At 39.6% G+C, this 226,993-nt stretch overlaps 5 protein-coding genes and 1 long non-coding RNA gene across 7 annotated transcripts; 2 read left to right on the plus strand and 4 right to left on the minus strand.

The window, feature by feature from the left end:
- Window positions 1-16,417: 16,417 nt before the first annotated feature.
- LOC117268757 (uncharacterized) lies at window positions 16,418-49,382 on the minus strand. The gene is made up of 6 exons (XM_033645424.2): window positions 49,248-49,382; window positions 42,097-42,198; window positions 26,685-26,971; window positions 25,417-25,706; window positions 22,065-22,197; window positions 16,418-17,447 (listed from the first exon to the last, which is right to left on the minus strand). Exons 3-6 carry the CDS (start codon window positions 26,914-26,916, stop codon window positions 17,434-17,436), a joined length of 669 nt encoding a protein of 222 aa, XP_033501315.1. The 5' UTR covers window positions 26,917-26,971; window positions 42,097-42,198; window positions 49,248-49,382; the 3' UTR covers window positions 16,418-17,433.
- LOC117268854 (uncharacterized) lies at window positions 49,163-53,883 on the plus strand. Of its 2 annotated transcripts, none has more exons than XM_033645575.2 (2): window positions 49,163-49,410; window positions 50,277-53,883. In XM_033645575.2, exons 1-2 carry the CDS (start codon window positions 49,218-49,220, stop codon window positions 51,308-51,310), a joined length of 1,227 nt encoding a protein of 408 aa, XP_033501466.1. In that variant the 5' UTR covers window positions 49,163-49,217; the 3' UTR covers window positions 51,311-53,883. The 2 variants fall into 2 exon arrangements, with proteins under 2 accessions (XP_033501466.1, XP_033501467.1); XM_033645576.2 differs by lacking the exon at window positions 49,163-49,410 and adding an exon at window positions 49,477-49,714.
- Window positions 53,884-57,958: 4,075 nt separating this feature from the next.
- doc2a (double C2-like domains, alpha) lies at window positions 57,959-174,745 on the minus strand. Its single transcript, XM_033644373.2, has 11 exons — window positions 174,435-174,745; window positions 144,544-144,873; window positions 136,981-137,060; window positions 110,852-110,926; window positions 109,936-110,045; window positions 99,534-99,660; window positions 98,476-98,535; window positions 74,646-74,869; window positions 68,574-68,655; window positions 65,757-65,853; window positions 57,959-63,247 (listed from the first exon to the last, which is right to left on the minus strand). Exons 2-11 carry the CDS (start codon window positions 144,866-144,868, stop codon window positions 63,111-63,113), a joined length of 1,317 nt encoding a protein of 438 aa, XP_033500264.1. The 5' UTR covers window positions 144,869-144,873; window positions 174,435-174,745; the 3' UTR covers window positions 57,959-63,110.
- A 28,692-nt stretch (window positions 174,746-203,437) lies between these two features.
- Window positions 203,438-205,952, minus strand: nupr1b (nuclear protein 1b). Its single transcript, XM_033643971.2, has 3 exons — window positions 205,711-205,952; window positions 205,449-205,584; window positions 203,438-203,805 (listed from the first exon to the last, which is right to left on the minus strand). The coding sequence occupies exons 1-2, from the start codon at window positions 205,805-205,807 to the stop codon at window positions 205,457-205,459; spliced, it is 225 nt and encodes a 74-aa protein (XP_033499862.1). The 5' UTR covers window positions 205,808-205,952; the 3' UTR covers window positions 203,438-203,805; window positions 205,449-205,456.
- Window positions 205,953-213,993: 8,041 nt separating this feature from the next.
- sgf29 (SAGA complex associated factor 29) lies at window positions 213,994-220,196 on the plus strand. Its single transcript, XM_033645889.2, has 10 exons — window positions 213,994-214,091; window positions 215,088-215,161; window positions 215,296-215,371; window positions 215,469-215,541; window positions 216,364-216,428; window positions 216,541-216,670; window positions 217,059-217,205; window positions 217,632-217,667; window positions 218,124-218,286; window positions 219,509-220,196. The coding sequence occupies exons 2-10, from the start codon at window positions 215,096-215,098 to the stop codon at window positions 219,623-219,625; spliced, it is 873 nt and encodes a 290-aa protein (XP_033501780.1). The 5' UTR covers window positions 213,994-214,091; window positions 215,088-215,095; the 3' UTR covers window positions 219,626-220,196.
- Window positions 220,197-221,216: 1,020 nt separating this feature from the next.
- On the minus strand, window positions 221,217-224,673 carry LOC144458593 (uncharacterized). The gene is made up of 5 exons (XR_013487981.1): window positions 224,615-224,673; window positions 223,088-223,197; window positions 222,786-222,999; window positions 222,608-222,679; window positions 221,217-222,497 (listed from the first exon to the last, which is right to left on the minus strand). It is a non-coding gene; the product is annotated as an uncharacterized LOC144458593 (long non-coding RNA).
- Window positions 224,674-226,993: the final 2,320 nt, after the last annotated feature.

Consider the following 226,993-nt stretch of genomic DNA (forward strand, 5'->3'; position numbering starts at 1 on the left):
GTTAGCGGTGTCTGTATTAATTCAATAACTAATAATATCTAATAAAAAATATTTTTAACAGCGGATGTCTTAGTTACAACATGATTGAGCTAACTGGAGTAGTTTCATGTCGTATCCGACAACGGGAGGCTTTTAACAGATGACGTCCTGATGTTAGCTTTGCTGCTCCTGTTAGCTGTCAGCTGGGAACTGCCCATTGGTTCGACAGCCCATTGGTTCGACATCCCATTGTTCCGACCATATTAAACTCATTGTTCTGAAGTCTGTTCCGAAATCATCATGATGCCCTGTGGTTAAGGTCTGGTTAGGTTTAGGCACAAAAACCACTTGGTTAGGGTTAGGAAAAGATCATGGTGTGGGTTAAAATGAAAAAGAAAGTGACAAACATAAGCCATGAGCCTGCTCCGCCTCAAGCCGGTCGCGGCACACCATACGCCCGCCGCGAGCCATTCAGCACCGCGGACAGTCGGACTAATGGGATGTCGAACCAATGGGCTGTCGAACCAATGACATGGACCCCTGTCAGCTGCAGCCACTGATGCTTTCTAGACATCGTGATTTCCCAAAACTGAATAAATACCACACATAGCAACACAAAACTGCTTTGCTAGCTCAATCATGTTGTAACTAAGATATTCGCTGGAAATTTTTTTTTTTTCACGGACCATATATTGAGTTACTGAGTTATTACAGACACCACTAACGGCTAACAGCTAACGGTTAGCCCAGCTAATCTACAGTGGTGGAAAAAAGTTTTCGGACACCCTTAAAATTTTACACAATCTCAAATATTATCATGAAATATTTGTGGAAAAATCTTTTTTGTGTTTCAAAAGGTGTGGCTGCATTAGACAGATACAAACAAATACAAATTATATTTTTTTGTTTATTGTTTACAAGAAAAACTAACAAAACTAAATTCTTGACAGTTTCAATATGTCAGTTCTCAACATTGTCGGTATCAAAGTCAACAAATAACAGAGAATGTGTTCAAAACTGAACAAAAAATAAATAAACCATCACATCATCAAATTAATATTTAGTAGTCCTGCCATTGGCACGTAGTAGAGCTCTAATCCTGGCTGGCATGTTCCCCACGAGCCTTTCACACTGTTGAGGGGTAATCTTGTCCCATTCTTCTTGAATTACTGCTTTTAATTCTTCTAAATTCTTTGGTTTATGCTTTGAAACAGACCTTTTGATAATCCACCACAGATTTTCAATGGGGCTCATGTCCGGGGATTGAGCTGGCCACTCTAAGACCTGGATACTGTGCTCCTGCAGCCAAGTTCTACTGGCCTTGGATGTGTGGCAAGGGGCATTATCTTGTTGAAACATCCAGTTTTTACCTCGACGGAACAGTGCACGCGCAGACGGGAGCATGTGGGTTTCGAGAATGGTACAATACTTGGTAGAGTTCAATGTGCCATCACAGACAGTGAGATGACCAACACCAGCAGCACTCATGCATCCTCAAACCATGATACTGCCTCCACCATGCTACTGTACATGCTGGAGATAATGCTTCGCCTGGCCTTCTGCGTACCCTCACATTAGTAGGAGGAAGATAAAGCTGGAAACTGGACTCATCTGACCACAAAATCTTCTTCCAATTCCTGGCTGTCCAGTTCTTGTGTGCCTGGGCCCAATGACGCCGGGCTAACCTCTGTCTCTCATTGATCAGGGGCTTCTTGATAGCCTTGTAGGACCTTAAGCCATGATCTAAAAGTCGGCCACGTACAGTGCAGGTGGAACACTGGACACCAGTTTGGTTTGACCACTGCTGCTGAAGCTCCTGTGATGTCATTCAGCGGTTTTGCCTGCACATGCGGATCAGGATGCGGTCATTTGTTGCTGAAGAAACACTTGGACGCCCAGATCTTGGTTTGTCTTCCAAGCTGTTGGTTCGTCTGTATTTCTGCAGAGTGTATCCAACTGCTGAAGGACTGCATCTGCACTTCCTGGCTATCTGGCAGCAGCTGTACCCTTCCTGGCTGAGAATCTTTATCTTCAGGCGTGTTTCCTGCATTAGGTTCCTTGTTTTAGCCATTTTTGTGTCTGAAGAACTTTCAAATGTGCTGGCTTTATGTAGACACGAAGCTTGGCAACAAAAATTGTGTCTTTTAATAAAAAGAACGACCTTCATCACTGGTACCAAAATGACCCAATACTCAAAATTTCTTATGTATTTTTATGGAACCAATCAATTTTAAGTTTTTAATGGCTTTTTTAGGATTTATTTAGTATTTTGGCTGTGACTGTACTAAAAGAAATTGCACTTGAAGACCTAAGAGTGATTCTTAATGCAATATTTCACAAATGCATGGGGTGTCCAAAAACTTTTTTCCACCACTGTACAATAACCATAGTAATTACAAAATGTCACATCCTGCCTTGAGTATATCCAATCAGCACCAAGTAATCCCCAAGCCCCAGCCAGGAGTCTTTCGGGGCCGTTCTGAGTACCTACTCCAAGGCAAGGACTTATTTAGCCCCTGTAAAAGTTCCGGAACTCTGTCCTTTGGGGGTGGTTCCTGCGGTGGAGACACGCACCAACGGCCCCGGCCCCGTAAAATTACCCCGAAGTTCCTGCAGTGGAAACGGGCCTATATGTAGTGGGTGGGAATGTCGTTATCATGAGTAACTGCCATATGAGCAAGAGCAGCGGCAATAAACTAGCCAGTGGGATACACACACAGGGACTCACATGCAGAGAGATGCACAGACCGAGGGACAGTGTACCACAACAACAAACTGAGCAGCTCACTGAACAACACACACAGAGTATGTGGCTTCACCATCTGCTCAGGACACTATTACTTCACTATATCTTTACATAGCAAATAATTGTTTGCTGCTGTCTTAATGCTCTGAATGTGGCATACAGCTCCTTTAAAACATACAGTACCTTCCAACTGGTACTTTGGACTTGAAAAGCAGTCCACTAGGTGGAGCTCACTGATTTAGAGAGGAAAACACCTTAACTCTGTACTGGCTGTGATGTGATGCTGTGGTGGTGGTGCTGGTGGTGGTGTGTGTGTGTGTGTGTGTGTGTGAGAGAGAGAGAGACATAAAAGACAAAACATCTCCTAAACTCAGGATGCAGCAAAAGAAATACTATGTGAATTGCTGTCTAAGGGACAGCACCAGCATTCAAGCATTTCTAGCCCATTTAGTCACACTAATTGCATACTCTGTACTTTACTGCTGCTGCAGTGTTTTAGATGGAACGGTTTTCCTTCAATTCACCACAGGATGAAAATCAACTTATGAAAACCTGTTTGGTGAGTTTGGTGATTAGTCCCCATGAAAATCACAATTGTTCTTATTGTTGTAAATTTTACTTCCATGGTGATATTGTGTGGTTGTGATATACACTATAATTGAAAAGTGTTGAATCAGCTGTTGTATCGATGTTTTTCCTTCTGTCCTTCAATAATAAGTATGGATAAGTATTTAATGGAGATTAACATAATTCAGACACTAAATGTGTTATTTAGATTTAAAATAGTTTTGGCCCCAAAAGAAGAAGAATGAAATGATTCAAACTTCCATTAAGCTGATGCTGAGAATACTGTTGAAATGCGGATTTTGAATTGGTTTTCCAGTCCAGAAAAGTTTAACTGACCCTCGACCATTATTTAACCACAGTGGTGCAACTGGGCTCTAAATATTTCTTTCGTGAAGTTTGAAGAAGAGCTTTGCTTACACAACGCCTGTTAATTCCAGCTTGTTATAGACGCACCTGGCACTGAAACAGCATCCTGTTCCTGTTTAAATCTGCACACATTTTAATGCTAAGCTTCCATTTTCATTTACTAAGGACTGCTGATTTCTTCCCTTCTTATTGAACTGTTGCTCAGAGGGATCTTTGTCTCTTCCAGCTGTCAGTCTGGTTGAAACATTGTACAGCATTTTGTTCTCCATGTACAAAACAAACCCTGTATACAAAATATCATCTATTTGAAAAGAGGACTTTCTACAACCTAAAAGCATCAAAGACCATTCAAACATATAGAGTAGTCCTCTCAGACATCTGGGTGGACTCAATCAAGCTTCTATAGCAGGTGATTATAAACTTTGTGATATTTGACTAGCTGCATCACCACACAATTTAACTCAACAACAATCAACAACAATAATGAATTAAGAAACTCAAGTAGGCTGAGTTAAGTTTAAAGTCTTTTGGATGCTAATGGAAACCTGCCTAGAAAACATTTACAGCCTTACAACATGTTTGGGAACAGGGTCAGCACTATTGTAAATAAACTATCCTCACGAAGAAAATGCAGTATTTGAGAAATTATCTCATAAGAGGCAAAACTCTGTAAAGCATTTTTAAAGAATTTTATTTTTTTTAAAAAAATCAATCATGGGGACTTGTTCATATATCCAAATCTGAAGTTGATGCTTGATTTAATTGATTTTTTTTTTTCTTGAACATGTTTGTATTACTTACGCGACAATTAAATATCTGAAGGATTTTTTTTTAGGTTTAGTTGTTTTCAGGGAAAAATATTAAACATGAAACTATGTGAATGTCATTACAATAATGTATGATTCATCCATGAATGAGGACTGAAGGTTAAGATGAGGACCAATAAAGGGACTAAATCAAGGATTACACAACAACAGTTTTGATTTCTTTTAGGTGACATGATTGCACTACTTCTCTATGTCTGTATGATTTGTGAAATACATTGTAAAAGACTGAATCATTGCTCTGTTACTTTAAGATTTTGGTATGTCTCTGTCCATGCACACATGCTGTACCAAAGCATCTCAGATCTAATTTGTGTTAATTTATAATTTATTATTCATCCAAATGGAGGCTGACGACAGTGCAGATTTTTCTACATCAGGTGATATTATTATTTCTAGTTTCTTTGTAGTTTTTTTTTTCTAAGAAGAACCTGAGTGTTGCTGCAGTATTCAAGAACCTTGTAGAAATGTTGTTTTTGTTTGTTTGTTTCTTGGGAGGCATTTTGTAAATAAAACAGGGTTAAACATATTAAACATTTGGCACACAAAGAATATAATAACAAAACTGTACAATAAAACACAAACAATACTTTGAATCTGTTCCAACCAGGTGCCACGTTGGTGTCATTAAGCCTGGACAGTAACCACAGAGGACATCAGCACTATCAGACAGAAGAGGTGGCTCCTCTTTAATTCAATCCATCGATTAGATAATTCAGTCAGAGCAGGATAATGAAATCCCTCAAGTTGACTGTAATTCTCTCCAACTGTCTCTTCTCATATATTTCTCTCTTTATCTTCTGTTATCTGTCCATCGGCCTCCTCTTTCTCTCGCCGCTGAGGTTTTGACCTCCATGTTTGTGTTCGTAAACTGGATTATGGTAAAATTCCATCAACACAAAGAGAACACTGCTGTATGCCTGAACTATTATAATCAAACTATAATTTCTTGAATTTCATATCAATGCCTCCTTTCCCCCTCTCTGTAACACCTGGTAACACCACATTTTATCTCTAAACTGATTAGCATTTGCATTTCTATATTTCCTTCCTTGAAAGCCATCCTTGCCAACATATCCACTATCTTATCCAGAGTCACTGCTAGCCATTTGGGTGCCCTAAGCACAAATGCTTTGTTGTGTGAAAAACTGACTGTATTTATGACTGCAATTTAACCTAAAAGCTCAAGTGCACTGCTGGATGAGCTCACGCCCCCTTTGTGCTGTGTTCACTGAACCAGCAGCAGCACAGCTCAAACTGTGCAGTGTCTGAAAGGACCATAACTGGGAGAGGTAATACAATACGTATGATTATGATTATGATTATGATTGATGATGATAATATTTGGCTGTTTTGGGGCCCCCTACAGCACTGGTGCCCTAGGCACAACACATGATGCCTGTAGCAGCAGCACTGCCCCCCACCCCTCACCCCTACATGTGCTGTGACCCACAGAAATTTTACCTGACCTCCCTAATTTGTCATGAATGTGGCTGAGTGAAGGACTTCATATATGAAGCTTGTGTGAACCACAGACCTCATTTCAGGCATCTGACCTGAAACCCATTTGAACAATCCACTGACTCTGAGACAAGGGAAGCGGGAGTGCTAAAATGCTAACTCATTCCCAGGCTTTAGGGCTCATTCCTGAACCACTCTGTTGATGGCTGTTTGAATGAAAATACCTTACATTTAGGGCAAAGGATGAGTCTGAGCATACACTGTCAAATCTCACAAGTTGATTTTACAAAAAAAATTTTTGAAAAGGGAAAGCAAATATATATATATATATATATATATTTATATATATATATATATATATATATATATATATATATATATATATATGTGCACACACATATATATGTAGTATATATAATAAAGTTGTGTTGTACTTTATATCTAATTGTTAAGCTTGAATTAAAATTTTGTTGTGTATACTAAATTGCGGAACTGTTGCAACTTAAAAATGACCAGTGTTATCAACTTCTTTCTTAGTGTTAGTAACTTAAGTAAATAAGGTTAGTGTGAGTTAAATGAACATTTGTGTTTACGCAGTAAAATTTAGGAAACTGATTGTCTGAGATAAATAAAGTAAGCACAACAAAGAATGATTAGTTTGCATGATTATTTTTTAAATTTAACCAAATGTCTGGTATCTTACATATTAAAAAAATCCTTATTTTGTTCATACGTTTTTGCTTGCTTTGATGCTTTTCCTTGGATTTATTTATTTATCTATTGTTACTTCCCTCAACCTCTGGATTCACTTGGGAACATTACACAGTTAAAACTCCCATCTTCTGCAGCTCTATGTGGCTTCTGACTCCCCTGCACCCATGGTGCAACTGGAAACAAAAATTTGGCCTTAGCATTGTTCCTCTGAACTGGCCCCGTTGCTATCTGTTACCCTCTTATTTTATTTGTCAGAAATAAAACATTCTCCTGTTAAATGGGGAAAAAAAGAATCTGAGTCTCACACAGTGATTATTTACTTCCCACCCACCCCTTTTACAAATGTCAAACCTGCAGACAGAAGTCAGGGTTAAATGTTCCACAGTGACCTTTTCCATGAAAAACAAGTTTTCATCAACTGTGATTTTTTTTTTTCTCATTTGACCCCCCCCCCCCCCCCCCCCCCCCTTCCTTCAGCTCCTCCTCCTCCCACACCCTTTTCGTAGTCTTCCTCCTACTCTTCCTCGTTATCCTGCACCTCTTCCTCCTTCTTGTTTCACGTTTTTGTTGTTGTTGGCACTCAGTCACTTTTACACTGACAAAAAGAACAGAGGGAGTCATCACACTCATTACTTGTCACAGCGGGCAGCACACACACACACACATACATCCTTGTACTTCTGTCTCTATGAGGACCCTACTCATTCCCCTTACCCTAACCTTAACCATCACAATTAAATGCTTAACCCCAATTGTTACCCTAACCCTAACCCTAACCTAAACCTTATTGCACTCTGAATGCACCCAAATGTTCATGGGGCTCTTCCAAATGCTATCGGGACTCTTAAAAGGACATTTCTAAGTATTCCCATACTACCAGTCCCCGAGAGCCTCTCTTTTCAGAGATCTGCGTTTTAACCCCGACCTAACTTAACCTTATTGTACCCTGAACCTCAAAACCAAGTCTTACATTCAAAAAGGTCTTTGAAGAAGTGAGGTGTGGCCAAAATGTCCTAACTTTCTTAAAATATCCTCAGTCTGTTGCTAAAATACATGGTCCTCACTGCATGAGGACAGCAGCAAGTACAAGTTCACACACATTTCCAAACAAACTCTATTTTGATGCTTTTCCTAAGCACTCTGGCACATTATTTACATTCAAATTACAAAGAAATTTCCTGTGTGAATCCATTTATTTTCATTGTGAATTAGAAAGTAGTCGGAGGGCCACCTGGCACCCTATTGGGGCCTTGAGTTGACTATCACTGGTCTAGTGTGTGGGATTTAGTCACATCTTGCAGTGAGGTTGCAGAACTGAAACATCTCCCATGTGCCAAGGAGAACTACTGTGACTGACACCAATCGTGAATGGCCCTATCTAGAGCCAGTGTTTGGTTTGCCTGTTCTGGTTTGTCCATTTGTATGTAGATATAAACGACACATTCGTTCCTTTAGACCATTGTATTTTAGCTGGTCTCCATTTTTTCTTTTCTTTTCTTTTTTTTTTCAGAGCATATTAACATACTTTTTGACTTGACTGTAACTTATGTTGCTGCCTGTCTTGGCAATGATACTCATATAAATGAGAAAACAGAAACTGAATTCATCTCACATTGTGGCCCCCCAAAAGCAACTGATTCCCTACATCTTTTGCTGTCTGTATTTCCCAGTTGTTTTATGGCTTTTTTGGCGTATGCACCCTGTGAACAACTGTCACAGGATTAAATGGGATGCCATCTTTGAATGTGGTATTAAGTTGTGCTGTATACAACCATGATGGGCTTTTAATAGTATCTGGATGACAATGGAGCTCTATGGCACAAAGGAAGAAGATATATCAGGCTTTGATACACACACAGTACTTGTTAGTAGATATGTTCACTGCCGGTTTCAATCTGAACAAAATCAATTTTGCATCTCTCTTTCCTTTGTTATTATTGTCTTCACCACCGCCTCCTCTTCCTCCTCCTCCTCCACCCCTGCTGCTCCATCTCACCACCCTCAGCTGCATTATGACACTACCCCCCCCCCCCCCCCAACCTCCATCTCATCTCATCTTTTCTTTCTCTGTGTCTGATTGCTTTTCCTGCAGCCACCCAGAGACACCTCCACCTCCATCCATCTAAGTCTACACCCACACACATTATAATGCAAACACTCTGTCACTCTGCTTCTGCTCTTTCAGTATCCATCCTTTCATCCTGCAGCTTCTTCTCCTTCTTCCCTTCCCTCCTCTCCATCTCGCCCTCCTCGTCTTTCCTCTCTTCGTCTCTGATCTCTTCTTGTAGCCTCAGCGGTGAGGTCTCTTAATAATTTATAAGAATCTAAAATTCAAATGAAGCACACACACACACTGAAAGAAAGAGAGATCTTTTATTAACAGTGAGGAATCAGACCAATCTGCCCCGTCCCAGCATCCCCGGCTGCCTCTCCTGCTCCCTTGCCGACAGTTGCCGTGACAACCTCTCGTCCTAGAAACAGGGTGTAAAAGAAATGAAGCCCACACCCTCATTATGTCTCAGTCTATGGCTAAGTCTTTTTCTCTCTCTTTAATGTCTTTATGTCACATTAAAAAGAAACAAAACTGCAAAATAAAAGCATGTGCATGATGTTTAAGAAAATAAAAGCATTTCCTGCTGGCTGAAAGAGTTTTTCTAGGCTGTGAAAGACGGCTTTGTGATGATTACTTTTGCACACTGAACACTATTATTAAGTTTTCTGCATTGTATTGTTCTTTTAAGATTTCCTATAGACCTGCTACTATGAATATGGCACTAATCATATTTCATTGATCTTAATATATCCACCATTAACAGTGGGTGTATACTGTGTGTGACTGATGCAACCATTATTTCTAACACTCTTCAGATATACTGTTAAAACAGCAGTTTATGTTCTGTGTAGATAACTTCATCTGTCACATTTTAGGTTGTTTCAGTCTTTGTGGATACTAAAAGAACCCTTAAACATTTGTTTTAAATGCTTCAATTGGATTGCAGCAAAGTCTTTGGCAGTTTTGGAGGGATTCTGTCATACAAAGCACATCTGAATCCAAATTATACTTTGTATTTTTGGCCTCAGAGAACACCTATTGCTGGTTGGCTGGAGGTCCTGCATTATGTACAGATACAGAGTGTTTATAGCTTCTTCATCAGCATTCTTAATAAACTGGTAAAAAAAAAAAAAAGCAGATTTCAGTTATAACAGTAGTATGCTTTGATTTTTAAGGTTAGAGAAGTCTGGTAAATCAAGAGGTTATAGCCTCACAGACACTGACAAATGTTTGCCAGGGTTAAACCAACATTTAAATACAATATTTCAATAGAGTAGCCAGTACAGTGGGGAAACAAAGCAGCCACAGGCTTGATTACAGCCTGCAGCTTTTTGTTGTGTTTCATCCCCTCTCTCTCCTCCCTTCACACTTGTGACTAGTAAAAGCAAAAACAAAACCCAGAATTGAATTCACTTACAAAGCTCTAAATGGTCTTGCTTAGAGAGCTCATAGTGCCCTATTATCCCACCAGAACACTGCGCTCTGAGAACGCAGGGTTACTCGTGGTCCCTAAAGTCTCCAAAAGTAGATCAGGAGCTAGAGCCTTCAGCTATCAGGCTCCTCTTCTGTGGAATCATCGTCCTGTTTCGGTCCGGGAGGCAGACACCGTCTCCACATTTAAGACTAGACTTAAGACTTTCCTTTTTGATAAAGCTTATAGTTAGGGCTGGCTCAGGCTTGCCCTGTACCAGCCCCTAGTTAGGCTGACATAGGCCTAGTCTGCTGGAGGACCCCCTATAATACACCGGGCATCTTCTCTCACTCTCCTTTGCTAACACTCATGTCCTGTTACTGCATCTCGCTAACTTGGCTCTACTGCATGTTTCTAACTTCTCCAGAGCCTTTGTGCTCCACTGTTTGGCAGGTTACCTTGTATCGCAGCGGTGCCTGGATAGTGTAATGTGGTTGTGCTGCTGCCGTGGTCCTGCCAGATGCCTCCTGCTGCTGCTGCTGTTATTATGAGTCATACCGTTATTATACACATATGATTATTGTCACATACATACACTATCATATATTAATATATACTTTCAACATATTGTACCACAGTAGCTGTAATTATTGTTATAATATCATTATTTAGATTAATGTTGTTGTAAGCTACTGTCATTACCGTCTGTCCTGTATCTCTCTCTCTGTCTCTCTTCATGTCTCAATTTGTCATATGGATTACTGTAAATTTATCATGTTGATCTGTTCTGTACATCATCTATTGCACGTCTGTCCGTCCTGGAAGAGGGATCCCTCCTCAGTTGCTCTTCCTGTGGTTGCTACCATTTTTCCCCATTAAAGGGGTTTTTTTTGGGGGGGTTTTCCTTATCTGCTGTGAGGGTCCAAAGGACAGAGGGATGTCGTATGCGCTAAAGCCCTGTGAGGCAAATTGTGATTTGTGATATTGGGCTTTATAAATAAAATTGAATTGAACTGAATATGTTCAGCATGGATGCATTCGTAAATCCTACCTGACAAGCTACAGTAAAACGAGGGTGCTGTTGTTTAAAGTAACAGAGCGTTCGTTTTCTACATGAATTAATAAATGGTTAAGTTAATTACACATTCACTCCGGTCAGTGCTTTGCTGCTCCGTGAGACAGAGTACCCAGAGTTCGCTCTGCCACTCCGACAGTGTGGATTTCTTAATATCTAAACGGTGTGTTCCAACAGCGCTCTGAATTTACCAGTGGCCCAGTTTGTACCAGAGTGCATTCTGGAACGTGAAGTAAGTATTTCCAAACGCAACTCATGTTAGTTTAGTGTGTTAACATGCTAACATTGGCTAATTAGCAATAAACACAAAGTCCAACTAATACTGATGGAAATGTCATTGGTTATTTGGTCATAACCCAAAGTATTGAACACATCAAAATGTTGACCTGATGATGGCGCTAGATGAAAAGTCAGAGGATCACCATAGTTATCACAATCCATCCAGTATTTGTTGAGATGTTTCACGAAAAGCCAAAAATGTCAACCTCACCATGACACTAGAGTAAAATTCAGGGGATCACCAAAATCAGTAGGATTCATCCTCTGGGACACATGAATGTCTGAACCAAATTTAACAGCAATCCATTCAATAGCTGTTGAGATATTTCAGTCCAGGCCAAAGTGGTGGACCAACCAACCAACAGGCCACCAATAGGGTCGTGTAACCAGCATGGCTATGAATTATGTCTTGATTTTCCCCTGAGGTATGCATTGGGGATAATACTAAGTAAATGAAAAAGCAATTGGCAGCTAGCTGTCTTGACATAATAACCTCTGGTACAGACTTTCTAGTGAACGGCGGGGCCAGGACGGAACATCTTGCAGAACTGAGATATTTTGGTAACTAAAATTCATTACGGGAGGAATGTTGAAACATGAACTCAAGGTAGGAAATCTTCTCAGCAACTTCAAGGAGAAAATAAAAGATGTGAGGTGGATGTAAATGTGTAAAGTAACAAAAAACGCAACAAAGAAAAGTTATGTTTAAGTCAACCAAAATTATGGAAAATCAAAAGTGACACACCAGTGTCACTAGTTTCCAGAAGATAATCCTGTTGACTTTCTCAGTCAGCGGCTGTGGCGGAGTAACTAAGTAGCTTACATCACTATTGTACTTAAGTACTAATATGAGGTACTTTTACTTCTTACTTATATTTTATGCTACTTTATACTCCTAGTCCTCTGCATATTTGAGGTAAACATTGCACTTTTGCTCCATTCCATTTGTCTGACAGCTTTAGTGAGGTTACAGTTTTTCATCCCCTTCCTGTCTTATGAAAACCATTTATCTACAGATGTGTTGATGATGAATGTTTGTGATAAACTGAAGGATGAGGTGTTCCTTTATGTGTTGGGAAAATTCGCCTAGTTCTTAAGATAAATAAACTCTTTAAAAACCCTCTTGGATCAGCTGGAAAATGCATCGTCACAAAGCTGAAAACAGGCCTGTTTTTCTGACACTGTGAAAAATTGACTCTTTAGAGATACATGGTTCTCACAGGACAGTTTGTGTTTAGTATCCAGGAATTTTAATTGCAGTTGAGTATTCTTGTAATGTGGTATTAGTATTTTCACTTCACCACTGGTCAGTGGTGAGTCTTATTTTCAACATTCTCCCATAGTAAATTTTACAACCCTGTGAGTGAAAACAATTATCAGTTTCCTTGAAATTTGTATCCAGGACTGTGATATATATCAGGGGAATCCTGTATCAGTGTAAGTGAAGCCTGTAACTGTACCAACAGGTGAATTTAATCTCCCCTGGAGTACTTCCAACGTTGTACATGTGTCACATCTAGAAAACATACAGTAGGCCTGTTTACCCACAGATCGATTCATGAGCCTGCAGACTGGGCGGAGGTCATATTTAACTGGGATTTATTCCCTTCAAACATGATCAAATACTCAACATCAGTAATCAAGATCAACAATGTCGTTGATAAATGTATTTGTGTACACCCATTCTCATTCTGTATGCTTCATAAAGCAGTCAATTTAAGGCATGCACAGGCACAAAAAGAGTTTGTGTCAGGAGATAGCAATCAATATCAAGAGAAGGACATAATGAATTTGGCTGACAGTCTACTCATGCTTACAGTGTCCACTATTTTCTCTATTACACTATATTTACTGGTCTACTATACACTTTGAAAATGATACTGGGCTTATCTTGGGCCTTCACTGGACTTAAGTATATCTATCAAATGTATCTTATTTTTTACCGCTCATACAGCTCCATCTCTTTATTTTTATCCATTTTTAAGGAGGCTCAAAGGTGCCTTGGAAATTAAAAAAAAAAAAATCCTTGCGTTTAGTGAACACAATTGATCAAGTTATACTCTCACATCAATAGTAAATTATGAGCTTTTAACAGAAAACCAAACGTTTTAACATGTATAAAAGGTGTAAAGATAACATTCGTTACACATTCATTCAGTAGGCAAAATCCCATGTATATGCACATATTTCTGTCCAAAATTAAAACATAACTGCATAAAATCCAAGTGGTAACTTCTTTATTTGTATGCACAGGTTAAGTCTTTTTTTCCTCTCCAGGACATGTTTTACTTTGTGTTTTTTGGGGAGTGTTCATTGAGCGTGGGTTGGTGGGGAGCTGTTATGAAAATGTCGTTACAGATTTAATATTTGATGATCTCCCACATTCAAACGCTAGTTTGAGTTTCATATGAAAGGTAGCAGCCCAACTCTGCACTAAAAGTTATTTATTATTATTATCATTATATACTTATTATCAAAGATAATTCTCTGCAGGCTGCTCTAATGCACTGTTGATAAGTATACCTACAAAAAGTAATGTACCACAATTCGTACGTATCTCCCGTAGTCATAGCCCAGTAATTCGTGCATAACCCATGGAACTGGGAAGGTTGTGATCACATGACCTTTGCGCTGAGGGGAGAAAGAAGGAATTAGTCCATGTAAGGAGGCACGTTGGGTTGGTGGATGGGTCACAATATGCAGGACTTTCCAGGACTTTACCCCAGGAGGCCGGTGTTTGAAACTGTATGAAATCAACTGAACTTAGAGCTATTTTAAGGTATATCCTCACCATGTTTTTTCCTAAACCTAACCCACATTACTTCACGTTAAGTACATAACTTAAGGTTAAGTATTGTACCTATCGTCATCCCTGGGGCACTAATTCGTAAGATATCACACAAACCGTTGTGTGTATATTTTCGTAAGATATCATATGAACCGATTTATGAGGATACATTTGTCTCTGCTGAAAACCAAAAATCTTCCTTGGAACTGATCTTTGCGTGTAAATATATATATTGTAAGTATATTATAGAAGTTTACTATTTACAGAACTTGTACCGGTTGAATTCGAGATAACTGTAAAGATTTGTGGGAAGAACAATTAAAACCCTGAACATTAATATCATAATTAGAATGTTAGTTTGTGAAAAATCTCTGATAGAAACACAACAGAGGAAAATACAAACAATAGCACAAGATATTGAACAGTCAGTTAAAATCATCAAAGTGGAACAATGTGAGGCGCAGTTGATAGAACACTGTAGGCAACTCTGAGAGGTAGCGCAAGCAAAGTCCATACAAAACCGTGTACAAGTATACAACCATAGCAAAACTCAGGGAAGCTAGCATTCATACTGACATCGAGCTGGGACCATTGTTTTGCATAATGTGATTAGTAAACAGGCATGCTACATACAGTAAAGGAGTGGGTTGAGGCGGAGTGAAGGTGAGAGTGGTACTTCCATCCCCACCTCTGAGCCTGACCTCACCTGACCTCACCTCCAGACACCGTCTGATTGGTGCAAAGTTCAAACATGTCACTGCTTTGTCCCTTTGAGTGGAGCTTTATTTTCACAGCAGCGATGTCCTCTATAAAAACACGCATGTGTATTTTTGGCCGCAAGTTATTTGTTGGTCAGTTACATCTCCATGAAAAAGAGAAAAAGGGGGATGGCTTTAACAGGCGCACATACTATAATTTATCATATTATTTATTTACAAAGTGCTACTCAACTAGCTCTCCTGCTAAATGAGGCTACCGTTTTATGTAAAATCATTCTGTAATAAATACTGTAAACATGCACAGGTTATAAGAGATGATTTACTTCCATAACAACAGCTTATTTCCTTAAAGTTTCCCCCGAAACAATCTGTCCACAAAGCCCTAGTAGCACACGCATTTAAACAAAAAGAGAAAGCTGTTTTTGTGCAGGTTGGCTCACACCCTGGTGTTTGGCACAGCCTCACACTGAGGCTCTGAAAGCTGAGAAAACGCTGACTTCACAAGGACGAGATGAGCTCTATGGTTATGGTTTACTGTGTAAAAATCAAGCTGTTCATCAGCCAGACGCCCAGCCACTAAAAACTATTTGTTCCAGTGAGTTATTTTTATAATTTAATATGTCCCAGGACATGTTTATGGCCCATAAGGTTACTTCAACAAGAAAAAACACAGATGTTAGGCTTGTTAAATGATCAAATGCCATAAAATAACCTATAAATTGTGCTGCTTAATCACAGACCTTCATATTAATGATAGGCAGATTGATGATTTAAGTATTGATATTACCAATGAAGCTGTGTTCCCAGTGCTACTGCTACGCAGGTTTTGATTATGCGCTGTGTTCATACTGTAAAAATGACAGAAGTATACTTCAAAAATTATAACATGAAAATACGCTGGATTTTCCACAGCCAGTGGTGGAAGAGGAACTCAGATCTTTGCCCATCACTTCATATCCTACTACTGTGGTCAGAGGGAATAATTTAATATGTTTAAACCAGACAGACTCAGTTATAGGCCATGAACTGCACTCAGACATCTCAACAACCACAGCTCAGCTCAAACGCAAATTATAGTTAAAGATGGTAAATCATTCCAATCATTTTTATCTCATTTTAAGATAGTCAGGAGAGGAGTGAAGACTTCCTAGCTGAAATAGAATTGGAAATTTTGTGATTTAGCTGTCATATCTTTAACTCAACAGTGTAATATCATTGTAATAGTTCTGTTTTATGTCCCATGACTGAGGAGTTACAGCGAGCTGAAGTGAAACCCAATTTAAAATCCCATTGACATTTGTAACACTTATAATAACTAAAGATCCAACCTTGGAACAGGGTCAATCTCAAGAGCATGTTGTTTGGAGTGCTCCAAATGTTGATGAGGACAGTATTTTTTTTTTTGAAAAGCAATCTAATGTTGGGGTTAATTTAATTTTTTTTTTTTAGTGACCTTTAATAAACATTTTCCATAAGCCCTGGGTGCTTGCTGGCTAAATGTCAAGGCTGAAGAGATGGTTACAGCTAGCAAACTGAATTTTGGAAGAGCAGCTGATGAGTTTCTTGGTTTAAACCAAGTTACAATGACGTAAGTAAAAACATTTTCATGGGAGCTGTAGTTTTCTCTGTGCTCGAGTAATCATTGTTTGACTTAATTACAAATCACTTTCTAATATCAGCTGCTGTATTGGAGCTGACTTGTCTGAGAATATGGAAAGTTAACAGAAAAAGGAAAGAACCGTGAATGAATTAAGTATTAAGTTATACAATCTAGTGGAACAAACAGAAAGTGATGTCAGAACTTGAGCTCTCTGATCACCATGCAGCAGCAGCAGCAGCATCATGAGTGTGTCCATCTTTATGTATGTGCATCATAAACACCAACAGGAACAGTTGGGTGATGAAACTCAAGTCACTCTTGCAGTACAAAGACTCTGACAGTTCATCTTTAGGTTCCTGCTGAACTATCAGCAGCACCTTGTCCCAGTTTCAGTTCAGCTAAACACCACGTTTCTAATTATTTGGCATCAAAAAGTGAAAAGTTTGCACCATCACTAAACTTCTTGCATGTAGACTCATTCAGAGGTCAGAATAATCCCATTTCCATACAGACCGATGTGCATTTCCACGACAACACGTGTTCATCGATGGGAGAAAGTGGTCTGATGAGGAGATAAGCTGTTACCACAGAATGAAATGAGTGTTGTGTGATCCATCCTTTTCTCCTAATCAATATCCAAACAGGGCGTCGTGTCGGGGAGTGTTGGTTGTGTCGGAGGTAGAGCGTCAGGCAGACCATGCTCGTCGTGCAGCAAGAAACAACAGCAAAGAACAGGAATAGATTTTTGTTTTTCATCCGGTGCAGGCGCTTGAGAACGATAGTGCTTCAGGGAGTTGAGAAAAAACGGTGTCTTGTTGTCAAGTCAGTGTCGCCATCCTGGAGGATTTTAATCATTTTAATATCACTGGAAACAGAGAGAAAACAAAGTATAAGTACCGCATAGCCTCATTTGGAGTGCGTTTGACTACTTCAGAGTGCCACAGGTAGTTGTTAACTTAGTGAAAGCATATTTTCAGGATATTAGGCTGTGTCTAAGTACAGCAGGTTTCACAACAGGTTGGCAGAGGCTAGAAATAGGCATCATGGCAGGGTGTACGGTTTCTCCATTAGCATTTACTATGGCAATGGAAGTAATCATCAGGGCTTCTAAGTGGGTGGTAGGTGGAGAGAGATGGCAGAATGGGTTGCATTTTCCACCAGTTAGGGCTTACATGGATGACATGACACTGGTGACCACAACAATGCCATGTACAAAGAGGCTACTAGAGAAGGTAAATAAGAACCTCAAGTGGGCCAGCATGAAGATCAAGCCTAGTAAATCTAGAAGCATCTCGATAAGGTAGACGGAAGTTAAGTGATAGGAAGTTTGTCATAGATGATGAGGAAATCCCAACAATTAGGGAAAAGCCAGTAAAGAGCTTAGGTAGGTGGTACAATGTGGAGTTGAATGATGAGGAACAGGTGGTGAAATTTAGGAAAGATGTGGCAGAAGGATTGGATAGAATAGATAAATCCGAACTTCCAGGAAAGTTGAAGTTGTGGTGTTTGCAATTTGGGCTATATCCTAGGTTAATGTGGCCATTGTCAATTTATGAAATTCCAATATCCGTAGTGGAGAGAATTGAAAGGTCGGTTAGCTCCTATATTAGGAAGTGGTTGGGTGCTCCTAGGTGCCTAAGTAGTGTTACATTGTATGGAAAAGGGATACTTCAGCTGCCAGTATCTAGTTTAACAGAGGAATTTCAATGTACCAAGGTCAGGACAGAGCTGTTGTTATCTGGGAGTAAGGACGTGGTAGTTAGGAGTGTGGTTCCAAATCCAACCAAGGGGAGGAAGTGGAACCCACGATCGGCAGTTCAGGAGGCAGAGGCAGCTCTTAGACATGCAGAGATCGTAGGTAATGTTCAGTTTGGCCGGGGAGGCCTGGGGCTTGGCTCAGGTAAACCGGAATGGAATAAAGCAGGTCTCAAAGATAAAAGAAAGCTGGTTGTAGAACAGATACGTAGACAGGAAGAGATGCTAAGGGGTGCAAAGGTAGTGGCCCAGGCTAAACAGGGACAGTGGTTGAATTGGGAAAGTGTAGAGAAGAGGAAGCTTAGTTGGAGGGACCTGTGGAGTATGGAGGAGAATCGTATTAGATTCATGGTAGGGGCTACATACGATGTGTTACCAACCCTCCAGAACTTAAAACTGTGGGTAAATGAGGACCCATCATGCCCATTGTGTTCACGTACCGCAACCTTAAAGCATATTTTGTCAGGCTGTAAAGTTAGCTTGTCACAAGGCTGATATACATGGCGACATAACCAGGTGTTGAAATGTTTAGCTGCAGGCATTGAAGGGAAACGAAGACAGGTGAATTCAGAAGGTGTTAAGGATAGGAGTTTAGTAATTCAGTTTGTCCGTGAGGGAGAGAAACACAGACGAGATAAGTTAGTGAAGAGGCAAGTCTGTGGCCGCCTAGAAGGTGCTTGTGATTGGGAAATGCAAGTAGATTTAGGGGGAAAGCTTGTTGTTCCTCAGGAAATAGTTTGTACCAGGCAGAGGCCTGACTTAGTGTTGTGGTCAGTGAGTCAACGGATAGTTTATTTCATTGAGCGGACAGTTCCTTGGGAAGACTCAAAGGAAGAAGCCTATGAAAGAAAAAAGCTTAGATATGCAGACTTAGGAGCAGAAGCTGAGCAGCGAGGATGGAAGACTAGGATCTGTCCAGTGGAAGTGGGGTGTAGGGGATTCATAGCAAGATCAGCTGTCTCGCTCCTGGGGGAACTCGGAGTGCGGGGACAGAGTTTGAGGAAGACAGTGAGGGAAATGTCAGATGAAGCAATTAAATGTAGCCAGTTTATCTATAAGAGAAGAAGTAATGTCAGTTGGGGGCCAGCAGGGGGAACTACTAAACAGGGCACATAACTCCTTGAGATCAGGTAAACCCTAGTTAAAACACTTATGTATTTGTCAAATCATATGTGAGTTCTGAAGTATTCTGAATATAAAAAAATTTAGAGCTGAGGACATTTTAGCTGCTTCTATTAAAGTAGAAGTATTTATATTCAGTAAACAGCCTTTGTTCTCTCAGACCACGTGAATGACTAAATAAGAGATAGCTAACTGTGACAGATCCACTTTAAAAAGGAGTCTGAAGTCCCTGGAGCCACTTCAGTGCACTGGCAGATCATTACAGCCCTGCTCAATCTGTCAGACCGAATCTGGGGGCAAAATGTCAAAAGTGTTTCAAAAGAAATCCATAATATTTGTCCTTGGTTTAAATATTTTACTGTGTAAACATCATGTAGCCTCAATGAAGAGCTGTACCAAGCTGATATGGAATATAAGTCTTGAGGGAGAGGTGCAAAAGAAAATCTGTCCTAAGGTATTAAAATCCAAATGTTACTTGATGATTGAATGATTTTCTCCAGGATAATAATTTATTTGAGGAATTTCAGTCAGGATTTAGAGTGCATCATAGCACTGAGACAGCTCTAGTTAAAATTACAAATGACCTTCTGATTGCTTCAGACAAAGGACTCGTCTCTGTTCTTGTTTTATTAGATCTTAGTGCGGCGTTTGACACAATTGACCATCAAATTCTACTGCAGAGACTGGATCACTTAATTGGCCTAAAAGGTTCAGCACTAAGCTGGTTTAAATCTTATTTATCTGATCGTTTTCAATTTGTTGACGTTCGTAATGAATCATCCTTACGTACCAAAGTTTGTTTTGGAGTTCCGCAAGGTTCTGTGCTCGGACCAATCCTATTTACTCTATATATGCTTCCTTTAGGTAACATCATTAGAAATCACTCTATAAATTTCCATTGTTATGCGGATGATACACAGTTGTATTTATCGATGAAGCCAGAAGAAAGTAATCAATTAACTAAACTCCATAACTGCCTTAAAGACATAAAAAATTGGATGAGCACCAATTTCCTGATGTTAAATTCAGACAAAACTGAAGTTATTGTTCTTGGCCCCAAACAACTCAGAGACTCTTTATCTGATGACATAGTTTCTCTAGATGGCATTGCTCTGGCCTCTAGCACTACCGTAAGAAACCTCGGAGTAATATTTGATCAAGATTTGTCTTTTAATTCTCATTTAAAGCAAACCTCACGGACTGCATTTTTTCATCTGCGTAATATTGCGAAAATTAGGCCTATCCTGACCTGAAAAGATGCAGAAAAATTGGTCCACGCTTTTGTTACCTCAAGGCTGGATTACTGTAACTCTCTATTATCAGGTAGCTCTAGTAAGTCCTTAAAAACTCTTCAGCTAATTCAGAATGCAGCAGCACGTGTACTAACAGGAACTAAGAAACGAGATCATATTTCTCCTGTTTTAGCTTCTCTGCACTGGCTCCCTGTAAAATCCAGAATTGAATTTAAAATCCTACTGCTAACTTATAAAGCTCTAAATGGTCAGGCTCCGTCATATCTTAGTGAGCTCATAGTGCCATATTATCCCACCAGAACACTGCGCTCTGAGAACGCAGGGTTACTCGTGGTCCCTAAAGTCTCCAAAATTAGATCAGGAGCCAGAGCCTTCAGCTATCAGGCTCCTCTCCTGTGGAATCATCTTCCTGTTACGGTCCGGGAGGCAGACACCGTCTCCACATTTAAGACTAGACTTAAGACTTTCCTCTTTGATAAAGCTTATAGTTAGGGCTGGCTCAGGCTTGCCCTGTACCAGCCCCTAGTTAGGCTGACTTAGGCCTAGTCTGCCGAAGGACCCCCTATAATACACCGGGCTCCCTCTCTCTCCCTCTCTCTCTCTCTCTCTCTCTCTCTCTCTCTATATATATATATATATATATATATATATCCCTCTCGTATTCTATTACTGCATCTTGCTAACTCGGCCATTCTGGATGTCACTAACTCGGCTTCTTCTCCGGAGCCTTTGTGCTCCACTGTCTCTCAGATTAACTCATATCGCAGCGGTGCCTGGACAGCGTGACGTGTGTGGTTGTGCTGCTGCCGTGGTCCTGCCAGATGCCTCCTGCTGCTGCTGCCATCATTAGTCATTAGTCATACTTCTACTGTTATTATACACATATGACTATTGTCACACAAGTATACTGTCAGATATTAATATATACTTTCAACATATTGTACCACAGTAGCCAGAACTATAACTATAATATTATTACTTTCATTAATGTTGTTGTAAGCTACTGTCATTACCTGCATCTCTCTCTCTTTCTCTCTCTCTCTCTCTCTCTCTCTCTCTCTCTCTCTGTCTCATTGTGTCATATGGATTACTGTTAATTTATTATGCTGATCTGTTCTGTACGACATCTATTGCACGTCTGTCCGTCCTGGAAGAGGGATCCCTCCTCAGTTGCTCTTCCTGAGGTTTCTACCGTTTTTTTCCCCGTTAAAGGGTTTTTTGGGGGAGTTTTTCCTTATCCGCTGTGAGGGTCTTAAGGACAGAGGGATGTCATATGCTGTAAAGCCCTGTGAGGCAAATTGTGATTTGTGATATTGGGCTTTATAAATAAAATTGAATTGAATTGAACTTACATCCCCAGTTGAGGATGATGGCTGCGGTGATGATGGCTATCCCTCCCAAGATGGAGACGACAGACAGAACCATGGCATTACGGCCCAAACGGCGAGCTCCATCCACGTTGCCCTGCTGTAGACTGTTTCGGGACTGAACAGTAAAAACAGTGGAAAAGATCTGATATAAACTATAACTCAATGAACTTGTAAAGCAATGTTTGTATTTGCAGAATAAGCCTACCACAGAAAACAGTTTCCTCATAAAACCATAAGTGTGTTGTAACAGTAAGTTTGTTGGTTATCACATTTTTTTTATTTATCCATCATCTTGAAATAAACCTCCACTGTGATCATTTAAAAAAATCATGTTACTATAAATAGTAATCAGCATTTGTAATTTGGTTGCTAACTAAAGGCTTACCCACCAGCCAGCTGGGAACATGCTAGAGCTAGTCAGTCACAACAGCTTTCAAAGCTAAGCAAAACACTGTATATGTAAATGTATATGTACGGTATGTAAAGATAGATGACATGACAGTTCCCAAAAACTGAAGCCAGAACATCTCTATCGCCTCCTGGGGGCTGGTGGCAGTATAGGTCATAAAGCCCACCCTCCATGTTAGTGGATGGGACATTGGCCAAACTAAAACTTAATGTACACATCAAATAAATTTTTCCCAAAGATGGTTTCCGTCATTTAAGGTAGTTGTTTTTACGCTGCTGTTTGTTCAAGTGTTCATTTTTCTGAGAAGTTTGGTTTTAATTAGGTATTTAATGCAATAAAATAGGGATTTTACAACATGACTGACAACTGTGTGAGCCAGTCGGTGGGTTTGGATTCAGTGGCACTGCTTGAGATTGGTTGGAAGGGTGAATGGGCGGGAAACTTGATACCGCAGAGATCGCTACTGCATAGACTCTGGCTCCGAAATATGTCACCAGAGCAAGATGGCAGCGACCATATACGGGATATTTTAGCTTCACTTCTCTACAGTGGGGGTAAGTGGAAACACGGTGTCCATTTTTATATACAGTCAGTGAAGAAAACTAGTTAGCCCTTGTTTTATTGACTCATGGAGGAATGTGAAAACTGATGGTCATAACACAGCTTATAAGCCACGATAGCTTCCTTTGCTCTGGACTCCTGTTCCCTCAAAGATCAGAACTGTCAAGTGTTTGCTGTAAGTCAGTGGCACAAATTTGTGTGTCGTCCAGTTTTGTCAACTCTCTTTCAATGAAAGTAGATAGAACTAGCTTCAAAAGTTGCTAAAGCCCAGTTCAGACCCAAGATTCACAACGAGACAAGTTGAAACATGCAACTACTTGCAATGTGCCGTTCTGCAACGTTCTAAAAACCTGCCAGGTCACACAAATGCAACTAGATGAGACGGTGTATCTCTATGCAACAACTCTTTTTACCTTCCTTCTGATTTCCAGCTTTTCAGGCTTATTTTGTGGCTGAATATAATTTGTAGCTTCTTAAAATATGAGTGAGGACAGTGACAGTGAGATACTGGCTACAGTTGCATTTGTAGCAGAGATGAAACAGTGAAAAACAGAAACAAAACGAGCATCAGATGAACTGTATTCATAATAAATACACCACAATAATATAAATATCCAGCGGCAATTAATCAGTCAATGACAATGTGTATGTGGGAGAATAAGCACAGCGAGCAGCAGCAGTGACCCACCGTCCGTCACAGGCACACCGTGAGGACGTAAACAGGGCTTAGCAGGGACAGAGTACCTGCTGCAGCAAGCGAACATGCTCTCTGTGTTTATTTTAACTTGACCAGCGCACTTCATTACAAGCAAGTTGGCTGTAGAAACAGGTGACAAGCTTTACATTCTAAAACCAGCTGCCAGTGATCTGACCAGCTGAGTTAAAGAAGACACCATCAGCCGGCTTGAGTCCAGCTCAGATGGCCAGTTCACACCGCTGCAACTTTTCTCTGCAACCTTCTAAAACAGTTTCATCTCGTTGCCAATCTTTGTCTGAACTGGGCTTAAAAGTAGCCTTATGATGTCATACGTTTATTTGCATACTGGTGATATCATTGCCGTTAATGGCAGCCTTACTTCCCTGAATTAGATTCAATAGAAAAATCCTTGAATGGCATGAAAGTTGTGGCACTTTTTAGAAATAAAGTCTCTAACAGAGTAGTAAAAGTCACTAAATTGAGCGAGAAAGTCCAAGTTAGCAACACTGGTGTCACTCAAAGGAATTCAACACAAAAGATCAAAGTGAATTTATTTCCAAAGGAATACATTTTGCCGTGAAACGTCACTGATTGATCTGACGAAGAGTTGATTAATACCAGTCTTATGTGTGTCTGTTAAATATAGGGCTACAGCCAGCAGCCTAGAGTCTGGAAACAAGGGAAAAACCACTAGCCTGGCTCTGTCAAAAGGTTACCAGCACCTCTAAGCTCACTAATTAACATGTTTATATTGTTTGTTTGATCCAAACAAAAACCAAAGTGTAAAAATGACCATTCGCCATTTCCTCTGCTGGTTGCCTGGCAACTGCCAGCCAAGCACATAGTTGGGCAAATTCATATCTCTCCAAGCCATCAGTGTTGCCAACTCTTTTCCCATTAATGTAGCTGGCATTGCTCCAAAAGTCACATAAGGTCACCAAATGATGTCATCTCATAATCATAAAGCTTTGTGGTTGTGTCTGTTGTAGCGAAGGAGAGACTGCCTGCCTGTGTACAGCAGGAGAGACTTTGCATTTGCAGAAGAGCCAGAGACTGTGATTATTCTGAGCATGCATGGGAATGAATCATAATCTAATATATTTAAATGTATTTTTTTCTTTTCCCCAATGGTCTCATGAAGTTGTAAAATTTGTTGCTAGCTGCTTTTTAGAAATAAAGTTGCTAAGAGGATCTGAAAAGGCACTAAATCTAGTGAGAAAGTAGCCACACTGCCAGACTGAAAACAACTTTATAAAAAGATAAAGAGGCAGGACAGTGTCTGGCAGCTTGTTTTTGGACTTCTAATGACCAAAACTCAATTGGCTTTAACCTAAACTGAGACATTTTGATTGGATCCCTCACAAGTTTGTGTCTGTATTTTTATCCACAGCAGTTCTGGCATTAGTAGTATAAGTTATTATTTTTCTCTTTTCAACAACCTGTCTGTTAAAAAATGAGAAGGATAAATTCATCAAAAACCTCATTCTTCTAATAAAAACACAATTCAGGTAGCATCACAGTTCTTTCAAAAATGAATTGCTGCTTCAAACTGGTAGAATAAAACCATTCTTTTTAGAAAACAGGCTATTCACTGGAGAATTTTGTTGTTTCGTTGTCTAATTAGTCTTTGTTAGGATGTCTAAACAAAAGAAAGTCTAAAGTCATACCATCACGGAGAAGGTTAGGGCTACAATGTTGATGGGCCACAGTGGGCAGAAGCAGGACAGGATGGCCAGGAGCAGGTAATCTCTCGGCTTGGACCCATCCACAGTGGCCTCTGTGATGGCGCTGGGCTGGCGGGTGAGCGACGGCCTGGGGGAGCCCGCCGCCAACGAGCCAGACCGACTGCCCAAACCAGGCCGGCCGTTAGCATGGCCACCAGGCTTAGCATGAAGCTTGGGCGACACAGAGGACACTGTGGGAGACGTGTCCACCATCACAGGACCGATGCCATTACCTGGAAGTGAAGTTGTTAGCAGGAAGGAGTGGGTAAGTAAAAAAAAACAAATATATGTATTTGTCCTTCTAAAGATTCACGTCGCTAGAAGGAACCAATGGGTTTCGAACTGAGAGCCATAGTCAGGAAGTCAGACAGTATTGAGAGACAGAAAAAGAAAATACTGGTTTTGATCTTTTCCAGAGAGGCAAGCCAAAATCTACCAAAAGTATATATTCATCAATTTTTATACATTATGAGAATCAGAAGTAGAAATGATAAATCCAAAAGATCTAATGTTAACACCAATAACGTCCCTCCATTTGTTGTGAAGGAGCTAGCACTACTGATCCCACTGTGGATCAACAGTCTCTACATCACAGTATACATGTTGAACAGTGAAGTGCTATTTTATTGATATTTTAATAAACAAAGACAAAAAAGAAGGATCAGAATGATTTGTTGGCATCTGTAAATTGGTTCTGGTGTTACTTTTATGCATGAAACAGGTTGTGTATTGTATATTGGGTACGTGCAATAAGTAGAAGCTTCCTTACTGGTTTTTAGAAATCTTTATGATATGTTGTTTGTATTCTTAAGTTAAAGTGCTCCACATATGCAATATTTTATGTTGTATCAACAAAGTAAAGCAGACTTTAATCACTTTATAACCGTAGTTTACAAACAATACATTATATATTGTGTAAATAGGTATTTAATTTGTTGATTATATAATATATTACTCATCTGAAGCTTAAAAGTATCTAAAGCTACCTAATACATGTAGTAGTCTGAGATGTTGTGGAGCAAAGATATAAAGTGTACAATCAAAATATTAAAGCAAACATCAAGTACCTCAAAACTGCACAGTACAATACTTAACAATAAGTACCTTGTTACTTTCCACCACTGATTGTTTTCTACTGTAGCCTACTGTTTTGAAGAAGAAGAAGAAGAAGAAGAAGAAGAAATGTCAGGGTACAGGACAGGTGGACTTACTGGTCTCCGTGTTGTCACAGATTACTGTCAGGTGTTCCATTTCCTCCATTTGTTTGGCATCAGCAGGGTGTGACGTCGTGGGCGGGGCTTGTTGCTCTGCGCTGGTTGGTTGACAGGTAACAGCAGCGTGGTTGGCCTCTCCTTCTTGCTGCATGCTGATTGGCTGTTCAGGCTGCTGGGACTCCGCCATGGTGCTGTTGGACGGCTGGGCGACGCTGGGACTCGTGGCCATGAGACGGTGAAAACGGAGGTAAGTATTGGAACAAAAACTAAAGGCAGGGCGTACTCTGAAAAGGATCAAAGAAACAGAGACAGAAGTTTCACCACTGTGGTGCTTTTTTAAATTGATTTGAAGTGAATAGATTTTTCAATTACCGACTGACTATGATTGTGTGGCAGCGCTGTGCGTCTGGCAGCTTGTTTTGGAGTTGCTGCTGCCCTCTACTGGCCAAAAATCGATTGTTGTGGCTTTAACATAAATTTAGACATTTTGATTGGGTTTCACAAAAGTTTTAGTCAGTAGTTCTATTACTGGGGGGAAGGGGGGCTGGAGGCTATCCCAGCTGTCATTGGACGTGAGGCAGGGTACACCCTGGACAGGTCGCCAGACTATTGCAGGGCTGACACATAGACCCAGACAACCATTCACACTCACATTCACACCTACGGCCAGTTTAGAGTCACCAATTAATTAACCTGCATGTCTTTGGACTGTGGGAGGAAGCTGGAGTACCCAGAGAAAACCCCCGCAGACTCAGAGAACATGCAAACTCTCCCCCACCCTGGGTTTCAAATCAGAAACCCTCTTGCTTTGAGGTGATGATGCTAACAACTGCACTACCGTGATGCCTATCAAACACCCACCTTTCAAATAACCAGTCTCTTAAAAATTATGATAATAAACTACAGATCATTTTAAAAAGTTTTCCTCCTCATGTTGGCAGCATTACATTTCTTTAAAAACTTAGTAGAAATTAGTGGAATAAAACCATAATTTATAAGAAACTATTCAAGTCAAAGTGTTCTTGCCTAATTAGTTTTAATGGATTTTTATTTCTAAACAAAGGCAAGTAGAAAATTTGGACCATCATGGAGAAGGTGAGCATTGCGATGTTGATGAGCCACAGCAGGTAGAAGCAGGACAAGATGGCCAGCATATAAAATATGATCCATTTGTTTTTAAAAGAAACTTTACAGCTATGAATTTTGGACCAACTGTGCTTCAGTCAGCCGTAGCAAGTACTTCAACACACACGATCAGTGTTCATAATATTGTCAGCCAGAAATGTGGTGAATTGTAAAGCTTTGTAAAAGACAAATACAGCAAAATGCACTGAACACAAATACGTTAATGCAAGTAGTTCATAATCATCTTGTATGATGAAGCTTTTCATGAAGGGGGGTTTCAAGAATACAATGTTTTTCATCAACTAATTAACAAGTGAAACTAGTAACTTAAGCCAGATTGCAAAGTACAAGTATCTTCATATTGTACGTGAGAAAACTCAGTACTTATCACCACTGTAACTAAAAAGCACAAGTTTAACATTTTCATGGTTCTGTTTCGGCAACACAAAACATCTTTTAAGGTTCGTAAAAGACATTGGTCTCATTTAAATACTTAGAAAGTCAACAGTGACTTCAAACAGCACAAGATGACAAAACCACTGTCTTCCCAGAAACATCAACCAGTGTTGAAGAGACTTTTCACACAAGAAAGTCCAAACCAAGGTCCATGTTTTTTGTCACATTGTATACATTTGATCTTGTTAGTTTGGTTTTACATCACAGTGATGCTATTGCACTTCAGTACACTACATGACATACCTACATCCTGTCCTGTGAAAAGATTGAAAGCTCCACAACTGAGAACATGTTTTCCAAAAAGACGAAGAAAGTTTTTGTTGCCTTAAGCACAAGATCTAAATATAATACAGATTCATCCGTATTATATTTATATAATATGTATAATGCAGACTTATCTGTGTGGGCTCATAAGGTTGTTGATTTATTTCGGTGACTCAACAGATTCTGAGGTTTCTGGCTCCTGCTCTCTTGTGTAGGTGGATGTGAGCTCAGTTGGTGTTTGTTTTAAGTCCGACTGGACGGTCACCAATGAACAAATATATCACTGAACGCCTCTTTGAACCAGAGACACCATTAAACAATATAATAATTATTCAGCAGCAGATATTAACAGTCCTGTAACAGTGAAACTGTTGTATGAACAATCACAATTGGAGAGTACTGCAATGATACACAGTGGTCCAATGTAACTAAGTACATTTAGTCAAGTACAAATTTGAGGTACTTGTTCTTTACTTTTCATGCCACTTTCCACTTCTATGAGGAAGTATTGTACTTTGTACTGCACTATATTTATCTGACAGCTTTAGTTACTTTACACAAAAATATAAAAAAAATTATGTTTTGTTAAAAATTAAGTCCCCAAAAGTTTACACAAGTACAGCCGAAACAATTAATCCATTACTGAATAAGTCACGTGACAGATTAGGACACTGTGAGGATGGTTGAAGTCATTTTTCCTGTCCTGGTTCCAGCATCACAAACGTGAACACAGTATTTGCTTTTCCTTTTAACAGTTTTAATATTTTTAATTTATTTTTGAATAATTTTAGATTTTGAACTGTTGGTTGAATAACACAAACACTGTGAAGCTGCTGCTTTGAACCTCTGGACCTTAACAAAATCGTTCTTATAGCAGGAATTATTTATTTTATTATTTAGTTCTCTAAATGACTGATATGCAAGAGCAATATGCAGGAAACTCTGGAACCTGTAAAGTAATGATTAACCATAATAAAATAACTGCAAAACAATTTTATAGTTTAATTTAAAGACAGACTCATGAAATGGCATTATTTATAGGCACATATCTGCATGTCTTTTTACTAATCATTTTCTTATGCAATTATTGAAATGCAGACTTAATTAAACACTCTTGTTTTATTTCTCTATATATAACAATATAACTGCTTTTTTATATTTTGAATGCAGCACTGAAAAGACTTTTAGGTTTCCCGCCTCCACAGTGCAGCTCTTTTTACATCTTATCCCATGGATCTTGTATCTTTGTTACATAAATAAATATTTCTGCAATATGCTGTTTGATAAGATGTTCCTCGGTCAACAGTGTGGATGTTATGAACAGATCAGTCAGGCAGAGATTCATTGTTGTGAGCGACAGTCTGCAAGACACACAGTTTCTTAAAGAGCAGATTTGGGAGAAATCTGTGCCGCAGCAGCAAAACACTGAATACTATAAAGACCTGCCAGGACTGGATCGATGACTCGTACTGCCCCCCCTGAGGACCAAACGCTGCGGCTCTGCTGCTTCGCTCTGTAACAGCTGACAAATGCAGTCTTTTGTTACAGAAGTACACTTAATATTCATCTGTGTCTTCTGTTACAGCAGTCTAAGGGGCTCTGAGCTGCAGAGTCATTTCAAAAAGATCTTGCTCTTCAAAGGACCTCTACAGAAACCAGGGAACGTCCTCCATGTTTGACAGTGACTTAAAGTAGAGATGAAACACTGAACAAAAAGACTGTGGTTTGTTCAATTTATACCTTAGGCAAGATATGGCACTGAAATCAAACTTGATATTCACCTTGATTTGCTAGAAAACTATTTCACTTTTCCGCCAGCAGGACACAGCTATCTTTCAAAAAGCTTGTTGGTGATGTCACTGGGATGGTTCGTCTCTGTTGTTGGCTTGTTTGCCAGTATGAGTTGTTGAGGTAGGCTTGGGAAACAAATATATTTTGTCCTTTAATGACCAATTTGTTCTCAGACAGTATGGTTTCTACAGCCAGTGTATAAGATAATTTGAGTGGAGTGATGCACCGAAGTACAGGAAGTCACTTTTCACAGTAGCACCCAACAGCAACATATCCTCATACAGCGGTCCATATCTTATCTAATGAATAAGTGCCACACTGATGACATTACATATTTAATGTAACATTACATAGGTCAGGTTTAGGCGGGTAAAGTTACATAGGTTAGGTTTAGGATAAGAAACATGGTTGGGTGTTTTTAGGGTTCGGGTTACCAATAAATTTCCATGACTTTAAGACAAATTTTCATGACCATACACTCGACACAGGACTACTACTCTTATTGATAGTCCTTATCAATTCTGTTCTTTATCAATAGTCTTATTGGTTCTTTTTCATTACTGTGCAATAGCTTTATTAAAAAGATATTATTTAAAAAAAAATTAATTCAGAACTGCATTAGAACTGACTAGTTTAAATATAACTAAATGTTGTTTCTAGAGCAACAGCAGAAATGTTTACAACAGCAAAGTCACTAAATAAACCTAATAATATTTCACTGGAAACAAAATGCCAATTAAATAAATCACATCCCTGACATCACATTACTAAATGCAGACAGCCAGCAGGTAACGCTGGAAAATTTTAAGATATGTGGCAAACTAAGTAAAAAATTTTGACTTCATACCAACAGCCTTTGTTTTAGCTTGTTTGTAACAATATGCTATTAGCCAAGCACGAGCAACGTGCTTGTGTAAAACAGTTGATAAGAGACTACAGACAGAGCAGATTAAAATATTGCTTGCTACATGTTAATGCTTGTTGAACAGGTGTGATGTTACTGATTAAGTATTGGCTTTGACTCAATAAGATATTATTGCACTTACTTAGAGTGACAGGTGCTGTTTGTTGTCTCCATAGGCAATGTCAAGTGTGTTAAAAAAGTATCGATAAAAGTTCTGGCAACTTTATCAGTACTACAATCTTTGCCCTGTAGACAGTTTTAGTGGGTTCCAGTACCCATCCCTAATGCAGTTAGGGCTTCGTTTCTGGAAACAGTAGCTGAAATAGTCTTTTGTCTGGTGGTGGATGAGAGAGCAGCACTGCAACTGGCAGCAGGTGTGTCATGATGGTTGTCGGGGTCAAAAGCCAGTGATGCGAGTTGATATAGCGCTTACAATTAACTCCTTTAGCATGGCTAGCTAGCCCTGCCTCTACTAAAAATAAGTCGTAGAATGTTTTACTACACACAGCGCACATTTTGCCCATCCTGGGTCTTGGTCTTTCTCAAGCTATGCCCTATCTTTGTCCCAATAACACCAGATGTTATTAAATCAGAATTTCCTGGCATTGCGTGAAATTACATTTCGTCAAAGAACAAAGTGTAACTCAGGTCAGAGTTTGACGTTACCTCTGCAGAGAGCAACATAACATCAAGTGACATGACTGATTTGTTTAACCAGCATAGATTGTTCTCAGTTGATCCTAACTGAACCACGTTTACTGTATTATATGGGTATTTGTGAAACAAATTTCCCTAAATTTTCAATAACTTTGTGGGTGTATTTAATTTTCAAAAACTTTTCCAGGCCTGGAAATTGCTATTTACAAAATTCCATGACTTTTCCAGGTTTTTCATGACTGTACAAACCCTGAAGGTTGGACAAGTAAAGATACGTAGGCATAGTAAAGTTACATGGATTACTTTTAGGCAAGTTATGTAGTTTAGGTTTTAGGTAGTTTAGGCAAATAAGGTTATGTAGGTTAGGATTAGGAAAAGAAACATGGTTACAACATACTTTAAAATAACTCAAAGTTCACTTGGTTTCAATCGGTTCTGAACACTAATTTCCCAGAGGAAAATCCTTGTTGTTTGACACATCCACCAACACATCCTCCCTCCTCATGCAGCCTTCCTGATAATTTGGGTTATACACAAATTACTGGCTCATGATCAGGTGGGTTTTATACAAATATGGAGCATTATTTTTCGTAGGTCTACATATGAACAGTGCATTAGAATAGCCTGCCAATAGATGAGACACATGTTGCAAGAGGAGCCATTAACAAGAGTGGTTTGGTTTATGATCTGAGGCAAAGCTAACATTATCAACCAGCCCATCCTTATTAGCTGATGTTGTCGCTAAGTAGGGAGCTCTTTGTTTCCAAAACTCTACCACAGACCCAGCAAGATCTTGATCGTATCTCCACGGATACAGGATATAGGATAAAAGGCTATTATGTACACTGAGAAGAGGATGGGCACACAAACCTCACTGGCACCACCAGATATCTAACCAAACATGCACAGAGGAACAGGACAGGTTTAAGTAGCGTTTTTCCACTGATGGTGAGTCAGACCGTTTGTTTATTTTAGCAATGCTTCTTGATGCAGAAAGTGTTTGCCTATGACTTGGCTTCTATAGGTGGGAATGATGTTGTTCGTGATATAAGGTGACTTGTGGATGTCACAGCTGGGTTAGGCTAACTATGGTAGCTGCAACATGATAACATTAATGTAATGTTAAATGTATTTTGCATTGTAGTTGAGGTGTGACGACTTGATGGAGACAGTGGTAGATCACTTATTTTGTGAGAAGAAGTTCTTTGTCAGGTGCAGCAACCTGACATCGTATTTAGTCATGCACCACCCAATGTCCTGACTTAAGGTCAGGCAACCTTTCACTTTCACTTTCGCCGCTGTTGTCCAACTCCAAGGGAACAGGTCTTACCACTGTGGGGGGTTTTTTGTTGGGTTTTATTTTGACTTTGTCCATGGTTCATTGTATCTCATCAAAACTTTGCAGTTTCTTGAATAAAATTATAGATTTCTTTAAACATTGTTGCAAAAATTTGGAATAATGTCAGTAAACAACTCAACAATATAACATAGGTCAAGTCGTTTTAAGACTTTTGTAACAGAAATGTTTCATATTATATCTCAGCGTGATCTCATCCGTATTCATTATATTTTGATGCTTCGTCAGAAAGTGGGGGCAGTCTTTTTCCATAAATCTTGAAGCAGGGGGTCAGCAGTTAGGTTTAGGCAACACAACTACTTGGTCAGGGTTGGCCAAACATCATGGTTGTCATTAGTCACGTGAGTCAACTCAGGTGACTAAGAAGGGGTTGGTGGTTATGTTTAGCCAACAAACTACGTGTTTTGGGTTGGGAAAAGATCGTGATTACATTAGTAATGTCAGTCAACTCGTGACTAACAAGGAGTTAGCAGTCAGATTTAACCAACCAAACTATTTGGTTATGGTAAGGAAAAGATTGTGGCTGACCTTCATCAAGGAGTTGACTCACATGCTTAACAACGAAGTATCAAACTATGTGACTCAGACTGATGTAGCAAAATAAGTCAACATTGACACTAACATCACTCTCCTGGGTCAAAGTCCTGTGCTTGCTGGACCTGTCCACCGATGCAAACTTCCTTGCTCTTTTTACTACATCTGTTGCTCTGGCTGTTTCATCAGAGTTGGTCAAAAAGCCAAATTTGTCCCTTACAGATACCTAAGGGTGCATTGAGCATCTGTATCAGACGCTGGGGGTCACTGCCCAAGCGGCATTTTTGGATGCCCTGGGAATGTGACCAGGCTGTATATCTTAAGTAAGGTTTTGAATGCAGGATTTTAAATTGTAGAGTAAGTATTTTCACAATGTGGTAATAGAACTTTTACTTAAGTAAAGGATCTGAATATTTCCTCTGCTGTAGTTATTTAAAGTTTCAGCAGAGTTAAAGTTTGGGGACAGTCTCTAATTTTCCCTTTTTTTCTTCTTCTTGACCTTCAGTTCTGAAGAAAAGGGGAAAGGTCTTTAATGAGGGGTCATTAAAGGGGCTCGGGGTCAGCCAACAGCCAACTCTCACATCAATTAACCTGCTGTTGCTTTCATTCTTTTCTCAGTAAGTGGCAGGATTAGCGTCGACTGCATCTCTTAGGAGTCAGGGGGGAAAATTAGCAGGAAGAGATGCCCATTAAAACCATCAGAGTGTGTTGTTTTTAGCTCTGCAGCAGCAGTGTAATGACTCCACACTCTGATAATGTTTGTTTCATGCTGATGGTTTAGACCATCAGTTAGCTGATGTATCGACATGATACAGACCTGTTATTAAATACTGGATAATGGCCGGTCAGTGTCGTCCACATTCAGGGCTGTCAGTCTGAAAGCCTGGAGAGAAACCTGCAGTTTCAGTTAAGACTGTAGAGTTTTGTACCCTTGTGGAAAAAAATAAATCACTATTTTATGTATGTGTACACAAATATGTCTGTCGTTTTTGAACACTTTGGTGCAAAACCTGTATTGCTTTTGTACAGTGCTAAATAACTTAAAACTTGAGTAAATGGCCAGATATATTCTGGAAGTTAACCATATTTATGATCTTATTTGGTCAGTTTTTGGAATAAATAACATTTGGCACACAGATTGTCTTTAACTAATTATGAACTTAGACAGTCTTTCATAAGCTCTTTCATTTTCTGGTATGTGAGCTTATTCATATATCTCATAATTGTTTTCCAGGAAGCTTCTTGGGATAATATGAGGATATTATGGGGCTATGTCTAGCAGGAAATATTACTGAGAAAAATCCAATAAATGCTCTATATGCAACAGCAGTATACAGGAATATTTGGAACCGTATAATAGAGATTAACCATAAAAAATATACTGAAAAAAACCCAACATTTTTATAAATGTATTTAAAGACAGAATAATGAAATATAATTATTTACTGGCACAAATCTGCATGCATGTTGTCTTCTTACTAATCATATTCTTATTCAATAATTTAAATGCAGGCTTAATTAAACAGTTATGGTTTATTTTTTCATAAATGTATTAATACATCAATTACTCCACTATGATAACTGCTAAAAAGACTCTGTTTTCATGCTCTTATAGAAATACATGAAATGGATACAAAGTTTTTGCGTTACGTCATGGTGAGCATGATGTGTTTAAATCATGTGCTGGCAACACAAAAACAAATACAGTGCAAAGTCAGTGAAGATCTTTTGTTGTAGTGAAAACATGAATTAAGTGTAAAGACCTAAAAAAGTACGCGTAGGGTGGGTGGGTCAAACAAACACGGACTTTCCACCAGGAGATGGCTGTTAGTGTCGTGTGTGAAAACAAAAGTCAGTGTTCATGATTATAGAGACTTCGCTACACAAAGAGGGTAGGTTATGTAACTTATGTCCCATACATATTTATTTATGTATTTATTTATTTATTTACGTTATTTTAACCAAAACCACAAAATTTTCCTTAACTTAATTTTAATTCTCAAAACCTAACTGTGTTTTTCTTCCCCTAAAGCTTACCAAAATGCAACAGTTTCATGTTTCAACAGTTTTCATGTTGCCAGCATGTAATTTTTTACACATTTTCATGCCCACCACCAAGTAATGCATTGTTACAAGTTTATGTCCGTTTTACATATTTCTGTGAGACTGTGTTTGCCTTTATTTTATCTTATTCAATCGTCCATTTTATCACACAACTCTATCTGTTAGTTGTCTTATTTAAATTATTACGATGATCAGTTTCATGACATGGGGCTCTAGTTTCGCAGACCGGGCGAGGCGGAGGCGCAGCGCACCTGCGCTTTGCCAACTGGGTGTGGCCAGGCGGATTTTGCAAGTTTGGCACACCGTGCACCTGGCGCAGCTACTCTTCTTTCCCACCTCCTTCCCTCCTACCTGCGCAAGTCGGAAAGAGGGAGGAGAGAAGGCGTGGAGTGGGTTTTACACACATCACACCAATCAAATGAGTCCCTCTCCTCGCCCTTAAATGCGCCGCGCGAAGGCGTAATGAGAGTTTACTCAATTCGCCATGGCAGAAGAGAGCAGCAGCGTCAGACAGCCAAACTTCTCCCAGGAGGAAACTGATGTTTTGGTCCGGGAGGTCCAAGCTCACAGTGTCCGAATATACGGAACTGCGAGCAGACCTCCACGGGCTGATGATGCAAAGGTAGCCTGGGAGGAGGTCACCACAAGTGTAAATCAATGTTGTGTTTCTCTCGTGCGTGCGTGCGTGCGTGCTCTCTCTTTCTCTCTCGCAGTCTCACTCTGTTTCTTTTCTTTTGGCTTTTCTAAGATGACAGATGCTGAATATATACTCCCTATCTGATGCTGTGGCTCTTTGTGGTTGGCTGAGAGGGATGTGAACTCATTAGTTTGCAGCTGTGTTAATCAAATCAGGTTGGGTTTCCATTACGCGTGCCAAGCATGCCAAACGTGCCAAACGGTGCCAATCCCCTTTGATCTGACATCAGATGTGACGGGACAGACAATATAGAGATACATTTATGTGCTGATTGCAGATAGTTGCATTGAATAGTGTTTTTTTGGGTATTTATTGCATTATTAATGTGCCTGACATTCTGGAAACCTGCCTGTGAGGTTTTGGTGACGTGTGCGCACTGTCCGCTGGTCAGCAAAACTTCAGCTTACACCGGCTGCGCTCCACCTGCGCTGACAGTAGACCTGGTTTCAGCTGGCGAGCTTTTAGTGCACCTTCGGCAAAGCCTTTTGGCACGAAACTGTCACTGCGCCAAGCTGGACCTGTTGACACCTCCCCCTGCTGCGCTGCCACACCCATCTCAGCGCACCTCAGTCTGCCAAAGTACCAAACTGAGCGCGCCTCGGGTTGCGCTGCTTGAAACTAGCTCTGCGCGGGGTTTGCCACCCTGCGCCACCCTGCGCTGCACCGGGAAACTAGAGCCCATGGAGTCGTTTTTGTCCCTAATTGAGTCCTAAAAGTAAAGGATTCTGCTGTTAAATCAAGTTGTTTCAAGACTACAATACCACAGTATTAGCTATATTTACATTTGCTTTTTGTTGTATTTTACATTTATTTTTCATTTTCCATTTTTTATTTTCAATTTTTTATCATATTTTATATATGTTTGGATTCTCATTTGTTCATGTGTTTTTCTTTTCATAAACTTTGAAGAATCATTGTTTTAGGGAGCCTGAGAACAAGAACCTCATTGCCAACAACTGCTTCCCTGTAACTGTTGTGCATATGACAAATAAAAACTTATTGAATGAGTGTCATTCTGTTTTAAGTTATTAAATCTTTAAAAAGAGAGACAATGTGATTCTTGTAATAAGTTAATTTTAACCTGGAAACTAAACAAACAGGCAACTGACCGCAGAGCGGTGGGGCAGTTTGGTACCTCTACAGTACACTGGAATGGAAATAAAGCTCACATACACAAAATTATGGATACATATTGCAGAGGCTGATTTTCAGCCTGCTCAGACCACCTGTTAAAGCACAGAGATCAATTTTCTAAGCTCCATGGCAGACGTGCAAAACATCCCTTCATTAATGTCGAGTTTGACCTCTTTAACTTTGACATATTTCATTACGGATTTCAGCACACAGCAGCAGATATGTGCACTAACTCCATAGTCTCTAATTTAGCATGCTGGTGCGGGATACTGATTACTTAAGTCACACTGGGAATTAACAGCAACTTCATCTGCGGCTCTCTTCACATATTTAGATAGAAACCTAATTTATTCACATGTCACAGCAACAGCACACGAAGAATCCACACTGTATGGGAATAGTGCAAAAAACAAAGTCAAACACAAGTGCACACATGACTGCAGAGCGGCTGTGCAGAATGAATGTAATTATAAGTTCTAAGTTAAAATGTTGTATTTTAAGTCCAGTTAGTGAGTCCAGTAAGACTTCAGGAGCCTCCCAGTCCACTGGTGTCCACACTGCGACAAAGTGGAGATGAGTTATTTACAGCAGCAGCAGCAGCAGCATCTGGGGCTCAATTAAAAATGTTGGAACCTTAAACTAAAGTCCAAACAGCTTAATCAGCATTTTCAGAACACCTCAACCAGAACATCACCGCAGCAGCCTTAATGTGTGTCAGCAGGTTTATGGGTCCTGCCTTATTTTTAATGTTTAGGTTTATTATGTTAGTGAGAGAAGGAAGAGGAAAAGACTGAAACCCAGTGGTGGAGGAAATATTCAGTTCCTGAATGATACTCTGTTACCAGTAGAGTCTTGCACTGAAAATGTTACTTAACTAAATGTATGTAAGTTTAATCAGGAAAATGTATTTAAAGTATTAAAAGTAGCAAAATGTCCCTTGTGACTATCACACTATTATTTATTATATTATTAGATTATGTATTAACCCTTAGATGCATAAGTGGGGTCAAAAATGACCCCAGGGGTTGTTTTTCTTCAATATCTATGGAATTAAAAGTTTTTATCATTTCATATTCCAGGTATTCCTCATAAAACATGTTTTTGACATGAGGCCATTTGCATTTTAAAAAAAATTATATACATTTTAAGAAATTGTTGTTTTTGTATCACTACCCCACTCTTCTTTAAGTGGGGTCAAAAATGACCCCAAGCATTTCCTATGGAATATCAAGGGTTAGACCTAGGAATCTTTGATTCTAATCATCTGTGACTGTCAGGTATACATTTACTGTTGCACTTACACATGTAATGCCAGCAGTCTCACCACCCAGGAGGATTTTTATACAGCAACATACATGTTAGTATTATATTCGTTTTATAGCTTGGAATACATATGACGTTATAAAATATGAACTTATTTTCCACATCCATGACTTTTGTGTGATATAGTATTATTGTCATCAAATTAGCCTACTTTGTAGTTAGCTAACACTAGCTTACTTAACTAAGCTAGTGTTAGCTAACTACAATGTAGTTACTAGTTAGCTAACTACTGTGTAATGTTAGTACTGTAATGTTAACTAGCTAACATTACTGCATTTGTTGTGTAGAGATAAGCAGCCTTGCTATGATATTTATAGCTTCCTTGTAATAAAATCTAACCATTATTTTGTGTGTGTGTGTATGTGTGTGTGTGTGTGTGTGTGTGTGTGTGTGTGTGCACGCGCACGTTAGGCCTATTATGCTATTATTGATTATTCAACGATGTCATTTGTGTGTGTGTGTGTGTGCGTTTGTGAGTGTGAGTGTGTGTGGTTAGCTACATTACTGCATTTGTTGTGTAGAGATAAGCAGACTTACTATGATATTTATAGCTTGCTTGTAATAAAATCTAACCCGTTAGATAGCCTATTATACTATTATTGATTATTCAGTGATGTCGTTAGTTGTTAAAATGTTAACAAAAAGTGATAAATGAACATGTCAAACATGAAATCATTCTTTTGTTGACCAAAATATAATACAAATCATCATCTTTAACCAAAATTAAAGAAACTGCTTAAGTTTATCACATAAAACACATTGATTCTAATTGGGGTCATTTTTGACCCCACTTATGGAAGAGTGTAGGTATTGGTAGGTCATGCATCTAAGGGTTAAAGGATCAGTGGGGCATATTTTGACAGAAATGGAATCTAATATTTATAACTGTGTTTTCATTAGTTTATAATCACCTGAAACTAGGAATTGTTGTGTTTGCGTTACCTCAGAATGAGCTGTTTATGTCTATATTTGGAGCAGGTCCGCTTCCACTGAGTCCGCCATGTTGTTTCTACAGTAGCCAAGAATGGACAAACTTAACACTGGCTCAGTTTTAGTTCTCCTACATGCTTGGCACACTAGGAGAAGCAGGAGAAGCAGGATTTTACAGTTGCAGTTGGTTGAGGTGGAGCTCATTTTGATCTGAAAACAACACATTATTTTTTCATTATGGATTTATCTGCTGATTATTTTCTCCACCTCACACAGAAGATTTAGAGTCCCATAGGCAAGATTGGACAAGTTGAGGAACTCTTTTGTTCCTCGACCTGTTCAATCTATTAAATCAGAGTATAGGCTCTCTAAGTAACCTCAGCATTCCTTGTTGTAATTTGTGCCATTATATCTACGATTTGTAATGTGTGATGTGATAGCTGTTCTAGTATAGTTTTATTGTTTGGTTAGATTTTTGTATTTATGTGTATTTACGTGATACCAGGGATGAAAATATAGACAGTACAGGCAGTGCGGTTGCTCTGGGGCCCATGGGGTGGAGTAATTCAGACTGCTACCTTAAATATATTCCTGTGTTCAAAGAGGAATGATAAGAACAGAATGTTCCTAATTTAAAAATGGTGCAATTTGCTTTATATGCCCTTACAAAAGGAAAACCCATCTACACCATGGTTTACTTTTTTAGTTTTATTTCTTTTAAATAGTCAGGTGTCTAAAGCATTTTTTTTACTTTTTCCATCTATAAATAAATTATGAGGCTATACGGTTCCGTTTTATCATTATTTTTCTGTGATATTTCATCAGATATGCAATCCTGATTGCCAGGTAATATGTATGTTAAGGTTGTTTTCCAATTCATTTTCCGTCACTCAACTTATTGATTAATCAACTAATCATTTCAGCTGTACTTGTATAAGCTGTTGGGGAACAAATTACCATATTTTACAAACTCTTAGCATTTTGTGTGTAAAAAATATCAATTTTTAAATTAATAAAACTATAAGATCTTGTTAATGTAGAAGAGTAGAAGTAGAAAGAAGCATAAAAAGAAAATACTTAAGTACAATATAAGTGCCTTAAAATTGTGCTTAAGTACCATATTTGAGTAAATGTACTTTGTTACATTCTACCACTGTTTTTTTAGCTTGTTTTGATCAAAAGTTTTAAGTTCTGAGTTAATTTCTTTTCTGTGTTTTGTGTCCACAGTGCAGATCTTCATCCCACTGACTCTCAGACTGACACACTGAGTTTGTGTTACCTCATCTTCATCACCCTCATCACACACACACACTTTGACTACAGAGAAGACGGGAGGCAGCCATGTTACTGTAACTGTGAGTTAATCCAGTTACAGTCGTTAACTTATTTGATCTCCTCACCGAAATTCAAACGATTTATTCTTCTGAGGCGTTTTATAAGCCGGTCAGACAAACATCTGTATCCATAATTTTAAATCTAAACACCTCATTTCAGTCTTCAAACAGGTAGCAGGGGTGTTGAAACAATTCATCTACAAAATTAACTCTTCACAGTTTTGATTGTGGTTTAATTAATTTATGGAGGAAAAGTAACATTTATCTGCCGGTTAAAGCTTGTCCAGTGTGACCATTTGCTGCCTTTCTCTCTTTAATATCTCTGTACACTGAATATTTTGCATTTCAGACAAAACAAGACATCTGACAACGAAAAGGAACCATTATATACTCCAATATTTCCACACAGAGGGAGGACGTGCCATGAATGTTAACAGAAGGAGCACATATCTGACAAACCATCAGCTTCTTATAGCATCTTTCTAGGAAATGACGCCAACAGTTTAAGCTGCAAATATAAGAATATTAATCAGTCCTGTCTGTGTAGAAAAACATACAACCCATTCTTCTGTGAAGCAGCAGAGCCTTAAAAGGTGCCTTAAAAGCAACATGACTCCAACCATATTTAATACATAATTAAACACACTGATGCATGTCTGACATCATGTACAAATGCACCATCATCAGTGGAAAGGAAAAAGGGAAAGCTCCAGATGGAAGTGTGCTGTAGCCAGAGCTGAAGACAGCCGGCACACCCCTGAGCTCCAGTAACAGCAGCAGCATGTTTTACACACCCAACATGTGAAATAACACAAAAGGTTTTCTCAGTGAGCTCTTACCTGGTCCTAGTCTACAGGAAGCTGCAGGCTGCTGGTCATTGTGTCTCTGCTGCAGGAGGTACAGGAGGCACAGATCCAGTGGTGTGAGACAAAACAACGACACTGAAAAAAAAAATAAAGGAATCAGACAAAAGATTCACTCTGTTAGGTTAAAAAATGGTGGAACAGCTCTTTAGTCAGTCCTTGCTTTTATTGATTATTGTTGTGTTGATTTCTGGTGATGCAGAATGGTGGGACGTCGCTGCAGCAGCTTTCTGTCTGTTCCACTGCAAGAGGTAAAATGAAAGGGAGGGGTGCTTTAAGAAGTGTGTGTGTGTGTGTGTGTGTGTGTGTGTGTGTGTGTGTGTGTGCAGGAGGCAGCACTTGCAAAATAGTGGCTTCCTTCATCTCCAGCTTCCTCCAGTGTAAAGCTGACTGAAACTAAAAGCAGTGCCTGTCTAAACCTGCAAAATAAAAGCCTAACGGGGGTCTTTGTGTGTGTGTGTGTGTGTGTGTGTGTGTGTCTGCAGATTCATACATTTCATAAGGTAAATATTCAAAAACACATAAATAAATTAAATAATATAATGTAGTGCTTGTCACAGGCAGGAGTGATTTACAAAGGCAAAATGAAAAGAGATGAAAAATATACATTAGGCCTATACATGAAATTCTCACGTACTCACCATACTACTACACTGCCTGGCCAAAAAAAAAGTCGCCACCTGGATTTAACTAAGCAAATAGGTACGAGCCTCCTATTGGATAATTACTGCATGGGCGATTATCTTTCAGCTGGCAACAAGTTATTTAACCCCAACTGGTGCAATGAGTTGCTTCTCATTTCCTAAACAACCATGTCGAAAGACACATCCCGTGGTCGTGGAAAAGATGTTAGTCTGTTTGAGAAGGGTCAAATCATTGGCATGCATCAAGCAGAGAAAACATCTAAGGAGATTGCAGAAACTACTAAAATTGGGTTAAGAACTGTCCAACGCATTATTAAAAACTGGAAGGATAGTGGGGACCCATCGTCTTCGAGGAAGAAATGTGGCCGGAAAAAAATCCTCAATGATCATGATCGGCGATCACTTAAACGTTTGGTGAGATCAAATCGAAGAAAAACAACAGTAGAACTCAGGGCTATGTTTAATAGTGAAAGTAAGAGCATTTCCACACGCACAATGCGAAGGGAACTCAAGGGATTGGGACTGAACAGCTGTGTAGCCTTAAGAAAACCACTAATCAGTGAGGCTAACTGGAAAAAAAGGCTTCAATTTGCTAGGGAGCATAAAGATTGGACTCTGGAGCAATGGAAGAAGGTCATGTGGTCTGATGAGTCCAGATTACCCTGTTCCAGAGTGATGGGCGCATCAGGGTAAGAAGAGAGGCAGATGAAGTGATGCACCCATCATGCCTAGTGCCTACTGTACAAGCCTGTGGGGGCAGTGTTATGATCTGGGGTTGCTGCAGTTGGTCAGGTCTAGGTTCAGCAACAGTATGTGCATAAAGGATGAGGTCAGCTGACTACCTGAATATACTGAATGACCAGGTTATTCCATCAATGGATTTTTTCTTCCCTGATGGCACGGGCATATTCCAAGATGACAATGCCAGGATTCATCGGGCTCAAATTGTGAAAGACTGGTTCAGGGAGCATGAGACATCATTTTCACACATGGATTGGCCACCACAGAGTCCAGACCTTAACCCCATTGAGAATCTTTGGGATGTGCTGGAGAAGGCTTTGCGCAGCGGTCAGACTCTACCATCATCAATGCAAGATCTTGGTGAAAAATTAATGCAACACTGGATGGAAATAAATCTTGTGACATTGCAGAAGCTTATCGAAACAATGCCACAGCGAATGCGTGCCGTAATCAAAGCTAAAGGCGGTCCAACGAAATATTAGAGTGTATGACCTTTTTTTTTGGTGGTGACTTTTTTTTTGGCCAGGCAGTGTATTTTTGTATATATTCATGATATTTATATATTTGTACACATATTCTTTTCTTTGTTGTTGTTGTTGTCATTGTGCACATATCCCTCCAGTATCTAATATACCTATCGCTCATGTTTGTGGTGTATTTTCATATTTTTCGACTAAATGTTTTAACTAATAACTAATTTTTCAAAAGATGTGATTTAATGTGATGTTTATATTCCCACGTTCTGCTGTGTATTATTCTCTTTGCTGTATCCTTCTGTTCGTCACATTTTTTTTAAAAATCTTTCCACTTTTTAAGACTTCAACACAAAAACAGTAAATATACCCCTGACAAGACTGAATGCAGGCTGAGTTGAGAAACATGAGAAAGCACTGATTAAACAAAGGTAAATGATGAACAAAGTGCACACGGTGAGGTGAGGTAGTGCGAGGTAAGTGAGGTAACACAACTACCTCAATAAATCAATCAATCACTATGAAATGTAATAAAAGATAAAGGCATCACTGAGATTTATCACATGTCTCGAATGACTATTTTAAAACCTTTAATAAAATAATCACAGAATAGAATATTCCAAAAATAAATGCCCAAATCACTTCACTCTATAACATCATCTTAAAGAGCTTTCCCATATGAAAACATTCTTTTCAACCACAATTTGTTCAATAAAACACAGTTAAAATATGTTATACAATATTAAAATGAAAGCACCAACAAGCAATTTCATGTTTGCACAGTGAAATGATTCAGGAACCTCCACAAAAAAGATGATATTTCTTGGTCAGACATCTAACAAAATGCACAGAAGCCTTTCCGCTATACAAAAAACCCCAAAAAACTAAGACAATTTAAAATACTCAACAGATTGTATTACACTCTGTCACAGCTGTAATGGGCATAAGGGATGAGAGTAAAATGTGGGGCTGCTGAAGGAACTCGGCTCCATCTGTTGTGGGACCTCAATAAAATTAAAGATCTTTGGTTTGGCATTACAAAGGAAGCTATGATTCATGCTAATGAGAGATGCCACTAACATCACAGTCATGTATACTAAGAGATTTGCATAACTTCAGCTGAGACAGAACGGATCATGAAGCAATAGAAATGATTCAGGTGGAGAAGGTTGCTTGTGAGAATGTGTACTTTTTGTTTCTCTGTTTGTATTTTGTGAGTCAATAAAGACAAAACTACAGTGGAAAAAAAGTGGAATTGTTTTGGCTTTCTTAAATTTGCATTTACATTGAGCCCACAGGCATGCCATAGCATTACTCTTATTTTGGAGGAAACTGAGCCCATTTCCTGTATTGCCTTGGTTAACTGTGGTTTACTTGCTGCACCTTTTTCTGTCCCCATCTGCTGCGATTCTGCTGACAGAGCACAATCCCAACAATGCACCAGTCACAGTCTCCAACCATACTTTCTTCACTGGGAATCTAAAAATATATCATTCATATTTAGAGGTTAAAATACTGATATTCATGTCTTAGTATCAATAAGAAACCAAATGAACCCCTGCATCATGAAATATTTTGCAATGAACAACAAATGGACACTAATGTTGTAGTGTCCATTAGTGTCCATTTAATATTCTTTGCATTGGATCTCATTTAATAGTTTTATTTTGAAACGCTTCCTGTAAATATACCTTAGAAGTAGAGTGATTTCTATGAAATATACCGAGTCTAATTGGAGTCTTAGCTGCCCTCCAGTGGTCACAGTGAGGAGCTGCAACACCACATTTTAAATCTAACACACGGTGTAAATATATCAGTATAACTATTATCAATATCAAGATGTATACGTTATTATAAGAGTGATTATGACAAATAAAAACACTAACATCAGAAATGATAATAGTTTTATTGGTAGAAAAAAAGTTGTTCAAAGCTGTTTTAATTTTATTGTATTCTATTTGATTTGATTTGATTTGAGTTTTAAGACCAACCTAAATTTCAAAAAGCAATCACAAATGAATGATGATACCTCACCATGGGGAAAATATCATAAACGTATTAATTGTTTATTTTGGCAAACGAAAAGCTGAAGGGTCATAAAATGATTAATGGAAAGGGAAGCATGAAGAAACTCAGTTTAGAGACATGCATTTTATTAGATGTTTCAACATTCTCAGATTCTTTCTGATCTCTTTGGGGTTCAAACTGTATTTAAATCTAGTAACTTCTATAAAAAATACCCTTTTGTCACATTTGCTGAAACTGTCACAATAGCTACACAGAAGCACATGAGAATGATAATCATATTCCTCTGCCTCCGTGTATTGCTTATACACATATGAACAAAAACAACCAATAAGACCTGAGGAGTTTTTAACACAGCTATCAATCATTTCAATCGCCTCATGAACTGTGCTCAAACTGTCAAACAAGGCAGCACTGATCAAAAATGAATCAAGATTCTGTTACTGTGTTGCCTATTTTTCTCCTCAAGTCTTTTCAGGAACATATTTTAGTGTACTGTTTAGCTGTAAAATGAGAAAGTTGATACAGCTGCTAGGCGGTGCTTGATGCGATGCTCAACTATTTCCAACATGGCACCCGGGTTACAAACTTTCTCATTTCATAGCTAAACAGTGCACTAAAATATGTTTGTATAATATTTGAGGCCAGAACAAGGCAATGCAGTGACAGAATATTGATTAATGTTGTATCAGCACTGCAAAGTTTGACAGATTGACTGCAGTTCACAAGCAGTGAACTACATGACTGACAGCTGTGTGAAAGACTCCTGGGCTCTGATTCTGGCAAATGCTTTTAGAGGCAAAAGGAGGTGGAGAAGGAGAGACATCATTGTTTCTTTACAGACTTTCTGCCTCAAATTATACTTTGTAGATGAAGTGACAGTTTCAGCAAATACAATAGATATTTTCATAAAAGTTACCAGCTGTAGCTTTAAACTGAATCATCTCAACAAAAAAAATTGAGAGGAAAAGTCACATCAACAACTAATAGACATCTGTGGCAAGACAATGAGTTCAAACTGGACCTGAATACTACAATTAGCCCATAATTTGTCCTCACACTGTCACTCTAAGTACAGAGAAGGAGTATGGTGATCATATTGCCAATATGAACAGTTTTTATGTATAAAATGTATTCTTGTAATGATAATACTTATCTTTGTTAGCAATTAATCGTGTTCTCTATTTATCAAGTAATTGTTTGATCTAGAAAAAATTAGCAAAAAAAAAAAATAGAAGAAAAGTATACATATATGTACTACTTGTGATTACTGCTGCTGATATACAGTCAGGTCCATAATTATTTGGACAATGATACAGTTGTCGTCATTTTGGCTCTGTACACCACCACAATGGGTTTTAAATGAAACAATGAATACCTGCTTAAAGTGCAGACTCTCAGCTTTCATTTAAGGCTTTTTTCAAAAATGTAGTATGAACCGTGTAGGAATGACAACCATTTCTTCACACAGTCCCCCAACTTTAAGGGCTCATAAGTATTTGGACAAACTAACATAATCATCAATTAAACAGTCAGTTTTAATACTTGGTTGCAAATCCTTTACAGTCAATGACTGCCTGAAGTGTTGGACACATAGACATCATCAGATGCTGGGTTTCTTCCCTGGTGATGCTCTGCCAGCCCTTTACTGCAGCCGTCTGCACTTCCTGCTTGTGTTTTGGGTGTTTTGCCCTCAGTTTTGGCTTCAGCAAGAGAAATGCATGCTCAGTTGGATTCAGGTCAGATGATATGACTTGGCCATTGCAGAACATTCCACTTCTTTGCCTTAAAAATGTCTTTGGTTGCTTTTGCAATATGCTTCAGGTCATTGTCCAACTGCACTGTGAAGCATCGTCCAATGAGTTTTGAAGCATTTGGTTGAATCTGAGCAGGTAATGGTGCCCCAAACACTTCAGCTTTCATCCTGCTGCTCTTGTCAGCAAGACAAGACTTCACTAGAATAAATACAGAGGGTTTATCACAAGATGCAAACCATTGGTTAGCCTTAAAAATGGAAGGCCAGATTAGAGTTTGTCAAAAACCATCTAAAAAGCCTGTACAGTTGTGGAACAGCATACTATGGACAGATAAAACAAAGATCAACTACCAGAATGATGGGAAGACAAGAGAAGGAAGAAGGGAAGGAACTGCTCATGATCCAAAGCACACCACCTCATCAGTGAAGCATGGTGGAGGTACTGTTATGTCATGGCCATGTATGGCTGCCAGTGGAACTGGTTCTCTTGTATTTATTGATGATGTGACTGCTGAGAAGAGCAGCAGGATGAAAGCTGAAGTGTTTGGGGCTACATTATCTGCTCAGATTCAACCAAATGCTTCAAAACTCATTGGATGATGCTTCACAGTGCAGATGGACATTGACCTGAAGCATACTACAAAAGCAACCAAAGACATTTTTAAGGCAAAGAAGTGGAATGTTCTGCAATGGCCAAGTCATATCATCTAACCTGAATCCAACTGAGCATGCGTTTCTCTTGCTGAAGCCAAAACTGAGGGCAAAACACCCAAAACACAAGCAGGAAGTGCAGACGGCTGCAGTAAAGGGCTGGCAGAGCATCACCAGGGAAGAAACCCAGCATCTGATGATGCCTATGTGTCCAACACTTGAGGCAGTCATTGACTGTAAAGGATTTGCAACCAAGTATTAAAACTGACTGTTTAACTGATGATTATGTTAGTTTGTCCAAATACTTATGAGCCCTTAAAGTCAGGGGACTGTGTGAAGAAATGGTTGTCATTCCTACACGGTTCATACTACATTTTTGAAAAAAGCCTTAAATGAAAGCTGAGAGTCTGCACTTTAAGCAGGTATTCATTGTTTCATTTAAAACCCATTGTGGTGGTGTACAGAGCCAAAATGATGACAACTGTATCATTGTCCAAATAATTATGGACCTAACTGTATGTTTTTGTTTGTTTATTTTATTTTCAACTGTCTGTGTTTGTTCTTACCTCGTCATTACCATTAAATTTGTCTTGTGGGTTTTTGTGTTGTATCACCATGCTATCGTCTATTTTTGTTTGTTTTGTTTTCATTGAGAAAAAATAGTTGCCGATTGAATTTTATTTTCAAATTAAGACTTTTATTCTGAAGGAACAACGTCTGTTGATGTACAACCAGAAGCGTTTCCTGTCTCATTTGTTGTTGTCCGGCTGTGTTTCCGGTGTCGATGCAGCTGTTTATGGTTCCAAAATGACTAAACTACAGCTACTGAACGCCTACCTGACGGAGCGGCTGACGGTTGTGGTGAAGGAGATTCTGGACGTGGTGGAGGACACGGTGACCGAGTACCGGGAGGAGACCGCCAGGACCAAGCGCGAGAACGAGAGCCTGCGGAGGCAGCTGCGGGACATCCTGCTGCTGGAGGCCGAGACGGAGTGGCTGAGTAAGGGCCGAGCTAGTCTGCTAGCCCCGAGTCTAACTGTGAAAGAACAACGTTCCAAACCGCTTTGATAAATAAGTGCGGTTTAGTCTTTCAAAGGAAATTTACGTTAATACCGGCGAAAATACGGACTTCAAAATCTTTACGTGTAGTCATGACGCCGGTTTTCAATTCGGCACCCGCGACATCAGCCCACTCGGTTCAGATTTTATGACAAATGTGACTTTTCGTAGCAGTTTCTCTATTACTTCCTCTTTTCCCCTTCAAACCGCAGAGGAGGGTCCGAAAACTGTTGACATTATTAAAAGTGAGAAGCTCTGCTTTTTGGATCATCTAACATTATGCCGAACTAACCATTAAAATTTATGGTTTCAGAATTTCTAATAACGCTGTGCTTATGTGCTCTATGTTGAACATTAAATGAAGTGAAGTCTGGCGTGACACGCAGAAGATTTAAGTTTTAGGGCTACTTGCAGATTTTCTTTATTAAATTTGAATTCAGTGAGTCTTAGCTGACTGCCAGTCATTCATGTTTGCATTAAAAGAGAATTATGTATACATTTTTAATGTTATTCAGGGCTGTGCAGCACTCACTGCTGTATGACTAGACACTGAAATTAGCTTTTAAAAGATATTTTATAAATGTTATTCAAGTAATTCAAATGTAAAATAACTGATTGAGAAAAAAGACTTTTGAGTGCAAATATGTAAAGGTTCAGTCTTGTAGTGCAACCTCACTAAATTATTTTTATTTATCTTTAAGACTGCACTTTTTCACCTGTAATGCTTACTGAAGGTTACTGTCACTCAATTGAAACTGCCAGTGATATTTGTTTATGACTTTGGTTCTATATTTACTGTTGTTTCAGGGTCGACCAGGTCCAGTCTTGGTTTTGCGTCTCCTGAGCAGCAACCCCGTGATCCAGAACTGAGGCCCCGCTCAGAGGAGCCAGACTCCACCCTTAACCAGCCCAGACAGCCAGCAGCTAACACAGCCAAGCCAACTCATGAGCAAGTTGTTTCTGTGCAGCTACTGTCGGTCCAGAGTGAGATGCCACCAGGGCCGACCCTCCTGCCAGGGGACAAGAAGCCTGCTGAGCCCTGGGAACCAGTACCGAAGCGGGACCCTCAGAAGGAGGCATTTGGGAAAGTTTCACCTCTTCCTTCTCACTCCTCCCGAAGTCCTCCCTCTGCCTCGGGCCCTAAAATCCACATTGAAGTTCCTGCACTCAGAGAGAAGCCCAGGGCCTCGGCTCCTGCTGTGATAAAAAGTGAACCCGAGGAATACAAAGTGAGTGAACCTGAAGGTCACACAGACTCCCTGACAGCAACTCACGTCTCACAGGAACACTCAGATGTCAGGAACAGGACAGTGGTGGTACGTGCAGACCGACATGAAGCTCATCAAAACAAGAAGTCCTGTCAGGACGAGGTCACAGCTGATGATGTCACAGCAGCTGGTTACATCCCTGAGCTTGTCCATCGCTGCCCCCGCTGTGGAGAGGCATTCGGCCAGGCCAGTAGCCTCCGCCTCCACCTGGAACAGAAGAGAAAGACGTACGCCTGCGACTGGTGCTGTAAATCCTTCGCGCAGTCGGCGGACCTGCGACGTCACCTGCGCACGCACACAGGTGAGAGGCCGCACCGATGCACATTCTGCTCTAAGAGCTTCAGCCAGAGAGGAAACCTACGGCGACACCTGCGCATTCACACAGGGGAGCGGCCATACAGCTGCCCGTACTGCTGCCGCACCTTCAGCGATGGAGACACCATGAAGAAACACAAGCGCACACATTCAGGAGAGAAACCATACCGCTGCGTCCAATGCTCCAAGACCTTCACCAGCGCCAGCGGCCTGCAGATACACTTAAAGAAGGACATGTGCTTTGTGGCCAACACCTGACTGGTCAGTTCAGGCTAAAGGAGAGTAAGAGGCTATAAAGCATTCCCACAAAGACACATCACTCAGTGTAAATGCTTATTCTAATAATAGAATGTGACCGTCACAAGCCAGCAGGGTTCAATATATACATATATATAAATTAGGGCTGCCACGATTAGTCGACTAATCGATGACTTATCGACTATTAAAATAATCGGTGACTATTTTAGTAGTCGAATAATCGGTTTGAGTCATTTTTCATAGAAAAGTACTATAAAAGTACCCCAAAATACTCTTACTGCAGCTTCTTACGTTCAGATATTGGCAGCTTTACACACTCTCCCGTGACAGTGAACTAAAACCCTTTGGTATGAGTATGAAACAAGACATTAGATAACATAATTTTGGGCGAGACAGACTGACATTTTTCAACATTTTAACACATTTTTAAATGATTAGTTGACTAATCGAAGAAATAATCGACAGATTAGTCGACAGTGAAAATAATCGTTAGTGACAGCCCTAATATAAATATCTGTATCATCATGCAAAATCTTACTGGGCCTCATTCACCAACTGTTCTTAAGAAGAAATTTCTTAGTAGAGCCTACTTGCACAGTTTTCATGAAGATTCTAACATTCACCAGTGTTTTCTAAGGTCTAGGTCTGCTCGCACAATGGCATGTTTACTGCTGCTCCAATATGTTGGAGGATGAGCACATCCTCTAGGACCATGTAGTTGTGTTTGCAGAGAGCGACAAGTGCGGGCCTGTCCTGCTCCAGTACTGTGGTCTGCATCTCTTCTGTGTTAGGCAATGCCTTTAACTTTATTTCTTATCTTAATCTTTAAGATCAAACCACCTTTTTTTTTTACTTCATCTGTTGCCCCCAGATACAGCATTCTCTGAACAAGTAACAGCATCCCATGCATCTTTTGTGTGTGTTATTGTATATCATAACTGATGCTATGATATACGACAGCTCGTTTGGCGTTCACTTCTCGCAGAAGTACCTCCGCTTTGGAACTATTGAAGTTTTTTTAGGTTTGGAGTCCGGTGCTCCTCCTCCCTATTTAGTGTGCACCGTGTCAGTTTCAGTTTGTGAGGACAATGGGATTCATCTTTATAAGAGCACGGATGTCAACAATTCTGACGTAGACTTTTCTTTGGACCTCTCTCAAGAGCAAATTTATGAAAAATCTTCGGAAGATGTTAGTGAATGAGGCCCAATGTCTTTACACACCAAACTGCTGGATCTTATAGTTACACTGTGCAGGAACTTGGCCTCTCTGGACATTTTACTGTAGGCCAAGCTGAAGTGAGTTTCACCCTGGTTCCCTTGTCAAATAACCTGCAGGATTTTTCCAATCAATTGCACATTTTGTCCTGACCTTCACAAATGAACACCACTTTTATGAGTAAAGTAAAAATTAATGTTAGGCAATAACTAACTACACCACAGTAACATGACTTAACATCACCACCACAACAAGGCTGTAAAAAGCGGTGTTCGGCGTGTAGTCTCATTTAGCCACCTGTTAGCAAACACCTTTTTAAAGACACGTTAAAGCAGCAAACATTGATTTCATTTCAGGAGTCACAGCTACCTAACAGCCTCATGTACTTAAACATGCCTGTAAACCTAAACAGCCAGTGGATATTATGGCCAAATGCAACTTAGTAATACACTTTTAATATGTTGAGAGGCAGTCATTCTGGTGTGTAAAGTTCTTGCGATAACACACAAGAAACTACATGTTTGTCGCTGCTGGCTTGTGATGCAGCTCTGTGATGTGGCTGCAGCAACGATCACCTGTCCAACCATAACGAGCAGCCAATGAGGTAAACTAATTTACATTCCCGCTGACTTGTTCTCTCTGTTCCCTCTTGCTGCGAGCCTTCAATGCACTTTGTTTTTATGAATTAGGGCAGGATGCAGTTTCTAGGCAGCTACAGTCGCGCTGATATCATCCATGCCTTCATAATTATTTATTTATTGTTATGTCTTACGTTGTACTTCTAAGCAAATATGCGAGACACAGCCCCCAGCTGAACTTGTCCATCCTCCACACATGAGACGACAGTCTGCAGAGGATCCATCACAGTGTGTTCTGTCTTCACTCTGCTGTGTTTCTGGTTTCAGATCAACAACAGAGTGAAAACATGCAGTCGGCTGTGTGACACATTATATAACTGAAGGACTGTTGAAGAGTTTGTGTCTGAAATGAGAAGAGACTTTCCTGCTTCAGAGCAGACTGGTTGCTGCAATACTAAAAATAGAATAATATATTATTTATTTTCCTTTTTTTATCAGTGTTAGACGGCTTGAACTTTGTCTGATCTGCCGCCTGAGAATATTCATGTTTGTGAAGATGGCTGATCATGAAGCATAATGGGAAACTGCTTCATACTGCAGAAATGATAAACAGCAGATTATGACGATTCACAGAAAACAAGAATGAACATTTTCTCTGTTAGCAGACAGGAACAGTTACAGTGTGAATGTGTGTAGATCTTTTCTGTGTGATTATCAGTATTTTGTATTGATGTGAAACATCTTGTTTTTTTAGGCAAAATAAATGTTCAGTGAAACTGTTGTGCCTCTAAAATGTTGATTGATTTCTGTTGTCTGACTATCAAATCACATATTTAGAATTGTGCACACTCCTCACTTGTGTGTTGTGCTGCCACAATTACTTTCACTTAATGTTCACTACTGATTATAGTTCTTAAATTAATGGATTACCTGTCCAATTTGTTTCAATTTCAATTTTTTGACAGATTGATCTTTATTTTCAGAAAACAAGATCTGAACTTGACAGATATTCAAAAAAAACATGCAAATGAACACAAATATTTTGCAGTAAAGAAGAAGTATGCCCATCAGTCACTACATTAAAACCACTGGCTGGTCAAGTGAATAATCATCTCATTACAATACAATATTCTGCTGGGACTCCTTTGGTTCTAGCATTCACTTGGATGCCACTTGACACACTGAATATTTTGGCTGAACCAGAGTCAGCTCTGCAGTGTCTCCATTTACAGCAGGATGTGACAGTATTGATTGTTTTCTTGTGGTCTGTATTGATTAGTTTATTCACAGTTTCAGGAGGCATTCAGTGACCTTAAGGTGTGTGATAATGGAGAGTGTGAACTTCTCACCTGTACAGTCAGCGCTGGATGTTGACTGAAGAATCAATACATCACAACAATCATTATAATAATCAATATATTAACATCAACAGCCTCTAAGAATACTAAATGTTGTTACTTAATTATGACCGGACCCTATTTCATAATTATTTCCAGTGGTGGAATGTACAGTGGCATGCAAACGTTTGGGTACCTCAAGACATTTGAGCTCTCAGACAACTTTTACCAGGGTCTCAGACCATAATTAGCTTGTAAGGGCTATGTCTCGTTCACAGTCATCATTAGGAAAGGCCAGGTGATGCAAATTTGCAGGTGATGCAAAGTACTCTGACCCCTGAAACCTTGCTCCAACAAACAGCAGCCATTGGGCTCCTCTAAACAGCTGCCTAGCACTCTGAGAACTAAAATACCTGATGCCCACAAAGCAGGAGAAGGCTATAAGAAGATAGCAAAGTGTTTTCAGTTAGCTGTTTCCTCATTTAGTAATGTAATTAAGAAATTGCAGTTAACAGGAATTGTGGAGATCAAGTTGAGGTCTGGAAGACCAAGAAAACTTTCTGAGAGAGCTGCTTGTAAGATTGTTTTTTATATTTACCTTTAATTAAATCTCTTAGCAAAAATATTTCATACAGTTGCACTTGCATAACCATAATGACAATAAACACCATGAATCTACAAGATCATAATCAGCATACTTACACAGAAGTCCGTCTTTCAAGCACAGAGTTTTTGGCTCGATGATGTTTTTTATTCAACATGTCTGAAACTTAAGGATGGTGATGCTGTCACAGTTCAGTTCAAATGAGGACCCAAACACAGAACAGCGGGCAGGCAGGTGGTTTTAACAAAAAGCAAGCTTTAATGTGGCTGGTAAAACACCTCCAAACAGACAGGCAACAAAACTGACGATACAGCAGGCATACATAACACAAAGTAAATACAAAAGAGGAGCCAAAACTAAACTAACAACAAACCAGGATGTCATGATGAACACAGGGATAAACACTGGGAAGCAATCCAAACATGGAACATGAGAGACCGACACAGGCAGGGAAAACTGAGCAGGAAATGATACCATGAACATAGACAAACTGACAAAGGACAATGGGAAAGACACAAGTAAAAATTGATTGAAAACTAATCACAAGAACAAGGCACAGCAGGAGTAAGTGGGCACGAGCAAAGGAGGGAAGCACAAAGATTGGCTGGCAATGAGGGTGTGGTAGGGAACACGAGTGAAGCAAACAAGACATATACAAGAGAGGATGGAAACATGGAGGGACTAACAAGATTGACTGAAGGCAGATGTATCAGAAAACAGGCAGGGAACAGACGAAGGTGGTAAGTAACACAAGACATGACACATGAGGAGACTGACTTTAAGAACAAAACTGAAAATATACTATAACAAATTCTTGGACCATGACAGATACAGTAGTAGATTTGTAGTCCTAACCCATTATACCTATTTCCGTCAGGACCATTTTAGTCAAAGAAAACTTTATTTAAATTTGCAGTATTATATTTGGTGGTATGGCTCTGTTCTGGGGCCTCGCTGCCTTTCCTAGGCCTACACAGAAAGCTTAGGGCAGAGAGAGCACACCTCTCTGCCCTTCCATTCGCCTACATGGAAAGCCTAAGGCGGGGAGAGCAATAACAAAGACCCCTCCAGGAACAGAACAGAGCAGCATCAATGACAAACAAATGACACTGATAAGTCAGACACAGCCTGAAAAGGAGGAGCTGTGGTGGAGGCAGGTTGCAAAGCAGCTTGCAGAGGAAGCAGCAACAGTAGGCAGGCCAGAGCAGTTTAAATAGGGCGCCCTGAATGAGATTTGCCAATTGTTTGCCTAGAAAGGAATCATGATCTATCAGCTGACTCCCTTCCATCAATCAGGTGCTCCATCAATTCACTGGGCTGCTTGAGATCAGCTCATATAGCTGGGAGGTGAGCGGAGCTTGACATCGTTTCCTGCCTGAACTAACACTATGCTCAATTTTGCATAATTTTAACAGTTATTTTCATACAGTCATACTGATTGGGATTCATGACAATAAATATGAGAAGGCAGGAGGTTAAGCATGAGCAACCATCCTCAAAGTGACAAACATTTTGTTTCACCTTTGTGTCTGCCTCTATTCCTTTTTTAAAATTTAAATTTTAACCTTGGTAATGACAGTATTTTTTCTGTTGGTTGTCCATGTTTATATAGCCTGCATGCATGCAAAGTACATTAATAATAATTTTACTCTGTTTTTAGATCACTTTTCAAGTTCCACATTACAAAAGACTTCTCAAAGGCAAAAAAAACAGACAAGTCAAAAAACCCACAATTTTTAAGACAATAGATTAAAAAAAAACAATTTGGTGTATAAAAACCAATACAATAAAGATGTGCCTCACTTCCTTCTTCCTGCCTGCCTGCATGCCTGCTGTTCTGCCACGCTCACATCCAACCATCTCCTCTGCCTTAATGCCCCACTTCTCCAGCTACCAGCTCTCTTCTTCATCCTCTGCTTCCACCAGCCAGACTCATCCATCTTAATTCCCTGGAACCAGTAATCATTCCATCATTATCAGTCTGTGTCCTGCGTTTAGGTCCATCTGCTCCTCTCTTTATAACAGATTGCCATGCATTAGCTAATGGGAATCCTCAAACTGAACAAATAATCTAAGGAGTCTATTTAGGACTTGAAATCAGTTATTCAGAGACAAGAATGTTTTTAGAGGGATTTTTTAGTGGAATGTTTTGTGTTTTTGTTGTTTTGGTGTCAGATTAGAGGGTTTATCACCACCTCAGCAACCACTTCACGATTGAGCTGAAGTGTTAAACTCTGACAGTGGTGGTGCTTTAAACCACTATCCCACTTCTATTTATCTCAGAGGGGAAGATACACTTTTTATTTCACTACATCTGTTGTACAGCTGTAGATACTACCTACTTTTCAGATTAGAATTTCACATGATCATTTTCTAAAATATGATTTATTATAGATAAAACCACTCAACAGTATAAGATGTAAGTAAATTTGCTCCTCACTGACAAAGTTACAACATTAAAGTACAACCTCAATAATGATCTAATAATATAAAACTGACAGGGGCCAATCTGCATTAGGACTACTTTTATTTTCTTGCTTATTTCCTTTACTTAATTTACTTAATAGCTGTACTTTAAGCACATTTTTGAATGCAGGACTTCTATTTGAGTATTTTTATAGTTTGCAATTGTAACTTTTAACACTGCCTCCTGATAGAAACTAGAAATGTAGTAATATAGTTTAAGCCATCTGTTGGTGTTATAAGTGTGATAGTAAGTGAAAATTCTTCCCATCTTTTGTACATTTATTACACAGTCAGATGGCTGCAGAACAGTCACACTGTGTTCAGATGTTTCATAGTGTGAAGCTGCAGTTGTAGTCCTCTTTCCTGGCTGTAGGGGGCAGTAGTGAACCGCTCACCCGAGGAGCACAACAGCATGGGAACAAACCAAAACTCGCCTCTCTGTCTGTGTTGCATTCCAAATTTATTGTTGCATCGTACATAAAACACCTGATATAAATGTAAGAACAACTGTAAAGCACAAGATCAGTGTAAACAACAGTTCAACGATATTGTATAGAAAGCCACATTCATACATTCAGTCGTGCATTAAAGAAGAACAATAACACTGTAAACCCAAGAATTAGAACATGAGCCGTACCTGAATGTTTCATCATGTCTCAACACTTTGAGTTAGAAAACAGGCAGGGGGAGTATAGAGATATAAAGAAGTATATCAACATATTGCATCATGCAACACCAAGGAAGAACCACTTGTATTGAAATATCATTATCATCATCATCATTATCATCATGGCAATAATAGGATGCAGTTCGTTTTTTCACAGTCTCATTGAGGAGTGCAATAGAAATATTATTCTTGCATTACAGAGCAGAGAAATGATATGATGGAATTTAGATTATATAAGGGTTTGACCGATATGGGTATTTGAAACATGACACCTGTACAGTCTTAGATGAAAGCTGCCAGTGGCTCATATTTTATGTGTCTTTCTGATGAGGTATAACATAAGATGATGCATAACAAAATGCACCAAGGGTAAGAAATGGTATACACTCTCCTGTTGGCACCACGCCCCCCTCATCCCCCCACCTTGATTTGAAGTGCTGTTAACGTCGTGTGGATAAATATAAGCAGATTTAAAACAATGAAACATGTACAGAACAAATTTATAGTTTGCACCTTATTTTTTCAGCTCTTTTTTATCTGCTAGCTTAATACCTAGTACTTTACTTTTTTACCTGATACCTGTTAGCTTTAGCCTCAGCCTTTTAGCATGACATCATGTAAAGCCATCAATATCTTTTTTCTATTTATTTATTTATTTTCTTAGGTTCATATTTTAGAATGAGTCAGCTAGAAACATTAAGAAGTCGTTTCATGAAGCGAGCGTTAGCTTAATTAGCGACAGCTGGTAAAGATGTCACTTAAGGTTATATTGTTGATCATTGGCTAGAAATTATGAGTTGCTTTTGTCTCCTTCTATCTGAAATCAAGGAGCCATTGTTTCATATAATGTGAACTTTGATGGTGAATGTGCCACCGTTGTCATTATCTCTTATCCGTCAGAGTGGAGCTTAGCGAACATTCAGATACAAGGATTTCTCATGAAATTACAGAATGTTCTTGTTGTTTTGGAGCATTTGAATCAGTGGATATTAAACCACTTCACTGAAACGTACAATAGTGAGAGTCCCTCACCGTTAGCACCTTTGAAGACCCGCCATCTATTGAAACAGCCGAAACTCTGGAACATTTCACTGCCTTTAAAATACTTCATACAAAAAAAGAAAAAGAAAATAAACAACAACGAACAACAAAAAATAAACAATTGCATGGATAAATAAAATTAAATATTGCTGTTGCTTTTCCAGACTGCTTTCCTGTCAGTGGTGCCAAAATCGACAGTCGCCCATTGAAAACCCTGAACTTCCCAAATGGTCATAAAAATTGTCGTAGGTCTCCCTGTAATGTTCTGTAGCATGTTATTAGTGCTAAATGGAAATGAAAATGATCTCCAGTAACACATTAACTTTAATTACAATCGGTTTTGTTGATCATCAGCTATCAGTCATTGTGTGTCAAGCTGAGACTCCTGAACCCAGGGCCCTCTGAATATATAGAATGGTGCATGATTGAGTCCTAAAATGCTGAAATGAGTTACCGTTGTTGCACTTTTGGTTCCTTCATCTCAAAATCAGTATGTTTTTTTGTCATGGTTAGAAGCCCGAAATAAGGTCTGTTTACACAAGCTTAAGAGTTTTTCATGCTTTGTTCTATGACATAAAATACACCAGAAAATGAGTTTTGAGGCTTTTACATGTGTGTACATTTAAAAAGACAGCTGCCAACAAGTGGCTACAGCTCCAGAACATCATCACACCAAACATGGCTTTACAGCCTCATTGTGGTGGTGACGCTGAAGCCATGCAACTATGGTGTAGTTCATTTATAGCCTAGCATTAGCTTTTTACATCTGGCAGTTGTATTTGCTTTTCAAAAATCATAAAAGTGGTGTTCATTTGTGAAGATTATAGAGCTTAGATCAGGCCAAAAAAAAATCCAGCCCGACCCCACCCGAGCCCGTGCATGTTCTGTCCGAGCCCGGCCCAGCCCGGCCCAGCCCGGCCCGTCCCTTTAACTGTAATTATGAGCCCGAGCCCAGTTTAAACCCTACATTTTTTTAAGGATACAAACATGGACATTGAAGGCTGACTCTCATCTCATTTAAAAAATTAAATTAAAAAAACAAAATTCTTAAAAGTTCTATTTATGTGCAGAAGACTTGCTAACTAAATCTGGATCACTCACAGAGCTAAGACAAACCAAACTCAGAGTGTTCCACCCTGTTATAGACCACCTGAAATGATAATCTGAGTGCCTGGGATTGGTGATAGATGTTTTTTGTGACAGTTAAACACATCAATATTTTTATATAACACAAACACATAAAAAAAAAACACTTTTAATTTATCAAAAGTTTTGAGGCCAAAATGTTGGTGGGTAATGAGTTGGTTATGGTACTAAGCTTTCCTGGTATGGGCGATTTTCAGAAATGGACCAGTGCAGGACTCTGACTCATGGGGTAGAGCGCAAAGCATTAAGGCTCTAAGCAGTAAGGCTTTATTTTCACTTTCGCTGGTGAGCATGTTTGCGAACAGTAGGCTACTGACAATCCTGTATAGTATACCTTTAAAGAGCCTTCCATATATTCTGCTGATTAGGTCACTTTCAGGTTGGGGCTACAATTTGTCAGCATTAAAAACTGTTGTGTTTCTGTCCGAACATGATTAAGGTGATAGATGTCTGGCAAATGTTGAAAGATAAACCTAATAAGATTCAACTGGGGATTCAAAAGGATTCAGATTTGGTAAGTGGATTCAATACTGTTTTTTTCCCCAATAAAATGCTACCATACCAGCACCGAAACACAATGTAAACAAACTCACTGTGGTAAGTGCAGCTTACCTGGCAAAGACAGTGTTTTGTTAGCAGTGGTGCTGAAGATTAAGGACCACAGTTACAACTGATTAGCTCTCTAGCTAGCAAACATTAGCAGTGTGCTTTTCACAGATCTGATTGTTTGATAGTTTGTTAGCGAGTGGTGCAACACAAGACATGTTCATGCTTGTTACATTCTGGATACATGTAAATGTAGCACAACATGCCTCTGCAGTACTGTACTTCATTGTGGTTGTACTGATAAAGCATATTTGAATTAAATTGATAAAAAGAGACACAAGCTAGAAAGCTCACGCCTCTGGTTGTGTCTCAGGCAGTTGTAGCTGTTAACTTTCTGCTTCATGCAAATACGCTACATTTAAAATGACATTATTTCATTGAGGACAGCTCCAGTTTGTGCTTCTCGTGTTTAATCATTACATTCAAGTCAAAGAGCTACGCATCCGACAGTCTGTAAGGTAAATATCCATCAATCTGTGCTGTTCCGAATCCTCAAATTCTCTTCCAACAATGGATGAAAAAATACATTTGCTGTATGATTACAATTATTTTTAATCTGTTTTCAAATTTGTGACTTTTTTAAGTTTCAGGTAGCCAGAAATATCACACACCCTAGCTCTTTTTTTGAATATAAAATATTAGGATGTTATTTCAATCCACATAGTACAAAAACAGCATTTGCAGCTACCGCGTCTGGAAAAAATTGGAGTTGGATACATACATACACACACACACACACACACACACACACATATATATATATATATATATGTGCAGTGAAGTGACCAAAAATTTAAATGCACCACTGTTCTTGCTCCCATTTTTCACAGGTTTAGACTTTCTTTATGCACTCAATAGATATATTTATCTCAAATTTTGGTTGAAAATTGTTTAAATCCATGTCAGTGAGCACTTCTCCTTTTCCAAGATAATCCATCCACCTTACAGGTGTGGCATATCAAGATGCTGATTAAACAGCATCATTACTCATGGGTGTGCCTTGGGATGGTCACAATAAAAGGTCACTTTAAAATGTTTTGAGTGAGTGTGCCATTGGCATGCCGACTGCAAGAGCGTCCACCAAAGTTGTTGCCTGTGAACTGAATGTTAATTTCACTATAATAAGCCATATCCAATATTGTTTCCATGAATTTGGCAGCACATCCAACTGGCCTGACAACCACAGACCACATGTAACCACATCAGCTCAGGACCGCCACATACAGCGTCTTCACCTATCGCCTGAGACCAGCCACTGGGACAGCTGGTTTGCACAACAGAAGAATTTCTGCCCAAACTCAGGTCCTGACCCTTGGAGGCACTGCCACATTTATGACAACAAATTTGCAACCAAAATTTGAGAGAATCATATCTATCTATCTTAAATCTTTAACTTAAACCTGGGTTTAAATTGTTTATATACATATACATATAAGTATGTGCATATACATATATATATATATATATATATATATATATATATATGTGTGTGTGTGTGTGTGTGTATGTGTGTGGTTTGGCCAATAAAGCTGATTCTGATATTTTTTGAAATACACATACTGAGCTCTGTGACTCAAGTTTGATGGTTACACATGAGAGGAATAAACTGGAACAATATGTAAAGAAGGTCTCTGTCATTGTAGACAGACTGAATGACAGGGGGTGACATCATGACACTAAAAATGTAAAATATAAATTTCCCCCTTTGGGAAACTATTTTTTTTAACAACAAATCTTTATGCTGGAGTAGAAAAACAACATGCAGTTTCATGTTTTCAAGTACAAGTCTGAGTCTACAGCCGTGGTTTCAACTTAATCTTCACGAGTTCCACCCCTCATCATTCGAGTGTATCGGTCTAACCCTGTTGTATATGCATGTGGTCTGGTGTTAATGTCAGTTGACAGTGTTGATGGAGCTGCTTCTTCTGAATGACTCACTGATCAATAATGAAGGCACACCACCATGCTGCTGCAGCCTCACCCTGTTCTCTCTCATCATGGCGGCCGTTATTATAATACACTTTTCCTCTCAATTGCTGCTGATTCCTGTGGTGAAGTTTCTCAAGTTCGTCCCGTAAAGAGGATCTCTGTGAACCATGTGATCCCTGAGAGCAACCGTCTGCAGGATGCTCTGTGGATTTAGTCGTGGCTGAGGGTTCTTGGCAGCTCATTGGTCAGGATATGCCACCGCTCCACCCTCCTGCCCTTGTTCTTCAGGCAGTCCATCCAGTGCCGGAGGCCGTCACCCTGGGAGTGACAGCTCAGGCAGACGCCACCTGAACAAACAGTAAACAAACAACACAAAGTGTCTGCAGTTAGTGTCAGTGTCGCATCAAAGCCTAAACTCCGGTGTCATTTCATTTCACATGTTCACTTTCCATCAGTTTCTAATCACATGACAGATGTAGTCCTCACAATCAGTGGTGGAAACTCTGTACATTTATTCAAGCCCTATACTTAAGTACAGTTTTAAGGTAGTTGCACATTACTTGAGTATTTCCATTTTATAATACTTCACACTTTTACTCCTCATCTTGGTTTGTGTAACTCATACTAATGAAACCCCATATTAGCATGAGATAAACTTCAGAATAAGGAGGACATGAGATTTAACCCATCGGAAGTACATTATGAATGATTTCATTTCGCACCTGAAAATCCAAACCAAGGTGTGCATTTTTTTTACATTGTATCCACCTTATTCCTGAGGGCACTACTATGGAAGTGATCAAGTGCACAACTTCCAGTGAGATAGCGCAAGTAGCAGTAAGCTAGTTAGTCCCATAGACTGTCTGTGGTTAGTCCCAGTGGCTACTCTTGGTGGCTAACCGCCAATGCTGGTTCTTTTCCAAAGTAGTTTGCCTTCAGTTTAGCAAATACTGATTTATTTTTCAACAAATATTTATCTAATGTTAACTTTGCATTTTCTAAAAGGTCTATGCAGAGCTCTGGTACCTGTTGCACTATCTGTGTCTATAACGACTAACAACCAGAGGAACAATATATAAAGAAGCTAACTGTGTGTTGAACATGTAATAAGAACAAAAAGGGATTGTTCCTGTTGCCAAAGGTACCATTGATATGAGAAATAAAACCATAAGAATTAGCGAAAAAGTATTCAATCAGAATTTGCAGAAGAGAATGATACCTAGACTGACAGGTCCATCACTCAACGTCAGTACATGATATCCCTGTCTTCCCCATCTGACTTCATTCTCAAACTACATTAGAAAATTGCTCGTTATAAAATAAACTCAGCATCATACCTTGAAATATGTATTTAGTCTTTAGGGCTGAGAATGTTTTACTGATTTACCGTACTTCCTTTTTTTTAATAAATCACAAGCTAAAAAACATGCAAACTGCATGGTTAACACAGACGAGCAGAGGATTAGCTGGGAAACATCACATTTATTCACTTTACACGGAGCTACAGTTAAAAGTGAATTATGTTAAATGTTTGCCAAATGTGTTAGTATCTCTTACTAAGTCATCATAAATCATACATCATCTTTAGAAGGAGAAGATGTTTACCTTAAGGTAGCTCGGGCCATGTTAAAGTTAACAATATTTTAACAGAGCAAGGCAAGCTAATTGCTAGTGTGCTGGGTTGAAAAGGAAGAAGTACTGTAGTACTGTAAACAAACTGTTACCACTGGAAATTGCCAGTGTCAGCTCAATGCTGGAAGATATCATGGGGAAGGAATAAGGTGGATACATTTGACATTTAATCTTTGTTTTACATTGCAATCGCAATGTGAGCGCACTAAAGAACTATACATGACATACCTATCAGCATTGATATTGACTGGTTTGTAGATGGGCGCTCGCGTCCAATTTGGTTAATTTAGAGATAACGAGCAGAGTTTTTTCCCCATCGACCAAATGATTGGTTGAAGAGTAGGAAGAATTTCAGTCAACCAAGATTTTCTTCGTTTACACCAGCAGCAAACCAAACAATGGTTCAGTTTGATCCGGAACGAGACCACCTCTTTTTGTTTGACCAAGGTTTGTCTGTTTGGTATGAACTTTGGTCTGGAGGAAATTTCACACCTGTAATTTTGGTTGGGACCAAACTGAAAAGTCCAAAAGTCCAGACCAAACAAGATAAATGTAAAGAGGGTCCCCAATGTCCAGTATAGACAGAAGAACAATTACAGCAAGCAAAAACCTTTTCATTGTCCATGTATGCACCTGATTGTTGACAGAAGACATAAAATATCCTTTAAAATCTTGAATGCAGATATGTTTGATACTCTGATTGTTTTCATGGTAAAAGTCCAGTGGGTGTACACTTTAAAAATACCTTTTCTTCAGGACAAACAGCAGGAAACCAAACACAAGCTGCAGGTCTAATTAAGATGTGAGGTTGAGGTGAATTATGGCAGCCAAGAGCACTTTTTGTTTCTGTTTTAACAAGAATATCAACATAATAACAGAAACTGTGTAATTATTAAAAAAAGAGGAAAAAAGGGAGCCTGATCAGGAATACAGCTGATAAGATTACAAACATACACAAGCTTTGACAGAACAACTCTGCTGACACTAATTAGCAGCATGTGTTAGATTCATTAATATTTACAGCTGAACCAGGCAATGATCTTCTGTTTATTTTGTGGTTATGTACTCCATTCATCCATGAAACCTATTCTTGAGATTTCAACAGAGAGACCACAGGCTTCAGAGAGGTCTTTCTGGACCACTGGGTTTCCTCAGCATGATTTTATGTTCAAAGTAAAACTCAGTGAGAGGGTCAGCAATCACAATGAACCATCAGTGTCTCACCTATAAAGTCATTGGAGCGTCCCAGGTCATAGTCCCACACCGTCACTTCCAGCGTCTTGTTGGTGAGCTCCGACAGGGAGATCTCATAGAAAAACTCCTGCAGTGATCAAACACATACAGGGATTCAGATTTAAAACACAATACAGGTCTGTGAGGACTGGCGTTAGAAATAAAGAAATAACCTGCATCATGCTGTGTTGCCTCCATTTTAGCTGGAGGATATTTAAGTAGAAGTTTGGTGATATTCTATATTTTTTTCTTATTGTCAACATTTTCACTTTCAAAACAGCACTGAATGTATCTTCTACCAAGTGTTGTGTGTTTCAAAGCCTTCCTTTGTGCCATAGATCTCCATTGTTCAAAAATATCAGTGAGCCTCACTGTTGCACTGAGTGACATGTTCCTTCGTTACCATAAACACATACACTGTAGTTTTGTGTGTGTGCATGTGTGTGTGTGTGTGTGTGTGTGTGTGTGTGTGTCTGTTTGTTTGTTTTGTTTTGACTCAATTCCATACATGAGTACATTGAAAACAAAGAACTTTTGCAGCAGATTTCTGATGGACAATATCCACTTTGTCACAGAATGTAATACAGCTCATATGGACACCATGCACAGATCGCATGTCTTTCAACAAAATATTTCACAAACCTGGCTACACACCTGGCAGGTCAACCTCCTCACTTATTTGTTGCTATGCATTATCGGTCAGGGTTTGATCTCTGTACTGCTCCATGCGCATATTCCACAAGACTGGACGGCAAAAAACACTCAAAATTAACTTTTCTCCCATGTCCATGGTGGCCTTTCTATCCATCCATAAAGAAATGCATTTCCTGACATTGAACACTAAGGAGCATACTCTTTATACTAAACATATGGACCCAAAACAAAAATGAATGCAAATGAGGCATGACTGAGATAGAAATCATGCTTTTAATAGATTTTACTCTCTTCTAACGGCGGAGAAATGACTTTGTGCTCATTTTATGTTCAACAATAAAGTGACACATTTTGGGGAGGAAGGCTTGATCTCGACATGATGTGAGGTTTTTTTAATCAACATTAAAACTAAACCATTTTATATTTCTATAATGCTGCCATTCACTGAAAGGACTGAATCACATTAGCCTCTGCTTTCCTTAGTTAACTCCCTGCCTGTAGACCCCATCGCCTAATTAAAGAATAATACTGCCAAAAGGTGAGCAGACAGACTGAAAGTTTTGACAAGTACTTGGAGTCCTTATCCTTAGAAAACTGTAAAACTGTGCTCATTATTGTTAACTTAAGTTATGGGTGATGGTAATTAAGGTTCGCTTATACAGACCACAGATAGATAACTTTATTAATTGCCAGTTAAGTTGCCTATGCACAGTGACAAATAAAGGAGACACCAGTCAGACAGGTCACAGGAGAGAACATAAAAGACAATATAAGTATAATTAACACACATATTCCAAGGGGACATGTGTGCTTCCTAGCCACAAAATTTAGAAACAACATGTTCTCACTCCCAACTTGTCAAATACAGCAGCTTATTCAGTGGCCCTTACACTTCAAACTATGAGGCTCTAACGCCCAGGCTACACTGCCTGCATGAGCAACCTGGCTTAACTGTTGCGTCTCACAAGTGTGTGGTGTTCACACAGACAGCATTGCTGCTGCAGAGCTGTCCTCTAATATGATTTCTATATTTCCACAGTTAAAAGTCAGCACTCCACCAATTTCTGGAACCGTGCCAGCCACAACATTGTCAACAACATGATCTTGCAAATATCTCACAATAAAAAATCTTGTTAACAAATTCAGGAATTCTGTCCACAGAAATGTTGTCAGAGGGCTTTTAGTTGAACCAGAAACAGATAGTGTTGAGTTTAAAATAATTATTTATATTTTTCCGTGTCTGTGACAGATACAGACAATGAAACTGTAGTGAAGGTGGTATGACATCAATATGAATATAAAAAGATAATTTTTATTGCCTAATTTTGCTGAAAACCGCATGCGTCACATAGAAAAAAGTAGGCAAGACTCCAATTCTCTCAATGTTCCACAGCTGAACATTAGCTAAGTTGTACCTGAGTGGTGCTGCTCACATGGACAGTGTGGCTGCTATAATCTGTTATCACAGGCACCGAAATAAAAAAAACATGTCTTTCAAAATAAACTTTCATGTCAGCAGGACATGGAACAGGACTAAACTTCAGGTTTAGGCAACAAAACTTGTTATTTATAGGGTTAGAAATATCTATGTAACTTTTTAAATTGATATTTATATAACTATTTGTTAAGTAACGACCTAATAAGTAAGTTAACCAGTATGTGACATGACACGTATGTCATGCGACCTTAACTACTAATTAAAAAAAAACCCTCAACATTGACATTTGGTTTCAGATGCGACACCAACAGCAGTCTGCTGGGTGAAAGTCCTGTGTTCATTCATCCTTATCCATCTCTATTCTCTATTCCATATCTATTTTTATAAACCAGTAGTGGTAATAGTAAACACCAGTGAGTGCTGTCTGATTTTTGAGGTGACAACAATCAGATTTAGTGCAGGAAATCCAAAGTACATAATGACTCTTTTCTGGTTATGATTTATGTGGGAGAAACACTGGAGATGTTTCCTCTGAATGGAAGACAGGTTTTCAGAAACATAAGATGAAGCATTGCAGAGGTTTTTCATGCAGAAGGACAGAGAGAGTGAGCTCACTGACATGGTCTCAGTGGAGCAGTGGGGCATGTGTGGAGCTGATGTGGAGCTCGGGGGTCGGTCGGTGTTGGGGGTGGGGGGCCACCTTTGGGAGTTCTTACCTCATTGAATTCAGGGTTGAGGGTCTTTTTCATCACTGCTGTTTTGTGCTTTGATTTCTTCTGTAAGTCAGGCTTCAGGTATCTGACAGCAGGAAGAGAGAAGAGGAACAAGCACGTTAGTTTGCTCTAATTTTGACATAAGTAGAAACGACTGACAGTTCCGAGCCTTTCCAACCTCTGTGATGCTATGTGTGGTCATAAATGTGCTCCAACCACACCCAACATCGATGTCATAGTGTCCTTGAGTACACCTGTACAACAAGCTCTCAAGATTTTCTGGGGCAGCTCAGTAACATCTTAAAGTCTTCAGGGTTTTGGTCAGTCATTGAATTTAGGAAAAATCATGAGGAACATTTTTGTAGGCTGAGACTATTAAATGTTACAGTACAATGGTCATATAAAAACAATCTTTATGTTTCTTTCGCTAATTTGATTTTTTTTTAACCATATATTTCCTCACAGTTTTAAATATTTTTGTGTAATATTAAATTTTCTTCTTTCTCTTTTTCTCTATTTAGTCATATTTTATATATTTGTATTTTCAGTCTTTCTAATTTTCTCTTATTTGATTTGTGCTTTCTATTTCTATATATTTTTTAAAATATTTTATCATATCTATTTTTTTCTCTCTTTTTTATAAATATATATACATTTGTTTTATTATACTTGTCTTGTGCATGATTTATGTGGTAACAAAGCATTTCACTGCACACTGTACTGTGTATGAGTATGTGACAAATAAATCTTTCAGTCTTTGAATATGTGATCAGAGATTAACCCCTATCACATTTGAGCAGTGACTTTAAGATACTTTACTTTTATAAAAAGCTTAATATTTGCGTCATGTATCGCTGTGAGCTTAATTAGAAAGCCATTAATTAGAGGAAACACAACAATGTTGAATTACATGACTGGAAATGATGCCGTGTGCTTAATTAAAACAGTGTTTGAGCGCTTGGAGCAAACACTTGCTCTCTACAGGATTATTTCTTATCCTGCAGTCTGATGAAATTGTGTAAATCATCATTAATGAAAAGGTAATTAATAATGAATCATACTGAGTCAGTATTATATTGCAGCACACACACAAACGCACACACACTGTGGGCTCAGTTATTCACTGTTGGCAGAGAGCAAGACAGGGAAGCTCCACACAGCATCTTCATCATCAGTGGCGGCGGCTGTCACGGAGCTGCTTCACCAAACAAAGCCGTGCTGTGATTGGTTCTGACCACTTCTTTTAACAGATGACATGAAGAAAGAAGAAAGATCGCCCCCTCTTCATCACAGTCACTTCCCTGCTGCAGACTAATAGGAGAAAGACAGACGGATGGGGCCCCTGGTACACTGTAATCTGTCTGCATGGTGGAATATTGCTGTAGCACTGTACTTAAATAGAAATCCAAGGCGCTTGTTCTTTACCTGCATATTTCCATTTTAAGTAACTATACTTCTACTCCACTATATCTCAGAAGGAAATACTGTACATTTTACTGCACTACATTTATCTAACAGCTTTAGTTACTTTAAAGATTTTCAATTTTCAGGGATAAGTACTGGCCCCACAGGTTACCCAGCCGCTAAATTTGGTGGCCAATTTTTAATAACCCCAATGTAAACTAATGTAAAAACCAAAAAATAGCCTGCAGATTTTTTTTAATGCAACCAAGCACAGCCTTCCTTAACTGAGACACTTCAATACATGAAAAGACACTAATCGAATGAAAATATCTTTGTAAACATACGTTACATATTCTGCAGTCTCTCAGTTCACAGTCTTTCATTTCTCTACTATGTTATTATCATCTATAGTACATATAGTATATATAGCCCTATAGAAAAAAAGTCACACTAAAAGATACAGGATTGATTTTAAAATTGATATAAAAAAAAAACTGTTGCTCAGCAAATACAGTCAAATTGTTAATTTAAACCAGTATGGATATTATTTGTTTAAAAATTAGGCTTCAGATAACATATCAGTTATGACTCATTTATCTGATCTAGCTCCAACAGACACATCAGAAAGCGTTATGGCAGTCGAGGATTACGGCACCAGGCATACTGACACAATTCCACTTTATCCTGTTAAAACAACACTCACAACTTTTTTAATAGTTTATGAAAAACCCTTTTGATTCTTTTGATTTGAGGACCCTTATACTAATAATAACTTACAGGGTAATTGAGGAATGGACACATAATATGAGGGTGCCATCAACCGGGTTTTATACTTTACATCAGAAGAACTTCTTTAAAAAAATTAACTGTTTGGTAACCAGACCAGGCATCTAATTGAGACAGACGTTTATTTTTCAAAATATGTAGCCACACCAGGGTAGTAAAAGGGACTGTGTGTTTATTTGGCATTAAGCTTTTGATTAAAGTTTTACGGTACTCTGAACATTACATTCAAACTGCTCATTTAAAGCATCACTTACCTCTCTGGAAATTTTACACTTTTCTTTGTTTAGGTTAAAATGCTATTAATAAGCTGATGGCACACTAAAATGTAAGTGAATTTCACCAGAAATAAATACTCATAATTATACCATTCTCTTATGGTTCTAAGAAAACTCCGACCAATCATTGCATTGCTGAGCGTCCTGTCTGTCTTCCCCACGTGGAGGTCTCTGACCGACATAACCACTCGCGTAACATCGCCTGGAGCTGTCCTGAGTTAGGGAGACGCTGGCAGCGCTGCAACAGGAACGCGGAAGCGGGGAAGTGCGAAAGGGTCAGCTCTAAGAGCTAATCCCATCAAAACAGCTGTTCTCAGCGGCCTTCTGGCGAATGTCTGCTCGCTGGACACGAAAATGGATTACATCCGACTGTGGAGATCCACTCACCAAGGAGTGTTCACTGAGACATGGATGAACAGTAACGTATCAGACTTTGGGTCTGTTCTTTCATGTTGCACAAATTGTTTTTATGTGTTTTGTTTCTTTTTTCTTGGGGTATGCGAAATGTCATTTTGTTTTTGTGCTGCGCATAAAAATGATAAATGAAGAAATTCAGATCAGTTCATAACGTTATGACAACACAGCATCCAGTTGCTAATGGCTAACGTTAGTGTTTACGTTATATTATAAAACTGTGCAGGACAGGTAACATTATGTTTAGTTTGCTTCTAATACATATATAACACAGAACGTTATATGACAATACAGCATCCAGTTGCTAATAGCTAACGTTAACGTTTTGTTATATTATAAAACTGTACAGGACAGGTAACATTATGTTTAGTTTGCTTCTAATACACATATAACATAGAACGTTATATGACAACACAGCATCCAGTTGCTAATGGCTAACGTTAGCCTACTGTAGCGTAGCCTCTGAAACATTTACGCGATCTTCCTTGTGCGTTTCCACTTACTTGTAGCGTTAACGCTACTATCTCACGTTAGCACTGTAACCTTATTCTCTCCTTTGGAGGGAGGTGGGAGTTGTGGATGTTCAAATTTTTGTAAGTGCTGTGTGAAAAGCAAGAAAGGTAAGAGTCACTTTAAAATACTTCAGCAACATTACATCTATTTACTGTAAATGTGTTTGTGTGTTTACAGTAAAAGCTCACTGTTAAAAGCTTCATGTTCCTCTAAACAGAAACATTCAGTCCTGCTCTGTTTAGCTTTGTTTGCTGTTAGCTCTATCAGCTCGATTAGCTGTTAGCTTCATCAGCCAACTCTTCACAGAACTTTGCTGCTCACAAGTAATTGCTAACTAGCACTCTTCCCAGTGATAGGAGCACCAAGATTCAGAGGCTTGGTTCAGTTTGTCATTTGCTAAGCCATAGTTATACATACACACATTTTCTTTCATCACTGGGACAACGGGATGCTATTAGTCTTGAGCCCTGGCTAATCGGCTATGAGTATTGTTTACTGTTTTACTAACTAAAAGGAGCAAAGGAATCAGGATGTTTGTAAAACTGTAACATTGCAATGGCAAAAGCTCACAGTATGGGGATTTTATCTATTTAATCTTTATTTAGACAGGGTAATCTTATTTAGAGGTGCAGTCTCATTCTCAGAAGAGACTTGGGCCCTGGGCCATCGCACTATGGTTAATGTCAAACCCTGATTTTGTCTTTGTAAATTTTGTTAATGTATTTCGAGCTTTACAAGACACTAAATAAAAGTCAGATTAATGTCACACTTTCAGCTTTCAATGCAGGTTTAAAATGTATTGTCAAAAAACTGCAAAATGGATATAAAGATAATAATAAAGTCAGACTGATCAGAGAGGAGCAGGTGGGACACACTGACTGGACCTTCAGAGGGAATATTGACCGGTTTTAATTAAAGCAAAGTATTGGCTGAAGCTGAGCCATGACACAGCATGCTGATACCCCGGACGCTGCAGTGATTTCTTAAACTGATGAATCTCTGTGAGTTCACTCGACCCCTTAGCTGTCAGCTGCCTCCTTGTTCTGTCTCTGACTCAGTTTGTATTCAGACGGTGTGCGACAGAAAAAAAAAAACTCTCCTCCTCTTCAAAGCCAGCATCCCTCGAGAGAAACGAAAGCAAAGAGAAGCCTTTAAATCCGCAACTCTGTCTTCCAGTGTTTCCTCCTGACAGGGGTACTCCTTTGTTTCCTTTTTCTCACTGATTATCCTTCCTGCTGCAGAACACATGTCACTTCTTTAACAACAGCTGCATCACTGATCAGCAAAGTTAATAAGATGGAACTCCAGCTATTATTTGTCTCATTAGTGCTGAAGTCCAGCGGTGGAATGTTACCCAGTACATTTACTTAAGCTGTTACTTAAGTACTGATATTTCATGTGATGTTTTGATATCAGTTAAATTGCCCAACACTTTGTACAAGTACAGCTGAAACAACTGGTCTATTAGTTGAGGCCCTCTGGAAGTGTGCCAGGCTTTGAAGACAATTTTTGTAGTGGCCAAATGGTGGAATTACACACTCCGATTCCATCATATGATGCCAAGGGGCCCAAAAAGACTGTTTCCCATAGACTTACACTGGGAAAGAAACATCTGTAAATCTGTGGATAATTTTTTTTTTTTCAGAACCGCCATGAAATGTCTTATTTTACTATCATTTTAGATTAAGAAATTGTAGAAGAGCTGCACAACTAAATCATTTTATCCCCATTCAAGTTAGCTGAGCACTAAACCCAAAGTTAGCTGTTGTACTGACGAAAGTCTCTGGTGTGTCTGCTCTATGGGCAGAATGATATGAATCCAGAACAGGGTCCTGCCTCCATTGCTGTATCCAGTTCTCTTTATACATCTATGGTTCAAATAGATTTCCATCACATGTCATGCTTCAGGCTAATCACAACCATTTATCCAATATGGGGCGGGTTTACAATGACTGACAAACTGCAGAGCCTTTGTGAATGTGTGATGACGTCATTTTTGGCTTGCACACCCTTGAGCTGGGGACACCACTCACTTCACTTCACTCAGCTGCCCGATAAACCCGCTACTTCTTCCCATTTTAACCTGAATAACAAACCACGGCTCAGTGCTCCTGTTGGATCCAAACGGAGAGCCAGGGATAGCTCAGAGACTAGCGGAGGCTAACTGGCTGTGCTTCCTTCCGGTAATGCTGCGGCTAACGCTCAGCTAGCCGCTCCCAGCTAACTCCAGTTTGTTATTCAGGTTAAAGTGGGAAGAAGCAGCAGATCTGTCGGGCAGCTGAGTGAAGTGGAGCCTGCGGAGGAAGCACTGGTTAGCCCTGGTTTCACTACAGGCAGATTCACTCGCTACAGGGGCAAGGGGATAAAACCTGAACAGCCAATCAGAGTGATCTCTCTCACCGACAAGCTCCGCCACCGGTTCAACATGCTCAATCGGCCGATAAGCTGCAGACGCGGTCGACAGATGCTCACCAACGGCCCGACTTTATTCGATGGCCGACCGTCAGCTTGGTGCATCAGGGACTTAACTCACATTTAAGAACTGGTCTGGCTATTTATGTATTTGGACAGTTTAATGTGGTCTTTCAATTTGAGGCAGTACTACCACCCTCTGTGTTATAACCCTAGCATGTAACCCCAGTGACCTGACAATAGCTGTAAAAAAAGAAGCCAGAATTCTTACATTTTGACGTAGGGGTCGGAGAACCCATTTACATCCATGGCTGCCAGGTGGGCACAGCGCTTCACGCCGACACAGAGACCTCCGCTGCGATGTCTTTCACCTCCTTCTCCTCCTCCACCTCCTTCAACAAAGTCTTTATCCTGCGAACTGAGCGGAGGCAGAAACTGCAGGGAGAGAAGAAGACGACCTCTCTCCTCCAGGCTGTGCAGCTGCTCGTTTTCCCACTGTGGACAATGTCAGAGTAAACAGACCAGTTTAGTCAGACTAAATTGGTTTGATTAATTTGGTTAAATTACTTCAGTCAGGTAAGCTTTATCAGGTTTCTATGTGGAAATAGTTTATACCGATTATTTTATTTATTCAGTTATATTAGTTAAATCAGGGTAGTTAGGTTGTAGACTCACAAGTCAGTCTTTAGATGCTTTGCTTAACTAAAGACTGATGACTTTCTCCCTGATTTTGTGTTTAGATGGGTGGATACAATTTCAGAGTTTAAAAAACTCCCTACATTGCAGAACCAATAGTAAATCTGCAGGGCGGTCCTTCGGTGGCTCGCTGAACTCTTGTGCTTGTAAACATAGTCCCACTAGCAGTGTTGCCAACTTAGCAACTTTGTCGCTATATTTAGCGACTTTTCAGCCCCCTCTAGCGACTCTTTTTCAAAAAAGCGACTAGCGACAAATCTAGCGACTTTTTCTGATGTTACTGAAGACTCTTCTGGAGACTGCTGTGAGAGCACGTATCATTCTTATTCTTCTCAACGAGCAGCGGATGCTGCCGTGGGCTCCTCTCTCGCCCCAAAGCACTCAGATTACCATTAGATTTACTTTAGTCATTCTACCAGGTCATTTTAGAATCAAACCACACTATCATGTTTTAGATATTGAAAACAACCAATAGAAGAAACTCTCTGAAGGGAATGAACCCCTGCAGAAATAAAGGCACTCTGCTTGTTATAAAACAAAAACTAAAAAAGCCTTTATTACAGTGGCCAAACAAAAACACAGAGAAATAACAGCACAGCAATGAACCTCAAAGCTTCAAAACACAAAACAATAAAATGTCTTATTCTTTAGGGAGGTCTGTGTCCATTTGTCTTCAATTTGGGTACATTTTCTGATGTTTCTGTCTGTTATTGAGGACTCAGTGATGTTGGCAGGACCTGATTGCCTCCGGTGTTTTCAGCAGCTTTTGCTTCAAATTGAAAATATTCCAGCATTTCACATTCAGCCACCATTATGATTCCCACAGGTGAGGACATCACGGACACCAAACCCACGATCTGCACTTTCTTCCACTGAGGATTCATTGTGTGTGTCGCCTTGGTCTCTCTGGATGTTTTGGTATTAACTGTCAGATTCTTCAGACTGTCTCTCTTTAAAGAGGGTCTCCAAACTGAGGATTAGTTATGTAGTAGTAATGATTTCACCACTTTCCTCTCACAGTTGTCCCCAAACAGCAACATGGGAGCCTTATGAAGAAGAGACATTCAGTATTATTTCTGCAAATTGGAAAAAGTCAAAGCAAAGATGAGGATAGAACTAGAGATCGCTTGTGGTTCACTAATTGTATGCATGTAGATTAAAAGTGTCAGCCATGATTGGATGATGAATGTGTTGTATCTGCATTCAGCTCCATCTGAGAATTGACCTGCCATTTGTGGGAGTAGAGCCTTCTGAGTCCAGCAGTAATCCCATTTTCTATTTTAAATTCATTCTAAAACGCTCCCACAAAGAGGTGATCATGAGACACACACCACCACTTCCTGATGCTGTTCATTACAACTCAGCCCACCGCAAGTCTTTGATTTGATTTTTGTGGTCATGACACAGCAGAGGGGGAGAAGATCGATAGTGTAATCCTCCTTCTTTGTCTCGCCCCCTCCTGTCTCTATTAGACTCTCTCCTCCAAAAACTCACCTCACCTCCCCACCAGTCCTCATTACAGACTCACAGTGTACCACCTGCAGCTCCCACTTTGATCAACTCAACCTCTTTCCCACTTTGACCTTTCACTACGCTTCAAGAGACCCAAGAGCTTTAGTTTTCATCTGTTTTGAACAAGAGGAAAAAGGTGAAAATGATATTCACGTTCGTAAGTGCGTCCTACAAATTCAGCTGGTGTTCAGCTCCAGAGAGCCGGCTTCCCAGCATCCTTCACAATAAAACTGCAGCTAAGAAAAGAAAAAGAAAAAGGTCAGAAAATAAGCAGATCGATGGCTTTTGCCCTGAGCCTGCATAGCTCGGCAGGATTTCTCACCCGCCCACCTCAGATTGGTGGGAGAGACACTGTGAATGAACCCTGTATGCACTGGTTGAGATTTCAGCTCAGTCACATTTTACAAAGTCAACCTCTCTGGGTGAAATGAAATAAGCAATGAGTCCTGCAGCCCCCAGATATCTGCTCCAATCCACACTTCAGTAAACATGCTGGAAGGAAATGTCATCAGGCTGCAGGTTCATGTTCCAGGTGAGCGGCTGACGGACGTCACCACTTCCCTTTCAGAGAGAGAGCTCCGTCCTTGTGTTTGAAGTGAGCCTCAGAGGTCAACTGCCAGATGACCTCACAGGAAGTTATAATTTAAAATATGCTCACTGTGATGTTTTCCCAGAGACCAAAAAATTAATATCAGTCATAGTTCAAGTAAACAACATGCAAAAAAATGTTCATTTCCCCCAAATTGCAGAATAACACACATTAAGTGATGGAGCAGTTCCTGTGTACTGGAAGCCTAATTTACTGTTTCTGTTAATGGCGTCTGGTGCTTTGATGAGAGCATAGATAGGGAACTGAAGCCGTTAACAGCTGTATGACTGAAAGGTTAAGTGGTGAAAATACTGTCAGTATAGTGTACATTTTAACTGTTATGTTAGTTTAGCTGCTCAAAATATGTTTATACGCTTCTCCAAACTGGTGGTGTGCCGACACTTACCATATGCAATTCAGTGACTATGGATAAGTACCCCATATATCCCCATTAGTATTATCAGCACAATGTACTGAAAGTACTTACAGTAACAGTATTCATTGTGCAGTCATCACTATCATATGTTCAGTTTTAGGATTAATATTGCTGCTGCATTAATGTGTATGTTGTATTTTACCACTGTAGATGTTTAAGGTTGTGCTCATTTGAACTCCTTTATAGTTTAATCTACAGTATTGCATCATATTCTATAAGATCGTCATATGTTTATTGCATCCCTGTCCTGTGACAACCACATATTTCTGAAAAGTCAACTTTTTTATAGTGTCAGAAAAACAGCCCTGTTTTCAGCAATGTGACAATGCATTTTCCAGCTGATCCAAGAGGGTTTTTAAATAGTTTGTTTAGCATAAGAAGTGGGAGAATTTTTTCAGCATTTGAAGGAACACTTCATCCTTCAGTTTATCACAAACATTCACTGTCAATACATCTGGAGATACATGGTTTTCACTGGACAGAAAGGGGATGAAAAAACAATGATCTGAAAAGTAACTAAAGCTGTTAGGCAAATGTAGTGCAGTGAAAAGTACACCACTGAGATGCAGTCTTTCTGACTTCTGACACTTTCACCAGCGTTCATTACAACAGAGCAAAAGCTGAATATATAGATAGCTGTTTTGGGGCCAAGGAAGAGACAAGGTTGGACAAGAACATGAAGAGAAAACATTTATTCATACCTGTTAGCAAATATATATGTTATTATTCAGGTTGTAGGAAAAGCATTGATTTCATTTCTAATCAATCAAATGTCTTCATTTCCCTCAGCAGATCAATAGTGAAAATTGACCAAAGATGGAGCTGTCCTCTAATCCTTCCGTTACAGAGAGGCAGTTTAATAGACTGAGCTGCTGTTTGTGTTTTACAAGCAGCTGCTCTCAGATCAGTCTACACACAGAGGAAAGGTAAAGGTGAGTTATTAAGTAAAGCTCCTGTTTGACACCACAACAAGGTCAATTGGCTGAAAAGAGCAGAGGGATTTCAACAACAATAAAACACCCCTGTCTTTGTTAGAATACTCGTATGACTGCTGAGGTGACGGCAGACAACTAATGAGCTCACACACTGTTATAAAACAAACAGACAGGAAGCTCTGCTTGCGTCACACACACCTGGACACAGGAATCTAAACAAAATCTTAAAATGTGTAATTGGACCCAGAAGTCCTGTTTTCTTCAAACAAGTGACAGAATCAGCTAATGGGACATCGCCAACAAAAGACAGACAGGTGTGACACCAGAGACATGGACATTGTAGGTGATGGACACCCTGTGGCGCCTGGGGCCTGTATCACGAAGCGAGATCAACCTTTCCTGGGTTACCCAGACCTATCCTGGGTTGACTAACCCTAACAGTGGCAATCAGGATAATCAGTATCACGACGCTGGATATCAACTTGGTAACTCAACCCAGGGTTGCTTTATCAAGAGCCGTGAATGCGCACGCAGCGGGCCAATCACAATCATAAGAGAAGCGCAGCGTCACTGAGCGTCCTCACAGAGCGCCGTATGTGAGGGAAGAAAAAGTATTTCTCATGAGGATCAGAGATTAATTCTACTAAAATATGAGGAGGAGAAAAGCAACATTACAGAAAAGGCCAACACCGTGGCAGCTGCAGGAGGAGGAAACATGCGTGGCAACGCATAACGGGATGAATAATGTTTAGTTTTAGTTTAGATTAGTTTATTTGCACATAATGTTAAAAACAGACAGTATAACATTTACAAGATTAAAAAAAGAAAAGTGCCGGAGAGGTTGGAAGCCACTAAAAGCTTATCAAAGAAATTCCCCTGTCAAAACATCAATGAAATCACAAGATAGAGAAGAAAAAAAAAAACGGGTGAGGAAAGAAGAAATAGAGGAGGAGAGAGGGAAAAATCAAGACAAAACAAGGTAGCAAATAAAATGATGTGTAGTTTAAATTACTCATCACTGGTTCAAGTAGCTACAGTACCTGTACCTGTACATCTGACACTGATCCCTTGAATCCCATGAAATCAATGCTGCGCAGATGAATTGCAAGTATTACAATTATCGTCTAACATCATTGCGTCTGATAAATTGGTCTTCTTTGTCATAACGTTATATATGCTACAATAAAGCTTAAAGCTGACGCCACAATTAAATCATATCAACACCAAATTGATAGTCTGAATAAAATCATTCTGATATTGAGCTGTGTTAGAAATTAACAGCTATGCAAAAATATACCTAGTCTCCCGCTTTATAAAACAAAAAGGAAAATCCCTCAAACACCATGAAGTGTAGACATGATAGGCTACTTTCCACATTTCCAGCAGCAAAGCTGTCAATTAGGCCCATTATCTTTAACAGGGATCATTTCCTCCAACAACAAAAAATGTTGGCACTAATTAATGGTGCTATTACGTGTCCGCAAATGATCAGTTTCTTTCTTATGAATGGGTAGGATGAAATTTCGACTTCTTTCCACTCCTTTGTGAACAATATTTTCATTGTCTGCTGTTGTTGCTTTCTTTTCTTTTTTAATGTTCAAAATAAACTTTCAAATCAAAATCAATCAAATTAATTAAACTTCGTCATGACTGGGCTGCATTTCTGTCAGCGGAGTCATTTTTTTCCGAACAGCTGATTGGCCAGTGGGTGGTGCTTTTTATAGGATTAGATGTAACCCTGAACTTACCCTGCTCCGGAGCAGGATAGCCGTTCAGAGTAAGTTACCATAGTGATCTACCCCGATAAGAACTGAACCGGCTTCGTGAGACCGAAAACCCAGGGTTAACCCTGAAGTTACCTCGCTGAGACATTAATCCTGCTTCGTGATACAGGCCCCTGGTGGGTCACTGTTGTTGTGTAAACACAGTCCTTGATTCCATTTCAGAAATAAATGGCAAACTGCAAAGTTACAGGTTTCATCTGCAAACACAAATCAAAGGCAGCCATCAAAATCAAACCATGTAATCATGTAAACCAAGTCAAGATAACAAGACCCAAACCAAGTCCCAAGTCATGACCAGTATGACTCAAACCATGTCCCAATTCAAGACCTATCAGACCCAAACCAAGTCCCAAGTCATTGCCAATCAGACTCAAACCAAGTCCCAAGTCATGACCAATCAGACCCAAACCAAGTCCCAAGCCATGACCATTCAGACTCAAACCAAGTCTCAAGTCATGACTGATCAGACCCAAACCAAGTCCCAAGACATGACCAATCAGACTCAAACCAAGTCCCAAGCCATGACCAATCAGACTCAAACCAAGTCCCAAATCACGGCTGATCTGACTCAAACCAAGTCACAAGTCATGACATATCAGACTCAAACCAAGTCCCAAGTCATGACCAATCAGACTCAAACCAAGTCCCAAGTCATGACCAGACCCAAATCAAGTCCCAGGTGAAGACCAATAAGACCCAAACCGAGTCCTAAGTCATGACCAATCAGACCCAAACCAAGTCCCAAGTCATGACATGTCAGACTCAAACCAAGTCCCAAGTCATTGCCAATCAGACGCAAACCAAGTCCCAAGTCATGACCAGACCAAAACCAAGTCCCAGGTGAAGAACAATAAGACCCAAACCGAGTCCTAAGTCATGACCAATCAGACCTAAACCAAGTCCCAAGTCATGACATGTCAGACTCAAACCAAGTCCCAAGTCATTGCCAATCAGACTCAAACCAAGTCCCAAGTCATGATCAATCAGACTCAAACCAAGTCCCAAGTCATGACCAGACCAAAACCAAGTCCCAGGTGAAGAACAATCAGACCCAAACCAAGTCCAAGACATGGTTGCAATGCTAATGTGGTAACAGAATCTGTCCATAGACTGACAAGCAGATAAACACCTGGCAAAATATTCAAACTCACATTTTGTCATGATGACACACACACGCACACAGACTCACAAGGTGAAAATAATACCAGCTGTCACGACATTGTCGCAGCTGGTAGTCAGTAATCAATGTGAAGTAATGAGCCATCTGTGTTAAAGTGGACAAACAACTCTAAAAACTTTCTCAAAGTCTACATCTCTATTTCAAGTCAGGCTTCATTCAGTGTTGATGATGCTTATTTCAAGAAGTTGTTCACATGTTTTAGGAGTCTGGAGAAGCAACATCATTATCTAAACACTTCAAAGATGCTTCTTATTGATTAGTGAATATGTGAAAACAACAAAATGTTTTCCAGACTTATTAATTAATTCTGTGTTATTACAATTTAGGGGTATTATTACTGTAATGTTGTCAAGTAATAACAACATTGTACTCACCAAGTTAATATCTGAGATCTGGGAACATGATGACCTCGCTGAAAAGAAGTCAGTCAGACTAAAACTGTGGCCCAAGTTGTAATCAACCAAAAGCCGGTCTGACTGAGGTAACACTTCTACAATGTCTAAAAAAACCCGAAAGGCCTGAAATTGTACTGGGAACAAGTGAAATTATGTCACTTCACTGGCCGAGTATATCAGAGCAAATGAGTCACTGAGAGTTGAGATTTTCCAACCTGCAGTTCAGACATTCCCAGAGGTCTTTAAGAGGTCCAGGACTCATCCAGAAAAAATGAGAAGTAGTTTCATCTCATGACGGTTTAATTTACTGGAAATGATCCCAGTTAGAGGGCATATAATAAGGACTAATTCAGATAATAGGTTTTGCACCATTCTACTGCCGTTTTCTCCCCACATGGAGAGGAGGAAGTCTGAACTGATGAAAATAGAAGGGACTTACATTCTGTATGTGCCTCTCTTTGTATAGAGTCCGGCTTGATCCAGTTCCAGTAAATGTGGATCACTTTTCTACCTTTTAAAAAAGCAATTTAACATTTTGAGAAATAGTCTTAGTCTCCTTTTTTTCTTTCTGAGAGTGAGATGTTCAAATGAATGTCAATTTAATGTCAGTGTGTTAAAGAGAGCTGTAGTCAGAACAGGGTTAGCCTAGCTTAGCATAAACACTGGAAGCAGAGGGAAACAGCAAGCCCAAATTCAATTCAGTTCAATTCAATTTAATTCAATTCAATTGTCACATGAAATCATAAAGATACAAGTGGTATGACAAAAATCATGGCCAACATATCCCAAGTCAAGGCCAAAGTGAAGACAAACAAGTCCTAAATCAAGACCAACAATCCAGAGTTTAAACCCAAGTCAAGACCTAAACAAGACCAACAAGTCCCCAGCCAAAACCTTTGAGAAGACCAACAAGTCACAAGCCAAGACCTAACTCAAAGCCAACTTATCAACTCAAGACCTAAATCAAGACCAACTAATCCAAAGTCAAAACCTATGTCAAGGCTGACAAGTTCCAAATCAAAACCTAAATCAAAACCAACAAGTCCCAAGTCTAAATCTATGTCAAAACCAACAAGTCCCAAGTCAAGACTTAAATCAAGACCAACAAGTTCAGAGTCTAAACCTATGTCAAGACCAACAAGTCACAAGTGTTTCTGAAGTACTGAGCATTCAACTACAAGAAATAGACTTGGTTTATACAGCATGAGTTGTGTAGGAGTATGTGAACAAATGTTTAGATATTGTTTTGCTGTTGTTAAACATGGTCCCCAGTCAATGATAAATTAATACATGCGCGGTTTTCTGTAGAGGCAGTCAAATCAAGGTAATACAGTGACATGACTAATTGATTTACAGATACTCATTTAGTGGGTGATGTGTTCCTTTGAAGTGCTATTAAAGATTTGAGGACAATTACTGCCTTTGAAAGTTAAAAGTGGTAAAGGACAGATAAAACCACTGTACGGAAACATTTTATATTCAGATTTAGTATGATGAAACCTTTTTGATCCACACACTCAGCCTTCAGCCATCAAATGTAGAGTGTAGTTTAACATGAAACACACCAATCAGGCCTGAAGCATCAACCCTGATGAATATTTTATAACTCAATTTACCTGCCTCTCTGAGACCTTTTCAACATCCACTGCTGGTGGTATTTGGTCACTCTAGAATTTACTGAGGCTGCACTTATGTGTTCAACAAACTGATAATTGGGCAAGCCGAGGCATCTCTGTTTACTTTTCAAAATAATATGACTTCTTTTCTGTTATTTGAACCCTAAGGTCAGTGAGTTTCCACCTAATCCCTCCTTAACTATCTTCACAGCTCTAGAAATTGGAAAAAAGTAAAGCCAGCTGTGGGACACTTCAAGGATTTAAAATCCCCCAGGCAGGTTTGTAAGGGTGCTGGACTGAGCTGTAATGTGGTCTGGCACCTTGAAGTCTCCCAGGTATTTTTCACAGTTTACTCACAAATGTATACAGGGATGGTGTCAAAATAACATTTTGGACCATTTTTGAGTGATAAACCACCAAAAAAATCTGTATTTTTAGTTTCAAATTTAGTTTGTTTTCTTTCACAGAGAACAGCATGCCTTAAGTAATAAAAGTAAAAATACTGATGCACCATTAAGTATGTTATGTCACTTTTCGTTGAATGTTTTCATACTTCATATGTCCATGAAATGTGACAAAGGGCCACAATGAGACACTGCTGTTTTTTAATGGGTCACAAGCTCTAAAATCAGGAACCACCACATTAATCTTAAACCATTTGTTGTATTTTTTAAACGTATATGTCTTTTTTTTCTAAAGTGCCTAAATGTTATGAAGTACGAAGTACAATATTTCCCTCCACAGATACAGTGAAGGTAAATGGAAATACTCAAGTGAAGTACTTGACCACGAAATTGTAATAAAGTACAGTAGCTGAGTTTAATACTTATACGTATTTAATACTTTCCACCACTGGACACTGCAACAAAACTCCAGTATTTTGTTGACACTGAAGATGAGAAGAGGCTGCCTGATTCTTCTTGGCACAGCAGATTTACATTGCCATCCCTTTCCCTAAGTAATGTACTATTAGGCACAACAGGATATATAAAAACATTACTGGAAACCTGTGGTGCAGATTATGCCTTCTTACTTCTTGTAAGATTATAGCTTTAATATTTCCCTTTGTAACTGGATTCTGGGGCCAAGGAGTGCACATCAGGAACATCACCACTGCAGCCACTACACTCAGCACTGGCAACCAGATATAACTTCAATCATATTATCAAGTTTGCAGATGACACAACACTGGTATGTGAAATCAGCAACAATGATAAGATAGCGTACATAGGAGAGGTGGAGTGGCTGTCAAGATAACAACCTGTATTTTAACTTTGATAAGATCAAAGATATGACAGCTGACTTCAGAAAGACCAACGTTGCCCACCTCTCTCTTCTAATCAGTTAATCATGTGTGGAACAAGTCAGGAGCACCATGTTTATTGGGGTGCTGTGCACATTGCCGGTGACCTCAGCTGGTCACAAACCTGCATCTCCCTGACCAAGAAGGTGGTATCTCCACTGCCTCTGCCGTCTGAAGAGAGCCAACTTCCCACCACCCATCCTGTCCACCATCAACAGAGGAGCAATCAAGACCATCCTGACCAGCTGCATCAGTGGCTACTTGTACATGCACATAATAGTCAGGTTTTTGTCCTTTTTCCTAAAAAGACAATATTCCTAATATAATTATGAAAATCAATATTTCATTAATACTTCTGTTTCCATGCAGCCATGAATACTCATACGCTGTTAGGCCATGCTAACACAGCCACTCTCTTTCATTCCTTCAAACACCTTCTTTAAAAGGTTCACCTTGCAATATCTGCGCATATCCAAAAACCTGTTGATATCCAAGTGTTCCTCCTTCTGACCAGAAACGTAGGATTTTCTGTTGGGCATGCATCTATACATCAGCCTTGCAAACTGTTGGCAAGTTGGTTTGTGTACAACATATCCATGACAATGCACAGAGCCGACCGTAAACAGACAAGAGGCTCTGTGTCACAAACTACAGTAAAAACCCCAGTTGAGATGCATTTTCCGAATGTGTTACATACATTCCCAAAGAATGCTCCTAAAACCCACCACAGTCTAATTCTGAAGTTGATGAATACCAGTGCCTAAGCAGTGACTTATGCTGTGTTCCCACCAAACGCGAATTTGCAAATTCGCGCGTCAAGATTACATACAAAGTCAATGCAAAGACGCGATTAGACGCGAAATCGCGCCGGGCGGCGCGATGGACGTGTCTAGTGCGACGCGATGAATGCGATAGAGGCGTCTAGCGCGGCGCAATAGACGCGAAATTCGCATCCAATGCCTCATCGCTCGAGTTGAAAATATTGAACTTTTGAGGCGAATTCGCATGACGCTGTGCCGCGAAAGCCAATCAGCATTGAGATTCTCCCGACGTCACTGGCGTGTGTCAACAACGTCCAGTAGCAATAAACTGCTACTCACTGGAGACAGATGGACAGGCGCTCCGTAGCTGAAATGGAGCAGCCTGTAGTTGGTGTCCTGCCGGGAGATCCTGGCGCCAACAGGTCCTCAAACTGGGCCCCAGTCAGCCTGAAGAGCCGCTGAAAGCGGCTATCATCCAGACGGAGTTCCTGGAGGAGGTGGTGAAACTCGCCGAGCTGGATGCACTTCTGCAGGATAGGGTGAACCCAAAAACGACGGCGTTTGGCCCTCCGACGCATTTGGGACTTCCAGAGCAGGTACAAAGCGCAGCGATGGTGGTTATCTCAGCCATGGTCGTCAGTGGCTACCTGGAGCTATATGATACTACATGTCTACTCTACAGAGACCGCAACAAAAAGGAGCAGGCTTGGGTGGAAGACGCCGAGGAGACTGGTCTACTTGGTAAGTTCTGTAAATATGTGTCTTTAATTAGTTTGCAGAATGGTTGTACTATGAACGTTAGCACTAGCTTAGCTCCAGTTAGCACAGCCGGCTTCCCCGCTACTCGTGCAAATGACGCAATAACGCGAATTAACAAAATGGTCAGGCGTCCAAACTCGGGCGTTACGGGCAGCACGTTACGAGCGTTTAAATCGCATTCATCGCATTTGGTGGGAACACAGCATTAGACAATGACAAAATAAGCCATCCTTTCACGTCATGGTGTTGCACTGACGTAGCACGTTTAATTTGAAAAAGACTGCATGCAAACTGTACATTTCCTGTGAAAACATGTTACAGGCTGAAGCTGACATGGCGTCCCAGAAGGTTGCCTTGCACATCATGTCGGTGTGGAAAGTCCACGGCCAAGCGGTGATGTGACGAGGTTGGAGTGAAAATGTGTCGTAAAACCCAATTAACACCATATCCCACATGTCTAAATCAGAAAATGCTAAACACAGAATAAGGCCTAATTTGGAATATCCACATGGAATATGCTGTTTACATGACCCAAATCAAATTCAAAATATATCATTTGGAATAACAGTAGTTTAGTGTGCATGTAAATGTATATACTTTTCTAGTATGGGAGATGCAACAATTTAGACTGAAAGTCACTACAGCGGACAATGAGGACAGCAGACTTTATCACTGGGACCTCTCCCCCCTCCATCCATGACATTTATACTAATGGCTGCACAAGCAGGACCTCCAAGGTCAGGCCTCACACAGACTCTTCACTCCACTGTCGTCAGGAAAAGGAGTCTGGAAGATCTATGCAAGATCCTCCAGAGTCAGCTGTCAGCCTCCTCAACACACTGCTGCCCCCCCAAGGTAAACCACACACACAGTAAGGTGTGTGAAACGGGTGTGGTATGGACCTAAATGCAGTACAAAGGCGCTCAGGAACAGTTGGTAATGACCTTTATTTTCACCACAGCAAACAAGGTACGGAACAGATAGAACGAACTTTATTCTGTGTTTATTCTTCGGGCTGAAAGCCCTCAGTCTCTGGGGCTCAGTCGAGGGGAAGAGACGCGGCCGGAGTCAGCCGTGGAACCGAGGGGAAGCTCCTTAACCCCCGGCTCCAAACAGTTCAGTTCTCTTTTGATGTGAGGGGAAGAGAAGTAGCTTACTTCAGCCGATGACGAGGAGGAAGCTCCGTGGCCCGAAGAGCCGGCTGCACGTGCGGAGGTGTCGACGGGGAGAGAGCAGAGGAGTGGTCGGAGGCAGGCGGGAGGGGTCGTAGCCAGATGAGCAGTCCGCGAAGGCAGAGGCACCGATGGGGAGCAGGCAGGAGGATAGACGAGGCCAGGCGGAGGAGTCGTTACCAGCCGAGCAGTCAGATACCAGAAACGCTGAGGCAGAGCACGAGGTCAGGGACAGAAGGCAGGTGAGTTTACTGGGAGGCAGACAAGGAGAGCAGGTCGGGAACAGGCAGAGTTGGCACCGGGAGATCAGACAGGAGATGAATGCTGGAAAGTCTCGCATGACGCTGAAGAACAATCTGGCAATGAGTGAGAGTGCTGGAGAGGCTTATATGCAGGGCTGATTATGATGAGCTGCAGCTGTGTAGGCAGGTGAGCAGAGTTGGGCTGATAAGGTGGGCGTGGCTGGCAGGTAGAGTGGAGCAGAGGGAGGGAGAGTGGAAAATCACTGCAGCAGAGTGACAGGAGGGGAATGAGAGACAGGGACTGTGACAGTTGCATTTTTATTTTTCTACTATTGCACCACATATTTTTCATTGCACTTCATATTTGTACATGTTTTTCTATCATGTTGTTTGCACCGTACAGTATGTGTAGTGTGAATGTTGCTTTGCTCCCACTGTAGGTTGCATCATTCATTCTTTTATTTGCACCAGGCACCAGGAGAAACACGATTTGTTGTTCTGTGTGCAGATGGATGACAATAAAGTCTTACCTGTCTTTTTTCTTTGATCTTTTGCTGATAAAGTTAGGATGTTTTTTCCTCAAAATCAACATGTTCTGTTTCCTCACAGTGGCTCTAATGAGCTATCATAATGTCCTCTTGTGTCACCAAGCGACTTTTAACTTGTATGTTTTTGCATCTATCTATCTATCTATCTATCTAGACAGACAGACAGACAGACAAATACATTTCTTTGGTTTCTCAATATCATGTGCATCATTTTAATCTTACCTCTCTGCACTTCAGCTTGACGGGTAGTATCCTTAAAATTTAAGATCTCCACAAGCCTTTAAAAAAAGCTGTAAAAGTTTGAATGACCCTCAGTTACGTGACCTGACTTCATATTCATGGACTGAACTGGAAGAAAAGTTTCTGTTCAAATCGGTTACTTTTCTTCAAACTATTCAGGACAAAAAAAAGTGTAATTCTCAGGTCCCAGCGGATCATCTTGTTCTTCTGTCAGTTTAAACTCCTCTGGGCGGTTCATCATCTGTCATTTCATCTCTATTCACACACTCTCTGACTCTCTTTCCCCTTTCTCTCTCTATCTCCTTCCTGTCAAATGGCATTGTACCTTCTGAACTAAAATCTGCTGTCATTACTCCCATGCCCCAAAAGGATGGTAGTGATTTTGATGAGCTCTCCAACTACAAACCTATCTCTAATCTGCCTTTCCTGCCCAAAATCTCAAGAATGCCCAATTTTCAGAGCGGCTCAAAATCTACCACTCCAGTCATTAGCTGTTTCAGTCAGGCTTCAGGACTGGTCACAGATTTCATGAACAGCACTTGGACTTAAGTGCAGCCTTTGACATAGCTAGTTATTACTTCTTACTTGACCACATGGAGAAATCACTGGTCATACCAGGAATAGCTCTGAAATGGTTTACATCATGCCTTATAGACCGATCTCAATCTGTCATCATATTGGCCAATGGCCAGTCTATCACTCAATCTCTGTAAAACAAGGAGTCTTCCAGAGCTTCATCTTGGGCTCATTTTCATTCTGCAATCACATGCTGCCTCTAAGATACATTATTAGAAAGTATGGGCTAGGATTCTACTGTTATGCTGACGACACTCTAATTTATTTATCAACCAAGCCTGATATGACTGACTAAACTCTCATCCTCTCTGCCTGTTTAAAAGACATTAAAACAAAACTCTGATTCATTTAAACTCACTTGTTCAAAAACATTGACTATACTGATTGGCAATCTCAACCATAAATAAAGCATGTAACCTTAGTCTAAACATTAACAACACTCTAGTATCTCCATCCACCCTTGTCAAAAACCTGTCACCTTTGATAGCCTGTCCTCTCTTGTTTTACATCAATAACATTACTAGAACCTCATTCCTTCACCTTCATAATATTACAAAAATGAAACCTTTCTTGTCACATAGACACATGGAAAAGTGCTTCACACCTTTGTTTATTTCAGATTTAAAGATATAAAAAACTGTCCCTAGTTCATATCACCCCCCCCCTATTTATGTAAACCCAACAGCGACAAAAAAGCCTTTCTCTATATGGCTATTTAGCGTAGCCTCGGTCGGGTCAGACACAGCGGAAGTCAGCAAACCAGAATACGGCACCCGGAGGCGGAAGTAAGTCTGCACGCCCGCAGCGGCCCGCAGCCATTAAACCACAGAAGAAGAAGGAGCTGTGTTAGGATTTAAGAAACAGGCTAGATGGCTAGTAGGTGGTGGTATGCACCTGGAAGTTGTTTGCGATCCGCTAATAAATTGAGAGAAGAAGAAGAGCCATGTTTACAGAGAGTGTTCTTCGAGTAAGCGGTATGCAACGGGCATTGCTGAACAAAACAGTTTTACCAGATGTATCTATAAGGACTTGGTTGTACTTTCGATGTCATGGCGGATAAAGAAGGAGCATTATCCAAAAGAAAAAGAACAGAAGAAGGCTAAAGGGGACAGTGATAGGGCTCGAGCCCAAAAGCGTGTAAACCTTGGTCGGGCATTCACCAAGTGGAGAGAGCTGAGAGATTTGAAAGGTTTTAAAACTGATCCTGAGTTGGCCCTTTTCCTAATAGACAGGTATGTAATTTTTGTTGTTATTTAGAGAATATACCGCAACTTGTTAGACGTTGTTTCACTTCAATATATGACGACATGGAAGTTATAAGCAAGCTAAATGTAACGTTAGCTGATGTGAACCGCTTTTGTCTAGTAACGTTACAACAAACGCCACAAAATTATCTGTGACTGTGACCATGAACACAAATATACAGCAGGCAGTTGTCCTCAGTTTATAAGAAATTCAGAGCTACACCAGAACATTTATGATTTTCCTCTCGCTCTCCAAAACAAATGCATGGGGTAATTGCCGGTTGCAGTCGAGTTATGACACCAGGCTGTGGGTGTCATACCGCTTCAACCAAAGGGGGCACTATAATCAACGAAAACGAAAAGTTCCGCACAGCTGCTTTAATTACTATAATGCTTTTTTTTGTTTGTTTTTGGTCTCCCATCCTTTATCACTAGTAAATATTAATATGTCAAAAACTGTGCTGCCCGTATTCTCACTCACCTCCACAAATTAACATATAACTCAAATAGCCTATTACTTCAACTTTTACAGGCTTACTCTTCACTCCCGCATTAGGTTCAAAATCCTCACATTAACCTACAAAGCTGTTCATGGCTCTGTGCTCCATTACCTCTGTGATTTCATTCAGACCTACCCACCCTCCTGTCCACTTAGCTCACGTAGCCTACCCATCAACCCCACTGCAACCTAACAGGCTGTTTTCTTGCACTGTTCATACGTTTTCCTGTGAAAAGTAACGCGCCAAAATTGGTACATATCCTACGTAATTATGATCCTGGAATTTGTGTAAAACATGTGACTTTCCTTCAGGACTTTCCCCAGGAGACTGGTGTTCAGAACCATGTGAACTTTGAGTCATTCTAAGGTACACTGTCACCATGTTTTTTTCCCCTAAACCTTACGATAGTAACTAAACTTGCTTAATCCTAAAGACACCCAACCTTGTTTCTTGTTTCTTATAATGTATTATTATTGTCAACAAATCCCATGTGCAGACTTAAACCAATACAAAAAATTAAATTAATCATGATAATAATAATCATCCAGTCCGAATGATTATTACTATCATGATTATTTTAATTTGCATTTGCTGTGGACTATTTTCAGTGGTGGGTTAACATTTGGTGCACAAATGAGTATTTGTAGCAGCAGGACGTTGTATGTGGGATTGAGTCAAAATAAATGATAGTGTGTACATTCATGATAATGAAGAAACATGTCACCCCGTGCAACAGTGTGGCTCATCTTTTTAATAGTTTTTGGACACCAATGGAGCTCTTTGGCACAGAGGAAGAAGATATTTCAGTCTCTGATTAACACACATGGTAGTAGTTACATTAATCGATAGTATTTATGGGGCTTAATGGCAATTTGAGAAATATATAATATTTGCATTTATTCTTATTCTTATTCTGAATTAGAGACCACATTAGGTCTTGACTGCTTGGTGACATGTGTCCCTGGATTACCACGGTCCCTCACTAAATTATTTCACCGTCATGGGGAGAATCAGAATCACATTACCTGGGAAAAATATAATTAATAACCTTCCCTGGTTGTAATACAGCTGCTGAGGAGGCTCTGCACTGCTGCCACACATCAGCAAGTCTGTGGTTTAAACCTGTTCAATAACAGGGATTTTGTCACACTGTGTGAGATGAGTCTAATGAAATCTTGGTTTCAATTTGTGTCAGACTGCACATTAAGCTTTGAGGCATATGAGATTGTGATGAATGTCTGCTGGATCGGAGCACAGAAAGAAATGACAGCAGAGACAGATTATCTAGTTCAGATCCTGTAAAAATGAATAAAAATGAGTAAAACACTTTGGCCACAGTGCAGGACATTTATTCCACAGCTGTCAACCACCAAAATAATACAGCATATGGGGTGTATTTAGTTATTGCGGTTTTTAACTGGGGGTTGTCCATGTCTTCCCACACTACCCTGCTCCTCTGCATCCATGGTGGTCTCACTCTCAGGTCATCAAATACTGACACTTTGTCAGGCCCATGGACATCTGATCCAAAAGCACAAGTCTTCCTTTCGTGTCTGTATGTGACACACCGTCCTCTCAACTGATACTACAAAGTCTGCATTGGGAGGAGGTTGGGGTGGATGTGTCAGAAAAACACAGGACTTTTACCCAGGAGGCTGCTGTTTGTGTTGCATGTGAGACCAAATCCACTGACTTATTTTAATGTCACGTGACATAAGTTACATATTTACATCACATATTTACACTGAGTTACATTACGTCTAACCCTAACCCCATAAAAACCATACGAGTTTTTAACCAAAACATGATCTTTTTTCTAGACTTAACCAAGTAGTTTTGTTGCCTGAACCTAACCGTGACTAATTCACAATGTTAACCACGTGTTATGTGTTTCATCCACAGGCCGCTGTGCGTCTCATACAGATGCTGAAGGATTTCTTAAAGGTCATTATCAGACACTGAAGGTGCATGGCAGAGCATCAGCATGTGATGACCTGAGAGTGAGAATGGGTTGCCACACCCTGTATGAGCTCACGGTGGCTACTCGAATCCAACTCAAAATATTTGTATTTGCCTGTTGTGCCTTAAACATCCCAGCCCATCCATTACACTCTGCTGCTCCCTCACTATGATGAGGGACATTTTTGAAACAAACTCCACATTGGCATCAGGACAGCAGAAATTCTACACATCTTTGCACTGAAAACTCATCTGTTCACTCTGAAAATGCATGTGTTCACAATAAAAAAAATCAGTGAAAACTCATCCGTTCTTTATGAAAACTCATCTGCTCACACTGAAAAGTCATATTATTACACTGAAAATGCATCTGGCAACTTATCTGTACAAAGTTATACAATAAAAGTTTCAAATGCCCTGAAAACCAGTTGCTTCACCAGCTGCTTGTTTATGTCAACTTAAAAAAAAGTTTCTTTTTTTTTTTTTTTTTTTTTTTTACTGAGGAAAAAAGATTTGCTTTTTCAGTGTTGTTTCCACATTTTGTAGAGCAGTAAGTGCAGTCACTCCTGGGCTGTTCTACAAAGAAAAAAAAAACACAAAACCATACACTAAACTAGGTAATTGAAAGGAGGTGCTATTATAAATATAGACTAAAATATTTTACACTGATGAAGCTGTAGAAGTGCCAGGAGGCCGCTGAGAAGTGGAAACTCCTTCAGCAAGCCTTACACTTTTGGAAGAAATGAATGACTTGAACACAAATAAATTAAATCATTGTGTGTCGGTGGATGCTCTTGTATACAGCTCTCTAATGGTCTCAATTAGATGATTAAATAAAGGACTAAATAAATAAAATGTGTTTAATCAAAGTGCGGGCAGAATGTGATAGTTTTTCTCGATTGCTGAGACACACTTACTATAATGACACTGGGATTCATTTAGTCTTCATCATCATCATCACTTCTTCTTAGCACAGCAGAGGTCTACTCTTGCAAGTGCTTACTTTTTTTCTGAATACTAAGAGTTTTTCTCAGTTGCTTGAACACATTTGTCCATTCAAAAGTCACATTTTCAAAACACACAGGCCTTAACTGAAAGTTGCTCAGCGAAATGACAAATTCTGTTTGCAAAATGCTCCAACACTCACCAAACGTAAAAAAAAACTACTTCCAAACTACTACTTCCACATAGGTGTATTAGAGATTCTTAATCATGCACACAACTCCAATCCACTGTCAGTTGTTTTCCTTTTGTTTATAACAGCGTTAATCCAATAGAGTTCTGGGTCTTTCTATGAGATCTGTGTTATCTGTTTTGTAAAACAGAGTGTAAAAAATGTGTGAAACCAATGCAAAAGTGTTAAAACATTAACAAGAGAAGACTTCTGCTGTGCTAAGAAGGTGATGATGATGATCGTAAGCAAAGGGTAAGCAAAAAACTGTAAATAATAAGTGATTCTCGCTGAAAACATTAATACTTGCAGCCAGTGCATTTACAGAGTGTGCCAAAATGTATGTATGTCATCTGCTTTACATTCTGTTTGTCTGATAGAACACACTTCTAGCAAAACTGTAAACATTGGTACCTACATGCTACGCTATTTTGCCAACTGCCTTTCCACATTGACATATGTGCTCAAGACAATATCATATGTGATGTGGATGAATTCTTATGTCAGACTGACAAAGAAGGTGAGCTTTAGCCTAGTTTCTATTTCTTTTAAAATTCTAACATTTTTTTGTTGTTATTTTTCTTCTGTGACCGCTGGTCATAATTTCATTTACTGCGTAGTTAAACAGAAGATGACCTGATTTTCCAAAGGCATGAAGTTAAATATGACACATTTACAGTTTCAAAATAACAAAAAAGGAAAAGGACCTGAAGCAAGATGGTGTGATGTTTGCTTCCAGAATTTGCTGGACTTTAACTGAATCTATTCTTCGCTCTACCTGTGAGATGTTCCCCGTGCCACTGGCTACAACACAAGCCCAAGGCATGATCGATCTAACCCTGTGTTTAACAGTTGGACAGGTGGTCTTTTTTTTTAGAAAATTCTGCACGCTTTTTTCTGCAAATATACCTTAGCTCATTGCATCCAAAATGAACTTAATCAGTGCACAGGACTGGTTTCCAAAAAGCATTAGGCTTGTTTAAATGTTCCTTTGCAAATTTCTGATGCTCAATTTTGTGGTGAGGACACAGGAAAGTTTTTCTTCAAATGACTCAATGAAGGTCATTTTTGTACAGATGTCACTGCACAACAGAACAGTGCACAACCACTCCAGAGTCTGCTAAATCTCCCTGCAGGTCTTTTGCAGTTAAACGGAGGTTTTGATCTGCCTTTCTAATAATCCTGCTCTAATGAGCAGTTCTCTCTGAAAGTTTTCTTGGTCTTCTAGACCTCAACTTGACATCACCATTCTTGTTAACTGCTATTTCTTAATTACATTACAAACTGAGGAAACAGCTAGCTGAAAACACTGCTATCTTTTTGCTAGTCTGTTTTCAGAGTGCTAGGCAGGTGTTTAGAGGAGCCCATGGCTGCTGATTGTTGGGGCAAGGTTTCAGGAGTCAGAATATTTATAAAGCTTTGCAATTTGCATCACCTGGCCTTTCCCAATGATAAGCCTCAACAACACAGTCCTAACAAGCTAATGGTCTGAGACCTGTTAGTTGTCTAAGGGCACTAATGTCTTGGGATACCCAAACTTTTGCAGGGTTCTCCTTTCCTTTTTTCACTCTAACATTGTATACTAAACTTGCTTAAAATGTTGAAAATAATGTTTTATCTTTAACTTCATGCCTTTTGGAGTTCAGTTCATCTTCTACTTACTTAACTATTCACAGTAAAATGAATTTTGACCAGGGGTGCCCAAACTTTTGCTTGCCACTGTATGTGTGTTCACTGCATGTATGACAAAACTGTGTTGCAGACTGCTATGCTCTATCCACAGTAAAACCAAAAGCCACAAGTGTTTTTTATTTATACTAGCAGTGTGTAGTAAGCGCTTCATGTGCGTATTCAAATGCTGGTTTATGTGTCCTGTATTTACACAAAAACACATTTTTTTCAAAGAGTTTGAAGAGTTTTGCAAAAAATGTTTGCTTCTGCATGAGATGTATAATGTTTAGCTGGTTTGTTGTGTTTGTGGTTAGTGTGTAAAGTTTTGCATAAGTCGCCTGTGGTTTCAAAGATAGTTCCTAAGCAAAAAGATTTTTTCCATAGCTTGTATTGTTTATTAAAGAATCAAAACTGTGTGTGAATAGCTCATTTTAGCTTGTTAAATGCAAAGGGGAAAAAAGCTCTGCAAAATGCTCCTACTTCTAAATAATGACATTTCCAAAGACCACTGGAGTGAAAGCTTAAACTGGCTCCTCATGTGAAGCCTCCTCTGACTGTAATCCACGATGCTGCAAAATAACCACGAGTGCCACTTAACTCACTCTTATGGGTTTAAACTTGACAGAATCCTGAGACATTTAGAGTCAAATATCACTTAAAACTGAAGAGATTTCTCTTCAACATGCAGTTTGTATTTTCACTGACTTTCTTGATTCTGATTAATGTAATAGGCACCCTGACTTAAATTCAGATAATTCAGAGAAAAGCAAGTGAACAGTGGAACAAATATTCTGACTTATCAAAAACTAAATATGCAAAGAAAAACAAACAGAGGCCAATTAGAGTATCGTTTCCTTCAGCCTCTTGGTTAACCATTTATTAGCATCAAAGATAATCCTTTCTGACTCCATTTCAGAGTGAAGTCACTTTTAGTTCCTGCTCAACACACCAATGAAGCAGACTGTCTTCATTCATTAATGATGGCTCAAGCAGACAAGATTTATTTTCCTCAACAACAGTCCTCAGTAGGAGTGAAACAATTCCATTTCACATTTTAACCTGTTTGAAATCAGGCAGACCTTCACTTATCACACACAGATGTGACTAACAAACATCAATAATGAGGTAATAATTAATTACAAGGTGTGACTACTAATGTTGTTAATAAGATGTAACTAATAACATTAATAATGAAGTGTAACTATTACAATTATTAATATGTTAATAACAAGATGTAACTATAAGGATTATTAATAAAATGTACCTAATAACATTAACTAATAATACCTAAAAATTATGACTTCACTAATTGCTGTGTTGACTAATGTAAGAGCAAGTGCTAGTTGCTTTGGGAGCCACCATTACTGTACTGCAAGCGGCAGACTACTTTTTTCATCTTCAACTACAACGCAGTCCCTGATTGGCTGCTTACATAGCCCGGATTGGCCCTGATTGGATATAAATTTCTGGAAAGTGTTGGGTGACACTGAGTCCAGACTGATACAGCATCACTACCTGCAGTAAACGTGTTTCTGTCATCTTTCCTCCTGACAAAATCAAAGTAAAGGGAATATTTCCAGTTGCTGAAGGTAAGCATTTTAATCTATAAGCTTTGTAACTTGCGTGCATCGATTACGAGAATGAATTCACTGATGTGATTGTTTAAGTCAGCCAAAGAGGGCACCACTATTTACATCTTGTGCCGTCACAAGCCGGAGTCTCTCATCCATGAGTAGATGCACGCTTCCTTCTGTCCAGTGATACAGTTGTCGGATTCAGTTTGGTAGAGAGAAAATAGTTTCAATATAAAACTGCTCACAACAAGGTCTGTGGATTATCTTGAGTAACTGGGTCATGATTTCTGGAAAGAGACATTGCTGTTGAGTTTTTCAAATGTATTTTTTTTGTCACTTTGAGCACCACAAGCTGAGTGCCATCTAGTTCCATTATACTGGGGAAAAGGCAGACATCTTGACAGCTAATATCTCCAACACTCAGCAGCTCACACCAAAACAATCTAGACTGATAAACAGCACTACAGAGGAAAATATGTAGCTGTGATTTTGGACTTAACTGTCCCATTAATGACTATATAAATATAAATAAAGTAACTAACAGAATTAATTAATGCAGTGTAACTAGTGTATTAATAATGAGGTGTAATTAATAACACTAATAATGACAGCATGGCAGCATTATCAATGGTACACTTGCTCATTTGTGCAGCTGAAAGGAAGCTGCCCTAATTAATGTTACTAGTTAGAAAATGAGCCTGTCCTGTTACAAAAACTCAAAATAAATTTAATTTGTTGTGGAAAAAATGAATTGCTTGAACAGTTTAACACATTGTAAGAGCTATATGAATGTAAATTGAGATGAGAAACTAATTAGATTCATTGAACAATAATTAAACTACACAAATAAGCATCACACTGCAGCATTGATTTCCAGGTCTTCAGCAGTTTCCTCTGCAGCGCTGATTTATTCTCCTCTTTACCTCACAAATACACTCTAAATTCAGCCTGTATGACTGAGGCCTTTTCAGTCTGCAGTGTGAAGGAAATGCATCATTTCAAACAAATTCAAAAGCCAATCCAGTTGCTTTCAGACCAGCAAATCTTTAAAGAAGCTATATTCCCACCAGGGAGCAGAGGGCCATGTGATCACATGTCACTCTCACAAGACAGAAACCTGTTGATGTTTATAACCTCATGACCTTTTGTCTGGTTCCTCCGCATCACACTGGTCAGTGCTGAATGTGAATGTGACTGTGAACTCTGCGACCTGCATTTATTGACAGATAGATGCTTACCTCTCTTAAATAGCAGGATATTCCTCGAAGGGCTTCGCCCATGGCGGTCGGAGAGGGGAGCTGAAAGAGAGCAGATAGAGTGAGTATGCTTCGGTATGTGTGTGCAGAGCCTCTGTTCAAAGTATCAAACTACTGCTGAAAACAGACACTGTGTGTTGCTTTTTACCAAAGTTGTTTACACTCTGGGATGCAGACAAAGACGTGACTGTGTCTGTATGTTTGGAAGACTCTGAACTGAAATACATTAGCATATAAAGCCATTTTTTATCTTTCACCTACACCCATCCTTCCTGTTTAGTGGACCAATAAAGCTGCTGGATTCATTTCTCCATGCTTAGAAGCGTAAGAAGCATTTAGAGTGTCACTTTAATCTTTTGCAAACAATTCTGTTGTTTTACACCAGTTCCTGCACATATGTCCTATCACCATTGTCTGAGAAAGTGTAACAGGAGAGCACTCAGGTTAGAATTAGGTTTAGGATGTGCATTATCTTAAAAGGGAACTATTATGCTCATTTTCAGGTTCATACTTGTATTTAATGATTCTATAGAACATGTTTACATGCTGTAATGTTCAAAATACATTTTATTATCCTAATACTGTCTGTTTAAATATCTCTGTATTCACCCTCTGTCTAAAGCACTGTATTGTAGTGCCTGTCTCATTAACGCCCCCTCCCAAAAAAGCCCAGTCTGCTCTGATTGGTGCTCCCAGGTCTCCTTCATCTATGCTATCAGTGCCTCTGCATTGTCATTGCAGCAGGGATTGACTTTAAGGGAGTATAGCAGCACTTTCTACCATGAAAAACCCCCCAAAAAAGCTTCTGGCTTCTGACCTGTCTGAAGTCTTAAGGTTTTTGCTCACAGGGATTACTTTTATGTAAGTTTACCTCATTATTTTAAACTTAAGCCACATTTAATTTGAACATCCAACACTGTATTATGTAGTATTTGATAGAAAATTAGGAAAAGCATAATAGGTCCCCTTTAATAAGCGTCCTCACAAGCACAGACAGACAAGCGTGTGTGTGTGTGTGTGTGTGTGTGTGTGTGTGTTACCGGAGGCGGGTGCTCCAGGCAGGTGTGGAAATGTTTCGTCTGGTCAGGTTTCATGCGTTTCAGAGGCACCCGGGACTCTCCGATCAACTCATTATGAGTCAACTTGTCCTCGTCACACACAGTCAACCTGGAAACAAGAAGGCAGGAAACATGGAGATGAAGTGAAGAATCAGGAGTGGAAACAAGGAGACGAGAGAGGAATCAGAAAAGAAAACAAGGAAAGGAAACAAAGGAGGGGGGAGGAAACAAGGAGAGGAAACAGGAGAGGAAGCAGGAAACAAGAGAGTTTAGACAGCAAGAAGAAAGTTAACGACAGAGAGGATAGAAGACGTTTCTTCTTTCTATGAACCTGATGAGATGAAAGAGGAAGCAGCTTTCAGAGCCAATGACTGAGCTGACGTATTAAAACAGTGACAACACAGGCAGGAGCTCGGGATTAAAGCAAACACAAACAGCATATTAAATGAGGAGGTAAACAAGTAGGGAACACTGACAGGAAAACATGGAGAGAACAACAGCTTGAGACGAGGGTGTCACCAAATAGACGGGTGAAAACGTCCTGTAGATATGCTTAATAAATCATCTCACAGAAAATATATTCATATAGGAAAAGACTGTGTGTGTGTGTGTGTGTGTGTGTGTGTGTGTGTGAGTTTGAGACTGACCTCTGGCGTCCATCCAGAATGTGTATTTATTATGAATGAACTGAATCAGAATGAGATTTTCAGCCGTTTGAGGTAAATGTGTTCAAAGGTCAGCAGCCTGCTGAGCTCTCTCTCTCCACATTATTCTCTAAGCTCACCTTCATTTATTTGACTTAGTTTTACCTTTTCACTTTTATTAATATCCTGTCTGTATGAATTTTTTTAAATTTTCATATTTTATTTATATTGACCACATCTGTCTGATGACCTGGGTCTCTGGGACTAAGGGTGCTCCCCACTTTGACCTTCCATATTGAACTTTTCAATTACACTTACCACACCACCACCTGGCCTAATCGCCATCTTCTAAATATTTTATTATTAGCTGTTTAATCATTGGGGTTTTATATTGGATTTTACATGTGATGTTGTCTAACCTTCTCTTGACCTAACCCTGGTTTTCAAACATTATATATTATATTCCTAACACCAAACCCAACCCAAATAAATTTTTGCTGTGAAATCAGTGTATGGTAAAACTTCAATTAACAGCCTGGGCTATTATTTGTTTAAATCACTTAAATCAACAGGCCTATATTTGGGACAGGCCTTTAATTCCTTCACACAAATCCATTGCTCAACAAAGATCAGGAAATACATTTAATTTGATTATTTAAACCAATATGAATATAACTTGTTTAAAAATTGATTCATTTTCATTAAAAACCTATTTGATTCTTTTAATCTGAGGACCCTTACACACTAAAGGGAAATATATGTAACTTACAGGGGAACTGAGGTACGGACACATGATTTGAGGGGCGCCAACAATCTGGTTTTATACATCTGAGAACTTCTATTCAAAAAAAAAAAAAAAAACTGCTTGGCAACCAGACCAGCCATCTAATTGAGACAGGCCTTTTCTTGTCAAAATGTGTAGCCACATGGGCTAATAAAAGGGTTTTACAGTATATATATCCTCCATTTGTTTTGCCTTGTATAATTATACAGCCACTATTTGTAGGATATCATACGAACTGTTGAGAAACTAAGTTCATTTACTCAAGTGCTGTACTTCAGCAAAATTTTGAGGTACTGTTTTAAGCAACTTTTTTTCATTCCACCACATTTCACAGGGGCAATATTGTACTTTTCACTTCACTTTTATTACCTCACCTGAGATTCTGTCTCTCTGTCTGTTGAGCTCAAAAGTTTCTTGCAGCTAATAAAGCTAGCAGACCATGCATTGTGCTGTCTGAGGGTTGCCAGACCGTTAGTCAGGTCTCCCCTCCACTTTTTTTTATTCTCGATTAAATGATCTCCTTTTTACTCAGAAAATACACAAAACTTACATGGCAACTCTGCATAGATCTTACCACTTAATCCTATATGGATTAAAAAGGAGATTGTTAAAAAATATTGCTAGGGGGGGATATGGTTTAGACCACTCAAAGCTGTTGCTCAAGGTTCAGGAAAGGATGTATTGATCGTTTTCAACATCTAATGAAAAGCACAGTCTCTCAGTAAGCTTACCCAAACCTGTGGGTGATTAGTCTAACACACTGTGTGGGCCCTGTCATCTCCTGGGGCCCATTAGCGAGAAGCATCATGTTTCACAAATGTTTGTTGATCAAATTGTAAATAAATTTGTGAGTCCAGCAAGGTCTTGAATATTCTGTTTGAGTAGAGAAAAGAAAATCACCTCCCTATATGCCCTCTGTGCAGCACGAGAACGTCACACATCCTGGCAGCAATTATATTTCCTCTAACACACGTTTGTCAAAGATAATTAGAGGAATATTCTGTAACATGAGAGACACAGTCGCCCTGTAATCTGCTTCACTGCTCCCTCAGACCTTCCTGACAACGCTCCTCTGAGATTACACTTTTTCAGCTTCTTCAGCTTTTAAACAAGAAAAAGACATTTTGTGGTTTTGTCCCAAAGAGCCCCAAGTGTGTGGTGTGGTGTGGTGTGTGTGTGTGTGTGTGTGTGGTGTGTGAGAGAGAGAGAGAGAGAGAGAGAGAGAGAGAGAGAGAGAGAGAGAGAGAGAGAGAGAGAGAGAGAGAGAGAGAGTTCTTGTACCTCTATCTCAGTGAGGACCACTTTTATACCTGGAGTGGTTTTGGGAAAGTGAGGACATTTTTTGTTTGGTCTTTACTTCTTCACAGGGCTGTTTAAGAGAAACTTGGTTGAAGTTAGAATCTGGTTAAAGTTTAAAGTCGAACTGAAAGTTGAAGTTCTCCTCACAGTTAATGTGATGTAACTACAGCTGTTGAGTACACAGCGTTTTAAACTTAAAGCAACTGGGTGAGCATTTCCATGGCAACAACCTAATGACAGCTGAAAGCTAATACATAACAGCTCCATAGCCTATGAACATACAAGAATGTTTTTGTTTCCCTTTTCATCAGCAAACATAACATTATGCACTGTCTGTCCCTGTGATATATTCAAGTTTTTTATTCCATGTGGAAAGTGAGAGCACGTAGGTCAAGGCTCCATCAAAATTTAGCTCAAATCTTAAGTGAATTTTCCGAAAATGAACCCGACTGAGTGTATGTTTCCATCCACTCCTGTTGTGTGAATAGGAGTTCATTGGTTGATGGAGATAAACAGCTGTTAAAGCTAATGCTCTCGTCTGTGCCATTAAACCACTGCAGATGAGGTCATAATATGACTTTTCTGTTTGTTTCATGTATGTACATTTCATGTTTCACATGCATCTGATGTGCTCAGCTCTTCACTTTAAAGAGATAAGTGGGAGGGACAGCAGCTTGACAGCTAGGCCCTATTCATTCACTGTTTACCCAACACACTCAATACATGGACATGCAATGACAAATTGTCACTAACTTATTACGTTATAAAAAAACGATGAAAATATGGACTTAGCCATGTTTTGACCTGTTGAAGTGAAAAAACGAGTACTTACAGGAACAGACGAGTGGAGTCGATGTTTAACCGGCGCAGAGAGCGCAGGAGAAATGCGCTGCCTGTGTGGACAGTCAAGCGCCTGCGCGTACACTCGCAGGACTTCCGCGGCACTAACGGCTCGGTGTGTCCTTAGCGTTAATTATAACAGCCAACTTATTGAAAAATGTCAGGTTTAAATCGGGCTCGGGCCCATAATTACAGTTAATTGGATGGGCCGGGCCGGTCCTGGACATAACGTGCACGGGCTCGGGCTGGGTCGGGCTGAATTTTTTGGGCCCGATCTAAGCTCTAGATGGTCACTCTCACTCAGGGCTGAGCTGTGGCTGGTTTTGAGGCTTATGTAACCACTGTTCATACTGTGGAGAGTTTTATTAGTCGACTTTAACTGTAAAATGAAAAGATGATTTGCTGCCTCTTGCAGCATCTGGAGTCAGGGAAAAAAAGTAACTTAATTCACTGGCAGCTTTGCCAGGTGGGAAATGTAGGATTATCGTACCAGAGACTCAAAATTATCGTATTTTGAAGGAAATTATCGTACATCCGTCATAACCAAAATAACAATCCTACTGATGCGCTATAGGCAATTATACAACAGTTAGTTTCGACTGAGTTTGATTGGACGAGAGGCATTCCATGAGTGCTGATATAGAGTATAACATCACTGGGACATGTAACAGTAAAATCACTCCGCTCACAGGTGTTATAAATATAAATACAACCATTAATTAACCAGCTGTCACACTCGCTACATTGACAAACTGACACTATAGCATTACACCAAGAAGATGGATATTTTCCCCCAAATTACATTTGAGTTAAATTATGAGTGGTCGTCAGGAGAGGACGAGGAAAAGGAAAGCCGGGACTCTTAAGTGCAGGTGTGTTTGAATCTGGCCGTGCCAACATCCAGGTTTGCCAACGTTTCATCAGCCGAACTGGACGAAGTTAAACAGTTGCAGATCAATGTAAATACAAAGTTGTGAGTTCCTGGCGTGTGTGCTGCGTTGCCTGGCAACAGACTGGGGGAACTGTTTTTTTTCGCGGAGCTTCATAACATATTTAAATAACTTATTTCATCACCTTTTGCTAACATTTCCTTACTCAGCATTGCTGTTTAAGCTGTTGTTGAACTGTTGTATAAAAGCAATATCACACTCGAGGTCATGATGTTGTACTGTAGGCTATATCGTCACGGCTGTGATTCGGTCATAGGCAATCACAGCCGTGACGATATACAGTACAACATCATGACCTCGAGTGTGATATTGCTTAAATATAGTCACTCTAGTGTTTACTTTTTTCCATTTTCCTTGCTTCCATTTTTCCTCTTCTTCTTCTTCTGTTTTGAATCTCATTCTCACTCGACTTCCTGACGGGTCCTAGCGCCTCCTGGGGCAAGTACAGCCAAAGATACTGACCATTCAGCCAATTGTGCTCATTGTTCAGAGACAAACGTCACCCGTATCTCATGCTAAGCAAAGTGCAATTGGCTGGAAACATGTCACATGGGAACAGGTGCCTTCAGGGCTCACAAAAAAAACTCTGGAATACTGATTACAACCACACATTCATGAAATGGTCAAATTATCGTACATTTGGCTTTTTTTGGGATTATTGATCGTACATCATACAGAGGGCCAAATTATCGTACAAATACGATAATTATCGTACACCTGGCAACGCTGTTCACTGGGCCGACTGCCGGCACCTTTTAAGGTGGAACGTTTACTTGTTATGTTACTCAATGTATGAGGTGAAGACATGAATCCATCAGCACACCTTAAATTTCACTGTACACAACTTTGACCATTACTTTTGTTTTTATATGACATACACTTTTAGTAATGAGTCGAGTTAAGCATTTATATATATTAATTTCAACCATGTTATGTAAATGGCATATATTCTAATCCTCACTCACAGAAAAAAAAGCATTGTGGAGCGTCGTGTGGGCTCACAACCCCCAAGCTTGCTTTCAAAGGAATAAATGCACAAACCAACTATTTTTAAATATCCCAGCCTTTTTTATTTTGTTCTTGTTTGTGTGGGAACCTGTGGACAATAAACTCGGTGCAGACTACCCTCTGTGTCACTGGTAATGAGGAAATACAGTGAGTGTTGAATGGTTCCAGGGGTACCATACCAAAAGTGTTTGGTGGAAACGGGGCTTAAGTCACATGCTTCATGAAATATCACGTGATGTCACAGATGACCCTTCTTGCAGTCAGACAACAGTGGAAACATGAGTGAGATTTAAAGAGTATAATAACCTGAGTAGTTTATCGAAAATGTATTTTATTGTTTAAAAGATTTTCAGCATCATGGATGATTTTTACCTGATTTTGACAATGCGGCTCAGGCCAGGTGAAATGTGTAGTGTTACAGCAGCAAAAGGGATAGTGTAATAACAAGAAGCATCAGCAAGATGTAATGAACGACAAAATAAAATAACACGGTCAAAATTAATATATATAAATTCTTGAAGATCCACTCATTACTAAAAGTGTATGTCATATAAAAACTAAAGTAATGGTCAAAGTTGTCACAGTAAAATTTAAGGTGTGTTGATGGATTCATGCCATGCATTGAGTAACGTTACAAGTAAACGTTCCACCTTAACATTTGCCGGCAGTCAATCCAGTGAATTAAGTTATTTTTTTCTTTGACTACAGCTGCTGCAAGAGGCAGCAAGTCATCCTTTCATTTTATTGTTACAGTCTACTAATACAACTTTCCACGATATGAACAGTGGCGTCTGCCTCAAGGCCTGTTTATACGGTTCTGTATATTTTTGAAAACAGGTATTTATCTTTGCGTTTGCACATATCATTTACATGTAACCTTTGTTTTTCTCGACAAAAATGGAAATTTTCAAAAACGGCTTCCAAAGTGAACATTTTTAAGAATATACACTTCTATAAACCCAGGTTGCACATGCCCATTAGGTGCCCGGGAACCACAACAACAATGGCGGATATATGCCGGGTTGTTTACGTTTTGTTAGCACTTTTGGGACTACTTACAAGCTTACAAATAAACTTAGCACTGCTGCATCAACATCACCACTACATACATACACCACTATATTTAGATTGCTTCTCCCCAATTTCTCTTCAAGAATTGACAGCAGTGATTTCTTCATCTAAATCATCAATGTGTCTCTTAGACCCCATCCCAACTAGGCTACTTAAGGAGGTCTTTCCTTTAGTTAACACTCATATATTAGATATGATCAATATATCCTTATTAACAGGCTATGTACCACAGTCTTTTAAGGCAGCTGTAATTAAACCTCTACTAAAAAAGCCCACCCTGGACCCAGAGGTGTTAGCCAACTATAGACCAATATCTAATCTTCCCTTTATGTCAAAGATCCTTGAGAAAGTAGTCGCAGACCAGCTGTGTGATTTTCTCCATGATAATAATTTATTTGAGGAATTTCAGTCAGGATTTAGAGTGCATCATAGCACTGAGACAGCTCTAGTTAAAATTACAAATGACCTTCTAATTGCTTCAGACAAAGGACTCGTCTCTGTACTTGTTTTATTAGATCTTAGTGCGGCGTTTGACACAATTGACCATCAAATTCTACTGCAGAGACTGGATCACTTAATTGGCCTTAAAGGTTTTGCACTAAGCTGGTTTAAATCTTATTTATCTGATCGTTTTCAGTTTGTTGATGTTCATAATGAATCATCCTTACGTACCAAAGTTTGTTTTGGAGTTCTGCAAGGTTCTGTGCTCGGACCAATCCTATTTACTCTATATATGCTTCCTTTAGGTAACATTATTAGAAATCACTCTATAAATTTCCATTGTTATGCAGATGATACTCAGTTGTATTTATCGATGAAGCCAGAAGAAAGTAATCAATTAACTAAACTCCATAACTGCCTTAAAGACATAAAAACTTGGATGAGCACCAATTTCCTGATGTTAAATTCAGACAAAACTGAAGTTATTGTTCTTGGCCCCAAACAACTCAGAGACTCTTTATCTGATGACATAGTTTCTCTAGATGGCATTGCTCTGGCTTCTAGCACTACCGTAAAAAACCTTGGAGTAATATTTGATCAAGATTTGTCTTTTAATTCTCATTTAAAACAAACCTCACGGACTGCATTTTTTCATCTGCGTAATATTGCGAAAATTAGGCCTATCCTGACCTGAAAAGATGCAGAAAAATTGGTCCACGCTTTTGTTACCTCTAGGCTGGATTACTGTAACTCTCTATTATCAGGTAGCTCTAGTAAGTCCTTAAAAACTCTCCAGCTAATTCAGAATGCAGCAGCACGTGTACTAACAGGAACTAAGAAACGAGATCATATTTCTCCTGTTTTAGCTTCTCTGCACTGGCTCCCTGTAAAATCCAGAACTGAATTTAAAATCCTACTGTTAACTTATAAAGCTCTAAATGGTCAAGCTCCGTCATATCTTAGAGAGCTCATAGTGCCATATTATCCCACCAGAACACTGCGCTCTGAGAATGCAGGGTTACTCATGGTCCCTAAAGTCTCCAAAAGTAGATCAGGAGCTAGAGCCTTCAGCTATTAGGCTCCTCTCCTGTGGAATCATCTTCCTGTTACGGTTCGGGAGGCAGACACCGTCTCCACATTTAAGACTAGACTTAAGACTTTCCTCTTTGATAAAGCTTATAGTTAGGGCTGGCTCAGGCTTGCCCTGTACCAGCCCCTAGTTAGGCTGACTTAGGCCTAGTCTGCCGGAGGACCCCCCTATAATACACCGGGCACCTTCTCTCTCTCTCTCTCTCTCTCTCCCTCTCGTATTCTATTACTGCATCTTGCTAACTCGGCCATTCTGGATGTCACTAACTTGGCTTCTTCTCCGGAGCCTTTGTGCTCCACTGTCTCTCAGAATAACTCATACCGCAGCGGTGCCTGGACAGCGTGACGTGTGTGGTTGTGCTGCTGCCGTGGTCCTGCCAGATGCCTCCTGCTGCTGCTGCCATCATTAGTCATTAGTCATACTTCTACTGTTATTATACACATATGACTATTGTCACACATGTATACTGCCAGATATTAATACATACTTTCAACATATTGTACCACAGTAGCCAGAACTATAACTATAATATTATTACTTTCAATAATGTTGTTGTAAGCTACTGTTATTACCTGCATCTCTCTCTCTGTCTCTCTCTCTGTCTCATTGTGTCATACAGATTACTGTTAATTTATTATGCTGATCTGTTCTGTACGACATCTATTGCACGTCTGTCCGTCCTGGAAGAGGGATCCCTCCTCAGTTGCTCTTCCTGAGGTTTCTACCGTTTTTTTTCCCCATTAAAGGGGTTTTTTTGGGGAGTTTTTCCTTATCCGCTGCGAGGGTCCTAAGGACAGAGGGATGTCGTATGCTGTAAAGCCCTGTGAGGCAAATTGTGATTTGTGATATTGGGCTTTATAAATACAATTGATTGATTGATTGATTGATTGATTGATCTGCGCACAAAGACGTCTGCTGTGCCCAATATTAGTAAGTGTATAGCAGCTAACTATGCTACATAAGGTTAAAATGTAGTTTATCATTGTTTTTATCACTAGCGCCAAGAGGAAAACAAATCACTCTGCATGTGCAGAATGTTCTTCTATGGTGTTTGACATATGGCATATCGCCATATGTTATCACCATATCGGTGATCAAATTCAAAGTCCTGAGCCACATTGTCAAATCAGGTAAACAATCATCCATGAATTTGAAAATCTTTTAGAAAACACTAAAATACATTTTCGATAAACTACTCCAGTTATTATACTCTCTCCAAATCTCATGTTTCCACTGTTGTCTGACTGCAACAGGTGGCATTTTTGATATTACAGGAAGAGACTTCTGCTTAACGGGGCAATAACAAACAGACTGGCATTCAAGGCAAAGGTAAAGAGACACTTCAGACACTTCTAATAACAATGTGAGCCACTCTGTGTCAAAATAACAGATATACAGTGATAGTGTTCAGTTGCCCCATGTGCTTGTTCTGCAGCTGCTCTCTCAGTCAGTGTCGAAGTTATCTTTTAAGTAAAAGGCTCTGAATATGTCTTTTGATGGTAGACTACAGGAGGAAGACAGGGTCCTGATTCTGGACTGAAGAGAATTCCACTTCACTTCAGTGCAAATTGTTACTGATCAATATCCTTCAAAGCCATTGTGTTTTGTGTTTTCACACACACACACACACACACACACACACACACACACACACACTTTCTTTATTACATTTCCTAAGAGGTTCATTCATAGTCACAATCTTCATTTTTAGTTAAGATTAAATGTTTGCTCCTGAGCTTTGTAATTAAAGGCTCTCCACACTGTTGTTTCACTTCTTTTGATTATGAACGCTCACCCCCCTCTTTGTGCCATCTATGGGAGAAACATTAATTCATCATTAAAGGGTGGAAAACACATCAGCACGTACTGAGCTCCTTCAGGCTGCATGCCGACTGCAGCAAGTTAAAAACCACATCAGGCTTCATTGAAAGAAAGTGCACATTTCTCCAAATAGCACCACTGATTATGTTGCACTTGAATCCAAGCTGATGAATGTTTATTGCACGTGTTTTCATGAATGAACAAGAGCTGAAAACTACAAAGATCACGTCACCTCTTGAGCTCTGTATGTCTAACACAGCGGCTTTCTGCTCTGACACTTAAATTAATCAAAGATGACAACTGAGCGCATGTCTGAATGTCAAGACGTCTCTGCGCTCGATTACTGGCTGTGTAAGTGTAATCAGTCTAAAATGAGACCCGATGAAACCAGGCATGAATCATTCCAAGTGTCACGCATGCACACACACACACACACCTGAGTGTCTTCCTGTGCATGTCTTCTTCTGTGATCCCGACGTAAGTGAGTGTTTCATTCCACACTGGATTCAGGGAGTTACGGATCGTCTTCGTCTTCAGCTTATTGGCCTGAACATACACACAAACACACACACACACAGACAGTCAGACAGACAGATTGAAAAATATTGATCATAGTCGCGCATTTCACACTCTGCAGCTCCACACTGTAGTCCACAAAATGTAGCCAGATTTCAAAGTTCTCCCTCTCTCTCTCTCTCATTGTTGGAAAACATTTAAACCTGGATTAAATCTTTCCAAATCTCATTTAAGATTGAATTTAATGTAATCAAGGCTTAACATTCATTAATTGTGGTCAGGTTGCGCCAACGCTACAGACTCACATTTAAACCGTAATAAAAAAAAATGGATTTGAAACAGTCATTTGGGTTAGCTTAAGAGGTTTAGTTTGTTAAGATAACAGCGAACTGCAGAAAACACATTCCACTTTTCCAAAGACTTAAACAAAATAGCAGATGAATTTTGCTTTTCAATCAGTGCACCAGTTACTTTTATGCTCCACACATCAGCTGTGAGTGAGGATGATTTAATTTCATGAGTTTTAATAAGTGATCTCATCTGAAATCAGACAAATCCGCGCTCTACTGTCACTCCAATGCAAATATCTTTTAACTGCACCTCAGCTGCATCAAAAAGAATGTATACATGGTGAATTTAATTTCTAACACCCTAACCCAAAGTTTACATAACAATATCATGATAAATATAGAGCTACTACTGTATTTTAATGTGTAAATCAATGCATTTTTATGATTTTAACTCAACACAAGAGTCATCAGTCTCAACTAATCTTAAATTATTCTATAACTCAATTTAATCAAACCTTTGTTGACATGTCAGTGGTTGAGTCTCACCTTACAGGCTCCAGGCAGCAGGTGCAGTTTGACATATGGGTCGGCCAAACCGTTAAAGTCCATTGGCTTCAGACCCTGCAGACAGAAACGACAACAGGTCATTTAAACAAAGATTTACAGTGACAGTCATTGTGTTTTGTTCAGGTGGGCTAGTTCAGGGGTCCTAGTCCTGTTCATTCTGGCTTAACAAGACACTTACAGCTGCAGAGTCTGGTTCATCCAGACAGATGTGTTTAATTATTTAGCACATTAGAGCTCCTCTCAGGACTGCATGGGAATCTGTGTTTGATTGACTTCTCTCCCTCTCTCAGGTAGAAGACGCGCCTTCAACCAGAAAGTGTGTGCTTTATGGTGATAAAGGATTGGTGTGACAGCTCTCACCCTGTGCCACAAGGGGAATAAACACTCTGGATCACTGCTATGTGCCGTTCAGAGGCAGCTGCAGAGCGGAGTCACTGCTGGTGTTCGAGAGGAGCACCCACGCAGACATCGTGTTGAGGACAAGATATGAAATGAACTATGATGCATCCCCCCAGTGACACAAAAGAGGTGGAGCCAATCAGAGTCTGGAAAACGTTCCAGGAAACCACTGACGACATCACTGATGACATCAATGAATTTACTGAGTCAGTGGTGGATTTAATTTGTAAAACAACATAAGCAACTGCACCTAAAACTACAGTTAATCCATTCCACAACCAGAAGAGATGGATTACCAGAACCATCCTAATGGAGTTCATCTTATGACAGGATCACTGCAGCCACGATACAACAGACCCTAATTTAAAGCAAATGTCAGCCGGTTGCATAAAGTGGGCTCCTTCCCTACTTCCAGCAGCCTTGCTCAGACCACACCCATCCTCAAACTCAGCTGTCATTGTGATTTGTCATTGGTACACACCTGTTAAGTGTCCTGACTATCTTGCACAGTTGTGACGTTATTGCATTCACAAAATCTGTCCACAGACAGACAGACAGACATTTATACACTTGGTAAAATACTCAAAACCACCTCTGTGGTAGTTCCCAGTTCCCACTACAATAAATTTCACCCGGACCACATTTTCCCATAATGACGCACAACACACAGACTCACAAAGTGATGCTGTGACATTGTTGTGACTGGTAATTACAAGGTAAGGGCTATTTTCACCCTGGTGCAAATATCAACATATTGCTAAATAGCAACGTATGCTATTTGCACCCCTGTACAATTAGAAGTGGATGCTATTTGTAAAATTTCATTATATGCAGATGATGTTCTTTTATATGTATCTGATCCTCTTTTATCTATTCCACATATTCTTCATACTCTTGAAGACTTTGGTAAGTTTTCAGGATATAAACTCAATCTTGACAAAAGTGAGCTACTACCTATTTTCAATACTGCCACCAGTCAAATCTCTTTTAATTCCCTACCATTTAAAATAATAAATAATAAATTAAATTACCTTCATATATCTCTTACAAAATCTTACTCTCAATTGTTAAAAGCCAATTTCACTCCACTTCTGAATCATACCCGGCGGGATCTTCTGCGCTGGTCTAATATGCCTCTATCATTAATCGGACAAATTAACAGTTAAAACAAACATTCTTCCTAAGTTTTTATATTTATTTCAATGCATTCCACTCTTTCTCACAAAGTCTTTCTTTAAAAAGCTGGACAGCTTAATTTCATCATTTATTTGGAGCAATAAAACAGCTCGGATTCGGAAAGTATTCTTGCAAAGACCAAAGATGCATGGTGGTATGGCTCTTCCGAGCTTTCAAATTTATTACTGGGCAGTAAATATCAAGACTATGCTTTATTGGCTGTTTGATACCACTTCTCATGATACTCCTGCTTGGCTACAAACTCAAGTTCCTGCACTCGATTTTCACTCTCTGCCCTTCTGTGCTCATCAATCCCTTTGCGCACCCCCCAAGCCTGTCTGAACCCAGTGGTCTTACACTCTTTGAAAATTTGGTCTCAGTTCAGGAAACATTACAGATTATTTTCCCAGTCTATATATGCCCCTATTGCAGCTAACCATCTGTTCCCAGCCTCCCTCATCGACAAAGCATTTGATCAGTGGTCCAAAGCAGATATTTCAAATATAAGCTTTCTGTATAATGAAGGAACTTTGATGTCATTCAATCAGATCAAGAACAAATGTAATCTTCCTCCACATAGGGTTTTTTTTTAATTTTTTTTGCAATTTGCAAATTAGAAATTTTATTAAAAGTCAGTGTATACATTATTTCTCCATGCCACCAAAAACATCTCTTGATTTGATCTTGGAAATCAAACCAGAAGTCAAGGGAACAATATCCAAGCTTTATACATTTATTTTTGAGTTGGAAGACTCTTCACTTGTGTCTATAAAGGAAAAGTGGGAGAATGATCTTGAAGCATATCAGAAGTGGTCTAAAATTCTTAAAAACATTTATTCTTCATCTATCTGTAGAAGGCATGCTCTTATTCAATTTAAGATTGTTCACCGTCTTCATCTAAGGTCAAGCTCTCTCGAATTTTTCTGGAAATTAGCCCCACATGTGACAGATGCAAGCAAGCCCCTGCCTGCCTTTACCACACATTCTGGTCATGTCCCACTTTACTAACGTTTTGGTCTTCTATATCTATATCTTCTATATCTTCTATTTTATTCTTCTATATATAAACTATACTCAAAAATAGTAGGCTGTACAATTAAACCATGTCCGTTCCTTGCTCTTTTTGGTGTGCCATCAGGGGATCTCATTTTAACGAATGCTCAACTGAATTGTATAGCTTATTCTGCTCTTTTGGCAAGACATCTTATTCTTTTAAACTGTAAGAGTGACTGCCCTCCTTCCTTTGGCAGGTGGATCTGTGATGTCATGTATTTTCTCAAAGTTGAAAAGGTTAGATATGTATTAGGAGCTACTGGTAAATTTAGTGTAATATGGCAGTCTTTTATTTCTTACGTGGATCAGTTAACTACATCTCTTTACACTTAGAAATGGGTTTTGCTTGGTATAATTCTGAAACTGTGATCTGGTGCTCTGTTGCTGTTGTGTTGTGTTTTGTTTTTTGTTTTTTTTTTTCTTAGGATTACACAACTGTAAATGTATTTGGTTGTGAGTATTTTGATTGTCAATGTGTTATGATTTGTTATGTAATAAGGACATGATGGTTAGATGTCGCTTTCATGTCTTTGAGCTCATGTTGATACAATGGTGCCAGATAAACATATATATATTTATTTATTTTTATTTTTTATTGTTGCACACGTTGTACAAGATGCACATGTGTATTATTTGTGATGTGTTTGTGCATTGTACACAATATGTAGGCAGTCATTTTCACAACACGCTAGTGTTGTTGTTTTCTTTTAGGGAGAGTTGGCGTTTCCGTATGGGTGTGGCCTTTTTTTCAGGCCCCCATGTGATTTTGGACATTGTGGCGAACTTGAGTGCAACTCCAACAAGACTGTACGGCTATGCAGCCCTATTTTGTTGTGTTTTTCTATCTTGTGTTGTTGTCTCGTGTTGTGATTATTTGTTTTTTATATTTTTGGTTTCTTTTTACTTAGCCTATAATAATGTATTATGTATAATACTTGGGCAACCTTTTGTGCTTAATTAAAAAAAAAATTTAAAAAAAGAAGAAGTGGATGCTATTCATACACTGGATCATAGTGATGTGTGCTATTTATACCCACCTTGGTGCAAATATTTGTACCCTCATTTTGTACAACTAAATTATTATCCTCTCAACCTCAACCCTCAGGACCTAGGTTAGCTACATAGCTAACTATCCTAGTATTACAATGCAACCATGCCAAGTGTCTTTTCTTTAAGCGGATTTATGGTTGTGCGTAGACCCTACACATGTAGCCTATGCATGTTACCCACACCGTTGTGAGCATTTTTACTTCTGCGGTGGTGCATCTGTGTCACTCTGCAGTTACACCTCCAAAACACTAGTGGCTACGGAGGTTTCTGTGAGGTGCTGTAAAGTTTTGTTGATTCAATACACACCCAAAACACTCATTAAACATGGCTTAATAGAGATGATTTCAAACACAAGTACACAAATCAGCTTCACTATAACTCGCAGCATTCACAGACAAACACTTGGGTTAATCCGGACACATTTTCCCCACAAATACAACATGCTAACATTATTAGCACAAGCCTATGGCATTTTGCATTGTATAAATTAGCCTAGCAACTAGCGATCTTTCCCTCTTCTCATATAAAACCAGGGACAACAGCAACATTTAACAAAGGTAACAGCACACAGTTTTGCTCCATTACAACTCACAAAGTTCACTGACAAAACAACTGCCCTGTATTAAACATGTTTTCCAAACAAATAAAACATGCTAACATTATTAGCACAAGCCTATGGCATTTTACACTGTATACATTAGCCTAGTGGCCAGCCATCTTTCCCTCTTCTCATATATAAAACAACCTGATCTCACAGAAATACGTGAAATGACCACGGCCTCTTAACACCGCATTCCGTGGTGGCAGCACGTAATGGGTTGAAATTACGTGCTGCCACCACGAAAACAATGCCGATGTAAAGTCAATTAGGGTCCTCTCCCGTGGTGGACACACGGATTCCCTGATTCAATCACGTCACGTCAACCTCGTTTTCCTCAATGATATCTTTAACATTCCTGTATACACACAAAAACGCGGAAGTGTCCTTGATAACTCAACAATATGACAGGTTAATGTCAAGGCCATAAAATAAAATAAATGTATTTTGCCAGCTTTTGATAGCGTAGGGCTTTAAGAGCATTGTGCTGTGGGCGGATGGGGCGCGTTCCACTACTGTTTTGTAGCTGCTGTCCGCCGTCTGTGGGCTTCATTCCATTTTAGATTGCCATCTGTCTGCCATAACTGAATCCAAACGGCAGTAATAAATAAATAAATAGGAAGATAAAAATAAGGCTGAGCACGGAAGAACCAGAGAGGAAACACCATCACATGGAGCCGTCTGCCCCTGGCAACCCGGCCACCCTCCACTCCACCAGGGGAGAGTGGACCCCAAGCCAGCGCCACAGAACGGCTGCCCCGCTGGTTATACGTCCGACCATGGCAGCTGTCACACAAACCGCTGCTGAAAATTATACATTTTGATACAGGTAGGCTATATACATATTGCAAAACTCTGTAAAAGTACACCAAAGCATAATTTCGTTTCCAAATATTTATTTGAAAACGAAACCATTCATACGGTCAATATAAAACATTTTGTTAGTAATAAAAAACAAATGTAATCTCAATGTGAGCCAGCCGGCGGGACTGCGGCTGAACCACTTCCAATGTTCATTCATTCATTCATTCATTCACTCATTCAATCGCGTGTTCAATGCGTGTGTGTGTGTGTGTGTGTGTGTGTGTGTGTGTGTGTGTGTGTGTGTCAGAGAGGAGTATCAATTAAAAAAAGTAATTATTTCGGTGTTTATTTCTTTTATTCTTCCGGTTTTTTTTTAATTAAAATGCGTAATATAGCCAACAATATTATAGACCAAATGTTAATCTAATTATTATTGTAGAATGTATTTAGCAAATCACCACTCTCAACTGGAGACAGCAGCAAAAAAAAAAGGCATTATAAAAAGCCGACAAATCGTGTTAATTAATTGACGTGAGACATTGAAGAGGTTGTCTCCTATAGTCTGTCATTTTTTATTTTTTTTATCATAACTTCTCGGAAATTACTCAAAAGTAGAACATGCTAAAAGTAAATACAATATTAGGCTAAATAGTATCTAAGCAATAATAAAGTGTCTAAACAATAATAAATATTATCTAAGTTATCTATTAGGCTACCATTCCACTCTGTAAATAGATTTTAACATTTCAATATGATTTTAATATTATTTTTGCTTATTTCATTATTGTTATTATTGGTTTTACTTTTTAGTAGTATTGTATTGTCTGAGGATGACTCATTTTACTAACTATCTACAGTAAAAAAGATAAGAACAAGCAAAGAAACAAACAAAACTCATTTTATACACGGGGCCTTCAAAGTGCTCTTTGAAACTACACCTGGCATGGCTTGTGTCCAAAAAATGAAGAAATCTAAACTTCATCGCAGAGCTAAACCAAATACATCATTGGAAAGGTCTCAACCTGGAGAGTAACATATGTCAGTATGAAGATTCTACATGGCTCCTGCTTTCAGCCATTGACCTTTGAACCTTGACCTCAGTGCATGTTTGAGGGCTTATAACTCAGCAACGAAAGGGGGTACAGACATGGGACCAACTGTTATAGAGAGCTCTTGACCTCAGCTATCATGTGAGTGTAGTTAACAACTGTGGGTGCTGTCAGATATGGATAAAATATGGATAAAATTAATTTTCACCCATTTAGAAATTAGATATTTAAAATCTGATTTCACAAATGTGTTTACCATCCCCTTAAAGTCCACAGTGTACTCTCAATTCAATATTTACAACTTCCAAATCTGGGAAAAACACTTAGATTTTTAAAAAACTACAATTCCCTAGGACCGCGCCATGCAGTTTGATACATATCAGCAACATAGTTGTAGTTCTTCTGATTTGCAAAGTAGGGCTCTAAATAGGGTTGTAAAAAGATATATCTACTGAATATATCTAATATCAAGTAAAGCCGAACTAGTTATTACACTCCACCTAGATGAACTATGGTAAGAAAAAGTAAAGATGTCGGCTAATTTTTGATATTTTAGCTAATACACTAGAAACGGCGTTTTTGGGACAGTAGGTTCGTTTGCGGCATGTAAAATAGGGTTGTAAAAAGCTAGTAAAAAGCTAGCTCTACTGAATAAATCTAATATCTAGTAAAGCCGAAGTAGTTATTACACTGCACCTAGATGGACTATGTTAAGAAAAAAAGCAAGGATATTGGCAAATCATAGTTATTTTAGATAGTACTCTAAAAACGGCGTTTTTGGGACGGTAGGTTTTTTGCGGCTTGTTGTAAAACAGGGTCGTAAAAAGATACATCTACCGGGTATATCAAATGTCTAGTAAAGCTGAACTAGTAATGACACTGCACCTAGATGAAATATGTTAAGAAAAAGTAGGCATGATGGTTCATTTCAGATATTTCAGCAAGTTCTCTAGAAACAGCGTTTTTGTGATTGAATATTTGAATAGGCTATAACAAATATCTAGAACAGCCGAACTATCACGTTATTATCATTATTATTATTATTGGTGGGAAATTATAACAGGGGAATGTATTTGCCGTTTTAATATCAAGAACACTTCCGCGTTTTTGTGTGTATACAGGAATGTTAAAGATATAATTGAGGAAAACGAGGTTGACGTGACGTGATTGAATCAGGGAATCCGTGTGTCCACCACGGGAGAGGACCCTAATTGACTTTACATTGGCATTGTTTTCGTGGTGGCAGCACGTAATTTCAACTCATTACGTGCTGCCACCACGGAATGCGGTGTTAAGAGGCCGTGGTCATTTCACGTATTTCTGTGAGATCAGGTTGATATAAAAACCAGGGACAACAGCGACATTAAACAAAGGTAATGGCACACAATTTGACTCCATCATAACTCACAAGATTCACAGACAAAACAACTGTCATACTAAAAACGTTTTCCAAACGAATACAAAATGCTAATGTCATTAGCACAAGCCTATTGTATTTTACATTGTATAAATTAGCCTAGCTACAAGTGGAGATTAAGTATAAATCCCTGAAGAATAAATCACACACGACTTAAAATGCTATTTTAGTGGAGGCTTTACTGTCTTCACAAGTTATAGTTTCTTATCTGTGAAATAAGAGAAAATAAAAGCTTCGTTTCGGAGGGAAATGGTTTCAGTACAGACAGGAAGGCTGCGTCAGTTAGGTTTTTTGTACACGCAAAGTTTGTCACACGTCATACAGGGGTGAAAATAGCCCAGCTGAGAGGCCAAGGCTATTTATACTGGGGTGCAAATAGTCACTCCTTAATTATAAAGCCTATGTAAGAAAAGGGGAAAAAGGACTAACTTGCAATGCACATGTTAAAGGAAATGATACAATTTATATTCATTTCTTGCTGTTATTTGTGAAATATTTTCAAATTTTATGTCAAACTATCATTTAAATGAGATCATTTGAGAAATTCAGGAGGGAAAGAGCTTTCATAGACATCTGGAAGTGTAGTTGGCAATGGCGATTTTGAGGGGTGGCCTGGGCCACCCCTCAAAACTCATAGGCCACCTCTGTGGCCACCCCAGATCTGATAGGTAGTTGGTCAAGTCCGTCAACAAAAGAAAGCACGCCGCATCTGCTGCTGCTGCTGCTGCTGCTAAAGAAACTGTAGGACGGTCACAGTGACAATGTCAACTGCAGAACTAAAAACGGCACGCTGAATCAAAGCCAACGTTTCAATTTATGCCTTCATCAGGGCCCTGGACATGAATACTGTCTGGGTTGAAAACCACTTTTTGCACATTGTCATACGGTGCTGTAGCATTATTTCGACCTCTCATTGTTCCGACCTCTCATTAGTCCGACGTCCCGTTGTTCCGATATGTGATTATTACTGTATTTGTGTACTATAGAGGATCAGCAACGCAACAAAAGTAGGCTACTGATCAAGATACAAGTGTCATAGAGAGGAGAGATTGAAACACCATACCCTCCTGTTATTAACTCTGGGGTCTGGGTTGTGTGGGGAGCTCTCCGCAGTGCTGAACGGCTCCCGGCGGCTCCGCGACCGGCTCTGGGTCAGCTGGGAAAGGCTTGAGGCGAAGCAGGCTCACGGCTTATGTGTTTGTCACTTTCTTTTTCATTTTAACCCACGCCATGATCTTTTCCTGACCCTAACCAAATGGTTTTTGTGCCTAAACCTAACCAGACCTTAACCACAGGGTATCATGATGATTTCGGAACAACGGGACTTCGGAACAATGGGTTTAATATGGTCGGAACAATGGGATGTCGGACCAATGGGCTGTCGGAAAAATGGGCAGTTCCCCTTCTCGTACATCATAAGGCATCATATAATGACATTATTCAGTCATCAGGCCTTCAACTGTGTCACCTGTATTGTTACCTATGTTTGCTTTACTAATTTAGGCCCCATCTTGTGGTTAAATAAAAACACACCTGGAAAAGAACAAACCAAAAAAAATCAAATTCCAGTATCTCCAACAATTTATATCTATATCTAATTATATCTGTAAAGAACAACAAATATTTCTTTTTTCCTTAGGCTACTTTTTGCTTACAGATAAACTTTTTAATAAGGCCTATCTTTAAGTATTAAGCTTTGATTTGAATTTTTTGGTTTGTTCTGTTGCCTGGATTGCTGTGTTTTTATGTAACCACAAGATGGCGCCTCAATTAGTAGAGCAAACATAACATTAACAGTAACAGTAACATTACAGGTGACACAGATGATGAGCTGACGACTGATAAATGTTATTCTATAGGATGAGTTAAGAGCACTTGAATATTGCTACCCTAATCTAATTTGTGAAGAGATGAGGACTTTAATCCACTATAAGGAAATGCCTCTTAGAAAATTACCCTATCCTGAACATAATAACTGATTAAAAATCGACATGTTAAAATAACCAGAGATTCCTGAGGACTGCGATAGGTGGAAATGGAATAAAAAAAAAAGACTCTTTTTTTTCAAATATTTTTTTACCTGCATAGACACCTTTATTTGACAGTTACAAGACAGGAAATCACGGGAGAGAGAGGGGATGTGACATGCAGTAAAGGTCCTCCGGCCAGGATTCGAACCAGGGTTGGCTGCGTACATGGCATTATACTTCGCTATGCCATGGCCACCCCACACTAGCTTTGTGTCCCATCTTGCATGCAGCTTTTTTAGAAGAGCCACGAGCAAAAAAGTCGGGAACAACTGGTTTATTCATTACCAGCCATGACAACACTCAACTGGTACCGTTTTCACCTTGTGAATATGGTTTGTGTCATCATGGGGAAATGTGGTCCTTGTGACTGTAGTGGGAACTACTACAGAAGCCTCTCTGAGTATTTTACTGGGTCATTGTTTGTCTGTCTGTCTGTCTGTCTGTCTATGGACGGAGTTTGCCTATGTTACAAGCTCATGTTGTTACATTGCCTCTTGGATATCGTGCTCTGATTTGCTTTGTTCGACAAAGCACTTTGTAAACTCTGTTTTTGAAGGTACTTCTTAAATAAAGTTATTATCATTATTAATCCATCACAAGTTGTGTTACGTCAAATTTTCTTGTGAAAAGTAACCAGTAGCTCAAGCTGTCATCATACTTTATTTCTCAATTACAATATTTGTTGATTTATTTGTTGATCTGAATCTGCAAATTAACTGCAGCTGTCAAATAGATATAGTGGAGTAAAAGTACAATATGTATTTATCGAAGCTTACAGACAGACACTTACAATGATTCACGATGAATCTAACAATCACTGTAAATATAACAGACAATTATTAATCACATTATAAATTATACATTATGTACATAAATATCCCTCTATAAATCAGCAGTACTCTGTGTCTGTTTTCCTGGCTTACAGATCTTCTTCAGTGATATGAACACAGTATGTTAAATGATTCAGGAGTGTGAGGACAGCAGGATGGATAATTCCCTCACATGACCAAAGGATCAAACACTTGATTCGAATCTCATGACCCCATTAATGGGACTCATATCATAGTGAATTACTCCCAGATATCTCTTAACAGCTGTGACATTTGCAGCGACAGCAGAGACAGATTTATTTTTCATGTCTATATTTTCAATGAGGCAGAGGGTGCAGACTGTGACCCCACAGACGTGTCTGGTATAAAATGTAATCTCAAATACACAATTAGAAAGTAATGTACGTTTAAATTTAGAGGTGGAACAAGTACTCATATGTTTTACTGAAGTAAAGTAGTAACACTGATCTGTAGAAATACTAGTAAAAGACCCGCATTTAAGATTTTACAAAAACATTTACAACAAAATGTAGGTAAAGCTGGAGTAGGTAGTTTAATTTCAAGTCATTTTGCAAAAATCCCATACTAAACTTTGAGCATATTGTAATTCAAGTGGACTGAGAGAACACTAGACTTCTGCACCTATTCCAAAATCTAGCCCATGTTCATATTGGCTGCTCTACAAATGCAGCTGTCTATATACGTCTCTTTGGTGAAAGCCTGATTCAACAGTGGAGAACCCTACAGAGAAAGCTGTTATTCCAGCTTTGGCAACAACTGCCTACACTGCAAAGCAACCCACAAAAAGGAAGATAGACTTATTAAAGTTTGACAACAAACAAATAAAATACGTGTCAATTACTGCTGAAGCATTTCAGGGATTGAGAGAAATTGTCGTTTATAGTTTAGCCTTGTGCTAATCAGAGCTAAAGGCTCCCACCTGCGGCTTCAAGGTTAAGTTTATATAGCTGACGTTAGCTAGAGCCTCATCATAGTGGGTCTCATTCATGAAATGTCAGTAAATCTGAGTGGATTTGCACATAAAAAACCTTGGCACTAAAAACCAACACCAGATTCATGAACCCCACAGGACACTCGCATTTGATCATAGGTACGTGTGTATATCTATGATAGCCAATCAATCGTAAATTGACAGCACGCTCCCACCAGTCAGCGATTAGCATGCATCCCAGCCCATGAATAGCCAGTGACCACCATATGGAGGTGATAATTACTATCAATAGGTGCATCCTGTCAACCTGCTAACATGCAGCAAACAAAGACAGAGAGAGACAAAAAGGCAAACTTTTCTGACACTGAGTGTACGTTCAAACCAACAGTAACCAGAGCTTCCAAAACGACAGAAGTCATTAATTTTCATTGAGAACCCGGTAACTTGGGCGACCTGGTCGTCAGCCACTCGTCTTGGGAAACCAAAGCGACCGGAGTGGTCCAGTCTGGAGGGGAGTTAAAAATTGTTTAACTTTATGGTAATGAGCTTGGTGACAACCAATCGGAATGCTGACGTGCTTCAATGAAGACTTTGGTTCCTACAGCACACTGGACATCGAGAAGTTTATTTCTTGCGTTCGCACCCACTCAGTCCTTTATAATGTGTCACTGTTCGGTTACAGAGACCGCTGCAGACCATCTCACCAGGAGGACAGCAGGCAGCACCTCCAGAGACGAACCCCCAGTCAGCTGCTACAGCAACCCTAATCCAGCCAGTGCAAACTGTAGCTCCAGATAAAAAAACAACCCCTTGTTGCTGTTGTGAACTGCAGCCCCCCTGTAGTTTAGTTCATCCAAAATTTCGTCAGTTTTTTGGGAATCTTTGTTCACTGTAGAGGCATGTCAGAAAAAAAAAGTTTTATATTTAAATTCAAGGTAACACAAATGATTATTTTGTGGGTGAAGTACTCCTTTAAGGTATCAATGCATCCACCAAATAGTTAACTAAAACAAAACTAAAAACTAATTAGACTGTTATTGTGGAAAGAGCCATTCTGCACAATGAGTAATTTTACTTAAGCCCTTCTGATTTAGATAATTAAATGTATCTACCCAGGTTAATTTAGTGTTCGAATTATACCATGGCTTCGGGGGAGCCCTATTACGGGGCTGGGGGTTGAGAGGATATTGTATACATATACATTAATGCAGCCACTTATGTGCAAAAATATCAATAATTCATACAGAGAATCTTTAGTCTGGGACAATAAGAAGCAGAAACAGTTTTTGTTTTTAGTGGCTCTCCATCAAGAAACAATAAAACTGCCAAAGCACAGTGCTCATGCAATGGTTGTTTGTGTTATTTTGTGAAACAGACCAGATCGAGGCTGCATCCCATGATAATTATGAACCACAGCCTCGAATATTGGACTTACAGAAAATACAGCAAGAAAACTTTTCCAAAAGCTGTTCTAAACACAACACCCAGTGCTCACAGTAAAACATTCAGATGTAAAGTCAATGCAAACACACTATTGTACAGTAGGCTGTGCATAAAACTGTCAACACTCAACAAACACTGGACTAAAACATCACAGGACTACTGTAAGTAATATGGCATTACATATCACACAGCTAGAAGACTTTAAAATACAATCATTAACATAAGTGCCTTGAGTGCACCCCAGGCATGGATGTCCACAGCAGGAATAGACAGTATACTGTTCATTAGATACTAACTATCAGAAATCGGTAAACACCCACATTGATAATTAGCCTATTAATTATTTCAGGAACCTAAATTTACAGGAAAACATGAATTTATACAGAAAGAAACAGTGGCACCAAAGGTTAGACTACAATATTTTAGTGGTTCCCCTAAATTTCCTAAGGGAGCTCGTGTCTCTTTCAGCGGAGCTGAGCTCCACAGTTCCAAAATTTTTATCCATCCAACAGCTTTGTTATTGAACATTGTGTCTACAGACTTTTACTCTAGTTTCCATGTGTGTAAAAGAAATTACACACATTCCTCACTGCCACAATCACGAGGCTCTTTCTGTGCGATGCTTGACCTTTAAACCTGCTGTATACTGACCACAAATCAATCTGCATGTTCAGTTACAGCAGTAGCTACCAGAATTTCCTTTGTTTGTAGTTATGCTGGTAAAAATGTTTCCTTCATCCCCACAGAAAACTGCCTTCACAACAGGCAGCACTGACTTAATCCATCTGTTCGGGTCTGAAACTGCTTCTTTCTGTCCCTGAGTCGATAACAGGAGGGAAATCATTAACATTTAAGTAGCTCCTCATATAAAGAAATCACTGGGGGAGACAAAAGGACGCAAAGCTCAGTGACAGCAGGTGCATCCTCTGAGATAATGAAGCAATCTAAAGCTCACTTCTGTAATGTGGTTCCTCTTTGTGATGCTGTTGTATTCGATATGTCATAAACTGAGACAAGACACACAGAAACAACTGAGTCTGATTATGTTTGAGTCAATGTGCAGTAATATTGCAGATTTTAAAAAATACCAGTTTAGTATTTCAAGTGTTCAAACTCATTGTTTGCAGTTAGTAAGCAAGTCTCAAGTCCATGCACTTTAGTCTCAAGTAAAGCCTAGAGTCAAGACAGGTAAGCTTCGAGTCAAGTATCAAGTCAAGACTGACAAGTCCCAAGTCCTACACTCTTTCGAGTCCCAAACAACTTATAATGCGCTCTTTACCAAATGTAAAAACATAGTAAAAGGTTAGCTAAGCATTAGCTTGCCAGCAGACATGGGGGAAAGTCACACATGTGCAAGTCACAAGCATGTCTCAAGTCTTTACCTTCAAGTCTCAAGAAAGTCCCAAGTTAGTTGTGGTGAGAATCAAACAAGTCAAGTCCCTGCTCAAGCAAGTCAAGTCGAGTCATTGCTCAGGTCAAGCAAGTCACAAGCAGAGTTGGGTAAGGGTTACTTTAAAAGTAACCAATTTATTTTACTGTGTTACTTTTTTGAAAAGTAACCAGTTACTTTACTGTGTTACTCTCTGAGTAAAGTACCTCAAGTACTTTAAAAGTACTTCCAACGTTACTCCCTGAGAAAAGTAACTCAAGCACTTTTAAAGTACTTTTGAGTATTCTACATTTCCTATTGGGCAATGGACCACAGGGCGCGAAGCCTACATTTTTTGTCTCCAAAATTAAAGTTATGGACCACTTGCCCTTCACTGAGATCCAATTCTCCCATCATAGCCGTCACTTTGACCAGTAGAAACACAGAACGATCTGCTGCCGTAGACAACTGTATGACAACAACCCCAGCGTTTTTATTATTTCCTCTAGGGATGTTACCACACAGAGTAAAAGGGGGAAATGATGGGGTGCAACAGCAGAGGCACTTTGTCAACCCGCTGAGTTAACGTTACTGTCATTAGCATCAAGCTAGCAAACAATGTTACGTCCTCATAATGGAGACAGATATAAAGTAGCCTAATAACATTAACAAATAGTGGCGGGGCTTTTACTCACCACAACTGCAGAGGCTACCAGCTTCATTTGAAACAGATTACAATGTTATTTATTTATCCCTCTGTTTATATTTACTTTTTATCCACTCCCGTTGCCTTGATAAAGTTAACACATCGCACTGTCATTTTAAACTCAACACTTCCTGAATTTGTTTCAAATTAAAAGCCCCTTATAACCTCGGCTGAGAGAATCCCTCCATTTTCTGAATAGGCTTTTATTGTGAAATATTTGTAGGAACTTGGTTGTGGAGGATATAGTAGCTTCATTGTTTATGTACGGTGCTTCAAATGTAGTTCCTGCCATCTGCTGGCGCTTTTAGGTGACTACAACAGCATTTCGGCTGGCACATGAACAGACACAGTGACTCAAATAATAGTAAAAGTAATAAAAATAAGACAAGAATAACCGATGACATCACACACGTCGTGAAAGACGACCAGGGATAATTGGTGAGTACCATCATGTAGTGTGTCATGTCTGTCGGCCAAGTCACGGCACGATTTTATGACTCCACAATCGTGTAATGTGACACAGTGACTTTCAGAACGGGCAGAAAAGTCATGTAGTGTGTACCAGGCATAATACACGTCCTGAGTCTGACCTGTCTGTCAGCGAGTCCTCCTCCATCTAGTCATGGGGATTTTACTGACGATCCTGACAGTCGTTGCTGTTTCGGAGCTTCGAAGTAACTGATGGCTTGTTTGAAAATGTACTCAAGTATTTGATTACTCAAACAGCAAACTAACGTGTTAAGTTACTGCAAAAAGTAATCAAAGTACTCTAAGTAACACATTATACCAAACTCTGGTCACAAGTCAAGTCATATGTCACATACAGCAAACATCTCCTCACGATCCGCTAGCTACATGTCCTCTGAATATGCTGTGAAAAAGTCCGGTCTCTGTAGGCAGCCCAGGCTCCGCAAATGGCAACAAAAACATTTTGGTCCAGGCTGCACCAACCAGCCAGCGCGAGACCAGCAAAAGCAAGGACACACACACGGTGCCCATGCCTTACGGTCTCGCGCAAGCGCGCACAAGTGAACGTGGTGCCCAGAGAGGCAGTTAGAGCTACAGGCTACAATGAGGCTAAAACAGAGTTTAAATTAGGTGGAGTTTTGTTGCTACCCCCTCTCCCCTTGGATCTCCGCAAGTGTTGTGAGGACTCTAAAACTTCACCTGATCATCCATCAGCATGAGGGTGAGTAGATAATGGCTAAATTTTCATGTTGGGTGCTCATCTGTCTCAAGTCAAAGTCAAGTCTCAAGTCATGAATACAAAGCCAAAGTCAAGTCGAGTCTTTTATCAACGTTAGTCAAGCAAGTCAGTCATCATATTTGCAACTTGAGTCTCATGTGACTCGAGTCCCCTATCTCTGCTTGCCAGTTATATTAATATTAGTCTTGACTCATCATTCGTGCAACCTCAAAACTGAACAAAGTTGAAAGTTGTTTCATCTCATCAGTCTTTTATATTTGACCCACACCTTTTGCATGCTGTAATTAATTTTTTGTTGACTAGCTGGTAGTATTTGTACACAAAAGAAATTATCTTTTAGAACAGTTTTTCCATCAACATAATGTCAGTTCTTCATGGTTCTCTCCTGCAACTTGGATGCTGTTGGATTGGATAAACAAAGTGGATCGGACTGGGAATGTAGAATTGATTCATGGCACACAATTTAAATAACACAGTTTTTCATCTTTAGGCTTGGGGGGCAGTGTGTCAAGTATTTTCAGTTCAAAAGGCTCAAGTCCAACTTAAGACAAGAGTCACTGGTGCTTAAGTCCAAGTCAAGTTGCAAGGCTTTTGATTTTGGCACCAAGTTTGAAAGAGAGACTGAATAAGAGATATGAAAAACAAGTAACCACCAAAACATTTTCACTGGCCTCCATACTGTTCGCTAATCTTTTGTCCAGTGTGTCTGCAACGTTGACCGTGACACATCAGAAAAAAAAAAAGGCATACTCGTCGACTGCAGACTATTTTAACAAATATTCCTGTGGTGGAAAAAGGGTGTAACATGTAGTTTCCCCTTTTATTTCCTTGTCCACATACTGTCAGAAAGCATCATTTATAATTATACATACATTTTGTATCAGCTTCTGTATCATTTCATACACATTTCCTACAAATTCAGTATTCATGTATAGGTACCTCAGAAAACCTGAAATCTCCACTTGAATTTAAATCAGTTCTCAGAGTGTTTGAGCACCTTTAGGCTGCACAGTTAGTTGTAATGACTAACTAACATCAGTTGGTTTAGGTCATGGTTTATGGACAAACTTCCACATCATGTATATGAATTTGTTTGAATTTTTTAAAAGATCCAGTCACTAAAAATATCATGGCCTCGGTTACAGTCATAATGATGGTAACCACTTGTAAATGAGGCCATTTTTGACATCTGTAGAGAGATCATCTAGACTGTGAGATTGCAACAACAACAACAAATTACTGTTTGTTGTAATTTGCCTCTGGGTCCTTAGAGAATTCAATCTCTTACCACTTTGTATGAGCAAAGACAAAAAAAGCCATCTGGGAAATTCGGGAAGTATTTCTGAGTGAAAACAAAATCCCAGGCACAAAGAAAATCCCAGAAAAACAGATTTAAGTTTCACCACAACAGTCAGTGTCAGTGCAGGAAGTGTGAATGTCCCTTAGAGATCTTCTGTGGTTGCATCTCACTGAAAACTTTAGGGAGGCAGCTGTTCTATTAAAGAGCAGCTGGAAGTTAATCAGACATTCATCAAGCCAACCAATTAATCTTCATCACCAAAGTCTTTTCTCTTGTTAAACCCCGAAATATTGTTTGATGAAACTTCCCATGAAGCATAAATCTCACCTTTGTGTCACTTGTTTAACCAAGTTTAGAAGTGTGATGTCGAAGTTCTTTGCCTCATTTTGATGCACCAAGTTGTAATGAGCTCATTATAGTCCTCCTGAGACTGGAGGTCTGAAAACACACGCTGGTACTTGACAGTTGGCGAGAGCTGCAGGTGTAGTGGCTGTTGGTTCCTCCAATAGGCAACAAAGAGCTCATTCCTCACACTAAAAACACTTCGACAGGCAATGGGTGACATTTCTACTTTATCAGAAGAGTCTGATTTCAGTTTATGCAAGAGAAAAGTAACATCCTGCAGCCCACAAAGCTCATTTCCAGGCCTGCAGAGTCTTAAAACCTATCTGCAGTCCACTATGGGGCAGGCAAGACTCCATCATGTTGCTGAATAGAGAATGGGAATATGTCATCATCGAAATCAAGTCTGCCATTTTGGAAGGGTAAGGATAAGAGGGCCATCTGCTGGCTGTTAAATATAAGTAGTGTAAAAAACACTACTACACAAAACACGACTAATTGAATAAGGCTCAAAACACAAAGTATAAAGTCAGACACAAAAGCTTGGCTAACATTAGGGGTTTCATTTTGCCAGATAATGGTAGATTAGTTGTGCATGATTAGCCGGCTTTTTATAAGCATTCGGTTTGCATAACATTAGCTAGCCTATCTTCGTCTGGATGCTGGCATTTGGCTAGTAGCTCATAAGGTCCTGTCCCCAACCGTTTATAAATTGGACATGGGCCTCTAAAATGTTTTTGAATTTCTAATAGGTGTAGGCACGCCAAACACCAGAGAGACATCAGGGACCGTAATGTGAATGCGTGGCAAGCTGTCAAGTTCTATACGAATCAGTATCATTAACTAACTTCAATTTTGGAATATTAACCTTTTTTGCTTGTCGAGAGCTTCTCTTTATATGGGCATTTGTCTTTCGTGTATTCGTATACATTTGATGATAAGCGATTGACAGATGACAGATGAGACCGGCAACTACTGTAGCTACAGACTCTTATCCTGGTGGTGTCGCCACCCCAGAATGTTCTGCGATTCCCATTCCTTATTGAACTGTCACAAGAATGTCTCAAAAAAAGGAGCCTGGATGATATCACGAATGAGTTCATCAGGAGGAGTGAGGAGTGACACTTTGCTTGTAAGTCATTAACATCAGTGGTTGATGGTTTATTGACTGTATTTTACAAGCATGTGTGCTTTTTTGCATGTGTAATAATGTTCAGTAGCCTATTTTAACTGGCTTGGCTTGTTCTTAGGCAGGCCTCTAGTGGCCTTTACTGTTATGTTGTGTTCATTATGGGTATGGTAGCGATGTCTCACAGCCATGTTGATATTGGATTGTGCTGGATTGTACACTCTCCCTATGACATATGTCCATGTGAGACTTTTGACTAAATGATTTTGTTGGCATTGATTTTTATTCTGCATTTCTTGCAACCTCCGGAGCTGAAAAATGAAACCAACACAGATGGGCCAAAAACTGCTCTTTGAATGGCTGCTTGAGGTTAGCTCCAGAAGCCAGTCAATCCCCAATACACTGTCATCGCTTTAAATATCCCATGGTGCTGGAATGCATGCATTTGACTACATTTTCTCTAAATCGACATGGCAACAAGTCATGCAGGCAGTGGTTATAGCAGGTTTACCTTGCTTGTGGGGGTGGGACACAACTGTTTTAAGCGCCCATAGGCAGAAACATAAATCTGTGCCTATGACCAAGGTTAATTGGTTGGTTTTGGAAGTGCGCATCTGGTTGACTTCCCTTCCTCCATTAAGAAGTAACACACAGCCACCTCTCTTCATTTTTCAATGGGAAGCACCCAGAAGGCTAGAAGGCACTTGTATGGGTCATTCTGACATGAAATAATGAAGCAGTATTTTCCAGAATTTTGTATTTATCAATTTTCATGTTATATTTAAAGGGGTGTAAATACACTGATTACATGTCTATGTGTCTCAGATGTACTCCAGGTAGAGAAATATAGTGTTTTATTTAATTAAATAAGCTCTCTTTATCTGTAAATCAGCTGGAATTTGTTTTTCTTTTTCCCCCCTCACCAAGCAGAGAGCTGTGGAGGCTGTAGAGTCAAATATCAATAAAATCCCTGGTAGTATTTCAGTGCAAATTCAAGCTTATTATCAGACCTGTAACATCTCAGTCTGCTGTGCAGATTAATGTGAGGTTTAGTCAATAAGTTTCACTGGAACAAAAAGTCTTGTTTCCCATGTGACTGTGGCTGAGGCTGGAGCATAATGATAATACAAGTATAAATATGATAGAAGAGTTGTGGCAGGAGTAGAGAGCAGTCCTGCACTGCTCTCAGCAAAAATTGCATTAGTCTGGTTTGTGAATTGCTGAGTCAGTCAGGCGCTCCATCTCATTGAGTCCCACAGTGGGTGTTAAATGTCGGCAGGTGAGATAAGAGGCAGCAGAGCTTCAGAGTAGGTGTCAGGTTTGAGATGACTGATCACGGTCCACTGAGATCACCGCTGAGCAGATTCCTACACACACACACACACACACACACATACAGATATACATACACTGAGCGCCTTGACAGGTATCAGGTGTCTGGTGAATTGTCCCTCATCTCCAACGAGCCTGTAGATTAACAGCGGTGCGGCCTGTTGTCTTTTTACAGTCCGCAGTTATTATTTCTGACACTTTAATCGAGCTCTGGTGAGACAGTTGGCTCTGAATTATGATACTTCTGCTGGTGCTGTTACATTGTTGTGGCAGAGAGGTTTGTTTTGAAGCCAGTCAGTTAAACAAAGCTGGATTTACCTTAGTTGGGGGTCCTGATTAAAGAACAGCTCCCTAGTTGCTTGTATCATTTTTCCAACACACTCTTCATGAAACCATTCCCACTTCAAAAGCAGGCTACCTGACGTAGATGTTTGATTGGCTGCCAGGTTACTGCTAGCAAGCACCATTGATTGAGAACACTGCGAGCTAGCAAGCACACCCATTGATTTACCCACAGACTGTAAAGCCTTGAGTTTTTGGTCATCGCCATCTTGTGTTTTCTTGGAGCCAGAAGTGACCATAGTGGAACAATAAGGTAGGACTGTGGAGGGGCAAGGGGTGGATCTGACTGAGAAGCCGAGGACACCATCAGCAGCTCGAAGTGAGCCCTCCCTTAATTATGCGTACCTTCAAGCTTTAACAAACTATAAACGGGTGAGTTATGAAAAAAATTCATTCCCTGTACAGTTGTCATGAATATTGAAATTAGCCTGTAGAGACAGGAACTGCCTATTGGTTTGACAGCCCATTGGTTCGACATCCCATTGTTCCGACCATATTAAACTCATTGTTCCGAAGTCCGTTCCGAAATCATCATGATGCCCTGTGGTTAAGGTCTGGTTAGGTTTAGGCACAAAAACCACTTGGTTAGGGTCAGGAAAAGATCATGGTGTGGGTTAAAATGAAAAAGAAAGTGACAAACACATAAGCCGTGAGCCTGCTCCGCCTCAAGCCGGTCGCGGCGCACCATACGCCCGCCGCGAGCCGTTCAGCACCACGGACAGTCGGACTAATGGGATGTCGAACCAATGGGCTGTCGAACCAATGGCATGGACCCGTACAGACCCAAACTGTTTTTTGTACCAGGTTGTAAACATGTTTATTTCTGCTGGGCATTTTAACACAGCGGTCTGTGGGATTGACTGGCTTTTGGAGCCACCCTCAAGCAGCCATTCAAAGAACTGTAGTTTCTGACACTTTGTGTTGGCTTCATTTTTCAGCCCTCGAGGTTGCCGCTTGGATTTACCCCATGGTCCCTCCACCTCTCCCTGCCAGTCAGAAACTAAATCGCCAGAAAGTTTACTAACCAGTAGTTAGCCAGGAGCAGTTTGCTTGGTGCCATGGCATTGTCCCAATTGCCCATTGTTCCAAAACCCCAGTAGTCTGAACAATGTCCCCTTGGACCAAAGCCCATTTGTCTGACAGTTTGTTATTCCGAAAACAAATGCCCATTGCACTAAAAATACACACTCTCCCTGTAGTTACAAAGATTTGTGGCCTGCAGTTGGCCCTGCCACAATTTTTTTTCTACAGTATGTTGAAGGCATGACCTGTCCTACTCTGTCTCTGACTGACTTACCTTAATACCCTTACCCCAACAAAGCTCAATCCTCATGCTTAATTGTAACCAACCCATCCAATGAAGGCAATGAGTACTAGCCAATCAGATGCAGAGTAAGGCCAGTCGAGCCTTTGCCATAGTAGGAAAAAAATTTGCACCCGGGGAAGATCTGGTGATATGTAAGGGAGACTGTGTATTTTCTGAGCAATGGGTCTTTGGAGCAATGGGCGTTTGTTTTTGGGTTAATGGACTGTTGGAAAGATGGGCTTTCATGGGACATTTCAAACACACTATTGGGATTTCAGAACAATAGGCCATTGGAACAATGTGCAATTAACGTTTGGGTGCTCTGACTGATTTGCTACAACCACTGTGAAATATGACAGTTACAGTAGCTTGGAAAATAGTGACACAGGTAGCTAAAGGGAGACTTTGTCAATTTTCAACCAGCTCTGTCATCACAGTGTGTGCACATGAATGGAGTTTGGCTTTTGCTTGCAGATGAGCGGAAAGGCAAACACTGTTCATCTGCACACACTGCCCATACTGGGATGACAGAGCTGGTTGAAAAGTTCCTTTAACCAACCCAGTCTCGCTCCGAAGTCATCAAATACCAGCACTTGGGCAATAACTTCTGGCATCAGACACCAGGGGAAAAAAGCTGTCCATTCATGTCAGCATGATCAGTGGCCAGTCACCGTTATTGTATAATGGTGCCCAGGAGCAACAGAGGGAAATGTGGCAGGACAACAACGTAAGTTAAGTCGGTGGAAATCCACATAGGGTGGGGGGAGGGGTGTTGGATGGGTCCAACAACCACCTACTTTCACCTCGGAGGCTGGTTTTCGCTTCCCATATGATTGTAAAGATAGACCTTGTTCTTTTGTCCCAAACCCAATCACGTACATGTGTTGGCAAACCGTAACCACATGCATTTGTTGTTGAAGGAAAAGACGTTAATTCATGGTGTTGTGTCAGCGTAGCGACTGTATGCAAACTGTACATTTCCTGTGAAAACGGAAGTGTACTTTAAAAAGAGACAATACAAGTAACAGGCCGAAGTTGACACAGCGTCCCAGGTCATCAAAAATCCAATGCACCCAGGGTACCTTGCACATCATATCTCAGCATGGAAAGTCCATGACTGTACGTGACGAGGTCAGAGTGAGAACATGTTGCTTTAACAGCTGTAGCATCTCCAATTCAGCCAGCGACTGTTGGTAAAAACAGATAAACACAGGGGAGGCACACATATGTAAACAAGACACATTAATACATAAAGGAAGTAGAGGGGCATCAAAACCCAATGTCCTGCCTCTAAGGAGAAAGATGAGAGGGGGTAGAGTTCCTTAGTATATTTTGGCAAGGGTGGTGCTCAAAGCCACTGATGATGTCAAGCCGTGTCATTTCACAGGGTGCCCAGGTAAGAAGCCTCATTGAGCCAGCAGCACCCGACTTACAGCAATAAGCCAATAGCTGTGCTTTGGTTCATGCAACATTAAAGCTGAATTGAATTTGTTACAGGTCTGATTCACACTGTGAGAGCTGATGTCACTCCCTGTCTAGCTTCTGCAACATGATGCAATCTCTCATTCAACATTTCTTTCATCGATTTTTCTGAAAAAATGAAGCATGTTCCTAAAGTTTACTTTCTATGTTCTTAGATAAGTCAGCTCCACTACAGCAACTGATATTAGAAATAAAAACCTTTGTAATTTTAACAAAGTTCAACAGTGATAAATCAAAAGGCACTGACTAAAAAACTGGCAAAAAACATTCTGCATTGTTCATTATGTCTGAGACACTCAACTCACTTCTTGTTGAGCCATGACATTTAACCTGTTATCGACTGTGGGCTTATGGGAAATGCTTGTTAAAGGCCACTTAAAACAGAGATACTGAACAACCCATTAGTTTGTTTTTTAATATAAATATGAGTTAGCTTCATGACATACTGTGGAGAAAGACTGTGTTCCAAGACTGCACCTTTAGTTAACAGAGTTGTTACAAATATCAAGGATGTTTTGAATGAGGTTCTTGAACATACCTGGTTTCACAGCGATATAGAGTAATACGCAGCAGTTAAATGTACTTGTTAACAGGGGATGAGCACAAGGACGTTATCTGGATAAAGTCTCTCATTAGAGAGACAGCATGGGCTCCCGGCTATTAAATATCCCAGGGGCCCCAACCTGTAACATCATTGTTTGTTAGGTACTTGTATATTTCCGTTTTCTGCCACTTTAAACTTTGCTTCTAATACATGTGAGAGGGATATATCTTACTTTTTACTGCTTTACATTTATTCAATAACAATAGCTAAATTGCAGATGGAGATTATCAACACAAAATGTTATTTATTAATAAACGATAATGTGTGATTATAGATTAAACTAATGAGCAGTATATAAAGTCATTTAAATGAGCTCCACCTTTACCAGCTGCAACATTAAAGTGATGAACACATTAATGCATTAATAATTAAAAATTGATAATATAAATGGCCCATTTTAGAATAATAAGAATATTATTCTAAAAAGGGCCATTTATTTTGAATGTAACAGAGTATTTCTACTCTACTTCTACTTTCTCTAGATCAAGAGCCGCCCCTCTCTGTCTCGCTCTCAAACTCAGACCAAACTCAGATTAAACAGTAAAATTAGGCAGTGTTGACTAAATATAAACTACAATGCTGCTACTGTATTGCTTATTTCTCACCTAAAATGTTTTCAGAAACATATTTTAGTGGACTGTTTAGCTGTAATATGAGAATTTGTGCACGGGAAATGGGGGCCATACTGTTTCCTGCATTGTGGAAGGCTGTCACACTACAAGATCATTTGTTACCAGCCAGCTGCCATAGTGTTTTCAGAAGGACAGCTCACATTACATCACCTAGGAGCATTTATGGTTTGGTGGGATGCAGTGCATTCTGGTAGTTGTAGGTTTTCTCCCTTTTGAGAAAAAGGACCACAGCCCTTTTTTCTGTTTTCTTTGGTTATGTAGCACTATTTTCAAAAGTATTTGTGTATTTGGGCTCTTTTAGAAATGTTAATACTACAGCACACAATGATATTTTAGACAGCTTGCAGATTCCACCGTTGAAAAAGTTGATCCAAAAAGCACTTCACTGAAAGCACACTGAGGGCCGAATTCACAAAAGGATTGCGTGGCTTTTGCGGCCGCTAAACCAGTAAAAATGGAGCAAACAGATACAGTCTAATTCACAAAGCACGCGCAGAGGGCGAAATGCTCTACTAACTGCGCTGCCAAGCAGATTGCGTCTCGGTGCTCCGGTGTTATTTGCACGTATTTAAATGAGGTAATATGCATATATTTGGCAGAAAAATGGCCCCTTTCTATGCAAATGAGCCTCATTGATAAACAACGTCTAATTCACTAACACCAGCGCTAATAGCCACACGCAGTTTGAGTGAAGTAAATAACGTCTTTAGAAAGCTGGTGCAAACTGGGTGCTCCTCTGTGGAAGCCTCTCGCCCAGACTTTGCAGTGGCAGCAGTGATCGTCTGTTAAATCAGTCTGTAAATAATATTTTGACATTATTATTATAATCATTATTACTTTAATGGCATCCGAAGATATTGATGCGTTGAACAGGTGACAGTCTGCGGTCGTTCTCAAAACGCACTTCTGTCACGCACTTCAAAAGCAACTTTCAATAATTTATTTTACGAAACGGGGAAAACAAACGTGAACAAAAACGGTTCCATAATTCATATGAAATTCAAAAGGTAACGAAAAAACAGCTACAAGTGAGAGGGAATAGTGATAAAGTGGTCAAACTTGGTCAAATCCACAGCCTCAACCCATCCGACACTGTTAGACTGACTCACCAGCAGACATCACTACATGAGGGTATACAGTATTCAGTACTTTGCCAAACAAAGTCCATTGTTCTGCCACGGTGTTCTTGGCACAAAGCCAGCATTTACACTTTGCCATGTGGCTTATTGCAATCAGGGGCAAATCAGGGCAAACTGTACTCAGCTGCCAAACTTTGTGGGCATGTTTGTGCTGGTATATCATTAGTGCAATATCCTTTGTGAATAGGACGTTAAGACGGAGCAAACTGCGGGTGCAAATGAAGTGCAATTCAAGGTGCTATCAGCGGCCGCAGTTCATTCTTTGTGAATTCGGCCCTGAGGCCTTAAAGCTCTTGTGTCTGAATGGGAACAAATCTCTGCAGCCAGGTCCCAAAATCTGGTGGCAAGCCAGAGACCAGACGAGTGGAGGCTGTGAGAGCAGCACATTAATGATCATGGTTTGGAGAGCGTTCTTACCTTGGCCCGAAGCACAGTGCAGTGCAGCTCACTGGAGCTCTGCTCGTATCTCAGCTCAAACTCCAGCGTTCCCAGAGCAGCTGAGGAAATAACACAGGAAAAAGACAATAATCATAATTCATTAAAAAAACACATGATTTACAAGCATCACATCAGTAGCATCAGAAAAAAACGGCATTGTTGAAAATCAGTCAGAATAAATTGAAAGCATGCAGGAGAACAGAGAAATATCTCAGCATGCATTCAGAAGATGGAAATCCAATTTAGTGGAGCAGCAGCTGTCACATGAACCTGAACACAACACATCACATGTCAACATGAAAAATCCTCTTAGAAGCAGAGGAGACACATTCGTCAAGGCTTCTTACAAACATGCATACATACTGCGTGAAAAGGTACATGTTCATACAACACACACACATGAACACACACACAACCTGGTGCTCTTCCAGTGCAGTTATATAAGAAGACACAGAGAGAATGTGATTCACAGGGATTAGGACAAACATTTATTTTAGGCACCAGCTCTCATAAATACCAACAAACCACTGCTTACACAACATATTGTGTTCTTACACTAAACTATAAGCTTCTGTAAACTGCCGTGTGTTTATCAACCTGGAGTCTTGCCCACATCCTGTTTAGCTTCTGCTGATCTCAAACAAGAACATCTGAAGTGACTGCTCAAGTCAATCAAATGACTGCAAAGACACATGAAACGGCTACAAAGAGCATGAGACAACTACAAGAGAGGCGACTACAAAGAGACGACCACTAAGGGATGTAAAATCACCACAAACAGATGATAAACAATCACAGACTGCTAAGAGAGACAAACAAGATTCACAACAAGATGCAAAATAACAACAAAGAGACAAAAAATGACCACAAAGAGACCCAAAATGACTATGAAGAAACAAAGAAAACCACAGAGACACAAAACAACCACAATGAGACACAGAATGACAACAAAGTGACAAATAGCAATAACACAAACAAAATCGAATAACAAAAACAGACACATACAGTAACGACCACAAAGAGACAAAAAATGATCACATAGAAACACAAAGCCACCAGAGAGACAAGAGATGCAAAACAATCACAAAGAGACAAAAATGGTCCCAAAGAGAAGCACAAGAGCTGTTTGAAGTTGTTTTTTGTCTCTTTCAGTCTGGGGTTCCTGCTGTTATGTTGCGTGGTGGGGGGTCTTTTACATGTCCGGGGGTGGGGATGGTTGTTGTCTTTGGCTCATTGTCTGAATAATACATCTATGGTCGCACTAGCTTTCTGTTGTCAGTGTATTTTCCAAGAGAAGGTTTCTGGAAAGCTGACACAACTTTCCTTTATTACTCCTCGATAGCTGAATGAAATGAAATGGATATCAGTATCACAGCTGTTGTCCAAGAGATACTTCTGATCATTTGCATCCTAATTCTGAAACTGTGGTCGTGAATCAGCAGCAGCATATCAGCAGTGGCAGCTTTAGTCCTGCATCAGTGAATCTGAGTGGGAAGAAGACTTGAAACCTAGAACAATGATTAGGGTTTCAGTTATGCAGACATGGAAAGTCAGTAAGTACAATGCATTTATTTTAAGTGGCTTCCTCCCTTGTATGTGCATTTTAAATTACTTTATAATTCTACTCCTCTACATTTAAGCCCAGTACATTTTAGCTTGCCTTGTTTTACTTATTTTTAAAAAGAAAAAACAGCACAAAATGTTAAAGGGGCAATAAGCAGAAATTCATAATTTCTAGATCGAAGGAATTAAAAAATCGCTATGTGAAGAACTAGAGGTGTAATTTCATCTGGAGTATAGCATGACGTCACACACCCTCTCTCTGTGTTGATCTCCAGCCCCTTGTTTACAAGCCGGTCCGGCTGCGTGTTCATGTACGTTCACATGAATCGCCGCCTCCTCCCTCCTCTCGGAGCCCTTGGCCCTCCCTCCCTATAAAAGGCTACAGCCAGTGAGCAATGGCAGCGCATATTTTCGAAGCGAAATGGTGGAGAGCGGAACAAAACGTTGGCGAAGAAGTTGTCGGATAAAGAAAGGGACAGAACCCGGATTAACACTGGCCTTGCATTTCCAAGGTGGAGAGCACTGCGAGAGCTAAAGGGGCTACAATTTGGAAAGCAGAGGTAGAGGGCAGTGTGGCTCATGACACACTTTGTTTTGGTCTACAGGCAGTGCACAACAGCGAACCTAGCGGTGAAACGATTTTGCTTTTTGCCCCTTTAAAGCCAATCACATCACTTTTCATCCAGTGAGCTGAAGACTCAGTTTCCATAGCAACCAACACAACAGAATCTGCTAACAATGCCACTGTTTAGACTATTTTCCAAATTTCAGTGTGCATTTGTTGGCTGAATTAAAGATAAAGTAGGACCCTAAGATGCATTGTTGTCGTTTACAATTGTTTTGTTTTGTTGTTTCAGACACTGTTTGTTGTGGTTTTTAGTCTATATTTGTTTTATTGTGGATCTCTAAGCTTGTAGTAGTGTTTTATCATGCTGTTTTACCTCCCAAAGGCCTAACCAGGGACAGGGACTGCAAATTAGCTGCGGCCAGAAGCCCTATATACATTGCATTGATTGCATTTTAATCAGGCTGTTCTCATTTGTATTGTTTTTGTCATCATTACTCAAAATATCCATAATTTCTGAATTATCTCATGCAAGGAGTATGTTTAAAACCTCCTAAGATAAATATTATGTGTACATAATAAATAGAATGCACTGTAAGCTAATGGTATCATCAGAAAATCAAATTAGAACAGTATTTAAGAATTTTAACTGTGTTGTCCCATTTAAACGCTATTTTCCTATAAATTTCTCCGGTGACATTCAGACTCACCATCCATTCTAATAGATGGATATTCCTCAAAAAAAATGAATAAAGCTACACATCTTTTATATGATTTTTTGACATGTATAAGTAATGTAACATTTCATGTTTACTTTTACAACTGTTTAAACACAAATAATGTACAATATACATTATTTACAATATGATTAATAAACTGAATTAAGCCTTGCACTCCCTCCTTGCCACACAGTCGGCCATGCTTGTTAAAAAAGGAAGCGTGGCTCTTCTGCAGTCCACTTTAGATGATGTGGTACCCTGTGATTTGCTCATAGACATGCAATCAAATAAGTCTGTGCATTTGGGTGGAGTCAGAAAACAGTAATCATTGATCTAGACATCCTAGAAAATGTATGTCCATTGAGATGGATGGGGAATCTAAACAGGTTGAGTGTGATAACACTATTGCTTGTACTTAGATGTCTGTGAAAGCGTGGTACTGAGCAAAACTCTTTGCCAATGACAATTAATTTTAGATATCCTCAGTAAAATGATTCAAATCACACCATTCGCCAGAATAAATGTTGGCATTGTATGTTTCTGCGGACCATGGATATGTAACATTTGTACACTATTTTATAGCAGGTACATTAAAACTTTATGTTTCTTCACATTTTAATAATGCTATGGTTAAAATGTTATGTTCAGGTGCAAAAAACAACTTAATAGAAAACAACCCCAAACTTTCCCTGAGAAAAGTACCTAGTAGGGGGGTGGGACTTTTCACATTCCCCGGAATTCTTGAGGGGCGGGGCTGTGCGCTGAAAAACGCTGATTGGTGGAACACACACTTGCAGCATTCTGCACTTCCTTGCCAGTGTGGCGGCAAACTTTATTTAATTTCTACAAGCTTCACTTCGTTTTTGTTTTGATTTAGGATGGGTACCGAAACCCAGTACGGGGCTAAATTATCAAAGACCGTAGTATTGATAAGCGCCAACGGTATCGGCTCTTTTATCTGTACTTTTACACATTTTGGTTTAATTCATTATCATCCTGCAGCCTCTCCTCTGCGCTCTGTGCCGGGGCTTACCTCATACACACACACACACACGATACGGTAATCAGTGAACAGCTGAGCAACTGTGGTGGGAACAAAGTGAAAATAACTCAAAAACCTGAGTTGACAGCAGCTACACTCGTTATTGTAAGTGCAATTAAACCTTAGCGAGTAAGACGCCAATACTTTATCATATAACATGTAAACTTTACATATAAACATGTAAACATGTAGGCAGCGATATTTTAAAATGCTCCATCCACAGTCTCTCATCCACCGACACTATGTTTTACACAAGGACAGCTAGTTCAGCTGATAGCGAATTGTTACTAATAAGCTCAAAGGACAGCTGTCTGTATGTAGACTAACTTAGTTTGACTCTTAGCTTAAAATACTTTTAAACTTAGCTGCTGGCTGAGACAAACAGCCCCTCCTCTCTCTACCAGCACTATGTTACCAGCCAATAAGCTGGCAGAGCCAAATACAGGGCACACGCCGAATCATCTATGTCATCAGCCTGATTTGAATCAATTTTCCGGAACTTTGAGGTGAGGTGGAAACGCTAACCACATGGATTACCAGGAATTCTTTTACCCAGGTAGATGCATTCCTAGAAATAAAAGTTCTTGGAAATGCTGGTGGAAAAGGGACTAATTACCACTGAAAACAAACAATTTTCCATCTTGGTGGCACAATCGAAATGCACTGATGGCTTGCTAAAAACACCCATTGTTGGTGGCACAAGCTGCTGGAAAAGCAGGGATGAGTCACTAAAAAACAACCAACAGGGGTCCTCACCTTCCCAGCTGTTTCATATAGGTGTCAGGCCATCAGCCATTCCCTCCACCTCCCAATGACAGCTCATACACGTGTAATCAAAACTATGTCACTTTAGAAACATTGATATGATATGTGTAAAATGTAACATATCTGTGGTTTGAAGAAATGTACCACAACAACATTTTCTTCTGGCGACTGGGCTATTCTGATCTAACAAGCAGAGAGAACAGATACAAATCTCAGAGCTACAGTAGGATGAACACTGTTTCTCCTCTCTGCTGACTCCACTGCAGTCCTCAACACAAAATGGAAATAAAAAAAGCAGTCAGTGCACTTTCCATTTACATGTTGGTTTTTTTAAAATCTGAATTCTTATGGTTCTAATTCCACCCACCTACACTGACTTCCAGCAGCCCGGGGCAGACACGACCGGCTGCTGTAAAAACATACTGCACAAACAAACGCAGTACTTCACCATCTTAAAGACGTCACCGCACAGTGATATTGCTGTGCACTGATGAAATCTGAGCCTGTGGAGGAAGTCTCTGTTGGGATCATTTCTACACAAAGGACTTACTGTAACAAAAAAAAAATGTTATTGATAGTCTCTTTTATGATAGATTGAAGTGTCCTAGTTACTTGACTGTCTAATTTTCACTATTAAAAAACAAAATCAATCAGTGATCGCAAAACAACACAAAAGGACTACAAAGGGGTGCAGAATGACAACAAAGAGACAGAAAACAACAATAAAAAGACACAGAATGACTACAAAGACATGCAGAATTACTACTAAGAGATAGAAAATGACAACAAAGAGACACAAAGTAACGCAAAATGAATTCAAACAGTTGCAAAACAACCCAAAGAGATGCAAAATGACTACAGAGAAGTACAAAATAATGCAACAAAACAACAAATGGTTGACCACAAAGAGACACAAAAACCCCAGCAAAGATACAAAAGGACCACAGAGTTGTGGAGTTGTGGGGGGTCTTTTTCACGTCTGTACTCAGTGGTGTCAAAGACATGAGACAGACTGTCAAACTGACACATTCTAATTATTATACAACAAGCAAAATCATCAGCCAGTGACTGGAAAATAAATCTGATAATAAATACATGTTAATGAGTAAATAAAACCCCTAATTAGTCTTACTTTAGAGTGGATCTGAATCACAGAGGAGCTTGAAAACATGTCAGCAGCTCTGGGACCTGCATTCAGCCCCAGTCATTCATCACAATTTATTCTTATTTTAAAGCTGAAGCAACGATCTCCTCCCTGCTCTCCTTCACCTCTCAGGAAACTCATCATTCATTCATTCAGCAGGATGATGCTGTTAACCCGAAAGCCAATTCCAACACATTTGAGGCGTCTCAGAGGCATAGATCATGTTTTAGCTGCAGTCGGAGCTTTTGTCTGCAGCCTGCTGCCTCATCAGACTCTTTAAATGTCTGTAATCCACCAGAGATGGAGGTATTCTCACGAAAACACACACATGAGCTTCTCAAGGTTTGCTTGTGTTGTATTGTTCATGTTATTTTGTCATAGAGACATGAATTATTCATTAGTTGTATCTGATCTCAACTCTGGGGTAAACTGGTCATTTGCTTGTGGCTGGTCAGATAAATTGGACTCTTGTGTTTGTTTGTTTTTTATTGATCACACAGCAGCATCATTGCATCCCCTCTGTCCTATAGTCCCTGAGCAGAACACCACCCACTTAAGATATCTCTGACAAGCTACCTGCTTGTATAAATGCTTTATAGTAGAAGTATTTACAACAAAATTACAAAATTTTACATTTAATTTGTGGGCCCAAAAGGAAATGACTCATCTCAGGGACCTGGATATGTGAATTCTGCTTTTGGACCCCTTGCCATGCATTTCTAGCTAACATCTGAAACACTGTGTTCATTGGCGAATGAACGCCGACTGCAAAATCTTCTCTAACGATCTAACTCTAAGTTAGGAAAGTTCACTTTGCATCTGATCATTTATTCATGATCTTTGCTGTTGACTAACTTGCACCGCAGTGTTAACGTTATTACACCTATCATTCACCTGTTTACATTCTGGCACTGTTTGTATCTGTTTTTTACACATTCAGAATAATCTTTATTATTTTATTTTTTATATGCACTCATATATTTGTTCTCTTTTCTGCTTTTTAACTGCTCCTGCATCTGCAAGTTCCCTTGGGTTTCATAAAGTTTTATTTTTTTCTTAGAGTCTTTGAGGAAGTTCAGCATACACACATTTTCAGTTTGGGCATAAAAAAAAACCCCAAGTGGAAATGCTGAGGGAAAAAAAAAAGAAAGAAAGAAAAACTAAATATTTCAAAAAGGTCTTTCAGGCTTGCTTGAGGTTGGAAAGTTAGTATATCAATATCAACAAAATGCAAGAAAGTGCAACAGAAAAATACTAGGTAAATATGACTTAAATGTTAGTGAAGAGCTGAAAACATGAGATCTGTGTGGAGCAATGTGGAGACTGTAACATCCCTCACATTAACACATGAAACAAACAGTTATGTCATATATTTCTATTATGTTTTCCACATATTTTCCCACCATTTTAATTACGTCTTCTTATTCTGCAGTGGTTTAATGGCACCTGACAGGAGAAATTAACACCGCCTACATTTTATCTCAACAAACCAACTCCAAATACTCCATTATCAATGGACACATGCATACATTTGCTTTTTCTTCTGCCAATTTTCTGGAAATTTGTTTAAAATTGAAGACGCATTTGGAGGTGAAACTTTGCTATTGACAAGACAACTTCCCGTAAGCCAACTCCACCTGAACTATAGTATGAAAAATCATGATGCGACATGCAGAAAGCCACTACAGGTGTATAGAGATGCACAGTAACACACAGACAGACACATGCCAACAGCGAAGCTCACTGCAGTCGTCACTGTCGGAGCTGTTGATCTCCACCGATGTGTCCACGCTGCTGGTCAGAGACAAAGACCCACCACCGCCGGGCCGGCCGTGGGCCAGCAGAGGAGACAGGAGGTGAGACCCGCCCATCCCTGAGGCCACAGAGCCGGGGCTGAGGGCCAAGGGGGAGTAGGCGGGATTTGGGGACACGGGGCCAGGGGAGGTGGGGGACAGGCGGGGGAAGTAGGCGGAGATCTGTCGGATAGGTCTGATAGGGCCAGGGCAAACGTCAATGGCCATGTGTTCCTGGATGGAGATGCTGAGCTTCTTTCCTCTCCGCACCGTCATAGAGTCTGGAAGGACAAAGACAGACAGGTTTAACAAAACAGTGTCACCACAAGGTCAATTTAGCGTTTGGAGCTTTCTATCGTATCACATGAGCTTCATCAGCAGATAACGATCAATAAAAGAGGTTTAGCTTTGTTGAGTCTGTTTTCAGTTTAGTTTAGGTTTAATGAAAGGGTTTACGTTTAGTTTTAGTTAAAGTGCCCCTCCAGACATGTTTTAAAGAATGTGAAAAAACTCCGCTATGATTAATATTTTGTTTAACATGGTTTTCCCACATAAAAAGTGCCAAACATGTTTGATTCTCATGTTCCTGTCAGTCCTCAGAAATCCTTGCAAATTTGCCTTAAGTTGTCAGATTTGGTATTTGTTTAATTTTCAGGTACATTTTAAAAAATACTTGAATCTAATATAATTAGAATAATTAAAATTCAAATAAGTCTAAAACTACAATTTATCAAAAAAAAAAAAAAAAACATTTATTGGGGACCCCCTCAAATGACAACTTGTGGGTTTCAGGGACTCACTACATTGAAAACCTAACATCACTGCAGATATGCAGGTATCTGTTTATATAGATAACCAGTTACCAAGACATCACAGTCAAAGAGCAGCAACATGTCATCTTTCCTGCACTTCACAGTTCAGACTCTCTGTGTGTTCCAGTACCCCCACTAGCATACTATTTAGTATGCCAGAATAAGATTTGGTATGTCCCAAATGGTATGTCAAATGCAGTGTGCCAAAAATACTAGTATGTTCTACAGCATCACATTTTGCAGTATGCAACCCAGCATGCTTTTCTGATTATTCTGACCCACAATCCTCTGCACAACAACAGAAGATTCATCACATGGCCTGAGCAGACAGATGACAGCTTGTTGACAGCTCGATGAAAGCTGTCAGAAGCCACAATGACAGACGACAGCACACTCAAGTGACTGATGACCAGTCGAACAGTAAAAATAAGAATAGGAATTGTTTAACTGAACAAAATAATCATTGAAATATAACAAAAGGACATAACTATGCATGCAGGTATTACTTTAAAGTTAAAAACTACACACTGCGCATTGCTAAGTACCAACATCAGAGCCCTCTGTGGACCTCCATCTCTGATGAGCTTGGTGAATGGTGTTTTGCTGTATCTCAAAGGTAATGTTAAATGATAATGTTAAGATTCAAATCACATACCCTTTTAATTCATTTTCATATTTCTTATTTAGAATTTCATGCTCAAACTGTGACAGATCCATGACAAAGAGGTCAAAGTTTGAGTAGCAATGTTATGACGAAGTAATATGTCACATTTGTATGCGTACACCATGTGAACCTACTCCCATTCTGCTGATATTAACAAAGAAAAAGTATGCCATTTGGAACAAACAACACCTGACCAGAGGTGACTGAAAATTGACTGTAAATTTTTAAAAAAACACGAATATATATTTTCATGTTTACAAGAATTTCCTAAATCAGCTGATCACTTATCAAATGACCAGGAAGAAGCAGTTAATTTGTTGGGGCCTATTTTCAGCGATGGATTAATCCACATTAGATGCTCTAGTGAGTATTTGGTGAGGGAGGAGAGTGTATGTGGGATTGAGTGAAAATAAACTATGTGTGTTCGTGGTAACAGAGGAAAATGTCACCCAGTGTAACAGTGTGGCTCATTGATGTGTTTTTCAATTGAGCTCTGTGGCACAGAGGAAGAAGATATATTAGGCTTTGATACACAGATATTATCTGCAAGTATACATTCACATTCAGTCGGTTGTAGTCTGCTCATGGAATTTAAATATCACTACGACCCTTTAGGATCAAAGATGAGCTGGCAGACGGTTTACATCCCAAGTCGTGTTGACCTGACAATTTTAACATTTCCACTCTGTCTCTGCAACAGTTGGGAGTCATTATGGGAAAACATTGCTGCACTGACTTGGCCGTTCAAATCCTAATGTTAATGGAAACACACACACAATGCTTACTTTCATTTTTTGACACCAGGTCTGACACATTTTATCCCCAACAGCAGCTTCTGTGGCCTGCGGCAGGTAAACTGACAGCAGGTGTTAAATAAGGACTCTGTGTGTGTGTGTGTGTGTGTGTGTGGGTGGGTGGGTGGGTGGGTTGGGTGTGACACATGAAAAGTGGAAACAAATTGAATTTCTATGAAAAAGATAGCAGCAGGATATGTCAAGCATCATATTGGAGTTTGAGAAAGCAGACAGAAAAGGTGGGTTATGGAAAAATAAAGTGCATGCGCAGAAAATAAGATCACCAGACAGTTTAACAACCACTGTAAAGGAACTGTAAAGATACAACAGAAAAGATAAAAGAGCAATATACGGGACCAGAACCACCCAAGGGTGCAAAGGCAGCTCCTTAACTAGGTGTCCTACACACACTCAACAGCAGGATCATGTCAAACAGCTTAAGAGGCCTCCAGCTGTTTCACTCTGCAAGAGCAAGACTAGCCTGACATCCACCACACAGATCAGGGTGCGGAATATGGGCTTGAGACCCAGTTAGACCAGTACTAAAGGAACTATGTACTCCCAAAACAATATAAATTGTATATAGCACTTCGGCTCTTTGTGGTCTTAAAAAATGTCTTTTGAATGGCATTAAGAAGACCTGAGTGGCTGAAAAATAAAAGCATATAAGTGCAAACAGACTTTGACTGTGTCTGAATGAAAGACAGCAAAAAAGGCAAGAAATTGTTGGAAAACCTTTTCTGTGCAGCATTATCAAGTCTTGGATCTAAACTATTTTTGCTAAAATAGCGTGTGTATACCAAATTCCTTCACAGAAGGGTTATCCAAAAATGCCTTGTGTCGCAATGGTGTAGCCAAAAGAGTGGTGTTTGGAGTCCACAAATGGTAACAGGACAATGCTATATAGGAAACCTCAGAATCGAAATGCAACTATTCTCGCTGTGCTATTGCTAAACAAAGCACTTTCATATTCCTCCTGTGAAGGAATTTGTCGTATGCACCCTAGCAAAAATAGATGTGTTTGCAAACAAGAAACTTGATGATGCTGCAAAGGAATTTTCAGAAAGTTTTTCAGTGTTTTATAACCTTTTGCTGTCTTACATTCAGTCTTCGTTGAAGTCTGTTTTCACTGCTCTCTTTCTTCTTTCACTCCCCTTCATACCATGTGATAGAAGGGAATTATCCCTTTAGTACTCCAGTATTAAAGGGATACTTTGCCGATATCAACCAGTTCTGTATCAAAATAATGTGGGTAGTGCTGTAGGCTATGTGTAAATGAACTGTGGTACACTTCCTTTCATTTAAGCAATGGCTTGAGTTTTGCTGGCTTTGGGCTGTTGCTTGAACTATAGGCTGTACTTCTGTATGTATTGCCCACCACCCATGCTGCCACCGCAGACACATGCCGCCAACCCCCATCCCCAAACTCTAATTAAAATCCAAATCTGATTAAAAGGTAAAACTAGGCCGTGCTGATCAAATATATATAAAAGCAAATGTTGCTGTAATGCCTATTTCTCGAATACAGTCTTTAAAGGGAAATTTCGGTTTATTTCAACCTGTCTCCTATCGTCCTAAATTTGTTTCAAGTGACTAGTGACATAAAAATAATAGTTAGCATGTTAGCCGTTAGCCTACATACAGCCGGGGCGCATAGTAGCGTCACACCTGTTAAAACGTAAGTGAACGGGCATACTTCAAGTGCAAAGTTAGTCCACTAAACAAGCTTTTTTTCCACAAAGACCGCCTCATATCGTTAGGATAAATGTCAGAGAACATATAGAAAACGACATGTAAACGTGTCGTCTTACCTTACCGGTGTGCTGCCATGTTTGTTTACCATCTAGCTCTGCTTTCCAAAGCGCGGCCGAAATATCGCGAGAACAAACAGCAACAGCTGGAAGGCAGAACCGGACAGTAGCCTGAAAAGTTCATTCATTTATTTTATGAAAGATTTATAGAATAATGGCTGACTTTTTGCCAGACTTCGACTTTGTGGAGGAGTTTGATGGCCGCCCTTATTTATTTGAGCCAGAATACACTGACGAAGAGCTTCGTGAAATTGAAGAACGCAGGAGGAGAGAGAGAGAAGCGCAACAGGTAGAGGACGAGAGAGGAGGAATGGCTGCTGCAAGGCTGCGTAGCTCTGGAGATTGGTGGTGTACCTGTGAATGCTGTGCCCCAGTGCCCACAGAAGAGGAATACCTCTGTTGCAAGGAATGGGACCGGTTGCAGCCTTATTTTCAAGGTCTGGATGTGACCGAGGACGAGACACCTCCACCTGGAGTAGTATCCAGCTGGGCTTTATCTAGAGCTGGCGAGATATATTTCGGCCGTGCTTTGGAAAGCAGAGCTAAATGGTAAACGAACATGGCAGCACACCGTTAAGGTAAGACAACACGTTTACATGTCGTTTTCTATATGTTCTCTGACATTTATCCTAACGATATGAGGCGGTCTTTGTGGAAAAAAAGCTTGTTTAGTGGACTAACTTTGCACTTGAAGGTTGCCCGTTCACTTACGTTTTAACACGTCTGATGCTACTCAATCAATCAAACTTTATTTGTATAGCACTTTTCATACATTAAAAATGCAGCACAAAGTGCTTCACAGAATAAAAAACAAACAAAAATACTACATACATACTGAAAACCCGCCCCTCCCACCCCCACATATAAACACACACACACACACACAGTCATATGTCACTTATGTCACTAGTCACTTGAAACAAATTTAGGACGATAGAAGACGGGTTGAAATAAACCGAAATTTCCCTTTAAAAGACATATTTTACTGTCTTGTTTATTTATAACAGGTTTGGGAACAGGAAGTGGGTGGCAAACTGTTTCCTGCACAGTGAAAACAGAGGTCAAATAATAAAACTAGGCAGCGAGCACTGAGTTGTCTATTTCTCACCGTAAATGTTTTGAGAAACGTGTTTTAGGTCACTGTTTAACTGTAACATGAGGTTGTTTCTTGTCAGCCGGCCGCCATAGTTTCAGATGGGCATGTTTTCTTTACATCCGCCACAGGTAGGAATGTTTGTTGGTCTGGTGCAGTGCATTCTAGTAGTGGTATGTTTTCTCCCTCTTTAACAAATGCATCCTTTTTCTGTACAGGCTGTTATGCAGCCTGTACAGCATTGCATTGTGTTGCAGTGAAAGTTAAGCCAGGTTCAACTTTTATTTTTTACTGTGTCTGAGTCCGTGCTGTGCCGACAGTGTGGTCTCATTAAAATGACTGAGGGCATATTTGTCTCATTCATTAGAGGGTCGGGAATGTAGCAGGGGAACCAACACTGAAAAAAAAGGAAAAGAGTTGAACTTGGCTCAAAGTTTGCTGCAACACAACTTGATGTCGATGTCAACTGCAGTCTTCATGTCCATGCAGGAACATTCCTGGTAAAATGAATGCGGATCAATAAGAATATAATATTTGCTGCCATGATAACGTTCCAGAGTGCTTTGCTTTGGTGTCGGATATTAGACTCATTAAAGGAATACTTCACCCACAAAATCATAGTTTGTATAACATTCTTGATGAATTTAAGTAATGGGATGCAACATTTAACAACAGTAAAACTACATCAAAACATCAGTTTACAAACTGACCCACTCCTGTAATAAATTCCCAGTGTCATTTATCTAGTCTAGTATGCTCAGTACTTCCCAACACATGCAATGGAATGCAATTCAAGTACCCATGCTTTGCCATACTGTGTATTTTAAATATTAAGGTTCACGTGAAAATGCATGTGTTTGGGAAGTACTGAGCATACCACTGGATAAATGAGGGCTGAGTATATTTCAGGAAGTGTGTGAGATTTAGTAGATGGATGTTTTGATGTAGTTTTGCTGTTGCACCTTTACATTAATATATAAAGCATTTTTGCCATTTTTAGGTTCTTTGGTCACTGTTGAGGCAAACAAGAAAAACAACATTTTCTTCACAAATTCAAGGTAACATGCAGTGAGTTATTTATATACAAGTGATCATTTTGTGGGTATGTTCCTGTAATCTGTAAACTAAGGCTCTCTCTGCAAAACTCTATGAGAATATTTTCTCCAGCCTGTGATAGATGTTGACAGTCTCCAGCAAATCTTATCGACACATTTTGGCTTTGCCCGTTGATATCGAAATACTGGATCAAGATGTTGACTTCTATATTTCTTTACTCCACAAGCCCAGAGAGGATATCATAGCCTTAACACCCCTACTGGCTTGACATATTTACCACATGGAAATCAGTGACACCTCCCTGTCATACTCACTGGATAAGATATGTCCTTTATTTTATCAGGTTGGAAAACTTTGCATCTGGCTTCCCACCAGCTGTCAGTGTTGGTTTATTTTAACTGGACCACAGTGTTCTGTGGCCATGACCCAGCACCACTATGCTACATATCATTATCCTGGATTTTCCTTAATTTGGACATTTCAGTCTCCAAGAAAATCATAAAATTCTTCAAAGGAAGAACACTGGTAATAAGAACTCACTGGATCACAGGAGAAACTCTTGCAACTTATAAGTGTCACAGTCCTTGCCCTGACTCTAGTTTTGTCTTCATATTTTTCTGTGTTTTCCCCCTCCCCAGTGACTCCTATGTGTTCGTGTCTGTCCCTCTGTGTCTGTGTGACGTGGGCGTGGCACTCCTTCACTCTCTCTTTCCTGGCTCCTCGTTACCTACTGAGTACTCAAACCTGTCTTCCATCAAGCTCATCACACTGCAGTACATCTATCGTGGTCCTTTATCCTCTCATCCCTGTATCGTTTAGTCAGCTACCCTGGAACACATTCAACCTGCCTGCCTGCTCTCAACAAGCAATCCACCAGCCACCATTCCCCCCTCACCCACCCGCCTCGCTCCAGTCTCGTCAGCCATTGCTCATCACTCTCTGCCCTCTGCCTTGGCCAGCTGCCTCCTCACTCATCCCACCTTCAATTCTTTACAATGAATTGCTTTTATATTCATCTACTTCTGAGTCTGTGTCTGCATTTGGGTCAGTCTGCAGTAACCACAACAATAAAGAGGCAAAAATGGGCTAATGGCAAATGCAAAATGGTCTTACCCTTTTAAAACAATACAAACCTACTAAAATTAAAGAGTGCTCCAAAAGAACAATACAACTCCCACCCAACCAGTGCTTAACAGACACGGAGCTGCCTAATCAAGCTAGCCACTTTCATTAAAGGAAATGGCCACTTTAGAATGAAAATACAGACAGTACTTACTGACCCTTCTGCTGACAAGAAGTCCAGTGTTGTTTTTTAATCCACAAAACTCGTACGTGCTGTACTTTTGCTCCGAACTTCTTTTCATGTTAGCACAAAAGAGATCTCCTAACATTAAAGAGGTAACCAATGAATAAATGTCCATCCTGAGGGACAACTGGGTATCTGACACAAAGACGCTTTTTTTAAAGCATTTTTTTTTATTGTGTAACAATCAGCAGTATCTTCGCATTACTCTAGAAATTTAAAAATCTAATGTAAATAAAGGGAGTACAGGCCCTTACACTGGGACGTGATTGCTACCAGCAAAACAAAAGTCTTTTAATCCTTGAATGGGGTTTGACCAGGCTCACTGCAGGCTGGGCAACATGGAGAAAATCAATTATAACACAATGATTTTGACCAAATACCTCAATCAATACTGCACTGATATTGTAGGGTTGACTACTGGTGCTGTCACAAAATATTTACATTATGAGACTTTTTTTTAAAATAATCATGAGTAATGTGGATATGAGGACTAAGTGGGTAATACAAATAATACAACAGCTACAACAGTTTGGTGAGTTCAAATAAACACATCATTTTACTGTAATGCAGCCTTTGAAACCAGACAAGACAACACTTACAATGTTATGATATCCAAAATCTGAGACCATAGCTAGTCTGCCACAATATCAATATAATGTCGATATATTGCCCAGCCCCAGGCTCACCCTAATGTAGTCCCATCCATGTCACTTTGGCCCAATCTCTACCCATCCCTTGCCCATACTTAGCCCTTACCCCTTCTATGTGTGATCATGTATAGAGGTAGGGTGTCCTGATTCTTGTTGGGATAGAGGAGTAGAGTGAAGTCTCAGGGCTACATTGTCCTCCAAGCAGAGGTCTTTTCAGAGACACACTCTAAACCAAGTGTTATGAGAAATCACTGACAAGACGGCTGCACACTTCTAAAGGTGGTGGGGACATGTACCCAGTGTCCCTAGTGTAAATAACACCAACTCCCATCTACTGTACGAATGAGTCAGAGCTGAAGCTTCAGGCTCTGCTGGTAACCTTTCCAAGTAAATTTGCTGGTCAGTTCTGACGTCAAGGACCCCCCATCTCCTGACATGATGTGCAACACAAGAGCAGAGTTTACAAGAGGAGCTGCTGAAGGACTCACAAGTGTGGTAATCATTAGTTACTTTTACACAAATCCAATAATACCTCATTATAGATGTGGCTCTTATAGATGTAGAGAAAATATTTGTTATATTTTAGGGGGAGGGTAATTTTATAAAAGTGATCTGTGATCCATTGTTTGTACTATAAATTTGTCTCTTGAAAGAATCCACTAAAGCACTGGTTCTCAAACCGTGGTGTGTGTACCATCGGTGGTACGAAAGCTCATTTTAGCAGATAAATCTTACAGTTTTTTTTTTTTTTCAAATCAAATAAATTTGGATATATATATATAATCGTTTTATTTCACCTTTTCAACATTCAACATTTTGAATGAAATATTTAAACTATGAGATCCCTGAAATGTAATTTAAAGTAAGTTTCATCTTTCCAGTAATATTTTTGTTTTGATACCGGCCTGCTGGTACGTCCATGACTAGTTATGTGTTAAACTGCGATGGAACAATAGTAAGCAGAGGTAAAATTAATGGTTTAAAAACACTGCCATCGTGGCTCTGAGTGGGAAACTATTAGGAGGGGAAGTGCGGGTCAGGAGGAGAACATTTCAAGCAGCCCTGTTGAAACAGAAGTGGACAGCAATTAACTGAGTGCAAGTGCTTAGCCGTGCCAGTGAAGTCTCCACCGCACCTGAAGAGGGCCTGGCCCTTGTGGTGAATGATAGTTTGTGTAAAAATAAGTGCTAGTTCTAGTGCTGCCCCTTTATGCAGCGTGACTGACAACTGTCAACAATAACTAAATCTTCTGATTAGGAATAAACCTGCGTGAACTGTCCATAGCAGAACAGGACATACCTATGCTACTGCATTTCAATGGTTATAGTGGTGGTATGCAGAAAATGTTGAAGAAATCAGTTTCATCCTGGTGACAGTGTATAGAAATATAGTCCATCTGTTCAAAATCTGAAATAATTTGGATTTATCAAAGTAAATGAACAGGACACAGAAAAGATAGGTGACCATATTAAGTGTTTCCTCTGCTTTGCTAGACAGTCGCTTGTGGCAGTACTCCACTGAGATTAAATTTTGGCAGGTGTGAGCACTGGCTCCTCTGAGAGTCTCTGTGACCCACAGGTACCCATAAATCCCTTCTCTGTGTAGGTTTACAGTGATCTTTAGACATATTTCTGCAGAAAAAGACTTCCAGCATATGAGTCTTACATCAGTTGCTGGTTAATGCTGACTACCAGTACTATGGAAATGCATATTGCTGTTCATTTTACCATCAATCAATCATTTGTCACATATACTTATACAATTATACAAGGTACAACTCCAGTGAATTGTGATCCCATCAGCTCCTTTAACCTGTTCACCGTAATTCAGTTTTTTTTTTTGTTTTTTGTTTTGCATATTTGTACAGTGTTGGCTGCTGCTCCATAATTGTCAGTGTTTCCAGATGGTTCTGGTAATGTTAATTTCTGGTTGTGGAATGACTTAACTGTCCAGACGTCCCAACCTCAACAAGATGGCTGTATGGCCCGAACACGACTCTGAACAGTGTATAGCAGTGATCCACAGCAGGAGTGGGACAGTACCTCTCATTCCCACCAGTCCTCTGCTTTGTCAGATTGGCATATAGGAAATGACTCACCTGGTTAAATCATACTGTTTTGTAATTAGCCAAGTTTCAATGAATGAAGGGATATTACAGTTCCTGATATCCCACTGGTAAATGATGCAGCACAAAGGTTGTCCAGTTTATTTCCACCACCTGTACAATGGCTAGCAGGCTGCTATTTCAGCTGGTGTCCTTTCTTCTCCATCTTTCATCAATTCTTACTGACGTTTAAATTTAAAAACATCGACCTAGCTAGCTAGCCAGCAGTTAGCTAACTAGAAGTCGGCAGAAGGAGAGTTTACAGAGTGGTGATTTTATTTCATCATCCCAATGAGTGACCCACAGCCACACACCATTATTGACCAAAGCCAACCACAAAAAGCACCACCAAGGCCTGCAAAATAGACGTAAGAGCATAAATTTAGCAGAAATTTAGCAGAGCTGATAGAGAGGTTGCTGGAAACACCTGCGCCTTTATGCACTGGAATAAATAACTTGGATCACTACCTCAGTAGTTTTTGTTTGTTTTTATTTGTATTGTATCAGGTTCAATCCATACAATTATCTTTAACAAGTCCTGAGGCCACACCTCACACAGATGACATCACTGTGACATTATCAGGTGCTATTTTCTCAGACTTGAGCCACATAATCATTATACATTATACAGCTGTATTTACAAGCTGAGTAGTACTAACCATGGTGAATAAATGTATCTTGATGGGTAAAATCAGTGCACTGCCCCTTTAAGGTGCTTTGAAGTCAGGCAACATAGTCAGTATTTAATGTGGATGTATATACCTAAATTAAATCAAGAAGGGAAAAAAAGCCTGCTCCAGCTTTTCGTGCTCCCATAAGAACAAATATAAATGCAAGAAGCTGTGCTACGCTCACAGAGTTCATTGTTTCCACACATGCATCAGTTGACGGAATGTACAGTAATGTATTGTATCTCATATGAGAGGAACACTTGATTGTCTTTTCCAGTTAAAGTGAAAGAGTTCTGTGAAATTCAGCAACAGATGGAAGGTCCACGCCTCTCGCTGTCTCTCTGTGTCTGATAATCAACTCACTCTACATGCATCCTCACAAAGCTAAAAGATGAAATAGTATCCAGAGTCTTTGTCACTTTCAGCAGCGGAGGAAGTTCACAGATTCTTTACTTCAGCAACAGTACTAATACCACACTGTAAAAATACTCTGTTACAAGTAAAAGTCCTACACTAAAAAAGTTACTTCAATAAAAGTATGTATTAAAAACAAGTTAATGTAATGAGTGTTACTATTATATATTGTGTCATTAGATTATTAGTATTATTATTCACACAGGCTGTTTTCATGCAATGTTTGTACAAATTTGTACATATCCCATATGATCATGAGCCAGTATTACGTGTATGACCAAAGTATTTTGGAAGGCTGCAATCGTGTGACCAGTGCACTCATGTGAGTAAAGATAGAAGCAATCCGTTAAGGTAGCAGGTTGTGGTGGTGGATGGGTCGCAAAATACAGGACTTTACCCAGGAGACCAGTGTTCTGAACTATGTCAACTCTGGGTGAACTCTGTTATTGTTATTTTAAAGTATGTCTACACCATGTTTCTTGTCCTAAACCTAATCACAGTAATTTTACTTTAGTACATAACTTTATGTTTTCTACCTAACACTATTCATGGGCTTGTAAATCATAGGACCGGCATTACCAAATGTGGTCTGTGGTCCGGGCACAGACTAAATGATGGTTCTATCCAGACCTGTGACCAATTTCTGATAAATCAAGGAGAAAATGTAATAATCTTCATGGAGCATTGTTTTTTCTCCTGACAGTCACATCTACAGACTGCAGGTGCAGCTAATACCGCAATCATTTACCATGATCATAGCGTCACTCAACTGAGCACCTATATAGGTGAAAATTTTAGCTGCTGGTAGGACAGTCGCATGCCCATTTCTCTCGGTAGATAAGGAAGTAAGAAATTTACTTTATTCAGAAGATTTAGTCCTGTTTTCTTTTACCTGAAATGTAGACCTCAAGTGCCTGTTCTGTTTTACTCAAAATGTATGTCATTGTTGTGCTCATTGTGTTAGGAAAGAAAGGAAGGGAAGTAGAAAACTGTTGCAGCCACAGCCTGGCCTCCAGTTTTTTCCTTGTGTTTCCCCTACCCTTGTGTCCCCTGTGCTCCTCTGTCTGTTTATCTGTGTCTGTGTCTGTGTGGTGGGCGTGGCGCTCCTCTGCTTCCGGCTCCCTGGTCACTGCTGATCTGACACACCTGTTCCAAGCCAGTCACCTGCAAACCATCAGCTCATCAGCCCTGCAGTATATCTACCCCAGTTTTCCAGCGGCTCATCGCCAGATTGTTGTTTCACTGCTGTGGTAGTACGCTTCAGGCCAAATCTAGAGTGTTCTAAAGCTTTGCTTCTCTGTGACTTTTCAGTGCTTAACTTAATTTACTCCTCTGCTGCAGATCCATCACCTGCTCATCCAGCTGCCAGCCACTTACCTGCACGTATGCCTCTCCACATCACTGCTGCCTTCATCTACTGTGGATCTCCTTGCCCTTGCCATCAGCCCTCCATCCAGTACCCCCCTCTACAATAAAAGACCTTATATCAACAACACCCCTCTCCGTGTCCTGCACTTGGATCTCCACCATTGTTTGTAACAGAAAACAATGTGAAGAGAAAACGGACTTCCAGTTACAATCAGTGTTCTGCAAGGTTCTGTCCTGGGTCCCCTTCTGGTTATGATCTCTCTACTTCCTCTTGGCTACGTCTTCCACAAATTTAAATTCTATTGCTATGCAGATGACACCCAGCTCTATCTGTCCACCAAACCTACCTCCACCCTCCCACCCACCTCCCTCTCTGACTGCCATCAGGAAATCAAATCCTGGTTCTTCTGCAACTTCCCCAAATTAATTAGTGATAAAGCTGAGTTATTTCTCATTGGTACCTAATCCATCTTAGCAAAAATCATTAGTTTCTCACTCGATATCGATAACTCCTTAGTTTCCCCTGCCCCACAGGTTGAGAGTCTGGGTGTCATCCTTGCCTACTTCCATCTACGCAACATTAACTGCCTTCATCTGTCCCTCACACCCAGGGGCGGAAATCCTGGGGGGGGCAGGGGGGACATGACTCCTCCTTCAATAAAGCTGTACCCCCCTAGAATAATTTGAGACACAATTAATCATTTTTGAACAATGCAGTAGTATTTATTAAAAGCACAATGTAAGCGGTGCTCATTATAATAGCACAATAATGTGCTATTTAAATCTTAAAAGATTTAGTCCCCCCCTCCCATTCCTAGTAGTGGTATATCCCACACTCTTTCCAATGGGCGGGGCTAGCAGCTGTTAGTACTTGGCAGCAGTAGCAGCGCCTGGCTGGACCTGGCTGCCCACATTGCGCATCGCCGGGTAAGATGTACACTCACACAGATACAGTTTAACTTACACAAGTTACAACACCTCCCATTTACTGTTACAACAAGCCCCAGGCCCAGGCTGATAATATAAACTGTCTGCAACATTTCTCCTGCATTGTTCAAAAGCCAGAGTTTAGTGATAGTCAGAGAGGACAGGAGAGAAAGAAGAGGGAGAGGACAAGACAAGAGCAGTCAGTAGCAGAGCAACTCGTAGTTAATATCTGTAGGCTCTCCACGTGTCAGTGAGACAAACATGAAAGACATGCAGTTTAACTGACGAGGAGCGGCCATTACGAGCGACTATTACGCACGGTTTTGAGGTGCGCAGCGGCAGATCTCACAGCACACTGTTCACCAGTTCACCAGTTTAATTGCAGAAAATGTTTATCTAACTGCCGGTAAAAAAACGAAAAAAAAAAAAAACAAACAAAACAGTTTGCTCCTGCAGCCAGCCAGAGACGACAGATCCATGCCACACACCTGAGTCAGATGAAAAGGAGGGAGAGAAGGAGAGAGATCAAGTTTCGGTCTTTGATGAATGAAGCCTTACAGTTTTGCTGCTATTAAACAATGAGAAACATGTTTTCGTCGCTTACTTAATAGCATAAATATTCACACTACTGCGCACGGGGAGACAGTGCTCCAGACACACTCAGCACCTTGGACAGCACGGCGCACCTGACTGTTGTCGATGTGTACATGTTAATTTGATTTCAATCATTTTGTTTTAAATCTGGACATGTGCAGGTGGACTCAGCCAGTGCTGAGAAAGGTCCTATGCCTGCCTGTTGGAGAGATAGAGAAAAGATTAAAGCGTCAAATTGCGGTAAAAGATGCTGTATAACAGACAGGCTACAACTTTTTTTCCTTGGCCCCCCTGGAATTATTCTCTAAAATTTTACTGTTTATTGTCCCCCCCCAACTATGAAATGGGATTTTCGCCCCTGCTCACACCACACAGTACCACCGTTCTTGTTCAGTTACATCCATACTGATTACTGTAATTCGCTTCTTTTTGATTTCCCTCCTAAGTCCAACCACAAACTTCAACCGGTCTAGAGCTCTGCCACTCACATCATCACCAGAACCCCTTCATCAATCACATCACTCCTGTCCTTCAGCAGGTTCACTGGCTCCCTGTTAAATACCGCGTTGATTATAAGATCTTACTCCTTACCTTTAAGGCCATCCACAACCTAGCTGCTCTGAACTCTTGCACATCCACACCCCCACCTGCACTTTAAGGTCTTCTTCTTCCATCCACCTCACTGTCTCACCAGATATAGGGGTAGGTTATTGGATACAATTTAGACGTTATGAGGTTCGGACCTGGGGTGACATTTTAGTAACTGGACTGCTTGAATTTTGATTAAAAAAGTGTGTCACAGAGTATCACGCAAACTTTTGTGTGTACATTTTTGTAGGATATCATACAAACGGTTGTATGAGGATACATTTATTTATTACAAACAAGAACAATAGCTAATTATAGCTGCTGCACAGCGATGGGTCGGGTCCAGGCATTTTTAGGCAATTCTGAACAACAAGCAGAAGAATTGGAAGGCATTTAGGAATTTAGCAACACAATCTACCATTTGCATCAGCTGAAGCTTGAACTCACAACCTCTGAGACTAAGGATCAATTTCTATCTCACTGAGCTAATTAGTCAGTGACAATTCATGTGTAGTTTCACAAATTGACTAAGCCAGACATGCAGGTTTAGCAGCTGTCCATGCATGGAAAAGCAGATTTCAAACCACTGTAAAAAATTCAGTTATTGAAACACAAATCTGAAAATACACATATTGCATCTAGACAGCATGGAGATGTTGGTAATTTGTTTGTAACAATGATTGATTTGCTCCATAAGTGAAAAACTGATGTTTAAAATTGCCATTTTAACATTGACTCCAATTGTTCACATTAGAGCAAAATTCAAAATGCTGTCAAAAATTCAGTTTTTGAGATAAAATTCTGAAATTTGCCACACATCATCTACCATGACTCCAGAATTTTGTCATTTTTTTGAACATTGAAGATTATTTAGCAAGAATTTGCATGTATATGTTTACAGTACTGTTTACAGTCAAACATTTTGATGCACTGTAGGCTCAATTTTTGATAAATCAAAAATCTGAGAAACGTAGTTTGTGTAGGACAGTCTGAAGATGCTCTGTAGCAAGTTTGGTGTCAATTGAGCAAAAATTGTGGGAGGAGTTTAAGAAGTTTTACAGTTTTTGGAAAAAAAAAACAGAGTGATGGACTTATCATTTTTAATAGGTTTAAATGTACACGTTTCTTCAGTGTTGGGGCTACAGTTTGATGAAAGTCGTGAAGTTGTAGCACGTATGGTTGATTTGTTATGAATTTTCAACGTTTTGAACTTTAGACGCTTTCTGTAGCGCCACCATCAGGACTATTGGCTTGAGTTTACAGCTGAGGATATCTGGTATGAGACGGGATCTTTGTGCAAAGTTTGGTGAGTTTTCACCCATGGGAAGTATGATTTTCTTGGAAGAAGAAAGAAGAAGAAGAAGAAGAAGAAGAAGAAGAAGAAGAAGAAGAAGAATACCTAGGATTACAATAGTGTCCTGGCAGCTTAGCTGCCCGGACCCTAATGAGAAATCAACACAAAAAAACAAAACAAAGAAGTCATAAAAGAATATGGTATGTGCAAATTTGCACATTTCTCCTTTTTTTTTTTTTGTTTGTTTTGTTTTTGTACTGCACCCTGGATGGCTTTTGCCCCAATATTTTCTCAGGACTGGTAGAGAGCCCAAAGTAACATCTTCATAATGTTTGTTCGGTCCAACCAACAGTCCAATCCTCAATATTATTACTAATACATTACCATTAATACCCTTATTAAAAGGATGATCCTTCACAATTGTGACCTGGAACCAGGAAATGTTTTTACATGAAAAATTAACTTCAACCATCAAAATAATTGCTAATTATTTTTATAAACTTTTCATGTTTCGTGTCTAAAAATCTTACTTTGTAAAGTAACTAGAGTTGTCAGATTAATGTAGTAAATGTACAAGAAGTAGAAAAATTCAAATAATGTACAAGCAGGCCTACCTCAAATTTGTACTGCAGCATAGTACTTGAGTAAATGTTCTCAGTTACAGTATACTGCACCACTGGCAGAGAGTCTGTGCTGGGAGAGGCAGAACAAGAACTTATTTTTCCTCTATGATTAGAGTGTTGAAAGGCAGCTGCTGTCAAATAATAGAAAATTGTATTATCAGAGTGTCTTCTTCCTTTACCCTGTTAAAAGGAATAAGGAGTGGGCTCCTCATTAGCCCGACATGTTAAACAGCTGCTTCCAATTGTCAAACATGTTGCCTGATTTTCCCCCTGAAGACCTGCAGCCTTCTTCATGTTTGCTGGTAGGACACAGTGATCGTGAGGGGAGAGGACAAATCAAATGTTCATCTGAAGACGTTAAAACAGTGGGAGACACGGATGTTCATGTGTGACTGTTTAAAAAGCTCTGCAGGAAGGCCACAGCTGAGTCTTATATCTAAAATAAAAAGCGTGAACAGAGTGAGTGGGTTGATCAACCTGGTAACTGAAAATGACTCAACTGGACTCCATTTTCAGTTTTCTAGTAGCTTTTATGAATCTCGAGATGCATGATTTTATTCTCCTACGCAGTCATTTTTAATACTGATGGCAACCTATTCTTTGTGTAGCTTGGAGGACATGTTGGTTTCATACTCTGGTTTTCATAGCTGGTAAAAACATTTTGTCTATGTTCCTCTATCAGCGATACACCCTATAAAAAAGGAATGTGCTGTGTTCGGCTGGATTCTCCCCCTCAGAGGCTTTTTACTTGCTGTTGTGAGCAGAAGGAGAAGAGCTGATTCTTGCATTTTTTGGGTACTCCAAGATAAAATTAACGATTAATTCTTGCTACAGCAACACAGCAGCTTTGATCGACCATACTGGTGTACATCTAAAGGCATTTAGACTGAAAGTGCTGCAGCTATGTGGCTACAGGTGCTGCTGAGGAAATGAAATAGAACAAAGGAAAACCCAGTTTCAGTAACAGGCTCATGAGTCTTAGGGTTTATCAGACAACACAACAGTTTAAGATGCTGTGAGACAGGATCTTACTAGGACAGACATTTTATTTTTGTCCACAACTTTGAAGTCAACAGTACAAATTCACCATGTACCAGGAATCTATGTACGTTTGCATATGTTCAATTGGACATGATGATGATGCTGATGCTGTATTGTTTATATCTGCCTGAATCACAATTATGAACTCATAATTCAAAATTCTGCCCTCACAGGAAATGCAATTTAAATTTCTCACGTGAAGCACATTTTATTTGCTTATCACATGAAGGAAAGCACTACACATTAACCAAAGAGTGCGTCTGTGACAATCAATTACATGTATTGAAAGTATGTGTCATACCTAGTAACTGGGTCAACCACACCTCCTCACCAAGGTAAAAGTTTCTGTCCCTTGCTCAGAGTTACTCTGACAACTTTCCTAATTCACTCCTAAGCTAGGACTCCTTACTAAAAGTTTTTAGTCTAAGTTAGGAGCTCTCTGAGAGTATTCCCACAGTGTTTGTGAATACAGCCCTAGAACTTCCTACAGACAAAAACAACAGAAGAACTAGAAACGTCTGCACACTGTCAATCACCAGCCCAGTCACCACAAGAAAATGTTTTTATTATATGTTTCTGCAAATCACGAATACGTTGCATTTGTACTTTTTATACATTTCATATAAACATTTCTAAAGGAAATGTTATACAGTATATAAGATGACTTTTGTCATTGGGAGTTGAAGAGGGGATGGTGGATGACGAGATGCCTGCCAAGCTGCAGACCACTGTTTGAAATCAATAACATTGGTAGTTTTTTGATGTCCCTTTGCTCCATTTCCCAGCAGCATTTGTGGCACTAAACTTGAGTGCTTCTCACCAACACATCGCTGCATTTCCTAGCAGGGTCTGTGCCAACAAATGTGGGTGTTTTAAGGCAAAACACAGTCTTTTCCCAACAATACCAAAGTGAATTTTGTGCCTAAACCTAACCACACCTTCACCATAGCATTGTTGAGAAACAAAGTTTCAGCCTATGTACAACAAAATAATGTACAAATGTAACATATCCATGGTTTTCAGAAATCCACAATCCTCACTTGTGCTCACTTTTTAATCAGCTACATATCAGTCCTCCGACCTTTACCATTTTTTCAAAATGGTAAAACTTTTGGTGAATGTGCAGTTTGGGGGATTTTTTGGTTCTTTCAAATATATGTCATATGTAAGACATCACAAATTTTTTTTTGTAATATCATTAAACATATTTCACATGTGATATTTTGACTGTTAGGCACATGGGGTGTGCTGTGTATCAAATGCAACAGTATCTTAGATATGATGACTTTACCGAATGGCTAATGTGGTTTTTAGAAATAACACATCTGAAACTTGTATTTCACATATACCTTTATGTATAGACAAAATTCATCACGGTCTGACAATAAATAGCCCAGTGAGAGCCAAGAATCCACCCGACTGTCATTAAAGTAGCCCAATTTTTAATGTTCAGTAATGGATACATTTTAAAGCCTCAGTGTGTAAAAATGGTGAGTAACAGTGACATCAGCGGTCAAATTCTAGACTGCAGGGCTCACTCGCGCTCACTCGCTCACCCCTCCCGTCAGGTAAGTGACGGTGGCCTCGTAGGACAGAAAGCCTTGTGCAGACAGAGATGGCATCATCCACGAGTTTTTCAAGTTTTTCAGGAGTAGGCCTATCTAGCAATGAGGTGAATATTTATTTAGGAATCTAAACCATGTTACGATATTGAAGCAACCCTGCAGTAAATGTTCTGTTATAATGTCAATGTTCTGTGAGTTAATGGCATGTTTGGGATTGAATGAGTATAGGTAGGGGGGCCGGGTGCGAGTGTGACGGGGATGAGGGCTGTGTGAGTGCGCGTGCTGGTGTGTGTATGAGCGAGCTGGAGGAGAGAGCAGGAGAGCACAGTTGGAGTTACAGCTAAGTTCTTGTTTGTTGGTAGTTTTGGCGTAGTTACGGCCAACAGTAACCTGTACTGTTCAGTAATAAACGGTGGTTTGCCGAATAACTGCGTCATCCTTTCCATACGTCCTGGCAGACGCTACGATATGTTATAGCTTACCAGTGTTAGGAGTGTTTTATTTCTAATTGTTTTGGTAACACGAACATTAGCACAGTAATGCTAAAATAACACGTTTTATGTGATAGTCACGGCACAGTGCAGCAAATATGGGTTGGTACGATTATAATATAGCGTCTCCAGAGTGTTCTTCCACAGGAGTTCTTTCCACCTGGAATAAGCAAAACCGATATTCACTCGCGTTTTGTCCCGTCCTCGCTTATCTGATCTTTTTCTTTTATTTGGTGGTTTATTTGGTATTTATGAAAGCAATAGTTGATATTTGCTAATAAACAACCACATAAATTACACATTGTAACTTTAAAGAAATTTTGAATAAATGAGTGACAATTTGAGACTCTTTGTCTTCAGTTTTACTTCAAAAGCTTTAATCAAAAGGCAAGTTATGAGATTATATGTCATAATTATTACTAATTTACCATAATTAAAAAACTAAATAATCATTACAAAGTCATGTTTAGATACAAATTAAATGTCTTGAATTTGTTAGTATAGTCACTCATGAGTCAGAAACCATCATATGCAATACTGAGTCTTCAGTTTGATTTACTTATTGTTATAAGCTAGCTTAATGATTTACTTAAAAGACAACAATTACAAAATGTGAAAATTCTGAGTTCTAATTGTAAAATGTGCAGTGTGTAATTTTGGAGAAAGATTGTAGATGGTTGAGTCTTGTTCATCAAATACCGACGCCTTGGGTTGGTGGTTGGTATTTGATGACCAGGAGACTCAACAATCAACTATCTTTCTCCAAAATTACATACTGCACGTTTAATTATCAACTTCACTAAATTGACTATAATGGTGATGCATTGATGATCATTTGAGTCATAGCTTGGAGATACTCATCATCTAAGTATAATTATGACAAATTATTAATTAAAAGTCATAACTATGAGGTACTGTCCCTTTAATTTGATGTAACTTTTACAGGGCTTTTTCCCCTATTATTCCCAGTCACATTATGTGAATTTATTTATGCTGGGAGTTTCATGTGTCTGGTGCTCCACTGTAGAGCCGCTGTAGTCATGTTTAATTCAGGAGGAAGCAGCATTTATCAGTGGAAACATTCTCCCACTTGAAAGTGAAATCTGGTGTTAGTCCAGTGACTGATATTCAGTCACAGTGGGATTACTGGTGAGACTCAGCAGCGAAAAGTTAAGCTACGGGAAAAAGCACAGTGGGGTATGCTAATTAGGACACATGAAATGCTTTTCTGTTTGCCTCCTCATCTCCCTCCCTTACCCTCTCTCCTCTTTACTGTCCTATCTCACCTTCCCGCCACTCTTCATTGTCATCCTGGTAGGTCTCTCTCTCCCTCTTCTCCGTCTCTACCCTTCTTTCTTTCCCTCAGTGTTGCTTGTTTTGTTCTTTTCCCTCTGCAGACATGTCAGTGTCTTTATGTTGCTCTCTGCATTAACATTCTCCCCTTCACCATGGTTGTGACTCAGTGGTCAGTGAGTCCTGGCACTTCGAATACTGACTGACAGGTGTGAGTGGGACAGATGAGGAATGAGTGAGGAGAGGTGCAGCTATGAATGATCACAGCCTCACATATTAGATCAGTACTTATTGAATATTACTTAACTGAACATTTCTGCATTCAGTTTCCATAAATTAAGCTGTGAAACCAGCTCCCATCAAGTGTCGTCTTGGCTGGATAAAGTTTCTACACAGGCGGGGGTTAGTTGTAAAGCGGCGTTACAACTAAGCCACCTGTAATGTACAACGATAATGAAACAAAAACAGCTCATTTTCACAGATTTTTCTGAGAATGAGGTATCGAAAACAAATGACAGATAGGGGAGTGAGTAGGGAGGTCCTGTGTCTGTGCTAGGGATGTGGATAGCAGCAGGTCTATAAGAGGAGTGGTGAAGTCATATGGCATCTACCGTGTGATTCTCCATCATTACTGATACCTATCCTGCCCCTGATGTAGATGGACTGATAGGTATCTACATGTTCATCTGAAGAAAGATATATACTATATCATACTATGTATCCATTTATGTGTTGATCTTTCCATTCATGAAGCATTGGTGTTTAGATGAGGGATGAGTAGTTGTTTCTATATCTATCACAGATCCATAAACAGTAGCAACCTATAGTATACAGATAGAATTGTATTGAATTAATTGTGTTAAACAGCAAGTGTTACAACAACACCTCTGCCTGTTACAATGCACTCCATCCATGGGGTGCATTGTAACATCTCACTTCCGCCTCTTCTCAGTGCAGTTGTAGAAGAAAGGTAAGTTCTAGCAAAAAACAACAACTGTTCATTTGTAGCAGAGCTGTGCACGTTGTTAGAATAATACCAAAAGATAATTAATCTCAAACTGTTTTAATAACATGTAGCCAAAACTAAAATGCGTTAGGTTGTGCCCCACGCTCATCTATCTCTTGTAATTATGAGCCAGTATTTTCGTGAATAGCCAACATATTTTGGAGGGCTGCGATCACGTGACCAATGCGCTGACAGGAGTTAACAAAAAGCAGTCCTGAGCGGCTGAATAAGAAGGATTGCTGGGGTGATGGATGGGTCACAAAACACAGGACTTTCCCCTGTGACTCTCTCCAGGAGACCTTTGTTTGGAACTTTGTGAACTTTAAGTGAACTCTGAGTCATTTTTAGGTATTTTAAACTCCTTAATTTTACGTTAATTACGTAACTTTACACGAAGGAAGTAACGTTAATCGTAGGCACTAATTTGTAGGATGTCATACAAACAGTTGTGTGTGCATATTTGTAGGATATCAAATGAACTGTTGTAGAAGGATGCGTCAGTTATTACAGTAAGGGTGGGAAGGTGGTGAGGGATCACATCCCTTTCACTACGCTAGCAACTCCTACTGGCCAGGCAGGGCATTTGGCAGTAGAGTGATGGGATCTGGGGGGAGTAACATGGAAATCAATATGCTTCAAACAAAGTGCTTGTCTGCCATCTGACAGCATCCATAACCCTCTATGGGAGCTCTGCTGTCAGAAACAGACAGTCCTACAAACATGTCCACTTTACACCCACTCAGTCTCTCTTTTTTCAATCCTCATATACTTCCTTCTGTCACTTAATATGAGCAAGCAAGTCTGAAAGTGTGGTCTATAATCCTGATGTGTATGATTTATAATCAGATGTGTTTTTTCTGTTTTGAAGCACAATATCAGACAATCTACATAACTAATTTCTCAGATATACAGTACAGGCCAAAAGTTTGGACACACCTTCTCATTCAATGCGTTTTCTTTATTTTCATGACTATTTACATTGTAGATTCTCACTGAAGGCATCAAAACTATGAATGAACACATGTGGAGTTATGTACTTAACAAAAAAAGGTGAAATAACTGAAAACATGTTTTATATTCTAGTTTCTTCAAAATAGCCACCCTTTGCTCTGATTACTGCTTTGCACACTCTTGGCATTCTCTCCATGAGCTTCAAGAGGTAGTCACCTGAAATGGTTTCCACTTCACAGGTGTGCCTTATCAGGGTTAATTAGTGGAATTTCTTGCTTTATCAATGGGGTTGGGACCATCAGTTGTGTTGTGCAGAAGTCAGGTTAATACACAGCCGACAGCCCTATTGGACAACTGTTAAAATTCATATTATGGCAAGAACCAATCAGCTAACTAAAGAAAAACCAGTGGCCATCATTACTTTAAGAAATGAAGGTCAGTCAGTCCGGAAAATTGCAAAAACTTTAAATGTGTCCCCAAGTGGAGTCGCAAAAACCATCAAGCGCTACAACCAAACTGGCACACATGAGGACCGACCCAGGAAAGGAAGACCAAGAGTCACCTCTGCTTCTGAGGATAAGTTCATCCGAGTCACCAGCCTCAGAAATCGCAAGTTAACAGCAGCTCAGATCAGAGACCAGATGAATGCCACACAGAGTTCTAGCAGCAGACCCATCTCTAGAACAACTGTTAAGAGGAGACTGCGCCAATCAGGCCTTCATGGTCAAATAGCTGCTAGGAAACCACTGCTAAGGAGAGGCAACAAGCAGAAGAGATTTGTTTGGGCCAAGAAACACAAGGAATGGACATTAGACCAGTGGAAATCTGTGCTTTGGTCTGATGAGTCCAAATTTGAGATCTTTGGTTCCAACCGCCGTGTCTTTGTGAGACGCAGAAAAGGTGAACGGATGGATTCCACATGCCTGGTTCCCACTGTGAAGCATGGAGGAGGAGGTGTGATGGTGTGGGGGTGTTTTGCTGGTGACACTGTTGGGGATTTATTCAAAATTGAAGGCACACTGAACCAGCATGGCTACCACAGCATCCTGCAGCGACATGCCATCCCATCCGGTTTGCGTTTAGTTGGACCATCATTTATTTTTCAACAGGACAATGACCCCAAACACACCTCCAGGCTGTGTAAGGGCTATTTGACCAAGAAGGAGAGTGATGGAGTGCTGCGGCAGATGACCTGGCCTCCACAGTCACTGGACCTGAACCCAATCCAGATGGTTTGGGGTGAGCTGGACCGCAGAGTGAAGGCAAAGGGGCCAACAAGTGCTAAACACCTCTGGGAACTCCTTCAAGACTGTTGGAAAACCATTTCAGGTGACTACCTCTTGAAGCTCATGGAGAGAATGCCAAGAGTGTGCAAAGCAGTAATCAGAGCAAAGGGTGGCTATTTTGAAGAAACTAGAATATAAAACATGTTTTCAGTTATTTCACCTTTTTTTGTTAAGTACATAACTCCACATGTGTTCATTCATAGTTTTGATGCCTTCAGTGAGAATCTACAATGTAAATAGTCATGAAAATAAAGAAAACGCATTGAATGAGAAGGTGTGTCCAAACTTTTGGCCTGTACTGTATGGCCAACATAGGCTAAGAGCTAATTACAACTCGTTACTGTTGGTAAATAAAAGTTAACAAATTGTTCATGTCATCCACAAAAGCCACACCCATATCTTCCTACTTTTATCGAATCTTCATCTAAGTTTTTAGATAACGTTTTTGGATGATCCTAGACACTTATTTTTTATATAGATATATATTACATCTGCAGCCCATCATAAAATCAAAGTCTGAGTCTGAGCCTGCAAAATGTCATATGCTCATAAATCTGACTCACTTGAAATTTTGTCCTCGCTCAATGCCCATATCCTCCTAAAAGATTGAACATCAGCATGACTCTCCATATGCATGTGTTTTGATGCAGTTTTGTTTTTAATCATTTTTAAAATCACTCTCCATCTCTGATTTGAAAAAGATTATTAGTAGCCATTCGTTTTCTTTAGACAAGACATTCACTGCTATAACTCTGACAGGGTCTGGAGCTTCTCCCAGCATGCACTAGGCAGAGGGGAGTTGGTGACTGTTAGTGGATATCATTATTGTATTTATCCACAGAGTGATGACCGACCACCAGGGTGTCTTGTTTAATGGGTAATTAACCACATGTGTTACAAAAGGAAGAGGAAAAAAAAACACATAATTTAATTCCCTTCCCCTGCCAAACTTTTCTCTGGATTTGAAAATCTCCACTCACCAAAACACCGCATTACAATTCATACCCAGCCACAGCTGCATGTAAATCAATACTCACACAGACCTGATGGTACTGGCTGTTTTGAAGAAGTTGCATTAGCAGAGAAAAAGCAAGGAAGTGTTACAGGCATTTTCTGAGGTAGGATGGAGGAAAAGTAACAATGTTAAAAAATCAATAAATAACCTCAAACTCCAACCGAATGCAATATGGAAATATGGGGGTTTTAACAACCTGAGGATGAGATGATATTCTGCAGTTACACATGAATTTTTTTGTTGTTGTTGTTGTTGTTGTTGTTGCCAACCAGGGATGTATTTCTGGGATAAAATTCATGTTGTTGAAAGGCTGCAGTGGAAAATCCTGACTGCGGCTCTGATAGTCAGCCTACTTTTCATATTGAAAGATTACAGATACAAAATAAGCTGATTAAATAGGATGGATTGTTTTTGATTTACTCGTCAAATAAAAAGAAATTGAAATATAATATACTATACATATAATATTTTGATAAGTATAACAAAGTAACAGTGGTAGCTGTTGAGTAATTGTGACTACTTGTAGGGTGAAATACTGTAGGCCCATTTAGCAAGTAAAATGCTACCGGCAGCTAGAATGTGCTCGTTGTTTAGTCACTGTTTGCTCCTTATTTTGCTGCTCATTTTTTCTGCTAGCTTAATGTCTGATATCAACCATCACATTAGTTGTTTCCAGATCTCACTAGCGTGTGTTGTTAAAACAGAGACATATCTTGAACATTTTTCTCCTGATGTATGTGTCTAATAAAATGTCATCTCAATGTCAGAATGTTAAGAAGGCTTGGGGCTTGTGAAAATGGGTCCAGTATTTACTTAAGTGACTATGGGGTGAAGGAAATGGTCATAATCTGTACTCACATTCACTTTTCTCATTGGAATGAATGGAGTCAGGACTGCCACTAGTCCCCAATGCATTATGGGATATTGCTTGCCCTCGGTAAGCTTCTGCTAATGGCTTATAGCAGCAATAGCTCCTTTCAACAAGGATAAATTGATAAATAAAAGACATTCATCAATGGATTTATAGAGGAAAAAAACCACTGCTGTTCCATGTTGGATAACAAAGCCTCTGATAGGGCTATGATGACACTGGAGCCATCATTGAAAAGCTACAACGCCATTTAAAGTAAGTTCTACAGCATAGCATGACAGATATTCTAAGAATAGCAAAGTGCCTACTTTGATGTTGTCTACAACAAACAGTAGGATAGATTCATCTGAACTTGAAAGGTGCTAACAATGTGTGTACGTACTAGTCCTCATGCACTGCAGGCACCACAGCGTGCCCATCTTCCTCCTGCAGTGGCTGATACTGTTACCTGATGAGGGGGATTATCTTGGTGACACAGATGTTGTGGAGGATATAAAATATAGCTAATAATAAGGATAGTGTCAGGCCCAAATTTCTCATTAAGAGGTGAGTTGTTTGTTCATTAATTTATGCATTTAGTCTATTAATGACATGAGGCAATGATACAATGTTTCAGCACCATGGACAGCATCATTTTCTGTCTCCCTCTCCTGCTTTGAGCCAATGAAGCTATCTATGGTGCTGACACAATATACCACTTCATTCATAGCATCCCTTTTCACTTTACTTAATCTTTTAACTTTATCTAGCTTTATCCTGAATTTTCCATTTTTTGGAAGTACCTCCATGTTTCTACATTTGTTCACTTACTCAGCATATATTTTCAAACAGTTGTAGGCCTGAATAAAAATGAATAAATCAGAATAATGATAGCATATAGGCAAGTACTAAAGTTCAAATGGGACTAATGGAAGAAATAGGTTAATTATAGTTTCTGTGCAACAACAAACCTAGAGGTTGCGTGATGTTACACTGTCATTTTTACTCAGTCCTGTGAGCGATAATCTGTGTAATCAGCCAGCGTTTCAGTGGGTAGCCACTGTCACTGAGGAGCAGCCGCCACCCTTGACGACCTGGCATAAAGCACTCTCCTATGGGGTTGTGGGTAAATCCAGGCCATCTTGCCACCACATCAAAGATATTATAATTGCATAGCATGCAATCTGAACATTTGAATGGTGTCCCTTGCGGTTGACATAAATGCACTCATGTTCAGATGATACCTGGGCCTGGATGTGAGTCCCATCAATGCTGTTCATGATGCCAGGAATGCTGGAGGCCTGGTGGAATCATTGTTTTATCACCACTGATGATGTTCCAGTGGGGAGATGGGCATACTGCGCATGGCGTCAGTACCAGTGACTCCCTGCAGATGGCCCGGCAGGCGGTGGGCTTGTGGATGCTGCTCATGTCTTCTACTGTAACACGCTGTTTGCATAAAAACAAAGTGTGTGCTTTCTACAGCTGCAATGCAGGTCAGACACGACCTGTAAGTCCAGTGAGAGCGCTTTAAAAAGTTCAAATACAGACTCAAATCTCTCTTTCAGCTCCTAATTGTTGTATTTTTCATGGATTGTTTTTGACCCTAATAATTCTTTCCCATCTAAATGCCCCCTCATTGTTAAGTCTGAATGTGAGATGCCATTGTGTTTCAAGCTGTAGTCATTATTATCGAAACAGCCTAGATTTTGACTTTACGCCTGCTCATGACTAGGTATAAGATTTATGCCTGGTCTTATTGAGAGGAAGGCTTAAGCCTGGATGCTGCAACCAGCGTAAGTGTTAGGTCAGACTTAGAATGCCAAGTTACAACCAACTTAGCTTAAGACCAGGCATTGAAGCAATCGGTCCCAGTAAACCACACCCAGCAGTGGTGTCACAGTGCAGTGACACACCCTGGAGAAAACGTCTACATCACTACAGCAAGGTGAGAAGTTAAACCACTAGAGGTCACCAGAAACAAGATGATAAGTTACTTTTTTAGTACATTGTGCTGATATCCCTGATGTACTTTAAACTGCTTTTCTTTTTTTTATTATTACTATCATTGTGTTTTTATAGCATAGTTGACTACTTTAAGTAAAGTATTAATATCACTGATTAATCAAACTGAGACTGAGATGAAAATGAGTAAAATAATCCAGGGAGAATGGGAGCAAGTATGCATGAACTGTAATCCCTTTGGGCTGTGGATTAACTAAGTGTACACTGGACAGGAACCAATCCATCCATGAGCAGTGTACAAGTAAGACCATACAAAAGTGCTCTTTCCAAAAAAATAAAATAAAATAAATGCTTCATTCAAAATTTTATTTTAGTAAAAATATTATCTGCAAAATGTACTAGTATTAAAATATCTATCTATTTGGCTATTTTTGTTTGTTTGTTTTCAGAAAAATTGAAGGATTACATAAAGTTTTAACAATAATCAAATCAAAGTCCCATCACAAAGCTTTACACAAGGCACTTTTCAGTAAAAGTTGACATTATGGAGATAGAATTTTAATTGGATTAATAGAAAAGTTAAAGCACCCATTATGCAGAATGTTATATTATATATTACATTATTAGATTATTATAACTGATGCAATGCAACATGCTTTCAAACAATGTAACTGATCATGAAAAAGTTATTTTTAACTATTTTAACCTACTGTTTACTCTCACGGCTGAGGGTTTACAGACCCCAGTGGTCTGCACCAGTATTGCAGGTGCTCCATTAATGATTTGAGAAATTAATATGTGCATATATTAATTTCTGTTAATGAAAATCAAAGTTACACACTCTAATATAAATAGACCAAGAGTAAATTTCCTTTGACATAAATAAAATTAAAGTAAAATATTTCTTAAAATAATAATTCTTCCTCTAAAATTGTCATTACGAGATGAGAAAAGTTTTTAAAGGTATAAATAATTCCTTAAAGTAAAACTAGCCTACCAGAAAAACGCATTGTTATTTTGTTTGTATTGCCCCCAAATACAACAACTTATAAAGTTTTAGACCATTTTGATCAACAAAACAGGCTTTTGTTAGTGATCTACTTTATATACTGTTAATAATCATATTATATATTATATAAGATGATCATATTACAATGCATTCATTTTGCAAACACTTTCATCCAAATTTAGTCCTGTAATTCCAGTCCAGCTCAAAAAAAACTAAATGTCATTCAAATCAGAGATGCAAAAGTGGGTTTTGTTTTATTTTCATACATTTTAATATAGGAAAAATATCTGAAATGTAACTATTAAATACAGCTTCCCCACTTGCCTTGAATATGTAGTGCAGTAGAAGTACAACATTGTAGAGTACAAGTAAAAAAAAATATGTGCAGTACTGAGAAAAATAGTGACTTCCCACCACTGATATGCACATCCATAGCAGTCTTATTTGAAAAGAGAAACAAGCGAGAGGAAGGGAGGCAAAAATAAAAAATGCAAAAGCCTCTGAGAAGTGAATAATTAAAAAAGGAAAAGCATTAAAAGACCAGTAAATCACGCCAATATCACCAGACACAGCTGACAATAAAACCAATAATGTTTCTTACCTTTGATTGTGTGAATGGAGGAGATTCCTACACAAACAGGTGGATGTGAGTGTATGATGGGTCCGCACTAACAGGTGGAGAGAGAGGCAGCAAGCAGCCGAGTGGTCGAGAGAGGAAGGGGGGGGGGGGGGGAGGAGGGGAGGAAGAGAAAGAGAGAGAGGGAGGGAGAGAGATATTCCTCTGATAGATTTGGACTTTTAACCCTTTCTCTTCCTGTTCTTCTGCCTCGCTTTGCAGATTTCTGTATGTTCAATATCCTTTTCGCTGATCCTCACATTCATCTGAGATGTCAACAGTGGTGAAGCTCTTCCTTTAATCACACCACACATGTATTAGATTAACTCTCCCTCACTCTCTCCCTCCCCCCCCTCCCCTCTGCCCCTCTCTTTTTTCCTTCCCCCTGCTGCAGATTGCAGAGGGGGGGGGGGTGGCAAAATAATGTGCCAACTGCAGCATCTGTCTTTCTCTTTCTCTCTGTATAATTTGTGGTTAATGACGCCTAATGATACATGTGTGAATCCAACACACATATATACAATCACACATGCAAAGCTGCAGTTTTTTTACTCCTCCCCTCCAGGAAAGGGTGTAGATGATGTGGACCCCCCCCCCCCCCCCCCCCCCCCTTTCTCCCCCCTTCTGTTTTTTTCTTCTTCATCCCTCCTCCACCTCTGCCACTTCTTCTCCCATGGTCAGACAGATAGGTGTCCCTGGAGTGAAGGAACCCCTCGTTAAAAAAAAAAACCCTCCATCTTTCCTCCTTCTCTTCCTCCTCCTCCTCTTCTACTCCTCTCTGCATCCACCCACACACTCTTCTCTCTCTCTCTCTCTCTCTCTCTCTACCCATCCATGCATGCCAAATGGACGAGGGAACCCTGACATTTTTTTTTTTTTTTCATTTTTTATCCATCCCTTTCCTCTCTCTATTTCTATCTAACATGATATAAAAACCCTGCAGGCCAGTTCAGTGAAATAAAGAAGGAACCAGTGCTGCTGCTGCTGCTGCTGCTGCTGCTGTGTTGGTTTTGTCTTGGCAAAACCCAGATGGAGCAATTTTCCACCAGCTGACGGTGGAGTCCAACCAAACCAAACCAAGCCTAAGAAAAGCCTCTCGCCAGATCTGCTTCTCTGAGGAAGCAGGTTGATTATCTGAGATAAACAAATCACTGGGTTGTGATCCAAAGGAATCAGCAATTTGTTCTATAACTGCAGGCTTGGGGACATATTTTCAAACCATGGAAACATCAACTTTTGTGTGTTAAGAGAAGCCTTGCTGGCAGAGAGTAAACGAGAGTGGGTTGGTGATAAAGGATGTAGGTAGTGTGGAGGATACATCCTACATTAGATGCTGCATTTATTAAATCAACCTATCAAATAACAAATTATGATGAAATTGGCTACTGTGCCTTCCTTGGATAGTAGGAAAAATAGATACACACCTGTATGGTTAAAGTAATGCACTAATGCTAAAAAAAAAAAAAATTAAGATAAAGAACTTTACTGTTCAATCTAGCGTCTTTTGAGGTGATTAACTTTAAATACAAATATTGATAAAATAAAATGTTTTTCACTTGAAAAACATGCCCAGCTAACCCATATTTTGAGGTAAATTCTGTTGAATACAATCCAGTTTTTCATGTCAAGTTCAACTTTGGTCACTGTTGGCTGATAGCAAGCCATCCTGGCAGCATTGTGCTTTACAAGGACAGAGAATCCAGAATAAAGGAAGCTAGGAAGACAGCAGAGGTGAAACCCAAACTTTTAAGTTCTGTTCCAAGAGAGTCTTAAAATCCTACTGACATTTGTAAGAACTCTAAAAATACAGTCTTGAAACAGGGACTTTCTCAGCAGTCATCTGGTTACACTATTCACAGTGACATAGGTTTATTACTGTATAACATGCCAATTCCTAAATGTGTTAAAATAGCTGGCAACACAAAAACAATGCCAATGTGCAAAGTCTGGTTGCACTTTTATTGTGAAATGGTTGCTTTTTGGTAAGGTTTAGAGAGAGATAAACACTTGGTAAGTTTTAGAGAACAAAAAAAAAAACACTTGCATAAGTTTAGAAAAAGATGGTGGTTTTGGTTAAAATAGCTACGTACCAGACTTAATATAAACATTCGTACTTTGCGTAGTTACATAAAGTCAGTCAAGTCACAAAACTAATGATTTCACAGGGGACACAGCAGCCTCCTGATTTAAGGTCCATTGTTTTACCCATCCATTTTCTTTTCTTTTCTTTTTTTTTTTTACGATTCCTTATTAAGCATTTTTACAGTTTTAATCACTGGGCTCGTTAGCTTTAGAGAGGAAGAGACCTCTGCAGATAATTCAGCTCCTAGTAAAAGCTTCTGAACAACACATTCTCACACCATCCTTGTCATATATCAGTGTTTGGTCATGGACTTTCCATGTCCAGATATGTCCTGCAAGGTACCCTGGGTGCGTTGGTTGTTGATGATCTGGGACGCCATGTCAAGTTCTGCCTGTTACATAGTCTTTCAAAATACACTTCCATTTTCACAGGAAAATGTACTGTTTACATACAGTCTCTTTCAAAATAAACTACGTTGGTACAACAACACAAATGTATGTTGTTGGGTTTTTTTTTTAACAACAAATGCACATGGTTACATTTAGGACCACTTTTTTCGTTGGTGTTTGATTCCGCTAGTTGCTGCCCAAGCGCTGGATTTCAACAACTTCGAAGTAAGACTGTCCTAAACAGCAAACACTGAAGGAGTTCTGACCCGGAGAAGTTTTAGCTGGTTGCAATTTGCAGTCCTCACCGCCCGAAGCCAGTAAATACCATTCAATTTTACACACTGAAACCTGAAAGATGTTTTACGGAAGTTTTTTAGAGAAAACAGATACTGTTTCTGCATGAAACATAAACTGCAATTTCATTAAAAAAATTGTCTAAAACAGCTTTCAAAAGGCTGATTTAACCCAATAAAGATTCAAGTCTTGTGACCTGTTAAGCGTTTAAACCATCTGTCTTCATCAAAGTTTTATGAAGTTATATTGGTGGGAGAATTTTAATTTATTATCATGTCCTCATTCTGCTGCCCTCTGATGGACAAAAGTTTAATTATAATTCTGTTGAAGTGAGACGGATAAAAATCTGCCATTAAACTCTCAGCACCTTTTCTGCCCTTCCTTCACTCACTGCAGCTGTTTGTCATGACCGACCAAACACTCATCATCTTGTTAATTATACATGATAATGAGTCAGATAATTGAAAATGTTAACCTCCTCCATTCTTTGCCTCAGAGATATGTGCTGCCAGTGAATCAGTCATGTATTATTCAGACTGAGTGTTATTAACCCTAATGGCCCGAAAGAAATGAGACAGTAACCATTCAGACTCCGATCCCCAGTCCACCGCTGCTTCCCTCTGCTCCATCCACCCTCTCCCTTTGTTGACCTCCATTTCTTAATCCTCTGCTAATGGAGCCACTGTTAACCCTTTATCACACAGACACTAATCTGCATAATTAAATAAATGCAAATGATATCACACAACATTTCAAGACATAAAAGCTATGAATTAACATTTCTCCACATGAGAGGATGGCACCCTTCATTTTACTACTTTTCTCTTGTTTTTTTTTTAGGGTTTTTTTTTTTTTTTGGCTTTTTGCCATTATTTGATAGAACAGCGTCAGAGTGAAAGGGGGAAAGGGGATGGCATGCAGCAAAGGGCCAAGGATTAGAATCAAATCTCTGGTTGCTGCAACAAGAACATAGACTTAATACATGGGGTGCCCACTCTACCAGATGCGCTGCTGGGTGTCCCCACTTCACCTCTTACATAACTTTGATTCACTGAGTTTCAGTCTGAGGAAACATCTCTGTATTTCTTAAAAAAAAGACAGTCACATGCACTGTATGTTAAGTGTACAGGTGTTGAGACATTTAAGTTTCCTTTCCACTTTTATGGATTCTGAATGTTAGATCATTACTTTTAGAAATATTAGTCTGGTAGTAAAAAGTAAAGAGCAAAGTTAATTCATGCTGGAGGATACTACAATGATAGATCAACAATTCACAAGGGTCAACTTAAACCATAAAACTGTATTTAAAAATAGAATAAATCCATTTAATTTAACAAAGGGTAGAAATCCTAAAAAGTCATTAATTCTTATTGTTGATTTAAATCTTTATTATTTCACTGAAGCTGTTACTGTGATCTACAAAGCAGTGTTAATCTGTTACCCTCGGGTCAATTGCTTTTGTCTCCATCCACACACTGAGGTGAATCATGGTTACTGAGGAAATCTTTGTGTCTTTATCAACTGGAAATGGTGAGAAAAACAAAAATGTGCCTTATTCATGAAACAGCATTCAGGACCAGACAGATGTATAGGTTCTGTTTTTAATAGTGAATAACAAACCCATATTGATACATTTGCAATAAATTTGAACATCACAGACAAAGGATAAAGGAAATTAGCATTTAGGAGGATATTTAAGAAGGATTTGTAGCCCTTTTCATGTGCTCAACAAAACCTGTTTAAAGTGTTGGGCATTATTGGTGGTTGTCAGCATCACAGGTATGGGTTAAAAGGGTCCTGCTTCACCAACTAGTATGTTTAGAATGCCTTTATCAGCACATTAAACAGCCACATTAAGTCAGCTGACACAGTGACAGTATAAAGAACATATAAGTCCACATACGGAAGTCAGTCAGGTTGGTGGATGGGTCAAACACAGAAAACACAGGACTCTCACCCAGGAAAACGGTTTCTGTCCCATGTGAAAACACAAGTCAAGGTTGAGTTATTTTATTATGAACGAATTGTCGGTTACTGTTTGTAAACACAACATTCAAACTTGGTCCCTCACCCCTTCACTGCTTGTACGTACACTGCAAGCTACTGTTGTAGGAACATTGCATTTGTTGTGCTGGAAAAGCAAATACTTTAGCAAGCAAACTAAGCTAACCATCAGCACCAACCTGTCCAAAAGAAAACAGGCCAACTCTGCGTCACCCTTTATCCCCATCCTCTCCTTCAGTGCTCGCCAGCAACAAGCTTTGAGAGTTATTAGAGTTTCATCTAACTGTATTTGCATTTTTTAGGGCTGTGTCTGCCTTGTGTATTTTAAGGTGTTCTTGTTTATAAATATTCACATTTACTGGCCACTTTATTAGGTACACCTTGCTAGTACTGGGTTGGACCCCTTTTTCCTCCAGAACTGCCTTAATTCTTGGTGGCACAGATTCAACAAGGTGCTGGAAACATTCCTCAGAGATTTTGGTCCATATTGACATGATAGCATCACACAGTTGCTGCAGATTTGTCAGCTGCACATCCATGATGTGAATCTCCTGTTCCACCACATCCCAAAGGTGCTCTGTTGAATTGAGATCTGGTGACTGTGGAGGCCATTGGGGTACAGTGAACTCATTGTCATGTTCAAGAAACCAGTTTGAGATGATCTGAGCTTTGTGACATGGTGCGTTATCCTGCTGGAAGTAGCCATCAGAAGATGGGTACACTGTGGTCATAAAGGGATGGACACGGTCAGCAACAATACTCAGGTAGGCTGTGGTGTTTAAACCATGCTCAGTTGGTACTAAGGGGCCCAAAGTGTGCCAAGAAAATATCCCCCACACCATTACACCACCACCACCAGCCTGAACCGTTGATACAAGGCAGGATGGATCCATGCTTTCATGTTGTTTCCGCTAAATTCTGACCCTACCATCTGAATGTCACAGCAGATATCCAGACTCATCAGACCAGGCAATGTTTTTCCAATCTTCTATTGTCCAATTTCAGTGAGCCTGTGTGAATTGTAGCCTCAGTTTCCTGTTGTTAGCTGACAGGAGTGGCACCAGGTGTGGTCTTCTGCTGCTGTAGCCCATCTGCCTCAAGGTTTGACATGTTGGTTAAGAGATGGTCTTCTGCATACCTTGGTTGTAATGAGTGGTTATTTGAGTTACTGTTGCCTTTCTATCATCTTGAACCAGTCATTCTCCTCTGACCTCTGGCATCAACAAGGCATGGTCGCCCAGAGAACTGCTGCTCACTGGATATTTTCTCTTTTTCAGACCATCCTCTGTAAACCCTAGAGATGGTTGTGCATGAAAATTCAAGTAGATCAGCAGTTTCTGAAATACTCAGACCAGCCCGTCTGCCACCAACAACCATGCCACCTTCAAAGTCACTTGACTCACCTTTCTTCCTCATTCTGATGCTCGGTTTGAACTACAGCAGGTCGTCTTGCCCATGTCTACATGTCTAAATGCATTAAGTTGCTACCGCGTGATTGGCTGATTAGCTATTTGCATTAATGAGCAGCTGAAGAGGTGTACCTAATAAAGTGGTCGGCAAGTCTATATGAAACTAAATAAAGAAGGGAGCAAAAAAAAAGTATCTGAACACCTGATTTATCAGCACAGACTGAGCACTTAGAGGAAGTGTAGCTGTAAAACCTGCAGAACTGTTTTATCAAACACACACAGAGGAAGAGAAACTACATCAGAGAAAAAGCAAATTAAAATATATAAGGTTACTCAACCAGAGCTCCCACTTTACCTTGTTTCTCTCAGCGGACTCCTACTTAATTTTGTATTTTCTAGACTTCTGTTGCTCACAGCAGCTCTTGTTTAGCGTGGTATGACTAATGCAGCCAGTAACAGCTTCTTTTTTAAACATTAATATTTCTTTTAATCTATTTACTCCCACATTATTTTCTGTAACCCATCTCATCACTGACCTCCTTGTTGAGCTCATACACTTGTAAATTAATACAGCACACTTGCAGTCCCAGAAGTGTCTTTTCTTTAACCAACATTTCAAGTTCAGCAGCATAAAACGTTTCCTTTGTACTCCATTACTTTCCAGATGTGCACAACATGTCAAAACAGGGCTGTTTATTTTTCCAAACTGTTATTGGAGAATCCAGTGAGTTCACACCTAACGTCTTAAAGGTGTGTAATATAAACATCTTTAAATGTAAGTGAGGTGCGCTGCCCCACATGTTGAAACAGGTGGGATATGTGTTTGTTGCCTGTGTTTCACATTAAGGCTTTTCCTTCTTGGTGTGGTGGTTGTGTTGGGTGAACACATTGCAGTCGTGAGGCTTCTCACCTGAATCTTTGTTTCTGAATCAGGTCACGTCTATCCAACTTTAAGATCTCATATGTCTTTGAATGCTTTCAGTCTCGTGGGTCCACACTTCAAAGTTGCAGTTCTTACCTCTCAGCAAAAATCTGACTAAAACTTTGCTCCATCAACAGCCATGCCCCAGAAACATTCCCAAAACTTCAACTCTACGTGACATCATTAGTTATTCATGATGTTCTCTGTTCACTCTTGATTAATTTTCATCACCCACATCTTTGTTTTTATCACATTTTACACCCTGAAGACATCTTGAGTCTAACATGATAAAACTTTGTTAGCAAAGCAGAAAATCTGTCCAAAGTTTTGTCAGTTCCCAAAACCCTTAGGTGAAGTTCCGTCCTCGTCATTCATTCACACACTTGAAGAGCTCCTTGGGAAGATCTGCAGCGAAGACTGTCAACATGTTAGTGTTTGGGAAGTGTAGAAAATGAGACAAAAGTTTCCACACACACAAGAAAACACTGCGCTTGATTTTGTTGTAATGAAGACATCTGGCTTGGCAAATTCACAGGGATTTGGAGAAAGTCTCTTAATGGTGTCCTGTGCAGTTTGTTGCTTTCAGCTGTACGTGTCTTTGTGTCACAAACTGTCAATTAGTGTCTTTGTGTACATACAAAACCTACAAAACTCTGCTCCATATTGCTGCTATTGTTCCAAGGATCCACAGGGATCATATGACAACCTGAAATACAAAAGAATCTGTGTAAGTGGGGGAAGAAGTGTTCAGATCCTTTGCTTCAGTAAAAGTACTAATACCACACAGTGAAGTCCTGCATTCAAAACCTTACTTTAATACAGTGTTGCAGTACTCAAGCCCACTCTTCATCTTGAGACCAGTCCCAAGACCACTGTTTGAAGGTCCAGGTCTTGTCATGGACTCAACTGCAGTTTTACTCGGTCTTGTCTTGGTCTTAGGCCAAAAGGACCTGGGATTTTATTTCAAGACCAGTCAAGACCATGACAGCAGGGATATTGTATTATTTTTCTCATAGAAAACAAAGGAACATTCCCACATAAAATTCCCCTCTGCAATACCTTTTGACTAATTTATCAATACATTTCTCATGGTACATTTATATATACACATACAATATAAAGTATGGCAATAAAACAAGTGAATGAAAATGAATCTTTATTGTTTTTCATTAATCTTTCAGATTAATTTGAGGATATGGTTTGCATTTTCCACATTTTATCATAAGTGTGTCATGCAGTTTGGGACTCGCACTGTCTTGGTCTTGACTCGGTCTCACCCTGCCCTGCCCTGGTCTTGGTCTTGACAATGGACTGTATAATCTTTGGGAAGAGTTGTTTGACTCGCACTTGGATCTTGTCGTTTGGCCTATGTCCCATCCACTAACATTGTAGGGGAAGGGTTTCTGACCAATACTGCAGTGAGCTACTGGGAGAGATCAGATGTTTTCGCTTCACTTCTGGGGAACTGTCATGTCGTCTATCTTTCTATACAGTCTGTGGTCTTGTCTCAGTCTTGATGGACTCTGGTCTTGGTCATGGCTTGCTCTTGGTTTAAGCAGCCTTGACTACAATGCTGGTTAAGTAAAAGAATGTAATATTATTAGTAGAATGTACCTGAAAAGTAAAAGTACTCATTGTGCAGTAAAATGTTTCCTGTCAGTGTTTTACTATCATATCTGATGTTTTTGGATTAATATTACTGCTGCATTAATGTGTATGTTGTATTCTACATACATGTAGGTTTAAGGTTGTGCTAATTTTAACTCCTTTATATACTGTTGGGTAGTGTAATCTATAGCAATAAATCATATTCTATAAGATCATCAGAAAAACAGTCCTGTTCACAGCTTTGTGACGATGCATTTCCCAGATGATCCGAGAAGGTTTTTTCAAAGAGTTTATAAAAATATAATATTTCAGTAAATGTATGTAGTTGCATTCCACCACTGGTTAACAGACTAGAAATCAGTCAGCAGGTATAACAGTATCAATTCATTCTTTAAAAACATGTTTTTGTCCAAATAACAATTTTTATAAAACCTCTTGCGTTGTTTTTCCAGTGTTCTTAGTTATTGCATTCTCACAGAAAGCTGTAATGAATTGCAGTTTTCTTTTCTTTTTTATGATAATTACATGCAGTCCTAAACCCAGGGCTGCTTTATAAAATCTCTGAGGTATGACTGTGAGTTAACAAAGAGCAATGAAGCAACAGTGACAGAGAAGAGAGAGGATGTGAGAAAATAATGAGGCTCAGAGGGAGCAGACATCAAAGTGGACGATGCTCGTCCCATGACATGGCCGCGTGCACCACCACCACATGACACTTTAGCCGTGAACACCTCTTACTCTCAGGTAAATTGAAAGTGAAATTAGAGGTCCATTAGATCCTTGTCACCTCTTTAATCAGGAGAGAACAGTATTCGCCTCCAGCTGGTAACAGGAGAGGAAGAAAGACCAAATGCAGCTCCAGCTGTTGTATTTGTCTTTAAAGAACATCAAAAAGAGAAGCACAGAGAGAGAAAAAAAACGCGAAGGAAAGTGTAAGTTGAGACGAACATCAGTGGATCATGATATGCAGCCAAACGATCAGTGGAGAATAAAATAAGCAGATTAATTTTTAATCAAAATGATCATGAGTTGTTATTTCAAAATGAGCTCCACCTCAAGCAACTAAAATTCTGCTTTAATGATAGAATAGTCCATAGATTTCTATGTAAACACATTGTACACTTCAGAAAATACTTGCTGAAAAAAGGACTGTGAACTAACAATTTTGAAACTTAATTTTAAATAGGCTGTACTTGGCAATTTTTTTAATCATTCATTCAGAGAGCAACACATTTTTCTGTGGTGACAAAGAACACATATCATTTTTTGCTTTACACAGACTTTAAAGCTAGGGTAGCCAACTTATTTTTGAAGAATTTTTTGTTGTATTTGTTAAAAGTCTCTTCACATACTGATAGTAATCAATAAATGAAATGAGAAAAACATCCGATATCTGTGGCGGGCGCTGGCTTGTGATAAGCCCATCCAGTCATCTCATTTTGACTGAATGGGACGATTGGATGGCTTACCTGTCTGTCAGAGGGCGTTCCTGTTTGCTGTTCTACAAATGTAGATGCGTGTGCATGTCCTTATGTGGAAAGCCTGATTCAATGGTGGAGAATCCTGCAGAGAAAGCTGCTTTTCCCGCACTGACAAAAACTGCCTACGCTGCAAAGCAACCCAAAAAAGGAAGACAGACTTATCAAAAAGAGGGTCTAAAAGAAACGTGTCAATATCGACCAAGAGTCTCAGAGATGGAGAAAATGTTCCTGGTATTCAAACTTCTGCAGACCTGAGCCAAAAGCTCACAGCTGCAACTTCAAGTTCACGTTTACATAGCTAACATTAGCCTCAAATCATTCACTTCACCCCCAGCCGCTACAGACCTCAAACCCCCAGTCAGCAGCCGCAGCAGCGTAATCCAGTTGGCAGAAGCCTCAGCTCCAGGGGACTGGGCAGCAGAGATGGGACCAAGTCACACATGTGCAAGTCTCAAGTAAGTCTCAAGTCTTAACCTTCAAGTCTCAAGTAAGTCCCAAGTCATTTTTTCTTGGGCAAGTCAAGTCAAGTCACAGGTTATGTCAAGTCAAGTCAAGTCAAGTCCTGTAATAGGTCAAGTCAAGTCCAAGTCAAGTCACCTTATTATTGTAATTTTACCTGCAGAATCTGATCTTAATAAAGTGAAAAGACAAGATATAAGTAACTGTCAGTAAACACTTCATCGCTGCAATGTTTACTTTGCAGGGACGACCCCCATGTGTGCGCGCACACACACACACACACACACACTAACCAAGGCAGCGGCCAAAATCACCCATTTAGCTCATTTAACCCTGTGTTGCTCGTTCATAAAACGTCCAGCCGGTCTTGTGATGAACCGGTTGGAATGTTCGCTCACGTTTTCTGGGGTTAATGTTAGCAAATAAATTAAAAAACAAGTTCCACCAAACCGACCCCCCACCCCACCCCCGCATCGTATCAAGCTAACGTTAGCTAACTACCGACTAACCAGATAATATTAGCTAATTGACAAGCACTTACTGGGCAGAATGGTTCTTCAAATGACAAACAAAGTTTGAAGTTGTCGCCTGACTGTCCGAGATGTTTATGCCGCATGTCTTGCACTGTGCTGTTTATCTTTTGCCGTAATAATGGTAATTCCGAAAGCTGAAGACGATGTCTCTCGGTACCCCTCCCGCTGACATGTTGATGCCTATCTGATATAAGAGGGCCTGTTTCTCCAATAAACACGTAAGGTACGTAGAGAGGGCATGACTGATTGACAGGGGAGTGATCCAATCATGACAACGCCATTCTCAGCCTGCGCTCCTACCGGGTAATCGACATTATTTTTTAAATTAATTTATTAATTTTATATTCTAACCGAAAACATGATGTGAATAACACTCAAGTCATTCAAGTCATCGTGTCTCAAGTCAAGTCCCGAGTCTTTAACTTCCAAGTCTGAGTCAAGTCTCAAGTCTTTTATTTTTTGTCAAGTCACAAGTCATCAAAACAGTGACTCGAGTCGACTCAAGTCCAAGTCACAATGACTCGAGTCCCCATCTCTGCTGGACAGCCCTGACTTCTGATGTCAGATCAGCCAGTAGGACCCAACGCTGCCTTTGGCAACCAGCCTGCTGTGGCACCCAGTGCTGGGGGATGTGCGCTGGCTGAATTCAAGCCACTACAGCTGCTGACTGAAGGTTCATCTCCCAAAGCTGCTGCCCTGCCCACTCTCCTCCTGGGGTAGCAGCGGCGGGGAGTGAGTCAAAGGGACGGTAGGGTGGCTAACGTTAGCTTCCTAATTATTGTCTCATTTATGGTCTGATAAAGACAGAAGGCAGGGTAAGGAGGGACTGAGTGAAAATGCTGCGTGCAACTGTACAATGAAATTAAATAAATTCATATATGGGAAACAATGGGTTACCATGTGAACCATGTTGGCCTTTCCAGATTTCTGCCTACCTTAGCTTTAAGTACATTTCCCTGATTATACTTACAAGCTTTTTCTTAAGTAACATTTTACAGTGTGGTATCACTAAATTTACTTCAATAAATGATCTGAGTACCTCCATCACTGTTGTTATGAAAAGTGAAAATGTTTCCTGTAAAAAAAAAAGGAAAGTTGTAAACACAATTGTCTTTCCATCTGTCTGTCATGATGAAAATACCGACTTTCATCGTTTTTTCGCATTCACTATATACCAAATGAACTCAGCCGAAGATTTTAAACTGCCTAATAATAACCCTCATTTGGTTTGACGACTTCATCCTGTTAACCATCTCCCCCTTCTTCACACAGAAACATAAAATCCTCTCCGACTAAAACAATTCACAGCATATTTATGTGGATGCCAGGAAAGGGTTTATGAGCTTTATGAAACAATATCAGGATACTTCTGGATACTTTAATCTCCTATCTCCGGGATGACGAGTACATTGTTAATACCTTTATAATTATATTTCCTTAGAGAAAAAAGAAACAGGCTGAGGGAGTCTTAAATGGAATTTAGTCTAAGAAACTGGGTGATGTCTTAAGAGGATGAAATGCTGCATAAACATGAGCTTAAAGGGATAGTGCACCCAAAAATGAAAATTCAGCCATTATCTACTCACCCATATGTCGATGGAGGCTCAGGTGAAGTTTTAGAGTCCTCACATCCCTTCCAGAGATCCCAGAGGGGGTAGCAACACAACTCCACCTAATGCAGGCTGACGGCGCCCCAGATTCAGACGTCCAAAAACACATAACTGTAACCACAAAATATCTCCATACTGCTTGTCCGTAGTGATCCAAGTGTCCTGAAGCCCCAACATAAAAAGTTGTTCGGAAAAACGTCATTTTTACTCTGTTTTTAGCCTCACTGTAGCCTGTAGCTCTAACTGCCTCAATGTACACCGCGCTCACATGTGCGTGCTTGCGCGCCAGACCAGCGAAAGCCCGTGAACACACATGAACGAGGTGCCAATGTGTCACCGTTTCGCGCAAGCACACACACGTAAGCGCGGTGCACAGAGAGGCAGTTAGAGCTACAGGCTACATTAAGTACTTCCATTTTCTGATACTTTATACTTCTACTTTAGAGAAAACACTTTATGGCTTAAGTATTTTTCCTTTTCATACTTTTACTGCATTCTGCTGATGACTGATACTTACATACTTTTGCTCAAGTAATGCCTGGTTTACACTAGATGACATTTTTGTCTGTTTCAACAGTCACTATATCAGATTAAGCGATTGTGGAGCCATAAAATTGTGCAATGAATTGGCTGACGGAGATGACAGACTACACGCTGGTCCATAACCAGTCATCCCTGGTCATCTTTTTTTATTATTATTTTATTATTATTATTATTACTATTACTTCAATGACAGCCTGTATATAATGCAGTCTGTTTCAATAGAAGCTGGTACCCTCTGCAGTTGTGGTAAGTAAAAGCCCTGCCACTACTTTTTTTTTATTTTATTACTGTATATCCTTCTTAATTATGAAGAAATAGCATTGTTTGCTAGCCTGATGGTAATGACAGTACATGCTAAAGTGCCTCTGCTGTTTCACACCATCATTTTTGCCCTTTTTACTCTGTGTGGTAATGTCACTAGAAGAAATATCTAAAAGGCTGGGCTGTTGTTGTCATACAGTTGTCAACGGCAGCAGATGGATCCGTGTTCCTATTGGTCAAAGTGACGGCTGTGACAGGACAATTTGTGAATGACAAAATCAAACATGCTAGACTTTCTGTCGGGATGTCATGAGGCGTCCCACACGTGGCGTTGGTTGTCGTTTACTATGACAACCGACTTCTTACATCTCTGGAGGCTCCTAAAACGTTTACAGACATTGTACTACATGAAACATTATTTCTCTGAGTTATGAGTTTCAATGACAAGAAACCACCTCCAATTTTATTCAAATATAAAGCAGTGTCATCAGCTAAAACTCACACTGAGTAACACATATTTCAAATGGCTGTATCACAGGACTGTTATTATCTATTTACCCCTACTCAGACATTTGCCATTATAGAAAAACAGCAACCAGCTGCGCCTCATGCCGATGTGTAAGGACATCTTTTTTTGGTTGGTGTCTGGCACCAGAAGTCACTGACCAAGCACCAGTATTTGAGGGCTTTGGAGTGAGACCAGGTTGGATCAGGGGTCCTCAAAGTTTTGATGACTGAGTGCCATTTTATGATGCCATCATATGATTTAGGACAGCACAGAAAAAGGCCACACACTATGACCTTTTATGACATTTATTCCCAATCCCCTCTAATATTTTTTATAATTGGCATAGCTGTATCATGAGGTTTTTACAGAGTTATACACTGCATGAGGAAAGTATCACACTAGTAAAACAGATTTTCCCTTTTGCAGAGAAAGCAGTGATCATATGTCCCTGCTGTTAATCTCGGAGCTGTAAAACAGATTTGGTCGTACAGCTCTCTTCCTTATTGGCCTCATTGGTTTCCAGATGCAGAGTGATGTTTTTAATCGTCCGCCTGGATGGAGCAACAAATCCCAGTTAAACACCAGTGTACAAAACCAGTTATATTGGAATTCAATTCGGGGTTTTTTCAACTTAAAAATATTTTCCAAGCTTCCTTTGTGTCTCAGTGGTGTGTTCAGAGGTAGAGTCATGATTTTTCTCTGCTGCATGTAAATGACTCTCACCCACATGTGTGATTCGGTTAGTTAAGTAAGATAAACGGAGCCGATAGCTGCTGTATAATATCTGCTTCACTTTGTCTCTTTTTAATATTTCCCACTTGTTCTTCGCTCTGTTTGCCTTTAATCATGTTCTCGTGAAGTCTCCAGAGTCTCTGCTGCACAACCGATGTGATGTTTGTATATATTATGTTATAGCCCAAGATAATGAAAGCACTGTATGAAGTGTGTGCAGAACAAATACAGTTTAAAGAGTCAGTGTGCTGCTTGTATTTTGATATAAATCCTTGAGGATGAATGATTGTCTCCTACAGTACAACTCGAGCTTTCTTTATTGTTGTAATCATCATTATATACACATCGCTGGGTATCAGCGTGTCTGTAGATGAGCCTCATTTATGTCTCTGTTACAGTCCTCTGCTGTTTAGACTGCAGTGCTAGATAAAAGGAGGCGCTCATTTTCTTCTGGGGGAAAAGTGTTGATAACTAACTGTATACAGGTATTTTAAACTATTTGCACATTTTATAACCGATCACAATCTGTTCTGACTACCGGCAGCACGACTTCTTCAAGGACCTGCAGGCTACAATGGGAAGCTGTTAACAGCAGCTTGACGACTACAGAGACTCAAATTTTGCTTATGTAACAGAAATCTTAAGGCTGAAAGATTTCAGCAGCACTGTATCTTCAATATGCACGTTGGTGTTTTGCTTCTCAGCCATGGCTGCACAGAGAAAAAGAGCTTGTCCTGGTGCTTGGTTTTGCAAAAAAAAAATTCTTTATATATGATTAAAAAAATAGAGCTTGTTTACTGCAACAGTTTTACATACATCTCTTTTATGGCGGAAGTCTATAAGGAAAATGCTTTCAGGTCTTTGGTGGCAGAACAGCAGGTGGTTACTGAGGCAAACCATTTACTAACTCCTGTAACCCAATGCAATCTCTCATTTAGCATCACCGGTCTTTTACGGTATTAACTATTAATTTTGTGAGACAAATCAGATCTATTTTGATTTAGATTTTTGATTTTAACAAAGTCAAATAATTGCTTTTTGTCCACAGGTGAAAAAAACTGCAACTGAAATCTTTTAGGAGGGGTGGCACTAGGGCTGATAATCATTTAAAAAAGTACGATACCATTACTATCACCAGTACCCTTAAAGTGATACTGATACAAATAGTGTGCTTCATTCAATACCCATGATGTGAATGGAGTGGCGTGTTATGTTAGTAACCTTACTGTTGAGTATTTAGATGACATCTTGGTATGCTGAACAGTCAGCTCTGTCACACTGCACTGTTAGCATCACACAGCTAACATTTTCTAACTGCTATTAACGCGTGTAACAACAGAGTTTTGATGGCTGTGTTGCATGTTAGCCGCTGCTGCTGTGTTAGCTTGTGCTAACCGGGCAGACGTTGACTGTTGACAGTTTCGATACAACTTGGCCCTGGGTTGTATTAATCGGTTCCTTAGAGGTATGGAGTACCGATACACAGCCTTAGGCAGCACTTGTACTTATGTTATCAGAATTTTTCTAACTTTTTAGTTTAATCTCTGCTGTCTAAAAACTTCAACAATGTTTGGCTCTCTCTTTCTGAACTAACTGCAGACACTTGCTCTTCTGTCAAGCGGTGACATTTAATGTGTTGGTCTGTGGGCTTTTGGGAAATGCTGTTCATTAAAGGCTGCAAAACAGCAGAGACACTGAACTGACAATAACATGAGATCACATTTCAAAAAATCACCGTCCTTAAGGGTTAGGGGTGGGCATTTAGTTGAGATGGTTAAGGTTAGGGTAAGGGGCTAGGGAAACACTATGTCACTGAGGGTCCTCACAAGTATAGAAGTGCAAGATTGTATACATGACAGTTTGATGTGTGCTGTTGTATGGTTGTGACACTGACTTTCTTGATGTGGATTTGTCCCCTGAGGGCCAAATACAGACAGCAGTAGCTGGGGTCAAAGGTCAGCAGCAGGAGCCACTTTAATAACAGATCTCCTCGTGTGAGTGATCGCACACATACACACACACACACACACACACACACACACACAGATGTGTGTTCTGAGTCTGATGGCCAGACTTCACTGCCCTTGCAGACTTGTGGATTTTGTGGGCGCATTCCCGACAAGTCTGTGAGTGCTAAGGGCTGTGCAAATCCACAATTTATCCAGTTTACAAGGGGCCTCAGGTGAACTTTTTGCAGGCTTAGAGAGAGTCTGCTTGGGATGCAGACTTTACCAGACTTCACTGAATTAAATAATTACAATTCATTGCAACATGGACTTCACGTTGAGTTTTTTCCAACTGCAAAAAAACAATTACTGTATTAAAACATTACTTGAACACTTAGGCCAGAAATATTATGAAACCTCATTATGATACAGAATTATGTCGAAGTATTGGCTATAGAAGTATTTAAAATGCATTTTATTAATGTAGCCTACCCTATAAAAGCTGTGCAGTGTCATGACAATTATATGCGCTCAGATAACTGGCCAAAAACAACAAACGAAGGTCTCCAAATGTAAGTAATAGTCTACCCAGTTCAAGTAGTCATAGTCTGGTCCTTATTCACAAACATCTCTGTATTTGTATAGAAATGTATAAATAGAATTTTGTTCACTCACAAACAAAGCCTGTACATGGGTTTCATATCTTGTTATCTGCTGGGACAGATGAGCAGACACTATTCATTAACTTGCATGAGGAATATGACAGCAGCGATCACCGTGTATGTTTCAAGTTGTTGCTCTAATGTTTCCAACAAGTGAAACAGACTTGAGCTCTGTCTGTCAGCAGCATGCAGTCTCTGCACTCACAGACTTAACGTGATGAAAGTAAACATGTCACGGTATGTATGACTGAAGTCAGTGAGGGCTCAGTCTGCAAGTCCAGAGGGTGGACCTTTGGATTTAGCCTGATACACTTGTATTCAAGTAATTCACTAACCCTCAAAACAAATTTTAAACACCAGCCGCAGTTATGAAATAAATAGGAAATAGTTCTACAAACTTCTGCTTTAGAGTTGAAAATGTCAGGAAGAAAGAAAAGTGTTTTCTGTTCTCTCACTGATGGATTTTATATTGCTGTCAAGCTTTAATAAATTAATGACAAGCATAAGCACGAGGGACGCTCTCCTCATTTTCACATTATTTTCATCTTTAAATGTCATTAGACAGTGAAATCTGCTGCCTGCTTTACAAAGTCTAACATGCACAAGCACAGACTGACAGGACGATAAGGTAAGTTGTAAAAGCTGCTTTATAACTATAGATTATAGCTGTGTTTGATTTTCTTACCTCTCTTGGAAATTTTTGTCCTCACACACACACACACACACACACACTGAAAATCATATTACAGGATGTGATACAGTCAGTATTTGTTGACCTGTGGGTCACTCAGAACATGATGAGCTATATCTACAGGTGTAGGTCTATCACACACACACACACACACACACACACAAACACACACACACACTCACATTCACACACCGACAGGTTCATGTTCACTGTAATAAAACCAGTATATCAGATATGGCAGCAGCGGGATGTTTGCTCTGACAGAAAGTTCATCTTTTCTCTTTATACATACGTGACTGTTGTTTTTATTATACAGTATTAAATATTAACACATACTAAAACATTATTCATCTCTCTGATTTGTCTTCTTGGTTGTTGGTTGCTGAGTTTTGTTGCCCTGCTTCAAATGAAGCTTTTGTGTTCATCTGGCTGCATGAAGGAAGTTTATTGATTCTGATTTATAATGTGTCTGCTGTGACCTTTGAAAATGGAAAATGGAAGAGAAACCATTTCTTGTATGTTTCCTCTGCTTATTGATCAGGAGAAGAGTTCACAGTTTGAGTTTCATGTAGAGGATTACAATCATGTCCATCATATCAAAATGTCCAAAGATGGACAATGCCTCTCCACTTCCTCCCACTGGACAAAGATGAAGCCAAAATATCCTGGATACGGCTGCCACCATCTTGTACTGGTGATGTCCTTTGGAACCAGAGTCTCCATTGTAGCTATTTCAGTGGTATTGAGTTCCCGCCCATACAAACATATGACCAATCCAAGCAGCGACATTGATGGCATGGTGGACACAACTGTCAATCATAACATCAAACCCCTTTGATAGCATCATATAAATACTTAAAATCAAACTGCACAATAAAAACTTCCCAAAAGGACAGAAACCATCTTTCAAAAAATTGTATTTGACATGTACTTTTAGTTTGGCCCATGTCCCATCCGCTTATGTGGAGGGGGCGGAGTTTATGACACTGCAGCCGGCTGAGCTGAAGATGTTTTGGTTTCAGTCCTGTGGAGCTGTCATGCTGTTCATCTTTATCATATAATCTGTGAATGAAATTAAAAACTCCACATACATATATTCTTGTGGCTGCAGACATGATCCTACATCTTAAAGGAATAGTTTAACAATTTGGGAAGTGTACTTATCCTCTTTCCTGCAGACAGTTAAATGTTCATGTAGCTGGAGCCAGGATACACCAGGATACATAGGCTACTCAGTTACACAGGTAGGTAAGTAAGTTAGTAATCCACTGACTATACCTGGTTTGTTTAATCTGTACAAAACTAAAATGTAAAAACAATCATTTGCTATTTCACAGGGAGGTGTCAGACTTTTTCTTGGCCAGAAGCAGTGACTTCCTGGACTTTGGGCAGAGCCAGGCTAGCTGTTCCCCCATTTCCAGTGTTTATGCTACGCTAAGGTGCTGGCTGTAGCTTTAGATTCATGGTACAGATCTGAGAGTGGTATCAATGTGAACATTTCAGGACAGATATAAATATGTTGATACGCACATACTTCAATAAAAGAATGGAAACGTGTATCCTCTGTGAAACTCCGTACCATCAGAGAACCACGCACACACACACACACACACACACACACACACACATTTACAGTATATCATATTACACTCATAACATCAGACAAATGATCTGTGGTCTCTTTTGGCAATCCTGAGAACCAGTTGCTAGGCAACCAGGGGAGTTTCTCAAAAGCACTGGTATCTCCTCTGCAGAGTGTGTGTCTGTGTGTGTCTGTGTGTGTACTGTGTGGTGCAAAAAAATTGAATTGGATGTTGTGTTGACTCCGTATGGTGAAGCTGATTATGTAACAATAGTCATCTCTATAAATATTTCCTGATCCCTGCTTCGAACATCGGAGCCAAATCCTGCTGGCTGGTGCGTTCAAACTGCAGGTGTACAGGGGATTCGAACTGCTCTGCTTCCTGTTTGTCAGATTTACTCCGGAGCATCAGTATAAACACTGAGAGACACAAATACTGAGAGTCAAACACTGAGAGACAAACACTGAGAGACAAACACTGAGAGTCAAACACTGAGAGACAAACACTGAGAGTCAAACACTAAGAGACAAACACTAAGAGTCAAACACTGAGAGACAAACACTGAGAGTCAAACACTGAGAGACAAACACTGAGAGTCAAACACTGAGAGACAAACACTGAGAGTCAAACACTGAGAGTCAAATACTAAGAGTCAAACATTGAGAGTCAAACACTGAGACTCAAACACTGCGAGTCAAACACTGAGACTCAAACACTGAGAGTCAAACACTGAGAGTCAAACACTGAGAGACAAACACTGAGAGACAAACACTGAGTCAAACACTAAGAGTCAAACATTGAGACTCAAACACTGAGAGACAAACACTAAGACTCAAACATTGAGACTCAAACACTGAGAGGCAAACACTGAGAGTCAAACACTAAGAGTCAAACATTGAGACTCAAACACTGAGAGTCAAACACTAAGAGTCAAACATTGAGACTCAAACACTGAGAGACAAACACTAAGAGTCAAACATTGAGACTCAAACAGTGAGAGTCAAACACTGAGAGACAAACACTAAGAGTCAAACATTGAGACTCAAACACTGAGAGTCAAACACTGAGAGTCAAACACTAAGAGTCAAACATTGAGACTCAAATACTGAGAGTCAAACATTGAGACACAAACACTGAGACTCAAACACTGAAAGACAAACACTAAGAGTCAAACATTGAGACTCAAACACTGAGAGTCAAACATTGAGACTCAAACACTGAGAGACAAACACTGAGAGTCAAACACTGAGAGACAAACACTGAGAGACAAACACTGAGAGTCAAACACTAAGAGTCAAACACTAAGGGCTCTAGTTTCCCGTTGCAGCGCAGGTGCCGCAGGGTGGCGAACCCCGCGCAGAGCTAGTTTCGAGCAGCGCAACCCGAGGCGCGCTCATTTTGGTAGTTTGGCAGACTGAGGTGCGCTGAGATGGGTGTGGCAGCGCAGCAGGGGGAGGTGTCGACAGATCCAGCTTGACGCAGTGACAGTTTCGTGCCAAAAGGCTTCGCCGAAGGTGCGCTAAAAGCTCGCCAGCTGAAACCAGGTATACTGTCAGCGCAGGCGGAGCGCAGCCGGTGTAAGCCGAAGTTTGGCTGACCAGCGGACAGTGCGCACACATCACCAAAACCTCACAGGCAGGTTTCCAGAATGTCAGGCACATTAATAATGCAATACATAGCCACAAAACCACCATTCAATGCAACTATCTGTAATCAGCACATAAATGTTCCGTATATTCGGACACTGCGAGCTTGGATCTCCTGGACCAAAACATCAGTTTCCTCCTGGGAGAAGTTTGGCCGTCTGACGCTGCTGCTCTCTTCTGCCATGGCGAATTGAGTAAACTCTCATTACGCCTTCACGCGGCGCATTTAAGGGCGAGGAGAGGGGCTCATTTGATTGGTGTGATGTGTGTAAAACTCACTCCACGCCTTCTCCCCTCCCTCTTTCCGACTTCCGCAGGTAGGAGGGACGGAGGTGGGAAAGAGGAGTAGCTGCGCCAGCGCGCACAGTGTGCCAAACTTGCAAAATCCGCCTCGCCCGGTCTGCAAAACTAGAGGCCTGAGAGTCAAACACTAAGGGCCCTATTTAGATGGTCTAAAGTGGACGGCGGAGGGCGCATAATCCATGTCGCAAGTGTCATTGCTATTTAGATGCAGGCGCAGTTGTCATTTTCACGCCCTGCGCCCTCATCGTCTAACTAGCAAATGAACTTGTGCTTCTCTGGGTGTGTTGGTCTAAAAATGAGGAGTGGTCAGGCGCAATCATGGCGCGTTGCTAGTTAGATGACGTACAAAAAATCTGGTCTAAATTCAACAACGCAGTATTTCGCTGTTAAACAAGTTAGTAATATGCGTCTCTAGGCGGGTGCACAATGCGCGTGCACTCTGCTCAGACACATACGGAGCAGCCACACATATGCAAAAGATAACAAATAAAATATGATTACAATGTGAAAGGTTATTATTGTGCACATTAAAATATTTATCAGAAACATGTCTTAATGGTCAGTCATTAATCAGAATGATCTAATCGCAGTAACTTTATTTTGACATAAACACAACAATAACCAGCTTCTGTGAACTAAAAACGTAAACTTATAGCCCTACAAGTACAAATGTATATTTTAAAAAAAAGCTTTTACAACGTAAAACTAAATATCATCTTGTCAGGAGGAGGAGGAGGAGGATGATGACCCCAGCTCCGCAGCCAGCGCGCAGCCAGACCAGACGGTGCAGCCACGGGACCAGCCCTTCCTGCACCTTCAGGCCGGGGGGTTCAAGATGCTGGAGAGGGAGCTGGGCTCTCTAACCTATAAAATAAAATAAATTGCATAGCCTAATTTACAATTTGTTGACAGCGTTTCTCTCGTGCGAGCGCGCTCTCCCTTTCTCTCTCGCAGTCTCACTCTGTTTCTTTTCTTTTGGCTTTTCTAAGATGACAGATGCTGAATATATACTCCCTATCTGATGCTGTGGCTGTTTGTGGTTGGCTGAGAGGGATGTGAACTTATTACTTTGCAGCTGTGTTAATCAAATCAGGTTGGGTTTCCATTACACGTGCCAAACAGTGCCAATCCCCTTTGATCTGACATCAGATGTGACGGGACAGTCGATATAGAGATACATTTATCGTCTCCTCAGCTGTAAAAAGCTCACTCTTTCCAGTTGGTAGGTCCGCCATCTAACTTGCTCTCCGCCGTGCGCTCCAATCGCGCCTCTCTTAAAGGGAATGAGAGGTGACACTCTGATTGGCTTATTGAATGATACACCCAGAACACACCCACAACTAATTCACAGAGTAAGTCCAACCCTTTTAGACTCTCCGCCATGGTGCACAGTCTGAAAACGCGCTGTCTAACTAGCAAGTGACTGGGACACGCCCATGCGCTGCACGCCTGGCGCTTTGCGTTTTAGGCCATCTAAATAGGGCCCTAAGAGTCAAACACTAAGAGTCAAACAAATATTTCATTGTTTATAAAGTGGATAGCCCAAATCAAGCAATCTGATGGGTTGTTAGTTGTAGTATAACAACTACATACATCGGCGATGTCTAATTCCTTTACACAATTTAATGGCCTATCATTTTGTGTTTGCCTGCATCCAGACCTTTGAATCCACCCACTCCACTGAGGTGAAACCGAACGCGACATGCTGACACTTCTAATATCAGGCAAACTCCACATGTGGTGGCCTAACTATAAGGAGTGGACAGCAGCACCATGGGGTCAACCTGGTCTCATTCAAGACAATCAGCTGACTGATTGGCGTTAGATTGGTTAGCCAATCAAACTCTCCTTCAGCCATTTATGGTGCTGCTGACAAACTTTAAATCTGTTCTCCTTTCTGCTCCTGTCAGCTGCCATTTGAGGCGGAATCATGCCCTCCTCCACCCCATTCATCTCCAAACACCGAATCCAGAGCTTAGGTCCAGCTCATCAAAAGCCCACTCCTCTTCACATCCAGATCCTCAGCTCCCTCTTCATCTCATCTCATCACCACTTACCACCACCAGCATCTAGACTCCATAGGGGGTGATCCCTAATCTACTACAACTTTACCACCCTCCTGGAATAGATGACATCACAATAGGGCCAGAGACTTTTCACATTCTCACACATATATGCACAGGTAAATACGTTTTATTTTCTCTCAGAACAAGTCTCTCCCAACCTAATCGTTCTTATAAAAGCTTAAATAACACACATTTTGCCTGTATTGTTTGAGACACATTTCTATAATTCAAATCAAAAATGATACAAGTACAAGGATGACATAAAGGTGTGTTTAATTTTACTAAATTATTTAAAATACACTTTGTCAGGAGAGAAGAGTTGCAGAGAGAGGAACACTGAACACAGAGGGTGAGAGAGAGGGTCATGATTAGATTTCAGTGGTGTGTGTGGTGTGACTTTTCCTTCACTTGAACACTTCAATAAAACACTGTCAACATTCATTTTTTAAATATTCTCTGACAATTTTAGCCTCTTTCGTATTTCCAGGTTGTATTGTGGATCACCAAGTGCAACAAATTACCTGATTTTCACGTATTACTGCTTGACAGATTGACTATGCGACTGCCTACTGACATGGTTTTTGAAGCCATTGTTATCCAGTGTTTGCTCTCCAAACTTTTTTTCTTTAAATGCACTTATTTAGATCAGGGAAATTATTTTTTTCAGTGGAGCATGCCCCTGACGAGGTGTATATATCAGTGTTACTTCCTTTTTATTTTATACTTTCTTGCAAAATAACACATCCATAATGAGAAACTGGTTAACTGTTTTATTGTGCAGCAGATGGATTTTATTTATCCAAGTGGTAAAAAAAAAAGTCTATAAAGATTCTGTGAATGACGCAGCATTAAGTGTTTTTAAATGACTTTTTCAAAGATTGTCAGACAGACAGATAACTCAGCTCAGAGCATCTGCTGATACGTATCAAAAATAATGTCTATTGAGAGTTTTATCACATACCTACAAACTGGTATGTGTAACACAATCTTCTGGGGTTTTTTTTCAAAGGATCTCTGGTATTTATCCTTTAGAGGCACTGATGCTCTGTGATCTACCTACTCACCTATCTATCTATCTATCTATCTATCTATCTATCTATCTATCTATCTATCTATCTATCTATCTACTAGTTTTATCTGCAGCAGCGTGTTGATGAGCTGCAGTGTAAACCTGAAGTGTGTTCGCTTCATCGGCCGTCTCGTTCTGTATGAACACAGATGGAAGACCAGACCAGAAGTTCCACTTGGTTTATTTATCAGAGAACTGCTGGAGCCTTGAAGCTTTCTGACACTATCATCTCTCGTATCAGTGCTTCACTGCTCCCGATTTAAAGAATAAGTCTGGTGTGAGAAGTTTCTCATAGTGAGCCAACACATTCTCACTCCAACCTCGTCACATATTGATGCTTGGTCATGGACTTTCCACATTGACGTATGACGTGCAAGGTACCCTGGGTGCATCTTATGCTGACATTCTGGGACGCCATCTCAACCTCTGCCTGTTTCATGCATTCGTGAATTGACGTTTTTTTCCTTCAACTACGAACGCACATGGTTATGTTTTGCTGACATACGCGTGGTTATGTTAACAAAAAATAACAGGGTTTGACTTTACCTTCATATGAGTAGTGAACACTGGCCTCCCTGGTGAAAGTCAGTTGTTGTTGGACTCATCCACCACCCACCCTACTCAAACTTCTTGACCCCTTAGCTTACATCATTTCCCCCTGATGCCAGTGGGCACCATTACACAATTACTGCAGCCAGCTGTGTCATACTGACATGACGGATGCCTTTATTTGTTGGTGTCTGACACCGGAAGTCACTGCCCAAGCGCCGGTATTCGACAACTGCAGAATAAGACCAGGTTGAGTGATCACATCTGACCAGGTCAAATTGGTCACTATAAGCAGATGATGACTGTTTTTTATTTTATTTATCATGCAGATCATCATCTAACTGACATATTTATTAGACTACATAAATATATGGTAATGAAACAACCAGCTTTGCTATTTACTAAATTTTACTGTTCAAAAATGCAGTACAGCAGCATTATGAAGCCATTTGACAAGGGCAGCTTCAACCACAGATGCTTCCCCTGTGTACATTCGTTTCCTTTCCTCATAACTGGCAGTCATGACTGCCTGGTGCTCGATGTTTGAGTAGACTACACAAGGTGGTCTGAGGCAGACCAAGTGTTGCTGCTGCTTCTCGTTTGCTCCTTTTTGGCAGTTTGTCATAAGCTTCAAGGAGACTATGTTTTTCAGTGAGATGAAATGACTTTTCCCGTCATGATGTCAGTGTGCACACAGAACCAGCCTCAGGTAGCCAGCTGGAAGCTGACAGGTTGCCAGTGGCAGTAAAGTTAAAAAAAAAAAAAAAATAGAAGAAGAAGAAAGAAAATAAAAAATTAGGTTTTCTAAAAAAAAAAAAAAAATCTGTATGTTGTCATCAATGGAATGACCCAAAATGGACACTGTAGGTGGACTCTTTAATGACTGTAAGCTAATTATATAAACCACATTTCTATAGTAATGAGTCTGACCCAGGCTCACTAATCTATATAACCTATTGATGACTGTACTGATAACTGTGATCAGCAGTTTCTTCTGTATTTCTAGAAACAAATTAATAATGTGTTAGTCCATCTAAATACCAATACCAATAGACTATTCAATTTTCCAACCATAATATACTAGCGGTGTAAAGCACACTCCAGCAAATCATGACTTAGCATAAAACATAATCCAACAAGGTAACGTCGTATGGTTGAAGGAATTATACTGAATTTCATATGCAAGTAGGCTTTACATATTCCTGAATATAGTGAACTATTAATGCATGCTACCTGCACTATTATAGAAGGCTTATTGTGGAGCCAGTGTGGGCAAATGGACCAGAGAGCACTACAAACATGTTCAGTAGTATAGTGAGGGCAAGAAGAGTGTGTTGCTTGGGGCAATGCTCAATGTTAGCGTGGTCAAACGTGCATTAAGTGCACCTTTACCACTCACTTCCATATGATGAAAGCCTCAACGCAGCGTCCACTCATGAAGTCTGACTGCGTTAGCACGTCCCACTGCGTTAGTTGCATTGGCTGCATTAGCTGTGTTAGCTAGCTACCGCCTCATTCCCCGCCTATTAGACTACTTTCTTGCTATATGTTATCATATGAAATCCCCAGAAAAAAAAACAAAGTCCACAGCTGCACATCCAGGGGTACGTGGACACTGGAAAGCCGACAGAGGGCCATGGGCCACAGGCGCAAACACTGCTGATCGCCTGCCCTCCCTCTTGTTCTCTAGCGAAGGAGCAGAGCACAGCCTGGGCCTACTGGAGGCTGCTTGAGGGTTGTGCCAGGCAGCTGAGAGTTAAGCCAAGGCCTGCAGAGTATGATGGAGAACCAGAGGGAGGGCAGGAGGTCTGCAGGGTCCGTGCCCATGGCTGAGTGCCCCCTGTTGGCTGTCTTCCAGTGTATACGCAGCCCTGGATGTGGACCCAGGCTGTACTCTGATCCTCCACCAGAGAATCAAGAAGTAAATCTGTGATTGCATCCCTATTTTTTTCCACACAGGAGCTATTATTTTACAAATGTACTGGTGTAATACGTTTCAGAGGCTGCTGTGTTCATGGTTCAGAATTACCTGCCATATTGATGTCCACCCCGTGCAACAGTATGGCTCACTGATGTGTTGTAGTAGTTTTTGGACAGCTATGGAACTCTATAGCAGTCACTTTGGGCCAGCGTCCATACTGAGCACAGAAACAACAATCTTCAGTTGTATTTACCCTTTAATGACTGTTCAAAAGTTTAGTGTGAGCTCTACAGACTTTGTGTTTGTTATATAACTCCACACTGTTGCATAACCTCATTTGTGAAGCCGCAGTTCTGACACAACGAAATTTCAACTTACTGTATGAAAACCCTCTCTGGAGGGTCTGACACTCAGCGGTAAAAACATGACGAGGCAGACTGTTCAAAATGAACCCTCCCTCTGATCTGATCATGCTGCACTCTGGAAATGCAAACTCACTAAACACTAATCTGTTAATGCGGCTGTGTTTGCATTTAAGTTCCCCGCACTGCAGAGAGTTCACACTCTCACATTCTCATGTTTAGTGTCTGTTTGACAGTCGCTGCCACCTGCTGGTGGATCTAGAGTCTCACAGGCAGCAGAGGAAAAAAGTAGAGATTTCTTTTTTCATAACACAGATTTTTTTAATATAATATTTACACCATCAATTTGGATTTAAACACTGAATGACATCAGAGCTCTCGAGCTTCAGTGCTACACTGGGATTATTTCATCCATGTAAACAGCCATAATAAGGTCAATATTTTAATGTGTCCAAAACTTTATGACCAGAACTCAGAGCCTCAGCTGGACACAGCTGTGTTCACTGATAACTGGCAAATGTTAGCATACCAACATCAATATGATAAATGTTACACCTGCTAAACATCATCATGGTAGAATGTGAGCATGCTGACGTTAGCTGCTAGCACGGCTGTAGACTGTTTTCTGACATTTTTGTAATCTTTAGCTTTTTCCTTGTGAATTACTAAATAATTTAACATCTTCAGAACCCTATTAAGTATTCAGATAAAACATTTTCAATTTCTGATTAACGTGGCTACCACTCAGACATATTCAACCTGTAATGAGGGTATGCAATTAGACATCTCATTTTTAAAGGGTCGTAAGCCAAAAATGTTGGGATCCACAGCCCTACGGGGACCTATCTTTAGAAAGATGATTCTTTATACCAGATAGATGTCAGAAGTCGTCTTGACTGAGAAATATGTCAGCTTAACACAAGTGGTCACTATGGAGCTTTGCCTAAACTTGACAAAGTTTTCATTTAAATTAGGAATTAAATGATCAGGGAATAAGAAACTAAGACTATGAATCTGAGTTTTCAGTAAGTGCCAGTCTGATTTTATGTCATGGCCACATTTTATTTTTATTTTCAATGATACTCATGATACATGCACCTCACTGTTAACCAGTCATGACACTTAACCATTCACCTTTTTACACTTCTGGTGTTGCGTACATTTGGTTTTAAATCTAAATTATTATTTTCACTGTTTATATTTTGTTGTATCTACAGTCTTTCCTACTTTGCACTGGAATGATTCTGCACAACAATGTCCCTCCAGATAAATGTCCCACCTTATTTTCATTTGAACCAAAAAGTGTTTTTTTCACTACAGTACTGAACTTCTTGAGAAGAAAAATACAACAAGGTCAAGGCATTTTAGAAAAGTTTTAATAGTTAAAATTCTTTTTAAAAAAATCCATTGAAAACTTGTCAACACACAGAAATCACCCAACTGTCCCCACCACCACAATCACATGTGCACCATCAGGGTCCAGGGACCCGGGGTACACCCCGCCACTGGTGAGTGCTTTGCAACAACCAACGGGCCAAGGAGCCGCAGTCTGCTGCCATGATGAAGATCTCCTCACTGGAACATCTGGATCTGCAGGCTCCTATTCACGCCCAGGTTAAATCCTCGCCCACTGGAGCTTCCGGACGCCCCTGCTGTCTGTACATCTCGTTCTGTCGCCATTGAGGCTGTGGTCGGTGTCCGGGATGAGCCGTCCGAGTCGCCCTGGATTGAAAAAATAAGATTAGAGTCTGGTTGTGGTTTTGTTAGAAACACTCGACTGTACTTTGTCAGTGCTGCTGACAAACTGCAGTTATGTTCCTGGTGTGTTTTTTCTAGCAACCTGGAGGGAATTTAAATGTATCAGTGAGTATTTTACAGGCCAACTCCAGCATTTTTGGACTCAGTATATATTTTAAATTTGTAGGCTAAAAAAATAAAAAAGATATACCATAGAATAACTTAGTGCAGTATGATGAAAACCTCAGTGTTTAGGCCATCATGAATAAATCAAATATTTTAAAAAAAATTACAAAGACTCTTTATTGTGCATTTACAATTCTGTCATTTTTAAATGGTGTAGCTTTGCATCTGTGCAACTTGTAAAACTACCTACCTACGGCCTAAACATTTGTCAAGTTCCATGTTCTCGATGTCATTTGGAAATCAGACAATTTTAATTTTGTAGTGATTCATGAAAGTGCAGAGCACATAAAATGAGTCAGCAGCTTCATGGATCACAAATAAGTCACTCTTAAATTTAGCACATGGTGAAAAAGAGTTAAGACTTCTTTGAGAGCAAATCTCAGCTTTTGAGTCAACAGCACTGAGCCCACAAAGGGGAGGGTTTTTTTGTGTGTGTGTTTGTTCTGATTTTTTTATATTTTAAAAAGGTTTATATCAATTATAAAAAATATTCAAACCCTTACAGGGGTGTGTGTGTGTGTGTGTGGGTGGGTGTAAGTGTGAGAATGCACGTGCAGTGTATAAGTCGCGTAAGGAAGAAATACAGGGAGAAAACACAGCCCAGTTTGAGAGCCCAGTTCAAGGAAAATGTTTGTCATATCCAAAAATGGATCTTCAACAAAGTCTGTCTGACAGACTACAAATTGGAACGATGAAAAGTTCATAATGCCAAATTTCATTTACAAAATTGTTAATTTAAGATATCTACTACTTGGTGAAATCAAATAGAAGATAAAAATATTTCAGCAACATGTACAAAACCCCCTCTCAAATTCGGCGTAGGGTCACAGAGCTGAACAAAGAGTTAACATTTTTTATAAGTGCAGGTTGGCAGCAGCTCACTTGTGACAGCTTGTGAACAGTGGAGGATGGGCAGTGCAAGGAGGAGATTCTTAAAATCGAAAGTTCAACTTGGTGAGTTTGTTTGTCATAATAAGGAATCACTCATTTAAAATGTTTCCTTCTTACACATTCTACCTACTTTCTCAAGTTTAGCGTGCCAAACGTCATTTAAAAATCTGCCAATTTTAAGTGTCTGCTAAGTTGTGAAAGTACGACGCACTTAAAATGACTCATCGACTAACTAGTCACAAATAAAAAACACTCTCTAATTCGGCGTAGAACAATAAAGACAAACAAAAAACAACCGCCCACTTCAGTAACGTTACTGTGGAGGAAGAAAGGGCGACCTTGGTTGAACTTTTTTCAGTCAACAATGCCAGGGGTCATTCAGAAATTTCCCAATTTAAAGGATTGACCAATTGTATTTAAATAAAGACCAGAGTAAATGACTCAGCGACGTTACCAACCACAAATATAATAGTCACTCTTAAATTCGGCATATATTCAAACAGATATAAACCAAAAGATAACACTGATTTCAGTACAAACATCACTCTCACCTCAGTATTCACTCCTTGGCTTTCTTCTCACTGTTCTGGAGTTTCTCAACTATTTTGCGTTCATGTCCAGCAGGGTTGTGTCTGTTGGTGTTGTCACTGGCCTCCTTCTTTGTCCTGCCTTTACGGGCTGAGCCTTCTGTTTAGAGGAAAAACATTTTTACACTTTTAACAAACAAACAAAGACCAAAACTACTTGCGAACTAGTCAGTCGAGGTTTAGCTTAAAGTAGCTGGAAAGCGAGTAAAGAAAAACGGTAACTAACCTGTGTATTTGTCTGTTAAGTTATAAAATTCATATTGATCGTAGTACTCGTCCTCAAAGCTGGTGGGCTTCAGGTTTTTCACGTCGACGTGACTCATTGTTTCTCTGAGATTTTGCTCCAAAGAAAGTTTGTCAAACTTCAGAAGCAGCAACAACAACAACAACAAGAAGTCAAAAACTCTCCAAACTGGCCTCAAGTTCACTTGTTTGGTCTGAGCACAAAAACAAGATGTTTTTCCAGCGGTCTCGGTGTGGTTTTATAACGGAGACATTCAGCTCCTCCTCCACACGGACACACAGACACTCCCCCCGCAGGTTTCATCTTACTGATGGGGAAATGTTGCATCATTTCACCAGCTAAAAGTGTCATTAAAGCTGCAGGTCAACATGGAGCTAAGTCTTTCATTTCCAGGCTAATTAAACTAGTACTGGTAACTACATTTAGTGGCTTGAATCACTTTATTCCATTTTTTTAGCTATTTAACTAGAATCAGTCCAACTACAATCAATTTTGAGCCAAAAAGGAAAGGATTTTTAAACTATTGCCTCTCTACTGTTGAACTCCATTCGACCAACCCCACCTGCTGTGAGGACATGCCCAGGCAATATATTCATCTGGCAGAATTTGATTTGTAGGCTAAAACTAAATGACCAGTAGGAAGTATTGATTATTGCCATCCATAAACAAATGTTAAGAGAGAAGTTGTTTAGTGCTATTTTAGAAGTTACCTGAATAACAGAGTAATCCTGCTCAGTGCAATCCCCCCACCTGGACTCTTGTTTCTGAAGGCCAATTTCTGACATTGCGTACAAAACCAAAGCTAACATTCCTGCACTTTCCCATGGACAGTGGGATATTATATTTTTTTAGTTTATGTATGACCTGTAAACAAATGGGCACTTATTGCAATAAGCTCAGCTGAACAGCATTTTATGCTGGCATGTATTTTTTGTATTATATTTTGTTATAATTTTATATCACATGTATATTTTCAATTTGATTGTTTTTTAAAAAGTAGTTTAACCAACAATGCTTAAATCACCAAATTACTAACCAACTTTTGAAAAATAAAGTTCAACTTTATAAAAGTAGTTTGTTTTATTGACTAACAGAAGCTTGAACAGGGGACATAATCCGTAGTTAGGCCTATGTATTTACTTAAAGAAAAGGGTAAGTCATCTTACAGCATAAGTTTAATTTAAACAATGCATTGCATAGTAAACAATAAAGCATTTCAAATATTTCAATTTGCATACACTGCAAAATGCTCCTCTTAAATTTAGTCCTTCAGGTTTGTGTTTCTTTTTAAAAAGTCTGTGTAGCAGCCAAAATAATATATATTTGCTTTTGCCTACTTATAATGAACTTTAAGTTTATGTTATTGATAAGTTTAAATTATAGAAATTATGCTTATGTTATGTCATCATGTTGGGGCTTATGGGTGTGGCTTTTTGGTTATTTAAGGGGTTGTGTGGTGGCGGGAGTCTGACAAAGGAAAGCGTTCCTATAGTAGGCTGAAATATTTTTTGTTGACCGTCACCGTTTCCCATTTGTTTTAGCCACACAAGTACTTATTGTTTGTTATTTTATTGTTGCATTATAATAATTGATTGCTGCCTTTTTTGATCCTTTTGTTACAATAAACCTGGATCATTTTCAAGACAAATTCAACATCCTTTTCTTTTTACTTTTCTCTGGAGTGACGCGTCAGCAAGCGGCCTCAGCGGCCTTTTTTTGTTCCTACAGTCTGAGTTGAATTTTCTTGATTGAACAGTAGCAACCTGCAATAAGCTTTAATGTCTGCAGATACTGACACTCACTCATGTGATTTCTGTTGGAAACAGATGTACATAACCTCACTGTTTGCAGATTTTTACACTTAAAAAGGGAGTTGTTTTTAGGACTCAATAGAAAAATTCAGTAATGTCTTCAAATGTTTAAACTGTTTGGATTTGTCATATTTTATCAACCAATTATTCCTTTTTTGTGAATTTTATTTCTTGACATGAAAGTCTAAAGAGTGTTCAGAAGATAACAACACTGGCAGTGAAATGGTTTTGTTGGTCTAAGTCTGAAGTAAATTATAAAGCCCATAAATTAACCCCAAAAAAGATCTAGTTAAATCACATTAAATACAAACACTGTGACCTCAGTGTCCTGATAAAGGGTGTGATAAGATGAAGGGTTGTACGTCTGCTTTATTATTCATTTTTTTGTACTGGTTTAAAAAGATAAAATTATCATATGGACTTTGGTGTGTTTAACATCCTACATTTGACTCTGACCTTTATTTGTGATCAGACCGACTTTGTTTTCTTTGTTTATCAGCAGCTGCACTCTTCACACAGCCCTGACCTTATTCAGTGTCCCTGTTTGTCCAAATGACCTCAGTCTGTCTGTAAAAGCAGTCCACGGGAAGTGTGTGTGTGCGCGCATGTGTGTTTGGGTGTGTGTGTGTGATATCTCATCTAATCGTTGTCGAACACCTCGTGACATTTCAGTGTAAAACAAACTTTGGACTGTACATATCAGAGAGTAAAAGTGCAGAGAGAAAGAACCCATCTGCAGATGTCCATCCTGAGCACATGCACGTCTGCGTTAACAAAACACTGACAGGCGCTTTACAGTTAAATCAGAGACTTTACTGATGATGACTCACTTAGTGTTTTATTCAACATGTAATTAATGCTCTGTCTTGTTTTAGATACAACATTCCACCGAGTTGGTGCCATTTGCATGTTGTAACTCCTCAAAATTGAAGTTATTTTTTTATATTCTATTCAGCACTGTATCTAATAACACATACACCAGTTAGCCACACTATTAAAACCACTGGCTGGTGAAGTCAGAGAGCTCATTGCAATTCAATATTCTGCAGTGAAACCTTGGGTTCTGGCATTAATGTGGCCAGGACCCAAACACCATTACAGACCAAGACAGAAAATAAAGTGAGACAACTAACTTCTGGTTTTCCCATGGCCTTCAGAGGTATGTTCAAATGATGCTACTTCCTGTTGTTCATGTGAGATGATCATGGTACTTGTGTAATGTCCCAAATTTTTAGAGTGGAGAACGTGTTAGGGTAACACAACTGAGTGAAAACCTGTGAATATAGATAGATAGATAGATAGATAGATAGATTATATTTCATGGTGGAGTGTTACACTTTTTTTAAATTTAGTTTTTAACATAGAGCCTATTTGTTTGTTGGTTTATATTCCATATATCAGAAAGTGTTTCCTGGTGTAGCTGTAAACACAGACATTGTTTAGCAGCTGGAAAAATCCTGTCATACTCTGAATTTAAACTCCACTCATGCTCCCGTCATGATGTTGTAATTACAGGCCTCCAACACCAACCCTCCATCATCTGATGGTTAAATATACTTCAGATGTTACAGTGAGACATGGGCGCTCTGCTTTGAATCACAGAGCTGGAAGGAATACATCACTCACAGTGAAATACTTCAGGACATGTTCACAGGCAGCAAATGTCCACAAAGGAAGGAATCAGTTTCTCTGTAAAGGAAAAAAAAAAGTCAGAGGCTTTGTTAAAGTGAAACATACTTTATTATTGTGACTGCAAGATGGAAAACAAGTGCAGAGTGTACCGACTGGTCTTCCTCAGGGTCAAACAGGCCTTCACTACTCCTGTAATCACTCCATGAGCAAACACTTTGGTGCAGATGATAGTCATGAAAACATATGTAAAATCTTAATTTGGAAATACTCAAGTAATGTACCTCAAAATTGTACTTAAGTACAGTATTAGAGCGGATGTACTGAGTTCCTTTCCACCACTGTCTATATCAACTATATACATTTGTAGAAGTGTAATATTACCAGGTGGAGCATAAGTATTATGGTCAAATACCTAAACTCTGAATTTAAACACTCATGTATGTATCAGCAGTAGAAGTCCTGCATTACTGTTATGAGGAATGTTTATGTTCCTGAGTCATGAGTTTATATGACTGTTTGCAAAGTTTAATCACCACCTCATGAGTCATAAACAGCCTTCAGTCTGCTGAGGGGGAGGTGTTTTATAACTCCACTCCCTTATTATTTCTGCTGTGTTATAAAAACACAACAGCAGCTCTGGTTCTTCAGATCTCTCGATGTTTCCTCTCAGCTCTGGCTGTGCTGTCACTTTAATCTACATTTTTTAACTCTTGTTTTTCTCTGTTCTTCATCATCATCATCGTCTCGCCACCACGAGACTCAGTAGTGTAAATATTTGCAGAAATATGAGCTGAGCTGTTAGAGTTCACCCTCACTTCTGTCCGTGCAGGAACACACCCAGTGTACACACAGCACTGTAAACCAGGTTACAGATAAGATATGAGCTTTATGGCCTGACTGAACCACTGCAGGCAGTTTAACCTTGTTTTAAATAGGTTATTCATGCTTATTGAATTATAAACACTCGGTGATCTCGTTCCCAATCCTCAGATACCCCTCAACTCACAGTTGATATTGCAAGTTTAATCTTCATTTCAGGTAATCAACCAGAGGCCTGTACTATGAAGCAGGATTTGAAGTTAGCAAGATAACTTAACTCTGCTGGTTCTTTTTACCAAGATAAATCACCATGGTAAATTATGGTGACAGCTAATCTGCTCTGGAGCAGGTTAACTTCGGCTCACAGCCTGTCATCACCTCAACCACTGACCAATCAGATCACTGATGAAAAAAGTATCCATGGATAAAAGTACGAAAGTACAGGTTTTAAAACAGAGCTTCTAACAAACACAGAGATTGTTTACAACACTAAACACATGATTTTAGGAGAATTTGAACATAGGCTATGCAAACTTTATATATATAGTCCACAGTGACAGTGCTGCTACTTTTACACTCTGATTCCATCACTGCAGCTCAGAATAACATGAGACACCTGTGTCTTGAGAACTGGGAAACAGAGATAATATTTTCTTAGTGAAATAATCCACTCACTGTTAATTGGCTCCTGTTAAATGCAACATTTGGGTCAGACAGACCTCATTAGTCACTGACTACTTTTCCAACCTTTACTTCAGCAGAAGAAACTGTCTGGCATTACTTTAAGGTGATTTATGTGACATATTCATCATCATCCAATTAAATAGCAAAAATACTCTATAATAATGTCACTTATAGTCAAGTAAGTAAGTAAGTAAGTCAAATTTATTTGTATAGCACTTCTCACAGAGAGAATTCACAAAGTGCTTCACAGGATTAAAATACAAACCAAGAATACATACATACAAACATACAGAGACACAACATGAAACAGCAGCAGTTGTTGCAAAACTAAATCACTTAAGACAAGTTGAAGAATGCCTGCCTGTACAGGTAGTGATACCTGTAGAGATACCTACATGTAATTTAAGACTCTGCAAATGGTGACTTTTTGCATAGTATTTTCAGTATCTCTACATTTCTGTTATAAGATTACAGAGTACTGTTCACCTCCCACACCACTGACATTTTACTGTCTCGTTGTTGGGAACTTTTCATCTCATATGATATGTAGTAGCATACTTTATTTGTGTTTCTGTTGATGTTGCTCGTGATGAACAACCCCGCCTCTTCCACATGAACGCGGTCGTGACTGGATAAGAAAACCCAGAGTTGACTGAACTAGTTGATAACCAGCTTTGTAATAGCGGTTATCCAGACAGCCATTCTTAGGGTTAGTCAAACCAGATAACAAAAAGATATCTTGAATAAGTTGAACTGGCTTCATAGTACAGGCCACAGATGTTTATTTGTTTGGGTGGGGTTTTTTTTACATTTTTGATTGTGTCTGTATGATGCTTCACTTGAAAAAAAAAATTCTGCTCTTGTTTTTCTAAATTAACGCAATCACAATCTCAAAATTTTTCTCTAAAACATTTTCATGGAAAAAAAAGTAGCTCTTGTTTTTCTGAATTAACAAGATAATTTCTTTAATTCTGAAAAACAAAATGTATTAAATTATTGGACTTGGTAAATGGGCTCGCATTTTTATAGTGCCTTCCTAGTCTTCCAACCACTCAAAACATTTTTATATTACTTGTCACTTTCACCCATTCACACACACACATCCATACACTGGTGGTCGAGGCTGCCATACAAGGTGCCACCTGCTACTAAATTTAACATTCACACGCACTGACACACCGACAGAGCAGAGTAGTTCAGGGTTCAGTATCTTGCCTAAGGTTGACATACAGACTGGAGGAGCCGGGGATCGAACCATAACTGGATGACCCGTTGTACATCCTGAGCCACACACTTGATTTTTTCATTAAGAAAATCTTAGAATTATGAAGTAATAGTCTAATAAGAGAAAATTAAGAGTAAAAGCCATTTCTCTAAACAATAAGATAATAATCGAATTTATTCAGAACAACAGGGCAAATATTTTTGTGAGAATGATTACACTTCCCAGGTTTGTCCCCAGTGGAGGAGCCAAACTATTTTTCAGTGGTTTCATGGCTAAGACTGGTGTTTATTTTCAGGTGGCACAGAAATTGATGCATTGTTGATGTCACTTTTACACTTCAGATTTGATCCCAATTAAACAAACAAGATAAAACATGTTAATCAGTGAGCTTCAGAGGTGCTGGTAGGTGTATTTTGTTACCTCTGGACAGAACCAGGCTAGATGTTTCCCCCTGTTTCCAGTCTTTATGCAAAGCTAAGATGTCAGATTTAGTCCAACTTTTGGACCAGTATGGGCCCTAACATTTCCTACATTGGCCAAAAATATCTAAAGATGCAGAATAATTTAAATATTGTACATTATGGGGCGTTGGTGGCTTAGTGATAGAGCAAGCACCCCATGTACAAGGCTGTTGCCGCAGCAGCATGGGTTCAAGTCCAGCCTGTGGCCCTTTGCTGCATGTCATTCCCTCTCTCTCTCCCCCTTTCACACTTAACTGTCCTGTCCATTAAAGGCAAAAAATGCCCCAAAAAATATCTTTTTTTAAAAAAAAAATATTGTACATTATAAAATAAAATGATGCACATACAGATCACACAGTGAGAAGAAGCTGTTTCTGAGCCTGGATGTTTGAATCTGATCATCATACTGTACAAAATATTAAAACACTGATATGGGGCTTTATGTGTACAGCAGTTTTATTATTGTATCTATTTCCTGTATCCATGTTCAGAAATTTGGCTCTTTGGAAAAGAGCTGACACTCAAATTTATGAATTCATAAAGTTTATCTGAAGGTGTGGTTATCAAAATGTGTTTAGCTCACATTTAAAATGATAAACTACTCATTCATAAACACACTGGCTTCAGTTTTAGGGCATCACACCACTGCAGACAACATTAATCAATAATTAATTCACAGGATGTTTATCTGCCAACAACGTGTGATGATAACACAGTTTGTATGTGACATCTGGCACAGGCCAAAGTACCATCATCACGTGCTAAACATAGGCTCAAAAACATGGTCTACAAGCTCATCTGTGTGGTTCCAGGAGGACTGTCTGCAGGTTATTCCATGGATATGTACTGTACAGTATATGAGTGGATGTTTTCAGATATCATTTTGCGGCGATGAAAGTATTCAGGTCCTTTACACAAATAAAAGTACAAATTCTACACAGTAAAGCAATTTGAGCATTACTAAGCAAAAGTACTAAGAGCCTGCTTTTATTTTCCTTAACAGAATAAGTCAAAAGTATTGTATCTGCATATTTCATCAAATGTTCCCAATTCAAAACAAAGTCCTTATAAAATGTCGTAGTGATGGTGACAATTCATCTTTTTATGTAAGAGCTACAAGGTTATGGGTAGTCTTAATAAATTAACATCATAAGCATACTGTTACAGTAAAAGTAGCAATACCAAAGAAATATTTTGTTACATGTAAAAATCCTGCATTCAAAATGCAAAAGTATCGGTGTTGAAATATACCCATTTCAGAATATAACATTACTGGATTCTAATGATTCACGCATCAGTGTTTTGTTGCAGCTGGTAAAGTGGAGCCCATTTTAATTGTTCTATATAGCCTAATGCTGAGTTGCTTGGGAGTTTTCCCCAGAGATCAATAGTTAGTAGTCAGTAAAAAGGAGCCTACAATATCTCCCTCCGACATGAAATGACGTATGAGTATAAAGTAGCAGAAACTTGAGATACTCAAGTGAAGTACAAGTAACTCAAAACTTGGTTCAATGTACGTAGTTGCCTTCCACCACTGCTGTTACATTCATTTCCAAAAACATACTAAGATCGTTTACATTTGTGTCAATTCTGCAGTTCCACACTCTGTCCAGCTGGTGGCAGTGTGTAAAACTAGTTTGCCAACACCGTATTAACACCAAAGAAGAAGAAGTAGGAGCTAATCTGTGTTGTTAGCAAGTCGACAATAATTAAACTGAAAAACGTAACACGGTGAGTAGTGTAACATGTTGTGGAATGAATAAGATAAAGCATATCGTTTATATTAAGCTATCAAAGGGGTAATATATAGAGCTGATGCTTTCTTGCATGAGAAGAAAGCTTGCAGTTTAGCAACCTGGCTAACATTAGCGAAACACACCGCTTGCTAACTCAGTCAGCGCAATAACGTTAACTTGATTTATTTATTTATCTTACCAAACTTAAAGTTAGCATTTCAGCCAGCTTTACGAAAATAAATTTGTGCATTTTTTCCCACCGTGTAAACCTAAAATGCCATAGGTCTCGCTTTCGCCTCAATACGAACCATTTTTCACAATCAGAAAAGTTGGCACCGAACTCCATAAAGAAATCTGTCAATTCAAAGATACCTAGTTATTCAGGAGACATAAAAGTCTAGTATGACATCAGTTCAAAGCGGGAGGATCCACTTTTCATTCGGCGTTCATCTAATATACCATTTTGATGCAATGTTACGATTTTTTCTGGTCCTACTGACACCTTATGTTCCCATCACAGGCCGTGGCTCGTGCCTTTTAAATCGACAGGTTTCTCTATAGGGTTCTGTATGTATCAACGCTGTTTGCACAAAAATCTATTTGAATGCCAAACACTTAAAGGTAGAGGTATGTCAGTCGATACCAATATTGCCGAGCTGCTCACAGAGCTACGTTATTTACCATTGACCCCCATTCAGAAATCTGCCAATTCAGAGATACATGGTTATTCAGGAAATATAACAGCCCAGCTTGACATTAACCAAAAGTGGTAGGCTCTACATTTTAATTCGCCTTTCATCCAATGTACAATTTTACTACAGTGTTAAAATTTATTACACAATTGTTCTGGTACTAGTAACTGCTTGCAGTATTTTTTCAAACCAAAAGCCATGCACGAGGCCTTTTAAAATGACAGATCTCTTCATGGAGTTTTGTATGTATCAACACTGTTCTAATAAGACTTTTATGTCTGAATGCCAACACTTTAAAGGTACAGACATGTCAGCAGACACCAAGATTGCCGAGCTGCTCACAGAGCTGCATCAGCTCATCAAACAGACCCAGGTAAGTTGGTGGCATTGGTTAATAGTTATTACTACTGATTATGGGAGTAAATGTTTGCCATTTTTTTGGATGTACAGTACAATGCTCATGCTCCTTCAAGTTAACCAGATCCAAATAATCTCGTCTGTTTCCAGGAGGAGAGGTCACGCAGTGAACATAATCTGCTCAACATTCAAAAAACACATGAGAGGATGCAGACAGAAAACAAGAGTCAGTTTTCACATTGCAAACTCTCCCCCCCACCCCCCACCCCCCACTGTTTGATTTTTCACTCAACGCTTTTTTCTTCTTCCTCTGTCTCCTTCAGCTTCTCCATACTACCGGACAAAGCTTAGAGGACTGTACACCACAGCCAAAGCAGATGCTGAGGCAGAGTGCAGGTGCGTTGTCACTTCCTTTTTAAAGCTACTGAATGGGTTTTGGGTGATGGGGGGAAGATAATTCAGATGAGTGGTTGTCAAACTAATCAGGGGGAATACAGGAACAATAGACGAACAAGAGAGCAAAAACTTCAGTCAAGGCTGTGTCTTTAGGCCATTTTTCGGCAACATATTTTCATTTGCACAGCAATGACTAATGAGAAACATGCATGCCTAGAGACATGTTCTTTTTTATTTAAATATGTTTCAGCTTGACTTATTTTGCTGCTATTTTTTACCAACATTATTAACAGTTGATAAAAAAAAATTAAATGGGTTTACAAAGGATGGGGGTGACTAGGCATGAATGTTTTCCTGCTTTTAAGATTTAAAAAAACTGGTTTAATTTAACTGGCTTAAAGGTTATTTGTTTTTATTATAGGACACACACAGCGATCAGTTAATTAAAAAAAAAATACACAGTTTTTCACTTAACCCTGACATCTATTATCAGTCTGGGTTGATGGTCTGTATTTGCAATTAAAATTGTTTTTGATGTATTTTTGCTATACAGGTTTTGCCTTTTAGCTCAAACAAATTATCTTGTAAGGTAGCCATTGGATATTCTATAATTTAAATGATGTGTTAACCTCCCTGATTTTTCCTCCAGCACCCCCATTTAGGTGTAATGTTCACTTGGACACAAGAACATCAAAATCAAATTTTCAGTTTGTCTTGTAATGTCCAGTTTTCCTTCATGTTAGCCCGAGAGCATTTCTGTCCAGGTGTTAGAGTTGATCCTCACTGTACTCTTTGTTCACTTATTTCTTTTACTCCTCACAGCATTCTGCGTCATGCTCTTGATAAAATAGCGGAGATCAAGTCTTTGTTGGAGGAGAGGAGAATAGGTATGTGTGTGATGAAGAGAGATACTGATCAAATTCAAACTTTGCTCTCTAAGATCTGCAACAGGATTTTCGTAACTTGTGGTTTTTGTAATTTGAACATGTTTCTTTGCAGCTGCTAAGATGGCGGGAGTTTATAGTGACAGCGACCCTCCCAGAAAAACGATGAGGCGAGGCGTCCTGATGACACTCCTCCAGCAGTCAGCCATGACGCTCCCCCTGTGGATTGGCAAGCCGGGGGAGAGGTAGCTGCTGCTTGTCCCTGTTTTCTTTACAGCTTGTAGACACACAGTTTCCAGATTATTGAGTTTGCTGACTAGAGTGCAGTATAATAGAATAAATCAACACAAATATAGCTAGGTATATGAAATATAATGGTCAGAGCCCAATCACATCCCCTTAACATTTTATCTTTTCTTTTATATTATTTGTCGATGAAAGTGTTGTTTCTTCATTCACAGCTTTTGAATGACTTCTGGTGACCAAATGTTGAATATTTGTCGAGGCAGAAACTCACTCCACAGCAAAGCTGCTCTGACAGATGGAGCTGCTGCTCTGCACAAACACCAACTAAAGTCATACATGCTAAAATAAGTATTTCTCATCCCTATTCTCTGTATTAATCTCTCTCAGCCCGCCTCCTCTGTGCGGGGCCACCCCAGCCAGCAGCGACTACGTGGCCAAACAGGGCGACAAGGTGGCAGCGAGGGTGAAGGCCGTGGACGGAGACGAGCAGTGGATCCTGGCTGAGGTGGTCAGCTACAACCACTCAACCAACAAGTAAGAGCATCATACAGTTTAAACACGCATATCATAACCAGAGTGTAGTTAAAGTGTCAGTAGTAAAAGTCCACACTATTAGCTTATCAAGACAAAGTATCAGTACTGAAAAGTATCTAAAGCTGTCAGATAAATGTATTGCAGTAAGGACAATAGTTCCCTATGAGATGTAGTGGAGTAGAACTATAAAGAAGGATAAAAATGAAACACTCAAGTAAAGTACAGGTACCCTCGAGCTTAATTAAATAAATGTAGTAACCTTTCACCATAACCTCCATAACTTTAACCCCACACTGTAAAATATTCCAGATATAAGGGTTTGACCTTCAGGATGTTAAACCACAGCTAGACTGAATGTTTCTGAAACTCCCAGGAAATCTGTTTAATCGATGTCAAACAGAATCTTTTCCTCACCTCTCCCTGCAGGTATGAAGTGGACGACATTGATGAAGAGGGCAAAGAGTGAGTTCTTCTTAATACTTGATTATGAACATCACTGATGTCTTCTGTGTTTTCAACCTCTGAACTTTATCATTGTCTTCTCTTTAGGCATTTTTTTCTTCTTAATCAATTCTTCTTAATCTTAAGCAATCTTAATTGGTTCCTTTGAGGTTTAATCTGATCATGGGTTTTCCAAAAGTTTTTTATTCTAGCTGAACATGAGAAGGGTTTTACCACAAATTGTGTATTTTTTGAGAGGTACATCCTCCTGATTGCCAAATGTCACATACATACTTTCCCCCCAATTTAATGAGTACTCATTTAAAATAAGACTAGGAAAAAAATGTATTTGCAAGCTGGATGTAACAGTAAATTTTAAGTGCAGGGAGATGTTCACAAGTAGTCTTTCAAGGAGGATCTCATCAACCAGTTCCAGGCTCCTCCATGTGTCTCAAGTGTGTGTACGTGTGTGTGCAGGAGACACACTCTGAGCAGACGGCGGATCATCCCTCTGCCTCAGTGGAAGGCCAACCCAGAGACAGATCCAGAAGCTCTGTTCAGCAAGGACCAGCTGGTGCTGGCCCTCTACCCCCAGACCACCTGCTTCTACCGGGCCCTCATCCACACTCCACCACACAGGGTGAGACTGTCAGCACTCAGCTCTGCAGTATTTTTAGCAAGGGTTAAAAACTCTGCTGTGATCTATGGTGCTAATGTATGATGCCAAAGTTAAGATATCAATGCACTGTGCACTCTGCCAAAAGTTGGGTGAGCTTGTCTATGGAAGTCCATGATAAATGATACTTTACTGGGAGTGATGGACCAGAATCATCACTGCTGCAAAGGTACATTTTTCTTGTCGCTGTAAAGTTGGGAGATCATTGGGGTTTTTTTTTAAGAGAAGCACAAAAAAATATTTTTTTTGTGCTTCTCTTTTCATTTTCATTATAAAAATAATGAACGTTTCACAAACCTCTGTATTCCACTGTACTAACACTTAACAAGCCCCAAAGGCAACCGGTCACAACAGGCTGTAAAACATCTGTTAAGCTATGAAACTGAAAATACTGATACAGTTTGCTTTTTCCTCGTCCAAGTAATTAGCAGTTAGCATACTGGATGTATTTCCCATCACATCCCCAACAACGGTGGAGCAATGCAGATACATCGTCCTTGTCCTAAACACAACTCTCTTCGTTACTACCGCCGGGCAGGTCTTCCAGCTCGGCCTTTTCATTTGCACTCACCATATTGTGACTGTCTCACAAGAACCTGGTACCGCATTACATGCATCAGTCTACATACTGTACTATGTATTCTGCCTGAGCTGTGTGCACTGAACTGTGATCTGTACCATGACGGTTCAACTGGAATACACAAACCATTACAGCCCTATTCCCCCTCTCTGAGATGGGTAAACACAGGCCCTGGACATGCCTCCTCCCTCTCATGTCTCTAAATCATCACCGTTTGATCAGATGACACAGCAGCCACATTAATCCCTTTAACACACCTGATAAACCCACCAACCAGGAAACAGTGTCATAGTTGTTGCCATTAATTTGTCTGGCCTCCTGACAGTAACACAGCCTCACACTTGTTACAGATCTACAGTCTGCTCAGAATCTAATCCTGGAGTGCAGACGACAGAGTTAAGTCTGTGCACGGAAGAAACTCTGTCACATCCAAAATATAATCCTCTGAATCCTGGTTTTGTTTGTTGGATATCGTCATGTTTGAAGCTTTCAATCTAAAGCTTCTCCTGACTAAAAATATGCAACTTGAGGAAAATGCTGCCCCAGATTCTTCTCAGGATGTCAGAGCCTACCGCCAAACTAACCTCAGCATGTGTTTGTTTTCAGCCTCAGGACGATTACTCAGTGCTATTTGAGGACACATCATACGCAGACGGTTACTCCCCTCCGCTCAATGTGGCTCAGCGATACGTGGTCGCCTGCAAAGAGAACAAGAAGAAGTGACTGGCGACTGGATATCAGGGCGCCAAAGGATGAAGATGAAGCCTGTTTGAGAGCATTGTCGTATTTTGAAATTGCATCGATCTCCATTTTTGTATAAAAAGATGTTCAGAAATATCGGTCAAAACTCAAATTAGGCTCTCATGCTTTTGATTCAAATAATATGGAGCAGGTTCTGGTCTATTGATTGATCACTAAAGGTGATAATAAATTCAAAAACCTATGTTGAGGTGAGCTGAGGTGAGAGACACCAGTCAGTCAAGGAAAACCTCTCCTGACAGACCTTTGTTTTAATACTTATCATCTCTTAGATTAGACTGTCAAAATCGCCACCAAGATAAGACTACTACTACTACTACATACTTTGCAGTGTGGAACTGGGACACAGCAACTGAGTTTGTATTCTAGAAGAGAGCGAGGAGCATCTAGCGGCCAGCAGAGGAACATTTTACTGAAAACACCAGCTGGAGCACCCAGCTGATTGCTTATTCTGCCTTGAAGGGCCTAAACTGTACATTTTTTACATGTCAAGTGTTGATGATTGTTGTGTGAAACAAAAACTTTGAGACCAAAATGTTTTGATGCTTCTTGTGTTTTTTCTTCAGGCACACAACACATTTAAAGTTCAACCTTCATCCCTGGAATCAGCGACGTCAGGACGTTTACTTAAGAACTAGCACAAATTTGAAGTACTTATACTTTGTGTTTTCATGTAATCTTATACTTCACTACATCTCAGAGGGAAATATTGTACTTTTCACTCTATTGGTCACTTTCACTACAAATTAAGATTTTTGCACACATAACAGAGTTCATAAAATATGATGTTTTGTAGTGATTTATACCCAACAGTTTATACAAGTACACCTGAAACAATTAGTCCATCAGTCAATCAACAGAAAGTTATTTGGAAGGTTTTGATGATTTGCTCTATTTTAACAAACCAAACAAGCTTAATGGAGAAAATAATCAGCAGATTAATCCATAATGAAAATAATTATTTGTTAGCAGTTCAGTCAGCTCCACCTCAACCGACTACAACGGTAAAATTCTGCTTTTACATGAATTTATGAGTCATGATAATCTAATGTTATCATATTTAACTATAGCAGTCACGGGACATTTTTCTACTTCATTTCTATGATTATACTTAAAATACCTTTACCTTAGTAACAAGTGTTGACCATGCACAAAATCTGTTACATTTCACCCTTAGATAAAAGTACTTAAATAAGGTGCCAAAAGTAAAAGTACTCATCACACAGAATGCTCCATTTTAGAATTATATATACTATATTATTGGATCATAATTTATACAATAATGTGTTCATCACATTATTGTTACAGCTGGTAAAGATGGAGCTCATTTTAATGCCTTAATGCCTTTAGGCCGTTTTTTCTTTTTTTTTTTCCAATAATCCAAATCTGCAGAGTAATTAAAATTATCACATAAATGTAGTTCAGTAAAATGTACAATTTGTGTCTCTAATGTTGACGAGTAATATTATAAAGTTGCAGAAAATGAAATACTCACATAAAGTATAAGTACTTTAACATTGTACATACGCTACAGTAAGTACTTGAGTAAATGTACTTTGTTACTTTGCACCACTGGTGCTGATAAATATACTCTCTTAAACTTACCTGTCATTGAAAGCTACCTGCTTTTCATTAACAAGTCATCCCTTATTGGGAATCAGATCAGATCAGTCACTGCTTTTGGTAGAAATTATATTCCTACATGGCAAATAATTACTAGCAGGTGTAGTAGAGTAATAGAAAACCAACAGAACAGTCATGATATGCATGCTGCATTTGCGTGTGTGGAAATAAAAGCTATTATAAGGATTTGGGGTTTTACTCACATTTTTAAAGACACTATTATTCTGAACACAACTGCATAAGCATAATTTAACCCCACATATGGTCCATATTTGGAATAATAAAGGTATATTTATTAAGAGAAAATCTTCTTATTACAAAGACCGGGCAGAGAGGGGTATCTGGTCATTCATTCATTTATCAAATAATCATGGTAGCATTTTAATATATAATATTTTAGTGGGAAAATACAATCTTGTTTGTACTGACAGGCTAACACCTAATTAAGGCAATTCCACAAGCAATAATTGAATTAATTAGAGTCATGCTGAATTATTATGCATTCTACAAGAGCCTTCATTAGTTATGGATGGATGTAGTTTTTTGTAGATTAAAAAAATGCAATAATAAATTAAAAGGAATGTTCAAACTTCAATTTGTTTCCCCATCACCTTTGAAGTGAAGACATATCTTCCAAGAACACAGCAGTAATTTGAGGTCTCAAATAAGAACCAGATACCTCTCTTTTCCAATTCCACCCAAGGCTTAGGAAGCTCACTTTAAAATTAAAGCTGCAAGCAGCGATGTACGGGCCCTCGCACTTCACATATGTTTGACTGTGACGTGGTTGGTGGGTCTGCACATGGACTTTTTCAAATGTAGGTGCTGGACGTTGCATATAGTGGTGCAGTTATTTGGCGGTAGTCAACAGCCACAGAGTAACAGACACACTTGGCAAATAAATGCATGTTGTTTTGATGTTGGTGAGACCATGTGACTGAGTCTTTAAGTTATGAGTACTATTCATCACAAAAGAGGGCTGGCATGGTGGGCAAATAGAACCTTTTTATAAAACCTACACACAGCCAAATATTTGAAAAAGAAGTTTTATTGACATGTTAAAAAAGTTTACACAAGTTGTTAAAAAAAAGAGTAATAGCAATTATTTGTATATTGTCAAATAAACAATGTGCATAAATGTAGTTTTGTACTTTTGTAGTTCTTCAGGGTGAGCTTTTAGATTGCAGGGCTTCTTTTGGTGGGTCTTGTTCATCTGCAACAGACAAGAAAACCAATACAGTCATGTCAAGTAGTATACTTCAAGTACACGCACATGTAAAGATGGGTTCTTAAATGTAGCACACTAACAGAGATATAACTTACCATTTGACAACACCAAAGGATGCATTTCAGTCTCGGTTGGTTCATCTATTGTCATGTCTTCATCAGTGACATCTGCAAAACACAATAATATTCATGATGTATACATGATAGTCTTGGTTTTCTCCACACAAACCTTCCAAACATTAATATTGATGATTTACATATCAACTCTACTTACTGTTTGTCTGTTGCCTTGTGTCGTGTAATTTTCTTCTCAGTTCTGACTCTTGAGCCTTTAGTTCAGACAACTCCTGACGCAACATGGCATTTTCCTCTTGGAAAGCCCTGGTCTCCTGCAGTAGGCACGCCATCATGTTAAGTGCCCTGTCTGCAGTGTCCACACACATTTGGTAGAGCTCCTGGTGCGTTACTTCTGTGTCCAAGCAGGATTACTGGAATATACAGAACACACAAGCTTTTATAAGATATAGTCACAACAATAGCGACATACAAATACACAAATTACATGACAACACTCACTAAATTTATCAGCAAGTACTTATACAGAGCAGTTGGAAGTCACGACGCAAGTCCATAAATTCAGGGTCGTCTATGGTGCCAAATTTAGCCTGGGACCTACAACCCATTTTCTGTAGGAAAACACAACACATTTTGAAGTCATTATATATCACAATGTACTATCAACACAAAAGCAGTATGTGGTACATATATGAACAGGTGCTTTAACCCAGGGATACACTTAATGCTGTAAGGCACACAGTTGTAATATTACAACCATCTTTTGTAGTGGTTGTAGTATTTGAAACTTCTGTTTCTGTGGCAGAAACTGATTCTGTTTGTAGTCAGTAGTAGTAGTAGAAAAAAATACATGTAACTGATTTTGGGCTTTTTTGGGGCTTTGTTTGTTGTTCAAATGGTTGCCTGTTACATTTCTTAGAAACAGGTTCTGGCTGTTTTGAATGTTTAGGGGGGTGGCTGGTGCATTGTTTGGGGACAGGTGTGAATGGACATGAAATAGGGATGTAAATGTTCTGTGGGGATGCACTTACTCATTTAGGTATGGTTAGTAGCGAGCATGATAAGCGAATGAGGCAGGACTGTGTGAATCTAGTTGAATGTATAAATGATTTAGGATCAATTTGTACGATATTATTTAGTTTGGAAATACTTAGCTCTCAATCATGAACACTTGGCCATCCATCATCTCTTCCATCAGGTTATGTCATATAATAGTTTTGTATCATTAGTACATATATTTATTTATTATTATCTGTTTTTATACATTTTGAATGCCACAAGCAAAGACAGGTCTTCTATCCTATGTGCAGGATGTGATTGTTGCAATGTGGAGAGAGTGATTTTGAAATGGAATCAGACAACAGTAATGCGAGTGATGAACAGTCAGATAAAGATGCCAGTGAAGTGGATGGTAAAAACCAACAACTGAGAGTCTTCCCAGCCAGTGATTATCAGCGAGTCTCAACCAAACAAACACACCATGCTTGTGACAAGGTTATCGGTTGCTGAGAAATTGCACATTTTCCAGAGAAGACGCAGAGAGGAAGCTGCAGACACTGCAATAATGGATAAACCAACACGCTATGCAGCAAAGTCATCTTTACTTTACACAGAAAAGAGGTGTTTTTACTACTATCATTGTAAGTGGACATGGGTGAAGTTGGGACGGAGACTAAATTTTGTAAATACAATTTTATTCTGTTTTTGTTTTTTAATTTATAAATGACTATTCATAAAAAATAATGCCGTTGTTTGATTATTATTCATGGTATATACTGTTTTGGGGCTAAATTAGAAGTCTACCCTGCAAATTAACCCTTAGGTGTTCTGTAAATTAGTTCAGAGAATGTGAGTAACAATACAGAAATGCATTTTTTCAACATTTCCCTAAACTTTACTAAAATGTAAAGAACTTGAAAATTCTTTATTTTCTGCATCAGTGGCCTTTTACAATAACATCTGAAAGGTAAAAAAAAAAAAAATCTATATTTGGGCTTTCTAAGGTTCAACAAGCTTAAGGGTACTCACCTTTGTTTTCTGAAGGAGATGTAATGAGTCACAAGTCGATTTCCTCAGGGGAATCCCAGCTGCAATGAATATACAACGTCCAACACACACCTTCTTAAACTCACTTCTTTGGGTGTGGCCAACACCAAAAAGGGCGTGCACAAAAATGCTTGACCAGTCACAGGACAACTCTTGCATCTAACCCTTATCTACAGTAAAATACAAAGCAATTACTAAGTCAGTGTTTACTGTATTGAATCTAATGGCAAATAAATGTATTTGGGTGCTATTGCACAGGATTGGGAAAAATTATACATTGGGATTATATTATAGCAAAATTTAAAATATTTACCTTGATATATTTATAGTACACTCAACAAAGACATACACTTTAATTGTCAGATGTTGATATGAATTGACTGTTAAAACCATGTGCAAACATATATAGCTGTACCACTAATAACAATGCACATTCACTTATGAACTTGATTACTGAAGGAAACATATTATAAAATTTCACAGCACATAATCACTGTCATTATTTATGTCCCATAATTAATGAATACATGAGCTCCTAGATGTAGACTTATGTAATAAATCGATCCCATTAGATTTACAACAAGTAATTTAGTACTCTTGCTCAGTATATTTGTACAACCCTCAACACAAGGACTATAATCCTTACACATACAGTAAGTGCACTGCAATATGTAGAATATATTTACAATAGGATATAACACATGGGAATTTTTGACACTGCTCTTGGTGGTTAAATGCAATCAATGACATTACTTCACCATATAAAGCATGTTGCTGAGAGATGATAGTAAAGATGTGTTGCAGCATTCAGGTTGTATGTGGTATAAGCAGTGTGAAAGTTATTGTTGAGGTAGAAAAATATACAATTTTGTTTGACACCACATATCCTTTTTACAAGGATACCAACAGAAAGGAGAAGATGAGTATTCAATTGCAGGAGTGAATGGTAATTTCAACCTTCAAGTGAACTATCATTTCAGGTAGTTTGTATTGAGTGTGAATGACATGGTCTAGTACTTGTAAAAGAATCAGGTCATTTACCTCAACTACCATTTAGAGGAGTCATCATTATCTGGCTTCACACTGAACAATAACTGCATTTTTTTGTTCAGTATTAAATAATGTGATAATAACACATAATTAAATTAGTAATAAAACTGTTATCATCATCATGATATGATTAATCATTACGTATCTATGTCTGAAATAAAAGAACACAATCTGTAAATATTTATTTATTATTTTTGATGATGTTTCGCAGCTGGTGTGTTGATGTTCTTTAACTAATGTTATTCAATTTCTTTTTATCGTTTTGTTGGGCCAGGATTGGAGCAGAATTTGTAGATTGCACCCACACTGTCAGAACAACCAAAAGGTTCATGTGCAGTGTGGATTGCTTACAAAGCTCTATAACAGTAATAATCACATAAAAGTCATATTTTTATGAATCATAATTTACTGGGCTAAAAAAAACAGAATGAATACTTTGGGGCATATCCAGGACACGCTGGCTTAACCTGGATTAGTGGAAGAAGGCGAGTGCCCAGTGTTCATGTACAGTGGTCCTCAAAAAAGGAGTTCCTTTCCTCTGAAAAGCAGAGACAGACACTACACTTCCTGCAGAGTGTATTGGAGTAGCCTTTATTGCAGTGTCTGTAGCTTCTCATCTACTGGGAAATGTGCCATCATGTCTTTGTGCACATCCACTGGTGGTATACATGACCTATTAAGAAAAGTCACAGGTCTCTGTGGTGTTACTGTAATGGGCTTTGTGATATCACTGGTGATACAGGGCTCCCACTGCCTACAGATGGTCATCTTCTCCTTGGTGTGGTGACAGTTGATTTTGTCTGAATATGATCAGGAAAAGATCAATAACAATGTCAAACATACATTAACAACTGTGTAATCAGTGAAATATTACTTAAGGTAAACAAAAGACATGGATTCTCACCAGGATGAGAGGAGATGCTAGTTGAATGGAAACCCTCTCCTGTTCACGTGTCTTTCTTGGGAATATTGCTAGCTTTGCAGTCTTGCTTGTTGAGGAGCATGGTGTTGATCATTTCAAGGATGATGGTGAATGAAGGTGCCACAAGGTGCCAGGAGGTGCCAGAAGGGGCCAGTGGTGCGATTTCATTGGGAGTTTGTATTTTGCAGCAAATTAGGCCAACAAATCCGCAGCAGCCATGCATTTATTGTAGGTACCCATAATCTAAGGCCACTCACCTTGCGTGTAGGATTTGGTACAAATAAATCCTAACTATGTGATACAGTCCACTTCAGCACACAAAACTGTCTGTCTTGCGTAATGTACTGTCTTTGCATAGTAAAAGGATCCCCCAGACCACTTACACCCCC

The sequence above is a fragment of the Epinephelus lanceolatus genome, chromosome 18 (genome assembly GCF_041903045.1).
Source record: "Epinephelus lanceolatus isolate andai-2023 chromosome 18, ASM4190304v1, whole genome shotgun sequence".
Taxonomy (NCBI): domain Eukaryota; kingdom Metazoa; phylum Chordata; class Actinopteri; order Perciformes; family Serranidae; genus Epinephelus; species Epinephelus lanceolatus.

Excerpts from the sequence above, each read along its gene's own strand:
- LOC117268757 (XM_033645424.2), bottom strand. The coding sequence starts at position 26,916 with ATGGCCACGAGTCCCAGCGTCGCCCAGCCGTCCAACAGCACCATGGCG. Across the intron at positions 25,707-26,684 it reads CTGTGACAACACGGAGACCA|GTAATGGCATCGGTCCTGTG; the intron begins GTAAGTCCACCT and ends CTTCACTTCCAG. Across the intron at positions 22,198-25,416 it reads CCCTAACCTTCTCCGTGATG|TCCCGAAACAGTCTACAGCA; the intron begins GTATGACTTTAG and ends TTTACTGTTCAG.
- LOC117268854 (XM_033645575.2), top strand. The coding sequence starts at position 49,218 with ATGACTAAACTACAGCTACTGAACGCCTACCTGACGGAGCGGCTGACG. Across the intron at positions 49,411-50,276 it reads GGCCGAGACGGAGTGGCTGA|GGTCGACCAGGTCCAGTCTT; the intron begins GTAAGGGCCGAG and ends CTGTTGTTTCAG.
- doc2a (XM_033644373.2), bottom strand. The coding sequence starts at position 144,868 with ATGACGGTGCGGAGAGGAAAGAAGCTCAGCATCTCCATCCAGGAACAC. Across the intron at positions 99,661-109,935 it reads ATGCACAGGAAGACACTCAG|GTTGACTGTGTGTGACGAGG; the intron begins GTGTGTGTGTGT and ends TCTTGTTTCCAG. Across the intron at positions 65,854-68,573 it reads TCAACCCTGAATTCAATGAG|GAGTTTTTCTATGAGATCTC; the intron begins GTAAGAACTCCC and ends TGATCACTGCAG.
- nupr1b (XM_033643971.2), bottom strand. The coding sequence starts at position 205,807 with ATGAGTCACGTCGACGTGAAAAACCTGAAGCCCACCAGCTTTGAGGAC. Across the intron at positions 205,585-205,710 it reads CTTAACAGACAAATACACAG|AAGGCTCAGCCCGTAAAGGC; the intron begins GTTAGTTACCGT and ends TCCTCTAAACAG.
- sgf29 (XM_033645889.2), top strand. The coding sequence starts at position 215,096 with ATGTCAGCAGACACCAAGATTGCCGAGCTGCTCACAGAGCTGCATCAG. Across the intron at positions 215,162-215,295 it reads AGCTCATCAAACAGACCCAG|GAGGAGAGGTCACGCAGTGA; the intron begins GTAAGTTGGTGG and ends GTCTGTTTCCAG. Across the intron at positions 215,372-215,468 it reads GATGCAGACAGAAAACAAGA|CTTCTCCATACTACCGGACA; the intron begins GTCAGTTTTCAC and ends TGTCTCCTTCAG.